The 288,358-nt window shown below is 40.9% G+C and overlaps 10 protein-coding genes and 2 long non-coding RNA genes across 29 annotated transcripts in view; 6 read left to right on the top strand and 6 right to left on the bottom strand.

The window, feature by feature from the left end:
• Nucleotides 1–91,188: 91,188 nt before the first annotated feature.
• LOC117769275 lies at nt 91,189–109,138 on the bottom strand. Its single transcript, XR_004615189.1, has 3 exons — nt 109,008–109,138; nt 100,940–100,942; nt 91,189–91,247 (listed from the first exon to the last, which is right to left on the bottom strand). It is a non-coding gene; the product is annotated as an uncharacterized LOC117769275 (long non-coding RNA).
• Nucleotides 108,950–118,755, top strand: cxcl14 (chemokine (C-X-C motif) ligand 14). The gene is made up of 4 exons (XM_034598087.1): nt 108,950–109,331; nt 111,145–111,250; nt 115,371–115,484; nt 116,484–118,755. Exons 1-4 carry the CDS (start codon nt 109,268–109,270, stop codon nt 116,497–116,499), a joined length of 300 nt encoding a protein of 99 aa, XP_034453978.1. The 5' UTR covers nt 108,950–109,267; the 3' UTR covers nt 116,500–118,755.
• A 1,531-nt stretch (nt 118,756–120,286) lies between these two features.
• Nucleotides 120,287–184,549, top strand: fam13b (family with sequence similarity 13 member B). 9 transcript variants are annotated; one of them, XR_004615186.1, is made up of 25 exons: nt 120,290–120,598; nt 138,544–138,694; nt 140,219–140,422; nt 144,042–144,254; nt 145,132–145,309; nt 145,831–145,975; nt 155,091–155,218; nt 169,042–169,086; nt 171,758–171,853; nt 172,619–172,766; nt 174,189–174,286; nt 174,827–174,881; nt 175,137–175,269; nt 175,784–175,855; nt 176,477–176,753; nt 176,876–177,017; nt 177,580–177,661; nt 178,376–178,561; nt 179,578–179,792; nt 180,341–180,424; nt 180,520–180,615; nt 180,833–181,212; nt 182,292–182,393; nt 182,984–184,359; nt 184,398–184,549. XR_004615186.1 is itself a non-coding variant. In XM_034598071.1 (24 exons), exons 3-24 carry the CDS (start codon nt 140,257–140,259, stop codon nt 183,105–183,107), a joined length of 3,165 nt encoding a protein of 1,054 aa, XP_034453962.1. In that variant the 5' UTR covers nt 120,290–120,598; nt 138,549–138,694; nt 140,219–140,256; the 3' UTR covers nt 183,108–184,549. The 9 variants fall into 9 exon arrangements, 7 of the variants coding, with proteins under 7 accessions (XP_034453962.1, XP_034453963.1, XP_034453961.1 ...); XM_034598071.1 differs by having other exon boundaries at nt 138,549–138,694; nt 182,984–184,549; XM_034598072.1 differs by having other exon boundaries at nt 175,140–175,269; nt 182,984–184,549.
• Nucleotides 184,550–188,520: 3,971 nt separating this feature from the next.
• Nucleotides 188,521–201,784, bottom strand: klhl3 (kelch-like family member 3). Of its 2 annotated transcripts, none has more exons than XM_034598077.1 (15): nt 201,606–201,784; nt 200,092–200,250; nt 199,382–199,488; nt 199,169–199,290; nt 196,277–196,439; nt 195,881–195,990; nt 194,034–194,150; nt 193,467–193,616; nt 193,226–193,343; nt 192,669–192,866; nt 191,926–192,027; nt 191,649–191,777; nt 190,663–190,803; nt 190,290–190,433; nt 188,521–190,065 (listed from the first exon to the last, which is right to left on the bottom strand). In XM_034598077.1, the coding sequence occupies exons 1-15, from the start codon at nt 201,623–201,625 to the stop codon at nt 190,037–190,039; spliced, it is 1,809 nt and encodes a 602-aa protein (XP_034453968.1). In that variant the 5' UTR covers nt 201,626–201,784; the 3' UTR covers nt 188,521–190,036. The 2 variants fall into 2 exon arrangements, with proteins under 2 accessions (XP_034453968.1, XP_034453969.1); XM_034598078.1 differs by having other exon boundaries at nt 200,092–200,226.
• A 2,403-nt stretch (nt 201,785–204,187) lies between these two features.
• On the bottom strand, nt 204,188–206,658 carry LOC117769272 (heterogeneous nuclear ribonucleoprotein A0-like). Of its 2 annotated transcripts, XM_034598086.1 has the most exons (2): nt 205,078–206,658; nt 204,188–205,032 (listed from the first exon to the last, which is right to left on the bottom strand). In XM_034598086.1, the coding sequence occupies exons 1-2, from the start codon at nt 205,748–205,750 to the stop codon at nt 204,827–204,829; spliced, it is 879 nt and encodes a 292-aa protein (XP_034453977.1). In that variant the 5' UTR covers nt 205,751–206,658; the 3' UTR covers nt 204,188–204,826. The 2 variants fall into 2 exon arrangements, with proteins under 2 accessions (XP_034453977.1, XP_034453976.1); XM_034598085.1 differs by having other exon boundaries at nt 204,188–206,658.
• A 704-nt stretch (nt 206,659–207,362) lies between these two features.
• On the bottom strand, nt 207,363–211,432 carry LOC117769271 (heterogeneous nuclear ribonucleoprotein A0-like). Its single transcript, XM_034598084.1, has 3 exons — nt 210,212–211,432; nt 208,753–208,859; nt 207,363–207,462 (listed from the first exon to the last, which is right to left on the bottom strand). Exon 1 carries the CDS (start codon nt 211,286–211,288, stop codon nt 210,365–210,367), a length of 924 nt encoding a protein of 307 aa, XP_034453975.1. The 5' UTR covers nt 211,289–211,432; the 3' UTR covers nt 207,363–207,462; nt 208,753–208,859; nt 210,212–210,364.
• A 903-nt stretch (nt 211,433–212,335) lies between these two features.
• On the bottom strand, nt 212,336–222,654 carry maea (macrophage erythroblast attacher, E3 ubiquitin ligase). Of its 5 annotated transcripts, XR_004615188.1 has the most exons (10): nt 222,526–222,654; nt 218,465–218,674; nt 217,874–218,077; nt 217,606–217,728; nt 216,620–216,696; nt 216,340–216,448; nt 215,509–215,642; nt 214,370–214,565; nt 213,146–214,279; nt 212,336–213,110 (listed from the first exon to the last, which is right to left on the bottom strand). XR_004615188.1 is itself a non-coding variant. In XM_034598080.1 (9 exons), exons 1-9 carry the CDS (start codon nt 222,592–222,594, stop codon nt 214,184–214,186), a joined length of 1,218 nt encoding a protein of 405 aa, XP_034453971.1. In that variant the 5' UTR covers nt 222,595–222,654; the 3' UTR covers nt 212,336–214,183. The 5 variants fall into 5 exon arrangements, 4 of the variants coding, with proteins under 4 accessions (XP_034453971.1, XP_034453972.1, XP_034453974.1 ...); XM_034598080.1 differs by having other exon boundaries at nt 212,336–214,279; XM_034598081.1 differs by having other exon boundaries at nt 212,336–214,279; nt 218,492–218,674.
• Nucleotides 222,655–228,562: 5,908 nt separating this feature from the next.
• On the top strand, nt 228,563–249,955 carry LOC117769269 (C-terminal-binding protein 1). Its single transcript, XM_034598079.1, has 13 exons — nt 228,563–228,841; nt 239,625–239,779; nt 241,228–241,372; nt 242,094–242,197; nt 242,606–242,708; nt 243,121–243,245; nt 243,821–243,910; nt 244,364–244,494; nt 244,792–244,919; nt 245,550–245,664; nt 247,080–247,346; nt 247,388–249,474; nt 249,509–249,955. Exons 1-11 carry the CDS (start codon nt 228,802–228,804, stop codon nt 247,273–247,275), a joined length of 1,332 nt encoding a protein of 443 aa, XP_034453970.1. The 5' UTR covers nt 228,563–228,801; the 3' UTR covers nt 247,276–247,346; nt 247,388–249,474; nt 249,509–249,955.
• Nucleotides 249,956–270,584: 20,629 nt separating this feature from the next.
• spon2b (spondin 2b, extracellular matrix protein) lies at nt 270,585–277,594 on the top strand. Its single transcript, XM_034597761.1, has 6 exons — nt 270,585–270,725; nt 271,710–271,973; nt 272,340–272,563; nt 273,017–273,208; nt 273,313–273,499; nt 276,566–277,594. Exons 2-6 carry the CDS (start codon nt 271,739–271,741, stop codon nt 276,742–276,744), a joined length of 1,017 nt encoding a protein of 338 aa, XP_034453652.1. The 5' UTR covers nt 270,585–270,725; nt 271,710–271,738; the 3' UTR covers nt 276,745–277,594.
• A 2,763-nt stretch (nt 277,595–280,357) lies between these two features.
• On the top strand, nt 280,358–282,247 carry si:ch211-255i20.3 (transmembrane emp24 domain-containing protein 11). Its single transcript, XM_034597768.1, has 5 exons — nt 280,358–280,658; nt 281,081–281,172; nt 281,391–281,516; nt 281,766–281,912; nt 282,006–282,247. Exons 1-5 carry the CDS (start codon nt 280,529–280,531, stop codon nt 282,153–282,155), a joined length of 645 nt encoding a protein of 214 aa, XP_034453659.1. The 5' UTR covers nt 280,358–280,528; the 3' UTR covers nt 282,156–282,247.
• Nucleotides 280,549–282,806, bottom strand: LOC117769125. The gene is made up of 5 exons (XR_004615156.1): nt 282,654–282,806; nt 281,973–282,225; nt 281,349–281,523; nt 281,075–281,143; nt 280,549–280,685 (listed from the first exon to the last, which is right to left on the bottom strand). It is a non-coding gene; the product is annotated as an uncharacterized LOC117769125 (long non-coding RNA).
• Nucleotides 282,677–288,358, top strand: part of LOC117769123 (probable E3 SUMO-protein ligase RNF212) — a 6,195-nt gene continuing 513 nt past the window's right edge. Inside the window, exons 1-12 of one of the 4 annotated variants that reach the window (XM_034597764.1) lie at nt 282,677–282,819; nt 283,335–283,451; nt 284,063–284,124; nt 284,268–284,342; nt 284,480–284,536; nt 284,678–284,736; nt 284,836–284,895; nt 285,746–285,810; nt 286,040–286,100; nt 286,944–286,986; nt 287,183–287,237; nt 288,138–288,207. In XM_034597764.1, coding sequence (XP_034453655.1) covers nt 283,343–283,451; nt 284,063–284,124; nt 284,268–284,342; nt 284,480–284,536; nt 284,678–284,736; nt 284,836–284,895; nt 285,746–285,810; nt 286,040–286,100; nt 286,944–286,986; nt 287,183–287,237; nt 288,138–288,207 — 716 coding nt within the window. In that variant the 5' untranslated portion in view covers nt 282,677–282,819; nt 283,335–283,342. Of the gene's footprint in view, nt 282,820–283,143; nt 283,452–284,062; nt 284,125–284,267; nt 284,343–284,479; nt 284,537–284,677; nt 284,737–284,835; nt 284,896–285,745; nt 285,811–286,039; nt 286,101–286,943; nt 286,987–287,182; nt 287,238–288,137; nt 288,208–288,358 lie in introns of those variants that run through there. The other 3 variants (XM_034597763.1, XM_034597765.1, XM_034597762.1) reach the window with 3 other exon arrangements.

The following is a 288,358-nucleotide window of genomic DNA, read 5'->3' as shown; positions in this document are numbered from 1 at the left end:
AAACATTGAATTCCCACAATGGAATTCATGTGTTGTATCCTGCATGCTCCAAACAGACGCCGTCCCTCGCCTGAACGCTGCAGAGATTTCCAGAGTTGTTGTGAAAGCATCTAATCGGAGAATCTCCCGCTGTGTTGATCATATTCAAAGGTAAAGTCTGGATAATAGATTTCATGGACAATCTTGAGAGGTCATGTCTGGAAACATCTCAAGGTCACATGCTCCGAGTATAATACACCCACGTCTCCAGCTGGACTGTCAGCAGTTGATGTCGGTGTCTTTCCTGAAGAAGACACAAATAGAAAAATATTCAGCGGCGTCGATTCTGATTTAGATTCCATGCTTACATCAACTGAAGGTTAATCACAAGATGCATTTTTTCTCTGTCTGTGTTTGACTCCATTTAAAATGAGCTAAACCGAAGGAGAGAGAGAGAAACTGATGTCGTGATGGGTGAAAAGCTGTGATGACGGCCGTCATTAGTCATCACTTCATTCAATTAGGAGGGAAAAAACTAAAGAGCAGAAAATCTCAGTTTTAATGGTGATGTGTTTTCCCTCAGGACAAACAGGGGGGAGAGAGTTTTTTCCAGAAAACTGCGTGCACTCTTTTAATGGCTGAAAATGAGCAGGTAGGTTTATACCCTTTTCAGCCTCTAATAACACTTCTCAGTGGGCCCAGTATGTTATAAACCAGTACAGTGTGAGACCGTCCTGAGTTAAGATGACCTCGTTCAGCTGCTAAACAACTGGAGCTAAACACAGAGATGGAAGCAGAAATCTAACTCTGCACAGATCAGGAGTGAACATTGATTTCCAAGTGCTAATCTATCACCATGTAGCCATCCTACACCAGGGATGTCACAGTCTGAGCATTAGTGATCACGGGATGGAGCCACAGCGTCGAGGTCCCGTCAAAAACACACATGGCCGACCAATCACAAGACAATCTCAGCTGCCAATCATGATGCTTCATCCTGTTTCCAGCATCAAATAACTAGTGAAAACCAAACTAACTGCCATAAACAACAGAAACCGTCTTTGATGTGTACTTTGACTTTTTTTTGTTTGGTCCATGTCCCATTCGCTAACAAGGAGGAGGCAAGGTTTACGAACTATATGGCAGTCAGCCACCAGGGGGCAATCAAGACATTAAGGGTTTACTTTTAGGGGGCTCTCATGTCATCCATCTTTATAAACAGTCTATGAATTCTAAGTAAGATTTTACATTAAATATATACGTTATTTTTACATTTGTTATATTGTTGTCATTGTATATATATATATTCCATATATTGTTTATAAAACATTGTTAAACCAGGGGTCTCCACGTTTCCCTCCTGATGTTCTGTGACTCTTTGTTTGGATTTTTATTTCCTGTTTTACTGAAGTTTCTCACCTTGCGTGTCTCTTTGTTCTTTTACTTCCCTTCTTTGTTTATCCTCCCACTCCTGTGATTGTCTAACCCCCCCGCCCTGATGTGTTTTACCTGTGTCCAATTATCTCTGCCTCCCTCGTGTATCTATTCTCAGAGCTCCCAGTCCCTCTGTGTCAGTTCGTCTGTTCAGCTCTCTCGTCGTTTCCTCGTGTTTTCAGAACCGGGCCTTTATTCCTCTGAGTTTCTAAGTCGTTCTTTTTGCAGATGCCTGTTCGTCTGACCCGCCACAGCTTTCATGTAATCCAGTTTATCTTTATTTACGTATCGTCTCTGCATCGTGCTGCGGCGTGTATATAGGTCTGCATCTTGCGACCTGCAACAGCTTGTATGTAAAAACAGGAAATGTGGTTGAATAATTATCACATGTTAACAATGAGCTCTGCAGTCAGATATCAGATTTAAATAAAGTAGTTCCACTGTTTGGCTGCTGAATAGGTATCGCTGCTGGTTTTTATTTTTCATATTCATTAAAAATTCAAAAGGTGCATTTGTGCCAGACATCGGGGAGTAGAGGCCTCATTGTAACATCATTTCTTATTCACTCTTTTCTTCTCTTAAAGGAGGGTAAAGAAAAGCAGGGAATATTGTGAAAATCTTGACTTTACTCAAACTGTCAAAATTACTCAAGATTGAATCTTTGTTCGACGCTGCTAATTGAGAGACATCATGTTACTTCACACCCGGTTAAAATAGAATTTCAAACACAATTTCACATCGGCTGAGTAAATGACGTTGGAGACTTGTCGTCAGCTGCAGAATAAAATGCAAATGAAAAATGAAAAACTTGCATAAACAAAGTCAGAACCATTAATTATTTAAATCTGCTGCCGTCAGAGAGATGCCAGCATCTCAGAGACGGCAGGTCAGTTCAAAGGTGTGGGCTGCAGTACAAGCACGTCCTTAAAGAGAGTTTAGTTTCCCACCTGAGGCAAAACAAAACAAGAGCAGGTTGTTTTCACCATTTTGATCACCTTTCATGAAATAGCAACAAAAAATGTTTTACACAACAAAATACAGCAAAACAAGTTTTCATTTTACCCATGAATTTGGTTTGAATTATTCATTTAATGCTATAACAAAACGCAGTGATTAGTCACGATGGACTGACTCACGAATTGTTGAGTGACTGAATCAACGACGTCATGGGCACAAGATGGCGGCGCTCGTATCTGGGATATTTTGGCTTCATCTTTGGATTGTACAGTCTATGACTAAAGACTAAATCCTTTGATCTCCGCTAATAATGATTTAGGTTTGTATTTGCACGTAGAGAAGAGAAGTGAGATCCGTTCACAGGAGACGCATTCAGGATGCTTTCTAATGCTTTCACTGCACCACATCACCAGCAATCACAGGCATCTGCCACATCCCGTATTACATTACACAGCGTGCCTCTCTGGGGTTTGACGGCCCGCTGATGCAGACTTTATCGCCACCTAGATATTGTGGATATGGAATCGGGGTCCTGCCTTGTATAAGACCTGCAGACTCATACTGATTGTGCCCTGAAGAGGAAACAATTTCCTGGGACAAATTAGACCTTAACACCAACTGAGCATCGTTGGAACCATGCTGGAGTAAACTAATAAATGATGTTATCAATGTAATTGTCACGTAAATTGATTTTTAAAGAACCCCTGCAGTGCCAGCAGGCTGACCTTGACAGAATGAACTACAGCATCTGTGTGAGAAGGTGTGTGAGAATATATATATATATTTTTTTTTTTACCATGGCGAGAGATAAATAAAACCTGGGTTTATCTACAACATGTCACTGGGTTCTAATATAGTAAACACCTCCAGACTTCCACATTGACAGCAAGAAATACAGTAACATACTGCCATATAACTGTGGTACAGCAGATTTACTGCACATATTACAGCCATTGTGCCTCGTGTTTAAAAGAGGAGCCCTGGCATTTTATTGATGGCTTCCTGTCACAGCCGTACCTTTTGAAGAAAGACAGACTTCTGGCGAAGTGGCTGCTCCTGTCACCCTGTTCAAAGGGTCTCCGTGCATCTTGTCACACCTTTCCCATCTCCCATTGTGGAGGGAGCCCTGGCTGGCAGGTCTCCATTGATCTGTTCCAAAGTTGTGATAATTGGGCCATTAAGATCTCAAAAGACACCCGGCATGTGGCAGGGAAGGAGCCTCACAGTCTGCCAGGAGAAAGGACTCCCAACTTCTTTGCTGCTCTTGAGATGATTCCTCCGCTGTGCCACAAAACACGTGTAATAACAAAATGCTGTTTGTGTGTTGAGATATAAAAGGCGGTCGACTGGATGGAAGAGATAAGCAGTAAATGCACTGCAGTAGAAAAAATAATCACTTTAACTGGCATGTGCTGTTGAGTAATCCATAATAATTTTATATTGATCTGCCATTGGCAAAATAATTTAAACCTCTGCTGTCCTGGGAGAATAAATCTGTTTCAAGTGACTGTTTACATTTGTAGTTGGAGAGTCAATCAAGGGACGACGAAGAGGAGACAAGAGAGGTAAAACATCAGCAAAACTAAAAAGACCCTGTGATGCAAAAACAAAATAAAACACATGAAACATAAAACATATACAAAGAGATGGAAAACGACCAGAAAGAAACAACTACAGCCAGAAAATGGCCTCAGAGTGATGTGAAATGACCCCAGAATGGCTGCAAATGACGCATTTCTCTCTCGGTCTCTGTCTTTTTCTTTCAAATGTTCCTACTCACTGGCCCGTTCTTGTCCACGGGCAAGTCCAAAACTCATTACTGCAAAACTGGAAGTTAACGTTAGGCTGTGCTCAAGCAAACACACCAATCTGGCTAGCCTGGCAGGGACGGCAAGGCACACCAATGAAAAGACAAGGAAATAATTTGGAAGAAAAATCAATGGCAACAGCCAACACTAGTGTGGCTCGGAGCCGTGATAAGGACGCTTTCTGCCCCATTAAGTATCTGCACTCTGGTGTTTTTCCCCCTCGCAGCCTCAAATACTCATCACCCAGCTGTATTAAGCAGCTGTATTATAAATTCATATCCCGCACACGCAGAACTCAGATGGAGAAACAAGACATAGAACAGAATATAGTGCATCTACGTAATAAAATCAGTGGATTGTATCTCTGCCAAGGCTGCACACACAGTGCATTCAGGGTGATAATGCATTATCTCCACAGATTACAATATTTTCCAGACATAAGAAACGTGTTTTTTGGTTGCATGCATAGTACTGTCTACTGATCCCGTACTCATAAAGTTAAAAGGGAATTCTGGTTTATCGTGTACGATCAGTTATGATCACATTCTAATCTCCAAGGTAATATTAGTAATCTGGGATTATTGGGAGAAGTGTGAGTGGGAACACGTGGTCAGATGATCAGTGAGGAAGGCGAACAAGCCAAGATGATCTAAACCTCTTTATACGAAGGAAAAAGTTCAAATCTGAAAGTCTGTTTTCTTTTCCAAATGAGTTAATTTTGGTGGTTTGTTGAATCTTCCGCTTGGAATTGTAGAAACGTGGTTATCATAAAATTAGCTTGTAAAAATATGCCGTGCTTGTTGTGATATTCAAACATATTTCAATATGACATGAATTATTCATTGTTCTGGCTCAGTAGGAGACTCTGCAGCCGGCGTGTTAACAGAAGTTCTATACATCTGTCGAGGGAAATCTTGGTCCCCTTTCGGCTGAAACACCTTGTCAAGGAAAATAAGAGTTTTATAACCTCCTTTGTTTTATTATCTTCTCTTTTAGAGAGACAATAGAGTCAAATAGCAGGAATTGAGCCATTTAATTAAATGCTGATTGAATCACTGTTGGGAGTTCTTTTTCGCTTTTGAAATATTAGATTGTAAAGGTGATTTTGAAAATGTAAAATGTTAAAATGGAGGGAGGGAGTTGGAATTAACGACTTGATCGATGACTGGCACTCCATGAAGGATATTTGATGTGTACGTACAAAAGATGTTAAATGACAGCAATTTAACATGTCAAAATAAAAGAATACAATTCAAATCCATACATACTGTGTGGTTGGGCACATGCAATGCTCAAGTACTATTTGCATGTGTGGGTAGGGTTTGTGTCCAGGGCCCGTGGTCATGATTTCATACATCAGCTGCACTATTCAAACCCCAGATCAGATCATCCAGTAGTGATAGAAAACGTTGTGGTCACACTTACCTTAGCTTTGATTTTTTGCCAGTCAGGCTGCTTGTTGCCGTTTTACACTTTGCCTGAGCCCCAGGTTCATCACCCACCTGTACCTGGTACCAACCGTGTCCAGCCTTGCCGTTTGTCCGCCTGTCCACGCTGGAGTCTCTGCCAGCTTTACCATCTGCCGGGTTTTTGGAACAACTGTTTGCACCGTTTGTCTGCTTGTCCTGCTCCATGCATCAGAGCCCAGCGTCCAGGCCACAGTGCTCCGTTATCACACAGAGCGACAGAGATAGAATAGGTCCTTTTATATTTAAATACTTTACATTTACATCAGGAGCGGGTCCTCTCTACGGAGGCAGCCATGTTTTTTACAGTCGTCCAAACTGGACAAACTACACATATTTTGATTTGAGATAGAGGAACAAATTTTTTTTTACCGGTAATAAAGAAACACCAGAAATGATATGATACAAGGTTTTTTAGCCGGGATTTGAGGACCTTTGCTCTCCATCTTTGATGATGACGTTGAAACGATTGCTTTGGGGCGTTTCACTTGTGTCATTGTGCTGCAACGTGCGGATGTTTTACACGTCTTTACCAACAAATCTGCTTCGGACGTGACAAAGTGGTTTTCTTCTGCTGCGATGTGATGAAACCAGATAAACTGAGCAGTCACAGCAGTTCTTTGGTCCTTCACATCAAATCTCAGACAACGAAGACAAGGGCACAAATTTGACCCGATTTTTTTTAGATGTTTAATTTGTGACAGAATCAGGAATTGGATTCTTTCTTCTTTTCACCCAGAGTGCCGTGTGTTTAAAGGTACGGAGAAAAAAAAAAGCATTAGTCACCTGCTTATCTGACGAACTATGCAGCTTTTACTACAGGCAGCTACCGACATAAGTTAAGAAAATATAAGACAGATAATAGACAGGTTATGTATCATGTGTTCAAACTGTATCTCATGCACTTCTTTAATCTTTGTGAAAAATGACCTAATCAATTGTTCATAAATCATCTCGACATTACCACTTACCAGAAAGATCTTGTTTTATATATTGCAATAAAGTAATAATAATAGTAGTTTCTACTTGCTCACTATGGAATCTGTTGGATTTATCTTAACAATATTCTGAGGTCATGACTTCAGTGCATAGACGTGGGTGTTCATAGACGTAGCGAGGTTAAGCTACATAAATCAAATGCCAGTCATTTCATATAGAAGAAAGAGCAGCAGCTAATGTAAAGACGTATAAACAACTCCACAGCGGCTGCAGGTGACACACAGCACATCCTGCCAATCATTTACTAAACTGTTTATTCTTGCATAGTCCCTCCTTTAAACGTTTTATGACATAATGGTTAAAATTCAAAAATCGGATCCCTGCTCCGGCCCATGCGGTGGATATGTGTATATGTTTTACTTCATTGTGGATGTATTTGAGGGATATGCTTTCATTGGAGGGTTCCTATCACTACAGCGAAGAGACCTGGCAGGTGCGCGGGGAGACCGGCGCTGCCAAGCAGTTTGCCGTGCCAGCCATTTCTCATCATTGTGAATTCCATCATTGTCGCGCCTCCGGCAAACATGGATGGAAAATATCACAGAAATAATAAGCTAATGCAGAGCTTCTTGTGACCAGGGACTGAATGGCCATCTTGCTTCTTGTGAGAATATGTCCGTCCATCTGCATCTTTCAAATATCATATCTCCATTTTAAATTAGTTTCCCCCCCCCCCACCACCTCTCATTTAATTACAGCTCATCTGTTAATCATAGAGACAGAATCCCTGAACACATGTTGAGTATAGTCTTCTTCTATCACTTCTATCCTTATCATCTTTTCACTGCAGATATCAAAACTCATTATCCACATGCATGTATGTTTGATGTATCAAGATCTGGGGCCTTTCTTTCAATATATCGATTTCACAGCAAGTCAATAACTCACAGCATCATCAGCAGTGGAGACATTTAGCGACGTCAGAAACATATAAACAAAACACTTAACGAGTTTCAGGGGTAAACATTTTTTTGTTTTGTTAAAAAATCATTTCCGTGACCTGCTGCCACTAAAACATGTTGAATTTGACATATTTGACCTTAATCTTTAAAGGGCAGGTGTCAACATCTGCATGACCTTTATGTGACTCATCTTCAACACCCACAAACCTCTTACAAAGTCTCAGTCATGTCCCTGTTTCAGCTAAAATAAGATTCAGAGACCAGTTGAATTACCTGTTTGATTATTCTTTGTGAAACATGAATTTCACCATCTTGTGTCTGTTTATAAGTAGAGGAAAAACCTTATGTAATTTGTTTTTAACAAGCCAATGTTCTCTGTTTGGACAGGCATGGGAAAATGTGAAAAGCAAAGAAAATGAATTAGTTAGGGCAGCCATGTTTTTTTACATCTCGATATCAACTCATATAAATGTCTCGATAAGAATGTTTAGTTGCGCTCAGGAGAAGTACAGTATCTCCATTGTTATTTTTATAAGACGGCACAAACACAAATTTTGTGCATACTGTGACTATCCCGCATTTTATATGAGGATTTGATAATATAATGGTATAATAATATAACATCGGAAATGAATCTGTTTGCAACAGCCACTCTGAGATACTGAAATGACTTTACGTCAGGAGAATGTTCACCCCTCAAAAAAGAAAAATCCAAGGTGAACCGTCTTCACATCATCGGAGCCGACAGTGTGCGTGGCGCTCCAACACAGCTCTTGATTAAGTGAGTCAATTGCCCCAGGGAGGACACTTTTCTCCTATTGACCCTACTGATGTGTCATCAGCAATAATCTCAGCGAGTGTTTGATAGGAAGTGCTGCTTTCATCGGGCAAAGGCATCTCTGCTGCCTGACACTCTCATCTCCCATGCTTCAAGAGAATTGCCAGATGATTTTAAATGAGGGCCAGCTGACACCCTTCAGCGAGTGTGGATGAACCAAACGGCGAGATGTCATCCGAGCAAAGCTATCAGCAGCAGAACATGAAGGACGGAAAACGACTTGTGGTTGAAAGCTCAGTTTGTACAGTTGGTGCAGATGCTTCTATCGCGGAGTCAAACGAAGTCAGAATCTCATTTCAGGCTTCACTTTGTGGATTATCAGGCTCATAGAGCTGCGTGTTGTGTGCTTCAGCCTCTTGGACTCATCTGCAACAGGATCTCATTTCATATATCACGATTATTGTAGTAAATTAGATTAATTAATATTAATCTATTCTCAGTTTATTTTCAGTTCGTCTTTTGTATCTTTTGTTTTGTGCACAACCTCCTTCGCTGCCATCTTGGACTTTCTAAAAATTGACAAATTTCCTCAATTGACTCACCTGGTTTAATAAAGGTTATATTTTTTTAAAAGAGTAAAATAACAATTGTATTAAGAGGTTATAAACATTAATAAAAGAACAGAATCAGAAGATAGTGAAATACAATCTGTATTAAATCGTGTTAGTGGCACAAATTGGGATTTTAAAATAAAGTTTAGTATGAAGACGATTTACAATATGGACAGAAATCTGCAAAAGTATAAATTGTCCTTTTTCTTCATTATTAAACAGTTGTGTTTCTTTCAGAAATATTGGAAATCGTTCACCTTCCAGCACAATGGTGACTTTGTGAGAGACATTAACTCCTGAGATTTCTGCTGGTATTTTCAAACATTAATATCTGTAATCAATACAGAGTCTTATCTGCGATACTGAAAAGCAATACAGCCTCAGAACAGTTATTCTATAAAAAGATTTCTTTTATCACATTATCTTCGTTGTGTTAATGGCACAAACGACAAAAGCTGACAACACCGAACCAGTCACAGGCTTTTTACACATTTTGATTTCAGGGCTGTGAAGTGAATCTCCTCTGGAGCAGGTTGACTGTACAACATGTTGCCATGGTGATCCATCCCGCTTAAAGTGAGCTCGATTTGTGACAAAGCCTGAGTTTTTAAAATAAGCCACTTCTACAAAGCCTCTTAATTTTATTGTACTTTGTGCAATAAAAAAAAAGTGTAAATGAATCAGCTGGACTACAACCACTAGAAGCAGTGTTTTCTGTGTGTGGGGGGTGGGGGGGTGGGGGGGGGGGGGGGGGGGGGAGGGACTGACACAGAAAATCTATATGTCTCCTTATGAGTTTTCTGGTGAACCCAGCAGTCGTTCTCTGAGCAGGATCTCACCTCTTATAGCTGATAATATAAACACCAGGAGATGAGAGGATCTTTCCAATCGTACATCTACACAGCAAACAACACTCTGTATGATTGATTTTCATTAATTTCCAAATCTACCAGTGAGATTTGCAATGTGCAGAGAGATAATAGATTGTCTGTCCAGACATGTTTTTCCAGCGGTGAACTTTTCACACTGGCTGGCTGTCATATTTCTTTTCTTCTTCGCTCCTGACCTGATGTGTCTTTGTCTCGTGATCTACACTTGTGTCATACAGCTTTTCATCTGAGAGGCTACAGAGGTTAAAGAAAACCATGATGCAAGACGTCTTCCCCTGAGGTAACAGGAAAAGAAAGCAAAGATTAAAGAACAGAGGCGGCGAGAGGCATTAGCATTACAAGCAGTGAATTTCAGAAGCCAGACAAAGTAATATTAAGAGTTAAAATCAGTGTAAAACCCAGGATTATTTCCAATGCTTACGTTTGTTTCACGTTTTCACTTTACACAATGTGCTTGGTACCTATGGTTTGGTTTGGGTTGGGAAAGATGGGACCAACTTATGAAAGAGCAGATTTATAAAAATACCAACACACTATATTTTATAAATGCAGTTACCTGTTGGTGAATCAGTATTAATAATCTAATTGATGGATGGATGGATGGATGGATGGATGGATGGATGGATGGATAGATAGACAGACAGACAGACAGACAGATAGACAGACAGACAGACAGACAGATAGATAGATAGATAGATAGATAGATAGATAGATAGATAGATAGATAGATAGATAGATAGATAGATAGATACATATGTTTTTAGGTGGATAGATAGATTTAGATAATTAAAAAAAACAAACACTTTATGTTGTATATGCCGAGCTGCAGGTAATGAGTATTTCTTACTGGTTTTGTACTGGTGCTTTTATTTATGTAAATTATCTTTAGTATCTCTATATGTTGTTATATTCACTGCATTAATAGTCCGTGTCCAACAGCTGTTTGTTGTAATATTGTGCCGTTATATCTCTGCTCTGAATATACAGCCTAGTGTATGTGCAGCATGGGCAGCCACTTAATTTGTACATTATTTATTTTTGTTCTAATTAGGCAGCTCTTGCCAGCTATGTTGCTGAAGTGAAGTGAAAGTTTTTCTTTCTTTTTTTTTATTCCCCCAAATTTAATTCCCTCTCATGCATATTAAGTAGCTCGCTAACAAGCAGCCCTAATGATGATCTCACTGGTCAAGTGAGTGCGATTCTTGGATGTCGTCGCAGGGAGACTCTGGCTCCTCATCCCTGCACTGGGTTGTGTGGGTGTTGTCATGTTGACAAACAGGGCTCCTATACCATTTAGCATATCTGTTCATTCAGCTGACATTTACTGTTGGGGAAGCAGATGGCCTGAGTCTTGGTTACAAGTTTCTGACACCCAGAGGATTCGCTGCTTCGATTACACCAGTATGTTCAGCAGAGCTTGTAAAGTGTGCAGCTTTTCCATCAATGACATATGAACACTATTAAAGCAGAGGTATTACAGGCTAAATCAGGCTTTAACGAGGGTATTTGCATGTATGGATCCTGCCATTAAATTCCCCAGCATTTATTTAACGTGCATGAAGTCACAGATGGTCACGGCTTCCAGAGGATTCGTATGTCGTTCAGTGCTGTTTGCCAAGTTAACTTTCAAAACTTTGCAGAGTCTCCAAACTTCCTGTTTTGATTATGAGGATAAATGGACAAAAGTCAAGCTGAGCCAAACTGAGCTTCTTCTCTTTTCTTATAACTGTAAGTTTGTTTGTTGTGTGAACACATTCGAGAACAATTGTTTTCACTCTCCATGGGGCCATTTTGGAAAAATCCCAAATACATTTAGATGTTTCAAACGCAAATAGTAAAGGTCAGTTGCAGTTTCATTACGGGAGAACATTTTTGGGTATGAGCCGAAATGATAAATAAACAGCATGTTAAATTTCATAAATTGGCTTCCTGCAGGTTTGTTCCCTTCACATCCTGCTCAGCGACCCCGAGACCTTTCCTCATTCCATGTTCTGCTGATTTGACTGAGTTGTGTGAAAGATGCTTGAATTAAAAAAAACAAAAACAGCCTTTCATATCAAGGGGGGGGGGCAGGAGCTGTGACCTGTGGTAATAAGCATGTGATGAATCCAGACCAACACTGGGCTTCGCTGGGACGCAGTGGTTCACTCAAGATGGAGAAAATTAAAGAGTTGTAATTATGTTTTCCTGTGGGGGAGCCGCGGTGACAGCCAGATATTCATCAAAGAGCACTGCAGCAGGTGCGACTTGCTCATGCTTCCACAGATTTATCATCCCAGGCCGGCTCTTCTCTCACCTCTCCGCCGCGGAGCTCCCTTCCATAATCAAGCTGTGTGACTCTCGTGACGCATCGATCATCCTCTCCTTCTAAACATGCACAGACATATTGAGCTTTCCCAGCAAGTAGATTTCTACAAAATCAGATTCAGGAGTCTTGCCAGTATGGAAAACACTATTGTCTCTGCCCCAGTTTCCTTATACTGCTATGAAATCATTGATGAGGAAAAGCCAACTCATGCTGGCTGTAGCCAGAAGCAGCTAATGCTGCAGGCAGCAGCTCGTGCCTGACCCTTCAATCACACTCGATGCATCTAATGCGTCACCCTCTGATGTAAGGGCTTTCATTGCAAATGTAAAAGGCCAATTTTAGCGCAGAGCCTGGAATTCAGGTTCCTGGGACGTACATCTTTATATAGATACATGTTTGCTGTGTGTATGATGAATGTAAAAATTTATTTGTTGCTTTTATTTGACCTTGATATTTCCTTCCTGTTTAAGCTCTGTATTGTTATTCTGTGGTGACTAATATAACATTGAAAACATGGGCCACAATATATTTTTGATCTCTACATAAACAGTAGCATATTAAAGATGTTTCAGACATGAACTCTTGAGGATGTCCACAGAATTGGGTCCAGACTTTCCCCTGAGGCTTCCTTTTACACACGAACAACGCAACAGGGGATTCTCTCCGCTGAGACTCGTTCACAGCACCACAGAAATCCCCAGAGCGTTCAGGTGAGCGGGGGGGCAGCAGCCGGATGCAGACGTAACATGAATTCTGCTGAGGAGAGCACGTTAGATTGTTTTCAGCACATCGACACCGGCGTTCACACATACAGCCCCTCCAGAGACTGTCCAGAGGATCTCAGTGCAGGAAAGCAGCTCATGTTTTGAGGGTGAACATACAAATTGTTTAAAGTCGTGTTAATTTTGTCAGCTTTTCAGTCCTGAGATTAAAAGTCAATTCTTGTGTTTTAGTCGTGTGTTTTATTTTAGTCGATAAAAACTCAAATTGATGAAAACCTTTATTCAAACATTGTAGTCTAGTTGTTGTTGATGAAAAACACTTAACCGGTTTGTCTTTGTTCAAGCAATCAGAAGATTTGTTGTTGTGAACATTTTATTCCAGTTTTAGCTCAAGAATGAGACGGAGCGTTTCGGTCAAACTTCAGCAAACTGCTTTCAAATGAGATTTCATCCAACTCATTTTGGGCTAAAAGAAAATAAAAATGCAAATAAGCCACAAGGGTGTTTGGTCTGATGATGCTAATTTAAGCAGTACATCCAGACATGAAAGAGAATAAAACAACGAAGTCAGAAAAAAAAAAATTGCAACAACATTAGCAAATCCAATGCAATGTAAGTCTTGCGTTACGAGTCGATCATTGAACTTTCTCTTTGATAACACGAACTCTGAGTATCCAGGAAAAAGGAAACTCGACACAGTCACTCAGAAGAACCTGCAGAAGGTCCACTCTTATACAGGTGTTTCAGGACTGTGGTGGAAAAGTGTTATCCTGTAATCTTGTTTCTTTTATTTTAGTGAATTTGTAAAGTAAATATTTCTATAGTTGCCTCATTATGCCCGTTAATGATTTGGTTAATCAGCATTTTTATCTTCATCAAAGAGGTTATGTTTTCATGGCCGTCTGTCTGTACGTTTGTCTGTCTTTTTGCAACATTACGCACAAACTACTGAAACGTTTTTCTTGAAATGTGGTGGAAAGATGAGATAAAGGTCAAAGAAGAACCTGTTTAATTTTGGAGCAGAATTCATTAGAAGGTTGTATTTTTTATTTCAATTTCTTTAACATTGAAAGATAGGATGTTTGACTTACTTGAGATATGTGCTCCCCAAGTGCCCTGCTATTTATTATTAGTTACTATTTTTTTACACTACATTTTACCATCTGCATGAGGATGTATAAAGTCACAGTTATTATCTAAAACAAAACATGCCGTCTTATCATTGTTCCGTCTTAGTCATGGAAAACGAGAAACATATTTCATCATAGATTTAGTTTATGAAATCAACACCTTTTCAAACCAGAAGCAATTCACAGGAACTGATTCAGTTTTCGAATTTTTTGTATTTTCAGGCTTTGACATCAGCAGCAGCGAATGAAAATACTCTGATATGAATAATCGAGGGGCTTTGATGTCATTTTCTAGGAAAGAAGACAAAACATAGAGAAAGGCAGAAATCAATCAAACACAAGTGGAACATTGACCTTTGCTTGGTGAAAATAACTGAAGGATGAAGTGGATTCAAAGAGACAACACAGTTTCTTTCTATGGACAGGTGCTGGCTTTTCAACTAAATCTCCACCAACTGTTCAGAAACATCTCATGACGGATATATGTACGTATATCCCTGAGCTGAGCCGTAGTGACAATCCATTATGTTTTCATATATTACACAACCAGCACTCACCGCCTGTAAACATGGAAACGCTTCCGACAGAAGGAAGGAACATAATCATTTTTCACCCATCAGGAACTTATTGTACCAGGTGTAATCGCAGCTACATGAACAGTGATTAGGTTCCGTTGTTGCGCAGTCACTCTACACATTGTCTCTCTCTCTCACACACACACACACACACACACACACACACACACACACACACACACACACACACACACACACACACACACACACACACACACACGTGATGAGTTAGTGATGAGAAGTTAATAGTTTAGGGTTTCCGTGTATTAAGCCAAATTGTCCTCATTTAGACGAGGGCCTGGCTTAGATCTGGACAGTGACAAACCCTCCTCAGTGAGACTTGGAGCTGCAGCACACACTTCAAGGGCGAGTGTGTTTCCTCTGTGCGAGGAAACCGAAACAGATTTATAGCAACGTGCAGTCTCTCAGAAACACTGGTGCTCTCACGCAGCTCTCCTGAGCACCAGGGAAATTTGTGGATTCTACAGAAAAATATCCTTTAGCCTAGAAGTGTTCACGTTAGAGGAGAATACAGTCGAAGCCATATCCATCATGTCCCACTTTCTAATCCTTCGCTTGCAGTCGTCTTGCAAAGGCATTAGCGAGCTGCTCAATATGATACTGATCAGTCTGCGGCTGAACAATGAATGAGTTAAGAAAATGGCTTTTCTGGCAAGAAAGACGGGTCTCAATGAGAAGCATGTGTGTTTGAGGTGTATTCTGCAAAGAGACGCCGGAATTATCTGAATAAACTGATTAAAATCATCACTGGAGTTATTTTACACTCTGAATTTAGTACCGAGGATGTTTCACCGAGAAGTTATCAAAAAAGAGATCATCAGAGATGTTCACAAGTCAAAAGGTTTGACATTATTTCCATTTTTTTATTTCACCAAAATCTGTGTTTCTCATCTGACTGTGTTTGAGCTGCAGGGAACTTGACAATGGAGATAATGGTGCATGATAAACCATTTTCCTGTCTGCAGCCACCGTGGCTTCATCTGGGATACGTTTTATATCTTCATGATCGACAGCATGACTGACGACGCCTCATGATGGGGGACGGTTTATTCCCAGCACAGGCTCCAAATGGAGCGTGATTTTGGCAAAACAAAAATTTGGCAAACAAGAATACTTTAAAGGCCTTTTCCCTCTCTCTCTCTCTCTCCTCAGCAGAAGAGATGGAGCACAGATGAAAAAGATCATTTTCATCCTGTGCATCAAAAATCTATATATAGGTTTAAAAAAAATTATTCAAAGATTTACACATTGTATTTGTTTTTGCTCTGGCGACAGAAAATATCAATATAGGTGCAGCAGCATCAAATTATCAATATTGTGTTTACAGAAATGTGTGTAAATATATATATACATAACATGAATTCAAACCTTTGTAAGCCTTAACGCTATCAAAAATAGAATGTATTAAGAAATGAATAGTAGTAAATATATAGAATCATTCTGATTTAAAATGATGGGAAATTATAACATTTTAGTGCAACATGGTGCCCACATTATGTTTACATTAAGAATATTTTAAATAAACTATACTTTCAACGTCATTGATGTCATAATGTCATAAATTGTTCTAATAGTCTGAATCAGTGCAGTTATTATTAAATAACTTCCACATGGCTCTTTATGAGTCAGTGTCAGACAGAGTCCTTGATTTACTAATATTTATTTAGTGCAGTAAAACTTCAAACCTCCCTCAAAGTCTAAGCAAACATGTTTTTGTTGCTGTTAAAAACTATATGAATTGCTGTGTATAGCATCTTTTCTATTTTTCATAATGATCTGAAATAAGTTCAGTCAAAATTTAACCATATCAAACAACCAAAAGACGACTGGATTAATAAATGTGTGTAGCTTTTGTGGTGTATTACTGTATATGTAAGATGATTTAATGAATAATCCAAACCATGCTTAACTACAACCGTCCAACTCACTTTTGCAAACATCATTAAATTAATCTTTTTAGATCAGCAATAAAAAACATATCAGCAAAACATTTTCCTCTTTTCCATTATTCATATTAAAGAAGTTGTTTGTATCTCTATGACCTGAGGGCATCAAACTCTGCTGTGAGCTCAGGTACTTTCACAGGCTGCATATTATTCACCAATGCTAACCTTAAGTAATAAAGTGATGATAATTCAAGACTCAGCAATCAGACATTATATTTACATTTGAATGAAATACCCTATTATACTTTGAGGGATTACATAGAGCAGTTATTGAACTTCAGCTGCCTTTACATGCAGTAGAATTAGAACAGAAAACTTGTGTTTTTCAAAGGGATTTTATTATAATTTAATTATGTTGCGTGTTGATGTGCTAGTATTGGAGAAATGTCCTCAGATTATAAACACGGCGTGGTTCCCCACATCAAGCAGGCGGTTGGTCCAAAGTGGCCGGCCCACCTTTCACAGAAGTGATCCTCATGCTGAGTGTAATTATTTTTTGGGGCAAATGTTTTGATATAAAAAAATTAAAAAAGAGTCATTTTGGCCGCTGCCCTGCATGAAGATTAAATACTGTTTTACACCTGCTGCCATTTGTTGTTCTACCAACTTGTTAAGTGCTGAAAGTTAAGACTCACAGCAAGAGAGCTCGTGGTTTGAACTGGTCCGGCCAGCAGGGCCTTTCTGCATGGAAAGTTCACGTTCTTTCTCTGAGTGCTGCGGTTTCCTCCGACAGTCTAAACACACGCAGGGCCGATTTACTGGAGACTCCAAATTGCCTGTTGGTGTGAATGTGTTTGTCTCTATTTGTCAGCCCTGTGGTCGGCTGGCAGCCTCTCCAGGGTGTAACCCGCCCCTCGCTCAGTGTCAGCTGCGAGAGGCTCTGGCTCTGCGTTTTGGTGCATCCCACCAACTAGTCTGTTCATTATTTTTGCCAATTACTATTCACCTTTTCATCTGCTCTGAGCGACTGAATGGAAGACACATTATGGACATCATGGACAAATTGCCGAGCACAGTTGGATTTCAATAACAACACAATGAGCTTTGGCACAAAACAAATCATCATACCTGTTACTATCTGCTGGGCGACAATGAGCCTCATTGGTTGGCAGTTGGCACAAAAAAATAGAACATTAACATGGCTTTGGCTGATTGCTTACATACGTTGTATAAATAGAAATACAATATACAATCAAACTGGCGGAATTGTACATTCATGCAGTTTTCTAATTCCACTCCACTGTATCTCAATAGAAGGAAATGATGTAGTTTTCACCCCCCAGCTTTAGTTACTTTTCAGGTGACAGTGTAAACCATGTATCTCCAGATGTGTTGATGTTGAATGTTAGTGATGAAATGAAGGATGAAGATTTTCTTTAAGTGTTTGGAAAATTCTAAATTAAAAGCCTCTGGATTAGCTGGAAAATGCATCGTTACAAAGCTGAAAACAGGCCGTTGAAAAGTGGACATTTTAGATGCAGGTTTCAACAAACATATGATGATTAAACTACCCACCACTACATAAATAGTTCAAATTAGCTGAACCTCAAACAGCTACACAAACATTAGCAGCAGTACTTAAAGTACATTTATCTGATTATACTTAAATAGGTTAACTTAAGTAAGTTTTACAGGACTTTTACTTGTGGAATTAGTGTAATTTTACTCAACTAAAGGATCTGAGTACTTGCTACACAGCTATTTCACTCTTCATATAAAAACAATCCGTACATGACCTATAACTCATCATCTGGATGCTGTGTTCGGACCAGCCTTATACCACGATCTGGATGAATACGCTGGAAGACATGGAACAATCTACCCAGAGAGATTACACCACAGAACGAAGTAGGAGGCCGGTTATCTGACTGCGAGCAAAAAGGATATTTTTTTTCTTCTATTGCTCATAACAAATTAACACATTCAAAAAAAAAAAAAAAATCCTCTTTACAAACATTCACTGAGGTGCCCTCAAGCAAGGCACTCAAATCCCAAATGCTGATGTTCAGTTGCCAAGAGAGGAGACTGTGCCGGTACCTCCTGGATGTGAATGTGTAAATGTGTCTAAAAGTGTGGAGCGGGGCAGAACATTAAATCTACTCCACTGCTTGAAAAAATAAGAAATGTCAACAGCCGGGACTTTACTTCTGCAGGCGTTATCTCACCCCCTCTTTTAAATCAAACACTTCCCTGAGTATTTATTTATTTTGATCCCACCTGTAGTACATTACCTGCAGTACATTATAGGTTAGGCGGAGGCCCCTGGACCTGAAAGGCCAGGCTGTGTAACTGACTCCCAGGGGTGCAGTGCTGGTAACCCAGGTCTTCTCTGATGTGTTGTGATTATAATCAGAGGTTTTACCTTTTGAACAAACACGGGTGAAGCTGAAATTCTTTGGCATTCAAAAATATCAGCGGTCACTTGAGGCCAACTCAAATTCCTGACATTTAACAAGATGCCTTAGGCGGGATTTGACTCAGCCTCACAAGCCTAATTGCAGTGTTTGGTAAAAAAAAAACTAAAAGCATATTTAGTTGGATGAAGAACTGCAAAGCAGCGTCAACAACAATCTCAATTAAAACACTTCATGACCAGATATAGATTATAAATAAACCCACTCCTTCAAGCGTTTGGCTAAAAAATGAAAGAAAACTTCACATTGTCTGTTCTGTGGTTTTGTACCGAGCAGGAAAATGTAAGGCTTCTGCTACACACTCCTCGATGTCAAACAGCCAATGAAACATGCATTGTAAGTGTTCTCTCTCATGCGAGTCTACATGTGAGTCTACAGCAAATTGCTCCTCTGTCTTTCTACAGAGACCCGTCACTGTAATAAGACTTCAAATTGGATTAAAGGTCCATTCTTTATCCTTTGACAGAATTTCATTTCCATATCTTCCTAAAGTGTCAAATTGAACCTCCGACCGTACATCTTCAGAGGAGATAACAGAAAATTGTGACAAACATCAGATGTCCACAACAGTAATGGATAGATGATGGGGGCTTATAGGTCGCTACCTGAGACAACTGTGAATGCAGGTTTTGGTATTGTTACGGAGGCAGCTGTAGCATCTGCAGAGAGTGTGATGGGGTGGGGGGGGTTACAGGATGCTCCAGCAGTAATTATGCTCTCCCAGCAGTCAGTCAGTGTTTATTCGATACCTGTCGCTGTCGGTGTGACTCGCTCACAGAGGATGTGCAAACATTACAGAAGCAGGAAATTAACTGAAAAAAAAACCAAGCAGAGATATTTTCTAACGCGAGAGAATGAGGGCTTTTCATTTCCACCCAGGTCATCAGCAGCCATTATAACTCCAGCACAGAAATTAAACCAATGCTTTCTCTGTTGAAAAAGAAAAAAGGAGTTGGTGTATTATTCCTTCTTCTCCCTTAATGGATGTTGAGCATAAGCCGTCTGCGGGAGTGCTGGTAATAATTGGACATGGGGTAAAAGTCCTTACTTGTACAGTGTTGGTTATTACAATGATTCTGATGTAAGCAGTTTTGTTCAGGACGATCATCAGTCTATATTTAAATCCTTACACATCATCCCATGACAGGTGAGACAATGGAAAAACAATGTCCAGATCCGAATGACTGGAGACTGTGTCATCGCAGGAATGTGTTCAATTACTGTGCCCATAGTGCGTGGCTAATTGACTCTGTGCTGGCACAGACAAAAAGTAAAGGTGCCTCCACAGGAAGGGAAAGGAAAATATCTTTTGAATCTATTGATGATGCATATGCAAACCGTAGTCAGTATATTAAATTGCATACGTTTGTAGTGGTGGGGGTTCGCACTGCCCCCTCACACAAGAAGGTTCCCCGTTCGAATCCCTGGGGTCTTCCTGTGTGGAGTTCAAGAACATGCCGAATGGGGTTGAGCTAATGGAGCAATTATATGAAAAAGTGAATAGTAGTTTGGCTCTGTATGTTGGCCCTGCGACTTCCTGGCCACTTGTTCAGATTGTATCCTACGTCTCGTCTGACGTCAGCTGAAATGGGCTCCAGCTTCCCTCAACCCTCAAAGGATAAGCGGTATAGATTATGAATGATGTATTGGATGCATAATTGCATGATTGTTGTTATGACGTTCGAGTACAAAGCCCTCTTTTCATATGGGAAGGCTCATATACGTCACGTGTGCTTTTAGCCTTTTAGCCCCCCCATGCATATTAAAAGGGGACGCTACAATCAGGAGCACAGCAACACGGATTTTCACAAACACTTGTGTACCCTCGCTGCTATCGAGGCTTTTCCCTTTCAGTGTATATTGGACAGAAATCCTGCACGTGAGCATAAGAAATGGATTAAGTCCCCGATCTGTGGTCAAACCCCATTCAGAGGGGATTGTGGTTGCAGGCAAAGCACTGACTTACACATGTGCAAGGAAGAGAGACAGTATGGGAGCGAGCAAGAGAGAGAGAGAGAGAGAGAGAGAGAGAGAGAGAGAGAGAGAGAGAGAGAGAGAGAGAGAGAGACTGCATGATTGAGAGAGCGAGAGAGAAACTTTTTTTTTTTTTCACTTTAGTCCTCAATTGGTTCTGCTGCTTGTTGCCTGGTAACCACAATCCCCTTTGAAAGGCACTCTTCCTTGCTCAAAATATCACTAAAGATATATTCACATTCCGTCTACTAGACACTCTTATCAACAATAGGGCAATTGTCTCCATTTTGGAGAAACAATGCATGCAAGACCCTCTTTTTTTTATTATAATTTCTCCCCCCGAAGATGGTCTTGTTTTGCTGGGGCTTCCAGCTAAGCTCCCTGAGTATCCTCTGTGCCTAATGGAAGATAATGACTGCTTTCTGGCTGAAAAATGGTGGTTTGCTGGTATGTTGGGTGTAATTGCTACAGCAGCAGGTGACACATTGTTGGCTGGAGGTGAGCTGAACATTTTTGATAACTCACTTTAGGCGGTATGGTATAGTGAGTGTTGTATGCTAATCAGCTGATTACTGTCAAATCAGACATTCCACGCAGTCGGCTTCAACGGCAGGTCGCTTTTAAAATAGGAACTCATTTGCTCTCAAGCCATTTGAGAGAATAGAAAAGCAAGAGATGGAAATCAATTCAGGAGTATGGTATATGGAGGAGCATGCAATATTTATATTTTTACCACGTCAACACACAGCTTCCTTACATCCTGCAGCAGAGGTCATCAAGTTTGCAACATGTCTTTGCATGAAGGAAGATTTCAATACATTTATTCATTGAAATACTGATCAATCTTTAATGGAAACACCAAGAGAATATGCTGTATGTCATTAATGTGATATAGTGGACTTCATTAGATTTTACAGAGAATCTTTGCTGGTCTCTCTTTTTCATAATTGTCGGAACAAAATTTGTATATGCAGTTGTTAGATAGTCCTGGTCAAATGTGGGATTTATTACCTTGTTAATTATGGAGTTGATGAAGGATGAGAGACACCAACTTTGCAGTGTGAAAAACAGTGTGTAGACATCTCTGTACTTGTGTTGTGAGGAGATCAGAACGATTTCAGAGGAGTGGTTAGTGACTGTGTGGGGTGATCCGAGCATTCACTCTCTTGCACGCCCAGCTCTTGAATATGATAATATACTATTGCTGCAACAAAGACATTTCCCCACTAGGGGATTAATTAAGCACCTACCAACATACCGGCACCCTGCTGCTGCACGGCTGCAGCCACACTGGTTATTATGATCAACAGCAGTAAAATGTATCAGCAGGGCTCACTCACACATCCCCTCTTTAGTTTTGTAAAACAGCTGCGACTATCATCACAATGGAGCACTAGAAAAAATACATAATTGTTATAGTGGGAATTGAATAATACCCATTCTAATATTTCTAATAAGGTTTTAAACTCACCAGGTTTCTACTCTTGATTTGGCTGAATGTACAAAGCACAATGATCAATCTCTTTTCAATCAGAAGACACACTTTTTACTGCGTAATTCCATACTTATCAGTGTGGATACACTTATAGCAACTGTATGGAAGAAGTCAATGTGTTATTTGTTGTTAAATTTGAGAAAGATTATTCAGGTGAGAACAAAGAGGGGACATCACCAAATATTTTAGAAAAAACCCCCCTCAAATTTACAAAAAAATACTACCTCAGAAAACAAACACAGTACACACAAAAAAGTTTCAATATTTGTGAGGTATCAACAATCTAATAACTTATCAAATATTGATGGGTCATATTCAACGTTATGGGTGTTTTGATTGATACTTTGAATATCTGACTTTAACTCGTTTATTGTTATACTTAACAATCAGTTTCGATTGCGTTCCTTCAAAAAGGGTGAGACAGCGCCCCCCCTGGGTCGCGTACTATTCGGCCTTCAGATTGTGTGGTGAAACGGAGTACTGCACCCTGTGATGGCAGCAGCCTGACAGGTGAAGTAATGGACGCAGAGTTCCGGTGCTTTTCTTTAACGTCACGTCACAACATGGACACATGGACCCTCAGGAGTCTGGAACAAGAACCAGTGAAACAACAGTGTTGTTTTGCTGTATTGCTCGCTAAGCAGCCATGTTGAAATATTGATATTAACGTGGAAACATGGAGAAGGACCTTGATCTACAGGTGAGTGAGCTACTTTACTCTGTGTGTGTGAGTGCGTGTGCGTGTGTGTGTTGATTCCTCCTCTGATGCTAAGTCACCTGCCATGACTGTTTTTACTTGATGTGCAGTCCATGTGAAATATGATGTAGCTACTAACTTTAACTTGTATTTATTTAAAAGGGTCAATGTACATTAATTGATGTGAAAACAATAGTTCATATACATGTACTCTCTCTCTCTCTTACACTAATTGTATGTGCAGTTCCAGGCAGGTTGATGTTGAACAGAGAACAAACAACAGACAAACGGACAACAGACTAACATATATAACAACAAACTGAATTGGAAAATGAGTTGAAAGTTGTGATGCTCCTTAGTTCTATGGGCAGTAACATCTCTGCTAGATTCCTGAAGTGACATGAGGAGACCATCAGGATTCTTTGAGTGCCTTCTGGTCGTAGCAGCCAAAATGAGAAGCAGCTCCGTTTGATAATTATTCAATGCTTTGTGAAATGATCTTGCTAAATGATGACTATTCAGAAAATTTGTTTGATTGTCCACATTTTTGCATATACTGTGTACGCACATTTAAATAATGTTGCATCCAAACAAAGATAATATCAGAGGTGCTTTGCAACAAAAAACGATATCGCTGAAGAGGCAGTGAAACTGCACTGTGCTGCCTACTATGTGACAATGTGTTCCCAAAAAGCTGGAACAAAAGTTGGGTTTTTGATGGAGCCGGTCTTTTCTGCCCGTAACCACTTGAATACTGCTGTGCAGATTCAATCCACTAACCTGTCAGGAGGTATAAATTGCCAGAGGAAATGGCGTGAGTGTCGACAGAGGACTGGAGTGTGAGCGGATCAGACATAGTTGTGATTGGGAACTTGATCAAAAGCAACAGTGGTCCAGTGTGGAGAGGAAGCACTGTTCATTCACATTGCTCGGGGCTGAATAGGAGACAAGTTGATTTCCTTCTTAGTTTACCCGTGAGTTTGAGGGATTCAAAGCCTGATTCACATCCGTGTTAGTAAAGAGCCTTCTGCTTAAAATGTCTCCGAAAAAGATACGTGTGAGCTTAACTGAATCAAGATTATTCATATTTTGCGTAATAAATCTATACACACCATAGAGAGCGAGTTATTTTTGTTCAGCGACTCATTAAAACATGCTTGAGGCTATGTGATTGTATCACATGTTTTTCAGGGGAGTATAAGTGTTGCACGCTCAAAAATAGGGCATCCGATCCAGCAGTAAAGTTATTCTATAGCATGAGGGCTGAATTGTAAAACACAAACTCTTCCCCCACGTCTGAGAGAAGAAATAGTCGAATTTGCACACTATTAGGATGGAAATTATAAAAGTGATACCCTCTTAGTAGCAGTCGTTTTGCAGTTGCTGCTCCACTAATAGGACAACAACCTCAGCATGTGCGTTGAAACACCCAGCTCTACTGTTTGCAAGAAGATGGTTTATGAAAGACTGTAATTGTTTGAATAGCTGAAGAGATTACATTTTTTTCAATAATCAATAGTTCATTTCAAGCATATGTTAAAGCATTCAGATAGTGTGATGATGCCAGGTTATTACCTTGTTTTTGCACCAAAATGCAGAATTATAGATATTAACTTCTGTTATGAGGCCCACTAATTTACAGATTTCCCTTTTTATTATCAGCACCGATTCAAGTGTAGCCTACTTTAAGACAAACAGACAGTTGAAGTCTTGCCTAGAACTTGGATTATGCAATTAAATACACACAAAAATATACAATTATTTCTATAATATGTAGTAAACAAGTGAGTCAGATAACTCAGTTCAAAATCACCGTTTCCATTGGCAGTGAAACAAACCCATTCTATAAACTACACCTCCTGTCGATTCTAATGGGACATCTCAGCCATAAAAGCAAGTTTCCAGTGGCCATAAATGTCCCGATGCAAATGTGTTGGCCAACCCATGCAAATAGTTAGTAAACACACATCAACCATCTGGGTGCAGACAGCAAATCTGTCTGTGTGGCTATAAGCATCAGATACTCTGCATGTAAGTAAAGCTGTCGTTGTAACATGCAAATGTGAATTTAAAATACACTGTAAAATAAGATGTCTCTCAGTTGCAGTTCTAACCTGGTCCAGATGAGAATACAAATCATTTTAAAGTTGAATAATTTGTGTCGAGTTTGTCAGTTTCTTTGGTGTTTACATTTTTCAATCATTTATTTATTGACATAGTAATTGCCTATCATGAAAATGTACAAAATGATTTTAGCTGAGGAGGTTATGTTTTATGTCTTTCTGTTGGTTTCTTTGTGTGCTCCTTTGTTTTCCAGCAGTTCTGGTTAAAGAGGAGGATTTCATTTCCTTAAAATTTACATTAGTTAAGTCAATTTGTCGGTTTCCTAAGAAATAATATGCAGATGTTGATTTAAAAGATCAGACATATTTATTGTGTTTAAATCTATGACTTTGTATAATTTGTGAGTAGATTATAAAACTTTTTTGTTTTCCTTTTAGAGCTTGACAGGCGCGGAGGATTGTTTGGCCTTGGCTCTGTTGTGCATCTAGTCACTTCTTTTGATACTGAGCATACACAAACTCCTATACACAGCATTTCAGGGAAAATTTCACAGTCCCCCTTCATGTTTGGAAAAGAGCAAACGTGGACTTGAGGTTGCAACAAGCAAACACTAAGCGTTGGATCCCAGCCGATACATGTACCTTGAAGTCAACATCATTATCGTCTGACACACCAGATGTAAGCTGCGGGTGTAAGAGCCATTGGCCGCATGTCTAACGCAGCATTCTCCAACCCTTCAAACCTGTGACCGTTCTCAAAAGCTCTTTTGCTACAACAACAACCTTTTGAGCTACAATCTTTGCCACGACAAAGATTTGGATTGTTCCAGTCACAGAGTCTGTTTACATCTTTGACTATTTTTTTATGAGGTTTTCATTGCGGGCAATTAGCCGTTTTAATGCAAGAAAACGCAAAACAAATTGCACAAGCTGGAGTGTGTTTTTCCCCAATAACAGAGTGATAATAGGTGTAGTCAGCCCATTCGCCACCGCTGACACAGCACTGTGGAGAAATAGTTATGCCAATGCATGACAAGAATCTATGGCTGTACTTAAAGTATTGATTGTTTCATAATGACTCCAACTTTATTTTTGAAATAGTTGCAGTTGCATTGTAGACAGAAATCTGCATATTCTCTTTTAGTTTTCTTCAGTTTTAAAATGTGTTATTTTATTAATATTCATCTACCACATAGTTGTCTGAGTGAGTGGGAACTTGATAGAGCCGACTTGAAAGCTGACTCTATGTGTGTGTGTGTGAGCAACAAGGAGGAGTTGCCCTTATGGCCCAAGTGGGATAATAATAAGGGTATGTGCTCAGTGTCACCACTCTCTAATATACATGTTATTAACTGAGCATGTTGCCCCACCACTGTAATTTAAGAGTCCACCAACCTGTGACACTTAAGTTATCCACGAGTGATCAGTGCACCACAGATTCATTTTTGTGGCGTCTTCCATTGGATGTGACTGAGCACGAACCAGGTACAAAATGCTGAGTTTGGCTTGATAGCACCGGGGGGGGGGGGGTTCAGTGGGTGCGGTGTGTGTTATGACAGTCCGAGGTTCATCACATCGTGACAAATGGAGTTGTTTACATCCCACACGCCGTACAGAGGACACGGCACCATTAAGACGGATGGCCTTCATTTTTCCACACGTTCCCTCTCATCTCCCTAATAGAACCAGCGCGGGCTGTCAGGAGCGATGTCGAGGAGGCTTTCATTTACATTCCTGGATAAGGATCAATAACGTCTCTATTTAAAAATCAATCATCCCTTGTCAGCATGGATGAGATGTGTGATTCTTTGAGGTGTGTCACAATGGATAGTGTGTTTTTTAAAGTAAGTGCAAATATGAGATGAATGTTTCAAATGAAGAAATGTAGAGAAGATTGTGTCTTGACATTTTAATATGTTCACATATTACAAAAATGTACTTTAGGCAAAATATAAAATGGAAGAGCTCCATTCAGATAGAATTTGAAATATTGGAACAGTTTTCACCTTTTTGTACTGAGTCCGTTGACACAGGAACTGGCACTTTGTCCACTGCAGATTTAAAATGATGGTCTCTGAGACAAACTGGTCACCAGAGAATATCAGAGACCCCTCAGCCCATCTGTCAGGAGCTAACAGTCCTACAATCCACCCTGGGAATTATAGAGCACTGACATCTTTTCATGCCATTGTAGTCCAAGCTACCTGTCGAGGCAACAGAAATCTATTCGCCTCACAGAAGCTAGAGAAAGGAGGTTGACCTGAGGGAGGGGGGGGGGGGGGGGGGTGAGGCTGTGTGGTTAGCGCTCGGTGGGCAAGAAGAGTAGGTGGATGCTCTATGAGCTGGACTGAGGTCACCATCAATCTCTCACCCAAAGGGAGAGATGCTTAGGACTCCTCTGGCTGAGGATGATGAATGGTGGCTACCATAGGAGAGGAAACTGCTCAAATATTTGGCATTGTCTGTGGTGCTCCGATACTACACATTGGACACAAGTATGTTAACAAGCCAGCAGGCACAGCCATGAAATCCTCAATCGTGCTACTTGCGCAGTGGGACTTTGAAAGATCAGCAAGAAAAGAAATGTACATCAGAAACTAAGTCTTCTTTCATATTGTGGCTCATACAAGAACATGGTTTTAATGCTATTAATGTTCATTTTAAAGAATGAGTGAAACACAGCACAAATACTCCTCTGTAATCGTCCAAGAACTGTTCTACTTTATATGTTAAAGCTATGTGGGAGACATCAGTAACAAAAGGTAAATGAATTCCAACCACCCCCAGTTCTGGCAAATGGAGACTTTTCTTTTCCTATTATGTGTTTGATTTCATGCTCAGGAAAAGGTGTTTTAAAGAAAGAAATCGGGTCAAGTAGAGAGAAAAAATATAAAATATGAAGGTTTTAAAGCAAATGGAAAGAATTTAATTGAAAGAATATTATCATGATTTAAAGAAGTGACAAGATTGGTAGACCAGAATTTAGGCTTGAGACGATGCAATGGCTGATCACTTTCACGTATTGTGGAATTGTCCATAACTCTATTGGCAAGAGATAGTAACAGAAATAAAATCAATACTAGGTTAACAGATGACTTATAGTTTTGGCACTTTATTTTGGTAATATCTTAGCTGAATTTCGCACTCAGGACAAGTTCCCTCTCAAAGGACACTTGTAGCTAGCAAAGGTTTTTTCAGTTTCCTGACATCTTGAAATGAAATGGAGAAAATCTGTCAAGTGGTCAAGAATTACATCTGTCGCTGATGATGAGCTAAAATAGACTCGTGTGGAAAAATAATGTAGAGAGAATATTTATATGAAAAATAATGAGAGTGAGAGAGGAATCGACTGGCTCCAGTCACTAGTGGCCGGTGGGACACTGAGTAGAATCCAGGCGTCTAACCAAGAAACCATTTGTGTAAACTGCAGCTCCAGACACTGTACTCCTATCGTCAGATGGCTATGGGAGGATAAGCAAATCTTTTTTTGGGGGTGGGGTTTGTCAAAGTGTCAATGTGAGTTGTCAGTTGGCCAAGGTGGGTAAAACTTTTGGACAGTCCACCAGCTCACTGTTGTGGTGGGATTTCTCCCGGTCCGCCCGATGGCTATGACAGATGGGTCTGATCGACACACTGTGAGCGGCTCAATGGAGAATCAACAGATTTTGTTATTGTGAGACGAATATAAAAAGTTTTTCTATTCATTATTGAAACTGTGCAGGGACAAATTATACGGTGGCACACCGCCATATTTATTTGGAAACATTAGTAACCCTTAACACAAAGCTTACTACCATCTGTACGTACAGCTCCTGTGGATTTATGCTTCATTAAAATTAAAAAACCTAAAGACAGGAAGAAAACGGGACAAGCTCAATATTGACTGTCACTCAACAATGAGTTGTCTGTTACAAGCTTGTGGGAGGGGAGACATCCCTCGGCATTTCGGAGGGAGATGTCTTGAGGGGACGCCACGGAGAGATGGAGAAAAATGACCCTTCATCTTTGATGCAATGAGCGAGAGGGAGAGCTGACAGTTATCCAAACAGCTTTCCCTGCAGATCTGTGGCTCAGAATCAGTCACGCAGGCAGCGAGTGTGGTGAACTGGGAGGACAGTGACCCCCATGCCAACAAGGCCCCCAGAAAAAGAGGCTGTCAAAAAAAGAGACACTTTACACATAAGTGATGTCTGACTGCCTCTGGGAGTAAAGGGCTCTCTACATGCAAGCATGCGATTCCATTTTTCTCTAATAACTGAAAATACTTGCCCCTGCATTGATTTTTGGTTTTACTGTGGCAGCAGCGGATGGTACAAAGGCACAAGTCGTGCTTTGATTTGAACACTTTTAAAAGGTAAAACGTCTGAGTCTTTCTTAGAAGTGTATTTGCATTTGGTGTGGTTAGGGCTCCACAGTTCCTTTGCGGTACATAATAAATGGTATGTCTGACTTGCCAGTGTATAGTTGCTCCGTGACAAAGAGCTATTGAAGCACGGCGTTGTCGGAAACAATAAAGCATCAAATAGTCGCACGTCTCTCTACACATCGACTGTGTGACAGCTCTGCTTCCGATGCAAATTGTCTCAGTCAAAGCAGCGGATGACACTTCAGCAAGGTGATGACACTGAGATGAGGGGCTCAAATTAGAGTCAGTAATACTTTTGAAAGTTGAAGTGGTAAATCCACCTTCATAAGCCTGTAAAATAAATGTGCATGAGTCAAGTTTTTTTACATATGTGGAAAAGATTTGAAATTGTAAAATAAATTAGACTGTGTCATAAAACCAGTGTCTGCACACCTGAATCCGACTGTACGATGACAATGCAATCACAGAGCCAAACACAGGGCAGATGCCTCACAGCCTTTATCTCCACTCAGTGTCCTGAAAGGTGTAAATTTTGAAGATGGATGACAGCACAAAGCTCCTCTGTGACCCAGCTGGGTTTGTATTCACAAGCAGCCCCTCAACTGGTTACCGTTATTTTCCTACGGCGTCATCAAATAAAATTAAGCCCTGCTGGTTCACAGAACAGCCCACAAACGTCATCCCTCTTCAAAGTCCATTATATCAGGCAGCAGAGCCATCAGGCCTCTAAATGGACAGTTTTACTCTGCTTTGCGTTCCCATTGTCTTTATCCAATCAGTTTCAAGTGTAAAACTTCACACATACTAAATCATTTCTTCTTTTCACTGTGTTTTTGATCATGCTGATACATTTCATGCAGCTTTATTTGGGAGATTTACAACTAATTATTTGTGATCATCACTTTACCAGCTCACAATCTTATTTACCATAACTTGTGCCCACATTATAATGACAAGCTGTTGGAGGCAAAGTATTCTGACATCTGCAAAGTAGTCATATTAACAGCTGCTTACTTTAAGTGTCATTTACAGTAACAATCATGAATCACTTCAGAATTGTTATTGTGTGCTATTAAGTTTTTACAATGTGCCTTCTCTCTTTTTCTGGTTTATGTCCATACGTTGTTTTTTTGTTATCTGATTACAAACGAGCAATTACTGATGACTAATCCGAGAAATAGAAGCTTCTAGTCTCTTGTGTCTTAAGTCGCAGCTGTTCAGCGAATGTTACAGTCTCAGTGGAAGTCGATCAATACGACATTTGGTGAGTTGCTTATGAGTGAAGCAACTCACTGACCTATCCTGCTCGATAAACCAAATAACCAGGCTTTTTACAGGAAGTAAAGGGTTTGATTCCCTTAAGGATTACCCGTACCACACAAACTATACAGAATATAATGCAGTTACACCGTTGATCCAGAAAGGGACAAGCATTGTATTTTTGTGTAAATCACATTTCATGACAAATTAAGTCAGTGGGCGTCACATGTATTGTATATAGAAGCAAGGGCACTGTACAGAAGAATATAATAACAAAAATACAAACACAATTTTTTGCGTAATCTTTGCCTTTTTCTTGCAAATACACAGCCATCTCTGTTGATTGTGTGCATCAATATTTTACTATTTTTGACCCTTGACCTTACCTTTCTTGAAAAATAATATTTATTGAGGTTATCTAAAAGAAGAACTGAACGTAAGTCATATTGATTTTTAAGTCCTCTTTGATTAATGCATTTTTGTTACTCCAAAAAATGCTGTTTGCTCTTGTATTGACTTGATGTTTTTTGAGATGATCAGTTGGTTTCAAAGCCCAGAGATAAGAACAACTCTTTTTTCTTAGGGCTCGTCCTCTTCACCGAAAAATGTGGGTAGATTGATATATAATAAAAACAAACCCCCTCTTCATGTGCTTGCGAACCCCAGCACTAGATGAGTTGACTCCATGAAATAGGACTGGAGCCTATGAAATGTACAAAACTCAACCAATACCAGTTTTATTCTCACTTCTGAATACTGTTAAGAGGATCCAATGCAGAAAGTGCCCCTAAAGGTCAAGCCCGTAATTACACTTCTTTTACCTAAGTGGAGAGCAAGTCACAAATCCAATCATCGCCTGCGTGAGGGAAACCCAATCTCCCAGTGAAAAGGACTTGTTTCAGAACTGTGCTCTTGCATTATTGCACTTACATCATCCACAGAGAGGCTCGACACACCTTTAGTGACCAGTGGCTCTAATTGATCTCTCTCTCTTGAGAGTGCTTAGCTGCACAATTTATAGGAGGGGTCACATTATGATGTATGGCTTTGTAAATGTATTCCTCCCTCCATCATGAGCCATGTTACTGTATATTATCACAGAGTTAAGCCCTTGTTTTTCCTCCCTGGTCAAATTGTGAACAAGAAACTACTCTGTCTTGATTTTTGGTTTATTTCCGACTGCAAATGCGACTGTCTGTTTTGTCACCTTTTCTGAAAAATAGGTGGATTAAATGCTTTTTGTGACAGTGTGAATGTGTTTTTCCCCCTGATATGGGGGAAAGAATCTGAAGCCAGAGATTTTTCTTTGTAGCCATTGATTTTTTTCGGCAGGATGCTATGGTGGTCAAATGATTGGCTGGCATGTGGGATTGGCAGCAAAGTGTTTTCTCAATGATCAGTCCTAGGGGGAATGCCTTTCTCGGTCAACAAGTCCAAAACCTCCCAACCTCTCGATACAATAATCATCCCACGGGACCCAGCAGCTTCTTGGAAAAAGCAGTATGTTTGTGTGCGGTTCTTTTTGTGGTTCATGGCGAAGTTGAGCTCGAAAACACTTTTTTTTTCAACCGAACACAAGGTTGGAATGGATTTTGAGGCACACGGTCACACAATGGTGGCACAAAAATGACACTTAGAGAAATGGAATGTACTGTAAGTCGAACAGCACAAGCTCTGCATGCACTTTGCAGGAGTAGACAATAACATAACAGCAGCTCATATTGATTCAGGATGAAATGTTTAGCTGTTGCTAAGAGAAATACGTCGGACAAATTGGAGTTGTACAAATGTCAGAATACTTAGGTGGTCAGCTTTTGTTTAGTTCTTTTACTTGAGTGCACTTGAGATTATTTACTTTCAAAACCTTTGTTTTATAAAAAAAAATGCTAATTGATTAGAAAATAAGGATTGCTCTATGAGGACCTCATTGGCCTAGATAAAGTTAAAAGGATGGTCGGACAAAATTAGTAGTAAAGGCTGAAGTCATAGTCAATTGTAGGTTGACTGAAGAGTACACATCTGTTAAAGGGTATGAATTTGGAACACCTCCCTTTTAAAGCAGTAGAAAATACATACATATATATGCACTTTGTGTGAGGCTGTGTGAATCAAGTCATATTTTTCTTACAACTGCCGCATGAAAACTGCTCAGCAGAGCTGTGAGAGCCACGGCTCCATCCTGGTGACAAAAACAGACAAACAGCCTTCTCATGAAAATCTGTGTGGTGACTGTGCCAGGATGGCAGCATGAGTTTGTGAACCTTAGGGTCCCCGGTAAAGACATCCTGAATCGTTGTTAAATAAAGTTTCCCCTTGTTAGTTGAGTGTTGTTAAGAACCAAAGCCATAATGAAGGATTACTGAGTGCCTACACTTGGGTATTGGTTAAAAATGCCATGCAGACTAGTTTGCTGTGTAGTGCCAAAAACTAAATTAGAGGCTGTTCTTAATTTTAGGTCATGATTAACTTGTGGTGTTGCAGGTTTTTTGCCGTCTGTTAATTCATGTAAAATAACCAAGACTATTGAATTTATGAATAACATCATTACAAAGAGAGAAATCTTGTGCTTACCAGCCTACGGCTGATTTTCAATCATACAAGAGAACATAGTAGTTTGAATATGACAATTACTCAAGTTGTGTTCTTACTTAGTTTATATAAGCTTATTAAATATTGTATGCATGTCTAAACTGGAATGTTTCCTGTTGTTTGCTTTAGATGTGTTTCATGTAAAATAATGAAATCTGCGCAATAGATTCATGACTCTTTCATTCATGAAGCTTTTTGCTGCTCCTGAAGTTATTGTTGTCGGTTTAATGTCTTCTTAAGATAGTGTGTCATGTTGATACCTAGAGCAGTGTTTCTCACAGAATTAGATTTAATCTGTGGCAGTATGTGTGAGGAGGAAGGGGGTGGGGGGTTTGTTCAGGCACATGCACGCAGCACTCTCACATGTGTGCATCCCAAATGACAGGTACAGAGAGGAGAACAGTGTTTTGCCAAGTTCCTTCAGCCTGCTGAGAACAGCTGACCGTTGTGGGAACATGCACGGCTACTAAAGCGGAAACTACCGGTGTCACGCTGAGTTCTACCTGCCTGCTTAGGTTTGTCAAAAGTTTTATGGATTCATTGATGGTCCAACAGACCATTGATGTGGTGGGATTTCTCCCAGTGCTGCAGATGGCCATGCTATTATGACAGATGGATCCACTGTCAATAGGTTATAAAGATAAAGTCAGTGGGGAAAAGTGGAGCTTTGAGCGAATAGATGCGAATAGAATATATGAGAAGACTATAACTGTTTTCTATTCATAATAACACTGGTGAGACAGATTACACTATGGCAGGCCGCCACAATGTAGGTAATAAATAGTAAACACTGCCTAGTGGGAGGAATATGGACAAAACTCTAATGACTCACCCAATTCCAGGTCTAAAGTTGTCCCTTTCAATTTGGATCATGGCCGCTTTGCTGAGGTGAGGCCACTCAGAATATCAAGCTAACTAAAAGCCAGCTTGTTTACGCGTTGTGGTCAAGGGGTTCATGCTGAGCGGCACAGCTCACTTTTTTTTTGTGAGTCATTTTTTGTGACATCCCAGAGGCTAGTCTCCCAGATTAGCACAATGGGGATTATCCCGCCCAGCCTGTGTTGATCCCTTCACTGGCTGAGGGAAGCAATGCAACTGCACCCAGTGCAAGGAGGCATGTGAGGAAAGACAACTGAGCAGATTCTCTGTGGCCTTACACCGAGGACAGAAAGTAGACAAATCTTAAATGGCAGCGACAGACAAAATACACAACTTGCTTGCAGATATTTTGAGGATCTCTACAGTCTACATTTCTGCCAAAATAAATTGGAGCGGTTTTATCTGCTCTACCGACAATAAAATCCATCCATCCACCTTTCCATTTTCTATACTTCATATCCTTTTAAGGGTTGTGTGGGGGTTGGAACTAATCCCAGTACATTGAGCCAGAGGTGGGGTACACCCTGAACACGGCTGATATAGAGACAAACAATGGTTCACATTCACACCTATGGTCAATTTAGAGTCTCCAGACTGTGGGAGGAAGGCCGAGTACCTGGAGAAAACCCACGCAGACACAGGGAAAACATGCCAACTCCACACAGAAAGGCCAAACCAGGATTCAAATCAAGAGCAGATTGCTGGGAGGTGAAACTGCACCACCATGCTGCTCTGACTATAAAATGAAACTCTGAAATACTGAAATATAAAATTACGAAAACTAGTAGGAGCGTATTCCACTGCCAAGGCTTACGCCCTATCTCCCAATGTTGAAGAAAGTGGAAGAAATTTGTGGATCCGCCCATTTGTCTGCTCCAAAATTGTATTTGTTCTTGTGCCCTCATGCCCTATCCCACCACAAAATCTCATATTGGTTCTGCAGGTTTAAAATAATCCTGCTAATCGACAGACAAACAAACAAACAAACAGCGATGATAACCTCCTTGGTGGAGGTAATAAATCTAAAATCTGGGGAAAGGAAATAGGTTGTGAGGGCGTTTGGAGCTCACAGGATGGTTTAAACATGGATCATACACTTACACAGCTGCATGATTCCAAACCGTTCACTACTAGAGGAGAAGAGAACAGGCACACTGTGCGACCTGCTGACCTCCACCCAGGCACTGATGTTTACAGTGTTACAGCCATGAGACATGTGCTGGTACAACACCATACCTAGTTTACATTCACGGGTGGTGCTGAGGTCTGTGTAGACACCACCAGCAATATGCATACAGTTCAAAGTAAATTCCACATCCAGGGTACATCACTGTGTGTTTTTTTTCCAGCAGTGGAGTGACAGCCCATGCATTATAACGGCCTGAAAGAATGCTTTCAATTTTAGAAGTCTTACTGCAGGTTTTGGAGGGTGACATGCGTGGCCTATATATATATATGTCTTTGCTCTGTGTGCGAGGTTTCTTTGCTCTTGCATTAGCACTATTTGAGTAAGTGTTTACTCTCTGTGCCGTGCAACACAATATGCACCGGAATCCAAACTGCCAGATGTCGGTATGTCAGAAATATCACTGAGACATTTCATATACATGGCAATTACAGGGATTCTGATGCTGGTGAATGGTGCATAGAGTGAGCAGAGGGTTAAATGTTGCAGTAATTGTAGTCTCAATTGAAATGCAATGATGGTTCTTGTCAGCAGAGATGACTGCTCGATCTCTGGAGTATATTTAAGAGGTGTCAAGCAGGATCCCCGTTGCTTCCAGGAGACTTTGGTGACGATGAAAATAATAGCTTTGGACGGCTTTTGAAATTAAAATGCCAAAGGCTTTTATTGGTAATGCACCACAATCAGAAGTCGTAACAACATGCCCTTGTCTGTCATTTGAAGTCTGTAAGTAGTGGAGGGGGTAAGTTGTGTCATTCGACTGCCAGTTTTATCCGATTATGGCTCATGTATATATTTTTTCTATAAAGTATATTGCTTGTACTACTGCAAGTGCATTATGGTGTGTGTTATGTTATGTCTAAAGTATAACTGGTATGATGATGGGGGGTTGTCCTCTTAAATAAATGGTAAATGACACTAATTGACAACTTTAAACCACAAAGACAGATCATAAACATATTTTATACATATAATATTATTATATTATTATAATTTATATTGGTCAAACATACCTTGTTGATCCAGTCACGTTTGGTTATGCAGCTAATTTGGCTTGGAAGTATGACACAACCCGGCACCACACCATAAAAAAGACAACATACAGTAGTGCTGTAACCAAAGGAAGTTCACTATTTCTGACCCTGCCTGGAGGCATGTGGAGCTTCCATGTTGCCTGCTGACATTATGCTAAGGCGTTTCAAGGGTTGAAGGATTTTCTAATAAGCTTAATATCATTGCAGGTCTCTGGATATGAACGGTACAAAACGTCATACGTTTGCACTGTAAATGGGATACAGAGTTGTTTCTTATTACATATACTGCAAAGACGCATCAAGTATCCAGGCCTTTTTTGGGGTGATAGTACTTGATCCCTGATATTTACATGCGTAACAGCCCTAAAAGTTAAAAGAAATAGGTGGTCTATAGGAGCTCTGAGTCATTGCATAAATTGTGTTTCAGTAGCAATCTGAAAAATGGGGGTGTTCCACTCTTAACCTAGATACCATACAAGTGTGTTCATCTTTTTTTTTATCCTGGTAGTAGAGGGAATTATTCAATGAATGTGCTCTGCTCTTGCAGCTATATTTACAGTGGAGTGTTACAGTGGTGGTTTTCTTTTCATGCTGTAGGAGATATTGTTGTTGACATACAATTAATGGTGTTGGGTGATACATATGAGTTTGCCTGTTTATGTGGCGCATGTGTACAAACAAAAAATTAGTATTATCATAGTAAGCCCAATGTTTTGTTAATGCTGAAACATCTCATTAGTATGAATGTTTGCAAAGCTATAGTTTGGTTCAATGTATGACTCACAAAGTCGTCTTTCCACTCACTGAAACACAGATATGGAAATAAGCTTGAGATTTGTTTGTAGCAGAAACACATTACACCCACCTTGCACATCAGTATGGATTACATTTATATCTCAGTTTATAGTTTTTTTTAAATTATTGGTATGTATAGTGACTATAGTAGTGCCGGTAGTAGTTGAAGTATTTTGTATGAAACTAATTACAAGAACTATCCCTTCAATTCCCAAACAACATTTTTCACCGACTGTCAATGTGGATTCAGACCCAGAAAATAAAGATGAACAGTAGCAGCGAGCTGAGTGTGCATAATGCTGAGAAGTGAGTCAGTCACACCAAGGCCGCATCCCATTGTGTGGTCTCTGGACTACAGGGCTGAGCACTTGTTGGATGAAACATTTCTGAGATCTGAAGGTTGCAAGTCCACAGGAGGCTAAGTGTCTGAGGTAGGAGAGAATGTTCCAGACACTATGAATCACAAAGAGAAGCAAATGGGATCTCAGCCACCGAAATGTGGAATATTTTATGACTCAAAGATTACACGGCAAGTAAATAGTAGTAAAGGCCCATTTTATCAGACACTAAGATACATGAAATCCTGGTTAATCCTTAATTTGGAGATTAAAAAAAATATGTGTGCAGTAACTTATGTTATTATGGGCATCAAGTGAGCATCTTCCTTAAACAAGTGTTTTTGTTTAGTTAGGCAATGAATCACCACATCACAGAACCTCCCCTGTTTTCTCTATACCTGCTCCTGGCTCTGGGTATATATACATTAAACCACTGTTTCCCACAAAATTGTATTATGTATGTGGCAGTAGCTGCCAGGGTGTTGATTACTGTGATTGCCCAGTTAACACGCTCATGTGCACTAAAGTGACAGGTACACAGCGAGGGCATGTGCTATACCGACTTCTGCCTGCCTGCTGAGAAATGCCTTCCTGTTGGGGGAACACTCAGAGCTAAAGCGGAAACTAACGACATTATGCCAAGTTCTGCCTGCGTGCTGAAGTTGGTAAAAATGTAATGGATTTTTTTGACGGTCCACCAGCTCACCAACACAGAGGGATTTCTCATGGTCGGTCCTACTATGACAAATGGGTCAATGTGTGTGAGGAGTAGAGAAAGAGAGAGAGAGAATGGCAGCAGGACGAAGAGAGCAGCACACAAGCAACAAGTTTTTTGGGTCATTATGAGACGGAGGCAGAACTAATTAGGTCACCATAGTCTAGATAATACTGGGAAACATCAAATAAACATTCAGGTTGAAAGTCATTGTGGCAGGTGTAAAGTAGGAGATTAGGTGACGTAGTATATTGAGCGACAATCTGTTTTAAGGGGGGTTTAGGTGAAGGCTCAACAAAAGACTAGACTGTCATTGCGGAGACCGCTGTTCAATTTGGCATTTTTGTCACCATGATCTTAAAGGTACTCTAACCTTTTACAAAGTAAAAAGTAATATACAAAGTAAATTGGTTGGAGGGCTTGTAAATCTTCAGATGTAGTAAGATAACTCAAGCCACTCATTTTACTTTGGTGAAGATATATAGGACCTTGATTTAAAAGGTTCAGTGTGTAGAATTTAGTGACATCTAGTGGTGAAGTTGCATGTTGCAGCTGAATACCCCTCAGCTCAAAGTTTGTCCAGTCTGGGCCACTGTAAAAAAAACATGGCTGCCTCTGTAGAGAAGACCTGCTCCTGATGTAAATATATATTATTTAAATATAAATGGCCCATTCTAGGGTAAAGAAAACATCAATTTGTATTATTTAGATGATTTAACACATTAATTAGATTTAAATTAAATTAAACTGTTTAAAAAATCACGATGCCTTGTACATCCTGGCAAGGAGAGTTAATCAATCCATGTAACGAGTCTCTCACAAGTGAGTGAGCATGTTGATTGTGTGGCGTTTGTCTGGTACATTGTGTCTTGCTGCCTTATTTATGATCTTTGTCTAGTGACAGAAACATCATGGTTGATATTCTCAAGGCCTTCACTGTGTGACGGATAACATTAGCCGCTATCTTTGTGTGAAGGTTCAAGATAAAAGGTTAGAAAGATCACAAGTGGTGATTACAATGATGGTCCATTTGTATCACTGTATGAACAGAACAGTGGCGTTAACAGTGGCCACACTAAATGTTTGCAATGAGTCTTAACTCTAAATTAGTTTCCATTCCTTCCTCCCTATCTTTCTTGTTCCCACTTTCCCACTGTCACTCATATCCAGGCATCACCTTGCCAACCACCTCCCTCAGAGACATTCAAGTCTGATGGTTTGATGAGACAAAAAGGGAAATTGCTATCAGGGGATTTTCTGATTGATGGCACTAGCTATCTGTCAGTACAGTGCAGGACATGGGGAATGGATGTAGCATGGCATTTGTAATACAAATTCAACACAGACAAGGTTGGCAGTGTGGCGCAGTGCTGTCTACATACATCTTACCCCACTTAACTCTATATGAACACGTCAAGTAATTTTGTATTAGTGTCACGCTTGTCTTCTTTCCTTGTGATACATCAGCGTATGACCAGAATCTGAGGAGTGCAGAGAGCTAGTCAGGAAATCTGGATGTATGGAGGCATAGGCTTTATGTCCTGGGTAATGGGATTGAAATAAGTAAATACTGGCATTACCATAAAATAATTGTATATAACATAATCAGATCTCTTTGATAGAGCCTTCAACAAAAATTCCTGAAACAAAATGTTCAGTAGAGAGAGGAAATAGCTGGTGAGTGTTGGCTTATATTTTAGCACAATTATGCGAGTGAGGAGACGTTTATTGTTGATGCTAATTATGTTTCCATATGTAAGTAAGCAATTATCAAATGAAAACCTTTACTGACATTTAACCTGCAATTCCACCTTTCACAAGATCACAAACAAACAAAAGAGAGTTTTTACAGACAAAAGCATCTTTGGCTTTTTAATCCTCTATGGACAGAGATACATTTGCTTTTTAATTTGCGTATCCGTACACATCACGTCTGCCTCGCGTTCTCTGTGTCCATTTGGTGCGTCGGTTGTGCACGTCCTCAGAAATTAATGCTGCGCGTCCCCTAGATGCAGTACACAGATAAACAGTCGAGAATACATATCTGGTAGCTTTACACCATGGTGTGCCTGCTAGTGGAATACTTCAGTAGCATGCTTAGTACACAGCAAGCATACAATGCACCCGGGCGTCTACATGAACGTGTTGGAGTAGTAATAAGACTTTATGGTGATTTTAAAATGATATGACTTTCTGCAATCATCCTTTAAAACGGGGTTCTTGTACATTAACATCTGTGGTGAGATAAGATTAAAACAAAAACGGCCTCTTTCTATTTCTACATTATGTTTCTTTCCATCACAATGGCAGATTAGGGAACAGAAAACGATAGCCTCTTGTTTCGGGGGTACTTCAGCAGAGGGAGGAGAAATGCTCCTCCATTGTAAAGTCTTGGCAAAAGCGACGACTGATTTTGTATTTTTCTACAAACCGAGTCCGCGGGAACTCGTCATATTAATTTGCTTCAGGAGACATCACAGCACAGCACCCACCGCTTTCATATTCAAGTCTGCTTCTCTCTCTCTCGCTCTCTCTCCGCTCTCTCCACTCCTTTCTCTGTATTTCTGGTGTGTGGCAACATGCTGACTTGCACCTTAAAAGGTCTCTGGCATGAGTGTGTGAAAGGAGAATTGTGCCCAAACCTTTGACCAAATTCTCCCTAAACAGTGGGGTTCTGCCTGCAACCATGAATAACACAGGCTAAACAACCTCAGCCCCCTGGTGTCCTGCATAGGCAAACTGATCTTCGAAATGCAACAGTGCCCCCACTTGGCTGGAAGGGGAACCACACCAACAACGGGTCGATATTCTTGTGGGCACATGAAGTAAAATGGGCTGGAAAACTTGTCAGGGGTTGAATTTAGGAGCAAAGTGGCAAATGCTTGAGGTGATTTGTGGGGATATTTCTAGATAGCTGTGAAGTTGACAGTGTTGCGGGGTCTGCAGAATGTTCAGCGTTCTGGCTAACAAGGTGTAGGGGAGGCCCTCAGAGGAAATGGACATATCCCGGAGGTGGGGGATGAATGCTGACATGGTCAAAATTAATTTCAGCTCGAAATACCTGTGGCAAGTGTGTGTGGCGAATATGTCACAGGAATTGCACACTGTTGCCTTGCTTTTGATCTCTGCAAGCTCAATGTGGTATTACGGTGAAGTGAAATACTGTAAATGCTGAACCAAACCGGGAGCCAGCTCCGCAAAATTCTGCAAGCTTTTCAATCCATGCAAATGTAAAATGCGTGCAAAAACAAATCTGAAAATGTGACATCTGACATCATCTCCTCTTTGCATGTGAGCAGAGATAAAACAAATGGCTTTGAGGTGCTTTGATGGACATGGTAATGAATTTTTGCAGTCTTAATTATCACATTAACATTAGCTGGCAATGATAATGAACAACACTTCTTTTCCTCTGTGTGTGTGGGTGTGTGTCTGTGTGTCTGTGTGTGCGTGTGTGTGTGACATTTGAAGGATGACTAAGGTAAGCTACAGGGCAGTTCATTCAGTGGAGAGGAGACATCTTTCTCCTCTAACCATTTGACTCATCTCCTGCTACATTTAGATTTGTGCAGTAGGCAACAAACTGAATAGCATTAATTTTCAATGAGAGCTGATGCTAAAGTCTGATGTCCTAACAGTGACAAGAGAGCGGCAGTGAACATTTCAGCTCATTCTCCCGTGCTTCATCACACACTCTCACGTGGGAAGCAGATTTGACACAGTTTTATTTATTTTTCACCATAACATGTTTTCTTTCTTAAAATATCCTCAAATTTTTCAAGGTGAGTTGAAAATACAGGATTGGAAAATACTGTCTCGCAAACAGAGTAAACAGCCAGACAGGTTTGTCAAACTAAATTTAACTGATACTAGAAAATGTCTTTAGCTTTTTATGATGGGGACAGGCAGGCCCACTTAACTTAACTGTTCAGTTTATTTATTTATTAATTGTTTGTTTATTTATTTCACTTCAGTAGTTGGAGAAAACAGGAGAAGGAGAAGGAAGCTTTTATCCTGAGGAGGGAACTTGCTCTTTCAGGCTACTGGTTTTAATCCATTTTATGGCCATTGCACCATCAAAATAAAATCTCAGTGTGTTATTGCCCAACATATAACTAACTCTTCTCATTATATACTTAACTAAATGAAGCAAAAATACACCATTGCACAGTAAAAGTACACATAACCTGTTTTATTTGCTATTAGGTAATTCAATTCATAGCAATGCGTTATATTTGATCAGTTCTTCACTTGTTTTGTAAGTATAATGAAGTAACTAGCAACAATGGTAAACTGTAGCTGTCAATTAAAGGCAGGGAAATAAAGAGTACAATATTCCTGTTTATTTTAGTGGAGCACAAATTAGCATGAAATGGAAATACTTGTGTAATGTACAAGTAACTCCATTTTTTATTTAAGCACAATAATTATACATGTTAATATGTTTTGAGATCCATTCCCACACTGATAATAATGATTGTTTTCTCTTTGGATTAATCACTTATTCAGTTTATTGCTTAATTACTGATGAAAAATAATAACAATGCTCAGAGCCCATGGTGATGCATTTCCTTGTTTTCAGCAAGTGTGAAAAGTTTTGTTAAAACAACCGAAATGATCAGTTATCCAAGTTATTGTTAGTCATTTACCACCTAATTTAGCTGACAGCTAACTATTTGTCAGTACGTAAAGTTACTGCACACCGACAGTTGTCAATAATGTTATTAAGTTTGTTGTTCATATGTCTGCGGGACAAAGTATTGCTCATTAATTGTGCATGGTGAATTAAGTGAACCTGATTTTCATTCAGAAAGGGTACGAGATAATAAAATGCTATGAACCAACTGTCCACTTGCTATTCTGCACATGTCTGCTGAGACTTCCAAAACAGTAGCTGTGGAGAGGAGAGGATAGTGCTCATCTGCACCCATTGGTTATCCTGCACCACAAATATAGACAGGATGATGGACAGCTAGTTTAATAATGACAAATCAAAACCTGTGATACGTACGTTTTGTGTACGTCTGATTTTCTGTAAATCACGAAGAATGCAGACTGCTATAGTATGAAAATACCAGACCTATACAAACTTCTGTAAATAATAAACTACTTAGCATACTGTAAGCGTAAAGTCTTTGGCACCGTGAGCATTGTTTTCCCCTGAAGATTGTGTGACCTCCGAGGTTCTCCATCGCCAACAAGGTGTCTGTCTGAATGTGTTTTGAATATTTCCTCTATACGATTTGACAGATAGGAAACAAACAACAGCCCCCGGGAGAAATTTCCCATGTGAGCGCCTCGCTGTGCGGATACACGTGCACGTGCACACAGACACACACACTGTCTCCCTCATTCCCACGCTCGCACACATCTTATCACACAGACACACAATTCCCATGTGATTGTCAATAGAAGAGAGAGAGCGGGGGGGGGGGTTCATTCTCAATTATTTCAGAACGACATCTCTTCATCTGTCTCCCTCAGTCTGCGTCACCTTTTCCATCCCCCTCCCACTCATTCTGCGACCCAAATGACCCCCCTCCCCCCCACACACACCCCACCCCCTTACTTCTTGTTGGTGTTTGGTGTGCCTCAGCTAAGCCTTTAGATACACAGCCTTCTGCTCGCTTTGATAATCTTACACCGTGTCTTCCTCGCCTCCAGTTACCCTCCAGTGCTGGGTTGCTGCCTGGTCCAGCTGGCTCTCCCTGACTGAATGACTGGCTGATTGGTTTGTTTATAAGCAGACTGCAGAGGCCCCTCTTCCCTAATTCAACTGGAAATGATCTAAACTGACGTCAGTGTCCTCAGAGCCACAATGATGCAATGAGGATCAGTTGACTAGAAGTCAGAGACAAAGGCAAACGAGAGATGAAGTTGATACAAAGCCAAAACGATGACTGCGTCCAATGACTAAGCAAACACAGTTGCATTTTTTTTTTTTTTTTTACTTTTCCTGTTTGTTAAATATAATATTAAGTGATGTTCCATGATAAAAAGTGAAGCAGTTAAACATATTGTACTCCTGTAGAGAAAGATGCCTGGAGCCGCATCATAGAGGATACGGCACCATTTTGGCAAAGAGATGTCCACCAGCCCGGGAGAGATACCACAGTGTTAACAGCATCACACTCACTGATTATCACTCCTGTGTTGAAAGTGCGCAGGGTTATTTTTGAGTCAGGGGTTGAGCCGTTGTCCAGGACATCACAAGACAAGCAACTCTGTCGCTGAGGCAAGATGGCTGCTGAGTTCTGACAGCAAGGAGCACGATTGATTGCCGCACCGATGAGTGGGACTGGGTTGTACATTTTGAATTAGATGCTGGTAGATCTGTGTTTTTGTTCACAAATTTGCTGGGCAGCTCTTTCAGGTAGACCTTTCAGCGAAAAATGCACAGGAACGGAAGTGGGAAGTGCACAGTCTAAGGAAGCAATCAGTTCTTGAACGGCAACTGCAGACTTTTAAATATAACTCACAATCAGGTTTAAATTGTCCAGCACGAGTAAACTTTTGAACTTTTGTTCATTTGAATTGCCAAATTTCGGGAGGAATTTTATGTATTAAATGAAACCTCACATGTGCACATAAACCAGAGCCTGAAGAGCAGCTGTAGAGGTGATTTGAAAGCTATGAAGCAGATGGGGTTCCAGACCGACTGAAGCTTCTTGGCAAGCAGAAAAGAGAGTCTGAGTTCAGAAATGAATTGCAGCAACAGAACAGAAAAAAATCACAGTTCTATAGAGAGGAGAAAAAAGGCAAACCTTACTACCTGCTAACAACAAATGGCGCACATTGCGTGTCTTTAATCTCGTGCTCTGTAGTGTCTTTCGGGATATGAGATTCCCAATGTAATAAAATGAAGAGACAGCTGGATGGCTTCTGAAAAACAGTAGTTGTGAAGTAACCGTTTCATCATTGCAATATATGGCTTCATTGATTCACTTTGTTTTTTCGCGGCATATGTTTATCACTAAGTTGGAATCCTGTGCACTTCCTATGGGGACATATTCATGAGATACATTTGAGCATGAGCTCTGACACATAGTGCATAAGAAAATATGGTCTTTTTTTTGTCTTTAAAGTGTGATCAAACCCTGTGTAAAATGTCACAATGAATCACTATAGAATGATGAAACCGGCTGCAAACAAACAAAGCACATGTGAGACCACATTTCGCTTATAAAGCATATTGTTCTAGTGAGTTAAAACCCTGCATAGCTGAGGGAGCCTACAGTTGGATTAAGTCGCCCAAAGGCCCCCCCAATTATCAGGCTCTGTGTGCATCTGCAATGCACCACATCCATAAATGCAGCAGTCACCCTCTTCACTTTGGCCTAACAACCCTCCTGTCAGTTCAAAGTCTATGGAAAAAACATCAATGTATGAAAGATCTCAAGGACAATCAATAACGTGGTCGCGACACCTTTCTCAGACACAACGCAGAGGAGGCTAAATTGGTCGACCGTGGTGTATGATGAACCATTTTCGAGCCCAATTGGACTTCAGTGGCCATCAGAAAAAGCTCTTATTCTGCACCAGGTAATGGTTAGCTGCCCTCCCCAGCAATATTAGATGTCATTCAGTGGGGCTGCCGTGGGGACAGCAATTACCCTTGTGCTAATGTTACCTGCCCACTCCGTCCCCGCTGCCCATTGGCTTCATGATTTCTGCAACTGGCTTAGTCTGGCCACTCTGTTTACAGCGGAGACCTCATCAGACAAAGATCCTCCAGATTAGATCAGAACACTGACCTGCACGTCTGAACGGGCTCAGCCCTCGGCTAATGGCCACAGCTGGCTGGAGATCAGCGGAACACAAACACGTACACAAAGACAGGAGCACGTACATGTCCAAATGCACGCCTTTAACAAGGACATGCACTCACACCATCACAATTACATCTGTTTTAAAGACACACACACACACGCACCCACAAATACAGTAGGGCATGTATATTCCGAATATTCTACTGATAATTATTTCGGTAAGTTGTTTGGTCCAACAAACAATCAAATGAATATTGACAGATTCATTGTTATCACATTCTTAAACTTGCTCAAAGATTGATATTGATTTCAGCTTCAGTGAATCGGTTGTGCGCTAAATGAAAATGTGTTGTTTGTACAGGCGGAACTAAAACATCCTCACCGTCAGAATAATTGATGTTTGCTGTGCTACACGCAAACAAACATGCCGTGGCGCGTGAACTCTGCATCACATACAGTATCCAGCGGACGCTTGGGAAATCAGCCTCCATAGCTTGTGCTGATGAGACAGAAGCTTATGGGCTAAATACTTCTCTGCCAAACCCAGCACTCATACGGTATAAAGCTTTACACATCCTGGGCACAAAGACGCAGCAGATGGGAGGGAGACAAAGGGGATAATTGCACTGTTTCTTCAGAGACACTTAGAATACATTTTGTATTCACGCCATTGGTGCATGAAGTTCCCATATTAGCACATGTAGGCGCACAGACACACGTGTGACTAAAGATATTACCCCGAGCTCCTTGACTTCTTAGTCCCCTGTTCTTGTGCTTCACACATGTAGGTGCCATTTCAGCCTTTTTAAAAATCCAAGCCCAAGTCACAACCGCCCCTGCCAGAGTCAAGACCGCGACCCCAATTTCACCTGCAGCGAGTGGATGACTGAGAACAGTCACCTTTGTTCAGGACTAACACTGCATCCGTCCACTTTCCGCACTCCATAGGAGGCTGTGTGTGGCTCTATTGTGCTTACATGACAGGAAAAAAAGAAAGTGTGTGTCAGTCTGCTTTGTATAGGATGAATCCTTGTCAGGAAGGAGGAGGATTACTTCACAGTGGGAGGCTGCACCCTATTTATCTCACTCAGGTCTAAAGCTAAAAAAGACCAAGATCAAATTGTAGAATTGCTTCATTTATGGAGGAAGAGATAGCAGGTGTATGAGAAATTTGAATAATTTTACAGAATCTTGACAGAAATGGGAATATACATCACAGGCATGACAGAAGTTGATATTCAATGAAAGGCGGAGAGCCTGGGACATGACGCACAAGAACAACATTTCCATTATTTAAAGTTGCATACACTTTCATATAATAACAATTCAAATGAATGCTTTCAGTCACATTTGCAAAATTCAATGGCTGCAGCTACAGAGGAGGATTCCCTTAGTGAGCAACATTTAAGAACCATGAGGAAGTTCGACGTGAGTAGTTGACAGGACATTTTAAGAGGTATTTAAAACAACCGGATGCAAAGTGAAGCTGACAGAGAGATGCAGGCTGAGATAGAGTTTTCTTCCTGCTGTCTTGGATTAAAGCAGGGATCATGTGTTTCTGCTTCAGGTGGTTTGTGATCGTTATTTGCTTTGATTACCCCCATACATTTCCAATACTCACGCATTTGATCAAGTTGTTGTAAAGAACGTGATTAAAGATGTTGTGTTGATAGCCTGCAAACCAGATCCCTCAGCTAGTACATGTTTATTCACTCGTGCTGAAGAGTAGAGCCCCCCCCCCCCCGGGCAGTACATTTTCTCTATGCAGAGCAAACAACTGCACTTACAGCATGTGTTCATACGCCATGTCACTCATTCTCCAGCTCTGGTTGGTTGTTGGTCTATCTAATGGCATCCAGAGGCATTGTGTGCCACTGTTGACAACACCCCTTGGAAATGTGAATGAACTCAGAGGTTCCAGTGCCAAATGTGAATTGCTCTGCAGTGCCAGGCTTAAGGATTGATGCTATACCGAGCTAAGCTGTTTCAAAGGTAATTAAGCTAATGGTCTTGTAGACAAACAGAAATAAATATGAGCGTGCCCTCTGTATACCTGCAGTCTGCTCGTGATTTAATTCCCCGTTTATCAGTCATCACCTACTTTAGAATTACAGAGCTGTCTCAGGGAGTGTTTCTCCACTTCTCCATACAGCTGTGCATCAGCTAAAGGATAGCGCCGATCACTTCATTTCACCTTTTGAATATATCTTTGAGGAGGGAACCACAGGTGCCCTTTCAAGTAATCCATTTCCGTGTCCCTTATTTGCATATATGCATGATTCATGACAAAATGGCATCCCGAGGAGAGGGTCCAATGAGAGAGCCTTATTTTTAGTATGCACCTGGCGTCGGTGCCACCCATCCTGATATCTCAGGTTCCATTACACAGGTCTGGTGCTGTGGCGACGATGCAGGGCTGAAGTGTTCGGGCCCTGGGATGGATTCTCACATTCTGTTCTCCCTGCTCTCTGTTCCCCAGGGTTTCCTCACAACGCAATCAGGCAAATGAAAATATTAACACGCTTTTGAACAAAACATGACTCAGTCGAGGCAGCTGTGGGGAAATGAAGGATGCCTTCATCATGCGGGTGAATCAAAAAGAGGGAAATGCAGAAAAAAAAAAAACATTTCATCTTTCGCACACAACAAAAGAAAGAAAATAAAAATACAGATGAAAAGAAATTGTACTATTTTTCATTTTGACATATCTTCTGTCAGATTCCTAGCCGTGCCCCGTCTATCTGTGTGTCTGTCCGTGACTGTTCTCCCTGACAGACTCATCTTCTGCTCAAATCTGCTGCATTCAGTTCACTGGGCTTTGCAACCATGACAAGATAATATTGTCAAACTAAAACAGTAAACACATTATAACCATGAGGTTGATTTGCACACTTTTAGTTTGCAGTTTACAGATTGTATCACAGGAGTAAATACAATGAACTCTATCCCAAGATAAGTCAACCTCATATGGCTGTGAATTTCATGTTCCCTTTATCTGTGTCTCTATCGATTTTGGTTTTTGGTCTGACATGTAAATGCACTTGCTCTTATTCAGGAGGTGTGAAACTAAATATCTTCACCTTACAACACGTGACATTTCCCAGAGATGTCACGGAGGCTTGTTTTATCCCGTGGACGTCTTTTAGTTTTGGGTACACGACTCATGTGTGAAAGAATTGGGACAGCTTCCCTTTGGAATGACATTATCTTGAGCTAAGTCCATTCCGCCGACCTGGTCTGCCGGAAACAGATTTCTTTCCCCCAATTTCGTAGCAGACTGATAAAACCTCCCGATAAAGTTTGAAGTTACTTGTAATCAAACCGAGATTGAATACGTTTTTATATTAATTCTGTAGAGTCATGTTGTACTGGATTACCTGGTGCATGTGGGGAACCTGTGTGTGCGATGACAGTAAGTCTATTGTAGTATAAGGGGACAGCCTGAGATTGCTATCTCCACGATGGATTGCCAAGTGCAGATGAATACTATTAGGACATAGTCCCCAGCTCGCTAAAGGGTGTTTGATAATGTATTGCTTCTCTTGGGACCGAGTCTGCTCTAGTTTAAAACTTTGGAACAAATGCATCTACAAAAACAAAAGCGAGAAAGACACAACAAGAAAGCATGTTTTGTTACAATCTTCCCCTCTGCATGACTTCAAATGACCTCTGTGCTGCCTGTTTTATTTTCTAATCGCTTGTCGTGTATTTGAAAGTTACTTGGTGTTCTTCTTTTTTTCCTTGCCTTTTGTAATTGCCTGCACTGATTCAGTTTCACTTGTTTCCTATTTCCCACATTGCATCATCAAGTCTCTGTGTTCCCCCTCACTCAATAGACACGTTTAAGTGGACACCAATACTCCAATATTAACTTGATTAGGACAACAGTCTAAATAAGACACTACCATGTAAACAGCTCTATCTGATTAACCTGATCTGAATAAGGTCACACACATAATAATAAATACAATCAAAACATGGTTTCTCACCATAGCCACATTATGTAGATATGCAGCATTGGTGCACATCAGAAAACAACTGTTACCAACAACTTGAGGATGCATGTCCTGGGTTTGAGGGTAAATAATTAGTAGGACTTAATGCTGCTGGTTGTCATGAGCAGACTGTGCTCTGTAACATGTAAATTGGAATATGTATGGATGGAGTTATCTGTTAGCATCTCATGTAAACATCATTAATATAGTGCCTCATTACCTCCATCAAGGAGGTTTGTTAGATAGCAAGATTAAGCACAAAACGACTCAAACTATTTCCGTGAAATTTTTGTGTTGATTAGTCAGATAATAATTCATGGATCTTGTTTAGAGGGCTGATATTCACGAGTGTGTGCAATTAACAATTTACAGATCCAAATATAATTTAGTGAATTTATATTTGTAATCATAAGTGACTGTTGGGGCTTGGTGGAGGTTTACACTCTTGTGAGTGCTGTTCTACTTCAGGATATGGTCAGTTGTATTGTTGTCCATGTAAATGTAGTTGCTGTCAGAATGTCTGTTTTATTCCTGTGTGTGTTCCACTGTTACTGTTCATATATTGCTTTGTTCTCATTCATGTTCCTGAATTTTATCGAGTGTTTTTGTCTGCCAGTCCATTTTAAACAGGCGCCTGCCTCCATTGTATGTTTGCATTTGAGTCCAGAAATCCTTGTTAGAATAAAACATGTGGTCAGACTCACAGCTGCATCTTCAGCTCGCCTTGTTTTCTTTCTGTCTTTAACAGTTTGCTTATGCAATTAAAGCATATAAATTGATCGCACAGTAAAACAACAGTCTCAGTTTTATTCCTGCCTAATGACATTGCTGCTAAGCAGACGCCTGCATCTAGAGGTGTAGTACAGGAAAGAACCTCATTAACTTGTTTTTGTCCGTGCGTGCGCGACTTCCTCATTATTATTATTTTCCCAAAGAAGAACCCACCCTTATCTGCTTAATGATTAGAAGTTCAATGGGGAAGATGTTTAGTACATGTGTAACCCGGCACAGAGCCCAGCACAGATGTTCCCCAGGGAGATGCAAATGATCCTGTTTTCTGTGTATAAGTGGAGAAAATATGAGAGAACTACTTTAAATGGTGGTGGAATTTCATGTTAGAGTGACGACGGCCCTAAATACACGTTGAGATCATAGTCTCTGTGGGCCATGTTTCTGTGTTTCTGTGTGTGTGTGTGTGTGTGTATGTGTACTTTGTGTTTGTGTTTCCCTATCCCGAGGTCAATAACTCAGCCATGACATAAATGATTTATACTCTGTATCCTCTGAAAATGTTGGCTTCAGCACGGTCCAGGTATTGATTGCGAGGTATTGACTGAAGACCAAGGTGTCAGGTTCATTTACGCGAGGGGGCTGCATTAACGCGGTTTTGTTTTTTGCTCATTAAGTTTATCCTCCGTCCTCCCTGCCTCTGATTCTATTGTTGCTGACAGGAGCTACAAGTGATGTGACTGTACGTGCCATTTATCTCAAAAAGTTCATTTTCAGCTGGCAGCAGTGCACAATTGAAAACGCTCTGAACAAAACCCCACTCTGTTCCCGTGAATGGCATTAAACATATGGGGTTGGTTTAAAAAAAATATTTGCTTTGTCTGAGAATAAAAGCGTCACTTTTGTGTGATCTGACAGCCCGCCTCAAAGTCTTGTCATTCACTTTATTTCTCTTACTTGTCATTTACGCATTTAACTTTTGTAAAGTCGTTTTGCACACTCTTGGGTTGTATTGCCGGCGTGCCTCTTTTGTGGGGAAAAAAAAGCAATCACGACTTTGGTCTCTCAGATATTTTTCTAAAGCGTTTCTCTAATAATTTATCTCACCTGTACAAAGATATGTTTTAGCTCTCTTCTCTCTGGGTTTTACCATTTCATGTGTGAATAGATAAACTTCTAAACGGCAAAGTGGGTTTTCTTTTTCTCGTCTGAGGCTTACAAGCTTAATCCACAATCCAAATATTATTCCAGTGCCTAAATGCCAAGGTGCAGCCGGCTTTTTGAAATAAGTACTTTTTCTCGACAAAGTGACAATTGCTAAAAAAAAAACACAGTCCGCACATGTGGCAAACGCCTGCATTGTGTGACTGACTGAATGTTGCTCCATCCAAACACTGCTGCACATACAGCCCTCTCGCCTCAGGGCTCAGTGTTCGACTGCTGACAGCTACAACTGCTGCAGAGGAAATATGTGGTTTTATTCAGTCTTATTATATTTAATGTAAAATCTGCCAAAATTTCATCAACGGCATTTTTTTTTTTTAACAGCAAATACATGTTTTTTTTCGATGGATAATTGAGTTTATTTATTTCTATCTGCTGTTAATGTTTTTTCAGTCTTCTGTGTGGAGCTTGTGTTGATGCATGTGGGCGCAAGTGACACTTTAAAGTATCCTGATTCTGGTTTTCATTGATTTGGCTGTTGTTAGAAGACATGCTTATCACGAACCCTCAGGGCACCCGTGTTAATCCCCGGGAAAAGATGACATCAAATGGATGCACAGCAAGGGGATTATGGAGAATGTTGTGGAGCATGATCAACTGCCACCGAGACCTGGATGGACAGGAAGCCATCGTCCTCAGGTGAGTGCGAACTTACCACAAATATACTAGAGAGTGGAATAAAAAAATACAGTTTATAAATTATGGAATTAATTCCTTCCTCCAATTAAATATTATTTTTTTAAATCCTTGAGAGGTGACACAGATATTTCACCCTCACTCTTGTTCACGGTGACTCCCACTGTCTGTATGTCAAGTTTCAGATGATTGTGCTGTAGAAGTTTAGAGAAAATAATAGGGAAAGTTGGCTACTTTTTCATTATGGTATTCATATTTTTCTTTATTAAGTATAAAAAATAATAATCCAGCTATAGAGAGAGGAATATATTAATTTAAGCAAGACCATCCATTCTCACAATGTTTCATTTGTTAATCTTCCTATTGTAACTAAAGCTATGTAATATGACCAAAAATGTGGCTGATATCAATCTCAATAAATGTCACATTATTATTTTAAAGAATGATTTTGCTCAGTATGAGCAGAGAACGACGAACAGTAAACAGCAAAACTATTTTTCCAAAACTTATTTTGATTCTTGAAAAATACGTAACGATAATAGATATTGTTTTATTCCCCGGCCCGAATAGCAACACCCTGAAAGTTTAAGGTTAGTTTTTTTTTATTTTATTTTAACATGACTGCATGTGAGCTGTGTCTCTACACTTCCCCTTAACTCTTCTTATCATATATATATAAACACTGAACAAATACAATTAGACGGTGACAGTTAAAATCTTTACTACTAACAGGCCTCAAGATGGTAGCACAATATAATAAATCACACTTGAACTCTCCCCTGTATCCTGAGCTCATCCCGACTAACTTAAACTTGGAACCCATTAATAATCCCCCCATTGAAGCTGCTCTAATGAGCAGAAACACTCGTGTTGTTAAATATTTGTCTCATTCTTTTCTCTAATTACACATTAATGGGCCCACGCTGAGTTCATTTGTCGCAGTGTGAGCAAGCAGTAAATAATGGCTCTTTATGGGTAGAGACTCGCTGGAGACTCGCCTCATGTAGAAAGGGCCTCGCCTATTGATCTCACCTTGAGTTATTCGGCTTGCAGTGAGAAAAACTGGTGCATGTCAGCTCGCTGTTGGACTTTCTGCTGAGGGTCTTTATTAATCAGTGTTTGTGGTAATCAGGCTAATTCGAGTGCACAGCTGCTTTTGGACTTCCACCAAAGAAGTAGAAGGAGGAAACAGGCGAGTTTAACAAGGTCATGTATTTTTAAACAAAGACAATGGGTCTGTGTGGGTTGGGTCTGAGGGTCGTAAAAGACAAGACTCGGATGTGTTGCAGTATTCTTTTATTATGCAATGTGTAAATGTACCATGTTACTGGTTCCATTCCCTATTTTATTTTGTAATTTGCTGTACATTTACCAAATTTAACGATGAGTGTAACAAAGCGTCAGGTGGTTTGATGATAAATCAGTATTTCTTATAGATTTAGCCATTTAAATTATACCATGTAAGATACTTGTTACCCTGGCTGAAGAAGGTCATCGTGGGCAACGCTGCGAATGAATGAACAAGACTGTTTTATGAAAGTGTTGGATTTATATATGTCTTTGACCCTCTACTATCAAATAACGCAAATACCTAAACCTGCATTGAAAACTGACAAATCATGAACACATCCTTTCTCATAACAATGTTGACACGAGTAATTTGTGTCAACTACTCAAGACCAAAAACCCACATTATTTACTGCTAATAGTCTTTAAATAACATGAACTAACTAATAATAAGAGGCTGATGGATAAATAAGAGACAGAAGACTGTTTCTATGGTCAACGACAACACTCGGCTGCATCCAAGTCATCATTTTCCAAAATGTTCATTAGCTTATGAAGAGACTTGTGGGTATGGCTGTCCTCTCAACCTACTTTACAGCCTCATCCATAATACTGCATAGTTCTGGCCACTACCCAAGACTGCAACCCAGCTGGAGAGCAGGGTAAGGCAGGGTGAGGAGAGACTGTGGCAGCATATGTACTTATGCCTGTGAGTTGGTGATGTTTGCTCTTGTGTCACGCTTAATCAACAGCTCCTTTTTCACCGTTTGAAGGGGCAGCTGGAGAGGAGAGAACCCCTCCCAGCTCCATAACCGAGCTGCACCGCAGGGTCTGTCAGGTGTCTGTGGAGACAAATCCAGAATCAAATTGATTTTAAAAGCCAGGGGACCAATGTGTTTACCTCGTGAAGCACGCAACCGCGTGGAGAGCATAAACAAAATGAAAGGAATAGAAGATCGGGCGGGGTTATCGTGTGCGCTGTGACCCTCCGGTAATGACACTCCCTGCCTCTCCACCTGCACCTCGCCAGCTTTCAGAACCCTCTCTATCAGCGAATTAGGAAGGTGGTGTGCTGATAAAATTCCGAGTGTTCCTGTAGGTGGAGGTGCAATTATCTTTCCGAAGCAGTCATTCCACCCTCTGTCGGGCAGATGTGAATCGCCTCAGTAAGAGGGCTGCCTTCCATTTCCCCTCTCTTCACTGGTTGCTGGTGGCTGATCTCCCCCCCACGCCTCAGCCCCGGTCTGTCACAAAAATCAGCCTCCGGCTTAACTTGCATTATCAGCGTGGTTGATGCAATCTCTTTTTTCCAGACCGCCCCAAATATGACTTCTGGGACCTGACTCTAGATTTTGAGATTTTACTGTGAATTACAAGGAGGCACAACCCTTTTATCAGTACATTTTGAAAGGGTAATTGTTCTGAAAAAATGGCCACCAAATTAGATACATGATACTGATTTTGAAGATGTTTAAAAGTGAGTGTAAAGCATCAAGATAACTGCAATGATGACTGCAATTTCTTTTATTTGGAAATCGTAAAATTACCCTAACCCAATGGATGAAGCTTTCGACTTCCATATGTCAAAGACTGACTGGTTTTGCTTCACTCATCCTTTGTAATTTCCACAAAAAATCCTTGTCATGTTGGATTTAAGAGATCAAGGCTTCCTCTGTAACGAATGTGGCCGTAATAAGAGCGGTTGAAATGTCTTTGAAGAGAAGTGCATATAAACAATAAACATGTCATTATTCAAAGTAAATCTTGTAATATGCTTGCAATGCCTTTCTGAAGTGCATCCAAATGTGTGGGAGCCACAGAGGGGACAGAGAAACCTCTTTAAATTAAAAAGGTGTTTGCTGTTAGATGTTAATCTGGCATTAAGACGCCATCTACAGAGCAGAGAGGCAAAGCTGGCTGTCAGTGTTCGGTGATACATTTTTCATCTCCATGCTAAGGAAGTAATAATCATGCCTTTATGTGGGGTAGCCAAAACAGTGGAACAGCTTGATATGTTGTAATATCCTTGCTGAGACCTCTGTTAAACACATTTCCATAAAAGAAGTAGGGAGCCACACTTATTAGAGGAAGAGGAAGATTTCTCTTCTCAGAAAGAGACCGGGGAGGTGTGTGTGTGTGTGTGTGTGTGTGTGTGTGTGTGTGTGTGTGTGTGTGTGTGTGTGTGTGTGTGTGTGTGTGTGTGTGTGTGTGTGTGTGTGTGTGTGTGTGTGTGTGTGTGTGTGTGTGCACCATCATCCCCACAGCCCCTCTGTGGTATCTGTTTCCCTGCTGAGCCTGTTTCTGTTCGCCCGCAGAACGAAGGTATTACCGCCCTCCGTTCAGCAAGCTCCTTCGCACATGACAGTTCATTTTCTGCATGATCTCCCAAAAAGTCGATACGATCTTGTAAAGACAAATACCAGATAGCACTGGCTAACTGATGCAGTTTCGGGGGAACACCATTAATCATGCTCTCCTGGGGGGGCGGGGGGGCAGGGGGGCGAGGTGCGGGTCTACCCAGCAAGTCTTCATGCATTAATAAAATCACCAGATGATCTATGAATGAATTCGCAGCCGGCAGCGCCTTCATTACCCGTGGTTCTGCAGGGCCTGAAAGCACAGGTCTGTATCAAATGAGCAGGGAAGTAGCTGGAGAAATCCCTGTTGCTCAGATGATGTGTTTGCTCAGTTATGAAGCCCGAGACACAAATGTCATTCCGGGCCGACCACATTGTGGATGTGGTGTTTGAATAAATGAGGACGCACACTGTCAGTGATGCATTGAAAAAAAACGACTTGGATTGAGAACAATCTGAGGCTGGATCACTACGAGTGTGTGAGTCCGTATGTTTCTCGAGATTCTCTGCATAGAAGCAGGCTGAGCAGTGGCCTTCAGTCACCTCAGCTTCACTCAGTGTTTACTTTCAACAGGGATAATTACCAGAAAATCTATGATGTCCTCTCAAAGAAAAGCACCAGAATACACACAGTTGTCACACTGCCATTCAGCAGCTGAATGGGATATAACCATGTTATTCCACCAGTAAAAACCTTGTGTTGAAGTGCCTGAGTACATCTTAATGTCTGTCATACACTACTATATGAGGATGGACGATACGACAGTTCCCCTAAAGTCAAAGCGTCTCGAACGCCCCCTGGTGGCTGGCTGAGGTATTGGTCATGAACTCCATGTTAGTGGACTGGACATGGACCAAACTAAAAAGTCAAAATACATGTTGAATAAACTTCTCTCAAAGATGGTTTCATTCAATTTCATTTTCATTTGAGGTAGTTCTCATTGCAGTGAAGTATGTTCATACAGGCTGAAATGTCATGATTGACAGCTGAGCCTGACATGTGTCAGAGGAACCTTGCTACTCCACAGACTTGAATGATGTCATTGGTGCAAAATAGCTCCTATCCAGGATAATGTATCTTCATTTCTCATACATACAAAGATATTTAAAAACCCCAGCAAGGCAAGTTTTATTGGGTGTGTGAGGATTAGAAACCATCTGATATAAATTAATCTGTTTGGTGTTTTTGGACTTAAAATCACCTGCAGAGAATAATTATTATCAAGACAAATCTTTACACAAAAGATTTTTATTAACATCAGAGAACAGTGTGTATATGTGTGATTCCTCCCTTTTCTCAATTTTTCATGAAGAGTAACAGAACTGTTAGAACTGAAGTGTGACTGGAGTGTTCAAATGATTTAATCTGAAAAAGCAGCCATCGTGTGCGGCTGTTGACTCTCGTATAAAGTTCTCACAGATAAAAGGTACCCAGCCCTTTACTGGGTGATGGCCATTAAAACGCTCATTCACCCCAGCAGTAAGAAAAGCACTTTGTAATGCATGGATATATTCACTCAATGGTATTATTTTACCCTCGTTCGGAGATTGCACCCTTGTTCTAGATAAGTTCAATTAGCCGCATTAGTCGATGGTCCATGAACGAATTCATCACATGTTGAATATTTCATCTGAAGAGGACTATTTCGACAGGTTACTAGTCCTGCTGGATAATTCTTTCGTACAATTCTAGAAGGGGACTATACTGCAGTGAAATGATGCATTAAATGTCTCTGCCTCGAAAAATTCTGTCCACTGGCAAAGCCCTGGTGCACAGCTCTCTGAAAATACTGTGCTGCAATGATCATTAAATATGGTTCGTGTCAGTCCAGGTTTATGAATAGAAATATTTTATATTAAGACAAGGTTAATAAATTCTAATTTACATATGAAATATAATTAAAGTACTTCTGAGTGCACTGGTTTAACATTTTGCTGAAGCACATCTCTTTTTTTCCCCTGTGTCTATTTAACACTAATGTTTTTTTCTGTCAGCAATTGAGGCTCAGATTATGTCAATATTGACTTCTTCAAAATTTAAAGAAAATATTTAACCAAGGTCTTTGAGTTACTTAAAACCATCAATAAAAATGTTAATCGTGCTTTATTTGGTTTGAGCAGATTGGGAAAACAAATAAAATGTCAGTGAATGTTTGGCAGACGTTCCAACTCAAAGTTTCTTTCTGTAGATTGGTCGTACTCTATATAAATGTTATTTTCAGTAGCGAAGATACGGACAAAACTTACATTTGGGTTTCATGTTCTCCCGACCGCTTAAGTTGTTCCGTCACCTAGTGCCACTTATTTTTTGATGCATTGTGAACTGTGCAGTAATGAGAATTCTACAGGGAAGATTCCTCTCATCGTGAGAGACAGAAGCTTAAAAAGCCTTGTTGCTGGTAATGATACAGAAGCCATTAATTCCTGTGCGAGCTGGTCAGGGCTGTTAATGATTTTTAATCTCTTCATGAGCATAGAGGTGGAAAGAACATTATACATTGAACAGTGGATGTAAATCACTGCAAATATGTGAGGTGTTTGTAGCTGTGTCAGTTTAAGAAATGGTGTTTGAGTCCACAAAACACTTTAAGACTTTCAGAGGTAACTAGTGTTGCAGCCAAGGCTACCTCTTCTTCAGACGTTACAAAACAACAGAATAAATACATAGCATGCCTCCATACTGCTCGTGTGGTGTCACCCAAGTGTCAGCAAGCCCCGACATTCATATTCGACTCGAAACTAGGTCAGTAACACCGTGTTTAAACAATAAAAGTCGACTTCCGGAAGTAGCTATGCTAGAGAGTAAACGTGCCTCTGAAGTGGATATCAGAGGACATTTAAGCTTAAAACATGGTGTAAATGATTCAGTTTTGAGTCGAATATGAACACCAGGGCTTGTGCACACTTGGATGACACCACACGAGCAGTATGGAGTTAATGTTGTGTTTTTTTTCTGTTGTTTTTTTACGTGTGAAGAAGGTTACATTTACTTCAATTATATTGGATTTGGCTGCAACACTGTTTACCCCTGAGACTCCTGAAGTGTTTTGTGGACTCCAACACTTCATAGTGGTGAGTAATGTAAGGTGAGTAGTGAGTGAATTTTCATTTTTCAGTGAAGTACTCCTTTAAAGAAAGCATTTTGGTTTGTAGATGGCAACGTCATGATTAAAGTGAGGAGGCTCCACAGACTTCGTATTACTTCGTCTGACTGAGTACATTTTAACAAATTGTCTGTCATGTTGATTTTGAACTGCTGACGTTTGGCTGCAGCCAAGATAAAATACACTCTGTACAATAGACTCTGTCCATTGTTCTGATTTATCCATTTGTCATCTGTGCTTCCGTTTTTGTCATATTGGTAAAACAGTTTCATGCTGTGCTGCATACAGTCATGATACAAAGGAATACAATCCCAGGCCATTTCCTTCTGGAAGGGAAACTGTTACTTGGAGTCTCGACATCGTGACACAGAGCTGAACAGTTTCCATTGTATCTCCACTTATCATAGTGTGTGAATTGAACATGGTAAATCAGTCCGCAAAAGACACTGAATGAATCTGTTTTCACACCAGCAGATAAGCATTATAGCATTAGACGGGAATGGAGGTTTCCATTCGGAAGTCTTTTAAATCTTCCGAGCAGCCCTCCAATTGTTGGCAATTCATGGCAAAGAGTTATGATAGGATATGTAATGAAGAGCCGATAAGAGTTAAGCTTTCCCACAAACCTCCGCCAGCCCACACTGATATAGGACAGACACAGAGAGAGGGAAGCCCGAGAAACGGAGCACATACAGTAAGAGACTCGCTGAATGTAAACTGGAGTCAACAGCAGACAAAAGTAAAAGCTTGAAATCAAGCATGACATACAAATGAAATACTGTATGTATAATTCAATACAGCTGCAGTTCTGATTTCCTCATGTGTGATTTGCATTTGCTCAAAGGAAACCGAACATACTTTCAACCTACAGCGCTGAAGCCGATATGTTCTGAATGCATCTCATCTTGGCATGTGGCACATTTGCCTCAAATAGGCAACACAAGCTTTGATGAATAATTCATACGTTCTTTTCAAAAACATGAGCTTATATGGCTTGATTTTTTTTATTATAATTATTTTCCTGTATACTAGTTCGACCAATAAATTGAGGGATTTCTGTCTGTTTTTTCGTTCTTTGATTTCCTCAACAACCGACCATCCAATCGACTTAAACTTGGCGTTTGTATCTGAGGACTCGAGGAAATGCAAAAAACTAGTTTGACACCCTAACCCCCCCCCCCCCTCAAGACAAGATGTAGAACCATCATCAAAGTTGATAACAAAGCATTAGCATTATTAGATCCCACAGTACAATGTACACTTTCCATAAACAAAAGCTTTACAAGTACGAGGGTACGATGAACTTTATTTATCCTCAGGGGAAGTAGATGATTCCAGCTGCAGGGAACACAAATGGATACAAATATTGAAGAATAAAGACACAACCTCATCATCATAATACTTTGTTTTCTGATTAGGGAATGAGTGGTTGATGTTATTGAATAATTCACAAAGAATGACAAATTGCAAACAGCACAAAGTACAATATATATCCAAATGTACATGTTTGACTCTGCAATTAACGTCCCAATTTGAAACATGCAAACAACTTTAATCATCATTATTGTACAATGTTGAGGAAATTACTGCATTTAAGATGGACTAATTAGGCCAATACTTTTTACTGCACTATTTGTTTCACAGATCAAGAGTATACCTACAAAACCTAATTAGTTTATGAAGCATGTATATTTATAGACCAATAATGAAGAAAATAGTCAAAATTAACTCCAATTTAGCTGGTTAAAATATTAAACTTTATACTAGTCAGATTATATATTATCTGACAGGAAACATTCTTCCGCCTAAGGAATTTTACTTTTGAAACTTTCAGTGTGTTAAGGTCTGTATTGTTTCATATTGAAGTACAATCATGAATGCAGAATTTACTAAAGATACAGTGGAAACTGTTTATAGTGATCATAATTACAATGATGGGCCACTTACATTGAATGAGACTGGGACAGAATTCTGTTTATACAAATACTTCTTTGAATAATTTGCTTACTGTAATCAAGTACTCTGGTCTTTTCATACCCAAAATGTCTACCTGCGTGCGCCTGCTGTTTCTATGACCCGGACAGACGTGATCCCTATTGTTATAATCCATTGTGCCAATCCCTGAGGTTTAAACAATGTTTTTTCCTTTTCTTTCCTTGCTCATAAATATCGTATGAGAGTCAGATTTTTTGAGTATTAGGATTGTTTATATCCACGTTCAGTAGCTGTCTTCTTTGCTTCCTTTGCTGAAGCTTCTCTGCGTGTGTTGCTGTGTTACTGCCGCCTGGAGATAACTGGGAATGTGTGAAACCATTGGCAGGATTATTTCCCCTACATCTGTTGTCAGGTTTGAAATATATAACATATGGGCCCTCAAAGAACCTCCTAGATTTTTCTGATCTTAAAGGACGCCATGCTTTTGGCCAATAGAAAAGATTATTTCATTTAAAGAACATTTGTTTAATTTTAAATATCTGACTTGGAAACCTGTTTAGAATTTGCTCCATTAACACTGTCACTAGTGTAGATCCAAGCCAGACATGCTGGTTTTCCTCCCACACAATTTTAATCTTCCTCGAGAAATCGTAGAACCTTTGATAATCTGTTATCACGTATAACCTCTTTATTGTCAAATACCATCGTTTCGATCTCTGCAAGGATCAGAGAGATCGTTCTACTTAAGAGGAAGAATGAGCGTGCAATTATCGGGTCAAGATTTAAACATTTCAAAGGAAGCTATGATGAGATAAAACTTTGCAAGGTTAACAGATAATATGAAAGGTGAGACGCTGAAAAGGTAACACTGTGATCTCTGTGGGTATCCTTGAATCCCTGGTCTCTTCGTCTACACATTTTCTTCCTATCCATATATTTCAGATGAAAATCCCCATGTATAATAAAGACCATTTAGATGATAGTTGTCCGCTGCCAAGATATCTCTCGAAAAGGAATTAAGCTTCAGATTAGTTTAAAAATGGCACACAAAAAAAATGACAAAAATGCCCCAAGGGAAGACAGGACCTCAGCATCACCTTCAGAAGAATAAATGTAGATTCAACAAAAAATAATGATCCTACTACGCCTTTGCATAAACTTCACCTCAGGCAGCACGTGCACCTAAACATAGCAGTCCAGACCTCTTGGCTGTAATAACTCCAGAACACAGATTGAATATTCAACCTACATTGTGTCCTGTAAGGCCTCGGGTTCGCGTTGAGCAGCCGCACTTCTCTCTTCTGTTGGCAGAACTATTAAATATTTGCCTTATCTTTGTCTGCGAGGCTCATATCATTTCAAGTACGGCCTGGTTGTGGAGCGAAATCCCACTTTAGCTGTAAATTTTTACAACTCACTTAACCACACATTCTCTTCCTCCACGCGCCCTCGCTTCCCTCTCTCTCCTTCCCACTTTCTCCCCGACTTCCCTCCTTCCCACTCTTCTCTCTTCCCACTCGCCTCGCTCCAGCTCCCCCTGCTCTCGGAAGAGGGTGATAAGTATAATCGTAAGTGACTGGTTCAGCTGCTTGAGCTGCCTGAACTACAGAGACCCATGTATTCTCATGATATCCAGGCACAGCTATAAATGCATGCGCACAATTCACACAAGACACAGTCACGTAAACACACACACACACACACACACACACAAATATGCACACGCCCCCACACTTCAGGTACTTCTTGTTTTCATGCCAGTTGTTAAAATACCATAAACATGACAATATTTACAACAGACGGTTGTTAGTGATCATTTCTGCAGCACTTCAGAGAAGCTCGCTCTGTCTCCAGGGAGATAGGGGGGGGCTGCATAATAGTGTATAGCGTATAGTCTTACTGTGGCAGTTAGCGGCTGTATTTGAACACACTGAACACGCTCTCTGTGTACGTCTCTGTGGGAACATTTGCTTATAGCTTCGTGATTGACTGTAGATGTGCGTATATGTAAAATGTATGTTTACAAATTCTCAATCATTCCCTCTCGCACAGTCGCCTTGCTTAACTGCAAGCCTCCCACTAGGCCATCAAACATTGTTAGCCATCAGCAGCGTGGGACAAAGAGGTGAAAGCATGACTTGTTTACTGAATGAAATCGCTGGCTTGTAGACAGATTGAAATTGACTGCAGGGCGAGTAGATCCTTACCATGGTAGTAACCGGTTTGATTTCCACAAACGTGGAAAGTGATATTTAATTGTGTGTGCGGACAATGATCAGCCAATGGGAATCATTTTTCAAAGAAATGGAATTTAAATTGAATCCCCGAGAAGGTGATTCGGACGAGGAATCGATCACACGGGAGACGTCTCCCCCGTACGCCGCCTGTGTTCAAATGTTGTGAATCCGGTCAGCTTAGCTCTTCTAGATGAAGCTCCAAGGGAGCTCCCACTCTATTCCTCCGCGCAGAATGAGTCACCAGGGGCAAGATGGAAAGCTCCTTTCCTCAACATGGCACCTGCACTTAGTATCTGTCAGTGGCTAGGCCGCATGTCCTCTGGATCAATTAATCAGAAGCCCACCTTTGGAGAATCGTGCCCTGGCCGCCGTTGAAAGGTACCTGCTGCCGTCTGTGCCAGTTGTAACCCTGGCAAGGGACAAGTGGAACAGTTTGGCCTTACTTGGCAGGGGGGCAAGATGGTGTTAATACAGACTTTGGGTGATGATTTCCTTTGAGGGAGATCCAATCCGGTGTCTCAGCGTGGTGCTCAGGAAACAGTTGAGCCTCCAAATGATTTCAGAGTTTCTAATTCAGTCTGTTCCAGATCAGCAGGGGGGGGGGGCAGTGTTCATGCCAAGGAGTAGCCTTCCATTATTTTCTCTTGTCACCGAGGAAATGATAGGCCTATTGATTAGAGAAGCCGATAGTCAATCATGACATCGAGGGCGAAAGCAGCGGTTACACGTCTCCTTCTCTCGGTTAACCATGATACAATTCATGATTCTACAATCATATGGAACTCAACTATCTAAGTGGAAAAGATGTAAAACGTCTCTTGTTTGGCTCTGATTCATATAAAACACAGAATTTCAGAGTCATTACAACGATCGCGTCAAAGTGATGGAGTCAGATGTACACGCTGCTCTGATACATTGCTGCCATCTAGTGTTAATAATCAATTGTACAGGTTGATGAGCAGTAAAAGTTACAATTAATTCATGTATATTTGATCATTCTAATTGTTTTAAACCCATAGAATTAACAAGTGACTATAAAGAACATACAACCAGCACCAGTAGAGGGCAAAGGAGAGCGCCATTGAAATTACATTTAGATTTAAAGGGATGGGGCTTTTTTCTAAGGTGATGATACATCTTTACAGTATAATTTATGACTTGCATTAAGCAGGCTGTCAGATTTAATCCTTAGGGTGTGTCCAGTCTCTAACAACTGTAAACATATAGTTCATTTAGTAGTTTGAATACAATTATTCTTGTATTACCAGCTTGTCTCATCTTGCGGACACTATGACAGCACTCGGCATTAATGAGACTTTGGTATCATTTGTACTATAGTTGTTACTGGGAAGTTTGGTGCATAAATCTGCAGTTTCTTTTTGTCTTACTGGCCGTTTTTCATCTTCACTTCTTGCACACAGACTCTTCCTGCGTCATCAGTGGCAAAGATGAATAAGCTCACATTTTCTCCAGTACGCCATAGAACACGGGGAAAGAAGCTGCTCTCCAGCCCTCGCTGAGTCATTCATTCAGCACTGCATTGCTTTGTTAAGTGAGACTCTTCACTTCTTAGAAACGGAAAAATTTATCTTTGTTTCATTCCACTAAATCTGCTGCAGTGAATGAACAATACAAATGTAAATTGACGTGCATTGGAACATCAATAGAAACTCAGTTCTTATTATGTGTAGAAGTTGTAAAATAACATTGATTTAAAATTTCAAAAACGAGTTTAACAGTAAGAGTCTCACCTTTACTTCTGATTTGACTAAAACTTTATTCTGTGTCACACACTAATCCACTCCAATTTAAAGATAAATATAAAAATATATTCCTCCCTACGTCTAAACCTATCAAATTATTCAGAAAGTATATATATATAACTATAAATACCGTTGTCTCAGGGCTTAGAGAGGAATAAATGTTTGATCCTACTTTTCCTCAATTCCAATAAAAGAGTGCTGCTAGCAGTAGTGATCTGACGCATGTTTCCATTAGGAGAACTGTCATGTGATTTTGTCTCAGGAGCAGCGGTGAGAGCAGAAGTGAGAGGCCAGGATCTTCTTTCACTTGTTATTACAGTTACACATTAACACATCATAGACCTGCTCCTCTTTCTTCCCGCTCCTTGTCAGCTTGTTGTTTCTGTCTCAGCAGTTTTCGGTTAGACCTCCTCCAGCACCAACATTCACTGATCTCCACCGACTCTTCTCCTGCTTTGACTCCTCGTCTGCTTTTCGCCTCCACCTGCGTTTCCTCATTTGTCTTTGAGACCATGACGCGGGGAATCGCCTTCATCAGGCTTTTCTTTCTTCTTCATCTCTGGCCTCTCCCTCACAGATCTCCCTCATTTCTTCTCCTTCCTGTCCGCCTGTCTCCTCCCTTTCTCTCTCTCCTCTCTCTCGTCTTTCAGAACCATCCAGGCCTCTCTCCCTCCATCTCCTCCATTTGCTCAGACGCCTTCTTCGGCTCTCGTTTCAGCCCTGTTTTATTATTCTTTTCATCCCTCTCCTCTTTCATCTGCCTCTCTAGTTCACTTGTTCACAGATTTTTGAAGTCTTGAGGTCATCAAGAAAACTTCTTCAGCTCCTCACTTCTTTCCTCCAACAATTCCCTCTTCTCTCTCTCTGTCTGTCATTTTCTCACTTCATTCAGCATTCTTCCTCTGTAGCTCCCCCATTCCTCTCTGTTGATGTCATTCTTATTTTCCCACAGTCGGACATTTTACATTCTCATTCTGGACCTTTTCTTTATCGAGAGTATCCTAGGTTGGTGTCTATTTTTCCTTTGTTTGTTTTTTTCTGTTCCTTCTCGCTGTCGGCGCCTCAGTTATAATGTAATTTCAGTTTTTCAGTGTTTCTGCTGCAGTAGTCTCCACGTAGCCTCTAGTAGTTTATCCTTTGATTGAACCTCTTGTCTTTTTGCTGTGCTCTTTTTTTCCTGGTTTCCATAGTCACGATTCTCCACTTATTACTGCTTTACTGTGTGTGTGTATGTGGGTCTGTGAGTGTGCGCAAGTTCCAGTCATAAAAATATCCATTCCCAACATAAGTCTACACGTCTGACATACGCATGTAGAATGTAGTCATTTCTACTGAGCACTCATTGGTCGGAACATCATCACAGCTCGTTTTGATCCCATCACAAGAAATCTTTAAAACAGATTTTGAAGATAGCAAAAAGCAGCACAGTTATCCTGGAGTGCACAATCAGTGAAGTCTTTGCTACAAGCTGACAGCTTCTGAATTGAACATCAGGAGGTATGCTCCAGTAGCCGCTCGTTGAGAATCACTGATCAGGCACAAAATCTGATGCACAAAACACATGAGAGCAGCCTTTAAAAATCATGCACATGTACCGATCCAACAAGCCGAAACTCCCACTATCCATAATATCCATATGAAGCCAAAATATCCTGGATACGAAGGCTGCCATCTTGCATCAATGGTGTCATTGGGAGCTGTGTAAGCACGGTCCTGAGGATACACACCAACCAATCACAAGTCAGTCTGTCATTGATGATGTTTTACCAGTTTTTATAACATTAAATAACAAATTTAAACCAAACTTTCTGGATTCACCTAAAATGACACATCTTAGATCAAACATTTACTTGATGTGTACTCAGGACTTATTTGTCCCATCCACTAACATGGAGGAGGTGGGGTTTATGATCTATTCTGCAGCCACTCAACAGTTACAGCCACTGTAACTTTAAATACAGTCTATGAGCTAACCACATTTAAAACTTAACATTTAATTTTAATGAGACTTTGTGAATTGGATAATAATATTATTTCTGGAGAAGCTGAAGAACCTTTTTTTGAAGGGAGTAGACCACTATTTGTATTTTGTTAACAAACACATCACCATCACATGTCCAAAGCAACGCATCTTACAGCTTTGAGAACTAAACAACAATGGCAGCCGATGTTTTCTGCTACAATAGATCACGACAAGATGCAATCGTGTGATGATCTGTATTCTGCTGCTCCAGATGACGGTTTTCAAAGTTCAATCAAGGATACAAAAACAACTCATAATTGTCCTCGGGCCAAAATTATACAAGAAGTATCGCAAATCATTTAACACATGAAAAAAAAATGACTAATGCCTTAATTACTTAAAGCGCTCATGCGTGATTCGATGACTCTGATATGTTCATTAGTTTGAGTATGAAAACTAAGACAAATTAAGAAAGTGCAGGGTGTTAGTCATGGAAGGATTAGTGGTAGCCGGTCAAAGGTCAGCCACAGCTCCTATTAGTTTGGTTCTTTTCAGAGTTAATACTTTTACTTTTTCTTAATTCTCAGGTGCATTTATTCTGTAACTAACATGGCTTAGACATAAAACCCTGTTAGAAACATATTGATTTATGCACGAGAAAAAATTTCAGATTCTGCCTCGATTTCATCTGATTCTCTGGTCGACAGATTAGTGGAGAGTCTTTAGCGACTGCGTTGGATGACAGGGAGCAAAATACCACAATATGGAAGATCGAAGTCAGTCTGCTACTCTGCTCTTCAGAGCGATGGCTCTCCACTGTGTACAAAGCTCATGAGATGAAAGTACACCAGATCGTTTCAATCATTAATAGAAGCTAAAATAAAAACGAAGGCTGTTGAAAAACCAAAAAGAAAATGATGTGTAATCTGTTCTGGGGTTGTTTTTTAATTCTCTTTATACAAAGCATGTGGATTTACTATGTGAATGTCTGTTTAGACATTTCTATTTGAACTGTGTGCTCAGATTATTTATATTTAGCATGATATAGACATGTATTGAGTTTGGTTAAATGGTGTACAACAAAATATAAATTAGAGTAGATAGTATTATCAACCACTCAAAGTGCTTTACAGTACAATTCACATTCACACATGCAGAACTTTCTTTTTCTTCCAAACACCGTTCACACACTGCCGGAACAACCCAAGGATACAAGGACACCTGGGCTGTGCAGACTGGAGGAGCTGCGGCACCAAAACACCCTCTTGTTAGTGACTGACCCACATCCTGCGTCTGTAAAGGGACTGGTTACGTATTCCCTGCATGGATGTTATAAGGGACAAGCATTCATAACTGCATGAATCTCAAGTGGGAACAGTCTAATAGCTGAAGCCAACAGTATATAGGAGGACAGGGATATATATATATATATATATATATATATATATGAAGAATAACCTGGTCCCCTCCAGTTTCCCTATACGGTGACACCAAGTGAACTAATGTTATTTTATTTAACAAAATAATAATAATGTTTTCTCATTGTATTTCAGCAAATTCCATCCTTTGGCCATTATTATATCAGTTATTTTTTGTAAAACTGTGCAAATCCCAAGGTATGTGTCATCAAGCAGTTAGTTGTGCCGTATGTAAATGTCACAAAATGCTGTAAATACTCCAATAGGACATTATATTGCAATCAAAATGTACATGTCTACATAATGTGACTAATAATCAGCATATCTTAATTTGATTAATTATGATTTTATTCAGATTAAGGTCATCAGAAAATGCTGTTATCGTGGCAGAGTCATATTGAAATTTCTAAATCATTAAAAGGTGGTTAATATCATATTCCCTTGTATATTCTGATATCAATCCATCAATCTTAATGGTTTAATATCAGAATATTGATACGTGTCTCCTGCAGCTGCAGAGTAGTGTTGGGTGTAATGCGTAAACAGTGTGATGCCTCTGCAGAATGAAAGACACAGCATGGCTTTGTTGTACATGTCAAGGTTAATAGATGTACACTGTCACTGCAGATCCGCCGAACTCCAAGTGTAAATCTCACAGCAGCTTCCCTCGTCCGTTCTGAACAGACGAGCTGACAGACGTTACAATCCTTCGTGTGGCTCCTGCGACTTCTCTCTGAGCTGTGTTCAGACTTAAAAACCTGTCCCCTCCGCTGCCACCTCAGCATCGACACACAGGCAAAGAGGAACAGTATCCACAGACGCCAGACAGAGGTGACAGGTGAGGACAACGGCACGATAAAGAAAGTTGTGCTCCGAGCTTCTTGTGACAAGTTTAAAGCCGTCTATTAGGTTTAGGAAAAACCTCGGTGACAAAACTCACAGATTCAGTAAATACGACACACAAGGGAGCGGCACAGCGCTGACACATTTTCCCACTGCACCCTTCAACACAAAGAGAGAGATGTGCTCAACATTCAGAAGGTTTCTCTCTGACTTTTCCTCTTTCAACACAAAAGCAGTTTGATCAATTTACAGAATGTGCAGAGGGATTGGAAACTATTCTGCACACAAATTAGTAAATGTATATGTTGCTGTGTGTAGAAACGAGATTTTATAGATTAAGTCAGGATTCAAAGATTTATTTTTTCAGATTTATATTTATACTTACCTACATTATTCTTTAAATCACTAAATTAGAAGTTAGAAAATGGCCACATGTTGTTCTCGAGTCTTGTACAACTCCCTAATATGTTCGTCATCAAATTGTGTCCTTGTTGCTGAAGAAAGTTTCAGAAACTCAAAAAGTTCTCAGAGCTCATGATTGCACCTTCAAATTGCTTTTTCAGAACAGACACACTATTATAGAGGACGTAGAAAACCAGTTACTATTTACTTGTTCTATAGCAAAAATAGGTAGAGACAATGATCAATGAATTATATAATTATGAATTATGATCATATTTGTATCATTATTATATAAATTGCATGACAAATAGTCCAGGATTAACAAAAGTAGCAGAGCAGAGCACATTGATAAAAACAAGAATTAGTTTCCAGTTATTGTGCATAAATGGCCTCATGAGTTATTGTTGTCTCTGCCTGAAGATGACTGTGTTGAATTTAAAGTCTATTTAAAACAGAACCTGACAAATAAATGAAATGTCTTCAGATGAAACAGCGTTTTTACGGAGTTGTTTTATCAAAGGATCTCCTCCAGTTGTCAAACTGTTTAGTCCATAAAGATAATTTACTGAATCCTAAGTATCGCTGCTCATGACTAGAATCTGATTAACACGCTCATTCTGAAGCAGCCACTGATATGAATTATACATCATTTTCATCTGTTCTTTCACTTTTATTGATTAAAACAAATTAAATTGCATATGTCGTAAAGGTTAATCTGATTTGACAGTTTTATAATTTCGTCTGATTGTCTCTGCAGCAGCCTTAAGCACAGAGTCTTTGTCAGGATGACTCTCACCAGCAACATTAAACAGCACATACGTGCCAACTCATATTAAACCTTCAGTCATGTGGGTTTTGAAAGAAGAGCACAAGCAGCAATAGCTTTAATAGCTGTGGTCGCGTGTTTAGCAGAATACATTAATCCTGAGAGTCTCAGTGGCACAACAGCACAACAGAAGGCAGAGGCCTCTTCAAGTGTGATTTGGCTGTTATTACCAGCAGAAAGGGAGCAGAGCAGAACACAGCGACAGTATTAAACACTTCTACTGCCTACAGTTTTTTGGGTTATCTCGACTATGAACATTTTCTTTAATCTAAGATCGTTTGAGTGATCCCTTGAGCTTTATATAGCTGAAAGGATATTGAGGCGTGTTTGGAACTCGAGGCTTGATCTCTCAGCTCAAGACTGGATAAGGAACATGTGGATGAGGAAAGTGAATAAAAAATGTTTTCTTTTACTTTAACAGCAACTGTGAGCATTTGTGTTCACTGGAGTTTATGAAATATGTCAAAAAACAAGGCAGCAAGAAGAAATCTGACCGAAAACAACACATCTATGTCAGTTGTTATCAAAAACAGAGACGGTAGTTATGGATGGACGACGCATCTCCACTTGTGCACTTTGACTTTTTAACTTGGCCCATTTTCTATCCACTAACATGGAGGAGATAGGATTCCTGATCTACACTGCAGCCGGCCACCAGAGGGGCGATCGAGATGTTGTGGCCTCACTTTTGGGGAGCGTCTATGGCCTCCATTGTTTTATACAGTCTATGATCAAAACTGTAATAAGTAAACTTGGTATAATCCCCTTCATTGAGTTGGTATGGTGAACATGTTCGAAAACACTTAAAGCACAAAGGATGCAACTAATGATTTGTTTTATTATCAGTTAATTGATTCCTTTTTAAATTCTTCATGATGTCTCTAAATACTTGTTTGGTTCTAATAAAAAGTCCCAAATATTCAGTTTACAAAAAAGACAAGTATTAAGTATCTCAAACTGCATTAATTAGGTGCAGCCAAGCGCGCCCCCGAGAAATGATTTGGATTATAATTCATTTTGCGTTGATCAACTGATCATTTATTTCACTAATCGTCTCAGCTTTGCTATTTCTCACAGACATGGAAGTGCAGGGTGGTTGTTTTTTTGCAGTGGGATATGTGGCTCTGAAGCCATTAGATACATCACTGTGTTCACCTGCCTGCAGCTCAGTGTGCTGGCTGCTTCTTGCTGGGAAAGTAGTGGACAGTGGGTTTGTCACGGATTTCGCTGAAAACAGCTTTTTGCTGCTCTTGGAAATGGGTTGATGATAGTGGTAGGAGTGAACCCAAAACGTGCTGTGGATAAAAGATAAAGCAAAATATATATATTATGACTGTTTATTTTTATTTAAGTGTTAATCTGGATTTATTCTGAAATGATCTTTGCCATCTCAGCTGCATTAATCACGATGAAATAAGAAAAGAGTTTCACAAATCTTTTTTAAATTATTTGTGTTGCATCTTAGGTTCAGCTGCTGTTTAAATACACACCTCAACAAATTTAGATTCAAAAGTATGTCTGCTTCGTTTCACATCCAACACACAAAGCATAAAAACTCAATAAGTAGTATTATGGGATTGATTTAGACCCATTCACACTGCTTGAACTGCTTCATCTCAGCAGGCATGACGTTGTTTCAGGAACCTGCCACGTGTCTTTGTGATTTAGGTCCAGACTTTGACAAAAGTCAGAAACTTTAAGTTTCCTCTTCTTCTAATGTTCAGTTTGTGTCTCAGATCATTTTCTTTCCATTTACTCCTCAACCTAGAAAGTTGGCTTCGTATTCTTCTGTGAGAGAATCACATTAGAGCAGGATCCCTGGTTCATCCAATAATTAAAACCATTCACGTCACATTAAATCATCCCATAACTACAGCCCGTCTGCCATTTTCTTTTTCTCCTGATATTCCAGGGGGACATTAATTCTTGTTTCCTGAGAATATCCTGGTGCTCATGTTTTAAACATCACGTTCTTCCGAGGCCTCTTCCTTCCTGTATTTGAACTTGCTGTTGGAAACATTTTGGGAGTTTGACAGTGTACGGCACAGATATGATTGATATGTGGTGTGTGTTCTGACTTGCAGAGCTGGGAGTAACCTTGAATAATTCCTATTATCAAAGCTGCAGTGGCTGATTTTGGACACTTGATGTTTCCATTGTTAGTGGACAAGGATCAGCCACAACATTAAGCTACATAAAACCCAGACCCCCTCGTGTATGTCCCAAGGATTCATTTGACACTGGCTTTTTTTTAACATGTTTAAGAACAAAGTTGTCTTAGAAATATATTAGACATGTATTTAAATAACTTCCACCATGTCAACACATAATCCCCATATCATTCTAATAGGATGAATCAGGAAACCTTTCACAGACCCCCTGGCAGTTTGCTACAGACCCCCCCCCAATTGGAGAACCGGTTCTGTAACACAGGAGGCATATGTGCTCCCAGCAGTATCTGCCCCCATTTAATGGTTGTGTTCCTGCAGTGCACGTGCATGTGCAAACTGCAACCTATAGAGGTCACCATTGTTATTGATACAGTTTAATTCACGTTCCAAGCTATAAGGCAGGAAATCAAGCCGCTATTGTTACTTCACAAAGAATGAGTAGTTATATAATGTGGACTCAAATGGAATTGTGTATTTTGGCAAAGGAATTCAGATGTGTGAAGATGAAAAAGCTGTGTGTGTGTGTGTGTGTGTGTGTGTGTGTGTGTGTGTGTGTGTGTGTGTGTGTGTGTGTGTGTGTGTGTGTGTGTGTGTGTGTGTGTGTGTGTGTGTGTGTGTAGACAGAGTCCAGAGAGGAGTGAAAGTAGAGATTCTTTACTCAGATAGATCTTTGTCTGGTGAAGTGCTGCCCCCCTCTGGTGTCCAGAATAGAGAACCACAGCTTCTCAGCAACATTGGCTCAGAACAGTCCATTGATGCACTTTAGCCATTTCAGCCATGTTGAATGGACATGGGTTATTCTGGGGGGTTAATACTTTATCCCTCCAGCCAACAAAGCTACAAAAAATTAAGTGGGGGGACCGTTGCTAAAGACAAAACTGGTGCAGTGTCTAATAATCGTTCCCAGTTCTCACTTCAGGTCAAACAAGTACAGACACAAACAAACCCCAATGTGTCCTGTGGCTATAGAACTACTAGGTTACCTTGGAAGTTTCAACAGAGGTTAATTTCACACTGGCCTGAGGGAGACAGGGCATGTAAGAGCACAGTGTGTGTGTGTGTGTGTGTGTGTGTGTGTGTGTGTGTGTGTGTGTGTGTGTGTGTGTGTGTGTGTGTGTGTGTGTGTGTGTGTGTGTGTGTGTGTGTGTTATTACTCTTCCTTATAGAGGCAAACATTAAGTCCCTCTGAAGTAAATCAATACATTTTAAATTGGATATTATGATTAAGATATTTTTAAAGTTAAGATAAAAGTTAGTTGAAGGTTATGTTAAGGGGAGTGGAGAGTGCATTATGTCAACAAGAGTCCTCACAAATATAGAAATACAAAAGTACATGTGTGTGCGAGTGGGTGTGTTTTTAAGGGGGGGCAGCAGCATGACATGAGGTGTGTGTGAAGTGAACATTTCCCAGCACACAGCTGGTGACGGCTGCCACAGGGGCAGATGGTGTTATGGAGATTTATTTGAGAACTTGGAGAACATGGTGGACTTGGTAAAGATGTGATTCATTTAACACAAATGTCTTTCTGTGCTACTGTTTTTTTTTTGTGTGTTTCCTTCCAGTGTTCTTTGGCAGATGATGAGTTCAAACACGAAACATCAAACACGAGTGGAAATGATTCTAAACCCCGAAGAAAAAACCTCTGGCCTCTGTCCATTAACTTCTGTTTGGAAACAGCAGCTAAAAGCCTGGTTCCCTCCAGCAACAGTACACACACACACACACACACACACACACACACACACACACACACACACACACACACACACACACACACACACACACACACACACACACGTACTTCTATGTTAGGACAGTAGCTCTATAATTAAAGCTATTACAGCTAAATGAAACCATTACCTATAATCCTGACCTGCCAAACAACCCGTTGGTTTTGGGAGGAGAAGCCACTCCTGTAAACCTTTCTTTGTCATTTATCTTTTCAACTTAATTATATCTTGGCCCAAACTGTTAATTAAACAAAAGTTATTTAAAAAAGGCATGTTGGGCTCTGCAAAATAGTGATGAACATGATGTTTGGATCTTTTGATTAACCGCTAAAAATAATCAGCTCTAGCTCCAAAACAAAAAAATGATTTCATATTGTCCATATAGCCAAAGCATATCCACTGTAGTTTGATCCCTTATATCATTGAACTCTATTGTTGTCCAATAACTATTAAATTACACATTTACTCATTAATGAGTCACACCTTTGTACTGACTGACATGTTTCTTCATTACCGTGGATATGGCCAATATATTTATTTATTATTTGTTTTGAATTAATTGCACTTAAACCATCTTCCTGTAATAAATACTCTGTTGTGTCATCTGCAGCTAAAAATAGTCAAAAACACGATTTCATCCTGTTCCAGAAAGCTTTGCTGAAAGCAGAAGCGTTTAGCTGCTAATTATCTTTGACGTGTTTTCTAAAGATTATTTTAAAAGCTTGAGGTTAAATGAGTACTGAGAGATGCTCTTATTTTGTTTTGTCTTTGGTTTTGTTGACAATAGACAAATACAACATGTTGCCAACCATTTCAAAAAACCTCTGCACAGGTAATTAGTCGTCATTTACGGTTTAGATTAACAGGATCTGTGTCATTGAAAGACTATTTTATCAGCCTTTACATATCTATGAAGTTTTATAGAGAATATGTTCACCACTGTCCTGCTTTATGCTGCTATCACAAACAGGGTTTTACAGATTGTTTAGATAAGAATGAAGAAAGCGTAGAATTGACTTGTTATTCTGCTAAGTTTCCTCTCTTTGGTTTCCCCTCAGTGCAGCATGTCTCTGCCACTTTGTATCTGAGCGTCTTTGTTTATCTTCGTGCTGTAGAAATCTCAGGCTTCATTAGAAACGGCTCCTGGTGAACTATACATATTGGTAACTCTAAACTATCGCGTAAGACCCCGTTGCATAATTGTGTGTCTGCGCTTTTGATGTGTGAGAGAGTACGGGGCCACGGCCGAGCCTTGAGGCTTTGGCTCCTCAAGTGTGGCAATTGATTTGGCCCAATGTGCAAGGTCAGACTGAAACAGGCTGAAACAGACACACTCAGAGGGAACGAGAGAGGAAACGTGCAGAAGATGGACACAACACACACTAAATTACGTTTTTAGGGATTTACAAGTCGATCGAAAAGAAGGTGACAGAAGATATAAAACAGAAGAGTAAGAAGGATACAGACACACTTTTATTCTCCTGTTAGAAGCTTTTGTTTTATATAGTTTTTCTCGCTCAGCCTAGTCGAGGGTTAATGACAGAGGATGTTGCACCTTGTGCAGATTGTTAAACCCAATGATTCTCTTCCACACATTCATTGGCAAAGCTCAAACAAGGCCCTTGATTCAGCCTGCTGCTTCCTCTGCGAGCCATTTTGAACCTACCTCCACCCCAGCTCCCCCTTTTTCCTGCTGTGTTTGATTTATTCAGTGTCATTTCTGTTGTCATTTGATCTGTTCTGTTCCCTCTGGGAGTCGTGCTGCTGCTCTACCTGCCTAGAGAGAGAGAGAGAGAGCGAGAGAGAGAGAGAGAGAGAGAGAGAGAGAGAGAGAGAGAGAGGAGGGAAAGGTGTTCTCTCTCTGTCTCTGTCACATATAAACGTGGAAGGGCGGGGGGTCCCAGAACAGTCTGGGACCCCCCGCCAAACGTAACTTCAAGATTTGACAAAAGTGGTCGTGACTGAATTACATTTGTTTGTCATAAGGGTTTGATAACGACATCTTAGGAATCATTGCCAGTTTTCTATCACTATTTGTTACTTTCTAATTACGTGATCGGCATCTGCCCCAAAAATCCATATCACCAGGCTCCAGCTTATATAAATTCCATTTATTCATCGACCCTGAGCTTTTTCAAACACTCACCTTAGTGTGTGTGTGTGTGTGTGTGTGTGTGTGTGTGTGTGTGTGTGTGTGTGTGTGTGTGTGTGTGTGTGTGTGTGTGTGTGTGTGTGTGTGTGTGTGTGTGTGTGTGTTGAAGCATAGAGGACAAGGAGTTATGTTGAGGCAAAGTTTGTAATTTCAGGCTTTGACGAGTGTGAAGTTGGTCGCAGCATGGGTTACATCACGTGCGTGCATGTGTGAAGTGATGAGTGTGAGTTTTTACTTTGCATGTACATTTAGAGAGAGAGAGAGAGAGAGAGAGAGAGAGAGAGAGAGAGAGAGAGAGAGAGAGAGAGTACATCGAATAGAATACCCAGTTACAAACAGAGACTTTCTCTGTCACACACACACACTCAGTGGGGCTGCCATCTGTTCTCACCAGTCAAGCTGTCTTGGCAGCCCCTTGGGCCTGGGACACCATCAGGGACTCTCTCTCTTCTCTCTCTTCTACTAACACACACACACACACATACACACACACACACACGTTTTGTACTGCTATCTTAGTGAGGACACTCATTGACATAGTACATTCTTACTCCCTTACCATAACATGCAAAACAATAATGCCGGTGCTCATTTTGTGGCATTTTTGAACATGTATATTATACCATGATAAATCAAATGTATTTACCAAACCTGCCATCATTACAAATTGTTGCATCTTTTCCTCCATGTCCAAACTTTCCTGCATGTCTTCTGATACCTTGTGTCAAAGTTTGAAAACTGATGAACTAATGACATGCCGTAGTTTGATTCTTACCCAGTGCATTCTGGGATGTGCTGCAACTCTCCTTCACCCTCCACAGGTAATTGCAGGTTAGGTTTATTCTCCTGTCCTATAGGGAATATAATCGTCCTGTTTGACATCCCTTTCCAGGAATTCACTTTTGCTGTGTTGCAGATAAACATATTGGATCTGTCTGTTCACCTCTTCTGCCAAAGCAAAGTTTTTCAGTGTTTGCTCAGAAAAATAATCTCTTCCTGTTTTTTCATCAGCTTTAAACAAGTTTATCGTGAGATTTACAAGTAGAACCTTGCTCCTACATTTGATTCATGAAACTGATAAAAACCTAATGACTGTCTCAGCTGCACTGTGGAACAAGTTGTTTTGTTTTGGCTTGTTTTCAGAGTTTTTTTAAATGTTATTGTCAATACGATTGTAAGGATTGAAACTGAACTGTTCAGAGATGCAGGTTACTCCCTTTAACGTCTTCTGTTTGTCCTGCACAATGGCCGTAATCCTTGCCCCACCCAACTCTGAGTATATAACCTTTATTCACCTCTTTTGTTAAACATTGCGAGAATAGTGAATTTTACACGCAACCCTTCAAACATGCACAGTGACGACTCTAGCACTGTTTGGCTGTGGTGTCCTGTAATTAGCATGAACAATAACATCAAAGTTTAATAATAGAGAGGAGTGAGTCGGCTAATTAGAGGCAGAGATCTAACAAAGAGCTCTGGTGTGGAGCTAATATATCACGACGGGGAAAAAGTTCTCTGATCCATTTTTTTCTTACATGAACATAACGCAGACAAAAAAGAGGGAGGGCCGGGCATCGTTCATCATGTACTGAACGAGACGCTGTCACAGATGATGCACAGAAGAAATGTTTGAAACCCAAGAGTGTGTGTGTGTGTGTGTGCGTGTGTGCGTGCGTGCGTGCGTGCGTGCGTGCGTGCGTGTGGTGACGACTTGGTCACAGAGGACTAAAAACATAGATTTTTGGGTGAGTGGTTCGGGGTTACAGCTAAGTCTATGTGGTGTTATATAAATCGTGTGGGTGTATGTGTAAAATCAAAGAGAGCCTGAGTGCTTTTAATGTTATTGTCATATAGAAGAGAGTCCCACGCTCTGGATGATACTCTGCATGAACCCAACGCTTCACACACACACACACATTCTTGTCCTTCTGTAGTATTGAGGACATGTACGGCACACGCCCAATGCATTACCTAGCGTATTGCCCTAACTAAATGCCTAACCCTAAACCTTACCCTAACCTTGACCTCAAACTATTTCTCACCCTAAAACCAAGTCTTAACCTTCCAACAGGCCTTTGAAAAAGTATCGACCTGCCGAAATGTCCTCACTTTCCCAAAATGTCCTCACTCCGTATGGTCTTTGCTCAAAATGGTCCTCACAAAGACATAAGTACACACACACACACACACACACACACACACACACACACACAATGCCCTCTCACCATTGAAGTAATACACACACACACAAACACACACACACACACACACACACACACACACACACACACACACACACACACACACACACAATGCCCTCTCACCAGTGAAGTAATACACACCCACACCCACACGCGCACACACACACACAATGCCCTCTCACCATTGAAGTAATACACACCCCAGCACACACACACACACACTGCCAGCAGCATTGCGCTTCAATGGCTATCTGAGTGTTTTGAAGTGTGTTTTTTTTTTTTGTGTGTTCATGGCAACGCATGTTGACAAAAGACGTGACACACGTGATTGATTAGTTGGGCGGATTCCCACGCATCAAAAACAACCGCTGTAAAAAGGGATTTAATATACTCACTCCCTCTCCGTAAATTGGTTTTGAATTGGACCATTAACAGAGTTGTTATTTGTCTAAACAACATTAAGAGATGAAGGGACGGAGAGGCGATGAAATGTCCGACCAGAATAATGTGTAAAACCACAGAAGTTCCTGAAGCAGAAACAGATGAAGATATGTTACGTCACAGCAAACAATCTGATGCCTGTGTCCTCGGTGCATGTGGGCTTTGGATGTGGTTCAGTGAATGACGGCTGAACATGCATGTTTGGTATACTACAAGTATGTGTAGTCGCACATCATCGTGTTAGTGATTTGTTAACTTTTCTTTTTTTAATTTGCTGAATAAACTGAAGTAGAGCAAACACATTTTAGATTTGGCTTTGATGTAAACTTGCCTAACTCTATTATTTAGATCTACACCTACAGGCTGATATTAGCACTTGTTCCCGTCAAATGGGATCGTTTAGAGTTTTTCTTTTAAATTGTATAGTATAATTTATAATTCCATTCTTTTCCGTCTGTCATTATGCTGTTACATTTCCTGCAATATGTTACCCACCTGTCAGCTTGCTAAATAGTGTTTTGGCTTCCACACAGTACGTGCTGTAACATTAACACTAGTGTCCATAGAGCTGTTGCCTAGCAGCGGTGTTCTGATGACTTAACTACATGTTCACCAAGCAAAAGTTGTTCACTACGTGAGTTCAATGGTTCCATTTGAAGACAGCAAGTTAGAGCTAGTCACTAGAAGGAGGTTACTATGTAGTAAACTAATTAGCTTGCAGGCTCCTTTGCAATTTAGTCATAACGTTAATTGTTATCTAGTCAGGTCACTAGCTAATTGTCCATCTATTATCTATATCGCTCATTCTTGGGGGTTAGAGGGCGGCTGAAGCAAATCCCAGCTGACAATGGGCAGGAGGCGGGGTTTCCCCTGGACAGGTCACCAGGGTATCGGGTGGCCAACATACAGAGACAAACAACCATTCACGCTCTATGTCACACCTAAAGACAATTTAGAGTCTCCAGTTACCCTGCATGTGTTTGGACTGTGGGAGGAAGCTAGAGAAATCCCACAAAGACAAACAGGATTTTAAACCTAGAACCTACTTGCTTTCAGGCGTCGGTGCTAACAGCTGCACCACCATGCTTATTGTATTTTGTATATCTTTATATTCACCTTTATTCTCTGGTATGTGTACATTTGTTGCCATTTATTCAGGGAACTACAGTTAACCGACCGAAAATCACTAGAACTACAACAAGTCTGCCTGTTCTCACCCCAGAAATACTGCTAATTGCACAGAAATATTTGTGCACCAAACAAAACAGACAGTTTCATGAGTTCAGTGGGAACAAGAATTGTATTTGCTGCTGAAATATCAAACTCCAGTCTAAATATGTCAGCAAACTGAAATACAGTAAGAGAACAGCAAACAAAATAGCTTGTTTCCCCATTTTCAAGCTTCGGTTGAGTTTCCAACAGAAATGAGGCAGAAACCCAAAGAGAACAGACAGAAAGAGCCGAAGACAGAAGTTTAACCTTGTACCTGAAAGAAGAAAAAAACACCTGACCTTGAATCAGGATATTATAGAGGGCAAATTCCACATAGAGAAGAAATCGTCTCATTTAATCGCTGGTTTAATGCGTCTCATTATATGTACAGGAGTGAATCAAGTAGATATTATATCTTTAAAGCCTTAATCTGCGATCGCTTTACAGGAGCCCATCAAACCCCCTGTCACAGGAAGATGGATTTCACATGGTGGATACTGTCTGTGACTCGGGACTGCACTTAAATACCAGGTTAGAATCCGGAGCTGCTGTAGTTGAATAACGAGATACTGATTTCTCAAGCTTTTCAATTAAAATCTAATTAATATACTGTATCTCTCTTTTCTTTTTTCAAGAGTCAATAGTGTTTAATATTCTCAAAGACATGGCATGATCACAACAAGAGGAATAAACTGAGGGGGCCAGAGTGAGAGAGGCAAAAGAGCAGATGACTGGGCTCGGTCCCAGGGCCTCAGCTGCTTGTTGGTATCAGTATTTATCCGGTTGGCAAACACATCATCAGCATAATTAACCATCAAACTCTCATCATGACCCCGTGGAGTAAACCTCATGTCGGCCATTTGCTGTTCTGAACACAGAATACGAATTGTAATAGTTTAGAGAATTTACATTTCTTCACAGTGAATCACATCCTTCAGAGCACCGTGAGCTCGGTAAAGAAATAGAGTGGAACCAGCTGATCCTTGGTTGAGCAGGTACATCATGTCTGCTTGAGTCCTCCGGCCACGGCCGCAGGTTTGCCTCCGACGTGGCCCTTTGCTACGTGTCTTCCTCGGATCTCTCTCCCACTTTCAGGCTTAAACTCTGTCCGATTGACTAAAACAAACAAATAAATAAATAAGTAAATAAAACAGCCTCAGAGTTCAGGTCATTTATGTGCTCATGATTTAAGGAGACATGGTTAGATGTCATATTCCCAGTTAAATATCATTTAATGCAAAAAATGTAGGTTTATTTCTTTATCCAAGTCAGAATCATCTTTAAACAGCTGAAAACTAAGAAAGAAATATAACACACAATAATATGATTAAATATCTAGTGAATCGTTAACTATTGTTTTTAAATAACTCCTATTACATTTCTTCTTCAAAACTTCTTCAAAAGATTAAAGTGCAAATATACAAATGTGTTGTATGAGAGAAATACCCAACGTATTTCCAAGGGTATATATATATCACGTGCTGTACATGTGAAGGTTCAGATTCAGACTGTGACCGTCTCCTTCATGCGACTACTTTCATTGATGGATTCATTAATTCATTGTCTCCTTGTTTCTCACACCCTCCGTCCACCACCATTGTAATGCACATAATAATGATTCCTATCATATAAATCCTCTCTGCCCTTCATGTCTCCCTTCCCTCTGCCTGGTGCATGTGATGGCTTTTCCCTCTCCACCCCTCTCTCACATCTTTTCCTCTGTCCTTTCTTCCTCCTCTTCCTCTATTTCTGTACCACCCTCTTCCTGCTCGTTCTCTCCCTCTCTTTCAGTTTCTATAATCCTCTTTCTGTGGTTCTCTAATCTCCACTTTAAGAGGAAACTAGCTGTAGGCCTTTCGATGGCCCTCGGATAACTCCCTGTATGTGTGAATGACGCCGTAAGTTTGTGTGGGTGTGTCTGTGAAATTTTGCATAATGTGATAACAGTTCTGCTTCTAATAATAAAACTAAAATACAGTGTCAGTTTGCAGCGTCAGCATCAAGGTCAGGGCCACATTTCTTGCCCCCCAACATTTTCTTTTTCTGGTTCTTCTCTTTTCCACTTGAAGAACTAATTCCCTCTTTCTTTCTTTCATTCATCTGAACTATGGACTTCTCTCTCTCTCTCCTCAAAATCCAAAAAACATAATGAATCTACTACTTATTTCCTGAATTTGATATGGTTCATAAATTGCCAGACTAAGTCATCAATTCTAAATGAGATCATTTAGACTTTACTAAGGTCTCTAAAACGTCAACACTGACCTTGATGACATTCAGCAAATGCATCTTTCAATTAGGATTCAGTAATGAAGATCAGGATTAATCAACTTAAAACACACTAAACCAAATGTTTGTCCAGTGCAGATCCTTTAAAATCTAAAACTTCTTTAATATATTTGGACAAGTCTTAAAAAGAAACTGGTTTTGTTGGGTTGACTTCAGTATCAACCCACAAGTTTTTATAGTTTATACAAGTAGAAGGTTATTTTTGACAGGTTGTTTGTTTTATGAGCATCTGCTCTTGACAATGTTGACCCCTCGGTTTGTCCTTATTCCTGGATCTCATTACTCTCTGTCTACACACACACACACACACACACACACACACACACACACACACACACACACACACACACACACACACACACACACACACATGCACACATGCACAGCAGAATCCAGGCTGGGTTTCTGGACCTCATTAGTTTTCCAATTAGCTGCTGTCATCTGTCAACTGTCCCCTTGGTTACTTGGGGCAACCATGACACTGCAACCAATTCTCCACCCTGATTCATCTCACCGGGAACAGGTGGACATCCTGCTTCGCTTTCCTGAGGGAAGTCAAGATGATTCGTTGCTCTGAGAGATCAAATGCATGAGAATCATTTTAAATTGTTTAAATATGCCGCCGACGTGGCCCCTGTTGGCCTTCTACAGAAAACAGACCCTCTAGATGAGGCCGCCTATCTGGCTCTGCCCTTCAGAAGAAAAACAGACTTCCCACATTTTAACAGACAGAGATGTGGTGTTCAGACTTTAATAGCAAATATTTTTACACCCTGGTAGAGTTTCCATTAGCCTGAGGTAAATACAAGAAAAAAAACAAAATCACATGGTGTTTAACATCACAACAAAACATGGTTGTTAAGGGTGTGTGTGTGTGTTTCTGATACCTGTGTGATTACGTGAATGTGAAAGCTCTTGTGGTTTAATGATTACTTGGTTGGAACAACAATATCATTGACTGACTTCATCTCTAAAACTGGATTTTGAGGCGCGGCCAACAGTCACAAACACACAATCACAAACACACACGCTCACACGGACACGTACTCACTTATCAGCCGTCAACCTGCCGTACACACATAATATCTCAATTATAAAACAGGTTTGACTGGCACCGAAGGATTTTAGTTATTAATGAGTCTTTTATCAGTTGTGTGTATTTAAGCATCATTTATACAGTTTACTTTATATTTGTTTATAGTTTGCGAACCATTTATTGCTGAGGTTTGGTTTTTAGTTGTTCACATTTGTTCCACTTGACTGTTGAGCTCACACTGCAAGAGATTTGTTTTACCTCTGAGTAAAAACCATATGTGTAAACCTTCATAGTTGCATTAACCAGTCCACAACTACCAACAAGTTCCAGAGGGGGCAGCAATGTCACATGTTAGGCAATTGGCTTACTTAGCCGAAATGTGTAGGGAAATAAACGAGGAATAAAAGTAAAACAAGCATAAAAACAAGCAACTGTGACTCAGTCGAGAACATTGTGGCTAAGAGATGTCACACAGCACGATGTTTAACCTATATTATATACAGCAAAGTGACTAATCTGCCCAAACACGTGCAGGCAAAATGAAACAAAAGTAACTTTTCCATCTTTTGAAAAAGTAACTTCACCTTTTAGGGATTCATATGGATGTAGAGTTGTAAATGCCTGAGTGTGCGAAGACGTCTTTCTTCCATGATTTTAATCTTAATACAAATTGAAGAATGTCCGTCTGTGTGTGTGTTGGTATTTATTTCTACTGTTTTGATAACTGCTCATCCAGTCGATCTCAGAATTTGTGGTTTCCTGAGGACATGAGGAAGTGCAGGTTCAACTGTGAAGTTTTTCGGATTTGAGCGTTTCTCCAGAAACTCCGACAGAGATTCTTCCCCTTATTCGTGGTAACCATGTTTTCTTTGATGATGTCACTGATAACATCATCAAAGCTCCGTGCTCCAGCTTTGTGCTCATTTGGGTTGTTGCATCAGTTCCACAATACTTGTCAGGACCGTGAAGAGGAAGTGATCTGAGGACTGATAACACAAGTTAAAAAGTGTGAAATGAAATGACAGCTCTCCCTCTCCCTCCCTCCCTCACCCCAGGGCACTGCCATCTGCCCCTGACACTTCTCCACACACACACATACACATTACTAATGTATGCTTATTCTTGCATTTATGTGTCCATATTATATTTTATGAACTAAATCCATCTTCTCAAAGGTGCTTTTATATTTACAATAGATAAACTGTATTACCAGAGAAAGATTTTAGGTTTTACATTTCTATATTTGTTGCCTTTTTTCCCATTCGCAAACAACATCCATCCGATACGTCATCAAGTGCAGATTACTTTTGCTCTCCTGTTCCCTCCTCCTTCTTCTTCACTCTCGTTTTGCCATCGGATTTTGCTTTAATCAGAGAAGAATGTGTGTGTATCACATTACTGTTTCCCTATCAGCACAAAACAGACCTAATTACAGTGCAGTGTGGCCACAGCCCAGACAAGAGGTATTGTAGTGTGTGTGTGTGTTTGTGTGTTCGTTTGTTTGTGTGTGTGTGTGTGTGTGTGTGTGTGTGTGTGGGTGTGTTACTGCCCAGTTGGATGTTTTCCCAGGGGAGAGTTTGGCCTTTTCACTATAGACCAGGATCAAATACCTCTCCAATACAATGCAAATGTAAGAGCAAAATACATTGTTGGTTTTGTGGAGGAGCTTTTTGTCTCAAAACCATTTGCGTTCACCTCTAGTGGCTGTATGATTATGATGAGAACAAAGTATAGGGCGTCCACATGAGGTTGAGTCCACAGAAGATGGGACTTGAACACGAGGGACTGAGGTTTGTTTCCCATTTCCAACCAACAGTCCCCATTGTTTTTTGACAAAAAAAAGTCCTCTAACTTTAACAAAGTTCCTTTTTAACACACACTATGGTTTTTATCTCAACATATCTAAACATACCCAAATAGTTTTCTTCGACATCTAAGTCTTAGTCTTGTAACATGTGCATCTTTGAAGTTTGATGATGAATTACATAAGAGCTGCTCTGGCCCCTTAGAAGTTTTTAATTCCATTTGCACTCCGGTGGTTGTCACTATCTGCAGGGGAATTTAAAGCCAAATGATGACACAAATCCCCCTTTTTAATTTCCACTGCTTCTCACAAAGTATTACTCAATGTCTATTGGTTGAATGTTTAACTGCTTTTATCTCTTTTTTTGCATCTTGTCATGAGTGACTGTGAGGATTTTTAGATTTAAACGAGGAGCTGGCAAAACTACAAACTGCAAAAAATGTCACTGAGCTCCTGTGTTGGCCTCTGTCTGCCACAACCAGCAAGTTTCATTAACTGAGACTTGCAGCTTTGGCCCAGTGGAGGAAAAGGAGAAGGGTTTATAACTAAAGCAGTGGCTTTGAAGTTTGCTGATGGATTGCAGAGCTGCTGTCAAAGCTCATTCCAGACTCACGTGCTGACGAATCCACCTCCACCTTCATTTGCAATATTTTCTCTAGATTATTTTGCATGTGGCGTCTATTTGCATGTGTTCCCTGTGGACCCTCTTTGACCTAAATAGTTTAACCAAACATAGAGACTCAAAAGCTGCTTTCTCACGTGCACTGAAGTCCAAACATTATTCTGACATGCAAATGTGCGAGTCAGTTGCCTCAAAAATGTTCAGGAAGTTTTCCTGCCGGCCACTTTTGACCTTGACAATCTCCTGCTGCGTTCTTCCTATGCTTCATTGGTTCATTTCGTAAGTTCATAAGGAAGAGAAAAAATGCTGACATATCAAAATCTTTGACTATCCCAGTATTTTCAACATACCCCCACTGGGAAGAATGTAAACACTGATAGTTTAAATGAACAAGCTACAACTTTCAATAAAGAGTGATTTCAGATCTTCTGTCTGGGCCCCATCACACAACGTTCTCCTCCTTTTTCCTTTTTCTTATCGGAGCTGCTTTCATTCATTTCAGAGTTTTTTTGTAGAAGCTGACAGAACGTGAGAAAAAAATGCTAATTTAGAAGGAGAATTTCATCACTGATTACCGGTCAGTGATTGAGTAGGTCGCAGACAAACATCCTCCTAAGACCAGAGAATGTGGTCTTATCTGCCAAGGCTTTGAGTATCTCAGCCTGTTTGGCTGGTTTGAACCACAGCTTACAATATTTGGCCTGTTTAGAATTCTACTTTCCCATCCAAAAATACAGGTTGGCAAAGCAAGCGTGTTCCGATCACTGATGATTATCATGAGATGTGGCCATAAGTTCCAGAAAATGCCATTGAGTTTAAAGTGAATTTACTGAAAAGACTTTTCTCAGAGAAAGAAAAAGATCCAGTGTCGCTGCAGCTGTGTGGTTTATACTGGAAACCACTTCAGCTCAGGTCCATGTGGCAAAGTTTAAACCAGAGAAATTGAACCCTACGGTAAATTGGCAACAGGGATTTAAACAATAGAAAAGAAACGACAGACAGACAGAGAAGCACATTTATTCATAATAACCTCCTTGTTTATGTGAGTTACGTTATGTTTATGACAAACCTGTTTTCTAAAATTGCTTCCCAAACAACTTCACAGGAGTGTCAGCGATGGTTCTCTTGCACGGTATCGTAAACAACTGCCATTCCTCCATCTGTTCCTCGTCTTTGTTTTCACTCTCACTCATTTTCTCTTCATCTGTCTTTGTAAATGTTTATCACAACAGGATTTTCTCTGTGCAGCTTGACTGTTTGTTTTGCCAGCGTCGTCATCAGTTCAGTTCAGTGCATAGTAAGTGTTGCTGAAGCAGTGAACAGTGTAAGTCAATTAATGTTTTTGTATTCAACCACAGAGAAATCTTTGGTTTCTAATGTCCATTTTTGATTTGTCGCCACCATGCTAGATGCTCAGTTTGCATATAAGAGCGGCAGAGGTACAGATGATGCTGAGCTGACTCTCACTTGCCATTTGTCTATTTTGTTGCATGTGTACAGAAGAAAGTGTTTCATTCAAACTTAAAGCTGAGAATCAAAAGGGAATTCAGTTCATTGTTAATATTTTTGTCCAAGTTAGCAGTACAGGGGGTTCTGCATCCGGTAACGTAGAAACATAATCTATGATACATCACAGGTTCATTACTTGGTCAGTAACAGTGCAGAACTGAGACAATCTCGAAATCCAGATGTTTCACATGAGCCAACAGGAGTATAACCTGAAGCTGGCTTCGATAAGACTCTATTAAAACTGAAACAATGAGCTGTGCCAGCCTTGTAAGTCACTGAGGTTCAGGGGCTTTGAAGCAGGACAGTCAGATTCTTGGAGAACTGGTTCAAAGACTCTCTGTAGCTGCTTGGAACCAGAACGACTGCCGAATAGTTTAAGATTCATAAATCACCTCCAAAAGCCATGAAAGTGACCAGCTTCCATTTTTCACCCAAACTGGACACGACAGGCCCAAAGGATTTCCTCGGTTCTCCTGTAAGTTTTCCCTCTGTTAACACACTGAAGTGCACAAATCACCACAACGAGGGAAACCCTTGCACAGTATTTGAGGAAGATTTGCTGACATGACCGAAATCAAGTAAGAAACATTTTTGGCTTTTGTCTTGATAAACCAACCTCGACAGTAATTACAAATCCAGTTTAATGTTAATGTGAGAGGAATTGTTTGGTCTTAATGACCGTACTGAAAGTAACAACATGAAATGTGCTGCTTCAACATTAGAATATTCTTAATACAACAGATGTTGCTGGAGTTTTCAACTCTTGAGATCTTTACGATAACCCTTGAAAGTAGCTGACGTTATCCCATAAATCTCTGCTCTGTGTTATCCTTTTATCACATTTTCCCAGCGCCCTTATCTCCACTGCCCTTGAACCGATAAATCCAGAAATCTGTTAGTTTGTCTGTTTGTCCTTCAATACTCACCACAACCACTCATCTGATCAACTGGGTTTGTAAATGGCAGAGAACCCCGGGAAGGGCAGGCTGGATTGCCAAGCCCACATTAGAACCCATTACCCCCATCAGGCTATTTTATGTACCACTGCCACACACTGACAGAAACAGTCTGGTCCACTTTTGTTTTCCACTTTTAAAAATTGTTTGTATGGGTGCTTGTGTTTAGACATGATAAATATTCCCTCTTCTGTTGAACAAAAATCAATATAAGGTCTAAAACCTAATTTTGTTTTGGTACCATAATGAACATATTGTATTGCAAGTAGTATAAAAACTATTTTCAAACTATACTCAGCCTTTCTTTTGCTGAGCTTTTCACAACAACAGCAACAACACAAGATCATTTTTACCAGGTGCACAAATAGCTGCTTCTAAAACAACCCAGCAGACAAAACAAAACCACAAACAAATAAAGACAGAAAATGCCACAAAAGAAAGACACCAAATCCCCGATTGATGAAATGCGTGCCACGGTAACATTAGTAAGCCATCGCTGATCTGAAATGTCCTATAAATGGAAAGAGAGTAACGGAGAGAAGATTTGGGGAGAAGACAGTAACAGGAAATAGAAGATAATCTGAATGTCTGGCCAGCAATGACAAAAAACAACAGGAGAATGGAAGACGATAGCAGTATGAAGTGTCGGAGGAAAACTGTGTCGACGCCAAGATTCCCTGGGGGGAGATGGAGGGGGAGACGGGGGACAGGAGAGGACAGGCGCAGCAGAGTGCACGTGAGACTGCGTGGGGTGCGCTTCGAGAGGGTGAACACATTTGCAGGCTGTAATATATAAGCTGTGTTTGCAGGCAGGGGAGAGAACCGCGTGAGCATCTGACCTTGATGATCATGCACGCAAAGCCGAGTCCTCCTGGGATGCATGAATGTGGATGCACGTGAGATGGACTCTGTGTGAATGTGTGTGTGTGTGTGTGTGTGGAGAGAGGAAAGTAACAGAGGGGAAAAGATGGAGAGGAGGAAATATGAGTCGTGTTCCACTTCACGCTGGGAGGACGTGAGAGAGAGTGAGATTTATACTGCATTCATACAGATATATGTACCTGAATGGATTCCTTCACTTTTACAACTTCATTGTGCAATCAGGGTTGTCAATAAGCACTGTCTTAGTCTTTATATGACGGATGTTATATGTTGAATAAATAAAAACAAAGTTTCAGCCTCAGAGAAGCTCAAAGAAACTCTTAGATTGAAAGTGACCTTCCTAAATCCAAGGACGTGCTTGTCAGAACAAAGTGGAATCCTGTTATTTATCTTTTGCACTTTTCTGTTATACCTTTCCTCCAGTTTTTCCTCATACAGGCCGATGTTCCTCTTTCTGATGTGACCTGGAAAACACTCCGGCAGCCTGGCAGCAACCACAACCTAAACAATAACCACCCCAAAGATATTTAGTGCTGTAACATACCGAGGGTTATTATAGTCAATAAGAAAGTATAACCTTCAATCAGTTGTAAGCGTACGTGTGCGTCAGACATGTTCTCTTGCGTAAGAGTGTTTTTTTTTTTACAGAACACTGCCCCAGGAAATAGCACCGTCGATAATTATCTCCTGAAACGTGTGTTTTTTTTGTTGTCAAACCTTAAATAACCACACAAACACTCACACACACCCCTGTGATTACTATTAAAATGATTAACACCTTCCGATATTTAATGGCACGTTCCATTCAGAATATTACACCTTCCACCGCATGTTTACACTGTTATTTTTTATTTTCTTATTTTTATCGTGCCTCTCAAATGTTCCAGCTATAAATGACAAACAATGCCGAGTGAAAATCATGTTAACCACTATCATTACCTCCATAATGTCACATTTCCTCACAGACACCCTGACTGCGAGGTGGATATTTTTCCATTGCAAAACAAATGTCAAAACAAACGTCTCGGTTTCTGTTTGCGGGGGTGACACCATAACAAAAACCTTGTTTTTTGCTTCTTGCAAAACAGCTTCTCTCTCTGAGGCCCTTCGTGCACTCCAGCTGACCCTCAAAACATTAAGTTTCTAATTTACTACTTTGAAATAATGTTTTTTTTTTTTTAAATACATATTTTACTTCTGTGCCTTTGTAATACCTATGAAATAAATACATGTGGAGGTGGACAGAGAGTGTGTGAGGTCAAGTTAACCTTTGACGAAATACCTCGAAAAAACAAATACAAACAATTAAATATGTACTCACTCCCTCACACACACACACACACACACACACACACACACACACACACACACACACACACACACACACACACACACACACACACACACACACACACACACATACTTATAGAATTACCAAGCTACCTCACTCTGACGTACACTGTATACACACTCTAGGGACAGATAAATACTTATTATACAGTGGATTACATGAGGGTGTATTTACAGTGGTGGCCGTACAAAGTGCAGAGGAGTTCCACCGTAGGTTTAGAAAATAAAAGCACTTTGGTTCAGGTTGAGTTTCTGCTTTTGGTTGCATCTTCAAGTCATCGTGGATTTCATCCGTATCAAACCAAGACAAAAATCTGAAAACCTTAACAAAGTGCTGTGAGTAACATCAAATAAATACAGATTTAATAAGACTGCAGCGGATATGAGAGGATAAGAAACTGCAGGACCAGATATTTATCTAAATTAGAAGGCTGCTTAGAGAGTGCATACCTCTGCCTCGCCCAACGCCCTATCTCGCCACATTAAAGAAAGTGAAAAAGAAATCGTTGATCTGCCCATTTCTTCCAATCTGCTCTTTCTGGGTCACGTGACGCCCCTCCACGACATTTCATGGAAATCGATTCAGTTGTTTTTGCTCATTCCTGCTAACTAACAAACAAACTAACAAACAAACAAAATGCAGATTGAAGCAAAACCACCGATTGGCTGAGGTAAGAAAAACACCAGATACTTTTATTTAGAAAACAAATTAAGTAGGTTATCAGTACATTTTTAACATTTGTGTCTTTGCAGATCCGTTAATTAACTTTACATTTCTTCGTTGTGTAGATAGAAAACAATTCTCTCTGCACCATATTTCCCTCATATTATTTGAGACAGGATTGCAGCTACTGGCAGTTGTGAAACCAATATTCAGGTTTGGCATAGGAGAGGATAGCAGTACACTAAAGAAAATAAATATGAGCGCAGACTGTGGGGTATATACAACATACAGTATGTGATGGTAAACAGTTTTTTTTCCTTGATGCTCTTTTAGGAAATGATGCCTCGGATCTCATCACTAAGAGGATTATATACTCGGGAGAAGACTCTGATATCTTGGAATCACTACTGGGGAATTCACAGGATGCTCATAAATCCCTCTGTCGCTCTCAGGGCACAGGACGACTTTAGAATGTGAATTTCTCATAAATACTGAAATATAAAATAAAAAAACATGTGGATTGAGTGAAACAGTTTGAAGGGATAGTTCATGTTATCATCATACTTTTTAAGCCCCTTTAAAAAAGAAAAGGAAATAACAACAAACAGCTTCACAGTCTAAAGTCACATGGAAAAACTAAATATGTGTGAATGTGAAATGAGCAGTAAAGTAGCTCCTCTCCTCATCACGGAGTCTGTCCATGCTGCAGCTGCCCGAGGCGACTCACAGACACACATCTGGCCCCATCTGGCTCCGGCAGCAGCCTGCGGTGCCCTGTCATGGGACGGCAGTGGCGGGATGGATCAGGTCGTTTCCTTACTATACCCGCCGCATCCATTCACCTTGTTTTCTCACCCCGGGGGCATCTGTGCTGTCTGAGAAATTAGGGAGTGACGCATCCAGTGCACCTTCTGTTGGGATTCATGGCGCTGTGGTCCGACCCATCACGTAGATTGCCGAAACGATAGAAAATGCCATCGCACAGAGGAACAGTGTCACTGCTGGCCTAATCAAGAAGATGAATGTGTGGTGAGTGGCTGTGTGCGATGCATCAGATCATCAAACTTAACTCTGAGTCATTCTCAGCCGCCCGAATGCCATTTACTTAGTACTAGCGCAGAAAAGTACCTCGTCTGACCTTCACAGGCATGAAGCCTCTGGTGCTGGGTGCAGCTGAGTTCAACATGTGTCGAGAAATTTCAGCTGTTGACAGCAACATCCCATTATGACACTTAAATTTTAAGGATGCACTCTCATTTCCACATTCCAGTATTTCCACCCTGATCTCATGGTCTCAGTGGGCTGAAGCTGGCCCATGTTTTTCTGTTTCACATCCCACTCAGCCAAAAAACGCTCAAATACAACATTTCTCTGCAGGGTTTTGTGCAGTTTATTCAAAACCACATGCTCGTGTGGGTTGACCTCCCTCGACTTCCTTCTTTCAGTCAATCCATTGACTGTCTCGATGCAAAATATGTCGCAGAGACGATAATAAAGATTAGACGCTGAATGGCCCTGCACTGCCATGAATCCCACGTAGACCCAGCGAGCAGCTAAAAGTGTGTCATGAAAAACTATGCGTGCAGAGTGGGCGCGGACCGCTCCTGACGTCAAGCGCTTTACAGAGTTGTCGCAGGGGCAAAGAAAAGGAGGCTTTGTTCAACGCCGAATTGTTTCCCATCCAACGAGAAGCCACATAAAAGCGTCAGAATGACTCAGAATTAATAGAGATTCACATTCAGTCATCATAGCTGGAAAAGGAATAACAGAGCTCTGACTCTTTTGTACTTCCTTCTGTGCTTCAGACGTTTTGTGCTCTTTGGCCTCTTGTGACTCATCAACAAACATGATTATGAATGTAAGCGGTGGACGAAAGTATCACATTGTTGTGCATCTCATGCGTAAAGCTTTGTGTCGTTCGTGGTTTAGCTGTCTCCAGAGCTGCCTACGTTCCCTTGTATTCCATGAGCCTCACACAGAGCAAACTTTCAGGAGTGGAAACTCATCACGTCAACTTTTTATCCCTTGTAAAAGATCAAAAAAATCCTATTTTGCATCCTTTTACTATCTACACTGTTTGTCCTTTGAGGGTCTGGAACATTTCTGTATTCCATCAACACTCAGCACAAACGAGTGAATTCTCATCCAACACTGTTTTATTCACATTAGCACAGTGAATAATTGGCACATTTTCAGTTAGCATGATGTAGATATGCTGATGGAAATGGGTCTGGTTTGATTTCTTAACCATGAAATTGCTTCTTCATCAGTCAGCTATGTTACTGTGGGAACTCCAGGGTCACAGGGACCAGCTGATTGCCCTCAAGTTGGCCGGCTCGCCAACCAGAAGAATCGCTACAGAAATCAGACGGAGGACTCAGAGGACACGGGGGAGGGGGGTGACGCAATGAGGGAAGAGAGCAAGGTCCGACAGAGGCTGATGGAGAACAGTGTATCTCCCTCTTGGCATTATGGGCACCGTGAGATCATGAGAGAATAAGATGGACCAGTGAGGAATCAGAGGGAATTTCACGAGTGTAGAGTTCTGTTCCTGACACAAACATGGCTGCAGGAAGACATTTCAGATCCCATTGCTACCATCCACATCTTTCAGAGGGTCCAGGTGGAGCGGAGGGAAAGTTTCACCTGCGATCTGTGGGGTTACGTCCATACGACATATCCTGGGAGTTTTACCTGCTGACTGTTCATGCAGCGCCACCATGAGGATGGCATTTGTCTTTTAGGGTGAAATTAATTATTACCCAGTCGGAGTACAATCTTGTCAATGAGTATAAGTGTCTCACCGAGCTGCTACCATGGACTTTTACTTTGGAAATCCCAAAGTTCAGCTGTCAATCAGCTGTAGAGACACTGGTGGTTGTTATTGCTACTAACTACCCAGTGTGTGTGTGTGTGTGTGTGTGTGTGTGTGTGTGTGTGTGTGTGTGTGTGTGTGTGTGTGTGTGTGTGTGTGTGTGTGTGTGTGTGTGTGTGTGTGTGTGGTCAGCACTATTAGGCCACTGGACATCTGCCTGGCCCGTGTTTGCAATCCCAAGTAGCCTGAGCTGAACAGCGACATAATGAGGGTGCAAAGCAGCTGGTCTCTGTGTGGATGTGTGAGTGTGTCCCTGCCTTTAAATGTGGACACAAAGCAGTCATTAGGTATGTTTGTCTCTGTGTGTGTGTGTGTGTGTGTGTGTGTGTGTGTGTGTGTGTGTGTGTGAAGTAGATAGTCAGGACACAGAGCAGCCTTTATAGACAGAACGAAATTCCCCCATTCCTCACTGAGAGAGCTGAAAACAAGGGTCTGTGTGTGTGTGTGTGTGTGTGTGTGTGTGTGTGTGTGTGTGTGTGTGTGTGTGTGTGTGTGTGTGTCAAGGTGTCAACCCTGTTGCACCTATGGGCTTGTACACAGAGTCGTTCCTCATGTGTGAGGTACATGCCTCTATGTGTGTCGTTGGACTCTGTGTCTCATTCACAGATAGTTTTCACCACAGGTCAGCAACAGTTGCTTGGATGCTGGTGGTGTTTGCTCGCCCACACACACACACACACACACACACACACACACACACACACACACACACACACACTCTGAGTTTAGACTGAGGCTGCAATTTTATGCCAAAGTAAAAATCTCAGCACAGCCAGTGGTATTGTGCAGTGTGTGTTCTTTGTAAAGATTGAGGAATAACCAACTTCAGTTGCTTGCTCTGTGTTGCTCTGAGTGAAAGATGATTCTGTGAGTTTTGTGAAAACATCCTTCAGCTCTTGAAGTTCAACCGATTGACAGAATTTCACTTTAAAACTAGTTTCATCTAAATATTGATTGATGTACAAATTCTATCAATACGGCAACACTGTGCTGTATTGAGTTCAGTTGAATCACAGCAAGGAGTTTCTGGGTTCGGACCGACGATCAGCTCCTGCCCTTCTATGTGGAGTTTGTTTATTCTGCCTGTGTGGGTTTTTCCTTCCAGGTACACCAGCTTCCTCCCACAGTCTAAACACATGCAGCTTAGGAGAACTGGCACTTTCCTGTAGACGTACTAATAAATGAATATCTTTGTTGCTAAGTGTGTGCCCATGACATGATGTGTGACAGCTACTAGTGCAACACAAAAAGGTGCAAACTCAAGCAGGATTATGAGACTGGATGCAGTTACTCTCCGAGTCGTTGTTCAAACAAGAAAACATAAAATAGAGAGGAAATGTAGGAACCAGAATCATTTATTATCATTTTATTTTTACGATTTCTTACATGACAGGGATGTCGTTATAAGAAGAGACTCCTCAGTCAGCTTACCTCCTCCTCCTCTATGTCCTGCTTTCCTGTCTCTTGTGAACCAGTTCATTCATGTTCCAGTGTGTTTGTGTGAGTGGAAACAAGTGAATAATAACTCTTCACTCGTGCAGGTGAAAATAGATACTTGTCTCTTACATGTCAGGGCAGTTTGAAGCTGCAGCTCAGTTGCATCGTTCTTCATCTGTCGTCTTTCAGAGTTGAAGATTTGAGTAGCAGGATGACGGAGTTAATCACTTGTTTCCGTGAGAGACAAGAAGACATCTTCAGTCCATCACAATCATAGAAGGCCTCAGGTGTCAGTGTGCGTACTCACAGCTTTCCACCAGCGAGTCTGTTTACCAGCATATGCTTTGTCCTCTGTGTATAAGTGTGTGTGTGTGTGTGTGTGTGTGTGTGTGTGTGTGTGTGTGTGTGTGTGTGTGTGTGTGTGTGTGTGTGTGTGTGTGTGTGTGTGTGTGTGTGTGTGTGTGTCACACGTGATTAACAGGCCCTGGGTGACATCATTCTGAAGTGGGCCTCATATACCTTAAGGTCATTGTGGTTGGAGTTAATGAGCACAAACAGGTTAATAATTAACCAGCCTCATCAATACCTAATAAATGAACACAATGCAAAGCTGCTGAACAATTCCTCAGCCACGGAACTCAAACATTTAGAACCAACGTTTTAACCAGAGACTCTATGTGGTGCAACTAATATAATTAAATGTTGAATAAACTATTTCTTAAACTTGAAGGAATCATGAAATCATGTTTTATGGTTGTATGAGTTTCACAGTATTATGTTTGTTCATCTTTTTCTCTGCCCTGTCATCATTTGGCCTTAATACTGGACATCTTATCTCAACCTCAGCCAAAATGTTCTTCACATTACCTTTAAGACTAGTTTTTCATCTTTTTATTAGTTAACATTTATGAACACACAATGTGTCTTGTTTCTTCTGGTGTTTCATTTTTTTTATGGCAGAAAAAAGTCATTAACATTGAAATCAGAGTGGCACAAACATCCGTCAACTTAAATTCTATCTAGCTGCACCAGATTGCTCAAGATATCAGTTCCCTGAATTTGCCTGTTCTCTCCATCTAGATCCATGAATTATTCCCTGGGAATAAGGTTTAAATGTCAAAAACATCATATTTCATCATGTTAGACAAAACAAATCCTGTATCCGCCCTTTGATCCGGATCTGTGCTATAAAATTGAATAAATCCTTCCCTGACCCATGTGATATCCTTCCACCAAGTTTAATGGTCAAGTTGTTTTGGGGAAATCTTGCTTACAATCAAAAAACTGAGTAGGATGAAAACATAAGCTCCTTGGCAGGGATGTATTTTCCATATAGTGCTCTAATGTCAGCACATCATATGTTAACTTTCGTAATAGATAACTCAGTTGCAGTGCGGCTGCAGTACATCACAGAGAACTCGCTCTATTCATTTAGTTTCTGTGTCATCGTCTGTGCCAACACCACGTATATCCTCGAGCTCCAGAACGAGTGGCCTTTCTGCACGCGTGATCTCATAGCTATTGCTTAACATGACACGTGAATTATTCAGGAGAGCGGTCACGTTTCCATGGGTGTGCACCAGCATTAGCTTGGTGACCTATATCGTGTTCTCGGCCTTGATGTTTACGTGCATGGCCACGGTCTGAAAATAAATCTGTCACCATTGTTCACCGACCACAATTGAATATCTGTCGGATCAGGTGATGGACAGTGTTTTGTCCCATATTGTCACATTGTACGATATAATGTTTTCACAGTGTCTGTCTTGTCTTTCATGAGCGACGCTGACAGGCAGCTCTGTTCAAATGATCAGGAAATAGATGCAAATTCATTTCCATGATGACCCCTGTGTTTTGGACTTAACTCTGAGGCCTCGTAGTTAAAGCATTCAGGAACGCTGGAGGTTTAAGGTCAAGTCAGTGAATGTTTGTGGCTGATGAGCCAACACGCTCCATAATTACTGAACACATGAGTTCTGTCAGAGGACGACAGTCTGATCTGTATGTTTTCGTTGTGAAGTCTTACTTGTTTGAAACTAAATCTGCCAGTTGAATGAGGCTGCTTATGATACATGTTAAACGCACTAATTTATCAGTTTTATCACAACAATATATTGTAATACAGCTCAAATAAATGTTTGCAAATGCTAGAATTTGGCTTCTTGCTGAGATCTGCACAAGAAGATTCATAAAACTCTACATTCTGTGGAACTGTTTATTTTGTTTGTTTTTGATGGCCAGACCCAGTAAGTCCAGCACAAGTCTCCTCTACTTTAAACAAACAGGACAATGTGTCAATTAGTTGACACATTGAACCATTCCTTTAATTTCACTTTTTTAATGGCAGGACATTTAGACCTTGACGACACTTCTGCAGATATTTTTTTTAAACGCATATTTCGCATTCGATTTATCGATTTAAAATCTCCAACAGAAAACACTGTGTCCATTTTGTTTGGCGATCAGTCACCACTGTCCTTTGTCGGGGATGAGCTGTGGTTTCTCACTCGCTTCATTGTTTTGAAACAATCAGTCCGATCCCAGTTACATTGCATCAAATTTTGTTTATTATTCATCCGTGCTCACATTATCAATTTATGGTCAACAAAACATCTGGCTAAACTTTATAAGAAAAACAGGATCTCGGGGTCAAAAGACAACTCCCTCGTCCCATCATATCCACCTGTCTCTCAGTCATTTTGACCTACCACTCCTTCCTGCCTTCCTGTGACCACAATACATACCAAGAAGACTTTAATATTAATAATCTTAAATTACATATCGGTAAATAGTTAAATCAAATAATTATTTATAATTTAAAGCAACAGAAAATCATCCTGGTTATTACTCACTGACTCACAGAGAAAACATCAAATCATTTAGTTTGATTTTACATGACTGGACTGACCTCATGAAAATGAGTCCAATCAGCAGTAATCACTGTGAATCACTGTGAATCACGGAGAACACCGCGATCAGATCTGGATACAGACAGAAGCGTGTGGTTGTTACTGGAAACGGTAAAAACAGAAGAGACAAAAAAAAACAGCCCAGATAGAAGAATGATTGAACTACATGATTGACTGAAGTAATTTAGATGAGACAGTAATGATGATCTGAGGCAATGAGGGCAGATGATAATTCTTAGTGACAGTTCAACATGAGTCAGACTGAGACACTACATCCTCCCTGTAGAGACTGAAGGAGAGTTCAGGGAAGCACACTTACTATTTTACTATGAATAATAGGGCGGTAATGATCTTCATGCTTAGAATGAAATTTATACATGTACTATATTATAGGACATTTTGTTTATTCATAAAACAGTCAGAACAGTTTTAACAAAACAGGCTAAATGTCCTGTCTGTAAATAGTATGTACATTGTCTGTATATTATCTGCACTAGTAGAGTGTCACCATTACCCAGAAGCAGATCCCTTGTTTGTGCTCACTCACTCAGCCAAATAAACACAATTCGTATTGATTAAATGATTCTGATCATAAGAGATATTGTTAGTATCCACTTCTTTGTTAATGTTTGCTTTTATTAAGTTCTCTGAGCATATTTTTGTCGAATCGATTTGGGGATGTAGTTTTTGCTGTTATTCATGTTGCCATTCTCTGACCAGGATCTGTATTAAACTGTGTCAAAGGATTTAACACCATGTGTCAAATGTATGAAACTCTATTTCCATTAAACCTCTTCTTAAAATGTTTGTGTAAATTTGTGTTTTTTCTGATTTGTTGTAAAAAAGCTTAAATCATTGATATGATGTTTGCAGGTCATTAGATTGTCGGATAAGAACCATGAGATTCCTCTTTGTGCAGTTGTAATACCCACTTGGCACCAGTAGAGGTTATTAAAAGCCATCGATCACTTGGTTTACCTTCGGAAAGTTTGTATGAACCAAACTCTGTAGGTGAAGAAGAGAAAGGGAACTGATGGGTTGTGGTTCTGTTTTCTGAGTAACATATCACTGGTATGGAAGGAGTGGGACAGTGCAGCGCTGTGGCCAGAAACACACGCCCTCAGATGTGTGTGCTTGCATGTGTGTGCGTGTGTTTCATCTCCATGAATAAACATTGTTAATCTCATGACAAATGCAATCTGGATTACTGTTATTTCCTCTCTGGATTCAGCCATTTAAATGTTTTTAGGTCAAGTCCTGCCTTGATTTCTTATCTGTGTGTTCCGCCATTTATGTCCATGTAGGATTCTCATTTTCCCTTTTCTGTATAAATATATATATCTTCTCTTCAGCTCTGTAAAACCTGCAGTTTAGGAAGCATGTTTTGCCATTTAATCCAAAATCAGATCACAGTATTGGTATCAATTTAACTTGTAGAAACACATAAAGCTTAATTTTGCACAAAGCTAAACAGCCATACAATACTTCACACAAGTAACAACCACAAATCATGAAGAGAATGTGTGCAAACAAATTCATTTATACGATGTCTGAATTTTTTATTTGTTTTCATCTGGAAATCCAATTTATTTAGTAAATTATTGCTCAGTAGTGTCAAGATCAAGTTGCAGACTGACAATCCATGTTATAGTTTGTATTCTCAATTCATTTGAGGCAAAAGTTTTGTCTTTTACGACTCTTTAAATAACAGCATAAATAAAAACATGTGATTTCATCTACATTTCTGTGGATTTGATCATAATTGAAACTTGTGGATGAGTCAACTTTATGCAGGTTGTATTTTCTCACAGACACAGATTGTGTGTTTCCACCCTTTGTTGCGATCTGATCACACTCATATATCAAATCATATCAGAACGAGCTCTGTGTGTGTTTACACTTTGAATGAACTTGTGCCTCTATAGATAAGACTAAGATTTGTATCTCATTAAAGCAGCGGAGCTTGTTGCACTCAGATAAACTTTGACTGAGGCTTCGAGTTAAAAGGGAAGTGCACTGACATGACACATTGCAGTCGGTGTGTAAATCTCCTCTTCCTTCATTTAGAGACAGAGTTTGTGGAGCAGGTCCGGGCGATCGACAAGTCAGTCTCAGCTGTCAATCGTGTTTTTATAGCATCAAGTAACTAATTCAAACCAAACTTAACAGAAAAATGAACACTAGAACAACATCAGTGCGACAAGAACCTAAAATGACAGAAAGCGTCTTTGATAAAAATGTATTTGACTGTGTGGTTTGTGTATTTTGACCTGTTAACGTGGAGGAGGTGGGGTTTATGAGCTATACAGCAGCCAGCCACCAGGGGGTGATAGTTACACTCTGGCTTCACTTTTGGGAGCTGTCATGTCGTCCATATTTATATATAAAGTCTCCAGATCAACACTTAGAAGAAATCCTTTTCTCTCACCTGACATTCATGTTATTGTCTGTTATTAAACACTAAATCCTGTTTTCCCCTTTCCTCTGTTCAGTTTAACGTTGCTGTGTTTTTATTTCATCGTATAAATTTCCATACCCAGTCAGCTGTGTCCCACATAACCTGGATGTGAGCAGAGCTGTCAGTTTTCAGAATCGGCCTCAATATGGTGTAAAAGAAAATTACATAACATCAACATAAGCCAGGATCAGTGTCATGACAACCCTCAAAATAGGACGAGTCCTGGGACTGAACATGTGCTGCCTTCATGGTGAATGTAACTGCAGTCATGATGGTGTCGTGGGGTTTTTTTCCCTGTTGACCTAACGTCTCTGTCATCAGGGACCCCAGCACATATTTACACACACGCTCAAATGGGAGTTTGTAAAGGCGTCGTTGAGATCCAAGTTGTTGCGTAACAGGATTTACCATCGTTACTGTAACGGAGAGGAAAATAAGAAAACATATTAAAAAAATACCTTTCAAAAATACCTTTCATGACCTGAAGTTTGCTTTAATTTGTCCATTAGTGAGTTTCAAACATGCTCGTAGGAGGATTTTGTTAATTTGGGACAGGCTAGCTATTTCCCCCTGTTTCCAGTCTTTATGCTAAGCTAAGCCAACTGTCTGTAGCTCTGTGTTTAATTGACAGACATGAGGATTGTATCAATGTTCTTGTTTAACTCTCCACAAATAAGTGAACGTCCAGAAATGTTAAAATATTAATTTAGCTGACTTGAGATTGATTACTTATTCAACTAGTTTGACATTTCTGTACTTGATTCTTATTTCTCACGTTTGATTGATGTTTATTGGAATATGAATTTTCTTTGAACTGTCTTTTTGAACATTTAAAACTATTGTCTTCAGAATCTGACAATTTTAGGACTTGTTAGTTTTTGTTTTAATTGCTGCCTCATGAAGCACTCTCTGATCTGGATTTTGAAAACATTATCATTATTATCATTATTTTCTTTTAGCCGGTTTCAAGCCTTACTTTCCAACCACTCTTTTAAGTTTTTTAGAAACAACAGTCTCTGTATTATTGTCCCTCTACACGTATATTTTCAAAATGCTGTGTTTCACCATGGCGAGCTCTCCTGTACGTTGTCCTCTGGGGACATTATATGCACTCACACACTTCTCTACGGAGAATACATGTCAAAACAGATCGACACTGCGTCTCTCTGCTCTGTGCTAATGGTCCGTCTGTTTATGTATTAACTGACATGGATATAAGGGATTTCAAGGCACACATATACACACACACACACACACACACACACACACACACACACACACACACACACACACACACACACACACACACACACACACACACACACACACACACACACACACACACACACACACAAGCTATGTCTTTCTAAAGCCACTGCAATCCAAACATACTACAACAGATGGTGTCTCCTCTGAGGTGATTTTATGTCGCTGCACCAGACTAACCTGTGTATATTATCCAGTCACACTCAGGACTGTATAAGGAAGAATAGTCTCTTTCAGCGTGGAGTCGTCGTGAGCATAACTTCAACAGAAGAATTTCATTTTGAAAGTATCTATGGTGTGTGGAGTGTGTTTGTTAAATAAATAAACCAGGCTTCACAGACAACTGTTCTGGATTCAGTTTTTTATTTCCACATTATTTCAAAGAGCCATTGTTCATCATTTGAAAGTCTCGTCTTTTGAGTAGATTATAGAAACGAAACTCATTGGAGTTTGGGGAAATTCAGCTTAAGAGGCAATTGCACAAGTTGAAAATATAAAGTTACCAATGTTTCTGTTAAGTTCTGAAGCTGAATGCTGCACAAACACACACTGTGCACATACAGTAGGTGAGCATGTCACTTTTAATAAGAGTAAAGGAAGAGAAAAGTCACTACAGAATGTTTAACAACGTGTAGTTAGTGTAGTTTTGTGCTAAAAGAAAAGCAATAACAAACAAGACGGAAATGGACCAAATGTTCCAAGGAATCGTGACATTAATGGTTGTGTTGTGATAGCAAGAGTAAGCAAAGGGAGAAAAACAAATCCAAGCTGCAGTCATCCTCCTCTAACTACACACTCATCCTGTCACCACTGAAAACACTGCGATGTGAGCGTTTAAAAGAGCATTTACATCCCTGCCCAGGGCAATGAGCCCCCCCCCTCCATCCTGACCCAGTCACCTGAGAGGATTACCCTCCAGCCCCTGCCTGCCTCTTTGACTGCTTGCACCTTGTTTGCATACCTGTCTGTCTGTCTGTCTGTCTGTCTGTCTGTCTGTCTGTCTCCTGTGTGTCCGTCTGTCTGTCTGTCTGTCTGTCTCCTGTGTGTCCGTCAGGCTGCTAAGCTGCTCAAAATGTGTGGCTTCTTCTCTAATAATCTATTGCAGGGAACCAACAAAAACAAGGCCACTGCTGAGCATCTCATTATCATCAGCTGTCGCCTCGCAGCATCTGCACGTCTTCCTGTGTGTCCGTGTGCAGTGTCTCTACACGCCTGCGTTACCCAGCACTTACAAACCATCATTATTTCAATTACCTTCAACACCTGCCTACCTGTCTGTCGTCTGCCAGCTGACCCGTGTGCATGCAAATCCTCCACGTTGTCTTTCAATCACGGCCTGTTTGCCTTCGGACTGTCACAGGAAACAGGGGCTGAAGGGAAAACTCACGGAGAAGATGCAAATAAGAAGAATGCTAATTTACAAAAGATGTAAAGCGTCCAGCTAAAGACAATTGGCCGAACGAAAAAAATATCACTGAAAATGCTATGAGAATACACTACCTTTGATTAACAACGTATATAGTATCATTTTGGACATTTCCAAGGCTTTATTACAGATTGCTATAAGAACTGAGGAACTGGGATAGATTGTATAAGATGGACAACATGTCTGCACTTCCTAACCCAAAATGAAGCCAAAATATCCCTGATACGAAGGCGGCCATCTTGCACCTGAGACATGATTTGCATGTGCAATGGCGATCAGGAAAATGGAGCCGCTGTATATTTTACAGCATCAAAGAAGTAATCAGACCCAAAATTGCTGGAAAAATAAACAACTGAACAAATATGTGTGATGAGAACGACCTAGTTCGGTCCATGACTCACCCATTAACATGGAGAAGCCACCAGGATATGATTGAGATACATTCAGATCTGATGTTTTCAGCAGTGGTAGTTGCAGCCAGTGGTTGTTTATCCACTTGTGAACATAATAACTTACAGTTTGTCTCTCTTCTCCAGTTTCCCCTCGTCTCTCTGTCCCCTCATGTATCATCCCAAACTAAACAGCCCCAATACACTTGACACACCCTCTGCCATGTTTGACTCTCAGGTAAATGCATCAATTTCTCTGTGAATTAGTTTCTGCACTCGTTGCCAATTGCACTAAAAGCCATTAGATGCTGTGCAGGTTGGCTCAGCAGCACAGATGGAGTTTACAATCTAGAGTAAGCAGTCCAGATTTGTGTAAGGAGACATAAGCCTGCAGTCAAGTTGGAGGAATTGTAGAGGTTCCTAAGGACATGGCAGTGAAGCTAATGTCTTACTTCATCAGTTAAGGGAACAAATATTTTCATGATGCAAATTCTCTGAGCGTTTATGTGTTTTTTAAAAGTACCAGAATGAGAGAGATCTTTGGAAATCCGTTGTGACAACAGAGTGGAGGTTCTTTTAAGTTGAAGGGATCAATTAATCAGTTCGGTAAATGATTCATGAAACAAGAGGAAATGCAATAAATATATGTCCATCCATCTTTCCATCCATTATCTATACCATGTATTCTTAAGGGGTTTGTGGGGGGAGCTGAGGTACCTGGAGGAAATTCACTATGACACGAGAAGAACATGTGAACTCCAAACAGAAAGACCCTGAATGAGACAGGATTTGAACCGGGAACCTTGTTGATGCTATATTTATAATGATCAATTTTATTTGTGTTTCTAGTGATCTATGAGACATTTACTGTCACAATAAACCAGTACATTTCCAGTACGTCTCAGTATCTGGGCCATTTGTATAACCGCCATCTTGCTGTGCTGCAAGCTATTGGCGTGTGACCATTCAGCGTTGTATGAGGGAGGAGCTACTGGCAGATATGCGTGATTCTTATGTGTGATAACGCACAGAGCCTCACTCGACCTCTGATGATGGAGGTGACGTCACATAAACCTTAGCAGACCCTCGTATTCTCTCTGAAAGAATGACACAGGCTTAACAAACCATCTGGTGCATTAGATTAAAAATGTTTTGTATTTATATAGAATAGTGGGCAAATGGAAATTTTGACCTGGTGATAATGTGAGAGGTTGAATCAGGTTCACCAACGTTAACAAATCAATCCAATGCCAACCCATCCAAAAGTTGCTGAACCTCATGGTGGCGCTAGAGGAAAAGTCAGGGGAGCAGAGCCATTAGGATTCATTATCTGTGTTCCACAGCAGGCATCCGTTGTCAAGATTCAGTTAAAGCCCAAAAATATCTACTTCAGGGAAACAGTATAAATCAGTGGATCATGTTGAAAATGACATCATCTTGGGATTGTAAATGTTGTAAAAATATCATCCAGATATTTCACTCTGGATCAGAGCAATGTAGCGACCGACCAACATTGTCGTACACAGATCTATTCTGTGAGCTGAGTAACTATAAGACCAGGCCTAAATGTGAGCGATTCTAGGATCAATAGAGTTGAATGAAATCTAGTTAAATGAGAACACACTCAGAACATGGACTGATGTGGAGGAGGAGAGAATAAAGTTCATCATATTAACAACAGCTGCTCCAGATTTAGAGATTAGCTCCAACATCTTGAAAGCATCTGTTAAACATGTGGTACAAGCATATTATATTATATCTATATATCATGGTCTACTACTGTTCTCTGTATTTTATTGTGAAAGCAACTGAATGTTTATACTTTTCTATTACTAATACTAATAAACCAATAAACTAATATATATTAATACAACTGTTGTGATGTTCTCTCTGTCCTCGGCACCAATTGATCATAAAATAAATCATCTTTGATTGGCAGATGTGATTTTCATCATGTCAAGTCTGATTCCTATTGGCTGAGATCATCTGTTGTTTAACTCCTTCAGTCTCTGGGATCTAATGGATGAAGACAACAAATGTCCGACTCGTTCTCGGCCTCTTCAGCTGAAAACTGGAACCGACAGCTCACCCGTGTCTTTAATACAGAGATCAAAAAAATAGTCTGGAGGGTTTCACACAGTGGAAATGTGCAGCAGGGGTCACGTACTTCCTGATCTGTCCCAGTTCACTGCGACAGATTTGCTGGAGTCATGTCTCATGACCTTTGTTCACGACTACAGGTTGAGAAAGTGGGATTGGCAAAAATTGGATTTCTTTTTGTATTTGGCCGAGACTTCAGGGTTTTCCATGTTGAGGCTGCAACGGAAATTTATAGCTTCATATCGTTAAATCTTCACCTCTTGTTTGTGTTATAGCCTCTGAATTCAACACAGTTACATCACCAGTCCTGAAGTGACAATAAGACAGATTCATAGCTGATCTGCTCACTGCTCAGACTGCACGTACAGTACATACATAAAACACACATTGGATGATGTGTTACAGATGTACATGCTTGTACTCGTGTAGATACACACCCAAATGTGGACATGCTCGCAGGAACAAGTTGTACACACACACTCGCACAGGTCCGTGCTGTGGACAGACGTTTCATGGCCGCTGATTTGAGTGATGACAGCAGCAGATTGTATCAGTGTTCAGGTCAGCAAGGTGAACGCAAACACACACACACATAGCAAGAGAGTGAACACACTCACACACGCACAAACAAATCCCTCATGATGCAGGACGGTGATGAAGGCTGTTTAATCCGGTGGTCAGAGCGTCCCAGGTGGGAGGGGTCAGAGCCTCTTCTCAGGGCTATCTCTTACAGGCCAAAGGTTCAGCCTGATGCCATCACCAGATACAATGGCTGCTTTTATTTATATACAAAGGAACTGCATTCACAGAAATAACGCCATGGCTCAGTTTTAAGGATCTGAAATGAAGTGATGCCCAAAAATATTGATTGACTATGAAACAAAACCATGGATTCAGTCAAATTAACTGATTTAAAAATAAAATTCAAAGCAAAAAGGCTGCAGTATAAAACATATGATGCTCTTTTAATTAAAGGAGTTAATATCTATCATTCTGTAAATTGGATTAAAGTTATGGCCCCTAATGCAACTGTGCTCTTACTGTTCTGAGTCTACACTTCCACATTTCTGGCTGCAGCTGTTTTTAGCCTCACTGCCTGCTCAGTAAACACAGACACAGTGAAGATTGTGATGTGTTTAGCAGCTAAAGAGACAGATATTTCCCTCAGGAGTTGGAGGAAGTAAAAAACATTTCATGACGTTCAACAGGCAGCGAGAGACACAACTCCAAATGAAGCATAATCACATTGCTGCTCTGTAACTACTGGAAGTGTGAACAGGCAGCCAAAAAATGTAAAGTTCATCATTCATCACATGGTATTTTCAGAACAAAAGACGGACGGCATGATAGACCCTCAATAGTGAAGCCAAAATATCTCCCCCTGGTGGCTGGCTGCAATATTGGTCTTAAACTGCCTCCTCCATATTGGTGTTGTTATTTGATGCCATGGAAAGGTTGACATATGATATACCTACTAACATAGTTATGATGCACAGTGTAAGAGGTCATGTGGAGGGGGGGGGGCCGGGCTGTGAGTATAGTGTGTGTAGTTCCTCTTTAACCACACACGTGATGAACACAACCCTTCAAAGATAATAATTTTACATTCCCTGCCTTCTTGTGTTGTGGTTTATCATCATCCATCATGTTTGCTGACCTGTAATCCAGATGGAAACCACAGAAACTTGTAACTGCACATGGATCTCACAGAAATCTCAAATAAATGATGATGTTGTAACTTTTAAAAGCACTGATTGAGAGTTGCCTTTACTGGCCTTAGGTATTTTATTGTAGCTATAAATTACAGTTGTCACCATTCAACCGTCCTGACACCACATGGACCTTTTCATCTGTGCTTCACTGTTTTGAAAAGTGACCCGACAGACTTTAAAACCCTGAAACTGCACATGCCAACCCACCATACAGAAGAATCTCTTTATAATGTAATTGTAACGTTGAAATGTCCAATACACTCAATACTGCGCGTAAATGTCGCCTTTCCTCTGACGTCCCTGAAGTTTTCTGTCACTTCTGATCCAGTGAGACGTGTAAAATACAGAATCAACACACAGCCCATCAGAGCAGACGTCACTTCACTGGACAATATGAGTATTTTTCTGTTTTTCCATCCCCTCCCTCCCTCCCTCTCCACGCTCTCCACTTGTGCCTCTCTGGACACAAGTGTTTGATTCGCTGTCTGGCCGTGCATGTTAATGAGAGGGGCGACAGCGGGCTGCTTTTAAAAGAGCTGCTGCTGCCTCGCTCCACACAAACACACACAGAGACACACACACACACACTCACTCACAGAGAGAGAGAGAGTGATTGGAGATTCATCCAGGCGCTCAGGACGCACAGACGCAGTTGCACAATCAGAAGCTCCAACGGGCTCCAAGCAGCAGAAGACCCTCAGCGCGCCTCCACTTCGGCTCCATCCAGCTCTCACTGCAGGCGGATTTCATCTGCTCGTCATAACACTGCCTGTCGTGTGAACGTTTTTTGTGCGTGGAGAACCGGATTTCGAGGAGCCAACAAATCCATCTTTTTTTCGTCTTGACTTCTGAAGACATGCAGCGGTGCACAGCGGTGCTACTTGTGTTAGTGGTGTCCTTGTACTTCCTGAGCTCAGAAGGTAAACCACACTTCTTTTTTTTTATTGATCTGAAGCTATGGAACTTCTGTGGAGAAGATGCAACTGAAAAACAAACAATGCAGATTCTTTTTCACGCCATGTTTCGTTTGTTCTGTGCGCAGGAATAAGTACTAAATAATTTTTAAAAAGTTTGTTTGAATCATGCGTAAAGTTGCTGTCAAAGAACTCATGTCCAGCACAGGGTTGCAAAACTTGATTCAGATGCGTCTGCTTGCATGTTGATGCCCATCACAAACAAAACACACAATCCAGGGCTTTGTTCTCAATGATTTAATCTTAAATGTCTCCAAAAACAGATTGACAGCTTCTTCAAACTAGATTAGAGTGATTGATGCAGCTCAAACCTCAGCATGAGCCTTCAGTGTCTGTGTCTGTGCCACATATGGTCTTCACTTGTCTGGAAAGACAAGTGAAGACCATATGTGCCTGAGATCTTTAAAAAACAGTATTCATGGAGCCATGTGGGAGGAGGTGGAGGAAAACTGATGGAACCTAATGATCCTTTTTCTCTATATTCTTCATTTTCCAATTTGTTCCTGCAGCTGTCGAGTTTATGAGGAAAAGTATGTCTGTATATGGAAGATGACCAATATTAGTATTTGTCAGCTGCTTGATAAATATTTCAGTAAAACATCTTATGTTTGGTTAAAATGACCACGAACTTGCATTTGGGCTAAATTCCCAGTGATTAAATGTATTTTGTCAGATTGGTTAAGACGTTGTCTTTCTCACCATATCATCATTATATTGGTTTATAAAGTTATGGACTTGTGCCATCACATAGAAGGAAGAACAAAGAAGTCATGAAGTATTTGGATTTGGAGCGCAGACCCCGTCTCTTATCTAACTGTGTGAAGTGTTGCTGTTTTTCCCGATCACACATTAACAATGGTTGTGTGGTTTTATTGTTGTCCAGTGTGTTTGTGGCACCACCGCTTGGCTCGTGACAGATTTAGAGGCAGCAGTCAGGACAGATTGCAGGTGATGGATGAAGGAAACCTTGAGCCAGGTCATCACCTCCCATCACAAAGATACAACCCAGGAAAAAACTCATTTCCTCTGCCTTTATTCTGCAGCAGGAAATGAAATAAAAATAGCTGTAAAAACTGAACCCGGAGAAGATGTTTGATTGAAACACATCAAGATCCTTGAGGAGGGAGACATCATGTAACCTTAGTTAAAAACCTGCTTGCTCCCTGCTCTGGGGTTTTAATGGAGAAAAACAACACAATCTTATGAAAGCAGGACTTGCAGGAGAGTTAAAGCCACAGGTTTTCTCTGTCTAATGCGAATACAAAACATTTTTGTTCATGAATCATCTGAGCTGCCACATTAATGTCAAATCAGTTCATTTTGCAGATTTGCAGACAATAGCTTCAAAAGAAGAAAAATCTTTTTTTGTTTTATTACTTTTAAAACATGTTTGTATGTGACTATGTTTCCAACTTGTTTGTTAGACATGAGAATCTGTTGCAGATGTAAGCCCTGGTTACAATAATCCTCCTCGTCAGTGTGTATTTTACACTGATGCTGATGAGTGAAAGCCAATTTGCCGTCAAATCACTAAGGATTGACTTTTCTATCTGTTCAGAGACGTTTCTGGAAGTAATTATGACACTGACTGTTATAATCTGTCACACGGTTCAGTTTCCAGATGGTCGGTTTCCATTATATCACTGCTCCTTCTACAGCTCCAGAACCAGAACAAATAGAGTGAAGTATAAAACTCATGTTATGAGGAAAATACAACGACTGAAAACGATATGATCACACCCATGTGTTTTGTCAACAGCCTACAAGTGCAGGTGCACCAGAAAAGGACCAAAGATCCGATATAAGGATGTACAGAAGCTGGAGATCAAACCCAAACACCCGTACTGCCAAGAGAAGATGATATTGTGAGTCAGAGTCTTTTTATATTCTTTCACTCTATTTCTTTTATTGTATTTTTCCTCATGTGTGTGTGCTCTCTCTCTCCGCCTCGTCTTGTGTACTCGTCCTCTTGCTCGATCTCTTGACATTTTCCTCCTCGGTTTGTCTCTCAGCTCCTCCGGCTTTTTTCATCTTCTCACATTCCTGCTTGTCCCCCCCCCGTCTTTGTGTGTGTATACTACAAGGATGTTGTATTTGTCCCTGCTTGACACGCAGATATACAGTTGTAACTGTGCCATGACTGCACTCCAACCTAAAGAAATATTTGGCAGCAGTATCATAACATCTTGTCATCTGTGCTCAATACACTACGGTGGATGTAGAGTGTAATGATGAAGTTGTGATTTAATTACACCACACAGCCTGGACAGGGCGGGTTTCCAGAGCTCTCCACTTGACATGGTGGTGAAAGGCTAAGCTTTATATTGTATGTCTCATATCTGAGGTTACATACCATGCATCTCTATTACACTAGAATGCCACTAAGACCCATGAATTCATCAAGCAGCAGCAAAGTTTACTCACGAATATCAGTTCCCTTAAATTTGTCTAATTTGTTTCATTGAGATCAATAAATTGTTCTAAATGTCCAAAACGCCCTATTTCCCAATGTTAAAGAAAGATCTGTTCTACAATGTAATGGGTTCTTTCTTGGCCCATGTCCCATCCTTCCACCAAGCTTCATTGAAATCCGTTCAGTGCTTTTTGCGCAATCTTGCTCACAATCCAACAAATAAACAGACATTACCTCCTTTGCAGAGGTAATGATGCAAACATAAAAACGGTCATTAAATGAAAACAACCGATCATCCCAAAAGTGTAAGTCTGTTTATCTGAGGGTTTGTTACCCACATTCTGAAGCCTAACTTCCAGCGTATAGCTTGATTCAGGATTGATAGACTCCACAGTTACTGTTTGATTCTCACACTCTCTGCATCTGTGACCCATGAAGTCACAGCCTGAGCGCACACACAAGCCATTATGTTCAATTTGAGCTGTTAAATGCAGCATGATGAAGAACCCTCTGAGAGTTTCGAACAGATGTGAAGTAACCTGTGGCTCAGACTCCAATCCTAAACAAATAAAGCTGCTCCTTACGTATACGTTACTATTTACAAATTGTAACATAGGACTTTAAAACCTTTTGGGATCAGGTCTCATCCAGGGCGAGAAACGAGAGATGTGATCTCTGCTGGAATTGGTTTGAAGTTTCATGTCAAAGCTGCAGGAAAGAAAAAAAAAACAAAAAACAGATGGTTTGTTATGTCACTGGAGTCAGTGTTGTGTTTGAGACTCACACTCTGCTGCCACCTGCTGGCCACTTACAACACGACATGGAGAGGGCAATCTGGGAGACGGCCGCGGATTGTGTAGATGTGACTTGAATAGATGAGTTAACACAAATAATATTCTTATATATACTTTCCTTTATATCATAAACTGTTTATTCTACTTCTTTAAAATGTCTTATTTATGTATCCACATTACAATGTTTGGTTCTTATACAGATACATATAATAATGATGAAGATGATGATGAAGAAGAATTGGATTTCTCCTTTTAGACATGTTTGGATATAAGAGCAGATAGAAGCTATAGCTCTATTTCAGTGGCATTTTCTTAATTTATAAACATAGGGGTGTACAGATAATTAAAGAAAAGTGATCAAATGAAATGGATATTGATCAAATAACTTATATTTTGTTTAATGCTGAAACTATTATTTGATTAATCTAAAAAGAAATCTGAATTAATTTAATATGCAGCAATTTTGTCCAGTTACTCTAATGTGAGGATTTATTTTATCTATTTTATGCATCTTTTTTAAATTTGAAGACGTCCCCTTATTGGCTCTGGGAATTAAAAGTACAGTATAACGGCAGTAAAAAGATTAACTATACATGTTTTTGTCTCTGAGTGTGTTATTCAGTGAATGTAGGAATCCATTTGGTTTGGTCTGTGCTGACCCTCAGGTCTGTGGCGTATGTTACTATTAGTCGAGGCCGCTCTATTAGCATGAGATGGGGGCCACCAGCTGTTGGTGCCCAGTGAAAAACGAGCCTCTGTGGGCTCCAGAAAGCAACAGAAAGAAAGTGAGCAGGAGAGAAACAAGTGAGAGAGTCCCCCCCCCCCCCCTCTGGCCTTTGTTGTGGCTGTTTGGCTTACGGTGCCCAGTTTGGCATTCTGGTCGACCACTTCGGACCACAAACACACACAAGCTGAGAGCCACCGAACCTCCCAGTTCTCTCCATTTTCCTCTTGTTTGGCCTCTAAACTCAAGTCTTATTTCCACTTTATTTTATTCTTCGTCTTAAATATCACTTTTTCTTTTATTCTTTTTACACATAATGTTTTGTTATTTATTGGTTCTTATTGGTGCTCTTTGTTTTTATCACTTGTGTTCATGTCTGGATCTCACCATCGCTCTCCTTCTGCCCTGTGTTGTCCTTTTGTCAGATGAGGATGAAATCAGATCCTTCACTGAAGTAAAACTCCATTATAAGGACACGACATTAGAATTAAAACTCCTTAAAAAACACAGCTTTTATCAGCAAAATGTATTTTGCAATGCACTGATTATGCAGAATACCTCATTTATAGTTTAATAACATATATAATTGTCACGATTATGCATTTTAATCTTGTAGCTGGCAGAGGCAGAGATGATTCTGGTTATTTTCCTCTTTCAGTTTGAATTAATTAAGCATATTCCTCCGAATCTAAATGTGAAAAGCAACTTGCAGGTGCAGCTGTTAAATACATGTGGTCAGGTTTCAGACTCAGTACTTCTCTGTTACACGTAGTGGAGGAGCAGAAGTAGCAGAAAGTGGAAATACTGCAGTGAAGTACACTCGACTACCATCTCTTCTTTTCTTCCTCGTTCTCTTTCTGCTCTCATTGTTCATCCTTCTCTCTCTGTGCTCATCAAACACGTTTCCAACCACACGAGCCTTTAGAGCCAGTGGCTGCACTTCAGCTGCTCAGGTGAATGACAATGAGGAGGAACCCGAGCTCAGATTAAAACCGTCGTTAACATCGTGGATAAACGTTACTTCTATGTTTATTACAGCCTCTCGCATTCCAGAGCATGCAGACAAAAAGCACTTTCATGCTGTCTCTGTCAAACACTCACTCAAAGCCCAATTCCTCCATCACAAAACATGTGGAGCTGCCCGATGAACCTCAGCAGCCAAACAAAGTGACGGCTGAATGGGCGATAAAATGCAAAACACTTTAATCTAATTCCTGGAGCCACTGAATGCAACATTTTTATCGCAAGTGGAGTCTTTTCTCCTCCAGTCAACTCATTGAACATTCATGCTCCTTTCCGAGCCTTTGAGTGTGTCGCTGGATGAAGAGGCCCCGCGGCATGGTGGCTGCTTTTTTCCCACATTTCTCTTTATTTTTAGCCTGAATACGCCACATGCAGGCGGACTGTCTCTACCGATGGCTTCAGCAGAGGGTTACAGACCGACCGACCGATTCAATGAGCGGAGATGTCACCTCCAAAGTGATGCTTCGCTGCCAAGGAACTGGCCTCTGGGTTCAAGCTGATCTTTTGAAATCTGAGAGCATTTGACTTTAAAATGTTATTGAGTCCCGGTGAAGAATAGCAGCTGAAATGTGGAGGAAAGCCGGTGTCAACCAACATTCTACAACCTGTCCCGTTTCTATTCAACCAGTCAGACTGACATTTTTACTCTATTCAGTTTGAGGCTTTTGGGTCTCTCAAACTATTCATGTCAACACGGCTGTCCAAAACTCATTGTGCAGCCCGATCAAACTATTTTGCTCTCATGTGATTACGTGAAATGTTTTTCTATGTTTTTCACCACCGCACCAACAAACATTATACAGTGATAAACTGATTTAGCTGATTCTGGAAGCTACAGGGGCTGCATCTCTGAATGCATGATGATTTTTATTCATTTCTTATTTGAATATAAGCACAAATTGCCTCTCTAGTCTTCTCCAGTACATCATCATTTATTCAATAAAGGTTTCGTGGTGGTTTGTAATAACGTTGGATTTTTTGGGATTTAACCATCTCTGTTTTTCTTGTTCCTTCCCTGCTCTCCTCTGCAGTGTGACGATGGAGAACGTGTATCGGTTCAAGGGGCAGGAGTATTGTCTTCATCCCAAACTTCAGAGCACCAAGAATCTGGTCAAATGGTTCCGCATCTGGAAGGACAAGCACAGGTGAAACCTCTTAAACCTTCTGCACATAATCTGAGCATAGGTTCGTTCAGAAGCAAGTTCATGGAGCGTAATGTGACCTTGGGATTTTCAACACCTACCATGAGGATGCAACAAACTCAAGTTTGCATTTTAAGATTTCGTACACATTACAATTACATTATTTAATATAAATAGTTTTAGGACAATGCCCTGACAGGACAGAGGAAACTATTTATTTACAAATGTGTCCTTAGCTAAATTGAACATAGTAGTCAGTGATCATCTTTAATGTACTAGTACTTTTATACATATTTAAGACTGTTTTGCCTTTTCTAGTTAATACACAATGGGCAAAATAACACAATCAATCACCTCTATAAATAGAAACAATCTAATCAACAGTGAGCATGTTTGTCCAGAGGTAATGTCCACTCTAAAGCCCATCAATCAATATATCTATCCATTATTTATACCTCTTTATCCCTTGAGGGTCACAGGGGGGCACTGGAGCCAATCCCAGTTGATATTGGGTGAGAGGCGTAGTACAACCCGGACAGGTCACTATATCAAAGATCCAATCATCCACATAATTATTCAAATTAGTTTTGGCAATTTAAGTCTAGGCATAAACTTAAAAGACTCATATCTGGATGTTAATATCTCTTGCACACACCCACAGATACCCTTTCACATCCCAGCCTCTCTTATCACTTGACTCGGATCGTGTCCAGTGGTTTTTCTGTGATGTGTTATTGATTTGTTTTGTTGAAACTCCTCCTTTCACCTTCTCTCTGACACGAGGAGGTCGGAGGTCAGGGTCAGACACAGACCAAAGTCCTGTGGAGAAGGTGATGATGCAGTTGTGATGCAAGACACACTTCCACTTGATCTCAGGGGGTTACAGAGAAATCAAACCTACGCCCAGACTAAAGGAAAACACCTGACAGCAGCAGAAGATGATCTTAGACCAAAATATTTGAAATCACAGAAAACAATAACTCTTTTTTGTTTCTTCCTCAGGGTGTACGAGGCTTAAAACGTCGTCAAACCCAGCACACGTGGATGGAGTGAGACTCAAAAAAGATGCCGCCACCACCAGAACTGTTTTCACGAAGTACAGGATGTTAAAATGTACTTCTCCCTCTTCTGCCTGAGATCTGTCAAACGCACTAAGAGATATCTTTAGTTCATGTATACGCCGGTTGGGCTCATTTTAGTCGGCCATCATCGTAGCTGCAGTCACTCACCACTCCAGTCTCTCACAACTGTAGTTATACTTGTCGAATAGTGGACGAGATGCCGCCATCTGTGTTCAGACAGCTCTAGGTTTGGTCCGATGTGATTTAAAGGCACTTCTCTTTTGCTTTCTATGCTTCTTTCAAAACTGAAAGAAGGAGAATGTGTCCTTCTAAAGAAACGAGCGAACCTTCCTTTGACAGACGCAGCGTAGGTCTTTCTGTTGTTAAGATTTCCAGTTCTCTGTATTCAGTATGACAGGTGTAATATTTGTACAATGCCAACACACTTAGGATCTGGTCACCTATGATTAAAAGGTCGTAGATGCAGCGATGAAGGTTCTCAATGAATCTGATTCCCTGAAAGTGTAGAGCAAGAGGCAGTGGTCACATATACACTAATACAGATGCTACTATTGTTCAGCCTCATAGAGATCTATCACTGTGTGTGTGTCTGTGTGTGTTAATACGCTCCGTACTCGTCACGTGTCAAACAAACACACCACTCCCAACACGCGTGTTCCACTAAACATGCATTGTTTACTCTCAGTAGATATTGAAAACACAAATTGTTCATATGTGCCATTCCTACATAAATTACAGTCTGTGGATTAGGGTAAAGAAAACTAAAAGATTATTATATAACACAAAGAAATCAAGACTGTGCAGTTTACATCAACAAAAGAAAATCAGTTTCATCCTTTCTTTTTCTTTTAGCTCCATCTGTTCAAACAATTAATCTTCCACAAACTGTCTATGTAAGCATGAACCTGTGACAACATCCTGAAAGGGCAACACGTGATATTCTAATCTATTTGTCATTGTGAGCTATAGTATCCCAGGAAAATATCCAAGCAAACAAAGCTTTACATATTATCAGTCTGTCCAAATTCTCCAACATGAAGCTCATTCGTTCCTACTGATGATGTAAATCTTTAAAAACTCGATCGCTCTCCTGGTTCAAGCTTAAATTCTGTCCAATCAGTGTCTTCAAATATGGTCAGTCAATATTTTAAATAACTTCCGACTACAAGTGCAGCTTGTAGATGTTAGGAACTATTTTCACTTGTGGATTTATACATATTTGGTTATTTATGGCTGCACAATGACGTCTCCAAATAAATCACAGTGTCCTTTAATTATTATTTTCCATGGTAATGAATAACCGTATCAGCCAGAGCAACGGTGGCTCACTGATGTGTTTACAGTTTTTAGACCCAGACAAATTAATGATATCAGGCTTTGGATACATGGAATATTCTTTCTGTTTGGGTTGATTCATTGTTGTTGTTTGTTTTCATTTGATTGTTGTAGACTTTAATAAAAATACAGAATATTATTCATCTTTAACTTTAAAACCAGCTATAGGTTGTGTTTTTATCTTATTAAAATTGGATCAGTGTCCCAACATTTCATTTTAGCTCAGAAAAAGGACAATTTGGCTAAAAAGCTAAAATCATACTGTTCTGATTTAAAACAACACGTTACTTACATAAAGCTTATATTTAGACGTATGCCAGGCTCTTCATTTGTTCTGTTAATACTCGTTCTACTGTCTCCTACAACCAAGTCATGATTCTCTGCACTGTCACCTTTAGATCTCCTGAACAATACTGTCATCGTGTTATCATTTCTTATGCTGTGGATACACTTTGTAATAATGACTGTTGGGCGTAGTTTTGTTGCCAACAAACAGAATTCACACACAAATATATCTGCATGTATACAAAATAAACCCCATCACATTTTCTTTACCCTTTGAAGAATGTGCATTACTCTTGTTTTATATCTTGAATATATGAATATATATAAAGAAAACATTTTGTAAATGGACCAGTACAGCCTATATGTTAGTGAGAATGAATTCACCTAAAGACTTTATAGTGTCATGTATATTGTATCGCTGCATTAGAGTCATTTTTTTGCTTTTGTTTATTTAAATCTTTGGTTTGGTAACATATTCGGAGGGTGCATGTTTGGACTGGCCCACCTAACACACAGTTAGACGTTCCACTGAGTATAAAAACGATAAACAGCAATAAAGTGTCTGTAGAGCAGCTGGTGTTTGTATTTTATTTGTTGAGAGAAAACAGTTTAACAGGTGAAGTAAAGAGGAACATTTAAACTTAAGTGTTGTGAGGCAAGCAGTCCACCAGGTGGCGGTATATACAAACTGACATATTACTGTGAAATGAAAGTGAAACAATGAACATTCATATTGATGCTCATACATATTGAGATATTATAGATAAAATAAGTCACTTTTAAAGTTTAAAAATCTTAATAACACTAAATAATATCTGTGCTACATTATTGACTTTTCGTTATTTTGGCTTCAGTTATAAAATCACTTTTTAAATCAGAATTAAAGACTTGTTCATATTTGTTACTCTATTGTTTTGGAAATAATACCAATAGGAATAAGTGGTACTGCTTTTTCTTAGTATATACGATTCAATGGTATAATCTCTGTAAAAAAAAAGAGTCGAGTCAGATTGTTGAATTATTCATATGTGAAGATAAAGTGATGCCTAAGTCCACTGGGCAGATGAAGACAGTGATGATGAAAGCTCCAGAAAAAGCAATTTAGTGGATTTTACACATTAGATTCCAACTGCGAAAAATGTTAACTCTGGGTTGCTGAGTACTTTCATGATACAATGAAGATAGCAGACGAGTAAGTCTAAGTAAATGTACTGGTAGTTAAAAATGTACGTACATACCATAATTAATATGCATGCGTCTGATAACTTGCACCTCTGTGATGTATATACATCATGATGAAGCATGGGCAATATGAAGTAATAATGGAATGCAATAACTCATGTTGGTAGTTATTATGTCTCACAGATACCAATGGGCAAACAGCCCATGTGGACATACAAGATACAATATACATTAACACTGGAATGTGATGCTCTCCAAACAAAAATAAATCACACAATAAGTTCTATAACAAATTCTTTATCAAACACCCCAACAACATTAACTCTGACTAAAATCATTTACAGAGAAGTGGATTATTTGACAGATGATCACAAACAAATTAAGACACAGACATAACTAAGAGGATAAAACTGCACTTATTCACATTAAAGTACTAAATAATGTAGCAATATAACATGAAATGGACAAAATCACTTAGTTCTCAGACCTATATCTTAAAAGAGAGTAAAGTCTGTCTCAAATTATTAAAAATGATTAATTGTGCACCAAGATATATATTTTTTGGGCTGAATTATGCTTCATATGTGTTCTTTAATAAGACTAAACTAAAACAAAGTGATTAAATAAATATAATAACAAAAACCACTGTAAAAGTCATAATAAATCAGTAAAAACTAAATCTAAAGACAAACAGGATGAAGTGTATAAACCGGATGAACACGGACAGAGAAACTTCATCGATGAAAATAAAATGTATTTATTAAATATTCTCTGAATGTGTGAAGTTTACTGTCTGCGAGGCGGAGTCAGTATTTGGCAGCTGCCTCCCGCTGTGTTCACAGTGAGAGAGGAGGGCTCAGTATTTGGCAGGTTCGTCCCTGGAGGGTGTGTGTCTCTCTCTCTCTCTCTCTGTGTGTGAGTCTCTCTCTCTCTCTCTCTCTGAGTGAGTGTGTGTCCCTGTGTGTGTTTGTGTGTGTGTGTGTGTGTGTGTACACTCGCCAAGCGACGACCTGCAAACAGGCATCTGAGTCCAGTCCGAGCTACCAGAAAAAAAGAAGAAGCAGAAAAACAGGAACCACATAATTTCCGAGTATCTTTGCCATGTTCTCGACGAAGCCGGTCCTCCTCCAGCTCTGATCCCGTCGAACTCGTCGTCTCTCCGGACGTCGACCATCAAGAACTGGACCAGAAATTGATGCATCTCGCCCCGCGGCGCTGCTTGTTTTTGACCGGGTAAGGTAGCCGCTGCCCCCGGAGCGACGGACTAGCTTCCCCCGGCTAGCAGCGCTTCACCCCCCCACCCCCCTGCGCATCTTAGCAGCTAATGCTAGCATGCTAAGCTAACTGTGTCAGACGCTTGTGTGTGTGTTGTGTCTCTGGTTAATTTTCTTTTTTTTTAACACTTGTGGCTCGTTAATTTGTTCTCTGGGTCCACGTCTTCCACCGGGGAGTAATTTGCACCAGAATACCGCGGGTGTTAAATGTCGTTTGTGGCTTTATGATGTGTTGACTGGGAGCTAACGGCTAACGGTTAGTTCCATCGGAGCTCCTCCGCAGGCACGGGAAGCTAACTCGGTGGCAGAAGAAGGAACTGCCCCGTAATAAATCAATATTTCTGGTTTATTCTCGTTTTAAATGGCCCGAAGATAAACTGAACGATTCCTCTTGCTTTCACTTTTACTGACATTTGACACGATGGTTTGTTTTTGTGGGTATTTGACTGGTTCTGCTGCTGCTGCATGAAGCAGCTGAGATGCTCCACAATCACCTGGAGTTTGACGGTGGATTGTGGAGATATTTACGTCCAGTGCTTCGTGAATCTGGACTTTCGCTTCTCTGTCTCGTCTTCCGTTGCAGTGCAGCTCGTGTAGTTTCGTTTCCTGGCTTCCTCACCTCCGCTGGTGCTCGGTCACAGCGAAGTGCCTGTGCTGGAATGTTCTGGTGGCGATCAAAACCCAAAGCCCCTTGCTCCTCATGCACAGATCTGTGTGTTATGCATGATCCCGAAACGTGGGTTTGAAGGATGCACATGCAAATCCTCAGCGTATTACGTAACGTGGCTGTGGATCTGAAGTAGGACGCGTTGTTCTCCATATGTTGTGCTTATAAACACAAGTGAAGGAACCGTCATGCATTGCATATGTGCACCAGAGGACATTGTTGTGCACACTCGCATAACTGAGCTGCTGAAATGAAACAAGGTTGTGTTTCAGCAATAATTGATTATTAAATAGTTATTATACTGTGTTCTGTTATCAGTTCACCTGCCAATATAAGTTTTTTTTTAATCAAAAATTACTCGGACTATCGCAGAACCCAAGGTGATTTCTTTAAATGTCTTGTTTTGTCAACAGCTTCCTAAATCATCTGTCTATCTATCGTCTATCTTTAAACCCAATTATTGACTGATATGTACAAAATAATAATGTAAAGACGTGGACTCAAGTTAATTATATCAGGTGAAACGATGCATTATTCACTGTTTTTATCACAAGTGATTAAAATAATAGATTCAGTGATAGTTAAAAGTGGTTAATTGTTGACCTAAGGATCAGCGTATGAATGATGGATGCACAGATGCAGTCCTAAAACATTGCGAACTTCAAGGAACCGAGTGACGAAGATGGCTGGTTGATATATTGATCAGTCGATCACTTCGGTAATTTTTAAAGTAAATAAAGCCAGATATTAGTTGGCTCCCTCTTTTTAAATACAAGTGATTCTTATTGCTGTTATTATATTTTATTATTTGCTCTAGGCTGTTTTTGGACATCACTTTGGGTTCTGGGAAAGTGTGATGGGGGTTTTTCAGTGTGACCGACAGAGGAAGTTATTTATTTACTATCTTCACAATGTCCTCTTGGTTAGTTAATGGTACAAAAGGCTCTGTTGCATTTATTTTACATGCTGACTTGACGAAGAGTGTATGTGGCTTTGAGCTTGTAAAATACAATACATACTGTATGCACAGTATATACAGAAGTGAACACTACTTTCAATTGTATTTACATTATATTTAAGATTCAAAGAATAACCAATAACTGCTCATTATTTGTCTTTTTAGCTTCCTGGCATTTGATTTCTATCTGAGCAACAATAACACAAACAAGGTCAATTGAATCTGCAGCTCCTTTGCAGAATTCACATGATGTGTTCACTTATCTGACCGGCTTGTGCAAAATATGACCTATAGCTACTAGGCTCATTAAAGTTTAACTTGGTAGCCAAAAAGCTGTTATTGTGCAAGAGAGAGCAGATATATCTATAGACAGTCCCGAGTAAAGGTCAACTTTGCTTTGGTGCTGATGTTGAAAAAATGGTTGCACGCTGCTGTTATACACTTCGGATTGATGCCGTCGACTTTACAATCAGTCGCCTTGTTAATCCGGTCTTATGAAGACGGTTGCCAAGCTGAAATATAATATGAATGTCATTTATCTTCAAAGCCTTATCAGTGTATAGGCAATGTCGTGTTCACTCCCATCAGGTGCACCTCAGCTGAACCTGCAGCCTTCTGCGTGAAGGAACTCACGTATGCACATACCAACAGAGTCAAACTTCTCCAGCCTCCTGCAGTGTGAGATAAGACTGTGTACGTAGGACCACCCATCGTTTTTATATGGAAGGAAAACACGTGCACACACAGCGGTCACAGCAGTGTCATAACCACACAGCTCCCTGCAGTGTGGGATTGTTGTTGCCAGGTCAGTCAGTGGTTGTTTTAGATACCGTGGACGGGGGCCAAGCTAAACCAACTGTGGTCCAAATCTCTCTAGAGTTGGACACACACTGTCGCGAATTTGCCAGATTCTGTGAGACTAATCCCAGTGTTATGTTCACACCTGTATGAAAAATATGTTTCATAACCTCCCTGTTTGTTATTTAATCAGTCAGTTAACAAAGTACATATCTAGAGCAAGATTGGATAATCACAAGGATCAAACAATGGCTTTTATAACCTGCAATTATCCTACAGATATCTCTGTATCGAGTAAGAAGCTGGAAAGTCTCCTTGTTTACATTTAGCCAAAAAATGGCTTCAGGCAGTTATGCAATGTTGAGAGTGTGTAAATAGAGATGGTCTATTAGGTGACTGAAATACAAGCAGCACAAGGGCAGTTTCCTTCACATCCTAGTGTTAATTTAATTTTAAAAATCCAACATTGGGATGCATACTCATCAATAAATGTCAACGTTAAAGATGAGTTTCTACACTAGTAGAGTTGTTAACAACTTAACATACGTGTGAAAGATTTTCATAAATCACATGTCTTGGACTTGTGATCTTGGACTTCTAAAGTTGATTTTCTAAATTCATCGTTGAATATATCTCAGGAAAAAGTGAGAAAAATGTGCAGTACAATGTCTAAAAGCCCAACTTAATGTATGAAAACTGCTTTGGTCCAAACGTCTAGAACCAAAAGATCATCACAAGAAAAAGACAAGTTATGAATTTTCACAGTTTAGAAGCTGCAACCGGGGATTGTTTGGAATTTTTGCTTAAAATGTGAGTTAAACCACTAATCACTTATTAAATTAGCCACGGATAATTTTTCTAATGTTTGATTAGTCGACCAGTTGTTTCAGCTGTAAAAGAGAATTTCACAATATGTTGCCCTCGACCAAGACTTTTTATTTGAAACCGAAACTTGCAGAGGTGAAAGGGGATTTTCACTAATTTCAGTATTACTTGTGAAAGTAAAAAAAAAAGGGTGTTTCCTTATAATCTATGTATATATTTTTTTATTTTTGAACAATTTGTCATCAGCATTTTTGCCCCAATTTGCTCAGTTGATATGTTTGTGGTTAAACCCAATCGGGGATTGTGATGATATAGTGTGTAGTAGTCTTTTCTGTCAAGATATATATTTTTTATATTCTTCTCTTTTTTTTTATCTCTAGTATGTCAATGCAGACAATACAGCAAATAATTGAGCATTTGCATTTTTACATTATTGGATTTCCAGTTTTTGACATCAGTTCGAAGAAACCTATTGATTTGTCAGGCATTTAATCCACTGAAGTTCCCCAAAACTAATGTTTTGTGGCCATTTTTATCTATTAACCTTTTCTCAGTTGAATTTCTGCAATATCACCTCATGTATTTATTATTATCTACATGATTGAACATTTAATCAACCCCTTAACAACATTTTTCTATTCCAAAACACTTGTTTTCATGTAACATGTCATTTACCAGGTATTTGGTATGACATGCTGTTTTTTATACTGAAGAAGCAGAAGGCTTCACTGTATAGAAGGCAGATGGAGAAATCCTGCCCTGAGCAGTTGAAGTAATCTGAGGGTGACAACATGTTCTCAGTCAGTTTAAAGCCAGAGCTCTAACTGTACAGCATCTGCTCAAACCACTCGAGAGATTGCACAGTGATGAAAGTCACATGACTGTAAAGATGACTCACGTCAGAGCCTGAATCTGTATTAACCACTGCACTAGTCACAGGATCTTTGCATTAGGTTAAGTCTGTGTATGTCTGTTTGAAGATATTTTTAAATATAAGTGTGATGGGAAAGCTCCAAGAGGAGGGGTTTCTTTGATACACGGAAGAGAAATGAAGAAATACTCAAACTTATAACCAAATGAGATATAAGAGATATAATTAATCAAGTTAGTCAATGCATCAATGTCTATATGTCTACGATTTCCACAGTGCTGAGCCAAAATCTACATTTAATAATTTAATTTTGTGGATTGATCAAAATGAAAGTAGCTAGATATTGGTCACTGTCAGCATCGAACCTCTTCCGCGCGGTGTTAGGTAGACTGATGTTAATGCGAGTACATTGGCTAATAAATTAATTTGACTTTGACCTCAGAGTAAAGCTTCCCTGGCTTCAGTTTGGCAGTAGTGCAGCTTGGCATGGATCGGAAAGTCAGAAACTGTTTTCAAGCAGCAGATTTACTGATCAAGTCCAGCCCACACTGCCCGGGAGCCTTTCAGGTCACATTAGACAAAAAGCCATTGCTTACCTTGTTTAATTACAAAAAAGAGATCCCTTACTGGGGCTACCCTTAATTGGTCGTCTTTGGCTTTTGGGTAGAACCAAATTTTAATATCATATTAGGAAATTTATTTTCTTATTATATTAAAAAGGTGTTTGATAAAGGGTAAACATAACAGCTTGCATAGGTTTAATTAAACTATAAGTGTTATAACTTCTCCAGTTCATCGGCTGGAAGTACTTCTTCTTGGTGGGTGTCTGATGTCTGATGTCAGATGGAAATGATGCTGATGGTAGTTGCAGCTGGTTTTTCCAGGTATGAGTTCACCAGTTTTGAGCGAAACTGAGTGAGTTTTTGAAAACATCTGCTCACAGGAACAGTTTGTCCCAAACTGCAAACTTAGGTTCATGTCTCCTCATGATGTGAAAACCCTCTGGATGTAGTATATACAGGTTATAGAACTCAATGGGAAGGGGGTTGTAAGTTGTCCAGTTTAGTGACAGTTGAGATTGACCTTCATCACTGTGAGTGTGTCTCGCAAACCAGGCAGACTTGCTTGTCTTTTGCGACAACCAAAAACACTTGTAAGTTAATGTCTCTTGAAAAGCCCTCCACTTGTAAATAAATTACAAATGTAAACAAAGGTGACAAAAAGCTTTATTAACCTGTCAGTTCCTGTATGCTCAGTGAGATGATCCTTGAAACTGCACTGTCAGTTTGCTTGGTCACTGTTTGCCTGCTCCTCTGCCTGCTCATTTGTCAGTGTTCTCTCACAGCTGCTGTGTCGGTCTATTGTTTACACACAGACACGCACACAGATGGAAATGACAAGACTTGCACGATCCTGTGTAGTCTATTTGTTCAGCCGTAATTGAGTCTTATTCAAGCCTTCATATACTGGCTGTTTACTCGATGATATTTAACAACATGCTTGAGATTTCTTCATTGATTAACTGTAGTCTCACGTTCGTATGCCACCACCGCTGCTTCCATGGAGCTGTGAGGCACCCACTGTAGAGATCATGACGACAACAGATGGAGAGGGATTTCTTTTTTAAAGCAGCAAAGACAGACGCATTCTGGCTTTTATTTCAGCGTGCACTGGTCTGGAAATTTCCATCAGTGTGAGACGGAGCAAGAGGGAGAGGTGATACAGTTCAATACTAAATCAATACAGCTCCATGTCATTGTCACTGACGAGGCTCTGCTAAGGTATCCCAAGTTGGTATCACACTTAATCCACGATGCACAGAAGATGCTGTGAACTGTATGTTCTGTGTTGTGAATCACGCAGCATGTAATTATCCAATGTTATAATAACATTTGCTCCACTCAAGCAGGCTAAGAAGATTTGTTTCTATGTCTTTATATGAGGTTTTACATTAATGTGAATAAATACATGGATTTATACGTTTTAATTTAAAATGCTGTCAACACACTGTCAAATGAAGGGTGTGTATGATCTAGGGAGATCCATTTGAGAAAATGTATAATTTGATATTCAATTTCAGGGGCTATTTGGGGTTCAGTATCTTGCTCAAGGACACTTTGGCAAGTGGAGTGAGGCGGGTATCAAACTGTTGACCTTCTCATTAGTGGATGACCTGCTCTACCTCCTGAGCCAAAACTGACTACCCGAAATGGCCTATTCCACAGAGCCATCTATGTTGCCCCACTATGTTTCTACGGGAGCAGAAACACTGGCTGTAGATTAGGCCTTTCACATTTTTACATTACCTCAAGGCCACCATAGGTTCTCATAGGTTTCTTTGCAGCATTGTTAGTGGAACAAAACTTGAATGAAGCCTCTATTTACACTGTTTAATGCTGATTTTTAAACCTTCAAACACCACAATGCTTTGTAAAAGTAGAGACCTTCCTTTGACTCAGGTTTATGACTTTCCCCAGTCACTATGAACAGCGTGACTTCAATGGACACATTTTTGTAGTTAAATGTGACCTCTGAAGTGCCAACAGCAGTAATTGTATGCAGATAATTACAGTTTAAGTCCTGTAAAAAGATTAGAGGATCATAGAGGGATACTCACGATAAGAGCTGCACTGAGGCTTTACAGATGTTGGACATCAGCCTTGTACATGAGGTGGTATTTACAAGGACATGGGTTTTTAATTAGTTGAGGGCCAAATAGTTAAAAATAGGCTTTTTTGGCAAATTATGAAAAATAACATGTGCAGCAAGAATTTTCAGAAGAGATTTAATGTGAGGAGTTGTTGTGATCAAATTTTTTTTTATAGTAATCCACAAAAATCTAAAAGTTTAATTGCGTTGAAAGAAATATCCACAGAAAGAGTAAAGAACCTGCGTGACTGTTCACCCAGATGGCAACCGAGCAAACTTGATGCAAATGTCCCAAACACAATGCGGCCTTGCCTCCACTCCCACAGTTGCCAACACAGAGCCGCACTTGTTTCCACTGTAGGCGTCCAAGCCGTTTTGCAGTGTCACAGTCCCTGAGGCTGGTGAAGAATGAGTCTTACTGTACAGTTCTCCACAACAGCACTTTTATGTGATGTTGGCTCTTGTGTTAAATGCTGTGGAGAGTGACACAAAAGGTTGGGGCAGGCAGACTAGGATTACCTGGAGTCTAGAGAAGCAGGAGTAAAAACGTCCTCCTTCTTCAGCAGATGCTATGAAGGACACTTTACCCTGAAAGTGGAAGTGAGTGGGAGCAGATGACCTTTAGCTGCAGAAGGCTTTGGTTTTACTGAGGGGAAATTGTGCCCTATATGTTATTGTGATTGTGCTGGATAAAGTGAACGCCACCCAGGAGTTTTTAAAAGCAGTAGATTAGAGTAAAGTAGATGAGAAAAGAAAAAGAAAGAAAGAGACTGCACCTACTGATTGTTTTCTTGATTTACAATTTGGTCTTCAAATAACAGCAAACACTGATATAGGGCCGCAACTTCAATTGATTGATTTCCCTATTGTTGCAGCTTTACACTGATAAATTCCCATTATAATTTCCCAAATTGTTGTTTGTTGTTTGACTCATCAGCAGTCTAAAAAACGGTTATGTTCAAAATACATAGGAGAAACAAATAATCTCATCCACTGCATAGCGAGAACAGGTTTAAAATATATAAATGAAATATCAGAACAGTTAATCATCTATGAAAATGATTGCTCATCAGTTTTCTGTAGATTAACTCATTTTTTGTCAGCGACGTAACATTTTTGTGTCAAAGAAAAGGGATAATGATTTCTCATTCCTTTTTCCTGCTGTCCAATTTTAACGTTAGGACAAATCTTTGAGAGTTCTTTTTTTGTTGCATGCTCTGCTGGATATTCCTTCAATATAAATAAGGGGAGGACTTCTTTCGTTTTCAGGGTAAGAGATAACAAGGCCTGAAAAAGCTCACGTCCCCTGTAGACACGTGCTTATTAATTTATCACTGACAGGGCTAGGCAGGGAGGAGCAGCTAAACTAGGCTAGGACAGTGAGCTGCTGTTACTGACTCAAGGGCAAACACTGGCATCTCTGCCTCTTTCTCTCCTGCTCTGACTCTCTTTACCTCAATTCATCTTTCTTTCCTGTCACTTCCTTTCTCCCCGCTGCTTTCTCTCTCATGATCTCCCTCAACCTTTCTTCTTTCTGATGCACTTTTATTCCCCGTATCGCTGCCACTCCTGCTTTATTTCTGCATCCTCGCCTCACAGCCTGACTTGACCTGCTGGTGTCCGCCTCCATGAACCACTTCATTATTTCAAAACCAATGCTGACCCACAAGTTTTGGATAATAAGTGCATTAAATTAGTACTTTGTAACCATAAACTCAATTAATTATTAAGCACTAATTCATAGATTTATACCTCAAACTAACCCCAACCCTGACATTTTCTTCATTTTATGAGTAAATTAATAAATTAAATCATGTCTAAATATTACATAATTATTTCTGTGACATAGTGTGATGCTGCAATGGATACTGGAGACTGGACATATTTCATTTTTAGGCTGCTGAACATTTTTCAATCTTCAATGGCTTGGTCTCATCATTTTCCCATTCATTATGCATTTAAAATGTTATTCAAGGATATAAATTAATAAACTGATGGATACATTTTTTCAGGCGTGTAGATAAAATCAAAATTTCATGGTGTGAATTATTGCAGTTTTTATGATGCCCCGTTAGATGTGAGTTTGTCAGTTAGTAAAAGCCAACTGACTGTATGCAAACGAGAGACTGCACTGATGAGATTACATGTATCTTGGGTGCATTGTGGTAATGCTGCAGATAGACAAGCAAATGAACAGTTCATATTTAAAGTAGAATATTAAAAATATGCAAAAGATTGCCTAGAGGTGCAGGGCAAAACACATTTTCTATCATGTGACCTGTCTGTAGAGGGCCTGTCATTTTTGTTCAAATTGAGTTGGATGACAAAGACCTTAAAATTCCATCTGTTGCACCACTAAACAGTTTCAGGAGCTTTAAAATGTCAGTGTGTGGTTGACAAACACTCTTAACGAAAATATTTTTCAGATACACGGATAAATAAGTAGACAGGCAGGTAATGGTTGAGAGACAGGGAGACAGATTGGCTCAGATTTAGCGTTAGCATCTGTAAAATGTCTACATGCTTCAACATAATTCAACTCTGGGATTAAGCTTGGGTTAATAGAAGTCAAAATATTACAATTATCTTAATCTTGCACTTGTAATGATCGTTTAAAAAAAGACCTGCATTGTGCAATCGATTAATTGTTTCATTCACTTTTTCAACAAAAAGCCAAAAATTTTCATTATCATTATCTTAATACACATTTTCAGATTGGTCTTCACATTTAGAAATCTCTATAGACTTGCAAAGCTGAATACAGCTAATTTATTCTAGGATTTATCTGAAAACGCACACACAAATCGAGATATAGTTACACAACTCTACTCACATTTGTAAATAGTTTTTGCTACAATATTGGCTCTGTAATCAGTCTCCACCTTTGGCGCACTGCCCCAGTTTAACAGAAGAGCTCAGTGCAGATAGGGTTAGGGCTTAAAATGTGAACAAGCAGGTTTTAGGTCAAGTTTTACAACCACTAACCTGAGGGTTTGTTAGGTGTGTGTGTCTGTGCGCGTGGGTTTTAATAGAAGGTGTATTTCTTTTCTGTGTAATCGTACACTTTAGACCACAAGCTCTTATTTGCAAACCTTTGCCGTCCCAACAGGTGGGTGGAGCGCACGCAGTAATGTGTCAGTGGTCGGAGTGATTATAAAGGTTAGATGTAGGTTTGGATAATGCAAATCTCTCTAACTTAAGTTTAGCTAGTCAAATGTGCCCCTCTAATCTAATCTATCTTTTCCCCTTCTCTTATTTTTTCTGGAACCGTAAAGACAGGCAACACTTCTTGAAGCCAAATAGTCCCAGATCCAGTGGCTTTAATAGACCTGTCCACATCAGCAGCATCCATCTTTGCTGTTAATGAAAATACTTCCAGTATCTTCCTATTAAACCCACCCCATTTTAGATAAATGGTTGTGGTTAGCAACCGATGGAAACTGGCCTGAATAAGAGGGGGGGTCAGCCCCTTGGTCGGCGTTTCCAGGCTTAAAGCTGCAAAATGTATATAATGGAAACACTGCATCAATGTTACACAAAAGTTTCATTTGACAAAGGTTATTCATAGACTTTCTGTCTAATGTTTGAAAAAAGTTAACACACTTTCCATGAGGTGACACTTGAGGTTCAAGTTAAACGTTCCCTCCTATTTCAACACTTAAAAACACTTTTTAAAGATACAACACTCTTTCAAACAAGTCCTGTTGGGAGAGTTTCCCTACATACTTTTATTAAAGCAGATATGAATCTCACAATTGTGTAGTTTGTTAAAATGATTTACTCTTGTAGTCAGGATTTTTGAGTCTAGTAAATCTAGGCTGCCTGATTGGGGAGATGATTCAGTCCAAGGTCTAACTCTGCAGTTAACATGTCAGGAGAGGTTTGTTTATTTCCTCTGTGGCAGCAAAACATGTTTCATGAGCTTGCGGGACTCCTGCAGGTTACATTGTGTTGATTGAGTCAAAAAGACGTAATGCAATCGTCTTGAAGACATTTGCTAGCCTAGCTACAATAACATATTATTCCACAGCTGCTGTAGGAGCTGGTGTCTCTTAGTCTTTGAATATAATATGACCTTCAAAATGCATTGTCATGTTGTCATTTGTCACATTTATGACACGGAAGATAAGGATTCAATTCACGTGTTTAATTATGTAGGGAAGAGTTTCATTTCGGTTTGTCTCTTCATACTTGGTCTGTGTGTGTGTGTGTTGGCTTATTTGAAAGTGACAAGTCATGCTTATACTGCAGAGTAAAAGGAAATTGCACTCAGTGTCATGGTCACGGGATCTAAGTGTGAGGAATGGACCTGATAACTCAATGTTGGGTATATATTCATCCTCTCATTTATGGTTTTATGACTTTTAGGCCAAAGGACAGAGTTCACTAAGTTCACCGGTTGCTCAGGGATATTGCTTGTTTTACCTTTTAAAGATTTTAAGTAAACAGATAAACTGGAGATCAGGGTTTATCATCATTGTTTTTCCTGGTGGGGGTGGAACTGAGCCGGTGTGGGGTGTACCAGGCCCGGGGCAGACACCCAGGGAGCCTTTCAGAGCTCCACTAAGTCCGCTTGCAGTGTTCATTTTGGGTCTTTTCTTACACGTTTGGACCATAAAAAAGTTGTTTTCTTCCAGTTTTTACTGTCTCTGTCAGTAATTTACTGCTCCGCTCTGTGCAGCGCACTGTCAACCCAATCGAGCCAAACCGAGAGCGTCCTATCATCTCCTCTGGCTCTCCATACTGTGTCTAAATTTACAAATTCTGTTGTTTTTACAGTCTGAGTTTACACGTTCGATGACCGAGCATCGCAGCCGCCTCGCAGTCCTCTATGCAGGAAAAACCCTGATCTTGTGAAGAGTATTTTCTCATTTCTTTTTAGGATTTATCTCTTGCAGCTGATATATTAAATAACTAGATAGATTCTATTCACATCTGTTTTTTTACCCCTGGGGTTCATAGGCTTTGATGCGGGAATCAGGTCAGTTTTAACTTCAGATTCCTGCTGTCTGACCTTTTTTCTACTTCTACAGATTTTAGCTGACCATGACAGTTTGGTCAGTTATAGTGAACAAACTGTTTCACTGCTTTGAGCTCTGGGTTTTGAGATTGAAATGATGTAAGTTGGAGGAAATATGTTTATTTATTTAAGACCCTGTGTCTGTTGGACACTTTGTTTTGATGGAACACAGAATTCTCAGCAAATCCCAGATTAATAACACACAAGCAATTTTATATGAACATGTGCCTTCTTATCGATGCACTGTGTTTTTGGTCAAGTTTGCAATAGCCCATTTAATGATTCATTTAATATATTACAAAAGAAATCCTTCAGTTAAACTCAGGATTTGTATATTTGTTGATATTCTTGTACCAGTTTTCACTCCAGAGATACATTATTTCATCTTCCCTAAATATTTCCCCATTGTTTTCTTCATGTATATTCCGTATTTGTGTTTAACACGTCCCTAACTGCAGTAACATTAACATACTTCTGATCAGGGTCAAACTGTATTTCAGTTATTAAACCTGTGGCCTTTCTGTTAAACAGTTCTTTGAACTGCTGCCGACCTAACACCTCTGTTCAGGTGCTGCTTTTAGAAACTGAAATCTGATATACAGTAGGTTTATTAAATTTTTACTGCTGCTACCACTGTGATAGCGTTATTATTTAAAACTTGCAGGGAATTAAGATAGGAACAGATTTTTTTGTTTATCTTTATCCCCTTTGGCTCTGAATTACTTTCTCATTGTAAAGTATCAATTTTTTTTTTTACATTTGTTGTAGTTAACAACTACAGGTTCAAACAGCACTGGTTTGCATTTAGCATGAGGAGGAATGTGGCTAATGACTTGCATGTCTTAGTGTGACAAGGGAATTTGTGTTAAGACGATGAAATATGATCAAACCATGAGGTTTGTGTTCTAGACCCATGACTTTGAAGACATATTGTGACAACAGGCTTACATTTTTAGAAATTATTTTTCCAATAATCTGCATGTGAGTGGTCAACAAAGAGCAAATTATTCTGAACACAGCTTTATGTTGTCTTGATTTTTAATTGAGTCTCCCCTTGTTCACTTTTGTACACTGTGTTGGTCTCATATTCTCCTCTGTCCTCTTTCCCATGTGGACCTCAAGTTGTAAAAGCACTGTCTTAACTTTCCCTCCTAACAATGTCCCTCATTGTTGAGCAAGAGGCCGTCAAGCATGATAGCTGGGATTAAGACGCAGAGACGGACAGAAAGAAACACAGACAGCTATTCTAGACTGTTCCATTACTGACCAAATCCTTGCTACAGAGGCCTTTTAGGGTCAGTTAGCAGACGAGGCCCTGCTTTGGGAACATTGAGTTCACTTATCTTCCACTGTCATTGTCCTCGTCCGTCCTATAAAACTCAAATGTGTTGAGCCTGGCAGTAGCAGGGCCACATTTGGTTAAAAGTGTGTGCACCATGGTACTGTGCTGCTTAGAAACTCAAAAGGTTGAGAGTTATCATTATTTTATTGTATTTGCCAAACTGCTGTAGATTTTCTTGTGGCTCAGTTTGCTGAAAGCAAAATGGTCTGGTTTGTTGTACCTTTTTTGTTTCGGTATTTAGGGCTCTGACCCAACACAAGAATTTCAGCACAAAAAGCTGGATTTTCTCTGGCTTTTAAAGAGGCTTATACCCTAACAGGACCAGTTCAGTTGGTTTTGGAAAGAATAGAGGCTGAAGAATGCCTTTTAGAGGACTCTGCTAACTTTGTGAGCAAACATAATACTCCCAAATCCCAGATTTACTGATGCTAAGTAAAAGAAAACACTGAAAGTAAAGTTGGAAAACCAACATGTTTTGGCACTCAGTAGAGTCCTTACACTGCAGTCACCTCAATTAAATCAAGCAGCATAGACACACATAGATATCAGTCCCATAAATATGTTTTTTTTTTCATCAGGACCATTAATAATTCCCTGGGAAATTGGTGAAAAAGTCAAATATCGGCTAACTCACAATGTTAAAGAAATCCCTGCATCTGCCCCTTACCGTCATTCCACCCTAAAACCTTTGGGTTCTTTCTTGCCCCACGTCCCATCCTTCCACCAAGTTTCGTGGACATCTGTCCAGTAGTTAGAGCGAAATCCTGCTGATAACCAAACAAGCAAAGCAATGGACAGGGCTGAAAACATATGCTCCCTGGTGGAGGTAATTCAAATTTGTGAAGGATTTCGGCTAACACGATCACTTAAAGGTGTTACCATATTATTCCTTTAAAAGGCAGTTCATTTGAAAGAAAACATATATAAGTTGGGAGGTGAGAGGGTAAAAGAAAATGACCTGAATCAGTAGGAAGTGCAACATTTTCAGCTCAGGTTCATACAAGTTCATATGCACCTGAATCTCAAGGTCCAGCTGTGTGCACCAAGGAAGTGCTTGTGAAATTACTGGTGGAGGCAGGCACAAGTTTCATTCATTATTTTCTACACCTGCAGAATGTTGATCCTTCCCTTAAAGAAGCCCAGGTAATGACCATGCTGATCAAACACTGTGAAGCTGTGACTCGGCTTCATCCGCATGCTGATAAAACAAAGTCCAACCTGCCCACTCCTGCCATATTGTGTGTACCAGTGAGTCATACGAATATATAGGTTACATATGAAGAAATCTCACGAAGCAGCTTGTAGTTTTAAGCAGAGGAAAGCGTAATCTGACCCTACTTTTATTTTACTCAAACATGATGAGTTTAGCAGACAATTCTGCCTGAGTTTAACATAGATTACACCCCTCCATCGGCATAGTGGTGAGTAGATGAGTGAATTATCATTTCTGGGTGAACTATCCCTTTCAAAGACTTCCCTAATGTTTTTTGTTCTGCGTTGCTTTGGCTACAGCGCTGCACCCTCACTTGTCTCTGGAGCTATTAAGATGTGTGAATTCACAATCGACCTTGGAAATATACATCTGCACATAAGATATTGCATAACCATCATAACAATGAAGGAGTAATATAAAAACTGTTGGTTGTAAATGTTTGACAGACCATTTTATGATCTTCCTGATAAAAGAACCATTTTAACAAGCGTTTGGTTCAGAATCACATCTGCCACTGAGCTGGAAATAGAGAAACATGGCTTCCGCTAAAAGCTGTAATTCTGAATCAGCACTGTCCCACAAAACTGGTAATAATGTTTACTGTACTTAAAAGGTCATGGCCAAGATTTAAGTTGTACATGAACCCAAAAAAAAAGGATTAAAACTAATGTTTATTTTAGTACAAGGGCTTAGTCAGACTGAGTTAAAATTTTTTTTAATTTTAATACCAAATAAAAATGTAGGACAATAACGAATGGTTAATGATTTAGCACCTTGCTTTTCCTAAAATAGCTGCTTCCTGATCTGAACTTTTTAAAGCACTGCATGGATCACGGTATCTTGAGTTTATAGCTTTCACACTGTGGCACAGGGGTTTATTTCCATGTGGTTTTGCCAAAACTCTCTAAAAACAGGCTAGTTAGTTAGTATAATTAGTACAAGTTCTGTTACTTGTCCGTGTTATCTGATAGAGCATTGTTTGAAGAGCTTCGGGTACTGTTTTGATTTATTGATCTTACTCTTTCTGTAACGATAGATGCTTTTGTCTTTGCCCTTTGAAAGTATTGAGCAGGGAAAGTTTAAAGGAACAGATCCTTTCTGAGCTCGGTGTATTTCTTAACTCCGCTCACCCCTACTCCTCTGCTCCTCCTGACATAGAGGTGATGCAGAACGTCTTTAAGTAGGTCAGACGGCTTGTGTAACATGCAGCATGAGGATGAATGAAAGAAGAAAGGGACACAAGAGGAGAGGACTGAGTAGAAAAGCAAGACTTGCTCCAGTAAGAGGAGAAGGGAATGAGTATAAAACCCATCCAGACCCAACGTGGTGCATGTTAAAGACCATGGTTCCTTTCCAGCTCATTACTGCTTAATGTGAGTGTTAAATCTGTACGAAATAGAGCTTTTCTAATTGAAACAGCAATTCAGACCAATCTAAATCTAAAACCAACCTAATATAAATATGCTCAGATTTGCATAGACCAGCACAAAGTTGGAAAAAATTGGATTTGGCAGTGATACAACACAAAAACCTTTCACGTATTAGTCACATTGCTTCTGCAAGCTACAACACTGAGTGTGTGATTGTTTTCATCTGTATTTTAATTTGAATCTGCACCTGCATTGATTGTTTCATTAATTTTCTTCTGGACACTCTTTAGTTTTACATTTCCATATATTAAAATATCAAGTTACGTTATAATAAACTTGATAATCAGGAGTAAAACTAAACTGATTTTATATCTCTAGCCAATTTAGTTTTCTTTCTTACTTTATCCTCCTCAGTTTCTGCTGCGTTGTTCATCTGTTGGATTTTTCAGTTTCTTTCTTACTCTGTAATGCTCTCAAAAGAGATGTGTTAATATTTTACCATGACCATATTCCCACATGGACAAACTCAAAGGACAGTATCTGTCTTCCTCCACACTACAGACACACAAACCAACGCAAAGTCACCCTTTACGACTCACAAACTCTTAATACACACACAGGGACAAATTCTTCAGCAAACATGAGTGCACATAGTTTACCTGTTGTCTCTCTCTCTCTCTGACTCAAATGATCGATCTGTTTTGAGCAAGAAACACGTTTTCACTCTCGACAGGCTCATCAAGCACACACATGCATATTCACATGTATGGAAACCTTAAGACATAAATGCACACACATGTTCTGAAGTGGCCACAATTAACATGGACAACACCCGCCCCACACAATCAGATTTGAAGTGACAGTTTACTTCAGATGGGCATGCACAGACATGTATTAGGACACACACACACACACACACACACACACAAACACACACACACAGGCTCAGCTTTGGAGCCTCGCCTGTGTTAGTTTAATTATTGTGTTCAGTCCTCCAGCTGACTCTTGGGCAAACTGACATCTCAAGCCTGGAAGTAAGAGGATGGGATTAGAGAGGAAGGAGAGGAGAGGAGAGGAATAAAAGGGGGGACATGACAGGTACAAAAGAAATGAAGGTAAAAAAAAAAAGGGAGCCTAGCAAATGGAAAGATAGGAGGACGGGTCCATAAAACAAAAACCAGGAGAAATCCAGTGGATTCTTTTTTTAGCAGTGAATTACTTTGACTTCAGTGATTCTCAACTCCTTGAAGGAGACACTCAAACGTGACAAGACGACTCATTTGAGGATGTTTGTAATCCGATTCCATAGATTCACCTCATCGTCTTTGTGGTTCAATCTTTGCCTCAATTTGTGTCTCCTGTGACCAGTTTGTGAGAAGGTATTTTGCATGTGGTTTACAAAGCGTTTTCTTGATTCGTTGCATATATTCCTTGAGTTGCAGTTGCTTTAATGAACTGTTTAGAATATGGGTTAGCATCGTCCTTGTGTAAACAGCCTGGAGCTATTATGAAAAAGAGCCATAAGCAGTCATTTTTAACCCTTCATTGTATAATCTCTAATTTATTTCAGATGCAGTGGCGTGTGTTTGTGGTAAACAGCACGGCTTGTAATTCTTTCTTGGACATTTGGTTGATATTTGAATTACTGTGAATTGGACTCTTTCTTGTTCAAACAGCCAGTTGGCTATTCTGTCGTCCAAGTTGGAAGAAAGTTTGTGTTCGGCTGCCTCAAAGAAGAACTGAACTTACTGGTTTACACAGATGGCATGGAAGTAATTATCTGTGGTGCCCACATGATGTTGCAGCTGGTGTCTGTATTGGCTGGGTCTATTATTATTCTAAGTTGTAGAGTTGGTGTTAATGCTCAATTCAAAAGGCCATGTCTTGCTGTGTATAACAAAAATAATTGTATTTTTTACTTTCACTACTTTTTTATTTTTATGCTAAAATAATATAAAGAATTGTGAGAATCTTTACGAGAGACTCAAACTCAAAAAGAAGAATCAGAAGAAATGCAAAAAAGTTATAATGAGATGTTTGTAACTATATAAATACTGTTACTTACCAAATTCCATGTTTTCTTTTTTTCTCACCTCTGTCTCCACCTTCACACTTTTTTCCTCTCACTTCTGCCTTCATCTCCATTTCTTTACTTTTCTCTGCACTTTCTCTCCTCCCTGTCTGTCCTCAGTGCAGCTACACGGAGTCCTGCGAGAGGATTTGCGGTCTGTCAATGAGGAACTACCGGCTGATCTTCTGCCACAACCTGAAGCAGCCATAGATGATTCAGTGGTTCTCTGGCCAGGGGAGGAGAGGATAGGATACACTTTCACTGCTACACGGTGAGTACACACACACACACACACACACACACATACACAGATACACACACACAGATATAGAGGCAGTGGTGGAAACACTGCAGCAGGTGAAGTTGAGATATTGTCTGACTCAAGTTGACAAACCTGTTGGAAAAGAAAAACTCTACAGTCTTAGAAACATTGATTGGCCATAGACTATGTATGTAATCATAGGCCTGTAGACTTTCCCTTTTTGCCAGACACTTTAACATACACTCAGAGACCTTGTTCATTATTAACACAATGCAAATACTGGGTAGAGTCTCTCTCTGCTCTTAAAATAGCCTTAAATCTTTACTAGCATTGATTCCACAAGATGTGAAATATGTGTGTAAGATTCTGCTCCACGTTGACATGATTGCATCACAAAAAGTCTGCAGATTTGTCAGCTGCACATTCATGCTGCAAATCTCTCATTCTACCACATCCTGTGGATTCAGATGTGGTGACTGTGGAGGCCACAGTGAATTCATAGTCATGTTCAGCTTTAGATTACCTTTGGTTTATGACATGTTGCTGGAAGCAGCCACAGAAGACAGGTACATTGTTTCCATAAGGGATACACATAGTCAGCCACAGCACTTAGATAGGCTCTGGTAAATTCACAAACTTTATAGTTTTGGTTAACCTGTGTCCACTGCAGCCTCAGATTTCAGTTTTTGGCTGAGGGGAATGAAAGCCCATGTGTTTTTTTAATCAGCCTCCAGACTAAATGTGCTGAGCATTCTTAGGTGCCTCTCTGCTCACTGCAGTTGTGAAGAACAGTTATCTGAGCTGTCCTTTCTGGCAGAAACCCGTCTGGCAACCCATCCTTGACCTCTCTCATCAACCAAGCATTTCTGTCCGCAAAGCTGCTGCTCACTTTATAGTGAATATACATCTGAAATAAGAATCTTGGATATAAAAATCCCAGATCAGCTGTCGGAGCCACTAAAATCTAATTTTCTCCCATTTTTATATTTGTTATAACTGGATATCCTGTCCTTTATGTATTGTACTGCTGCCATATGACCTGAAAGGATAATTAGAGTAATAAGCAGGTGTACAGATGTTCCTAATAAAGTGCTTGACACAGGTGTAAATGCATATGCAGGTCATTATCATATAGCTCTTCTTCTTCGCCCTTTTCCCCTCCCACCTCTCCTCCTCCTCCCCCTCGTCTGTCTTGGCTAGATGACAGGCTGTGGGGGTTTACTGCAACATGTGACAATCAATCAAACCAACCATTTCTATATGTTCAAATGTGGTAAACACATCTTGTTTGTGTGTGGACAGCAGAGAGATTCGGCTTGTGTCCCTTCATCTTTCTTTTTGTTATCTCCACCTTTTCTCCATTGGTCTTGATGATTGTGTGTTCTTTGGTTTGCAGTGTGTGTATTAGCGAAGAAGAAAAATGTTTTTCTTCGCCAGGCTGCATCCTTCACCAAAGCTCTTATTTTGTAAATCCTCCCATCTCACTTTTGTCTTATCGCCTCCCCTTTGCTTTTTTCCCTTTTCTTTTCAAAGACGTGAGGTCTTGGCGGGTTTGTGGTGAGGAGGCGGCCATGAGGAAGAGCGTGTCTCTGTTGCCAGGCAATGAGGGCGGGAGCTCGGCCAGCACCACACGGGTCTTTGGAGTCCCTTTGGAGGAGGTGTCTCACACACAGACAATAAGTGGCCATGAGGTTCCTGCCCTGGTCAAACACATTGTCGAATACATCGAGGAACATGGTGAGTGATGGACACAAACGAACAATATAAACACACAGTACAAAACGTATAGAAATATTCATTAAAATGCTAAAATTCAGCTTTTTCCCATTTGTGTAAATATCAATTCAATATCCCGAAATAATTCATATGTGAATCACTGCCGTAAATCAGAATGCTCAAATCCAAAATATTCGGGTATCAGTGCAACAATACCAATACATTTGAATGTCTAATATGCCAATAAAATCATAGTCTTGCAGAGAATATACGGTAATTCATGCTGAATGAAACCTCATGACACATGCTTTAATATGGCAACTTTTATTTGATTAGGTTGTTTTCTATTAACATGATTAAAATGGCGAATATTGTCTCGTATTTCCCTTTAGTTTAACTTACTTGATAAGTTTTACATGGACTATGTTTCATTGATGTTTGTGTCTGCACGGATTATTTAGCGTTGTGTGTTGTTGAGCCATAGTGGGTGCTGTTGTACCTTTGAGCATTCATGTTTACAACTCTGCTATAAGTCATCACTACCATTACCTTCTACCACACACACATTCGTATGTCGTTAGGGGAGAGATAGTTTATGTTATAAGATGAACTCTGAATGCACCGGCTGCTTGCTCCTTCATTACATAACCATTCTGTCAACTGCAGATCTTATTGCTTTGTAGCCGACATATTTTGTTGCTGCGTGTTCTACAAGAAGCTGACAATGAAAACAATGACACACTGGTTTTAACGTGATCACCGAGAGAGGGTGGAGTAAACGGCTGATAAACTGGTAAAGCTTCATTCTTAGCAAACAAATACAGTCCAAACGCCCCATATCTGTCTGTCTGTCTGACTTTGACTCTGAAAACAGGGACAAAAACATTTAGATTATCTACGGGTCAATATGCCTAAACATGCCTTTGATGGCTGCCACACACACACACACACACACACACACACACACACACACACACACACACACACACACACACACAGCTACTGTTGACCTGCCGTGACTGCTCTTGCATCAAAGATATAGTTTATGTTATAAGATGAACTCTGAATGCACCGGCAGACACGGTCTGCTTCCCCCTTCATTACATAACCATTCTGTCAACTGCAGATCCACTTGTCAAAACAGAAGAGCTTAACCATGGAGAGAGGAAGCTACCAATAACACTGGTCCTGGACCTTTTCCACATCCCCCCTGGATTATTTCTTTTCAGTCCTCGCAGAGCAGGGATGTTAGTCTTATGTCATTCTCTTTTTAAGCTTTTTAGCTTTTAGGTTAGCAGTTTCAGACATTTTGCTCTGACAGATGAGAGGGATAAAATTGGCAACTTTGACTTTGTAAACAACCAAAGTATTTCACAAACCAAAGCCAGAAGTTGTCTGTGTTTGGCTGGTAATGGTAGTCACTACATAACATCAGCAGTACCAGTTTAATTTTTTATTTTAAATGCTATGATGCATTTTTGTGCTGAGGATGCATTGTTGGTGCGAACCCTGAAGAAATGGAATGAGTCATTTGGATTTGTTTATCTTGTTTCACTAAATCTCATTTTCTCCGGTATGTGCAAAATGACTAACATCTCCTTTTCAAAAACATTCATTGCACACAAAGATCCATTTGTAGAATAAAAGAAAAAAAATTATATTTACTTTCTGTCTTACAGTTGAAGTAGCAGCTATAAAAATGCCTCCCATAAGATGCAGGAAACTCGTGGAAAGTCAATAAATTATTTACAGTAATAACTGAATAAAGAGAAGCATCCAGAAGATGTTCAGTTATAAAGCTTTCAAACATGTCAACAAGAGCATGGTGATACATATACATCTATATATCATTGGAAGTAATTAGAGCTTTCATTGGCTTTGGGCTTGTGAAAACCAGTTCACCAAGAAAGGATTTCTAACATACATCTACATTGACAAGTCAAACAATAGAGAAAGCTTCCTTTTCTAATTTCCTCCATTGTGCAGTGACAACTCTCTGTCAGGACATTTTCTTGTCAAACCTGTCAAGACAGTGTTTTCTTTTTTTTAACTGTTGGAAGGAACCTTCACCTCGAGTCCCCTCGAGTGACCAGCGAAGCAGGCCGGTGCTTTGTTTGACTGCTCGTCCACATGAGGTTATGTAATATGTCTCTAATCCCCCGGGGCTCTGCTGGCAGCAGCACTGCCAGTCCAGAAGTTATTGAGCCAGTGAAAAGGTCTTACTGTCTCTTATTTCACTTGTGTGTGATGCTGGAGGTTTTGAGTAGAAGCAGGGTGATGGAAAATGAGGTAACCGGGTAATTGGATGTTAAGGCCGAGATGGAAAATAGAAAGCACCTGAAGGTGTGTCAGAGCAAAGCATTGGCATCTGTGACGGATTAAATTCCTTACATTGTTTGGACAAGGACTAAATGCTTTGGCAGTTATTTTGTTGTGTTCCACAAGACTGAGCAATGCTTTAATCAAATCAGTCAATCAAATATGTCTGTGGACGTTGTTGACACTGCTTGACATTGTGATATAAAAAGGAATTTAGTTTTTCTTACCCGTTGTGTCCCTAACGTTAACAGAGGAGAAATCGGTGAACAGGAGTCAGATGGACTTACCAGGCAGGCGTTACATAATCCTTGAGTCACAACATATTACCACTTTGACATCTTAAAGCATTGCCCATTGTGTTTTTTACCCGATAGGTTTTTTTTAATTTCTTCGTCTAGTGAATAATTACTCGCAGTGCGACAGGATTTGCAACAAGTGACAGCACTGTGTGGGAATGGAGTAAAAAATCTAAAAGCGTCAGTAACAATGATCCTGTCATAGTAAAATAAAAGGCACATTCTCTTACGGTTCTTTTACCTTTTCATAACCAACAATTTGACAAGCATGCCATCGTCATGCAGCGATTGGATGCTACTAACTTCTCTTTCTAGCTCTGTTTTTCTGTCTTCAAACAACAACCCACTACTTTTTGTTTGAACTGAGTGTAGAACTCTAAAAGAATTAGAGAGACTGAATTTGTAAAACACATTTATATGATTCAATGCATCCCACTCTGTCTATTACAGCAGCCTTTGAGTGTGACCCTTTTGGAACAGGTGTTAACATGTTTGACTTTGGACATGGAACTCAACAGACAAACTAATAGTTAGAAGTGTGCTGAGCCCTTTAGGCTCAACAGGTGAACTGATATCTTCTGAAAACCACTCAAAGTTTAACTTAACAGGTCAATCTGCATTCTCTTATGGGAGCTGTACTTTTTTAGAGTAGAATAAAGGTTAGCCAGGATTAGCTTGTAGTTAATGGAATAGAGTTTACATGTAGACAACAGTTTTGTTATCCATCCAAAAAAGTGTATATGGTGCAAATGTCCTCAAATCATCTTCATTAAATTTGCATTTATTTAGATTTGTGAAAATCCGACCAAGAATTGTTGTAGTACCAACAGTAGTGTTCAGAGCTGTGAAAAACACAAACATGTTTTGCAAGAGATTCATGTGTCAACACAATCAATAATACAAACGCAACATTATACAAGAATATACTGCTAAAAATACACAGTATAATACATCTATAAGGTAACTATAACAGTATTCCAAGTATTAATACATGACTAAGTAATTATTGCTGCTTCTATCATCAGGTCATCTGGACCTGGAGGGGCTCTTCCTGGTTAATGGCAACGCAGAGCGTGTGGATTGGCTGCGTCAGCGCTATGACAGTGGTGAGGAGGTGGAGCTGGAGAAGGAGGCTGACCTGGCGTCAGCGGTCAGTTTGCTGCGGCTCTTCCTGCAGGAGCTTCCTGAGCCCGTTATACCAACAGCGATACAGGGACACATACTACAGCTACACCAAGGTGTGTGTGACAGGAACTTCTTATCCACCTCTAATGCTCTTATGTATATTGCTCCACACACTCGCCCCACTCTCTTTTTGTCAACTGCTATTTTTTTGGGTGCTTGTTGCAGATACTGATAAATTGTTGCTTCCCTTTATTGTGAAGTTTGATGGTTTTGGAAATCCCCTGTTTAGGGCCTAATCTGACCAAATAACAAGGCACAAAATAGAAGTGAAATACATTCTTGTTCTCCATTTTTGGATTTCCTTAAAGATGGTATTACATGTTTTAACCTGTTATGATTGTGACTATGGAGACAGATCCAAGCTAAACTGTGAACACATAGTACAGTGGATCTCTAAATTAAGTGGAAACTGGCTAAAACAACCTTGTTCCAAACATGAACCTGGATATATCTGCCTCTTCTGGCTGCTTGCACAGGAAAACATGAAAAACGTAATAACTATTAGGAGTTGTCTGATGGGGCACCAGTCCATCTATGACAGCAGGGTCTGTTGTCTATGTGTTTCTAAGAGAGATAAAGAGAGTGTGACAGTGTCGATTATTGAGCACTGCAGACAGCTCCACGAAGCAACAGTAAAACACTGGTGGTGTAGAGGGTTGAACACGTTCTCAACTGTGTCATACTTTCACAGAAAGAAAACAAAGGAGAACACTATAATTTACACACAGTATTAAAAAGGCTGTGTAGCAACATTAAGTGCGGCATGTATAAAGTGCACTGGTGCTAATGGGAATTATAAACCAACACCCTTTTTGCAGTAAAACAGCTTACAGTAATAACAGTGAGTAAGAGATGTGCAATGGATGTTAGGAGCATGTTAATAGTTGCATGTTTAATCATAACCACAAGTCTATTTTGAACCATCCCTAGATTACAGCAATGAGGAAGAGCTGTGTAGAAACCTGAAGTACCTGCTGCAGCAGCTTCCCCAGCTGAACTACGGCCTTCTGCGTTTCCTGTGCCGCTTCCTGGCCAGCGTGGCATCACTTCAGCAGGAGAGCTGGAACGTCGGGGCGCTGGCCGCCGTCTTCGGGCCAGACATATTCCAGTAAGATGCCTGTACAGGGCCATCTCATAATTGTGATTAACACTATCACTGTGCCTTTGCAAAAAAAATCTAAACTGTCAAGTATTATGTGCAGAGGACAGGCAAGAATATCTATTTAGCTTTTTGTGTTGTTTAAATTCATATGTCTGAGCGTGAAGTCATAATTTATAGCAACAGAACTGCCTTCAAATTTATGCATTAGAAATAAAATCATCTAGCTCGAATTGGCCCATATCATCAAATCAACAAAAAGGAATCAGGATTGCTGTGCTGGAGAAATTGATTTCACTGAAGCCTCACATGTGACACTGCAGCTGGTACAGCCACAGATTGGACCGACAGCTGTACTGCTATTTCTTCTTCGTTTTACAATGATCAAGAAAGCATCCATGTGTGTAAAAGAAAATACGTCAAAACACATAAGCACTTTCACAGAAGTTTATTCAGCTACTAGAATTATTGAATATCCAATGGGTGGCATGGCACAGTCAACACACCTCTTTCTCGTCCTCCATCTGCAGTCTATCATCAGAAGGAGAGGACCTCCGGGACCAGGAGTCTGTAAGCAGAGTCCTGGCAGAGCTGCTGGACAACCAGGAGGGCCTGTTTGACTCAGAGGACGATGATGTCTCCACCACCAACGACTACAGCTCCATTAACGAACAGGTACTGCCCATCTCATCATGTCCCCGCATGTATGCATCTTCTCAATCACTCTGTCTCTTTTTCTTTTATGCTGTGTGTAACTATCTGCTTGCATATCTGGTAATATACAAATAGTACACATGACACACTTTCACATTTTATTGTAATTTAAGAAAAAGTTGTTTTATTCATAATTTAGTTCAAGCCGTCGTAGCAAAACATTTCATCACATCTCACAGAGAAGATGTCCTCTTAGCGTATTGTCCTATTCTTAATCCCAACCTATAAATCCACTCTTTATAGAATTAATGGCTTTGAAGTGATGATTTATTAAGTGATAAATGAAATAAAACATTTGGAAAAATGTACAAAAAACATCACAATAAAAAGCAGAATATAGTCTAGATATGCCACGATGTTAAGACTATGTTTTGGATGCTGTTTGCCAAATGTCGACATTCCTGACATATGAGCAAAGAAATTACAAACCTCGTCTTTGTCTTCTTCTCTTGTTGTTTTTTTCTTCCTCTGTAATGGTGCCCAAATAGAAGAATGTGGCATTTAACTCTGCCAAGGTCAGGGTTGAGATTCCTTCTGGGTGGAATCAGACTAATCCTTTGATAAAAAGTAGAAGATTAAAATGTTGGTGTGCCATTAGACTACATAGTGGAAAAAGACAGCGATAAATGAGTGATGATATAGAGGAATGTGGCATAGAACGGTTTAATATATATTCAAATGAATCATCCATTATTTAACATATCATTTGGTCTGTGAATTTATTAACTTCAGGTTTTGAGGTGTATGTTAACATGCTTGATATGTCTGTAACAGACCTGCTTCTGTCCTTCACGTACTACAAAAATGAACTGCATGAAAAAATCTGAAGAAGAAATAAGAAGTCTTCCGCTTTTTGCGAATTAGTTTGAACAAACACATTCATTTATTTGAATCCTCAATATCTCCAGCAGTAGATGTATTAATCATTTACCAGTGATTATTGATTTTTATTTATTAAAAGATTTTGGTACATTAACATTAATATTGACAGGAACTGAATGAGTGTCTTGTAGTGCAACAGTGACTTCAGGCTGAGAATAATTAATTGGCCGCCTAGTGTGTAGGAATGTAAGTAATGCTCTTCAGCCGTACTCCCGTCCTTTATCTATTCATCAACAGTACATTGTATTCCTGAACAGAAAGTGAAAAAGAATCTGGAACAACTTGGCACACCCACTGTACACAGAGGTTTTAGATATACTCTGTCTCCCACTATACATTCCTGTTGTTGTCTCAGGCCGGCATTGAACAAACAGAAAGCGACAGACTAAACAAACTCAAAGGCATTTCCTGCTGTTACCCGGCAACACAGCAGTGCAATGTGTGGCAAAGGTAACATTTAACATCAGGTTGTTCCTCATTACATAGTTATTAAATGTCAACGTAAACACAAACACGATAATCACGAGACAGTTTTATGTTGAAGTGAAAGGTTACAGTATAAGTCATTGTGAAACTGTGGTCAGAAGAGAAAGAGAAACCTTATAGTATCTGCAATAGTTCAACTATTCAAAAACGTTCTTTATGTCTGCTTTAGTCTCGTCTTCTTCACAAATTCTCTTCCTTTTAAAGGCATTTTTGCTATTTTTCTGCTATTTTCACCATCTTGAGTCCTTAGAGTTGTTATCTGCTATGTCCTTCCTTAAATTCATTAAAACATCTAATCTCTTACAAAAGCTCCGGTTTGTAAAAGAAAACAAATTAGATTGAAATTGAGTTCAGAGCAGCAGTAAACTTGAGTAAAAAAATCCTCCCATGCAAATCATTGAATTTATTTTTATTTTCCAAATTCAATTACCTTATCTATCTGGCTTTTTCCCTTCTGTCTCCCATTGTAAATTATATTGGCTGTTCTGTCACATGAATGAGAATATAGAATTATCCAGAGGGACAATGAGAAAAGGAGCAGAAGAGGACAAGGCGCTCTGAGAGACTGCGAGAAAAATCTGTAAAGACAAATCATCCAAGCAGCGATTCCTGTGTCTTATGTAAGAGAGAGGGCAGTAAAGTAGGAGGAGGAGAACGCAGACAGGAAGATGGGGGAGAAAAAAATAAAACAAAGGGAGAGATGGTGATGGAGAGGAGGGATAAGAAAGAAAAAGCCGGTGATGATGTAATTTTGCATCTCACACCTACAGCCCCTGCACTACACTGGGGACGGCTCTGTGTGATCAAACACTCATGGGAGGGGATTATCTCCCACACACTCTAAGTCTCCAATAAGACAGGGTTCAGAACAATTCAAATTAAACTACAGAAAAAACTGGCAATGTAAAGGTTAAAATGGGAGTTTGACAAAGGATCACATGAAAGATGTAGGATGTGAGAGAGAGAGAAGAGTGCTGTTGTTGTTTTGTGGTATGTTTGGGCCGAACTGTGAATCTCAATGAGGCTGACAAGTGCCAAGCCGGAGTTTGGTTCATTTGTTGACAAAATACAAGTCAGTGGAATTGTGTTGTTAAAGTGAGCGTGAATCTTTGCTCAGGCTTGTTGTTGCTGTTGTGATGACACCAGTGGTTGTTTGTTTTGATTCAGCTAAACTGTATTTTACTTCTGGGGCCTCTGGACACAGCAGGGAACAAATAAATGCTACTGGAAATTATTTACTTATTTGTTTTAGATCAAATTTCCGTACTTCAGTTTCTGTGCGTTCAGACCCGAGAGAACTCAATGTTTTTGACGGAGCTCAGTCGAAGGGCTTGACTGTCAGGGTCAGTTTTGACTCCTCAGCACACATTTTTCTAAGAAAGCACCGCAGACAGAAAACACATTGTAGTCATAATAAATATATTATGTCTTGAAGCATTATTAAGCCGTTGTCTTTTGAATTGTATTATCCAGAGCGCAAGTATTTGGACAGCTTCTCTGTTTTTCAATTTACATAATAGTAATGTTGGCTACTACATTAAAGTGCTGAGAATCTAATTCAATTTGAGTGGGTTTATAAACAAAATAGAAGGTATAGAAAATAAGTGTGTGACATCTGCCGACTCTGAATCACGAGCTGGTTCCTTTTTTAATCTCCACAAGTTCCTCTTTCCATAGTATTAGTAGGGCTTTAATTTATTTTGTCTTTCTGTTTAAATTTGTTCCAGAACACCACTGGTTTCCTTTTGTGTGTTTTCAGTTCACTGCAGCCCAATCTCTCTGCTTTATGAGGTTTATCAGTGGTTGCATCTTGTGGTGACTCCTCTGCAGTTATAGTCATGAAGTCTTCTCTCGTTAACACGGAAACATGTACGCCTACGCCTTGGAGAGTATTCTGTGCAGTAATTGTCAGGTTTTTCTTCACCATGCTAATGATTTTCAGCTCATCCACAAAACTTGTCAACCAACTCATTTCCCTTTTTATAGTTTTTAAGTATACCCATACTTTTCTTCGAGAATGTACTGTTGTTTTTGTGTCCTCCACACAGTTCTTTCAATTTTGGCCTAGACCCACTCAAAACAATGACAAGACTTGGCTCTTTATTGTAGTATCCATTTTGTTATTTTAGATTAAATGTGCTGAGGCCCAGAGCCTGACGAACAACACATGTGTATCTGTCCAAATACTTATTGCAGCAGCAGTGCAGCAGCAGTGTGTAGTGACTATGAAAAGCGAGCAAACTGTTCTGTCTAACAAGGTCACACCCCATTGTTTTGGACCTGCTGTGCATTTGGTTGTAGAGAAAACAAGACATGGTTTGTAGGATTGATTTGATTTAGCCACTGAATTTGAGACCTGTGCTTCTTAAGCTCCTTTCAGACATAATACATAAATGTGATGTTGCAACAGCAATATTACTCTTTTTGATCCAGGTACATTTCTCAGCGTGCTTAGATCTGAAGTCATTGTATTTATATAATGGGACAGAAACATGTGGCAAAGTATGCACAGAAAAATTAAAGGCACATTGAATATCCAAAACATTTAACCTGCATCATGAGAGCAATGAGGAATTTTAAAGAGACACAAATAATTGTTATTATATTAATTTATGCATCTCTCTACATTATAAAAGAGATTGGATTCTTTAAATAAATGATAATGAAATGAAAATTGAATCGGACATTTATTGGGTTTATTGTGTGAATAGACATCATTAAAACATCAGGTTTGTCCCTGTTAGGAAAGGAAGGACATTTTTCTTAAATTATTTCATGACTTTTGAACTCGCCCTTCTTGATATTGCTAAGTAAGTTATCATGTCTGAATAAAGCCATAAGCATCATCAATGCAGTGGCAACCTATTAGCCGAGCCTAATGGCCTCGTCGTGTTAAAACAAGTGAAAAATAAAAGTTTTTTCATATCCACTCCAAAATGTAATGGGTCGTGTCCCCACGCACACAATTTCATGGAAATTGGTTGGGTAGATGAAACCAGCACAGTTAAGTATTTTGTGTGTGTAAAGGGCTTTAGTGGAAGCTGGGCTGCTAACACAGGACTGAAGACGGCCTTATTTTACCACGCCTGTTAGTGTAACCTCAGCAGATAAACAAATCAGCGTTAGTGGAGTGCTTCTGGAGCTGAGCCACGTTACAGATGTCACAGCGAATGTACAACTGTACCCTGGACTGTGGACATTAATTAGAACGGGGCAAATGCACTAACGTTAGCAATACCAGAAGATGTCACAATGTTCAATAGCAGGGAACATCTTATAGTAGGTTGGAGTATATACAAGCAATAACCTATCTAAGACATTGCAGAGAGATGTTTAATATCTCTGAGGGCACACTTTTTTTTTGTTTCATCAAACACAAGCCGGGTGTTGATGTATTCACTTTGACAGCATGTTATGAGTAGTCGGAGAGAATGCGAATGTCCATAAATCAGTGGCTTCCACACTTTCTTAACTTGAAAGCTGCATCACACGGCCCACTCACTGCAGGGACGTTAGGCCAGAGGACTTATCTCCAGTGGAACTGCTGCTGCAAGTAAACAGTACAGTCACGCAGGCAAGGATGAGCGAGAAGACGTGTAGAATAGTTTGGAGGTTTTTTCACTGCTTAAATTCTGCCGCTTGAATACTAACATGTTTGTTTTGAAGACAAAATATTCTTCACTTAGCAATCATTTGGATTCCTTCTGGTTTTGCGAGTACCTTGTATTTTCGCAATCTCTCCTCAAGCAGAATAGGATCAGATTCTTTTTAATTGAGGAGCAGTTCAGTATTTTATATCTCTGCCAAGGAGGTTTGGTTTTTTGCCACCGTCTGTTTGTTTGTTTGTCAGCAGAATTAAACAAACACTACTGAACGTATTTCCACAAAACTTGGTGAAAGAATGGGTCATTGGCAGAGAAAGAAGCCATTACATTTTGGAGTGTATCCAGGATTTATTATTCCACTTTCTTTAACATTGTGAAATAGCTATTTTTTTTACATTTTCACCAATTTCTCTGTGAATATTTCATGGAACATAATGGGGGAAAATTGCATATTTAGGGGACTGATATCTATGAGTTTGTGCAATTGAGTGCAGCTTGATTGAATTTCAGGGGACTGTTGAGCCATCTAGTTATTTACTTTTCATTTATGTGATTTAAACCTAATCAATTTGTTTTTGGGGGGATTTGATTCTACTTAATCAGTTGCTCTCATCAGGGGTTTTTAGACAAAATTCTCCAAACACATTCAGCAGGGCAGGACAATTACTTAGATTAGAAATATAGAGTTTATATTAAATAAAGAAGCACTGAGGTGTTGACCATATTGATGTTGCCTGAACTAGTAGTAGAATAAAGGTATAAAAGAACCTTTAAAACCACAGATATACTGTAGGTCAGCCGCAGTCAGTTTTCATTGTTCTGTGTTCTTGCCCCAGTAACTACTGAACTAGCCACTGAATACTTGTTTCTCTATTTTCCATCCTGTGTTTTAAACCTGTGAATCACATGCACAAGCTCACGGACACATAATACACAGCAACTGCTCCTTTTAAACTCAGTGATTCGTGCCTTAATGTGATTAAAGTTTTCCACTGTCCAAAATAAAGGGATAATATTTCCAGCCCTGTGAATGACAGGTCATCCTGACAGGATTTAACGACACTGATCCCTTTATGTTGTTACGTCAACTCAAAGACTTTCTGATAGCTTAAGTCAGCAGAACCCTCATCATATTTACGTGCAGTAGGAATAAACACTTATAGCTCAGGTGGCAGTTATACATTCCTGTTTTATTGTTCATTATTTCACCGTCTGTGTTTTAATGGGTCGACACAAAGTGACTTCTGTTTATAAGGTGACATCCAGGCTCGTTTTTTCCACGTCGCTGATCAGCGGCCTTGATAGAATATGCTCTTTGAAGCTGGTGTTTAATTCAAGGTTATATTCAAGGTATCCTTCATGCATATTACTGCAGAATGGCTCTGAGTGAATTTTTACATCATTGTAATGGAGATCAGACTTTTCGATCCACGTTTTTATGTGATTAAATCCTGCAGTTTTTATTCTGAGCTTTCCACAGTCCTGTTTAATTTAATGGAGAGATGTTGTTTTCCCTCTTTTTATTTATTTATTATTGACAGGCAATTTTACATATTAGATGCACTTAAATGTCCTGAAGTCAAATCACATGATGTATGACAGTGTCGCAGATTATAATATATATCAATAAATATTTGGCTGCTTTTTATAAATGCTGAAGAGTTACTGGGTTAATTTTATTCAACTATAATTAATACAGCAGAGAACACAAGGGCACTCAGACTGGGTGTGCACAGGTATTGAAAATAAAGAATTGAAGTGCATTTAATTATGTGACTGTACACAAGAGGTGCACAAGGGCTGTTATTTGAAGTATGAGGACGTGATGATTTGAAGTATTTATTTTATTTCCATATAGTTTATTAATATAGTTAACAAACAGACACACACACAGAGGAGCCCTGTGACTCATCCTTCCTGGTCTGCACATGAAATGATGTAAGAATTCCCTGACAGCCGATCATAGGTCTTAGAAAAGATGTTTCCATAGCGACGACACGGTGACAGCAACAGTTGGTGTTGCTGTTGACATGAGTGAAGGAGGGCGGCGAAGGAGACAGGGGGAAAATGTCACGGAGGGAAAAAAGAGTCTCGTGATGACGAATCCGACTCATGTCTTTTTAATCCTCGTCTTCTAACTGGGTTTTCCCCAGTTATGTTTAAACTAACTGTCTGTGCATTAAAAACATGAAAAAGACAAATATATGTTATAGTTAGGTACTGTACCTTCAGTGGATACTATTACATTAGAAATAAGACCAATAACCAGCCACAAGAAGTATTATCCCTTGAAATGTAATTAGCAGAAAAGAGATAAATTAGATATGTATCATTGGTAAAGTCCAGCTCAAGGATTTCTGTTTGTGTGACTTTGCTGTGAGCAAAGTATAATATGATGAGTTATTTCTGTCCACATTTTTAATCTCCTCCCTCCCTTCGTCTCTCTTCTCTTTACTTTCCCGTTCTCTCCTTCCCCTCCTCTCTGGCACTTATTTCACCCTCTCTTTTACTGTCAGATTGATTTCTTTCTGCCTTTCATCACTCCCTTCTTCTTCTGCCTCTGGCTCTCTCTACCCTTTCCTCACTCCCTTTATTGGTTGCCATTACCTCTGGCTTTAACCCAGAGTTGAGCTGTACTGGTCAAAATAACAATGTAATATTGTGCTTTTGTTTTGTGTAATGTCTGCTATTATAAACAATATGATGTAATTATTAAAATGTCCCTATATACATGGAGCTTTATACTGCCAGTTCCAGTTTCCATCCCACTTGTAAAAGGAACAAATTCCCATTGCTTTGCTTTTTTAAATCCTAAACTAAAATACTTAAAAATACTCTCATTGCAAAATCCCTCCTAGCTTTATTTTCTCCATATATGCTAAATATTTTTCACTTAATACAGCCATTTTTTTTTTCTTTCTCCTTTCCATTAAAATCTAAATCAATCTTCTTTTTTTAAACAAAGGAAAAGCTGCCTGGTATATAAATCATGACGTATCAACATCTGTAATAGCACTTTTTATTTTATGTTGAGCAATAAAATAGTTTTGACATAGTATCACGGATGCATAGTTTGCTTGTTACATAATGTGTAATGTGACTGAAAGGGGTACATTGCTCAGTCAACATGAAAATGATACATCACTGACCGAGCAGCACAGTAAATCCCTTTAAACCCTCCATCCCTCCTTCTTCTCCTTCTTCTCGTCCTGTCTTCAAGCTCACTGCCTCTATTTCTCCTTCCAAGAAGATCTTATTTTCTGTATCTCGATCCACTGTCTCCACTGTCTCCACTGTATCTGAGGTGTCTTGTGCTTCATCTCTATTTATGGAACAAACTGTGATGTCTTGTCCCTGTTTTACACACACATATTCTGTACTGCAGATCTGTATGTTCAAAAAAGATTATTTGATCATGTGAACACCTTTCTTTGAATCTCTGTAGCCAGAAATGTTTTCTGCTAATTTCTGTCTTGTGCAATTCTTCAGTCACTAAAAAAAAAAAGGGAAGTATTTTTTATTTTTCCCCTGCTGTGAAAGCTCGTTATGAACTCCCAACATCACACAGGCTTTCTAGAGAAGTCTGTTAAAGAAGTAAACTTTGGTACCAAGACAATCTTTTTTGTAAATTAGATCTAAAACTTTGGAAGTTTGCAAATCTTTATAATAACCATGAAATCTTGTTAATTCTGGGGGGGTGGGTGGGGAAGACCTGGAATAAGATCTATTATCTCATCCTCTGAAGTCCGTCCTGAGGCTAAAATGTCAGTTCCAGGAATTTGCTTCTAAGGCTTTTCAACACTTTATCAGATGGTCTCTTTATCTTCAGAATTCAAAAGTTTTGACGCCAGCAATTGCAGCAACTATATTGCAGGATTTTTCAGTCTACTGAAGTCAGATGAAGCAACATGAAAATTATTTTTAATTATTACTTAAAACTCAAATTGCTTAATTCTGGCGAATATGACAGCTACAAAGAAATCAGTGTTTAGTAATTGGCCATAACAGTTGACCTGTAATTAAGGTGTTTTTTTCATCTCAATAAATGAATACGTTTTTAGTGCTAACCTTTCTTGTCTGTCTTTTTCTATTTCTGTCTTCAGATCACCGAGCTGTTGGATGATGACAAGTGTGAGGCGGAATGTGAAGAGCTCCCCCAGGACGAGGAGGAGGGTCCCGCCTCCTCCGACTCGCCACAACACAATCACACTGACGACAGCCCTGCAGCCAGGTGAGATACTACGCCTGTGTTTGATATATTTTTAGACAAGATAATCACTTTTAAAAGATGGGATTTGACAGAGGTTATGACATGTGACAAAAGGTCCCTGACTGGATTTAAATACCAGGACATTGTATTTACATGGTAATTACCATCCTTCCAATCCGTCATTCAGTCGCTGAGTTATCTGCTGCTCTGCTTGGGAACTTTTATTCGTTGTATCATGGATTTTCAAGTTAAGATAATATTCCTTCACTTATTATGCCTTTCATACATCTTTAAACTTTTACCACTTATCTGTAGCAACCTTTTCTGATTATGAATTCAGTTGCGAAGCTCATTTCGCCACAGTTCAAAAAGCACAAGAGACTCATCAGATTGAGTTACTAATGGTGGAAGATTAAGTCAGGATTAAAATAATAATTTGTTGACACAGGACATGTCAGAGCTACAGCACTCTCATAGCAATGCTTCAGCACGAGAGGCTGCTCATCCTAAATGTTCCAGCAGTTTCCAGTTGGTCACACCTAAAGATGCAGAGCGACGCAGTGTGATGACCCGTCAATGATCATTAGCTGGTAACCAACCAGTAGACAAACCTTCTTTCATGGAGACGCTCACGTACGCAGGATAATGAGCCCCCCCCCCCCCCAGGCTGAGGGACCAGAGTTCAATCCTCCTGCAGGAACATGATGATCTCTGGTTCTTCTGATCTGCTGATCTCATTTAAGTTAATTACTGAGCATTACACCCAGACTACTGTACATTTTACACCATTTACTGTAATCTCCAGCATAGAGTGAAAATATGGGAAGAGTACAGCTTTTTTAAATCTTAAAGGAGAGTCCATAACTCATGTCAGCAAAGAACGTAACGTGTTGTAAATATTTACTTTCCAAACAAAAATTAAAAAGCAAAACATCACTTAAGAAAAGTCAGTAAAATAGTAAACATGTATAAGTTAGAAGTGAAATTAAAAACGAAGGTTAAATATTTGTTTCTAATACTGAAAGGTGATAAATGTAAAGGTTTAGGGGAATAGGCAGCCAACCTGGAAATGTCCCAAACAAACCACTACTTTTATGGGAAACTCAGTAATTCACATTTATGCAGAATTTGCTTTTCATCATTTAACAAAGCTGGGATAACTGTCGTCAGATTTCACAGTGGTTTCTGCCAAATTTACAAACTTGCAAGAAGACATTTTTATATATTTAATTTGTCTTCATCGCTCCCCAATGTCAGTCATGTATGAAGCAGTAAAAGCTGCAGTTTGTCTTCCCCAACATTGACCCTGTCATACCAGAATAACTGTTTTGATGTAGCGACCTCAGTCAGTCTTAGTGTGTTTAGCAAAAGCAACATTTCTCAGCATATCATCTGCACAAATTTGACCCCAGGGCCTATTTGTGCACCCAACATGTAAAGACTATGCATACATTAGCAGTAAGCTGGTTGAGATGCACAAATTGACAGTGTGCGTGGAGTTTATGTGTGTGTGTGTGTCTCCGACTGAACTCACCAGGAACTCCAATTATATCTTTTCTCTTCCCTCCACACTCACATCTTCTCTTTCGTCTCAATTTTTGTAAAATAGATTTAAGATGAAACATTTTCAGCTCGTGCAGACATGTTATTACACTGCATGTTGCTTAAACCAGGACTGAAGTGTGTTTTGCTCCGTTTGCACTGCATTGCACCAATTTCTCAGTAGCCAACTACCTTAGATTGTAAGATAAAGTAAAGTGCTGTATAACAATAAATCAGTCTGATACGCGTGTGTGTGCGAGCGAGCGAGCCTGTGTGTGTGTGCGTGTGCGTGTGTGTGTGTGTGTGTGTGTGTGTGTGTGTGTGTGGGTCAGTCGTGTCCTACTGGCCTTTAAGATGATTAGACAGTAATCCGTAATCCACGTACAGACAACTCGCACAGTTTCACGTAGTTACACACACACATGCTCGCTTGACTTAAACCATACAATGCACACAGTGTTGTTTGCATCGCTAAAAGAGGTGTACATAAAAGGAAGACTCATTGTTGACGTTGCTGGATGATGAAGGCATTTTAACACTTTGCATGTGCTGCCATGATGCTGTTGTCCCACTTCACGTTCAGCTCACTGTGCCAGGGTTCAACAGTCATGATAAATAAGGTCACGGACAAAAGCCGTGCTCAGGCTGCTGTGTACGTCTGGGTTTTTTTTGTATTTAAGTAGTTTAATAGTTATAAATCGTTTGTGGGACACCACCAGAGCATTCCTCTCTGTGTGTCTCATCTGTGTGTGTGTGTGTGTGTGTGTGTGTGTGCGTGTGCGTGTGTGTGTGTGTGTGTGCGTGTGTGAGGGTCTTAGGTGGCAGCTGTTGTACCACGGTGCTCAGGCTGCACGCAAAGCTTAAATAATTATGAATACGACGGAGGGTTACATGCAGCAAATTATTAAAAATAAGCAACGCTGTTCACACCGTTTTTGATCTTCAGGACTAATGTGATTGTTTTAGTTGGTTTTAATTCTCTGTGAGCCTCGGCCAGGCCGCAGCAATCATCCCCATGACCTTGTCTAACCTCAGTGTCTGGGCTGGGGGATTATTGCTGTATTAGTAGACCCTGGAGACGACAGTGTACACACCACAAAGCAATTTTAAACAATGTTGACGCAGAGATTTATGAACATACATCTGTTTAAGTTGCTAAAAATATCAAGTATCCTTTGAGCCGGCCACAGATACAGTGAATAGCCGGTCTCTTTGCTTGCTTACACAAAAGGAAAGGAAAAGTTGGATTTCACTGCAGGCATATTTCTGCCAAACGACACACATAAGAACATTAGTTGTAGACTTAAATCTGTCTTAGTTTGGTGGTTTGGTTTATGTCTCCTGTCCATTTGCCTGTTTGTTTCTTTTTTTGTCTTAATAACAATAGAGGAGAAAAGCAATATTATTAACAGACACCCTGGCATCTATATGGGTATTTTGCTACATGCTACATCAGTGCATTAGTGCATTAGTGCATTAGAACAACAAGTACAATTGTGTTGCCGTAAATATTTTCAGGAATCATGTCATTTCCTGTTACTAAATTGGCACGTCCCACATTTAGGGGCATGACAATTTTTTGCCACACAAAAAAAACAAACAGACAAAACAAAAACTCAATCGATCTGCCACACAAAAATAAGTTGTTTTCATGTGTTTGTGTGAGGAAAACAATCACATCTCTTTAGATTACTAAACATTTTCCAAACCTTTTCTTTCAAAATATTACCTGGTTACTTGTATCTCCATTATTTTCTGTCCCTTTCTTTCATTCTCCTCTCTAATTTCCTCCCAGTTTACCATTGCTTACGTCACTGTCGCAAAACCTTGTCTTGACCTTTCGTGCTGTCTTAAAGATTTTGATGAGTCAGTACACGTCTGTGTTTCTGAGGTGAGTGGTGACTGAGCCGTGTGTTTATCGGCTATTCTTTGACACATAAATGCTTTGTGACAACTCAGAAATATAGAGAAAGTTCCTGTTCAGTCACTCTGACTTGTTTGTCTAGTACTTGACAGACAGCAGCAAGTCTGTCCTCTGTGGCCGCTGCAGTGTTCCCTCAATAGACTCTTAATTTCAACACACACAAACACACACACACCTTTCATGCTGACATCCTCTGCTCATTTCAAATCTATATTTAATCCCTGGTATTATCTTCTGATCTCTCTTCTTCCCTCATCACTGCTTCCTCTGCTTAACTTTGTCTCTCTGTATGGAAAATATTTTTTGATGAGGCTGCCCTCATGTCCTGGAAGAGTGGGGGCAGTGGTCTCCAGGGTTGCACTCCGGGCAAGGGATGGATTAATGGAAGGGACTGAGAATCGGCGGGCAGAGAAGGTCGGGGGAGAGCAAGGACATGGTGGGAGAACTGAAAGTGTCACCTCTTGTGAAAGATTTATTGATTGTTCCGTCTGGCTGAAAACGCAATATCAGACCCCCCGAGGGAAAGGTCAGCCAGAGGATGACATTTAGACACTTTATCAAACACTTGTCTTCCATTTGCCTCCATTTCTGTTTGTCGTTCCTCAACGTTACAACCATCATACCTTCCCGGCATGACTGTGGTACGTCGTGTCTCATGTTGCAAATAAGCAGCTTCGTACCTCTTCCAGGTCTTGAAGGTTGCTATTTATAGTAGCTGTGGAAATGATCTGGGGTTTTTTCCAATATGAGAACACTTCGTTCCGCTGTTTCTTCCAACAAATGGCACATACACAAACACAAACAGGCAGACACACAAACCAGTACAAACCAGTGCACTTCAGACTGTGAGGAAAAAATTATCATGTAAGTTCATGTCATGTCCCTGTGATGAGGCGAGTGAGTAACAGAATCCAGGTCACAATCTCTGTCAGACTATACTGAGTCAGAGACATGTTGTCAGATCATCCATTTCCAAAATCTCATGGTTTTAAAGTGCAGCAAAACAATGTTCAAACTTGGGCCATTACTGCTAATATCTTTAAATAAACTTTAAAAAAGAAGGGTGTTTAAAATAGAGACCTTCCTGCGATGGGATCACATCAGCTGCAACACACATTATATTGTTGTTCTGACACATGAGTACTCAGTCGTCATCACGGCATGACTATGTGGGTTTGTTGGTTCAGGTCACACTTATCATCAATCTACACACCTGTAAGTTTAGTGAGTGCATGTGTCTAATCTACCCCAAGCATCTGTTTACCCCGTTCTCCTCTTGGTTTCCCTTTAGTGTTGTAGCTCAGATGCAGCTGAGTGGTGCCCTGTAACACATTGTGGTCATCCATCACATGAGTATGTTGAGTCTAAAACATCTGCATGACCTAAACATAGACATAAATACAGTATATAGGTCAGTACAAGAGTATCAGCTGTTCACCTTTAGTGTTTTGACCCAGTTCACGAATGTATCACAAACGGTTTCTTATTCTAGCACTGACACCAAAGGAAACATGATTTTCACACAACTGTTTTTTACTGTGCAAACATATAGTAAAGAGTTTTATAGTGAAGTAGCATTTATTAGTTCCCTGTAATCGGCCTTGATATTTTGACAAAATATTCCCCATTCTGTTCTATAATTTAAATATGTCTATGCACACAGGAAGTGATTCATCAACATTCATAATCAGAGCAATAAGTAATGGGAAAAAAAGCAAAGTTTAATAAAAAAAAGTAAAAGCCTGGAGCTGTGTTTTAAAACGTAATGAGATTAGGGTTGATTTTTACATGACAGTGATTTTAATTTTACAGCTGTCCTTGAATGCACCATGGGGAGGTTTGATAACAGCCTTGCTTTGATTACAGCGGCACAGAACTACGTCTGCACTGTACATTACCATAGAATGCACTGCATATCAACAGACCATTTAACATGATACAACACATCTCAAGAGAGATATGCATATCATCAGATGGCCCCAAAAAAACATTCGTGCAATCATATGTGATAAATACATCTCTGTAACCGTGGGACTCCTCAGTAGTTAATGTTTTAGTAGAACTCCTCTCTCTCTCTCTTCCTCTCAGTTTGTCCTACTTAACGTCGTGCTTTCCCTCCAGCCCTCACCCCTCGCTGCCCGATTGTGTCGAGGTCCTGCTGCAAGCACTTGGCACAAGGTGTAATATGATATAGTAGCTGACCTAGATAACACCATTCTCCTACATGTGCTATCACTTCTCACTCTCAGTTCTGGAACAGCTGTCCAGTGTGGCTTGCTAATGAGGACTCGCGTTCTCAAATAATCACAGACAAGTATTTGCCGTGATTACTTTATCACAATGCTGCTGCTGCTGAAGCCTTTTTATGTTGACACCTTGCCGCTGTAGTTAATTTATGTTAATCAAGATAAAGCTTTAATTAAACCCCTTAAAATACCAGACAGGGTGAATTAACTCCAAACTGTTGCCACAGCAGTCCTAATTGTTTGTGACCAAAGTTGCACAACATTTATTCTTTCTAATCCTCTTTATTCTCTTGAGGAATTGGTGGAATGTCATAGTTTAGTGGAGTGTGTCCCAGACAGGAAACTTAATACAGTTTAAAATTCAACTGTTTTAGGAAGTCATGGATTAATGAGGTATTTAACTAATCGGTCACTTTCAAGAAAACTTTATATAAATTTCACTCAGTTGTACTTATGTTCTTATTGTACCACAATCAGGTCCAAACCTCATGTGTCCAGTCAGTCCACTGACCACTGTTTAATATGAGTTCACATGGTACATTAAATCAATTCTGGATTTGAATAAAGAAAAGGCAATAATTGTAAAGATCCCAGAGGCCAAAGTGATGTCTTCAAATTTAATCGCTCAATGATATGTAAACTAGTCTTTTACAACACTGTTAATTAATTATATTAAAACATTAAATTCACTGGAACAAGAAGAATGTTCAGCTTTTGGTTGGTAAATTAGTTAAACAAGGAATCAAATGTGAAAACTGTTGACAGTTTCGGTTAATCAACTGATTTATTGATATTTCAGTAATTTGGGCAACTGTACTTGCAGAAAACAGGTTAACTAATCCTCTCATGTGAAACAGAACCCAACACTTTTTATCATAATTACCAACAAACTACATAGCAGAACACAACTGTTTGTTTTTTATTTTTGTTTGTTTTTATATATTTACCTCTGTGTCCCCTCATATATCCTGTTCCCTCAATGATCAGTTCATTAGACTCACCACTGTCACCCCTTCTCTCGTGTGTGTGTGTGTGTGTGTGTGTGTGTGTGTGTGTGTGTGTGTGTGTGTGTGTGTGTGTGTGTGTGTGTGTGTGTGTGTGTGTGTGTGTGTGTGTGTGTGTGTGTGTGTGTGTGTGTGTGTGTGTGTGTGTGTCTCACAGACCACTGGGTTGGCTGTAATAATTGCTGAGTTTATGGTCAACACTGAGCGGACCAAAAAAATGACAGTCCTCCCACTTTCTGCTTGATGATTGGCTCACAGAATCCAGTCCCTCTTTCTGATTGGCTCCCAATTTCAGCCCCTCCCTTCCCATTGGTCCCCCTGGGCTTGTTGCCTGGTTGCATCAGGAGCTCGTGTATTTGAGCAGGGCTCTGGATGTTTACTGCAGCACTTTTACACAGTGCACAGTGAGACAACCTTACTCACACACATGCACACACTGACACACACGCACGCACACACACTCAATATCACAGAATGCCCCCAGGCGTTACCCTGGCTCTGCTGCTTTGACCTGCTGATGCTGACTCCTCAAAGTGCTCAACTGGGATAACCTACACACTGGATGCCAGGCAGACCTGCAGACCCGACAGATACGGAGAGAGACGAAATCTGCACAGAGGAGGGACTCAGAGGAAAAAAGAGCGAGTTATCGTGCTGAGTTTTGTAAAAAAAAAAGTCCCTCTGACGTCCCTGCTGGAAAATAACATCAGACTGGACTTCAGTAACCTGCGTCTTGGCTTGTTGACGCCACTGTGAAAATAGGAAGAGACAGACCTCGACCCTGACTCACTGACGGGTCGGATCCATCCTGGCGTAAAAAAACCAAACAAAAGAAAAAGGACAAATCAGAGTGAGAGAAAAGACAGCTGGAAGATGAGAATGGCCTGTGACATTCTGCTGCAGAGGTAAACACCAGAGTTACGTAACTCCTGTGGTCTGACTGGAATGAAATATTGGATGGGTGAATGAATGGTTGGAGGAAAAATGAGTTTTTGATAGATGAATGAATGAATTGGCAATAGTGTGAGAATTGAAAAAAACTATGAATCTGCAACAAATTGGATGATGTGGAGAGGCAGAGGAAAGCTAGAAGAATAGATACATTTGTGAATGAGGGAATGAATCTGGAGAAAACCTTCATGCTGAGAGATTTAAAGCCTTCTGCTTCTTTATGGGGAATGGAAAAATAGAGGGAAGCGAGGATGGGTTGTGTCTCTTGCTCATTGCATTGCTACCAGGGAGAGATCAAAGAGAAGAAAGACCTTTGTCTTTCACAAGAATAGAAATGGAGCAGGTGAAGATGAAGAAAAGGGGGAATTACTTAACAGCTGATATGTTATGCAGCCTTAGCCTATAGGAAGCAGAGGGGGCAGAGAATGTGTCATCATTGTATTGCAGAGAGGGGACAAAGAAGGCAGTTGTCCTAGTAACAAAGCATTTTGTCATGTTAGAGCTTCATTAAGCAAATCCATGACTTTAATACAACTGACATAGGTGCCTTCATAATTGAAGAAAATGAATTAAGTTAAATGGGAAACAATTGGAAAGTTCTTTGAAATCAATTAAAAAACTATGGATAATTTCCGTTCTGTTTCTGTTGCATGAATATGAAGCAGTGCTGCAACAATTGGCGAAATAATTGATTATTTGTATGACAAAGTTTATTTGCTCTTTTCAAGGCATAAAGATGTCAGATGTAATGATTTTGTGTAGAGGTTGGGCTTGAGAAGAACACATTAAATTCTGGAGTGGATCTGTCTAAAGAGATACTAACATGGCCTTAGCCTTGACAGAGTATGTGGTCTTGGGGCGTCCCTCCAGTTTACTTATTTTATTTGTTTGAAATGCTGTTTGTTGACTGAAAATGAAACAGACCTGAAACGAGTTGTCAAATAATCAATGAAGTGTGAATTATTTTAGCTTTTCTCAAAATACAAAACACAGTTTGCGGTTCCAGTTACTCAAACGTGAGGATTTGCTGAAAGTTAAGTGTCACAGGAGAGAGACTTTAATACATTTGGGTTTTGGATTCTTGGTCAAAACAAAACATTTGAAATGCCACTTTATGGGGAAATTATAATGAGCTTTTCTGTCTTGTCTATTTGGAAGTTGTGAAGGACATTTTATTGACTAAACATTTTAATGAATTATTCAAAATAGTGATTCACTCGTTGTTGATTCAAATAATCTTTGGTTGCACCCTATTTTAAACTTGTTGTGTGTAACGGGTTGTGAAAATCTTTCACCGCTGTGACAGGAACTTTAACGTGACTCCAGAAACTGTGATATCTGTAGCACACACTGTTTATTTATATAGCTCGTAAAGTCACACACATACTCAAACCGTGCTGACAAATATAAACCGTTTTAGTACAAGCTGTCAGCAGTCGTCTGTCTTCCCCCTCTGACTCTGCAAGAAGAATCATGAATTAATGGGGGGGGGGTGGGGGATTTGTTGAGTCACTTAAACAAAAGAGATCATTAATCTCAGAAGGCCAGATGTCTGCAGGACAATTAAGAGCAAACAGATGAACCAACACTGTGTTGGCCATTTATAGTCCCGAGTGCAAAGCAGCTGATGTAAACAAACAAGTGAGCGAGTATCCAGGCAGAAAACTAAACACACATCTTAAATGTCTGTCAAAGCCTCCATGTTCCAGTTTGTTTGAATGTAAACGTGTCGTAAGAGTCTGTGAGAGTTTCTCAGCCCTCACATGAAGGATGAAGGACTTTTCTATAAACATTTACTGATTCAGAGAAGAGCCGTTTGTGACGTGCAAAATGTTGCTCGTGATTTTTGTGTGTGTGCTTGTGTTTCTGTGAATTGCGATGGGTTTGTCCATGTTGTAGTGTGTGGGTCTGAGGGAACGAGGGATTTACAGAAGCAGACTGTGTGTTGTACATAGTTATATATAATATATATATATTTTTATATATATATATACATATGTTTATCAGACTGGGGTCTTTGTGTGTGCTGCCTAGACTGCAGTGTTCTTTACCTCCCAGGCAGAACACAGCAGAGGCAGGTTTGCTGACAACAGCACCTCTGCAGAATCACCAACCTCAAACTCACCTATCTTTTTTTTCACACGCACACGCACACGCGCACGCGCACTCGCACTGGCACTGTATGTTTTTGTTGAAGCAGACAAAACAGTCACGCTCAGATGTTGTTTATTTGTCATGTCATTCGGTCACAGACACAGCACGGCGCCTCAGCTCTGTAGTATATATACTCTTGGCTGTGTGAAGCTGAAATTTTTGGCCTATATTTGTAATCTACAGACGGACAGCAACACCCTCATTGTTGACGTATTTAGAGGCAGAGGCAACACCTTGACCTCCCTGTCCAACTATGCGTGATCATTTGTGTAGTGACAGGGGGAATTATCCTGCTGAAAAAGCCCACTGCTACCATTGTGATAAAGGGGGGGGGGGTACCTTGTCTGCAACAACTTTGGTCGATGATTCCTACATGTGACCTAAATGAGTAACACACTGCCTCCACTGGCTTGTCCCCTACCGACATCTTAACATTTCTAGAGATCAAATTTACTGGGGGACTGTTCTATAAGACTGTATTAGTTATAGCTAGGTGTCTAATTAACTGCCAACTGAATATATTACACAGTGCAAACACAATTCTTAACCTATTAAAACAAGATTCATCACCTTGTACATGCATTTTACAGTTCTCTTGTATAAAATCATCATATTTTCCAATTCATAGAGTTACAAAGAATTTTCAAAACAGGATCATTAAGATGAAATCATTCTACACAAACAGATTTGTAAAGAGGGAAATCAAACTTAATTGGCACTAAAATGAGACAAGCACAGATCATTGAGTGAAGTGTATCGATGTTTTTTATTCATAAAACTGAAATCATAAATGTGTTACTCGGCTGTCAGGTGATGTTAATAGCAAACTAATAATGATTTATGTGTTTAATCTTGTATCAATGCAGCGGGCGGCTGAATTAGTTTGTGGGGCTCATGAACTGTGGCATCAGTTATCAGTCACCACTTGCTAAATAAAACTTTGACCAACCGTCAGCAGCTGTGACATTATAAAAAACTGAAGTAGCAGTCTACTTTGGTCTCCATCAAAGATTTCCCGGTATCACTATAAACACATCTTACTGAAGGTGTGACTCCCCAAAGACGTCATGGAGCTCTTATCTCTGTGTCTGGGTACGTCTGCCCCTCTGCCTGTAGGGCAAGAGCTGATCTACTACAAACTTGTCTGAGAACTTCTGAAAGCCTTTATTTGACACCCAGTGCTCCCAGTGCACCCTTGTACATGTGGCAGCTTTAAAGGTTAAAATGTTTTTTTAATTTATGTATATGTCATAAAATGTTCGGAACACACTGTGTTGTTGATAAGTAAAGTGGAATGTATTGGCTACGTATGTATCCAACATGGATTTTGATTGAAATCAATCTTCATTGTTAATGGTATGATATCTTTTTTAGACAGTAAAAAAAAAAAAGAAGCAGTGTTCATCATAAGAGTAAATATTTGGATACCGATGTGTTGTTTTCCTGAACCAAAAGTGCTGAGTAAGACGCGCTGTTCTCCCCGGTCCTGATGCCGTAAAGCATGATTGCTGGTACGTCTGCTCCACTGCTCGAAACATTCCATCCTGAGAGATTATAAAACCCTCTTCAAAACCACTCTCTTCACCAGGGACCCGGAATTTTCCATGATCTCATTTGCCCTTCGTAGTTTCCCTATCAGGGAAGAAATACAGTACCCTAACGGGCTCGATAGAGCGTGTCCTCTGTGGTCCTTAAGGTCTTTACTGACACTGATAGAGATGCTATCATTGCTGCTTAGGGAGCTGGAGGAGGGCAAGCACAACCCAAAGGGCCCAACAGCGGTTTTAGTTCAAGTCCTTGGGGGCTCAGTGGTGTAAGATCAGATATTATCGTCGCTACTTAAGGCCCATGCAGATTATGTAACTTCCTTGAGGGTCCTATCAAGAATCTATTGTTAATAATACAGCCACAGAGAGTGGTCCCTCATTGTACAACTCAGCAGGTTATCCTGCCGTCAGACGTTATCTGTGCCTTCGAGGAGACAGCCGTTGCTGTAGGGAGCCTGTGGGGCGTGTTACTGTTTAATGTTGACTAACATGAAAAGAAAGCAGACGAGGAGCTTATTTGACAAAGAGTCCAATGTTAATGCAGTCTGAATAATCACTGGTTCAAAGATGTAAGATGCTGGAGAGAAAGAAATGATATACTGTAGATGCTATTTCAACATTCTCCCATTTATTTGACTGGAGAGGGAAAGACAACCGAAGAAACACTACAATACAACAAACTCTTTTTTCTCTCCGACTCTCACACACACACACACACACACACACACACACACACACACACACACACACACACACACACACACACACACACACACACACACACACACACACACACACACACGAATGATCAAGCAATAACAGCATCAGAGTGAGATGCTTCTTACATTCGAAGTCAGTAACAAGCGAGGGAGGACAAGAGGAGATAAAAGAGGGAAGAAAAATGAGAGATAAGATAGAGAAGGGAGAGCTTGAGAAAAAGATAACGAAGTAGAGATGATATGAATATATATCTATTTCTATACAAATGGTGATGGGGTGGAATAAGAGGAAGGAAAACTAAATCAAATTCAAACAAATCATAATGGAAGGAAGGGATCTTAATGGAGAGATAAAGGAGAACAGATAGGTGTGAAGAGTAACAAAAAAAGAGCTGAAGAGCAGTTGAAGGATGATGGCAATGATAGAAAGAAACAAGAGAGGGAATATGAATAAAGGATAGATAAAGAAGAATACAGATGAAGGGTGATATATTTTCCTTTCTGTCATTAATAATTCACTCTGTATTGATCGACCTGAAGACTTTCTGCAGCATTAGGAGCAAATGTGTGTGTGGTTGTGTTAAAGAGCAAACACACACACACACACACACACACACACACACACACACACACACACACACACACACACACACACACACACACACACACACAAAGCTTGCATAACCTCAGTTGTTTTTCAGATTAGATGAATTTGCCCGCTGAGTCTCACACATGCACATACATACACACTCACGCACTCACACAGCATATATGAGTTTCCAATGACCTTGTGGGTGCGTGTGCGTGTGCGTGCGCGTGCGCGTGTGTGTGTAGGGGTGTTATATAAATCTGGATTCCTGGCGTGCCGCTGTCACCGTCACTGAGTGTGCAGGCCAGCGGTTGTGCTGCTGAATCAACGGGCACATCTCGACTTCCTCCTAGTTTCACAAACACACACATTGTGCTAAAATCTTAGTGAGGACACTCATTGACATAATACATTCCCTAGCCCCTTACCCTAACCTTAACCATCCAAACTAAAAGCGTAACCCTAACCTAATTCTAACCCTGAACCTAAAACCAAGTCTTAAACCCTCAGACAGCGCAGTGACAAAGTTAGGACCAGTCAAAATGTCTTCACTCTGTAAGGTCTAAGTATTAAATGGTCCTCACAAAGATATAAGTACAGGAACACACTTCCTTGCTTATGTCATGTCAAATATGTCACGATACACACGCTTCTATCTGATCAGCAGGGTTTACGGAGCCCTGTAGCCTAAATAACAATCTGCCCACCCAGAGTGGCGCCACTGACAAACTCTCTCTCTCTCTCTCTCTCTCTCTCTCTCTCTCTCTATCTCTCTCTCTCTCTCTCTGTGTGTGTGTGTGTGTGTGTGTGTGTGTGTGTGTGTGTGTGTGTGTGTGTGTGTGTGTGTGTGTGTGTGTGTGTGTGTGTGTGTGTGTGTGTGTGTGTGTGTGTGTGTGTGTGTGTGTGTGTGTGTGTGTGTCCCCTTGTCCGTTTCATCTCTACAACTCTTGATCTACAAGTTGTCTCTAACGCACAGTGTACACAAAAGCCTTCCTGGTGAACATCATTATTTTCATTCTCCTTCCGTTCTGGCTGTTGCTGCCCGACGCCCTCCAAGGTCATTTCATGTGAATATGGGAGGAGAGTTGTGGAGAACATGATGTTCTAACCATGTTGTCCTTATCCCCCCTCTCTCTCTTTCTCTCTTTCTTTCTTTCTTTCTCTACAGCTCCCACCTCTCCCCTATATCCATCCTGCCTACTGACTCTGCTGAGTAAGTACACACGCACAAAGTCATTTTATCTACTCAGGATAACATACGTAGGCACTTCTTTATGGACACTTCTCAAACACTAGCTGAGAAATCTGACAAATAATATTTCTGTAACTAAGTGGAATATATATCTGAAAACAAGTTGTAATAACCTGCGATTTTTATTAGGACTAGAAAAAAAATATATATAAAGAAGGGGTAAAAGAGAGACTAAGGTTAACAGATGTGTGAAGAGGGAGTAAAAGACTCGAGGCAGATAAAACAACAGCAATGAAGAGGGAAGTGCAGGCAGTGCTGCGAGGAGTTGAGAGAAAAGTAAGAGCTTAAGAGGAAGTAATAAGGAGGAAAGCTGACCTTTTGTTTTCAAAATGAAGCTAAACTAAAGCGTGTTACATGGCTTGGTGCTTTCACAGCCCCGGGGATATGAACTCAGCCATCACATGACTTTGAGCTTTCAGTCTGTTAAAGAGGCAACGTGTAAGAATTGGCTTCCTGGCAAATTATATTATATTATAAACAAGGGGCAGCAAATAACCTTAAAGCTTGGGTGTCCGGCTTTATCGTGAGAAATAAAGAAAGGCTTCCCCTGTGCTGTAGTTGGACTGAGCATCAGGTGCTCCAGGACAAATCAGTGGATGGTGGACTGAAGGTCCCATGTTGCAGGACTGGGCTCACTGGCCACTCACAACCAAGTTTCAACAAGTTGCCAAACCTGCATGGATTGAGGAATATTGTTTTCCATCAGGCATTTTCTTATATACTTGTTAAACTTACTACAACTTTACACCCAGTCTGCCCAGTCAGAGACACAGGGATGAAGTAGTGGTGGCAGGAGTAGAGAGTGAGATAGGAGAGGTGGAGAAAATGTTATAACCTCCTCACAGTGACTCCTCTCATGTTGAACTAAGATAAGATGAGATGTAACTTTATTGATTCCTCGTGGGGGAAGTTCAACTTGACACAACAGCACAAAAAGTAGCAGCGCAATGGTAAGACTAAAACTAGAGAAGAAACAGATTCCAGAATAAATAAGATAATAATAGAAATATTATTTACACAATTGTCTTGTCACAAAGCTACAGGGACTCACAATGCTAACTTCAGTAGATTTCTATGCCACACAACACATCTTTGACATAATATCAAATCTACCATCTCTTCACACTTTGTAGATAATCTTAGTTTAGAATTTTTCAAACTTAACTTCTTACATATTGCCCAATTTAACAAAATCATATATACAGCTATCTGTTAATTGGTCGTTATTTTTTGACTTTTTGATGGCAGAAAAATGCTAATCATAACTTTGTATAGGTCCACATGTCTGACCGAGGGGCTCATCCTCACAGACGATAGAAGCAATAACACTAGATGCTTCTGTGGGTGTTGTGGGTGTTGTGGGTGTTGTGGGTGTTGTGTGTGTTGTGTGTATAAGTATGTGGCTGTTTTAGTGGGTGATGGATGGTTATTGTTAGTCGAGCCTCTTGCAGCGAGAGGCAGAGATGCTGCTGCTGCTGCTGCTGGTGAAAGTGGGCATGTGGTCCAGGGAAATTTATGTTTGTCTGAAATATCCACAACCCACGCACATTTATTTGACCTGAGCCCAGCACCTTCAGCACTTTTATGAATTTTTGCCTTAAATGGACATTGTTGTGAAACACAAACAGAGTTATGTTCCCGCTCCAGGTTTCCTATTTAAAATCATATAACTCTGTGAGTGACTATATACCATATACTGGCATATAGGCCATTTCAATTAAAGAGTGGGGGGTTACATCATTCAGATATACAGGAAGCAGTTGGGCGGGACATAAATGAAACCTGATGAAGTGATGAAGTACAATACAACAAGGCGCACAGATGTGATCCAGTAAATCAAGCAAACTAAATCAAATCTGACTAGATCCTGTGGATCAACTGTATCAAGTCCGTGTAGCAGAGGTCAGAGTGCGCCTGCTGATTCTACCTTTTATAGACCTAGACCTTTATAGCGTCCTCTCCCTCCTCCTGCCCACCTCTACTTTAATCATTACTAACCCTTTTACAAAACGACTCAATAAGGACTTGTTAAATATCCTAGAATGGAAAAGAAACCATTTCAGTTATTATAAGACTGTCGAAATCTTTAATACATTATTGACCTTTAGTTTAATCTCTGCTCATGTATAAAACCCTAATGAGCAGACCTTATTTGGCGATTTAAAGCTTCAGCCATTTCTCTATTAATTGACTAGTGGAGGTCTTTATTCATTAATAGCGGATGATGTCAAATGGGATTATGTGTGGAGGATTACATGAGATGAAGGTTTTAACCTGCACATAATTTGGGGTTTCTGTCAAACCTCACTCTGAAATCAATGAGTGAGAAATCCACAGAGTTTATTGAATTCAATATAACTGAGTACATAATTTACTGTGTGAAAAGTTCACCAACTGGACTTAATGGAGAGCTTAGTACATCATTGAATTTTAGTGTTTCAAACAAAACTCTGATCTTTTTTTTCTGATCATTTGTGGGTATTTTTTATCAGTTTTTGTTTAGTTTACTTTGTTCCTTTAATATGTATTATGTATGTGATACAAACAATGCAGATTCACATACCACACACACAAAAGTACCCCTACTATTCTTAGAAAATCAATGAATGAATCATTTTGTGTGTATTCCCAGGATAATTCAGCGAACCATCAGAGCTGCAGTGGAGCAGCATTTCTTTGACCTGAAAACCTCCATCGACCACGGCCTCAGCAACTATGACAGCCAGGGGTGAGAGGGCACACACAGAAATACACAATACAATATAGACACACACATACATAAAAAACACAAGCACTTAACTCAAGTATAAGCACTTGAATCAAGCAGTTACTGGCACACTTCTTAAACACCTTTAGCAAAACTTCGGATTGCACCTGGTGGCAGAAACATGTTACACACATTCCTCAGGGGCTGAAAGAGGCATCGCATGACTTTAAAGAAAAATATTTGACAAGGTGAACATTGTGGACAAAGGCTCAGCCAACCAGAGAGCTCGAGTTACCAGTAAACATGTTGTCAGCAGAGATGTTGATAAGCAAACTTCATGTGTTGAGGGGAGCAGCTGTTCGGTGGCCGTCACCTCCAAGACAAAACAAGAAGTTGAGGTGTTTGGACGTTTCCAACTTCAAGGAGACGTGACACCATAAAGGTTTTACACTGCTTGCTAAAATAGGCAGCTTCATCCCAGCCTGCAAAGCAAATGTCTAAAAATATTAGAGTAAAGTTGAGTAAATGTTAGTGGCATCTCGGGCTCCTGGTAAAAAAAATTAAATTAACGACTAACACCAAAAGAATCGTAACTGGGAGAAGCTGACTGCAGTGACAACAATAACAGTGAAGAGAACAACTCCCATAATCCTGTGCTACTTCTTTTCTTGTTGTTCATTATTGAAATACTCCAAGTTCCCAAAATTCACATATTGTGTGTTTACGTTATTAGCTGGTATTTAACATTTGGGTCCTTTCATTAACTTTCAGAATTTTATTTTTCAGGATGAGTCCCAGTGAGCCCTCAGACGAGGGTTGCCATGGAGATGAGGAGCAACAAACGGACCCCGAGGACACTCCCTCTGACACCAAAGGGGAAACCCCACTCAAAGATAGCGAGCAACAAATGCAACAAAGCCAGACGGACACACAGGTCTGTGGGGGACACGCAAACACACACATATACAGTATGTGTACCTCACATATATCAGCATGTGCAGGGGTTTAAGCCAGGAGTGAATCAAGAGACTTTAAGGACCCCAGATAAAATGGACTTGGGGGGTAGACCCCCGCCAAAGAAGCACATGATATGGGAAACTGGATAGACATTCTAGTAACTAAAAAGGTTGGTGGCATGTGGCCTCGTTAGGGGGATTCAGTCTCCTATGCAAAGCCATGCAAGGGCCATGCGAAGTTCTCTCAGAATTGTTGTTCAGGGAATTCTTTCTTCTTTCTTGCAACGCCCGTGGTTTTACTTTTCATCCTATGAGGCATGAATATACACAAGCAGAAACAGCACAGAATCGCCAGATACTCTATATTTGTGTTAATGAAAGTATGGTAAAAGCGTAACTGTCTCCCCTGTGAACGGAGATTGAAAATGAAAACATTGGACAGTTTACTCCACAGAGATATCTCTAAAAAGAAAACAGCAGAGCTCAGACCCAGAGTCGCTGTGTGGGCTGGCAGCATAGTTCCCATAACTGACCTCCTTCCTGTCTCTGTGTGTTGGTTAATTCCAAGGCTGAATGTTTGATATTATCAGCACAGTCCATCTTTGTTCTGCTGTGATTTGCTGCAATAGCACAGACTCGACCGGGGTAGCGTGCTGCCTGTTGGCCTGTTTCAAACGCACGCAGATCTTCAATGAAAACACGGATAAACCCTGTGTTGTTCTAGCCAATGTACAGTCAGAAGGCCAAGACTGACGGCCAGTGTATTTTTGAATAGAAGCTCTGTTCAATGTGACAGATGTGTTAAAAATCTCTCTGAGGTTAAAGCAGACAGTCATAAGCTTCCACCTTCTGTATCTTAATGATTCCCAAGGAGGAACAGAGGTTTAAAAATGAGTGTTATAAATATACTTAAAATCCTCAACTCCACACACTCATCTTCTTATGATCTAAGATTTTTGAAACTCCTTAGCACTTCAAGTTAGCAAGTTTAAAAATGGTACCAGGATTTAATATTCAAAGACTAATGTGATGGTTTACTAGATAATCTAAGGCAGCTTTATTTATGTAGCATATTTCATACTCAGGACAAGAACAAAATTAAAACACAATAAAAACAATTATGTAAAATCATGATAGAAATGAAATTGATGTAAAAGACAATGTGCACTACCACTACTACTTGATGAGGAAAAGCTGCTTACCTTATTAATTGACATAACATCTATTAAACCAGTCCACTAATGATGAGGAAGTGAAACAATACACACAAAATGATGATGTGCCTGTTTATGTTAGAGCCCTAATTTAACAGTTTCTATTCTTGTCCTGCTCTGTTTGTTTTGTTTTCATTAAAAACACACAGATTAGAAGTTTAAATTCTAGCTGTTGATTTCTCTCAGGATTCACTGGACACTGACACGTCCCCGGTGAAGAGCTCGGGAATGGACATGGATGCAAACGCTGTCAGAGATGCTGAGAACAACATCAACACTGCCAGGTGAGCTACAGTAACGTATAGTCTAACTCAACAGAGGACAAGCAGGTTAATCAGAGTGAGACTCAGATTAGACTCTATATATAAGTAGTTATTAGTTTAAAACCTCAAGGAACATATGGACTAAAGTTACACTTGATCTGGATGAGGTATATACTGTAGAAGTGTGTTATATGTAGTGATGTGGAGAGATGACTTCCTGGCACTGATCATGCACTGATCACTTGACACGTCACGTTTATTAATCACTTGGACATGCTGCCTCAGCCGGAGCACATTTTATGCTGCTTTTGATACAGATCTTTATTTACTCCATCTCTCTCACATGTAACACATTAACTCCTCCTGCATGGTCGTGTAGACACATCACACGTTGTTCCAGCGTTTCCCACAGGTCCAGCCCATTATGGGTCGGGCGGCTGGGGACCGATACAGAGACTCCTGCAGATTTGTGTTAATACAAATCTCATTACAACTGTTTGTCGGTTTGTAATTATAGTAAAGTATGATTATAACAATATCATTTTTTATCTGTGATGTCAGGCAGGACAATCAACCCTGTGACTCCATGGACCAGACGACTGACACTGTAACCTGTGTAAGTTTCCATTTTCATCAGTGTATGTCTTTAATCTGTGGACACATTTTGGTGCCTCATCCCTTTACCGACTGAACCTTCTTCCATTTTTCCTTCTTTTCTTCTTTTCTTCTTTTCTTCCCTTCTCTTCTATTTGATTTTGTATCTCTCTTTCCTCCATCCACACCCTTATTATCTTCAATTAATTGCATCTATTTTCTTCCCTCCTCCCTTGATTTGTTTCTGTAATCCCCTAATGGTCTCTCTCTTTCCCAGCAGGACCCGAGCTCCTGCCGCTGTGATCAGAACGCCAACACCAGCGAGACCAACAGAAACCACCTGTCGCCATGCCAACCAAACTCTGGCCTCAACCCCCACCTCCAACTCTTTCCCGACAACCAATGGGAAGGTAGGAATCTCCTTGTCTCAGCAAGAGCAGCACACTCTGTATTCACACAAAAAACAAATATAAAACACAAATGAAGATATCAAGCTATCTTTCTATACAAGTTAATGTGTTACAGCTGCATGTAGCTTTTGTTTGTTTATCTAACCATCTAGAATTATAGTCAACAGAACATGGTTCTTTTTTCCCCCAAATTAATTTATCAGGTTAGTTTTACTGAATGGAAAGAAAACATTGTGAGCTGTTATTCTCCTTCACTTCTCTGTCACTCTGTTGAATCTCTTGTGTGACTGAAGAAATTGACCTAATTTGTTTGCATTTAAACCACGCACACACACGCACACGCACACACACTGAATGGAAGTTGGTGAGTGAAGTTGTCAGGAATGATTGACCTCACCACTTCTCTCTCTCTCTCTCTCTCTCTCTCTCTCTCTCTCTCTCTCTCTCCTCCTCTTTCTTCGTCTTCTTCTTCTTCTTCCTCCCCTCTTCCACCCTTTTGTCTTCCTTCCAACAGCATCACCCCCCTCCCATCTCCATCTCCCTCCCATAGATTTCTCATGTATGCATCTACAAAAAGATGGCCAAGGTGAGTAGTTTCACGTCTACCCAACCACCCAGCAGTCTCCCCATCCCTCCCAGCAGTCTCCCCATCCCTCCCATCATTCTTTCTAATTGTTTTAACGATGGTTGCTTACTGGTTTGGACAGTGTGTCAATATATTCTTCTCTAAACTAACTTGTCAGTTATAGATGATGAATAAATCCCTGCATGTAAACCACTCTTCCTTCCTTCAGATTTGATCAGACAGCAAGTTTTACTAACCTACTTGTTGATGTCCTCTCCTGCTGCAGAGCCACTGTGCAGATTGATCAATCTGAAAACATGTTACCTTCCGCCTCTCTGTGCCTCACCCCTGTCTCGTTATCTCTCTGACCCGCCTTCCTCTCTCTGTCTCCTCGACTCAGCTCGTTAGCATAGCTCTGAAATAAGCGAGTGACTCAGCCGGTTGCTAAAGAAGAGAATTAATGTGGTTGAATGTCTCATGTCCGACGCTCCCTCCCAGGCAGCTCTTACTGATGTGTGTGCCGCCTACTTTACATGCAACACTCTTTAAAGTCAGGGATTTAATTACACTTTTCTCTCCCTTCTACGCGGAGCTTCGTACACTTTCTCTGACCTCCCTCTATTTCTGTCCTCGTCTCTCCAGACCCCATCCCGGCTTACAAATCCTGGCAGGATGAGAGCGAGAGCGGAGAAGCACAGCTCTCCCCGCTGGCTGGTCGCATGGTTCCTCTCCCCCTTCTGCCCCTGGAGGAGGATGGCGAGGATGAGGAGGAGGGAGAGGTAGGGCAGGACACCTCCCCTTCCTCTTCCCGCTCGCACCCTCACCTTCTTGCTCGACGCTTTCTCGACTTCGGAGCGCACAGTGCCCAGCGCTTCCTCCAGCAAGACTCAGACGCCACCTCGCCCACCAAAGCACAGAGGTACGATGAGGCACTAAACCTCCAGCAGTGCTTCGAATTCTGTTTCTGTTATATTCTTTGTTTCAAGTCAGAGCATTGATATAAGGTTTGTGGTTTAATCGTATCTGTGTGTCGTCTCTCAGACCCCGTCGAGCATCATTTGGCTCCAAAGAGGCGATGAGAGGGGGGGATTCAGTGACCCACCAACTCACCAAGAAGCTACAACACCTGAAGAAGAAAATTAAGCAGTTTGAAGAGCAGTTTGAGAAAGAGAGGAACTACAAGGTAAAACTATAAGTTTGAAAATCAGACTCAGAGAAAATCTCCAACTTTATTCAAGGTAACAGGACATTTCATTGTGGTCTCCACCTAATTGCTTCATATCCGCTCTACCTGGGACTTTACCCGTTTTTGCTATGAACACAATTTGCACCTGAGTTGCATCAGACAACAACTCCCATGATCCCACGCTGCTTCACTACATCATCAGACTAGGTCTTTTGTTATTGTTTTGATTGAGAGACCCCTAGAGGCCGAAATTATGTATTGCATGTTTAAGTACTAATCAGACCCAAAATGGTTAAAAAGTGAATCATTGATTGGAGGTTAATAGATGTAACATGATTTTTTAAATAACCAAAAGCCTGAATGAAACAACCACCACATCTTACACATTGTCAACCACTTCTACTTTATTCAGGACTTTTCTGGCTGCATCAGATAATCTACACAGACAGAAATCTTGATAATTTAACACTTAGCTTTTTCAAGATTTGGTGTAAAAACACAAACAAACTTGACCATTCCAGCTAAAAACCAACTCTCCCTGCTCCTCCTCTCTCCACAGCCCTCTCATGGAGACAAGGCAGCTAACCCCAAAGTCCTCAAATGGATGACCGACCTCACCAAGATCCGCAGGCAAATTAAAGGTAGAACCTCAGCTCTTCTTCCTGTGAAAACGTGCGTGTGTGAGTCCGGGTTTGAATGTCTTTGTGCCATCCTGTTCCGTGCTGGACACCTTGACCCTCCCCACTCCTTTGACCTTTGTAACAACATTGCATGTATGCTGGATTAACTCACGCAAGCAGACACGCATGTGCCATACATTGACGTGGCTTTCATATGCGTGGCTCCTACCCTCCAATGTGCTGGTGCGTCCTTGTATACCCACATTCATGATCTGAGGCGAGTACAGTCCGGTGAAAATGTGGGAAACACTGTGTTATAGATTAAAAAAAGAGTAAAAGATCAGTAACTTGAAATGTGGTTTGCAGGTTTCTGCTCTGTGGTTACCTGGTGTTTATTCTTCTTAAATGAGGCTAAACAAGGGTAGTAAAAGGGGGTAAACTAAACTTTTAGAACCAAAATAAACTGAATCTGATAAAAATGAATCTACAGTTTCTCTGTCACAGTCCCATGGTTTCACCGAACTGAACAAACCCTATGACACTCGTCCACCTCCTCTCTGTGAGGTGACGTCTCTTCTCTCCGGAGAACGAAGTGGCCGAAACATTTCTCTCTCTGTCTCAAATCAAAATTGAAAAAAACGACAATAACGCGAGCACCCGCTCTCCACTTTCCTCCCTCCTCCTCCAATCGCCCAACCACCGATTGATTGATTGATTGACTGACTGGCCAACCAGGACGCCAGCACCACCTTTTACCCAGAAGCACGCTGAGGCACCAGGCTTTGCTCCATTCACACAGACGCCACCATGCTCCCTCCTCCTTCCCTTCCTCCTCCTCCTCTATCTGCCCTCCTCCCCATCACACACTCACCCCCCCACGCCACCCCCACTCAGGCCTGAACTCTAGACCGTTTCACCTCAGTAAGTACCAACCCCTCAGTAAGTAGACCTTACATACACTACTGACAGTGACAATGAGGCGGCTTTGTGCCAGCATCTTGCTTCTTTGTTTTTGGTGTGTTTCCTGTTGAAACAGCATGTTGGCACGGGGATGTTTGAACAAAGGTGTCTCTCAAAAATGTCAAGTCATTTGCCGAAAGGGGGTTTGGATTTTAAAAAGTGAATATATTAGGTGTTTATTGAGGAAAAGACATATCTCTGTGTGTCGTAGTTCATTCTAAATGATGTAGATATTAGCACGCTGTGAAGGATTCTCCGCTCACTCAGCTTTTCTGTGGGAAAGACTCTGGATTCCAGGTGTCTCTGCCTGTAGTTGTAGAGATAACGCAGCATTTCTAGGGTTTTTCTCTACTACGCTACTTCACCTTATCTTCAATTATGGGGAAGTGTAAGTAATTCTGGAACTCTTAATATTCCTTCTTATCTGTCGTACTTGACATAGATCTTGAGTTTTATTTGCTATGGTCTTAAGAAGTCATACATTTTACTTGTTGAAACCTGCAGAAACTCTATGTCTCAGTGTGTAACCGTGAAAAATTTAGAATTTTACTGTCAGAATCTGTTCAATGCTGAAATGTTCAGGAAGTGATTTTTTTCTTGCTTTTTATGGTCTTCTACTTGGTGTGTGTGTGTGTGTGTGTGTGTGTGTGTGTGTGTGTGTGTGTGTGTGTGTGTGTGTGTGTGTGTGTGTGTGTGTGTGTGTGTGTGTGTGTGTGTGTGTGTGTGCGTGCGTGTTAGTGTTAGTGTGCTGTTTAAGCATGCTGTGTTTCTCCTCATATGAGCCTCCTTCTCCACCACAGCTCTCTGTTAAACTCCTGCATGTCCTATCTGATCGACCTATCAGAGATGTTGACTCCAGGATTCATTCTGTCATTTAGCCACTTTCCTTGTCCCGGTTCCTTCTCTCCCACATTACTCTCTCCATCTCCTCCTCTTTTTGTCCCCCCTTCCTCATGACTTTGTCCCTCCATCCTCAGATGCCAAACACCGTGCAGAGAGCGAGCTCGGCCCTCAGACTCGTCCTCGGAGCAACACCTTGCCAAAGAGCTTTGGCTCGACACTGGATCAAGGCACCCATGATGCAGCGGGGGACGCTAAAGATTCGCATCCCACCAGGGAGGAAACACTGGAGCTGATTCAGTGCCGGGTCAAAGGGAAGAAGCAGGAGGACGGATGGCCCGATGACATCAAGGTGAGGAGTCGATATTTTACCGGGGATTGAATAAAACTCTGTTGGAGATTTTTGTGGTTCTACTGCGACTTATACAGATGTTGCTCATCCATCTGATACATATTTCTGCTGCATTTGACTTCTAAATCCATCCCTTAAATTCTGCACAACAGCGCAGATGATGCTGTAACCATTTCAGACTGAATTTATGAACACAGCCATTACAATCAGCTGACTAATCGTTACTTAACACACGTTTGTATAATTGATTTAGGCTTCAGGCTGCTGGGATACATAACGTATCTGGGCCAATGACAGAACTACAAGCTAGACACTCAAAGCTTTCACTAGATGTTTCAGCAGATGTTTAACCACATTTTCAAACACTGTTGTTGCACTTGGGGATGGTTGGGAATGTGAGTTTGAAGGAAAGACCAGCATGCAGTTGTTGACCCCCCCAAACACAATCAAAACAAGCATATAATAATTAATTATTTATAATAAATGAGAGCCAACACCTTCACAGGGGAAACAGGTGGTGTTTACGAACTGTGTGTGTGTTTCTGTAGAAGATGACCAAGGAGCAGTTGTCCTGTGAGAAGACAGTCCTGCAGAAGAACCTGCTGCACTATGAAGGCCTGCACGGTCGACCGGTAACTTACCGACACCACAAACATCACAGACCCTGATCAGATTCAAATCAAAACACTCGTTCAGACCTTTTTCTAATCGGCTCTTTGTGTCTCAGGTGACCAGAGAGGAGCGTCTGGTGGTGAGGCCTCTCTACGATCGCTACCGACTCGTCAAACAGATGCTCACCAGAGTCAGCATCACACCGATCACAGTGAGTACACACGCCGTTACATTTATTACTGTGTGTGTGTGTGTGTGTGTGTGTGTGTGTGTGTGTGTGTGTGTGTGTGTGTGTGTGTGTGTGTGTGTGTGTGTGTGTGTGTGTGTGTGTGTGTGTGTGTGTGTGTGTGTGTGTGTGTACAGCACTCTGACATAACTATACATTAAATACATTAATGTCTGTCTGTTAAACCCTCTCGACTCCTCAGGTGTCCCCCTCCAGTAAGAGGCGGAGTCAGACCCTCCAGCCAATCATAGAGGGAGAAACTGCTCACTTCTGGGAGGAGATCAAAGAGGAGGAGGAGGAAGAGCGGAAAGGAGGGGGTGGAGCAGAAGAAGAAGAGAAGGAGGAGGAGAGGGAGGAGGAGGAAGATGAGGAGGAGGAAGAGGAGGGAGAGAGCAGCGGTGGCGAGATGCAAGGCTCCGAGGTCATCATGGCCGTCGACCTCGTGACCCCGATCGACAGGCAAGTGAGGAGCCAGGACCAATCAGACCAACAGAGCGACGGTCCAATGACAGCCAAGCCGGAGGAGGGGTCGGGGAGGCTGGCGCTGGACCTGCGACTCTCCAGCTCCAACGCTTCGTCCATGTAAGAACAAAAACTCACTAAAACACTGTGCTTCATTCTCTTAATGACAAGTTCACACTACACAACCGACTGGGAGTCACACTACATGATGTTTAACCAGGAGGAAACCCAGTGTGTCTGTCTCCAAACCTTATTCCACCTTCACACCTCGAGCCTGCTTTGTTTTTCTGGCCAATTGAAGAAGATCTCGTTAATTTCATTGAGACCCAGAGACGAGCAGATTTCAACAGTAAAATCTCAAATTAGCAGCCTGATGCTTCTTGTGGGGATTTACAGAGAAGCTGAGTTAAAGTTAAAGTAAAATAAAAAAGCAAGTGTGGGAGACTCGTACTCTATAACTGCAGTGTCACTTTGATTAAAATGTCCATTAAAGGCAAAAACAACAAGAAGTAATATTTCAACCATCACATTTCTGTGGTCAAGTTTCTATGGCAACAACTATTTAAGAGATTGTTTCTGACAGTGATTGTTATGTTAATTCCTGTGGGTGCCAGGTGATTGACAGCAAGCAGAGCCAAACACAGTTTCCTGCTGAGCTACAGATAGTTGAGGCAGATGGACAGTGTGGACAAATTTTTTTTGTTTTTATATTTTGTTAATTATTTTCCTCCTTCCTCTCGTGGGAGTAACAGATGTCGTGATTATCTTTGCTCTGCAGACAGCAGCAGGAAGACGTCTTCCTCACAGCAGACATCTTGACATATCACAGCAGAACAGGTGTAAATAATAGATCCGTTGTTACTGTTATCAGCAACATTTGGGTCTTTCCCACTGTGACATGTCAAAATGTCTGCTGTGAAAAATACAAAATATGAGGCAGAAGATAAAAGCAGGTTTTATCTGCCGACACACGACTTAAAGCTCTTCTGACACGATGCTGTCAGCTGATCCGTCACCTCGCCTCACTTCACTTCCTGTCACCAACTCTTTATCTATGGGTCAAGAACCAACTTGTTCCTGTTAATTAATAATGATCTAAAAGCATTTGAGCTCCAGAACCGTCCCACTCTGGGATTTGAACTGCAGTTCAGTGAAGTGTTGGTTTCAGGCCTCATGAAGTGCATCTCATCCTCTCACAGGCCAGAGCTGCTGGAACAGCTGTGGAAGACCCGAGCAGAGAAGAAGAAACTGAGGAAGACCATCAGAGAGTTTGAGGAAGATTTCTATCAGCATAATGGAAGGTAGGTGGGACGGACACACACACACACGTCTTACCCCTGATTTATCCTGGCAAGGCGAATGGAATCTTCTCTAAAATCCTGTAATTTCAGAGATCACAAACATTCAGTACGTCCAGATGTTTTAATGTCAAATTTAAACATAAATAAATCTTTTCTACATTGTTTATTCTCTTGTAGAAGTTTTCACATCAATGCACCTTGGCAACATAAATGTCATCCCAGATGGTGAAAGCCTGTGAAAAGCTCATATCAGCTCAAGCAATGAATCAGCTCCAGATTAAACTTTTCATCAGTCTTGGATCTGAGTTCACAAAACAAATGTCTACGGCTCTGATTTGTTGATTCCAGTCACAGCTTCTGTTCTTAGAGGCCGTTCAGGAGGCAGGAGGAGCACGAATGTTAACAATAATGGCGTCAAAAGACAGACGTCAGACTAAAGATTCATGTCTGATGGTCATTTCTGTTCCTTATGCCTCATGTCTGTTAGATTTAATCGGCTGCTTGTGGCAAACTACTGCTCCTCTGGGAAGATCTAACTTTTGCTCCACACAGAGCAGTAATAACCCTCCTCTCTCTCTGTGCTGCTGTAGAAACGTTCAGAAGGAGGACCGCGTGCCGATGCTAGACGAGTACCGAGCGTACAAGAGGATCAAGGCCAAACTCCGCCTCCTGGAAGTCCTAATCAGCAAACAGGATTCCTCCAAATCCATCTAGACCCGCCCTCCTCAGCAGCTGCCAAATCAATCAACGCACACATCACCCGCGCAGGAAGTCCGGCCGCCTGCTGGACGCCATCACACCCCCGAGGGTTTCATCAAACACTCCTGTAACCACGGGACGAGGTCGTGGTCACTGCTCGGTGCTGCAGTCACGTCACAGAGAAACCACACGAGGGACAGTTCAGGCAGGAAGTTCTGAAACGCTTTGATTTTACTTTGACAGTCGGAGGATTTTCTGGAAACAGGAGATTTTACAGTCACATTTTAGGGACTTTAGACCGAATCTGTTCAGGAACCAAAGTAAAGCTTTGGTTTTTAGTTTGTCGTACTTTCTGATGACGCTTTATTCAGACTGAAACCCAACACTGGATGTTGGTATCAGTATTAGAACGAGGGAAGAGAATTTCTTCCTGAATGCTCAAGAAAATATAAGTAATTAATAAGGAAAATATTTACTCTGGCCCTCAGGCCCAACATTACCCTGAAGAATCCACATTTAAATCTCAGACTCGTTCATATCAGCCCTTTAAATGTGTCTTATACGCAAATATTTTAAAAACGCTGTCAGAGAAAGTTAAAGTCTTTGTTCACATCGGCAACAAACAAGTTATTTCTCGACTTATTTTCCTTCCGTCCACCAAGTTTCATGGAAATCTGTTCTGTAGCTTTTGCTTCAAACAAACCAACAGACAAACAATCTACTATTTATTCTAATTTGCCAAATCTGTGTGAGTCTTGTGGAATAAAATCACAACTTGAATTAATAACAATCACTTTTATCAGCAGAGTAGTTTGTGCTCCTCAAAGTTACTGAGACTGTCGGCTGAGAAGTGATTTTTGGCATTTTGATCAGAACAAGTGGTTTTCCTGTGACTCGACTGCAGCAGCGCCCCCACCAGTCCAACCTGGAATCACTCCACTCAGCCACAGCCGATCTCTGCTGCCTCATCTGACGTCATATCATCGGAAAAACAAGGCCGCAGTTTGAAAACACTGCAAAAAAATAGTCTTCATCGTTTGTCTTCGTCATCATCGTCGTCATCCCACCAACTCGACGTAAGACTTTGCACTTGACTCGTCTCTGATTTCCTCGTCTTCGGAGGAAAAGTTCAAAAAAAACGTTCTGACTTTTTTTAATTTCAGGAACTTTAGTGTCGTCGCTCTTTGTTCTCCGTGACGTTTGTTCCTTCAGGCGGAGGAATGTTATGAGACAGCTCCAGGACTTTCAGACGCTCTTCACTCAACACGTCTGTTTCCGTTTGGGACGTCGTTCAGTGTGAAGAAGTTCCTCTTTAGCGTCGCGTCAGGGAGTCGCGGTTTCAAACCTAATCTTAAAACCTGCCTCCCTGGTGCGAAGCCATCGATTATTTTATTCTGTCGGTGAAACTTTAACATCTTTCGCGTTCTGACTGGTTTTAACATTTATCCACTAAGTTTGAAAAACAAGTTTGTGCGTTTGTTCTTGTTATAAAATCCAATTGTACACATGTTTGTTTGAGACACCGATGTTCACGTTGAATGAAAAAAGAATCTGTTGCGTTTCAAGGGAAAATGTTTTAACTCCCAGAGCGATTCTCCATTTTCCTTTTCATTTCTTTGTTCTTCAGCATTTCGTTTTTTTTTACCTTTTTGTTTTCAGTTTGGTCAGAAGTTGTTAAGCAAGTCGGCAAAAGGTGAACTTTCCCATGAGCCTCTTGTGAAAATGCTGCTTTTAATCTGAAGCCTGAACTTTAAAGTCACATGTTTGGTATTTAAAAGCAGAATTAAACTCAAGACGTTCACAGGAAACAGTCGTACGCAGATTAGGAGATTTTGGAGGAAATGGTTGTAGAAATCATCTGGAATATTGTGCACTGGTTATCGATGTTGTTCCAGTTTTTCAGTTGAACTTGTTCAGAGAGATAATGATGATGATGAGGACGAAGAGCCAGTGTTTGTTTTACGTTGCTGCTGCTTCTCTGAAAAACCAAAAGCGTGTTGGTTCCAGGTGTGACCAGGTTTGATTTCCAGCTTCCTGAGGGAGGAGCAGTGACTGTGCAGGCGTCGTTCAAAAAACAAAAAAAACTTTGGTTGTTCCCTGGTTGAGATTTTCCCCTGTTGGGATTTTTAGCTTTAAAGGCTTTAACGTATGGATGAGCACTGATTTTAAACATCTGTGGTTTAACTGATATTTTTCCCCAAACGCTGAAGGTCTGAATAGATTCATTAATGTCCCGACACAGAGAAGAAGTCAAACCTGCTGTGTTCGTGTCCTCGGTCCAACCTGCAGCTCCAGGGAAGTTTCATTTCCTGCTGGCAGGTCAAATGAGGGCAGGCGAGGAGAGAGTTTGTCATTTTTCTTCTTCTTTGATGCCGCGTCGTCGTGTCTAAGATCCGAGTCAAGATGTCACAATGTGATTTTTAAAAAGTGGGAAGAAGACATTTCCAACAGTTGCTACATTTTGGCTTCAGCTGGTGAGTTTGTGAAGCGACCGTTCTATTGTCAGAACCTGAGTCGCTGGTTAACTGGAACGTTTCCGCTGTTGAAGGCAGACGAGACTTCATGTGCTTTTCTTACTGTATCGTTGTAGATTTACCTGCCAGAGTCCGAGCGGCTGCAGCCGGCCACAGACGTGAGGGTTCGAAAGTTTTGAACGAGACTAAAAGTTGGTGTTTGAACAAAACGAGGGAGGTGTGGTGTGTGTGTGTTTGTCGGCACGGTAACGGAGGTCATTTGTAAAAAGACGTTATTTGCACAGCATTCACAGAATGCAGCCCTATTGTGTTTTTTTTTTTTTTTTCATTTGTATTTCTAAAAATGAAGCACTACTTCTATATAAATATAAATATATCCTGTACATAAAAAAAAATACACCCGAAGGAATGAATGTCAGAAATGTTTAAATTATTTCAAACATTGCGTTTGGCTCCCCCTTTTGGTTATAATTATATTTGTGATGCCCAGAGAATGTGTTTTTTTGTATTAATATCACTATGAATACTACTATTACTATCATAACAGTTCTTTTGTGTGATGATTCCGATGATAATAATCCTTTTGTATCTACTCACTAACTGTAAAAACCAGCTGTAGAAGTTAGTCTGGCACTGTGTGTGTGGCTAATCCAACATGAACCTGCTCTGTTCCTTCTTTCTTTTGTCCGTGTGTGTAAAATACGTTGAAATAGAAACAGTACTGTAGTCAGCTTGCATGGCAACCGAGAACATGATAGTGCAAAAAAAAAAAATCTAAATATCATATATTGTTTCTGTTTTTTGTGCCATGAAGACGCAGCAATAATAAAACTGTGTGGAGGTTTTACAGTATCGACTCGTGACGAGTTGCATCGACTGTGTGAATTTCTGAGGTACTTTTTTAAATTTAGTTTTTTACTTAAGTTGAGTTTAACACAGTTTTACCTCCGTCGTCAGCGTCATGTTCATGTTGGCGCCGCTGAAAGAAGCTAAATACGAATTGGACACGTAGTTTTTAATCCTGATGTTAAAAAGTGGAAACGATCCGTCGTCTCTGATCAGTTTTTCTTTTCAGTTTTTTAAATTTCTATTCTTTTTCCGGCGCCTCAGTTCCTCACGATTCAAACTCCTGTGTTTTACATTGTGCCTGCAACAGAGTGGTAACACGTCACATGTGGTTCACGCCTCGTAAACTGTAAATGTGTCTCTGTCCCGTGTACAGTTTGTTTCATCGCACCTGTCTGACATCAGTGCACGGTTGTTTCTCTCACACACACACACACACACACACAGACACACACACATTGGGGGGTTCACAGCAGGGGTCGGAGTCAAAGACGTCTCCCAGGTCACAGCAGCTCCTGAAAGAAATCAAACCAGTTCTTTTAGTCGAAACAGGAACAGAAGACGTCGATTATCCATCTTACAAATCTGTGAAGGGACTGTTCGGTTCATAGAGGCCTTAATTTTGAAAGGATCAGTGCTTTAGTTTCTCTCCGACTCAAAGCCGAAGATGACGGAGCCGAGGAAACAGATTTTGTTCTGCCAGTGTTTCGATTCCTCTTCTGTTCGTAAAAACTCCAGTGAATTTATTTAAACTCACGACGTCGTTGACCCTGAACTCTGCTGCTGCTCCTCCTCCACGTGTTTTATCACATGAGTAAACTGTGCGTCCCGTGTGTAAATGTTTTCATACTTTGTGAATGCTTATTTTCCCTGTTATTTCTTCATTAACAAAAAGGATTTGAGAAAATACAATCAGTAACAAACATTTACACATGAAAATAAAAAATGACAAGCTTGCCACTTCCGTTCTCCTCCGTCTTCTGTCAAACAACCAAAGTCTCCTCTGTGGTGAACACGCGACAATCAGGACATTAAACAACTGTTTTGATGAAAAGACTCAATATTTTAGTCATTTTTTAATCAAATGTGATGATTTGATTCATTTCTTCACTTTCTATGAACATCCGCTGCGTTTGGGCAGATTGAAAATAGATTCAAATATTCAGAGATAGAAAAGAAACAAATGAGAACCACATTTAAACCTCAAATAGCTAGAAACAGGATTTATTTTTATGTTCATATTTATCACGTTACACCAGCGTATCAAAAACTGCTCATTTAGTTTGTTTTCAAACACAAATGCTGTTTTCACTTAAATTATTAACATGGAGCCACTTTTTGTCTTTGTGGATTAAATCTAGTTTGTTTTCTCATGAGAATTTATCTGTTTTCACAAAACCATTAAATATTTTTTTGTAATTCTAAAAATCTTGTTTAAAAACACAAATTTAGACTTTTGACTTATTATTCAGAGTCTATAGCAACAATTTTCGTACTGATAAAAAATGTTTTACTATTTTGTTTTAACGTTTTTCTCCAGTTGTGTAGGAAACAGTTAATAGCAAATGTCGCCCTCTAGTGGACTTTAAAATAATGACCGCCCTGCAGTTGTATGACTCCACCAACCAGGAAAATTTCCGTCAACATAGTTTTTCTTTTCAAACTCATGACGTCACCGGGACCTTTGACCACTGACATATCAATTCATCTTTGAGTTCAAGTGACAACTGATCAAATCTATTAAAAAGTCCCTCAAGGAAGATTTGAGATCTGATGTTTAAGCCAAACACTTTTTCTGTAAGGCCACTGTTACCTTGACCTTTAACCTTTAACCACCAAAATCTAATGACGTCATGCTTGACTCCAAGTGAATGTTAGTGCTAAATGTTCGAACGCAGATCCCAGGTGAGGCAGCAACGTGACATCCAGATCCTCGTGTGGAGAGTTCCTCAAACAAACTGGAACATTTACATGATCTAAACTGAACTGAAATCATGTGACATGAAACCAACCGATAGAAAAACACGTTAATCTAAATGTTTGACTTGTAACACGAACAAACGTAGAACACACGATGTACAAATTAAGTAAACAAACAGAAACAACAGTTTAGTCTTTAAAGATTTTATATTCTTCTTTGTCAGGAGGATTTTGAAATGGCAGCAGGTCGAGTTTCTCTGTAATTTGCAGAAGATTTTTAGACAGAAATGAGAAAAACGTTTCATCAAATAGCTTCTATCACTTTTCTTCAGCTATGGCACCAGTCAGTCCGTCTGCCAGATAAACTACATCTAAAATAAACCCCCCGTCCTCTGAATGACCTTCATCGGACAACATCAGGATGAGGTATGAAATGCAAAATCTCAATAAATGCTCTAGAAATAATTAGACCAAAACAATAAATACAAAAATCTGAAAACCTGCATCTTTTCCATTCGAATTTTACAGCTGAATTTCTACAGTGCACTTTGACACACACTCTCAAACAGTGAACAGAAACAATTCACCCTTTCAGTTTGTTACTTAGCGATAAAAACGTTATCGCTGGCACATTTCTCGTGAAGTTGTTGGCCTCTGAGTGTCGAGTTAACGAGCTCGATCGACAGCGGAGACGATCTGACGGCAGCAGGTCAGAGATCCAGGCGGTCAGAGACAGGCGGACGTCAGTGCAAGTGTTAAGTGCATCAGTAGTGTGTCGACAAAGACCGAGTCCCGCTGCGTTGAATCGGATCGACCCGTCTGCGTCCGAGGCCACAGAAGTGGTTCTCACACAATCTCAAAAATATTAAACATGATCATTTTGCATATAAGACGCTTTCAACATTCTTTACATTAACTTGCAGCTTCAGGTCGAGAACATCTGTCGGGGCAACAGCTGGTTTTCATCTAGTTCCACAGCTGGAGCCGCTGACGGCACAGGAATCCAAACAAAAACACAAAATAAATCTCAAAATCAAGCTGAGGAACCAGTTGCATTGAGCTCGTTTACATCATAAGAACTGTGGCAAGTCTCGTATTTAAAAAAAATGTCTCCCATGATGAGCTCAGGTTTCCAGGACGCTTCCTTCAGCAGCCAATCACATCACACGTCCTGGTTATTGCAGCACCGTTATCGCCTGAAGCAGAGTTGATCAAACAGTGAGGTGGTGGTGGTGTCTCCGCCCGCTGGTGGTTTGAGTTTTCAGGTTTGATTCCATCCGTCAAAGGATTTACACATTTACACCTTTGAGCTTCTGAAGCTTCTCTCACCAGTCGAGGTTTCCTTCCTGACAACAAGCGTCTCCAGCGTCTGAGTGAGTTCTTCTGTCGGCTGATGCAGCTGCTTCTCGTGTGCTTGGCATTTCAGAAACTTCTCACTAAGACACTGTTCTCTTGGGGTATTGCTTCTGATCTAGTGCAACAGTGGAGATCTCTCGGGGCTGTGATGAAAATGGCGTTGAGCAACAAAATCCCGTTTCGGGTAAAACGCCAAAACTCCCCCACATCCACCAAGACTGTGTCAGATGAGGACTGAGAGCGACTCATCCATTAACGACAGAGTTTATCGCAGCGTCACTTCAGATGACTTCAGGTGTCGCTGTGAGTCGCTCGGCTGCTGATGCTGATGCTCTGGGACAACTGTCGTCATAACGGCTTGTCAATCACTGCGACACCTGGAGGAGAGAGAACACACGACAGAGTGAGACGGAGAGAGAACACACGACAGAGTGAGACGGAGAGAGAACACACGACAGAGTGAGACGGAGAGAGAACACACGACAGAGTGAGACGGAGAGAGAACAGCAGGGCAACACAGCCATCGGGGTGAGTAGCATCCAGCTCCAGTACCAGTACATCTCTCCATGTGTCTCCTGTGGTCCAATCAGCTGAGACGTACCTGCGTAGCTTCGTCCGTTGCTCATGTTGGTGGGAATGAGGCTCCACTTGTCTGTGGCCGGGTTGTAGAACTCTACGGACGACAGGTTACAGGAGCCGTCGTCTCCCCCGATCACATACAGCAGCCCGTTGATGGCACAGACGCCTTGAGGACATCAGAGAAACAACAAGACTGAAGCTTTACATCCCTAATTCTATATTTCAGGAACTGAGTGTCCAAAGAACGATGATACGATCCTTTAGGAAATCTTGAAAACAAAAATGATTCTATTTGTGATGTCTACCCTTGACAATAACAACATTAACAACTTTTAAACTTGATTAGATTCAGTGGTTGCGATGGGGTGTGTGTGTTTGTGTGTTTGTTCTCTGACCTGCGTTTCTCCGACACATGTTCATGTCACAGACCAGCCTCCAGGTGTTGGTCAGTGGGTCGTAGACCTCCACACTCTTCCTCACCAGAGGTCCGTCGTGTCCCCCTGCTGCAAACAGCTGACCGCCCAGCACCCCCACACCTGGACCAGACACAGGAGGAGGCTCCAGAGTGAACACAGATAAAGTGGTAGAGTGATACCTTCTGATTTAACACATCAGAAAGATGAGACGTTGGAACGCAGCAACAACAAAGTCGTGCTTTTTATGGCAAGTTGTCTTTGTGTTGTCATGGTGATCAGAGTCATCACTCTTGTATTCTTGTGTGTAACATTTTCATTTGTCCAGTCAGAGTCAGATTGTTGGTCAGTCTGTAGAAACATATAAAACCTTCCAACTGGATTTCCAGCATGAAGGAAACATTCTGAGAACAAACTGAATTTATACTAAATTTATATTAAATTTACATTTTCACGCTGCTAATCGTGAAAACACTGGACTCAACTATAATAGTGAATCTGTTTCTCTGATTGTCGTTTGTACAATTACAGACAAAGTCCACTAGGGGGCCCCGATGACCCAAAAGTCTGTTGGCAAAAACACAATACTGCTTTATTTACTACAAATTATTTTAGTACATTATCAATTTAAAAATCTCCCATTTGTAAACATGAAAGAGACTAATTCAGATAAAACTTCTTTTTTTTTTACTGCCTGTGTGTATTATGTACTGTACTGATTGTAAATAAGAAATATACATACAATGGGTGTCGTTTATATACACACAAACACACACATCAACCGACACGTTACACACTGGCCATCGTTCAACATCTCACCACAACTGTACAGTCATGAATCAATTAAGAACTGCAGGCTACTGTATGTGGTGGGGGTAGGGTAAAATATAGATTTTGTGTGTGTGTGTGTGTGTGTGTGTGTGTGTGTGTGTGTGTGTGTGTGTGTGTGTGTGTGTGTGTGTGTGTACCTGCTCCACTGCGTCGTGTGCTCATGTCAGCGACGTAGCACCACTGGTCAGTGACAGGGTCGTATTCTTCCACTGTACTGAGACACTGACGCGACGCTCCATCGTAGCCTCCGACTGCGTACAGCTTACCTACACACACACACACGCGCACACACACACACACACACACACACACACACACACACACACACACACACACAATTAGACACAGTTGAATTTTCTGCCTTCATTGACATAACACATGTTACAGCCGAGGTCACACAGATTTCATTCTTACCATCAACCACCCCCACCCCCACACTGCTGCGTCTCGTGTTCATGGAGGCGACGTATAGCCACTCGTTGGTTTTATAGTTGTAGACCTCGACTGTAGATAAACCTGGACCAGAGAGAAACAAGGATGAGAAAAACAGAAACTCGAACGAATCCAAACTCTGATAGGATGGAGAGAGAAGTGTGTGTGTGTGTGTGTGTGTGTGTGTGTGTGTGTGTGTGTGTGTGTGTGTGTGTGTGTGTGTGTGTGTGTGTGTGTGTGTGTGTGTGTGTGTGTGTGTGTGTTGGTGACATTTTAAATTCAGCTGTTGGATGTGTTTTACGAGAAGAGAAGAGAAGAGAAGAAAATGGCTCCTGTCTCTTGTGTTTACTGTCAACACTGGAGTAGACAGTTGTGCTAATGCAGCGATTATATCTGTTCCCTCTCACGTGCAAATGAGCGAGGGAACAGTTGATGAAATCAAGTGGGCAAAGTGTGGAGTCTTTCACTTGACCTGTCCAGACGTCACTCACACATCCTTTGTCTCCACTTTGTTCTTAACTGAATTCTGTGGAAATCTGTTCAGTAGATATTGTGTAATCTTGCTTACAAACACACAAACGGGGGTGAAAACATAACCTGCTTGGCAGAGATAACAAAGCAAACTGCCGACAAATATTTTATCCACACTTGTGCAACCCTATAAAGTGTTTGTACGTGTGTACGTGTGTGTGTGTGCGCGCGTGCGTGTGCGTGTGTGCGTGTACCTATACTTCCGTTGAAGCCCCCCACAGCATAAAGTAAATCTGCCAACACAGCAGCTCCCAGTGTGCTGCGTCTCTCCTGCATGCTCGCTGCCGCACTCCACTGGTCTCGTCCACCGTCGTACACGTCGACCGTCCGCTCGCGCAGGGAACTGTTAAAGCCCCCGACTGCAAACACACGTCCTGCCATCGACACAACACCTGGGAAGTAGAGAGAAGAAATGATTTATTACAAAACTGTAGGATTAAGTCCAAAATTTAGAAATTGTTTTTAAGAGAATAGAATATTTTTGGGATAATTACACCAATACTAGTGGCTTTGATCGTTTTGATTCGTTTCACTTCAGCCTATCAGAGACGTGAACCTTATCGATAATACATTTGAATAGAAGATGCCAAAATGTTTTCAATAAACTGTGGAACTGAAAAGCTCTGTCTTTATGGAGATTGTGTCTGTTCACAAGCCGACACTTCACATCACAAGCTGCAAAATCCTGTTCAGCCAGGACTAACTGCACGTAACCATAAGACCCCGTCATGCACAAGCAACAAACACGGACCTGCCCGACAGCGTCTCGATGGAAGGTCGGCTACTTGGTACCAACGGTCGTCCTGGAAGTCGTAACACTCCACACTGCGAATCGCCTTAGGAGCCTGACCGCCGACTACAATCATCGCCTGTGTGTCCCACAAACACAGAATCCCACCAGACAGTTGAATCTATTAACTGTGTTTACAGAAGAGAATGAAATGATACTGTGAGTTTACGTTGAGAGCAGCGTGTGACGTGTTTGCTTTTACCTTGGGGATGCTGACAGGCGTCCTCGGCCGGGTCCTGTCCGTCTTGATGAGGTGCCGCTGGTCGGCAGGCAGCAGGTGATACTTCATTGCTTCTATAAGAAAATCTTTACAGGTGTTGTTGTTCTTTATCAAAGCTTCTTCCTCCACGATCTGAAACCGGGAAACATAAGTGTGGGTGATAAATGTGAGGCAGTGAACCAGGAGGAAATATTGATTTTGACGTTTGAAGTTTGACGTTTCCATCTAAGCTCTGATAAATCAATACACTTAATTTTATGTTCAAATTATAAATCAACTGAGGCAGAAGAGCCACATCTGAAGTGTTGGATCTGTCGGAATTACAAACAAATCTTAAGACCTTGACACTTTGATGTGCAATATTTCTAGACATGCTATGACTTACAGTTTCTTGAAGCCTCCACGACCTTCAGGAGGCGTATTCTTAAATATTTGTGTGATATTTTCATTTGAGCAACATGCACAATAATCTACTGGGCAGAAGGAGAAACAAGTAAAGAGGGGAAGAATTTGGAGAAAGCAGAGGAAGAGCGGAGAAGTCTCTTCTACCTGCACCAGGTAATCCCTGGACAGCAGTGGAAGTCTGACATGCTCCATCAGTTTGGGCATGTACTCCAGACGAGCCGGCTTATCGTGCTTGATCCAAGATATCATAGCCTCAAATACCTGGGAGAGGGATGGAGAGAGAGGCAGAGAGCAGTGAGGGAGGGAGCTTGTAAATATGGAACATGTACAAATACACGAAGGGATTAATAAAGAGTAAATGTTTGAATTTTATTCACATTTCTACTTTGAGACCTAGAAATACAGCGATTCATCGATGCTGGTGCTCATCTTATTCAGGATTAAAGATCAAAGGAGAGGGAAATAATGGAGTTTAAGACTTGAGCTGAATTTTCTCACCTCAACACATCTGGTTATTCACTAGATGAAGCGGGTGTGACTGATGGTTTTGGAAATTAGGTTTTCCAACTTTGATAAGGTGTGAGGGGGGGGTTTCAGACGCTGTTCAATAATTAACATGTCTGAAGCTTGCAGACGCCCTGAGTGGGATAAGTGCACAACAATCAAACTCACTGTTTGTGTGAAATGCATCAATCAAGGAAGTAGATACTGTTCTTTCAGAGTGAAATACCAACAGAGATTGCTCTCACTTCACTCCCAGCTGGACGTCAGCTCACTCGAGGTGTCTGTGACTTTGACTTTTTTGTTATACACCCTGTTCTATCTAAAACAGGCTCAGATGAAGACACCACACCCTGTCTGGGATCTTTTGTCTGAAATTCATTGATTTACATACTCGGTCATCTCCTGTTGGCCTGTGGAGCAGCTACACTGAGGCAAATGAGCGACTGAGTACGACTCCTGTTGTGGACAAAGGAGCAGTAACGATGACTGTTGAAGGAAAGAGGATCGATACTCTGCAACTCCTCAGACTTTCTTCTCCAACAGGGTTTGAACTAGCCTCTGACTTCTAAACTTATAAAGATGCATTTATAATGTTATACAATAAAACACAACTGCATTGTAATAAATTGAATATTTACAGACCATACCACAGCCTGTTTAGCTGACTTCACTTATAGCCATACACACTGTAATTAAGAGCATGCAGGGGGAAAGCAAAAGTCACTTCAGCCTTGCAGATGTAATTCTGGGGTGGAGATGTCATGAAAGTAAATCTCACCTCTTTAACAACCAATACAAAACAAGATGTGGACACCTCAGTATCTATATGTTGTGTGTTAATCCTGCAGGAATAAATTGTAACAGATAATTCAGTTGAAGCTGGTTTGACACTTCATGGACAGTGTGATGAAAGTGTCTGCCTCCCTCTGTGTCTCACTCTCACTCTGTCTGACTCAACGAGCAGTCGACTTGACTGCTCCTGTCCTGACAGCAGGGTGACACACAGATGCTCCTGTTGACTATCAGCAGGAAGAGATGCCGTCCTCTGGATTATGTCTGCTGGCAAAAGCCATCTCATCAACTTGTGATGAGGATGTAGGCAGTTAATAAAACTGTATTTCTTTAAGAGGATTTTCAGACTTGATACAAAGTTCATTCTAACCGATTTCTCCACTGCTGGTTTATCATCTTCTGTACATTAATTAGTCAGATGCTTATGATTCACTGGTTCATGTTTTTTTTTCTTCTTCTTAACATCTTATCTACTAACAAGAGAAAAATGCATCATTCACTCCCCTGATTCATGAAGTTTACCCTTAAAGAACTGTTGCTTCGGCTGTGTAATGAAAGGCAGCTTAAAAAAGTGCAGTGAGACACTTGGGATGTGTTCCTTTTATTTTTAATTCCTGTAAAAGTATGTAAATCTGTTTTCACCCTAAAGAAAACAGACAAACATTGAAGAGTGTGTCTGTATTGTGTCATCTGACCTTTTCCTCTGTGGAGACTGTGAGTTTGTCACTGGCGATGAGGCTGCACACTTGCTGCAGAGTCAGGCCCAGAAACTCTTCACCCTGCACCACGTCTGTGAAATGCTGCTCTGAGAGACACAAACAAGCAGCACAACAGAGTTCAACCACAAAGCTCAGTGACATTCAAACACAACGCTCAACACTGATCAAAGCTCAACATGTGTCTCTGATATCTTCTTCACCATTTAACACATTCAACATCACATTATCATCCTCTGTACACGTAGCAGGTTTCCAAAGGTTTCAGCATTTTTTCCGGGCTGTTACATAAAAGTCCCACCACCTACCACACCTCTTATACACGCAGTGGCAAAGATGACTCAGGATCTGTGGTGTGAACAGCGAGAAGCTTACCAGCGTATGCGTGGGCCTGGTTGAGAAGCTGGATGCATGTGTGCAGGTCAGCGAAGGCTCTGATGCCCAGACAGTTGGTGGAGTGAAGCTGAGATTGAAGGAACTCGCAGCAAACCTGACGAACGTCCATCAGCTGGAGGAGGCTCGCTGCTGGCAGCAGAACCTGCAAAGAGGACACACGTGGCAGCTCTGTTCATATCTGGTGTTGTCAGCTCACACCTGGCATTAGAACAGCACATGCATCTCTTGTGAGCGCTTGTTATCAGATCTCTAACTTTCCCTGCTCTGTAAACAAGTGAGTCTGGACATCATCTCTGTCTGCAAAGATCAAATGCAATGTTGTTTTTAATAACTTCTGGTGGGAGGCAGGGCTGCCTTAATTAATTAAATTAGAAGAAGCAATTAATGCAACACTGACTGGGTTTGTTCCAGGACTTTCAACCACAACTTGAAAGTTTCCCCATGTGAGAAGGACATAATTTAATAGACAGACACTGACCACACTGGTGGTATATGTTCACATTGGCAAATACGTGCTACCGATGCTACATCTTTGTTTGCCATCAAGAAATAAAATACTGACATTATTATATGATACTAGATCACTGCATCTTCTTAGTCTCACATGTTGCAATAGTCAAGATCCCTGAAGGTATTTGTCAGAGGGATTGTAATATTTTATATCCTTATGGCTCGACTCTGTTGTCACCTAGGCTCTGTTAGCCGGTCAATTAGCGGCACAGGCAGGTTGGCAGTGTCTGGTTAAGAGAGCGATGCTAGCAGACTCACATCCCTACACGTTAGCTTAACTAGGTCACACTGCCTCTGTCTAAACCCTCACTCTTCCTATGAGTGTGTGCTGTTAGCGTCTTCTCTGTTTTCCAGCTGTACTGAAGCCTTATGTTTTCTAAAGGGGAGCATCAGGCCCACTGGAGCTATAATCACAAACAACACATTCACTAACTGAGCACTTTATTAGGAACACTGTGATAATACTGCGACAGGTCTCTATGTGCTCTCAGATCAGCCTCAAACTATATCACATCAAAGTCTGCCGATTTTCCAGCTGCACCCTCATGCAGTGTATCTCACGTCCTACTAATCCCAATGGTGCTCTATTAGATTCCGATCTGGTGACTGGGGAGGCCACTGACACCGTCCTCATTGTCATGAGAACCTCTTTGCTTTCTGATATAGTACATTATCATGTTACATGTAGCCATTAGAAGATGGTAAATTGTGACTGAAGACAGATGCACATGCATACAATTAGATGGCATTCAACACAAACATTGACTTGTATTAATGAGCACACAATCTGCGAAGAAAACACTCCTCACACCACCACCAACGCAAGCCTGGATTGTTCACACAGGTTGGGTCCATGCATTCAGCTGCTGACACCAAATTCTGATCAACCATCTGTGGCTTTTATAGGAAATCCAGATTCATGGGACCCATACGTGACCTTCTCCTGTTGTAGCTCGTTCACACAAAGGGTTACACATTTTTGTGCCATCTTAGGTGCTTGCCTAACCACCACCAGTTGTAAAGAGTGGTTGTCTGAGTTACTGTAGCCTTTCAGTCAGCTCCAACCCGTCAGGTCATTCTCTGATTTCTCTCATTTGCCTCACACCACTCTGAGAAAGAATCTCAGGATATCAGAACCATTTTAACCAGACTCTTTGGCACCACAGTCAGTCACTGAGACATTTTCCCATTCTGGTGTTTGATAAAGCTCCTGGCCTGTACATGCATGATTTTATGAGCCGTGCTGCTCCCATATGATTAGCTGACTGGGTAATTGATGCAAAAAGTATAATAATTACAGGATCAGTGTTGGTACAGTGTAGAAATGAAAAGTAAAAGCACTCCTTTATTGAATATTAGCCTCTAGTCAAAACACACACGTCACACATCTGCAAGTAAGCCAATCAGGCAGGCACGCTGCGAACAGTGGGAGGATTTCCTGTCTCTCTCCATGCAAACTTCCTGTGCTAATAATCAGAGGAAGTATCCAGCCTGCAGCTTGATCCCGGTGCACGTATTCAACCCTGCAGCAGAGTCATGCAGTTACCAAGAGTTAGTGCCACAGTGATAAACAAGGCCCCAGTCCTGTGCTTTCACAGCAAAGCACATCTCATGAACATTACCAGCTCTGCAATAAAAATCTGCTCCTCAGGCAGGTTCATGGCGGAACTTTTACTGGAAACCAAAGAGGTAAAAGCGATCAGGCCTATGACACGGTAAAACACTGACATCTGTTAAATCATTCAAAAGAATAAAACCAACATTTTACCAACCAGGGATGATACTGTTTCACATTTTGTCTCAGGTGTCTCAGACAAATTTACTTTCACTTCACAGCAACTCCATTTTAAAAAGGTGCTGTTTTTGTATACTTTTTGTTGTATTCTTTCCATTATTATTGTAATTACTTGATATTCAAGCATATTTCCTGAATGTTTATATTTTGAATCAGGGTTAACTGATCATCTTTAAAAATAAAGACTTCTTTTTGTGCAGATACCTGTGAGCAAAAACAAAGGTCCACCCACAGAAAAAGGTCAAGAAAACAGCAGTAAGACGTTTCCTTCAACAACAACAACAACGTTTTTAACTGTGTGACTAATGCTCAGTTCAGCAAAACTGGGGTTAAATACAAGGTAAAAGTCATCATAACATGAAATAAACGAGTAAAAGTATAAACAGGAAAACAGTTTTTTGACCCACTACCCCCCCCTTGCTCTCCCTCTTCATGAAAACACACACACACACACACACACACACACACACACACACACACACACACACACACACACACACACACACACACACACACACACACACACACACACACACACACACACACACACACACACACACACACACCTGGACGTTGTCTTCTGTGACCTCAATCTCAGCCGTGTAGATGTAATCAACAAGTTTTTTCAGGGTTTGACCGTCCACCTCTCTGATCTCCACCTGTTGGGCCTTGCTCTCACTCATATCACCTGCATATAGAGAAAAACACACACAGTTAAGCCCAAAACAAAGCACACACATATCAGATATGATGCCGAGCAAACATCAGCTTGTGTTCACCTGTAAACATGGCACAAAAGTAGGGGCTACAGGAAGCCAGGACAACCCTGTGGGCTGGCACTTCAACGCTGCCAGCAATCAGCTGGACATCACACAGCATCTTTTTACTGAGGGATGAAGTGACACAGACAGAGAGAAACAGTCATAGGAGTTATCTACAATTCCTAAATACTTATGATAAGTTGTAAAAATAAACATGCAAACAGGAGCCAGGAAAAGGATTCATCAATGAAGACAAGTATAGGTAGGACGGCTGTCAGCAACTGTACCAGTTAAGGTGATAAATACTAGGGTTGTACTTAAAGATCCCTAGTGAATATATAGATTTGTTCCAGACAAGAGAAGGTGAATCTACAGAATAATCCCAATTTTTCAATATCAATATATCAATAACAACCTGTGTTGTTTTTAAAACATTTAAGAGCAATAGAACATCCAAACCAAGGAAGTGTGACTTTTTTAAGTCAAGACACTGATTTTTCTATCAAGCTGTAGTCAGTAACTAGAGATGCAAGCCAGCAGCTGTTCTCTGAGGTTTTGCCTTATTCTTAAAAAATGTATCAGCTCCTCATCGGGACATTTCCAGACAAACCATGTGAACCAAAGATGACTCCTGTCTGACCTACAAAGCAGATAACAGCCTCCTCATTGCATACTGGTTTCGATTTTCTTTCTCTGTATAGGGACAAACACGACTGTCTGCAACACACCTCCTCAGGTCGTTCATCAGCTGAAAAGCTTTCCTCATATGCGTCTGGTTGAAGGTGTGCATCCCTCCATTCATCGTGTCCTCCTCCGAGTCCGTGTTGCAGTTTGGACGCGGTGAGGCCGGTGTGGCCACCAGACTGGGGAGAGATGAGAGGCAGTGCCTGGGTCATTGGAGATAGATGATGACCCAACAGTTATATATGGTTAAGCTATAGAGTTATGAAAAGAGGACAGGACAGGGATGATACACTGGAGGTAGTGACAATAGTAGATTTAGTAAATGTAAACTGGACGTGAGTGACAACCTGGCTTATTCCTCTGTCAGCACACGCTTGAATGACATCACCGACGCATTCTCCTTAAACAATCCCCAGTTCTTCATGGTAATCTCCTTTGGTTGCCATGGAAGTCAGACGTTGCTATAGAAACTGCACCATGGACTTTACGATACGGATCTTATACGTTCTTTTGAAAAACATTTAAATCCAGTGAGTGACAGTCTACATGACTGATATAGTAGAACATAAAAAGAGGATCCTATCTGGTTGTGTTCTTCAATTTTGGGAAATGTTATCAATTAATGAACAGTGTAGATTTTTTGGAAAATTTGGATTTTCATCAACAGTTTGACTGAGAAACTGAATTTGACAATTTTGTTCATCGGATTTAGGCAAAAACTGGCCTCTGCAACAACCTCCTGGTCTCAGCCATGACTTATTCACACTAGGAATAATTTCTCTGTCAATGTCATTATAAAGTTCAGTATTTCTTCTCTCAGTTACATTTATTCAATCACCGTGAGGCAGAAATCAATCAGGACCAATGTACCAGGACCAGTGTGCTTAGTTTGACTTTTCAGGGTTTGTTTAAAAATGTCTGTCTGTCTCCAGTGTGCAGGAACAACACACGTTATTCTCTGGACTCATTACAACCCATCTCTTGTCCACATGAACAATTTGGACAAATAGTGATGCAGCACTTCCAAAGCAGGAGGAGGTTTGGATGAGTTAAACACTTCAAGCACGTGTCTGTGAAATAAGGAAATTACACATAACAGCTTCTGTGCGTGTAAACATCAAGATGAGTCAGAGTTTTTGCAGAACGTGTGTGTGTGGTCGTTTGGGAGTTTGCGGTTCCAAGTTGTCAGGTGAGCTAGCTGCTAGCATTGCTAATCACAACACAACATAAAGCGCACGGTAGCTTCCGTTAGCTGCCACAAGCGGCTGCTCGTATCGTGGTTGTCACGGATGTTTGGATGCAGGTGAACGTCCCACTCCGCTGCCTGTAAGAAGCGACCTGGTGTCGGTCACCTAATGCGAACTCGGGTCCTGAGCAGCGGGGCTAGCTAACTCCCCGAGGCTAACTAGTCAACAAAAGCTAGCTTGAGTTGTGGAGCTGGGCAAAGTGCTTCTGACCGCCGCTGCTGGTTGGTGCTCGGTGTGGCCTGGACCGATGTCCTGACAAGCAGCGTGAACCACGAATCTACCGAACAACCGGCAGAGCTGAGCCAACTCACCCCAGCGACACACCGTCCATCCTCCGTGTCCTCCCCTGGTCCTCCCTGGTCCTCCCGGAGCGCAGCAGGCATGAGCCGCACGGAGATCCTGCTCTGCCGAGAGGACTCACTCCGCTGGAGAAAAAAAAATGTGACCGGTGTGACTGACGTGGTGCGAAGCGTGTGTCATTCTGAAGTTATTGTTCCCACACACACATATAAACACTGAAGGAAAAGAGGTAATACACTGTTTATTAAAAACAAACAATGGGATTATATGTGATTGTATTTTATCATTGGCTCTCTTAAATGCAATGTATTATTTTGCTTGTTGTCTCTGACGTTTTTAATTCTTGTTTTCACTCTTTTGACATTTGTTAAACAAATTAAGTTATTATTATTAGTAGTAGTAGTAGTAGTAGTTGAAGCAGTAGTAGTTGTAGTAGTAGAAGTAGTAGTAGGAGTTTGTACTATACCTGTCTTTGTCTTTTTCAGTTTCTATATGTACTGTTTTTTCCATCAAATCATTTTTTATAACGGAGCAGACCCTGTCAAATTTTTTAATTTTGTTCATTTTGTGTCCTGTGTTGTTTATTTTAATTATCTACTATCAACCCCTAACCCAAACAGGAGAAGGCAAATCTACAGAATAATCACAGTTTTTCAATATCAATATATCAACATCTATTATCAAGTATGACCATATGAGCTGTAGTACAATCCAGGTGTTGTTTTTAAAACATTTAAGAACAAGAGTCCAGCAAAACCAAGCAAGTGTGACTCTTGTAAGTCAAGAGGCTCAAGTTGAGAGGCAGCTTCTTGTTCAGTGGGACCTTTGTGCTCTGGACTGTTCAGGCTCCTTCAGAAGACTAAGTGGACTCTCTGGTGTCTCTTCTGAAATGAATTTCTGCTTGAGGGCTTTGTCCATCTACTCATTTATATTTTATGGAGCAGACCCTATAACATTTCACTTTGTCTCTTCAACTTTGTGTGAAGTTTTTTTTTGAGGGATGTACCATTACACTGTTGTATGTGTGTAGAGTGAATTGTTTTTCTCAGTTAAATAAATACATTATAAAAATTAAAAAATCACAAACCCATATATAAACTACACTGATGCATCATCTGCATATTTTGCTTTCCCCAAACTGACAATATCATCACTTTACAGCCGGATTTTTTCCAAACCAATCCAATCAGCAAGTTACATAATTTAAAAACATGGCAACTTGGCTGAATACCAATAAGTGGGCCTCAAATCCTAAAGTGGCCCTCGAGACCCAGAATTAGAATTCCAGTATAAATGCACTGGTTGCTTTGGTGCTTTTGGTGGTGGAACTGTTTATAAAAATAAACATGGAGAAGCTGCATTCAGTTTTAAGCATTTATCCCAGATAAACTCTGCTCCCCTTTTGGGTAATTGAAGCTATATTATATTTTACTCTTACAGATCCTAATTATGTAATTTCAGATCGACTTGTCTTTTATACAATATGTTGTCTAGTCCTTTTTTATGTCTAATGTGCAGCACATTTTATTCTTTTGCTCTTAAAACATGCTTTCCTCGCCAAGAAGGTTTAAGGTAAATCACGTTATTGGAATGTGTGACAGAGCAGTGTGATTCAAAATGAGGAAATCAAACCCATAACTTACCAATACGAAGTATGTAGGAATATAAACCTTCCTCCACCTCCTTGGTTATGTTTTTGTCTGAGTTTGTTTGCAGGGTTACACAAAAACTACCGGCCAGATGAGCAGGAAGCTTAGTGGAACAAACCCATACGATATGGGTCATTACATTTTGGCGAGATTCTTGGGAGGGGGCAAATCCAGGAATGTATTATTTCACTTTTTTTAATATTGCAAGATGGGACGTTTTTCAACTTTTCCGAGAGAATTAATGGATCTTGATGGGAAGAAAAAAATCTGACACGTTTCTGGGACTGATATTTATGCATTTTGGTGCAGATCCACATAAAAACCTAAATCTAGTGAATTTAAACGTGGTTTCATAAAATAAATTGTTGGGACTTGTGGCGTTATGTGCTCTGAGTGTCCTTCTAATTTGATAATATTCTGATTTACTCCTAAAATGATTCTCTCCACTAGGAGAGGGTATTGAAATAAAATAATCAGGCCACAATTCTGCAGCTGCTCTGTCAACGAGTTCCCAACAGGACAAGCTACTACAGAACAGACGACTCGATTGTTAACAAAACCAGTTATTCTGGAAAACCCTGCTGTCAAGGCTAAACTGAAAATATTACACTTAATAACAAGTAAAAAACATTTTAATCAGTATTAAGATTTATCATATTTCACCATGCACCCATGTTGGAAACATTTCAATGGATCAAAGGTTGTTTGTATGTTTATTGTATTAAAAAGGCAGCATCTGAACTTATCAGCATTACAGTGCTAATTTTTGGTGAAGCACACAATCAGCTTCCTATATCTTCAGTGTAAAATGGCCGATGAACATGAGATGCACTACTTCTCAGACAACACCCCCCCCTGGTGGTGGCTCATATCGCAAGATCCCAGACGATTGCTTCCTGGAAAAGGTGCCTCGTGGTAATTTAAATTAAAACTGCGAGATTAGATGGATTTTCAAAACATTAAAAACTTTAATAAAAGCAGAATACAACATATGGGGCAAACTGAACACATGGATTTCAAACTGAACACATGGATTTCAAAACAGTTTAATTTAATTTAAACAAAAGCCTGGAGGCCCTAATTGGACGGGATAGGTGGAAGAAGGTCATTCTACAGTCAAACAGAACAGTACGAAAAAAATACGTGTGTTTTTTTTAAGATCAACAAACTGAAAGCAGTCGAGTCCCACGTCGCCAGACAACTTCACCTAAAACCCTGAGCTCATGAAACAGTAACGCCATGTCTGCAAGACAAACAAACTCACATCTGAGTGGAGAAGCAGTGACTGACATGGATTACAAATAGTTCAAAACAATCCACCCCCCCCCCCAAAAAAAACAAACATTAAGTACAATTCAATAATTCACAATTCTTAGTAGTAAAGTCCATGTGTGGAATTAGAGGAGGTCGGGGGGCCGGATCCAGGAGGACAGTCTCATTCATTCATCCATCCATGGTGGGTGATGGGCCCTGAACCACGAAGACCCTTCATCCCCCCCCTCCACCTGGGCTTGTGTACTGTGTCCGTGTGTGTAGATTCAAGTTCAGAATTTTCCCCATAAACATCTCACAAATGGAGGGTGTCACTGATAACCTCCGCCGAATCCTCCACCGCCACCTCGGCCGTAGCCACCGCCGCCCCCTCCCCGGTTGTAAGGAGCCCCGCTCCTGTAAGAATAGCTGTCCGCCTTCATTGCACCATAGTTGGACTGCTGCTGTCCGTAGCCCTCCCCATAGTCCCCGTTGTTGTAATCGCCACCCTGGTCGTATTCTTCGTAGCCTCCGTAAGCTGCTGCTCCTCCGCCGCCGTTGTAACCCCCTGCGTAACCGTAACCGCCTCCGTAACCACCACCGCCGCCGTAACCGCCGCCGCCGCCGTAGCCTCCCCTGTAGCCGCCGCCTCCTCCTCTTCCGCCGCCGAAGCTCGGCATCCCTCTGCCCCGGCCCCTGCCTCCCCTGCCGCCGCCGCTGGACATCTCCTGCTTGGTCATCGCCTTCTTCACCTCCACCTGGTTCCCGTCGATGTCGTGGTATTTGGTGTTCACCGCTTTCGTGGCGGAGTCGCTGTCCTCGAAGTAGACAAAGGCGAAGCCCCTCTTCCTGCCGGTCTGCTTGTCGGAGATGATCTCGGCCTTCTCCACCACGCCGAACTTGGAGAAGTAGTCGACCAGGTGTTCCGACTCGAGGTGGTCCTTCACGCCGCCGACGAAGATCTTCTTGACATTAGCGAGGATGTCCGGCTTGCTGGCGTCCTCCCGGGCTATGGCCTTTTTCAGTTCCACGTTGTTGCCATCGACAACATGTGGCTTAGCCGCCATTGCTGTGTCGGCCTCCTCCGGTGTCGAGTAGGTGATGAAGCCGAAGCAGCGAGACCGCCCGACCGCCTGGTTCATGACCACCACGCAGTCGCTGAGCGTCCCGAACTGCTCGAAGTGACCGCGGAGGCCATCGACCGTGGTCTCCACATTCAGTCCTCCGACAAACAGCTTACAGATTGTGGTCGCCATGACTGACTGTCTTAGGGGATGGAAGCCTCGGAGCGTCGCTCTTCTTCTTCAATGAGACGCGTTTGGGCGTTCCGCTCCACTCGCTCGCCGCCGTAAGACGTATCAGTCGCTGATTGGTCGTCTTGAAAACAATCTCCACTCTGATTGGCTGAGGAGGGATTTTCGTTGCTGGCGCTTTCACGTCCCCTCGGAGATCTTGACTTCCTTCTCTCGAAGCGGGGTTTTTCAACCAGTGTCCTTCATATAAAAACAAAAAGCACTACTACACTGCTGTGGTATTTAATAAAAAGTATAAAAGCCATCCATTGAAGTACAAATACTGCATATGTTTGGAGCACTAGCTTTGCTGCAGTACTATCACATGACAATATAAAAGAGCAAACAAGATGAAACTATGTCCCATTTACTTTACTTAATACCTGTACAATGTAAAGGCCTCTCTTCTTTAAATATACCAGAAATCTGAACTATAGCTTAACAGGATAACAACAGATCTCCAGCCACAGTTTGAAAATAAAATTTTTACATTAAATAAAACATTAAATAATCAAGTGTCCACACTGTAAATCAGTCAACTGCAGCAATCTGGTATCACCTGAGAGGCTTAAGATGGAAACTCATTTTTAAGTACCAATTATCATACCCAAACAAAAGCAACACATTTTCCCCTATCAATATGACATTCATTATTTACAATTGACAACTGATCACACTGGTCTGATGAAATTAAAAATGAAGCACCAATTCACTCAGAAAACCACAAATGTCTTGCATAATAGTTTTGCAATCTTCGGTGACCAACACTGACTCAATCACTTCAAGGATGTTCCCGACTCATTAAAACACTAATTCTTTATAGTAGCATATGTTAAGACGTGTGGGCTGTGCTTAAAATCTCACAACTGTACTGTGGAGTTGTGAAATGCAGTTTGGCCTTGAGCTTACAGCTTCTGCTTTTCATTAAAGACGAAACTCGTCTTGCTCTCCTCCTCCAGGCTGATGCAGGGAAATAAATCTTCAGGTTGCTTCTTAAATTCATTTCAAAAGATTCCACATCACATTAAAGCATGTTGCAACACGCCAATGTTTTTAAGGAATTGCTTGCTGTGATCACTCACTGGAAGTTCTTCTGGTCAATAGGAATTCTGCAGTATCTGCTTACAGAATCCATCGAGCTGTTAAACCAGGTGGTCAAGTTGGTTTCTTTACGTTTTAAATTCTGCTCCATACTTTGATAAGGAAGTAACTGAGTGTAAAGCATAGCTTATATACATAGGAAAACTAGTAAAACGCACCTTTCAACGGCCACATGCTGAGATACAGAAACCTGGCTCCAAATAAGATTCTCACACAGCTTTCCTTGGTTTCCACTCAAGAGGCACATATCATAACATTACCAGTCCAGCCAAGCTTTCACCAATACCAGCACACACTTAAGGCATTACAGTACTGCAAATTCACAAAAACGTTTTCAAACTCAGATATTGATAATCCACCATTGGTTCTTTGTCCTCACAAGCATGATCATATTCAGTGACCCTATGTAAGATGTGTCCCCGGGAGAGGCATTCAACCAAACCATGCTCAATATAAAAAAGTAATACAGCAAGTCTGTTGGTATAAAAATATATATAGATTTATTTTTGCATCAAAAGCCAAACCATCTTAACAGAGGTTTCTTGTCCTAAGGAATGATCCGAGGCATCATTGACCTATAAAAGATAAAACAGAATGGAAAATTTACACCCCGCTCACCAAGTCATGCATCACAAGCACAGTAGTTTTGACACATCAGGACAACTTGTGTCACACTAGGTCTTCTGGATCATCATGTACATCAGTTAGATTAATTTAAGGATTATACTTTCCTCATATTTTACTGTATGAAACTTTAGTTATGTCTCACATTTGCCATTACAGCATGTACAAATTACAATGCCAATAAATTGGTGAGCTCAGGTTTGATTACTCCAGTTCACTCTTTAACATTATGAACATTTTGTACCTCATCTGTTAGCGTACATCACCAATGCCAAAATTGCAGCAATCTTAAAATTTTACAATAAAAGCAGCACTTTTTTTTTTACACACTGACTTTGATATCAGATCAAATGGGCCAGTCACAAGCCTTCCTGTTGGCTTTTGAAATTTGGACTGATCTATGTACCATCACTGAGACACATGGCGACATACCTGCATAATTCTGTTTCCTGTTAATCACAAACCTAACCAGAATTAAGAAGCGTTCTCAGGTCATGGTCTGGAGCCAGTTTGAAGAAAATTTTGTGTGCAGAAACTGTTGGAACAAGGCAACTATAAACATTTAACTGTAATACCTGAATAAACTTGAGGTCGGATAAATTTTGTATAACTTTTTATTCAAAGTGAACAGACATGTGCGTAGCAAAGTGTGCATTTAATCAAAGTGGCAAGTTTCCATCATTGTTCCCTATTTTGAAGCAAGTCTGCAGACAGATGTTCCTTCTTAACTGATATGACCAATAAAGTCATTCAACTTTATTTCTGCTTGTCCTTGAAGAAAAAGTAGATATTTAGTATATACCTTCATTAAAGTGTGTTGACATAATTTATTGTACTTTGAAAACTTATGTTGAGTGTATCTGCATCATCTGAGGACAATAATTATAATACTTACATAATGTTCAATGTATCTTCAAATAACCCATTACTCTTTGGGAATGCTGGTTATACTTGTAGTTTTTGTTGACGCAAATTGATTCTTTTCTCATTTGACTTGGAGTAATACCTCTCCAGGTCAGATAAAGTATAATAACATCCTAAAAGGGAATCCACTAATGTCCACAACCTGCAATGAGAGGTCACGTCAAGTAATATTCACAGTAATAAAATAAAATCAGTGGGGAGCATTCACTTCACTGGTGAAACACCCCAAATCACAACCTCTCAGGTCAATAACCCTGTGCGATGCATTCATATTCATTTTGACCACACACTGGAATCCGTTGTGAAATTGACTTCACCTGAGGGGGAGAAGACACAGCCTCTCTCGGTCCCCCCCGCCAGCATGGAGACACACACCCCATCGTTTTCAGGGGTGATGTCCTCGTACCCAGGTTACCATAGCAACCTGGAGGAGATGGGAGAGAGACAAAGTGAGAAACTGCACACAGAATAGTTTTCTGGAGGAGACACCAATTTACTGGCTCCATTTAATGGTGGAACTAAATTTGGGTCTCCTACCGTCCAATTTAAGTTAATAAAAGACCAAATGAAGTAACCCCCCTTAATTTAAGATTAGCTACATATAAAAAAAAGGCGCATTGAGCTATGATGAGTAGTCGTTTTAAATAAATGGCGCCCTTGTGCACCATGTCAAAGATATTCCATACATGGTTGACCAACACAGAGTGAAGACAGGTTGATTTACATACCTAGTTTGCTGGATGTGGATATCCTAAAGAGATATTTCAGACTCCTATCACAATCGACCCCAGGTAATCAACAGGGTCTTGAAGTATCCTACAAACAAACTGCTAGGCTATTTTGGCTGGGATAGCCTACTGGAATAAGGAGTAAGAACACCTAAATGTAGGAATAATCAAAGATAAAATATCAGAGCCCTCATGTCCACATAAAGATATGTATTAAAATATGTTAAAAATGAGAAGAAATATAAAAAAAAGGATATTAGCAAAGGTCAAACCCTACAAAGCCAACATGCATTGGCTGTGGGTAGACTACAACCATTCATTTCACCCACCTGAGTTTAAGGGAATAAACTGCGGGAAAGAACTAAAGATCAAGAAGGAGAAGATAAAACCTGTGGATAAACTTGAGGAAGCCTGGTTAAATAATAAGTAAAATAACTAAGCTAAGTGGTATAACGTTTTATTTAAAATGAACATACATAAGCATACCAAAGTGTTTTAACAGTAGATTGGATCTCCAGACATGAAAGTATACAATATACATTAGATATTGCTACAGGTAAATGGAAAAATGAACAATACTTAGGTTGAAACTAGTACTATGCGTGAGGAGTTTGAATACAATATAAGGGGAAGGAAACAAGGAAACTGGATCCTGCAGTGTCACGTTCCCGCCTTCGCTGAATGACCCAAAGTAAATCATACAAATCGGTGTTTTATCAGTAAAACAGATCTATGAAATCCAAAATCCACATAACATGCTTTCTCATCCTCATACATTGAAATCACACTAGGTTTACTTCAGGAAACAAAGTATAATCTAAATTGCTTTTAAAAATGTCAGCAAAAAACAATCCTACATTGAAAAAGCTTTCAAAAAACAACGAGTGAACGCAAATAAAAAAATTAATAACCTAATCGACAACCACACTGGCGTCTGTGTGGGTCCATAAAAGGGATCATTGTGTGTTTTATTCTTGTTTATGTGTCCTAGTAGAACGGCAAACAGCTGCTCGTTATTATCAGGCTTTCTGGGAAGTGACCTTCCTACCTGTTTGGGGTCTTCGTTATGATTAGAGGGGGTCTCTGTGTCCATATCTCTGCCATGGTTGGGTTTCACGGCAGACGCCCCGTAACTGAATTTGAGTTTAGGCTGGAGGTCGGTTGAGGCGGGGGATGGGTGGTCGGGTTTCCATTGTGCAGTCTAGTAGCCGCCGCTGCCATAGCCTCCTCCTCCTCCTCTCGGGTAGCCACCGCCGCCGCCACCGCCTCCTCTGGTGTAGGGAGCCGCGCTCCTTTGGCCGCCGAAGGGCCCGCCTTTCATCGGGCCGTAGCCGGAGGTGTGCTGACCATAGCCGCTTCCAAACTCGTTGTAGCCGTTTCCACCACCATACCCACTTCCCTGGTCGCCATAGCCGCCGCCGCCATATCCGCCGTAGCCTCCTCCGTAGCCGCCACCGCCGCCGCCATTGTAGCCTCCGCCATTTCCGTAGTTGTAGTTTCCGTACTCCCTGTTGCCGTAGCCATTTTGACCACCCCGCATGCCTCTTCCCCGTCCACCCCCCATCCCCATGCCGCCTCTGCCGGACGCCTGCATCTCCTGCTTGGTCAGGGCTTTCTTAACCTCGACTTTGTGTCCGTTGATGGAGTGAAACTTCACCACAACCGCCTTGTCGGCCGCATCGTGCTCGTTGAAGTACACGAAGCCGAAGCCTCTCTTCTTCCCGGTCTCCTTGTCGGAGATGACTTCGGCCTTCTCGATCTCACCGTACTGGCTGAAATGGTCCATGAGGTGCTCCTCCTCGATGTCGTCTTTCAAGCCACCGACGAAGATCTTCTTCACCTTGGCGAGGGCCTCGGGTTTGTTGGCGTCCTCCCTCGCCACGGCGCGCTTCACCTCGACCGTGTTGCCGTCGACGGTGTGCGGCCTAGCCCCCATGGCGCAGTCGGCCTCCTCCGGCGTGGAGTAGGTCACAAAGCCGAAGCAGCGCGACCTCTGCAGCGTCTTGTTCACCACCACCACGCAGTCGGTCAGGGTGCCGTACTGCTCGAAGTGCTTGCGCAGGCCATCGCTGTCGGTGTCCACGTTGAGTCCGCCGACGAAGAGTTTACAAAGCTGGTCGCTCATTTTCAGACAAAGGAACCGAGACGCTGGCTGAAGTCACGCAGTCGTTGGGTAATCTCAAAATGGTGGAGGAGGGGAAAGAACGCAGCAGCATTTATACCGGAGCGCGGCTCGAGAAAAACGGCGCCTCCTCTTCCGGTCCGCTGCGAGCTCTTCAGCGCGTAAACAACTCTATATACGTAAAGAGAGAGAGAGAGAGAGATAGAGAGAGAGTTGTTTACCGATATATATACATATTTAAAAAAAACTCTAAAACAATTAAGAAATGAAAACTCAAACTATGATGGTTTCCACGAGATCATCCCAATTAATAAAACGTAGACTCGCGTGTTAATAAAGCTTAAAAGCGAGTTTCCACGTTTTTTTATGTTATTGTTTTGGGTTTAAAACATTTTAGTGAGAACCATGAGTTGCTGGTTTGGATTCAACAGGTCACTGGGCTCGCAGCGCTTATTCAACGTGTCTGTTTGAAATTACATCTTTCATTCATACACGTAGTACGTCACTGTAATTTGAGTATCTTTGGGTTTTGGACCAATGGGTCCCCTAAAACAATCACTTTAAAGATTGTTAATAGGGTTGTGGAAACCTGTAATATTTTTTTCACCAGATAATCAGTTTACAAAACAAAAACAGATTAATCAGATTTGTAAATGCTTAGTTCACCAAAATCTAAATCCCTCCTGGTGGCAGTGAGCTCCGTGAATTTCTGGCTTTGGAAAAATCCCAGGATTTATGTATTTGTACTGCAAAATCTTATAATTCTTCCTACTTGCAGTTTACTCATAAATCATGAACTATATATTAAGTTTATATATACATGTATGCTTTAGTTTTTCACTGCTACACCCTCCCCCCCCCCCACAAAAAAACATGACTCCAGGCTTCCTTCGCCCATAGAGATTCAGGTAGTTTCAGGTGAAAGACACAACACATTGCATTTCCATGTGAACAGACATGAACAGTTTACCTCGTCACACCTTCCGCAGCTTATGTTAATGCTGAGTTTGGAGCCCACACAGCGGACATTGCAAATAAAGAAACACCGAATTCAAAGTTCACTGAAATCTTTATGAGGCATATTGCTATGAAACAATCCCTTTATCTATTCTAACAACACAAACACACAGGACAGTCTGTGTCTTTACAGATACAGTTCCAAACCATTAATGGGACACAAATGAGGCATCTTTTGGTTTGTCCATAAACAACAAATGGAAGAAATGACTTACCACAAGACTGATCATGTTCAACATAAAACTGCAATTTTGGATTGTTTTGAATGGGTGTTGTTACATTTCTACCATGTAAGTTAGTTGTGCGTTAGCTGACCCTGAAGTCAACTTTCATGTCCCACTACTCCACAATCCAGGTTTGAGTACGTCATGTGCTGTTCCCATTTCCAGTCCATCGTCTAGAAAAAGTCGTAAAGGTCAGGTTATGTTTTTACAATACTAAAAGCAAAAGTTTTTACTTCTCGAACTGCAAGAAAAGCAAGATGGTTCAACCAACATAAAGAAAAGATTGTGCATGACAGAAATTAACTACTGATGAAAATGTACTTTTATGCCAAGTAGACTGCCAAGTAGTGTTGGTACCACAAGCAGCTTTAACACAAGCAGAAGAGCAAACAATCTGCACAGTCCTTTTATATCTTGTTTGAAAAATAGTAATGGAATAAGAAATATATGAAATTAAAATTAAAAACAAGTTTAATTATGAAATTAAAACGATTTCAGTAAGGTTGAATTTGTGGGACACTTTTATGTTCATATCACTGAATGGTTTCCAGTCTTTTAGCTGAAGAAAATAAAGTCGAGTCGAGCTGAAAATGAAAAAAACACAAGAAAAAAGGAAGACAATTTTGTTTATCCAAACAAAGTTGGTTATCTTGTTTGAATATTGTGTAATTTTCATTTTGGTAGTAAATACACTATAATTGACACTACCAAGTTTGTGAAACTAACAGCTTCCTCAGCATCGAGGAGTTACACCGGACAACCAGTTAACTGGAGGATACTGCAGGTCATGTCAGGTCAACAGCCAAGAAAAGACTTGTTCAGCTCACACAACATCTTTGCAGGAGGTTAATCTTCGTCGTCGTTACTTGTCCCCAAAAAACACCCCAGAATTTACACATGAGGACGACCAATTTCTATCTAATATTTACATTTGAAAAGGAGCAGCCCAATCAGACTCCAGTTTCACAGCCAAGGAGGGTGAAATGCAAAAATGTTAGTAGGCAGTTTTAAGGAGGCAATTAATATATGCCCTCAACAATCCATCAAACAGCACATGGCTAAAAGACAACAGCATGCATCACATAATAAGATGCTACTATGAGACCAGGCAGCCATGTTTGTCTTTAAAAGAAAAGCCCAACTCTCATGTGTTAGTCTGCTTAATGTTGTGAGTCAACACAGTCCTGCCACGTTATTTAAGTAACAAAGGAACACGACTAGTAAAAGGAAAAAAGGCAAAGTAACCTCAACAAGATTTTATTTGTTGTAGTAAAATCGAACATCTATCTAGTCGTTTTTACAACCCCTCAGTCCTTTCCCTCTCGTCTTTAATCTTGAGAGTGAAGGCTTGTAAGATAATGACGATGTTAATAGTCCATGTGCTTGAATGAATCAGATCGAACGACTTGTAGCCACTGCTAAAACAGTCTGAAAGGAGTCGAGCCCAGTTTCTGTGTGATAGAGTTGGGGGGGGGGGGGGTGAAAAGGAATCAATCATGTAATTTTGGGTGGGGAGGGGTTTGTAGGGTATTTTGCGTGTGTCTGTGTGGGGGGAGGGCGGTAGGGCACTAGATCACAGCTCCACGGGTGGCAGGTCACAGGTGATGAATGACCGTTTTCCATCATGTCGACGTTCAGACCGGGCTCATCTGAGTGATCACATGATGTAGACCTTCTCAGCCTGAGAGAAGTTGAAGACTTCTTTGGTTCTGGGACACACCACTTTGTCATCTTGGCGGATGGACAGAAGGGACTGGAAGAGATAATACAGAGCCGATGATGAATTAAGGAGAGAACAGTCTTATTATCCTAATTGTAAGTGTTCATCTTGTGGGGTACTCACATTGTAGCCGTACACGTAACCATTAGGAAGCATCATCGGAGGGTTGTTTTCATTCATGACCTCTCCAGAGATCTTGCAAACTAGTCTGGAGTTGGCACAATGGGCCATGGGCAGCGGCTGGGCCAACTTGTTTAGAGATTTACTGCACACAGGGCAGTCTGGGTTCTTTGAGGTACCGTCCTCCTTGTAGCACTGACTGGAATAGGCAATAAGGTTAAGTACCAAAACTTGATGTTATCGCAGGTCTCACAGCAAGAGAAAGAGCAAAAAAAAGTTATAAAGTGCAATGGACCCTATTTGGCGAACCTTAAGAACTCTGCCCTCATTTTAAATCCCATGTCTGTTTTCCTCTTCATTCATTATAAAAGAAATTCATATTTTGCGATTTAAATAGGTTTAATTGAGGAGTTATAACATCAGGGTAAATATGTTAGGGCCTTTTCCACTGACCAAAAAACCCACTGACATGTGGCTTTTGTCTGCAGTGGGAATCGATTCAATCAGCAAATGACTCTGCAGGAGACACAGGTTTTCATCGGACCTGGCTTCGATCAGCAGAGATGGAAAGGAGACACCAACATGCTGCACTGGTGAAGAAAAACAGAAAGGCAACCTCCCTTACTGGTATTGGGAACAAAGCCAATTGCCTCTTTAAGCAGATTTACCAGTGTGTAAAAAAGCTGCATATCCTCGCTTGTTTTATTGTAAAAGAGGAACAACTTTCAGACAGTAAATCTTCATCATATGAAAGTCTGCTCCATGTGTGTTAAACCTATTGGACCCATTCATGACATACAGTAGCTTTCATCGTGCCAGCATCGATTGCAGTCTGCAGTGTAGCTTAATAACACTTCAGTGATTTTACTGAATTACAGTGAACAGTTACATTTCACCTCTGTCTGTCCATGTCCCTCTCTCTGTCTTGATTCACAATTTCTCTCCGTCCCTCAACATTTAAACATCACTATCATTTGCTCAATTTCCTTCTTGTGGTAACAACACTATATTCACCGAAGCCAGGCAGCGGCAAACACTTTTGAGATAGAGAGTCAGCTGATATTGTTGACCCAAACTGATAAGACCCCTGCATCAGTGTGGCCTGAATGACCTCATATTGGAAACAGACTATGGTAGGATACGGTGTCTTGATGGCAGACAGCCCAGCCTGTAGGGTTATAGTGAACACAGAGTTGTTTCCAAGCTGGTGCAGTCTGTAGTTGTCATATCGGAACTGCTGGATCAGCATCTTCCAGCGGGCTGGATCCAAAAGATCCTGAAGCAACAGAAAAAACAAGAGAAAGACATTTTTAAACCGACAGTAACCCAGTAATTACTATTTGTGAAATGCCGACCAGAGTGTTACATAAGCAACGGAAAACCCTACAAATTAAACTGAAAAAGAGGACAGACACACACAACCACTAGAGAGTTTCCAATTTAAACATTTTACAGAGAAAAATAATAATAAAAATGAATAAATTTGAGATGAATAATTGTTGTCATGATGCCATGGTAAAACCCCATTTCTCAGAAGACTTTTGTCGCCCACAAAAGATTAAAAATAAAAACAGTTAAAAACAGATGCAAGTCTGAAGTAGTGGAGAAGAGGGAAGTGATTTTGTTTTTTTCAAGAACACACAATGCCATCTAGTGGCTTCTCTGTTGCTATAGCACTTCCTCTGCTTGATCTCTACAAAGTGGTGTATTATCAATCATCAAATATTGATGCCATTAAATTAACATCTGTTAATCCACAGTTTGCAAAGTCATGTTGCTCATTGTGTAGTAACCGCTGCTTAAATGACATAGTAGAGTGTGGGAAGACTATTTCAGTTGTTTCTGTGCCAGTTCTGATAATGATAAGAATCCCACAAGTACACCACAAAGTTCCTTGGTTAAATGTGTGTCCAATAAAATCTTACACATGTACATATATATGTAGATTACAATGGTTAGACCATCGGCGTTACCTTGTATGGAGAGATGTGTGTATCTGATGGGAAGGCCAGCATCCCCATCACCTGCCGAACCTCATCCAACTGTCCACCCTCTGCTTGGCTGAAGTGTTTCCTGGCATGTCTGACACAAACACAAAGACACACATTAACACGATCAATGGGGCAAAGATTGCAAATGCTCATTTTACATAAAATAGGTAGTTGGTGTATTTAGGGTGAAACTGTTACTGTGTTTGTAATGATACAGTGTGTGTTTGTATGTGTGTGTGTGTTGTGTTTCTGTGTCTGGTACCTGACTGCATCCATGCGTTTGTTTTGTCTGATGAGCTCGATGAACTCCTGGATTCTCAGACTAAACTCAAGACAACTCTGCCAAAAGAATAGAAACAAAACGATATTAAAAGCACTGAAATGCTGCAGAGCCCTCAGACTTTATCTTTTCTCCTTTCTGAACTCAGGACGTACTGCAGCATGGATGTAACTGATCCCTTTTATGTAACTGCTGTGGTGCTGGAAGATTCCATAGCTGCCTTTCAATGCTTTATCGACCAAATGTTTTTTTAAAAAGAGGAAAAAATGTCCTGCTGCAGTGGAGCTTGAAAAAGAGCACAGCAGTTGGTTGGCGTTAGCTTCCTAATCCTCTTGTGACATAATAATTCAGTTGGAAATTTCCCGAATGCTCGCAGCAGGGAGTAAAAAGCATCAGAATAGTCTTGAAACCTTGTAGGTTTTTTGGGCATCTCCCTACAACAATGTTGACTCTGCTAGTAACAGTTAACTGAGATGATTATCATGCATTCCTGCAGGTCTGATCTCACTTAGTAGGGATGTCAGAAATACCTGAATTTTGGTAGCTGAAATCAAAACCATTAAAAACCCACAATTCTCATAGACACCCCCACTACTTCGTACTTCTGGTTTAATGGGATAATCCCAGGATTAACACCTCAGAGACTACGGGATTCTAATCCATTATAATGTTGCAGTTGAGTTCAACTTTTCCAGTATTGCTTTAACTTGCTGCCACAGACAGAAGAGCAAAACACCCGAAATAAAATAAATCTCATTAAAGTCTTTCCGTGCAGTGACTTTGTTCCAATGATCACTAAGAGCCGAAAATAATCATCACACAAAAATAATGACATTTGCATATTCTATCAATTTCTGCTCGCTTGTTATGCTTGACCTTTTTTTGTTTGCTTTCTAAGCATTTGTCAGAAATCAACTGAAACCATTTGCATTCCAGAGGCTAAACTTGAACTGTTGTAAATTAACTACCTTCATTTTACGGAGGCGGGACTTGTTGTCGTGGCACCAGGCTAAACAGGTGGCGGTCTCCTGCCTCTCCAGAGACTCCTCCACCTCCTTAGCTGTGAGGAACATTTCAATGTTCACCAGATCCTAAAAATATAGACAACGTGTAAAAGAGGGAAACAAAAAACAAAAGTACAATTGTGATCAGATAATTAAATTCAAAAAGCACACACATGCAATAATATCTGTATAAACTAAAACTGATAGTCAGGGTCAGTTAGTATTGAATCACCTCTATACCGCTCTGTCTGGCCAGTTTAACAGCTGTGTTGTAGTAGCCGCAGCGCAGCAGATGCTCCACCATCATGCGATCCATGCGTTTCTTCTTCCAGAGGTTGACTGAGGCCGGCTGGTCGCTGCTGTGCTCCTTCAAGTGCTCGATGCGACGCTTACACAGCTTGGCACTCTCGTCTTCTGCCTGGATGGACTCTGCAGCCTATGTGACACACACGCTCATTCTTACTGTACTTATCACATGTAGTGAGTTCAGTGCATGTCTGAAAGCAGCTTTAGACTATTTGTCTCTTCACCAACTAGATGTTGGTATGTGACAAACATCTGCTGAACATTTTAGCACAGAGGTAAAAAAAACAGCCATGATAGCTTAAGGGCAGTTATCATGATTTCTAATATGTCTTGCATTTTAGTGTAAAAAGCTTTGAGAAAAGTTGATTAAATGAATCCCAATTAATGTAGCGATGGGATAACTGAAGTTTTCAAATTTCCAAATCTAACGATAGCAGCAAGACCTTAATCTAGAAGGAGTAAATTGACCAGAAATTGTGTTATGTTTGTATCTATAAGAGCACATTTAGTGGCTTGCCTGTTTGTATACATCTGTATCCCTCACCTTCCTTTTGAGGGCGCTGAGTTTCTCCACCACCCCATCCAGCAGTGACACCACAGAGTCAACCACTGGGAAGCTGCTCAGGGTCTTCTCCAGCTCCGCCACCACCATTGTCACGTGACTGGTCTCCCGGTCGATGTTCTTCTGAGCTGCTCTGAAGCGTTTGTTCAGAGTCTCGTATGGGACCTGTGAAGACAACGCCGTTGGATAGGATCAGGGTATGAAGCATTCGGGTTTGGCAGCGGCACAGAGCTAACGTGCAGATCAGTGCGTGTTAACAAAGCGTCGTCTTAACACACTCAAATAAAAATGTAATCTGTCTAATTCAGGTTCAGATTTTGAAATGTAGGAATTTATTTAGATAGATATCCTACTACACCCTGCTAGTCACATATACAAATGATTGTCACTGTTCTGAAAGGAGTGGATTTTAAAGGCTAATTCAAGTTCAGAAATACTGTAAAACTGCTCATTATATAATATGACTGTTATTGAGGTATTATCTCATATGGCAGTCTAAAGTTACTATGTCCTTGTTATTGTAAAACCACCTGAAATTAGGAAATCGTGAAGTTTAGTTACCTTACAAAGAGCCCTTTATATCTAAAGAGGGGCCTTTTGTGTTTTTTGTTACCTAAACGCCACCGTAGACTCACCTATAAGCTTGAAAAGAGAGGGTGAGGCACCGGGTATTCAGTTGGTTGTAATCTGCAACCTCATTGTTTTCATTTTTAGCTGCTGGACCAGTAAAAATACACAAAGGGCCAGTAAAACTCGGATCTACTGGCTGTTAGGCAGCAGGGAAAAGCAATGTTATTTTGGACACTGGAGTTTGGCTCTAGTGAAGTATATAATCTGGTCAAATTTGATATTTTAAAAAAATTCTTTCACTAAGAATTCCGCTGGCTATATTTTCAAACCAGACTCCAGAGTCTCTAAATAATAATTACCCAAGAATAAGAATACATAAGTGCATCTTCTATTAACAAGCAGTAAGCACAATAAAAACCCAATTAGCTTTATCAAAGAGAACTTTTAAACTATGAGATCTGTGTGATGTTAATGAAACCAAACGACAGTGTTTTTCTTGCTCTCTGTGAACCAGCTTCACATAAAACAATGAGGAGAGCTTTCATCCATTGGGAATATTTTCTCTCTTTTAAGTTGGAGCCAAGTTCATTTCACAGATCACTAAGACTGGAGAGAAACATCAGAGAAGTGGAGCATCACAGGATGTTGTTGCTTTGCTGGAATTTGGGGAATTCAGCTCTAATTTTGCTGAATTAAAACCCAGAATAGGATGCCATGATTCAGATATTTAATTGTACCATGGAACAGTTTCATACGCACTAGTAAATATTCATTGCTGCTCTGCTGGCAGAAAACAGCAGGCTTATTCTGCTCAGGAATGTGCACAGCCGCTGTATGAGACAGGAAGGATGGATGAGACATTGCCTTTACATCGGTCTCTCCAGAATTTCTTATTCCAGTCTGTGTTTGAACAGCAAACATTGATTTTAGTGACACACTTGGCCAAAGATCAGCAGATTAATTCAGGGTCACAAAATGAAGGAGCCAGGCGAGATACTGATCATTACAGCGAGGTGTAGATCAAGCCACATTACCTCATTGCCTCTGTGATTTCTGGAAAATGCAAACATGTAGGGTTGGGCAGTAAAGTCACACAACCATCAAGAGATATATATCAACTGGCTCAGGGTATCTGCCAATACAGAGGACTCTTTGTCAATAGCTGTGGGGATCAGGATCATTTTTATGTTAAGTAGTGTGAGACCAGGGATTTCTGCGGCACTAGCAGTGACTAAATGAATGTGACTGAATCGAATTTATGACATTTACAAAGAGAGACATTTCATCATTGTATCATTTATTTCATGGCCAATGACCTGTTCGGCACTTTGAATAGTTTCAATAAAGTCACACCAAATTGTGCACACTTATGGAAATCAGTTCTCATCTTTTTCACCGAGATCCTTGTATTGCTCCCTGGGAAATTGGGGAAAGCCTAGAAAAACAAACAAACAAATACTACATCTGTCCCTTGATCCCAATCGGCACCAGGATTTCATGGGTTCTTCCCTGACCCTTACCACATCCTTCATGAGACTCTGTCCAGTAGTTTTTGTGTGAGGCAGACATGGCCTTTATTTTAAACCAACAAATCTGATGAAAGATTTTTTTCCTTTAACACTGAAGAGAAAATAATACATTTTGAATATGATCGGTTTCTAGAGCTAGCAAGATTCACTCTTCTCCAGTCAACCTTGATTAGATTGACAGTTAACAATGTAACTCAGTCATGTTTCAGACAGTAACTGTGGGGCCAGACTGACACTGTGTGACTGGTTGTCTTTCATGATTTGTTGTGAGTTGACTCAGTGCAAGAGACACTGACAAGCCCCACTCCTCACAGCACATATTAATCATTAATGATTATCGCAACACTTCTCTGGTAAAGTCTGGATGATAATGATGACAATTTGGACTAACCTTGAGAATACAGACACAATATCGTAGTGTTACACTATCAATAGACTGTAGAAGGCCTGTTTGTGCAGCTTTCAGGTTAACTACCAACAAACCACTGGCTTAGATGGTGTGTTACATGACAACACATGAACATTAGGGTTACTAGTATAACCTCACAATGAGGACAGGAAAACAAAAACACCCAAGGACGTAATATGCAACACATGCTGCAGCTTCATGTGTGTGTGAGGCAACATTACCATCCTGCTCAACACGTGTACACCACTGCTCCCCTCCCAGTGCCACACATCCCGTTTGGTGCCTTTTATAACCATCACTCCTGTCTTAAAATGGTGCCCATCATCCTCACTGCAGCATCCAGGCACCGGCAACACCAAACACGCCACGGGTTTTTTAAATTTTTTTTAAAAATAATGAATCATGGCAGCACCACACTAACGGTTCCCCCAACATTAAAGCTGCCAATACACCGGTACTCACGCCGTGTTCGTGTGTCCCCTGGAGGCGGCGAGCAAACCCGGACTCGCTCCTCGCTCTTCGGCTAAAGGCAGTGTCGCAGCACCGTTGTGTGGAATGGAGGAACAGCGCGTGTGTGCGGCGGCGGCAGCAGCCCGTGATTTCTCTCGCTGGCCATTTTGAAAGAAGCGCACACAGGCGGCAGCGATCTGATGACACTGCGCTTCCTCACGGGGCTGCTGCTGCTCGTGGCTTCACGGGCTGTCACCCCCCCGTAGACCCACCTCACAGCCAGATACTCAATCTCCAGGTGAAATAGGACATTCACCTTTATTTATATATATATATATATATGTATGATTAAAAAAAGAAAGATGGGAGGGTGTAAGCCACAGCCAGGCAGCCGACACAGCAGCTAGCTAGCGGGGGGGACATGCCGCCTGCACGGGGCTTCTTCCCTGACGCCGTGTCTGCTTGTTGAAGGACAGACGGACCACGTTGCTGGATGATCTGTCACCGTGGTCCACTGGTCATATTAGCATCTATGTGCATGGAACAGCCCAGCTAGCCCCCGGGTACCTAGCTTAACTTAGCTTCAGCATCAAAGCTAATTCGGGTCTAACGTGCACACATCCCCCCTCCTCCCCTCCTCCTCGGCGTTAGCCTGTTATCTGACATGACACCCGTGCTGCTGTAGAAACCATCTTGTCAAAAAACAACTAGGTTTAAACTTGTGCTAACATCTCTGAGGCCTTCGACACACTCACCGCCACGGATATAAAAAACCCCATTAAAGCCGCACACACGCGAGCTAATTAGCCTCTTATATGTTTGTATCTATCAAACTCTGTGTTATTTACTGTCGCTTTTCAAACACAGGTATTAAATGGACGCTGCTACCTGGCTAAGCTAGTCCAGGCAGCGTTAGCCTCCCAGTCAAGTTCGCTTGCCCCTCGGTATCTAATGAACCAGAAATCCCCGTTAAACCAGCAACACCGACCGAACTGTGTGTTTCAGCAGCGCGGTGCTCGTCGGGCTGTGGGTATTTAACCGTTCCGGGGTGCATTTACCTTCAGGGTGGGGTATTCTTGGACTTTGAGAGCCATGGACAGTTGGGATGCTGTCTCCTGCACCGCCATCTTGGTTTTGTGGTTCTCTTGTGGTTGTTTGTGTTTTTTTTTTTTTTTCTCTCCATCAACTCAGAATGGCCTCGGCGCTCACTACCGCCACCTGGTGGGACGGTGTCAGCACTGCCGGTGTGGAGCAGAGATTCAGATGGTTTTGATTCAAGATGAGAAATAATATAAAATCTAATCTAACAATTATTTTCATTTATTGATTAATTCAAGGATCGTTTTCTTGATTAATTTATTAATCATTCATCGGTAAAAGATTTAAAATGTTCAAGAGTTTTCAAATATCTTTTTGTCTTTTTAAACTGAGATATTCAAGTCTAAGGAAAAATAACAAAACAAAATAACAAAAATTATTATCAGGACTTTGTATCCACGCTTCTCTCACAACATATATGACATTTAGCAGATTTACTTATTTCAGTTCATAAACAATGTGGCCCAGTGTGAAAGCGATCCACATTTCTATAATTAAATCAAAGATTAACTGATGCGACTGTTTGAGCATCCACTTCAAGAATATGTGAGTTTGAGTCTCATCAGTCACTGTTTACATTCACATTGAGATGAGATCAACAGGATTGGAGTCCTGTTACTCTAATACAGCCCCTCTGTTGACCTAACTCTGAATTTGACTGAAAATAAATAATTATTATATATCAGGTTCCAATACCAGAGAAAAAATAGATGAGAGCTGCATGTAATCACATCAAATATAACCAGAAACCAATCAACTGATGTCAACAATGAAAACTCCAACTCCAGATTGAATATTTTTTTGGGGACTGTTAGTCCAACAAAATTAACAACTGTGGAAAACACATTCAGTTCTGAGAATTGTGATCACAAATTCTTAGAGATTACAATCAAAAATAATATTAATTAGATTAATTGATGATGAAAATGAATATGAGTTGTAGACCTGCTGTGGCGCCCAGGACTAATAAGTCACATCCAACATTCTCATAATACAAATCACTGGAGACTACAGTGTATAATAGACTATATATGTAATATACGTACTATACTATACTTCATGTTGCTTGTGTGTATAGGGAGTTGTATGGCAAGCGGGATTAAAAAAAACAGGGAATGATATGAGTGAAGAAGAGGGATTATTTTTGACGTGATGACAGTCAATACTAAAGTTTACAAATTAGAAGCAACAAAATGCAAGAAATCAAACTTGTACTGAGTGTTGAAATCCTGATGTTAGTGAGGATACAACACAATCAATCATTAGTTAAGGAATCCTGAATCCTGTTCATCCATGTGGAAACGAGTCTGGTATAAAACTCAAAACAGTTACTTGAAATAAAACCCCTGACAACTACGATAGAAATAATATAACATTATTTTTTCCACTGATGAGGAAATTAACTTTTTTGAAAAATAGAGACTTTTTTTCCCTTGAAATATAGATCACCCTTCATATGAATCCCCTCACTGGCTCCATACCATGTCCAGATTTCTTTTCCTGTGTGACTGGGAGCTCCCTCCCCCTGCTGCGGTGAACATGTTCCCATTGGCCACTGTCCAGTACCGAGCCGTGCTGATTGGCTGGCACATCGTGTAATCGCTTACAATTGGCCCATTACTTGCTGCATGTCCCACACACCCCCCACACAGCTTTAGAACAAAGTGAAACAGTGGACACACACTGAAAGAGAGAGAGAGGAAGGTGATGCAAGGTTTGTGATGTGTTTCTTGCCCCGTATCGAGTGCTTCCTGTGTGTGGCTGGTGTGTAGTGTGTAGTGTGTTTGTGTAAATGAGCACTGCTGCTGTTAGCAGAGTTAACTCGGCGCCAAGTCAGACAAGAGGGGAACTGAAAGTGTGTGGACTTACAGTGAGAATGTGTGTTTGTGTGTGTGACTGTGTTTACTTTTGTTTATGTGTGTACAGTGTGTGTTTGTGTCACGGGAGGAGTGTTATTTATAAAAGAAGAACTTGGCCGGTGACATTAGTATCTCTGCCTCTTAATAAGATGAATCTAATCAGAGTGGTTGTTAAATGTTGGAGCAATTTCTTGAATCTAGAAAAACAGTGAGTTCTTAATTCAGACAGATCATAACATCTGAAGACATCTATTTGAGATCTTGAAACTTTTGATTAGATTTTTTTTAAAGGATTTTCTGACATTTCACAACCAAACTCAACACAACATTTAATAATACAAATATTAAAGTTGGTTGCAGCAGTAAAATACACACTGAGAAAGTAGAGTATGTAATTACAGTTATCAGAAAATTTTGGATGTTTAATTCTATTAAAAGTAAATTTCTCTTTTCCTGTTGAGGGAGGAGACGTTCTGCTGACCGTGGTTTTCTCATCTTTAGATTCTAGCTGCCACCTTTTTTATCTATAAACCACCATCGTCAATATTAACACCTTAAACCATTACATTTTATTGACAGGTGTCAAAGGTCAATACATTTTCAGCATCTTACTTTTTGTGATATTATTGATTCTTCTTCATTTATTGTGCATATTTCTCCTCATCCTCACACCTGTCCTCCTACTCTGCTTCTCCATTAAACCCCCTTTTTTCCTCATATCTCATCTACCCTTCCACTCGTCTTTCCCACCCACCCACCTGCTCCTCCTCCCTCCTCTCCTACACGTGGGTTAGATACCTCATGCCTGCGGTACTCGTCTGATGCTATGGTAGATTAGATGGCTAGTCGCTCTAGTATCTCCTCTCTCCTCTGTAGCGGCGTCCACATTGTTCTGCAGCTCTGTCAGTATCCATATATCCAAATCAATGTCTGTTCATGTGCTTGCATCTGCACGTTTTTTTCTTTCAGCTTGTGTGATGCTGCGGTGTGTGTGTGTGGCTGCAGTATATGTTGTGTATGTGTGTTCACACATCCACGTGTCTCTTGCATCTTTGCGTTATGCATGCACGCTTTGTTGCAGCTGCATTATTTTCACACCTTGTGCTGCTTGTATGTGAATTTCTCGATGCACACACTTGTATCTTTGTGCATGTGCAGGCATGTATCATTGTAATTATGTGTATATGTGTGTGTATGTGTGTGTGTGTGTGTGTGTTTGTGTTTGTATGCGATAGCTCTAGGTCTAGCTGGCTGTTAGTCTTGATAAGGCCAGCAGTTGGGAGGTGTTAGGTCGGGGCTGCTGCTCGCCTGGCCTCCGCGTGGTGGATCTGCTGAGAAGGAGCTGAACCATTAGACACGCTGCAGTGACTACAGAGAGAGAAGAGAAGGGGTGGGGAGGATGGAGATGGGTGGTGTGAAAGCCCAAGATGGAAAGAGAGAGTGAAAAGAGAGATGTAGGAATGAGGAGGGAGTGGAGGGGTGAGGGAGCGTGATGGAGTGCGCATGAGATCGAGAGAGAAATTGGGAGGGAGAGAAGACAGAGCGCAAGATGAGCAGATGGAAGAGCAGGAGGTAAAGAGATGGAGAAGGGAGGGAGAGGGAGGCGACAAGCAGACAGAGGAGGGGAGGTGTGGGAGGAAGGTGGACGAGGGGGGAGATGGGGTGAGGAGTGGAGAGGTTGGGGAGATGGAGGAGGAGAGAAACTGAAGAGGAGGGGGACAATGAGTGTGTGGAGTGATACAGGGGAGGAGAGGGTGTGACTGTTAATGTCCACCCTCACACACGTGTGAACATCAGGGCTGGTTCACACACACATGAGAGAGTGAACAGTGCAGTTAAACAAACACTGTGAGGCCGGGATTCCTTTCATCCATCACCTCACTCCTTTCTCTCTCTCATTAAATATTCTAGCGATCATTACATGTCCCTGTCCCCTCTACCTCTCTATCTTCCCCTCTGCTTTTCCTTCCTTCCCGGCGCATCTAGAACAATCGTCTCTCCTTGTCTTCTCCTCTCTCCGTCCTTATTTAGAAGCACAGAGTGTGTTTCCTCTTGTTTTCCCGGGGAACATTTACGTCCCGCGTGTAAAACGTGGCTGTATAGTGAAGTTACCATCTGCCTTGTTGACAAGATAAATGTGTTGTTACCTTCTCACGTTGTGGACTTCACATTGTCAGTTGGAAGTTAGTGTGAGAACCAAAAACCAGACTTGTGCACCTGTATCCCACATGCAGCTTTTACATGTAACGCTTTAAGACACTGATCTCATAGCAGTAACTTCCCATGTGGGGGGGATGATTACTCACACAGCTAATTAAAGCTAATTAACCAGTTTTGGGATTGAATTGGGATAATTTGTTGAGTTGAACACATCGTGATTATTATGGGCTGGCATAAAACAGCAAGTGGCTGATACTGTCTGCAATGGGGAGCAAAATTTGATGCATCACCCGCTCACACAGCCTCTAAATCCCAAGTAGTCATTGTAATTTGAGCATAATTTAAGCTGCGGGACATCGGCTTTTCTTGCCTCACATCATCAGAAACAGATTTTTTGGACTCTTTATAAGAACCCAACATATATCATGGTTGGCCGATAAATATCTGCCAATAGGAGCCTTTCACAGACATATCGGTATATTTAAATATTTATCTTTTAGAATAAACAATGGAGAAAAGACCTAGGTTTATTTCCTTAAAGCTGGGGTTGGTAATCCTGGAAAACCTGACAAAAGCAGGCTACACTTTGAAAATATGGGCTATTTTTGGCCTCATTTCTGGATGGTTGGAGGAAGTGGAGACGCGTCGCCCGTCGTTATTTAAAGTCTACATACAGTTTTTACGCCTTTTTTTGACGGATGATTGAGTCATGTCTTCTCCCACCGTGTCTCCTCCTGGCGTGGGCGTCAATAAATGAACACACCTAGAGTGGACGTTTATTACTCATCTTCCTTGGAAAAGTACTTTTGAAGTACATTTCCTCTCTCTGTTTAGCAGCGGTTGACAGAAATGATGGGTGAGGGATGGGGCTGTGAGGAGATAACATCCGACACAGTGATGAAAACAATAGTTTCCGTGAAACCTCTGCCTCTTTTTGGATTTAAGCATCTCGCCCACTGGCTTTCTGTGACATTTACCAACAGCGAGGATGTGACGTAACCATCATCGCTGTTAACTGGGTTAGGCCCCGGCAGTTAGAGGGACGTCTGTGGCTAAAAAAAGCTGTTCACCCATTTTGAAAGCTGACAACCTTTTCAAAACAAAGCATATCAAGAACTCCATATTCATCAATTTATCACACACTTATTTATTGTTCAAATATCTGGAAAGCACTAGAATGAGTTGCATATCAACAACAATGTCGAGTATGTTCAGAATTTCACTTTAAATGGCGGAGGATATTTTCAGATGTGATGCTATTTACAAGTATGCAACAAACCTGTATACTTGCCTTTTGCCAAGTGTTTGTGTGAAAACACCTACAAATACAGCAGATTCCAGCTTGATGACATTTTAGTATGGAAGTTCTGTAAAACTGTGGGTTTTAAAGGTAATTGTCAACTGAAATAACTTCTTTAACAACACACTTGGATGTCAGAATTGTATTTGTATCATTGAAAAAGTAAATTTATAATATTAAACAAAATTCAAGCCATAAAATAAGTTTGGTCTTTGTTATTTTTTTAAAGGCACACGTTTATTACAGTGTCAAAACAAAGTCAGAACAAGTTTTATGAACTTTGAAATTGTTTTAAAGATATTAGCACAAGTTTTTCCTCTCGTGCTACAGTCATTGCATAACTCTTCTTTCTTCTCTTTTTTTCCCTCCCTGTCGTCTTTCAGGAAACAAAAGATGAATTTTGGCCGGTATTAGCTCCTCCCCATTCCTGCTCTCTCACACACACACACACACATATATATATATATGCAAAACACAGTCACTCTTTCTCTCTTCAACACTCTCTTCCGCTTCTACTTCCATAAATGCAGCAGTAACTGCTTTCAGTGTGTGTCAGCGTGTTGTTTTTCTGTGTGTGTGTGACAGTGACAGAGAGGGAGAGACGGAAAGACAGAGAGGTTGCTGTAATAGAAAGTGAGAAAGGGAAGGGAGGGAGGGGTAAAACAGATAGAGAGAGAGCGGCGGGCAAAGGGGACGGAAGGGAGGGGAGAGAGCGAGAGCGAGAGCGCGAGAGAGAGCGAGCGAGAGAGAGAAAAGAGGGGGAGCACATGTGTATGCTTGTCACTAAGGGGCTGGGAGAAGGACTAAGGGAAGCGAGGTAGCTGGCCACAGCCGCCATATGCTGACTGGATTCCTGTTCATGTCTGCTGTGTGAAGACTAGGTTTCTGCTGTGTGCTGGCCGGCTGGGGAACACACCATGGGAAGCTCACATCTCCTCAACAAAGGCATGCCTCTAGGTAAACAACCAGCAGTCTGCTTTAATGTGGGGAACTGTGTGTGTGTGTGGCTGTGTGTGTGTGTGTGTGTGTGTGTGTGTGCATGTGTGGGCCAATATTTGTGAACTCAGTGTACATTATTCTGCCTTCCTCCTCCCCTCCCCCTTCTCTCTCTTCCTCTCCCTTTTTCTGTCTTCTCCTCCTCCTCCTCCTTCTAATTCTCTCACTCCATTATCTTTTTTATATGTCAGCCTCTCTATCGCCACACTAGAACGGTTAGCCTTTTCTCTGTAGCTCTGTGTGTGTGCCTACGTGCTTGTGCGTAAGTGTGTGTGTGTGTGTGTGTGTGTGTGTGTGTGTGTGTGTGTGTGTGAAGAGGCAAATCTCTGCTATTGAAGGCTGCTTGAACACCTCCATTTGTGGCGACAGAAATAGATCTCTCTCTCCTTCGAGGGCTAGCAAGGACATGACACATATTTCCATTTCATTCTGTCATTGTGCTTCCTTTATGCCTTCACACACAAACACAAGCACACATACACATATGCACGTACACACACAAAATACAAGCATGCATATGCACACATACTCACACATGTATGAGGAACTCAATTGGCAAAAATAAGTATACGCACGCAGGCAACACCGGCGGATTCACACACAGGTGACAGATGCACCTTACGCTTAGGTCTGGAAAAAGACTGTTCTAGAAAATGGGATCAAAGTACGGCTGCTGAGGGATAAGAAGGGGGTGATGGGGGTGGGGGAGCAGGAGACAGAGGGTGTGAGAATGAATGATCATCCACCCAAAAGCAGAAATGTTAGTCCATCGAGTATCTGTGGTCACCTCGGTCTGAATTTGCGACGCCGTCGCTTCCAGAGGAAACCACAGATTGTAAATGTGATGTCATCAACAAGCTGCGGGCTGTGTCTCTCGATGACATCGAAAGATTAAAGTTGCTGCTCGGACAACCTCCTCCCACCCCCCCCACCACGATCATGACCACCTCCAAATTATGCCCCCCCCCCCAACAGCTCGAGACTCCAAGGTCATGGGGGATGACTACCGTGAATTATGTTTCAGGGAGGTCTGCCCTTTATCTCCACCACCACTCAATAACTGTTCCACTGATCTGATCGTCTGATCTGGTGAAGACTGTTGAACATTTAAGATCTGCTCGGCTCGTCGTTCCAGGTGATTGATGGATGTGTTGATTCATGATTCGGAAGGCAGGGGTCCTGTGAACTGTGACGGTTGAGTCATGTCTGATCTCGTTATAAAGAGCTAGATCAATGAGACACACCTCAGTCCCTTCCTTCATCCCTCGTTAAATCGTGTTGCTTTATTTGATGAGTCTATTTGATTTTACAGAACGATCCTTTAAAAGACATTTTAAAAGAATAATGCCGTTGTGCTAGATAGCTCCAGGCAGTTTCCCACAAGGAGGTTTAGTCACATTATTATGTCAAAGGATAAAATGAAGGAAACTGCTCATGTTGTGACATGTCGCCCACTATAGAAAACCACAACCCAACATCCCAGGGGAGAACTACTACTTTAAAACACACCTGCAGATGGAATATAGACAATATAGGCTTTAATGGATCAGCTATTAAAAAATAAAAGTCTAACACTACAGACTAATTTTGGAAATGTTAGACGTTCCTGTTTTTTTACACAATAAAACATTTGCTAAATACTGACATTTGATATTGAGTAACTTTCACATTTTCTTTTGATAGGTCATTATCACAGATGAGTATTTTTAATTGAGCATTTGATTTAAACAGGGACTCATGGACCTGACTAGTCTACATGCAGGTATGATTGACAGCACTAATAATTGAAATGAAAGTACTGCTGCAATCATAGGAGCAGGAGGGCAAGAGAGAGAGAAAGCGCAAGGGACCATGTGTGTGAGTGTGTGTGATTGTTTGTGAGAGAGAGAGAGAGAGAGAGAAAGAGAGAGAGAGAGAAAGAGAGAGAGATAGACAGAGAGAGAGAGAGATAAAGAGCAGGAATGTGGAGGAGATAACACCAACAGAAATTCATCTATTGTTTCAACAGGGAGGGAAACACAGAACAGACAGAAGAGTAATGCTGTGACGGGCTGTAGTGACAGAGGGAAAACATGTTCTAATATCTGGAAAACAATTTAAAAGTTCATAAAATAAATAATGACAAAGCCTCCAAAAGAGTCTCCAAGATCAAACTTAATTTCTGGTGTGATCTTTCTTTATAAGATCACTTTTAAACCTCATAGTTGGACAGAACTAAATAATAAACTGTACATTAAAAAAAAAAAATCCATGGATAATCTGAAAAGAGTTTGAATTAGCTGTATTTGTACTTACAGGTATATTACATATTAAGTGAGTGAAGAGCAACACATCGGATATTATCCTCCACCATTTTTAGTAATGACTCAAATATGATTCACAACATAATCTAAACAGCTCCAGGCAGTTTCCCATCAGGAGGTTTTTGTCATATTATTATGTCAAAGGGTAAAATCAAGGAAACTGCTCATGTTGCCAACTATAGAAAACCACAAGCCAACATCACCTGGAAGAACTATTAGTTTTCAAAAGTCATGAAACACATGCAGACTGAATATATTCTGATGGGCAATGGCAGCATTGAAAAGACAACTGGTTTTAATGGATTAGCTGTTAAATAGTTTTCATCAAATTTAAATATACAAAGAACTACAGATCAGTACGGATCTATTTCCAGTTCATAATGACTTTCACATTTAAATTTGAAACATCCTCCTCACAGATGAGCATTTTGAATGGAGCTTTCGATTCAAGCAGGGACTCATGAGTCGGAATAGTAAAAAAAAAAAAGAAGATACTCATACAGGTATAATTGACAGCACTAGGAAATCTATAAAGCCTTAAGTGCTCAGTGAAGAGACAGTATGTAGTAACAGCCATTGAAAGTCTATTATGTCTGATGCATACAAGGAAATGCTTGAGCTAAAAAGGGAAGCGGCAGTGAAGGATCTGCCAGCCGCTACCTGAACACCGGTGCATTTCAAGTGAAGGTTAGCCACTATACAACTCGCCCGTTACATTCAATTACATGCTGTTCATTTCAAAATAAATGCAACTGAGAAGCATGGCAGTATAGACAGGTGGCTACATACCATCGGGCAGACCAAAAAAAAATAACAGGCCTGGAGTGCAACATCCCAAAACAACAATTAGCAGACAGGCTGTAATTCAACTTATGAGCCCTTAATGAAAAGCAGCCATTACTCTGAAACACGCAGCCGTGTGAGTCAGGGGAAGACGTGCAGCTGAAACACATCCCTCAGCCACTGGCAGCCACGAGGCAGGAACTGTTAGTCAGTGAGTGTCATCACGCAGAAATGTACATTGATTGTCAGCACTAGAAAGCTTGTACTTGCAGTATTCATGCTGGGGGGGGTGGAATACCCAGTAACTTTGAATTCCACACTGTTTTAAATTAGCACCTTGTCTTTTTAATCAAAGATCTGAAAAAGGGTATAAATGTGGCTAAATGAGCAGAACGACCTGCTACTGATGAAGTGTGGTGATCTATAGATAATGACTTGATTATAAAAAATAAATAAAGGATCATCAATGCTAAGTGAGATGAGCCGGTAACACTTAGATCCAGTCAGATAATGACTAATAGAGCAGCTCTAATCAACAAGAAGCATGTGAAACTAGAAACTGAGTGCTCTACTGGCACTCAGTAGAGCTCAAACCTCCGTCAAGGGCCAGCAGTCCCCTTATGAAACCACATTAAGATGCATGTTTTGTTCACACTCTCAAAGGCTGGATATCAGTCTTCTATATAGGCCACATGTTTTTCATCAAGATCCACAAATTATTATCTGACAAATCAGCAAATATTGTATCTTGCAAACTTAAAGAAATTGATAACAGAAGATCCTGGACCCACAGCTCGATGGGTTAGAAATAGACAAACTCAGGACAGGGGCCAAAACAAACACCCTTCTTTTCAGAGGTAATTAAGCATTTATTCTGTTGGGGAAGCCCCTGAACCCTCTCAGAGACCCCCTGTTGGTGTTTGGATACAAGTTTGTGAACCCCTTAATCTGAATACAATAAAGGTCTCATGGCCTTAATAATCCATTCATGGGACACATTTAGTTTCCACACTGACCCAAATCCAATTGAAACTTCAAAGTGATTGTTGTTTCTTCTGCATATTAAGTTAATCCGATATAATGGGCTCACGGCCATACAGTAATCCAGTTAACGGCCTGTAGTTACATGTAGTATTTCCTGTAGGGTAACTCTGCAATGCGCCAGTAGGTCGGCTTTTATTGCAACATGCAAATCAGGATTGTGTTGACACCCTCCTACACTGGACATGTACAGCGGTGCAGAGTCACTGCCCTCATATTAGGAAGTTAAATTTACTTTATCCTCAGGTTAGAAATAGCTGAATCATTCATCATAAATTCTGGCGTAAAATATCATGAAGTAAACATATTTTTTTAATAGAAAATGTTCCATCTCCATGGTGCTGGTGTCTCAGCAGCAACAACAAAAAAGCTGACAAACCTGAACTGGCGTGCGGAAACAGTACCTGCAAATTAAGACCTTGTGTTTGTGTGTTTGTGTGTGTGTTTGTGTGTGTGTGTGTGTGTGTGTGTGTGTGTGTGTGTGTGTGTGTGTGTGTGTGTGTGTGTGTGTGTGTGCGTGTGCGTGCGTGTGTGTGTGTGTGTGAGAGAGAGAAAGAGAAAGAGAAGACCTGCAGGGCGATCATTTCTATGTGTAAGCACTTGTACGTATCATATATCACTGTGTATTAGACATGTCAACCTGCATGGATTGGTTTGCTGTGTATGCACCTGTATTTCTGTACATATGGGTTGGGCAGGGTGTGTGTGTGTGTGTGTGTGTGTGTGTGTGTGTGTGTGTGTGTGTGTGTGTGTGTGTGTGTGTGTGTGTGTGTGTGTGTGTGTGTGTTTCCTCCCTCATGGGAACTGACGTGAGGGTAGGGAGAGATAGAAGACAAAAACAAAAAAAAATGAAAGACTGCAGAGACGTCACGCTGCCTGAACACTTTGCACCTGCACATGCAGCCGTTTTTTAAGAACGTAAATACAGCGATGTTATAGAGTAAAACCTGTTTCATTCTTAGAGGGATGGGACGGGACAGGAGAGAGAAAAGGAAATGGCAAGGGAGATAAAGAAAGCCTGGGGAAATGAGACCGAAATGAGAGATGGAAATCTGAAAATGAGGCAACAAGACATGAAAGGATGGGAAGATCAACAGTGAGGGAGTGAAAGAGCGATATAGGGGCTTTTTAACCACGTCATGTTGCTGCCTGCCACAAGAGCCTACGTTATAAATCAGCCGCGCTGTGGCTCGATGGTTGGTTGCTACAGTTGCAGGCGGCTGACTGATCACAGGTGCCGACCGCAACACTCCCCTCTCTCCTTCACAGTGCAAAAACACAAACACTGTAGCAGAAATGTAATGCTTCACCTCGTCAGGGTTCATTTTCAGTTCAGTCAAAAAGATGTTTAACTCAGGACGTTTGACCTTATTTGAAGAACCGAAAGACCACAGAAAACCCACATGCAACAGCTGCTTGTTGGGTGGAAATGTTTGGCCGTAACCGAAAGATGTAAAGATGTGAACTGCAATTTCAATTGAAAGAATTGACGCTTGCTTTGGTCTTATATACGTGATCGGTCCTTGTGCCGGGCTGTGGAAGTGAGAGGGTTTTTATATATAACACAACTTACAACTAAGATACAAATAAGATTTATGTAGAGCTGCAATTATTATTTTCATGGCTGATTAATGGGCTTACTGTTTGTTTTATTTCAGTGATCAATTATTTGGTCTATTAAAAAGAAACTACACAGTCAAAGATGACGTCTTCAGTCCAAAACTTAAAGATATTTCGAGTTAAATTATATAAAACAGAGAAGGTAACAAAGTCTCATAGTATAGAGTCTGAAAATAATAAATGCTTGACATGTTTTTCGCTGGATACTTGATTTAAACAGCTACATTAATTAAAAATAGATTTTTGACTAATCGATCTGTTGTTTCAGCACAAAGTTCATGATTCATTAATCAGCTAAATGTTTCCTGAATAATCAATAAACATCTAAATGTATAAAATGTCTGAAAATGGAGAAAAATGCCAAAATAACATCAAGATGAATCGATTATGAAAATAGTTGCAGATAACTTTTCTGTGCATTAACTAATTACTAAAATGAATAATAATTTCAGCTGCAGATTTATTTATGAACTATGTTTTGTTTTTTTTTACAGTTTAAACAAACAGTTTATAAAAACGACTTGCAGCTCATTCTGGCAGATAACTGTGTGTTTCTGGTGAACTTGCTGATATGGTTCATCATGTCTGTGGACTGACAATCTGAAAACATGGTCTTGTTCCTCAGGGACAGAATTCCAGCTGTTCCTATGAGCTGGTCAGTGACAGCTGGATAGGGGCAGGCTGCGGGGCTTTCCCACCGGCTCTCAGGCTGCAGTCCCAGCAGTCACTAGCACGGAGGCTTTTGGGTCTGATTACACATTTTTCCGGAATGCAGTCTTCATATCAGGGGTTGTCAGGGTTTGTGTCTTGGGCCCTCAAGCACAAACTACAACATGCAGAGTGGTGAAAACCCAGATGGATTTTATTTTTACAGAAAAATCACCGCTTACAAAACTTTAATTCCTTCAATTTATGACGTTTGCCTCTGTTGCAGATCACAATCACTGCACTGCTGCACGGCCTCAACATGTTGACTAAATACAGTAGTGAATCTGATTCAAAGCATAGTTGCAGAAAATCCCTGAATAGATGAAAAGAGCAGAGCCGGAGCTGCGGCCCCATTGGCTGGAGAGACGCCTGTTTGCACTGTGAAAGCTCCCAGCAGTCACCCAACCCCCGGGCTATGGGGGGTGGGGAGAGAGAGAGAGAGAGAGAGAGAGAGAGAGAGAGAGAGAGAGAGAGAGAGAGAGAGAGAGAGAGAGAGAGAGAGAGGGAAGGGGAGAGAGAGAAAAACAGAGAGAGAGAGAGAGAGAGAAAGTAGTGGAGTATTGAGTATAATGAGAAATGGAGAGGAGAGATGGAAGAGATTGGAGGAGGTTTTAGAGTTTGGGAACCAAGTGAGCAAAAAGTCGGGGCAATTATTTAATATAATGAGGAATTTAATGAGTGTTTAATGTGACGGGAAAAAACGAGGAAATACATTTTTAAAAAAAGAGAGAGACCGGGAGATAAGGACCAGTTGAGTTGGTTCGATTCTAGATTTCAAAAAGAGATAGAGAGAGCGGTTAAATATTTACAATGATGAGATTAGGCTTGTGTGTGTTAGTGTGTGTGTGTTTGTGGGAGAGACCGAGAGACGGAATACTACAACTCAGCAGTCAGTGGTCCCTCCAAGGTCATGCTTGGAGCAGGAATGAGAGCTATTTCCTCCCTCGCTCTGACCAAGTGTGAGCAGCAGAAATGTCGGGAATCTCTGTTACTTTCCCAAAAAAATACGCCGCTCCGCTGCGAGACTGACTAGACAGAGCAGATTTCAGTGTTTTGTTCAAGTGTTGTTGAATCAAGCTCACATTGTTCGTGAGCTCAATTCAAATCCTACAGGAGATGAGTTTAACGGTACAGAGCAGCATCTACAGGCGGGCGGGCGACGTATGATTACATCTGAGTTACAATGAGTGCTGTGTTGAAGCCTCACAGCACTTTTTGTTCTTGTTGAATTCCAATTTCTCAGCTATGCACCATTGATTTTGTATTGATGTCTAAGTGCAATGGCCTCGGGGCAAATCCTATTACAGAAAGCTAATGTTTTACCAGGCCACATAAGGCCCAGTGAGCAGGATTTGAGTTTCACCTTTATTGGTCTTACAGTGGACGGTGGGGGCGGCTTCATCAGATCCGGTTTCACGCTGTAGTCTGAAGACGGAGATAAGGAGACAAGGCAGAAATTGAGTGATGGATTTTGATAAGTTCGGAGCCGTCTTTGCTTCGGGGCAGTTTCTGAGTGCTGCAGAATTGCAATTTATTATTTTTATGGATTTTGTTTTAACAGGGTACACACATGGATAGTACTTTTTATTGCCATACAGCGAGGTTCAAATCAGTTGCCAGTCACACGCCCTAAGGAAAGTTTGGATCACTACTCTGTCACTGTAAAGGCGTAAACATAGATTACATTCCTGACCCTAACTCTACGCACTATGGTTTCACAGACCGACTACAGACACTTCCTGTCTGCGCCCTCTACTTGTTTTCTGTCACATCCAAACCCTGCACAATGCAGCACAGTGGAGCATGAAGCAGAAATCCATGTAATCACTGTATGCATTATTTCCCCATGCGTGCACATCGGCCCAGTCAACAACCACAGAAAACCCCTGGGAGTCTGTGGGGGGGGGGAGACACACAAGGTTTCAAGACTGAGCAGCATTTGTTTTTAGACTTTCTGAATACGAGGATGTGGAAGATCATTCCATCTGCATTTGCCCACAGAGGTTTATTACATGTTTTCTTCAGCACCTCACTGCTGCTGAATCATATTATTGTCATCACCCTCTGGTCACTGAGCTGTTCCACTGCAGCAGTTACTGGTATCTGGTTAAAGGCAGATGATGTGGTAAACATTTTTTGAAAGCTGACAAGTTGTTCAAACATTAATGCTAAAGATGTCACTCTGATTAAAGGATCCAAGTACATCGCTCAACGTGTAACACAAATAAAACAATCAAGTGATTGCAGAAGAAGCCAAAGGAGCTTGCATTAGTAATGTAAGATCCTGGTTTTAACAAATCACTAAAAAACTCTTTTGTATTCACATTATTTTAAAACCTAAAAACAATGTGACAACGCCTCTTTAATCAAGACAGACAGTGAAGTACAACAAAATCGGTAAATTAAGAAGCTTCATTACCAAAACACAGCTGCAGAGCAATGAAAATCACAGTAATGACACTGACGGTATATGAGTGTGATTCCAGCTTTAATTTTATTTGTTTATGGGCTATTTAATCACAGCTCCAAGGGAAGAGCATTTCTAAGAATCCCTGCCCACATTTTCCAGGCTAATTTGCAGAATGGAAGCTGCCAAACATCTGTCAAGATCTCAGGGATCCATGGAATTCAAAATACAAAGAGAGACTCACTGACGGATGCTGATTTTGAAATGACTGGTTTAACGATCTGGCAACTTTCTCATGAGTTTATCCACTAAGGTAGAAAACAGGCTCAGTTTGGACGTCTGAGTTCCAAGAGAAAAAAGTTTTCTGGGGAATATTTTTGAGAAAAATGACAGAGGCAGCTGCTTATTTGAGATGGCAGCCGGCACAACTCAGATGGGAAAAAGTCAAGAGTGAGTGATGAGCAGAGTCAGCATCAGCAGAAACAGGCATAACTCTGCACTTCTTCTTCTGCAGCAGTGTTTCAGAGCGCTGTCAACACTTTACATGTCAAAGAGACCCAATTACAAAAACACTGTCTTTTCCCTCTGAATCTACATCTGTCCGCCTGTCAGACGTCCCGGTTGTCAGTCAGTGTTCTACAATGACGAACTCTTCAGTTACAGGAAAGAAGAGACAACAAATCCATCCAGGGAGATTGGAGTGGGAGGTTATAGTGAAGGAAAACTAAAAACTGCCCCTGCACTGTCATCTTCAATCAATGCACTGGTTAAAGCTACATTTAGGTTCACTACTAGTGGAGCTTTCTGGTGTATTTGCCTTATTTGATGCTGCTTTTTCTCCTGTACAGTTTGGCATCACTCTCAGGCTTCAAACTCAAAGAGATGATTTAATAAAACATCCTGTGGAAAGGTGGGGTTTATGACCTATACTGAAGCCAGCCACCAGGGGGCGATCCATTCATTTTGGCTTCACTTTTGGGGCCCAGACATGTCATCAATCTTTATTTAAACTCTAAACTACTGCACTTATTATTTTCAGTGACATTTTTAAGGTTTGAGTTATGATCAAATTTTTTGTTGCATATTTTTTAAATTAACACCAGACTGCGACCACTGTTCGCTGGATAATCGAGTAATTGAGACATAAACTATAGAGCTTCAAGTCTGCTGACTCAGCTGTTTTCTGGCCAAGTCTGCAAGAAAACAACTGTCCCATTTACAAGTAAGTTGTTCCCAAGAGTCACTGTTAGTGTTCCACAGGGACGAGCCGTCACATTCAACATGAACATATGACAACTTCATTAAAATAATGCAAATAGGGTGAAATGCTAAACTCCTGAGTTTGGATTCTAAAGGGATATTCTAAATGTTTGGCGTTTTGATTTTCCAAGGACAAGTCCCGCTTTTTTCTACAAACCTACAGTAACTGTAGCACCTTCCCAATTACTGCCTGTTTCACAGAGTCAGCAAACTTCATGTAAAAGTCAGAGATGATTAAACTGAAAACATAAAAAAGCATCACGGAGAGAAAACAGCTGAGAAACAACCTCTTTGAACGAGAACTGGGCTCGGCTGTGGAATGACAGCTGCCCTGGGAACTGCTCCTTTTCCCCTCCTCCACGCTTACTGTGACGGTTGTCATAGCAACTTCATCAGTCCGGCGCAGAGGCATTATGGGATGCAGGTGAAGCAGGACCTCATCTGTGCCCAGCGGCGGCCACATACCTTCAGGTTTAGATCTCATTACGCACAAAACAGATGTGTTTAAGACAAAGAGAGAATTCTAAAGCAAACAAATGCCTGACTGATATTTCTTTGTTTATCGTTTATCATTATTATTCTGCCCATCTGACATTCTTCCTATTTTCTTTTGTGTGTGTAGGTATCAGGCCTCCCATCATGAACGGGCCCATGCACCCGCGCCCCCTGGTGGCCCTGCTGGACGGCCGTGACTGCACTGTGGAGATGCCCATCCTGAAAGACGTAGCAACTGTGGCCTTCTGTGACGCTCAGTCCACACAAGAGATTCACGAGAAGGTAACACACTCAACTGAATAATGCACACAAAGTTGTTACCTGAAAATCTGGATCTTATGGATTTAAATGAGGTTTCGTGGGGGTAGAAGCTTTTTCATCCGCTGTTCTAAAACAAATAGGCAAACAAATACAAACCTGCAGCTAACACCAAGCTGAGAAACGTAATGTGGAGTTAGCTATAAGGGTTGTTTTCATTTAAGGGGAAGGTTGGCAATTCTAGTTACACATTGTTCAGACAGTCATTATGACCAGGATGTCAAGAAACCCCCTCAGTGTACAGTCTACAAATTAGCTAGCTAAATTAGAAGGAGTGGCATATAAAACAGATTTTTTAAAAAGCTAGTTTTAATTTTAAACTACTTATTTTAGACAATTTAAGTCGTCTGACAACAAATAGAAGTCGGAAATACCACAAGGTTTTCCTGGTCTTCCCACTCTAACGACATGACATGAATGCAGCATTGGCACTTTACAAAAGGACGACCTGAAGTGAAAAGGATCACGAGAAACAAAGAGAAGAAGATCTGTTAAAGGAAGACGATAAAATAAGTGAAGAAGAGTAAAGACGAGTACAGAGAGCAGACTTGAAATGTGGGTCAGGCTCGGATCGTGCCACAGCCACTATGGATCGTAAATGGGTTTGTATGTCTGGCAGGGTTACGTCTCGTTCTGGGCGCCTGCCAGGCACACTCGCTCTGTGGCCGCGCTCTGTAGGCCACAGCGTGGGAGAAACAGATGGCTCTCCCTCGCTCCCTCTCTCTCTCCCTGGCTCTCTAGTAAGCAGCCACCTCATTGTGTAATTAAAGGGGGCTTCTTTATTGTAATTGAACCGCATGTCATTTCCACCCACTCTCACACACATGAAGAGGAAGGCTGGCAACGTTAAAAACAAGATTGAAAGATTAAGTGAAAATCAATTAAAAGGCGACGGCTGAGCCGGTTTTCACAGAGTCATATATTCCCTATTTTATATGATAACCAATGTATCTTCTCTTTGAGTTATACCATTTCATTAACGATAAAGAGGAGCAGGGTCCTCCCCCCGAGAATGAGACTGCTGCTTATATTAGTCAGTTTTGCTTTATGTTGGGACACCATAGCTCATTTCCTGTTGTTATAAAAGCTCAGTTTCCATGGTAATATTCAGGAAATGCCGTTATTCCGTGCAGGCGGGAATATTAAACCCCAGGATATGAGGATGATATAAACGGCACCTTTAGAAAACGCCTTTATGGAGGCAAGAATTTCCACCCTATTGTTTCCTCCATACAGTGATGTACATGTTCAGAGTCCCATCCTATTATAACAGGGGGTTAATGAAAAGTTTACAGGTTTTGATATTTCACATAAATACACGCAGACATATTTCCATCTCTCCATCACGTGACTGACTGTGTGTGTGTGTGTGTGTGTGTGTGTGTGTGTGTGTGTGTGTGTGTTGTGTTCAGGTGCTGAATGAAGCTGTAGGAGCTCTGATGTACCACACCATCACGCTGATGAGAGAAGACCTGGAGAAGTTCAAAGGTCTGCGTATTATCGTCCGCATCGGCAGCGGCTACGACAACATTGACATCAAATCTGCCGGGGAGCTGGGTGAGAACACGACAACACACACACACACACACACACACACACACACACACACACACACACACACACACACACACACACAGAATCAGAGAGGGTGTGTACTCGTGCTGTAATACTATGCTCCACTAATGGATTTGATCTTTTGTTGTGAGGTACTCTAGAGGACGTGACCGATATTGCTAATATTTCAACTTTTTAATCTGAAATAAGTTATTCCCCTTGTTTTAAATGTATTTAACAAAAGTTGTTGCTCAGTCATCTGTGCTTGAAACTCACTTTTATCAAATAGACTTTCTTTAATTGGAGGTATGTCTTATTCCACCACTTCTATGCTCCCATTTGTTTTACTGTTAAGAAAAGTGTTCTATAAATACAGTTAGAACTTTAATTATCCCCAAAAATGTCCATTTCTGGCTTCCAGTGAGTGCTGAGCGTGTTTACAAGTTCAAAGTAATTGTAGATAAAAGGTGAACGCTGTCAAACATTTTTTTTTAAACTCATCTCTCCCCTGCAATAGGCAGAGCTTTTACTTACATCTCCTATCTTCCTCCGACAAGAGGCTGTGACATGTGAAAGTTCCCAGTGGTGTTTGCTGAGAAAACTGCTGACATCCTGTCTTCATCCTGCACTGCTCCACCAAAATAGCTTTTCGCCAGCCTTCATCTCCTTCCTTAAATGACCCAAAAAGCTATTACTGATCCTTATCTGCTCTCTGGTTGAACAGGCATCGCTGTATGTAATATGCCGGCAGCCTCGGTGGAGGAGACGGCTGACTCCACGCTGTGCCACATCCTCACATTGTACCGACGCACCACCTGGCTGCATCAGGTGCGTGCGCCTAGTGTGGCTGATAAAAAGTGGAAATGACATGGATGAAATGGATTTGAATTAACTCATTTTAGATGTACTGAAGTGTTAGAGGTGCACGTTTGGTCTCGACAGTTACTAAAAAGTCTCTACCGACAAATAAGCAAAATTGAAACATTTCGTTTCCTTTAGAATGTGGCTGTATTTGAAAGACGTTGATGTAAGATGTAGAAGGTACAGTAAAATGATTAAGTTTTAAATCCTTATTTAGTCATATTTTAATCGTAACATCTAAAAGGATGTAGACACTTGTTATTAAGTGCGGAGTCTTGACATCCTTAAGAGATTTACTTGGATTATGTTCAAATGTGGTTGTTTTTGTCGCCCGTGTCAGTTTGGCATGTAATAATGGAGTGATATGTACGCCAGGCTCTGCGGGAGGGCACACGGGTTCAGAGCGTGGAGCAGATCCGAGAGGTGGCATCAGGTGCAGCGAGGATCAGAGGAGAGACGCTGGGACTCATAGGACTCGGTGAGTAACGCCTAAAAATGCTTATTTTGCCCGATATGCATCCCTCAGATCGGTTGAATTATCGGACTGTCGATCAGGTTCCTGCTCATCAAACCGTTTCCTCTCTTTTTTATACTTTCATTTTGGGGAAGTTTTCATCCTCAGCTCAGCTAAATTGGCTTCCCAAGGAGTTACTGCCAATAAGATATAAGAGGATTAAACCAGAAGCAGAATTTAAATCTCTTCCCTGTGCAATCAGAGCATTTTCCAACATAATGAGCAGACGCGTGTAGCCAGAGCATTGTGTTATTTTTACAGGGCAAAAAAAAAAAGAAGAAATATTAAGTTATTGTGTTTGCATGAGTATTAATGTGTGTTGAAATCTGTCTAAATGAACCTGTGTGTATAATAGCGTGTATTCGTGTGTTTCTAGGTCGAGTGGGCCAGGCTGTAGCGCTGCGAGCGAAGGCTTTTGGCTTCAATGTGATTTTCTATGACCCTTATTTGGCTGACGGAGTAGAAAGATCCCTGGGACTGCAAAGGGTCACCACACTACAGGTAGCATGCACGCATGCACACACAGGGGCCAGTTTGTTTCTGTGAAATGTGAATTTTATAGAATGAAAAAAGGTTCATGCTCTCACACATAATGCTTCCACACCTGCACAGCTTTACGTCCAGTTTGAAGAGTGATCGATTTCATCACAGTTGAAAGAGACTAACAGGAATCCGGTGATGCCATGGAAGCAATAGAAGCTAATCAATCTCCACTTTATTCTGTATTTCCTTTAAAGGAGACGTACTCTACTCATATTCAGGTTCCTAATTTTAGTTTGTGTCGTGATTTGAAAAGGTTCACATGCTTTCATGATCAGAAAACACATCCCTTTCCTCATATTGTCCATTTCTGCATTTCTCTTATCAGCAACTGTCTGAAACACTTTGATTTAGCTCCTGTCTCTATAAGGCCGCTCTCCTGTTAAAACTTTATAACAACCTAGAGGAAAGAAAAAACTGAATAAGCATTTAAGTCTCCTTTAAAAATAATTCAGGTTTCTGTGTAGTTAAAATGTCAGTGAACTTCTTGTGATGCTGTAACCACAGGGAAGGTTTCTGTCTGTCTCCCTCCTCAGGACCTGCTCTTCCACTCTGACTGTGTGTCTCTGCACTGCAGCCTGAACGAACACAACCACCACCTGATCAACGACTTCACTATCAAACAGGTGGAGGGGCAGCTACACACAGACACACACACACACACACACACACAAACACACACATTCATGTCCGAGCAAACACACAGACACACTCAAATGATTTATTTATTCTAACATCAACTGCTACAACCCAAGGCCATCAATATTAAAGGAGTGGATACCCAGGGAAGCTCACTACCCACATACAGATGAATGAGCTTCTTTACTACGTGCGCTGCATACGACGACTAATACACTTTGGAAACCTTCAACCCAAAGGATTAAAGCTCCTAAGCAATTGTCTGACCTTGCTGGAGGAAATGAGATGTAGATCAATATCACCACAGAGAGCAGAGTACATATTTTCCAGGGACAAGTGCTTTCTAAGCTTTAAGTTGTATTTCTCTGTGTGTGTGTATAAGTTCATTTGTGTTATGTTCTTGTTAGATAGAAGTAAATCCCTGTGTCTGTGTGTTACAGATGCGTCAGGGGGCGTTCCTGGTAAACACAGCCAGGGGGGGTCTGGTGGATGAGAAGGCCCTGGCTCAGGCTTTGAAGGAGGGGAGGATACGGGGAGCGGCTCTGGATGTTCATGAGACAGAGCCTTTCAGGTAATAAACTCCCAGATTTATGATGTGATAAATGCAGTCGATGTTTTCTCCACCAGAGATGGATAAAGGACTGTTAAATACCTGTGTTAGAAAATGTTGTTATATCTATTTAGATGGAATCTCTTTTCATTGGACAAAATAAGCGATTTAAAAGATAGAAATTGTAAATTGCATCATTAATGTACAATTTGATGACATTTTATTGACTTAAGGGATTCAAAAATATTATTCAGTGATAGATGAAATGACTTGTTGCAGCTGTAACTCGTTTCACTGTTGTTGTTGTTTTTTTGTCAGTTTCAGTCAGGGTCCACTGAAGGACGCCCCCAATCTGATCTGCACTCCACACGCCGCCTGGTACAGTGAACAGGCATCGTTGGAAATGAGAGAGGAGGCAGCCAGGGAGATCCGAAGGGCTGTCACAGGTAACACACACACACACACACACACACACACACACACACACACACACACACACACACACACACACACACACACACACACACACACACACACACACACACACACACACACACACACACACACACACACACACACACACACACACACACACACACACACACACACACGCAGTGATGGAAAACATCCCTGCTGAAAAATGTAAACACAAGTCTCAAAAGAGATATGTCGTAGGTGTCCTGCAGCAGTCGAGCGTGAAACCATCCATCTTGTTCTTTGAGCAGAGAGCGAGATTAAAGGCCTTTCACAGTCTGCCTCCTCCTTCCTCCTCCTCTGAACATCCCTCTTTCTATCCGCTTTGCCTTCTTTCTTTGTTCTTTCTCTTTTTCCATCCCCTGGTTTATGGTTTCCCTTGTGGCTCGGTCTGTCTACCAATGGCCTGTTTAATCATGCCCACCTTCTCTGCCTCTGTAGAAAGTGGGTTAGTGAGGTAAAAAAAGCACATAACACCTGTTCTGAAATGTAGTGCAGTGACCTTAACTAGTTCCCCTGTGTGTAGATAACTCTGCACTTTTCATGATCTTTTTTTGTTTCACTTTTCTCACTTATTTTATTCTGCGATGTCTCTTTTTTAGGTCGTATTCCAGACAGTCTGAAGAACTGCGTGAATAAGGAGTTCCTCACCCAGAACAACCACTGGACAGGAGTGGACCCAGCTACCGTCCACCCCGAGCTGAACGGGGCTTATAGGTAACTACAGGGGGTGGTGCACCGGGGTGGGCAAATCGCCTGGGGCCCCCTGTGAACAGCTGATTAGTCGACAGCAACGACAAACTTTGTGAGAACTCCCTCAAATTCTATAATCGGCTACGTACAGGAGACTGAAATGACGCCATGTTCAGAAAACCCCCCCAACAAGGCCCCATGACACCAGCTCTTTGCCAAAAGCTTTGTAAGGTCCGAGGTTTGGTCAAAGACTAAAAAAGTGTAAACGTTTGTGTATTGTGTGGCTGGAATGTTGATGGGGGTTTACAATTAAACGTCACGACTTTACTGGGAGCACTTTGATTCTAATTTTGCTAATAAAATAATTGTTTGAAGATTGGAATGATGTGGGTTGTATTGGGGGGGGGGGGGTTGATGTAGGGGCCCCCCAAAGTCCCTTAAAATGCTCCCGGGTAACTGCACCATAAGAAACCAGGAAATGTAATTTTCTCCAAATCCTGGATGACTCACAGAATTGTTACACTACTCATTCTCCAATACCTGATTGACCTCAGCAGCAAATAAATACCAACATCAAGGCTCAGCTTGCATCTTTCCCCACCTTTAGCTGTCCTTTCATCTGACAGTCAGTCACTACTACTTCTACTGCTCAAGGCATTTTTACAGTTCAATATTGCTGCTATGACACCTGATCCATCACTGATCTTATACTGTTGCTGTCAGACGTCAATATAAACTCTCTGGAATTTGTTAAAACCCCAGAACTGTTTTAACATTTCAGCAGGAGACACTTCAAATCCTTTCTTCTCCACGAATTATGCAAAAACCTTCAGGATCCTGTGTTAATGTCAGGGGAGAGCGATAAAAAGAAACTGTGATACAGGCTATAATTTCTCTAAAGGTCAACTAACCCAAATTACAAAAGAATACATCTTCTCACTTCCCCCTCGAGATATCTTCCCGTTTATAGTTTTTTATAGATTCTTCTTCTCCATAGATTTTTCTCTTCCCTCAGATTTTGCTGTCACCTCAATACAATAGAGCCGAATACAATTTGGTTTTTGGTTTTCACCAGCACTGAAACATGACATTTAAAAATGAACGAATCAACATTTCTTAGGGATTTTCTTATCCACTGTGGAAACGGTCCCTATGAAAACAGCTACCAGAGTAATGAGGACACCGTTTCTGGGGGAAAAAGGATAGTGTTGAATATTTTACATGTTAACACCACAGATTAAATATTCACGGCTATAACCACCATGAATTATTTCAGTCGGATTGGCTTTACTTACATCAACGTGAACCTAATGTGATCCAGCAAACTGTCAGTGACTGGTGGCGTTTCAGAAAAGGTCACAGATTTGTAACTCTTCCAGTTCCAGTTGAACTTTCATGACTCAGTTGTGTATCTCTCTCTCACACACACACACCTCCAGGTATCCCCCCGGGGTTGTCAGTTTGCCAGCAGGGGGGCTCCCGCCTCCAGTTGAAGGCATTGTGCCCAGCGCCTTGCCCATCACACACACCCTCCCGCCCGCTGTCACACATCCTCCCCATGCTCCATCTCCTGGACAAAACACAGTAAAGCCACCAGAGAGCGACAGAGAGCAGCATCCGAATGATCAACTGTAGCCACACGTACACAAACACACTAGCGCAAACACACACACACGCTTGCCCATGTTGTCTGGCAGCTGGAGGAGGTCGGCATGGCAACCGGTGTCAAAGCGGTAAGTTCCCCTAGCGACATGTTGTTATCAGACGGGTTCAGATCGACAGGATGAGGTCCCCAAAAACAATTGATTCCCAACTCTCTGGCAAATGGCTCCCAGCAAGCCTGTTCACACTCCAAAGAGGAAGAAGAGGAGGATGAGAGAAAGAGGATCAGGAGTGGATCACTTTCAAATGCTCTAATTTAAGAACGAGACAGTTTACCTCTGCCCCACACAAGTCCTAAAAAAAGACTGTGAAACTCTAGGTCCGCACATTGATCTTTTGAATAGTTTCCTCTGCCAGAAGTAAATCAAAAAACAAAAAAAACAACAACGATCTCTTGGTTTGGAAAGAAAAAAATACTAAATCAAATTCTGCTGTCTTAGACTGTCGTGTGTCCAAAGTTAGAGGAGCATCTCTCATGTCTTTTTCTGTGTCTTTTCCTTAGTTTGATGTACAAGCAAACGTAGTAGGTTATGAAATGAATGTAACCTGTGTATGTGTACAGTTTTGAGACTCGCGGCAAGAAGATACTGATATTTGTATTCCAGTCTTACACAGAAACAAGAGTGACGTGACCTCTCTATGTAGCCAAACTGGTTTGAGAATACAATATCTGTCTGTTTGTTTTTATTTTCAATGTGTCCCCAAATTAACAAGCCCCCCCCCCAAAAAAAAAGAGGCAGCTTTTTGCACACCATCTCAGGAAATTAAGTTTCCGCAGTTGGTATGTTGATATATTTTTGTTTTAAAAATCCATTTTTATGCCACTTAGTGCTTTTGTTTTTCTACCTGCTTGCCTTTTCGTGTCCCACCACATTAGAAAAAGACCTTAAATAAGAGCTAAAGTCGATCTGATGTTTGCTTTTTCTTTGTTTTGTTTAAGGGGGGCATGTGATTTTGCTCTCGGACTTGTGTAAATGTTTGACCCAAATTGAGGGGGTTGTGGGAGGAAAGGCTGCAGGACGGTGGCAAAATGGTATGCTTGGCTAGGGCGACTTCATCTGCAGCATAATCGAGTGGTTTGTGTGAGTTACTGTTTGATAAGGCAGGTCGTCCATGAGGTGATTTTCATAACATGTACTTATCTTCGTCTTCTTCATGTGCAATGATCCAGTACTTCCACCACCAATCCCAGTAATTGTCCAGCTCCCGGAGCGTGAACAGTCGAGCACACCAAGGTTTACAAAAGATGCACAACATCAATGAATAAGTGTGTTGCTTCTTGCTGCTAGATGAATATTTTAGAGAGGTTGCCCTTTTAGCTTTTTCTGACAAAAAAACTTTTTTTTGCTTCCCATTCAAAGTTAAATCCACTTGTACAGAGGTCGCACTCAGTTCGAGACAGTTGAGGAACAGTTGTGTGGGTGAAGTTAGGTCAAACCAAATTTTTCCTGTTTCTGTTGCCACGTTGAGCTTTTACAGATAAAAAAAAAAAACTGCTTCATGGCTTGTGATTTTAAACAGCTTTCTAAAAGATGAACCTGCTTGTGCAAACAAAACAAAAAAAAAGTATGTTTTTTATAGAAATGTGAGAGACATCATATATGCACAGTGAAGTTCACATGTTTAATGGTAGCATGTCAGAATGTATGGATTGCTCCAGTATAGAATCCCTTTAACATTTCACGATGGCTCCTTCCTGAGTATACCGTTTAGCCACCCTCTGTGGCCTCTGTGTCTATGTGTACATATGGTGTTCTGCCTGCCTGTGTCAATGTGACTTGGTTGTATCTGTGTCTTAAAAAACAGCAGCACTGGGAGAAGGGGTGGTGGCATCACGACAAATACTGCCATCTAAACACACAACGAAGAAATACGTACAGTAGCAAACTGAGCCAGTAACGCAAGTTCTTACTGGTTAGATTCTCACAATGTAAAGAAAATATCTGAAACCCCCTTCGTTATGAGGGATATTTATTACCGACTCCAGTTTGTTGAAGTTAGCAGGCCAGCCGAGCGATGGTGCTTTCTCGAACCCCTTCTACCAGCGGCTGAGTAGTAGAACAGTTCACTGTTGCCTACCTGCTCGTCTTCATGGTGAGGTAAGCGTAGCGATCAGGGATGGAAATTTCACTCGCCATCTGTGAGGGTTTTGCAGCCCAGGCTAGTGTCGAGGTCTCACTGGCCTGAATCTGAGCAGGGTGTCTAGTTCATAGGGTACTGATGTGACCCAGGATTTAAAACTCCCAAATCCTGAGGGGAATGCTGAAATATTATGAACTCTACTCTTAATCTTACCAGATGCCTGTCATTACATGGTGGAGAAACTTCGTGGTTACTTCCGAATATAAACTCTAATCATTCCTTATTCAAACCGATGGGTGCCACAATTAAAAAAACATGCAGACTAGCTTCTAATGCATTGAGGTGCTCCTTGAAATTCCATCCCTGATAGTAACGTACAGTCCACTGTTGCCTACCTTGGTCCCTTTTATGGTAAAGTAGTAGGCGTAGCAATATACAGTATACATATTCTATATTCTACAGTAAATATCATTATTTTTGGTCAAAACTGACAACCTGACAAAGATATGTTTGTGACTGTATGCATTTGTATGAATTATTTTAAAAGCAAATAAACTGTGGAAAGGTGAAATGTGTCTTTTTAATCTTGGCCTGTTTTGAATGATGTAGAAAAAGATTGATTCAAGGTTTCTATAAAGTATAATTTACAGCTTGTAAAGTGTGAGAGATGTTTTACCCTCTAAACTCATCATTTATAGAATGAACTAAGAAACTTTTTCTCAGTTATTATACAGTTATTATACTGACAGGAAGTGACACCATCCATCCATCCATTACCTATACCGCTTATCCTGGGGGGCTGGAGCCAAACCCAGCAACTTTTATAGGTACAAACATTTTTTTATGTAGAAATAAATGAAACAAAGCATAATGCTTCAGCTAAGATGAAATGCTTATGGGATTTTGCTCTGTCTAAGTATTCCAGTGTCGATCAATGACAAGTGACTGAATATTATCAGCTTTCTTTTTTCTTCAGAATGAAAACATGATCAGAAATAGAGGTGAAGAAATGAGTTCTAGTCTTGATTCACACTATGGGCTCATGATGCTGACGTGTGCTAACAAATGGTGGGATTCTCATTAAAGGTGAAAAATTGTTTACTGCTTAAAATGACCTTGCTAAGCAGTTACCAGTTGCGTCCACCAGATGTCCCCAGTACAGCTGCAGCTCTCCTGCTGTGGACAGACGAGCTTTAACATCTGAATCGGCATCGGCTCTGCTGCTCGCATCTGTTTTCCACTTCAACGTATTCATGCAATAATCTTAAATTCATCTTTCGGTGCTCCTCCAGACGTAAACAGTGCAGATGTGTCACAGTGGAACAGCGGCTGTCAACACTTCTTGTGGCAGTGCTGCAGACACTGTCCAGCATACAAGGGGTCACTGACTGGTCAAATCGTAAATCTAGTGTCATCAAATCAAACCTCATCCAATAAATACAAAATACATTGTATAGAATACAAATAATCAAGGTGTGCCAATAAATTATAATGTAATAACCTGCCCTTGCTTGTGAGGGGTGTGGAGCTGGATATAAAACACAATGGTTTAAAGACCCTCAGGTGAATCTGCTACAATCCAAAACACTGAAATCGAACCTGAATTGGACTGAACAAACGAGAACTTGCAGTTGCATAACTGTGCTTCGTATTGATTTCCAATGCGTGGAAATCGATGTGGTCTGATTCTAGTTAGAACAGTAAATGTGGGGTATAAACTGTGGGAGAAAAATGATTTATGCAGCTTGTACACCGGCGCTTCCAGTGGCCTGGTCTCAAACCTTCATGGTTCTTGTCACAACACTCCTGCAGACCTCTGACATCAGATGCTCTGTGGAGGACAGATGTCCCAGATCTGAGCCGAGGGTTCCATCGGGACAAAGTGTTACCACATGAGTTCAGAAACCCTGACAAATTCAAAACAGTTTTATACACAGAGCGTATTTGACACCTGGAGAGCTTTGCTCCGTGAAAACAACTGCTGACCATACGTTTACTCTTTGTCCATTAAAGGTAGTTATGTTGATACGTTTGCTCCAGTGTTCAGATTCGCCCGCTGCACTCAAGATGTTTTTTCCGGAGTTTGCCTTTCATATATGAAAAATTCAGGCGAATGGTGGAACAGCATGCAGGTGGGAGGACATGACGTTTAATTTCTGTTGTGTTTTTGTTTACAGAATAAAAAACGTCCATGAGTGTTAGAAACATCCTCAACACGACGACTCGCTTGATCGGAAAATGTCCGGACATTTTCTGTTATCACCAACAGCCCCTCTGCTGTATCTCAGTAAATATAAATTATATTATACAATATATAAAAATATGACAGAGCATAAATATTTAAAATCTATTCAGTGGTTATAAGATGACATTTTGAGAGGCAGGAGCTAAATCTATTCAGTCTATGATTCTTCTGTGGAATTGGCTGTAAACCTCATCTTGAACCGACCACACCCGACTTCTGACATTGGACATGGAGAGACTTCTACTACATCTCCTCCTCGTCTTATTTTTCTCTAGCTCTATGCTCCCCGCACATACTCAAATCTCTCAGTTGCACTCGTTGTCCCTTCCTCTTTCCTCCTTCCACCTCTGGTTCATCCATTCAGGGTTACAGCCACTGGAACACGCTCTCCAGCAGCTGGAAACTCAAGATAGTTTAATCTAAATCTCAGGAAGCAGGATGGGACCCAGATGGTGTAAAAAAATATCGGTAAAAACAGGTAGAGGGCGAGTTTTATTCGGCTTAGCATGGAGGCCTCCAAAGGGCACCTTGTAAAGAGGAAGATACTTTTTCAGTTTGACCATCAAACAGACTCAAATTTAAAGGTTGGAGACATTTGGTGAACCCTGGATGTTCCGCACTCACGTCTTCCATTGTGAATCTCGACTGAGCTCGAAGATTTAAGAGATGCTGGCTTGTTAGGAGAAGAGGAAAATTTGGGGAATAGCTGAGTGACTAACGCTTTCCGCTCCATCAGGAAATGCCTTCAAGCTGCCCCTGGGCTTCACACTTAGCATTAATCCGTGTTATAGCATCATACGCTTTTACAGGGTTCAAGTTTTAGAGTGACGCCTTTTGTCCTTGTTAAACCTTTGGCAGCCGGACAAGACAGCGTGAGGCATGAAAAGAACAGGAGACGGCTCAAAAATGAAACAGTACGTGCAAATCGACAGGTACCAAAAAAAGATTTGATGGATGTTCAGGGTGTTGTTGCTCTGATCCACCTGTCGTTGCCTGGCCACTTACACGATGCTTGCAAGCATGAATATAGACACAAATATTCAAAACTTGTTTGTCTTACTGGGTGAGGTAATAACCAGGGATGGAAGAAGTTCTGATATACTTCATTCAATAAAAGTAAACCACAACACACACAAAAAAAGTAGTCATTATAGATTACGGCTGCTTTAAGGGTGATTTATGGATGCACTTTTCTTCAAGTCTTAATGACCACTCAAAGTTTACCTTCACCCGTACACACCCACTCTCACTCCCACACTGCCAGCACAGCCATCAGGAGCAATTTGGGGTTCAGTGCCTTGCCCAAGGATACTACGGTATGTAAACGGGAGGAGTCTGGAATCAAACTACAAACCTACAAGTTAGTGGACGACACGCTCTACCTCCAGAGCCACAGCCCAGAGTTTTCAAAACATTTTGTGTTTCGTTTAATATTTAATTAGTGACTTCACATGAATACAAAACTCTAACCTCAGTAGCTCAAATCAGCCACATGGGTCTTTGCTCTGTCTAGGTGTTGCTTTCTGCTTTGGTATTTCAGTCTGTTGCATCTGCATCAGTGCCCGAAGGTCTACGGATGTTTTTCCCTAGTTCCAGTAAATGCTTCCAGCGGGGGCCACAGCCAGGAGCTGTCTCTGCCCACTCTTTTTGTCACAGCGCGGCAGGTTGCGTATTAATTAAAGACCTTTAATTATAGACATATTGATTCGATTTTTAAAATATAAAATAAAGAATTCACCATGTCATTCATGTTTTAGGCCTCATGACATGTTAATTCCTTGTTGTGTCAAATCTGAACACTGAACACTTGTTGAAAGTGCTGCATGAATTGGTCGATGATGGACATGGTGGAAATGGGTGGATTTTCGCAGTTCCTCTTTGCATCTCCCTTTACCGTCCCTCCGCTCTTCTCGCCTTTCCCCTCACATCTCCTCTCACCTCTCTGTGGTTTCTTCTTCATACATTTTCTCTCTTCCGCTCTCCTCTCCCCTCGACTAGGGCAAAGTCCAAATAAACCCTCACAGAAGATGATTATCCACAAAAATGTGGTGGAAGACATTGGACGCCCTGACACTGAGAAGGTGAGGCACCCTGCTGAGACAAGTTACCCTCTAAATGCATGATTTCGATTAGCCTTCCTTTCAGTGACGGATGTTTTAATGACTCCACAGTTTGCCTTTCACACATGCAAAACACACACGATTTTCTTGACAACACAGACAGTGGTTTCAACTCTTATCACCACAAACTCTCTAGACATCTTCGTTGGTGTCTTCTACGTGTGTCACTGCTTTTTCACCGGGAGATCGACTTCTCCTAGATTTCTACGGACATTCTACTAGGAGGCCAGACGCAGAAACTGTGGAGCGTCTCACTCGGACATTAGCGTTAACACATAAACGTCCTCTGGAGAAAATATGGATGAACTGCGGAGTTCAGTGCATGTCTGAAAGCAGCTATAGTGTTTCATATAGGGCTCTTCCACCCTGCCAGGAAAAATGTTAACAACACCAGACACGTGCTTGTAAATGTCAGCTGCTGCCTTAAAGGCGCTAGCTCCATCAGCTGCTTTGGCAGGACACCATCATTTTGCATGTGGCAAGCAGAAATTGTGCTATTTGGTCTCAAATCATACATTTTTACAAAATCTACTGGCCATGACTTTGTCACATGTGAAAAAAATGGTTTGTGGAACTAAAAACCAACTGCATCACTGAAACAAAGTGTAAAATGTCAGCAAATGATGAAAGGTGGCTTGTAAATCCCTATTTCTTTGACCTCTGACTACTTTTAGCAGTTCCCAAGTTAAAAGTATGAAGATGCAGTTCAAGGCTCCTGCAAGATTTTGTCCATTTTGTCCACAAGATATCTAAACCCTTTGACTGCAGCTGTCAAGCACACTGCCAAACACGCAGAGGTTTGTTGATTCTATGCCTCTGAATGCCAGTTTCTCGGGTTTTAACAACGCACAAAGACTGGCTCTACCTCCTTCACTGGATCTGTTAGAGAAGATTATACTGTTATCACTGGCCTAATGGGTTTTATTAGACCCATAATAATGTTGGAAGACTTGCTTTGCAGTAGTTTATATGAAAAATAAAGAGACTGTTGGATGAGGCCTTCACTGCTGGAGAAACCGCGAGGAGTCAAATGAGAGGATTATGAGAAAGACAGCTAAAGACACAAAAAGAAAAGGAGGGAGAAAAGATGGAGAAGGAAGCAGGACGCAAAGTATGAGAGAGAGAAAAGGGTGAAGCGCGATTGATGAGGTGACAAATGCCCCTCTACTAAAACACGTGCTTTCTGTTATTGAAGCGCAGCACATTAACCTAAAATCAGCTTTTTTCAATTATTCTGTTTACATTTTTTCAAAGTGATTCCAGGTCAAGTTTTCACATTTCCCCCCTAAAGTGTATGGGTGTGTTTTGTGTTTCCCACATAAGCCTGTGAAGGACGCTGACCCAGTTTCAGCAGCCAGGTTTCTGGGGTTTTCTATTTTGTTTTCCTGCCCAAATATGTCTGCGGTAGGAGGAGCTGACAATTGACAGATGCCGTGTGGTTCATATAAAAACACACATACACACATACACACACAAACACAATGAGAAAAACACACATTGTTGGAGCACTACACGCACGCATACATACACATGCATAAAAATATCAATTAAGGAACAAAATATATTTTTTTGCAAATATTCAGTGATTTGTTTGACTGCACACCTAATATGTCCTGCTGCTGTCTGAAAAGAGATTTAACTAATGATGTGAAAAGAGGGTCGACCTAAAACGCTCCTCACTGTAAGAGCTGCTGCTATCTGACCTCTGACCTCTGCGTGGACTGCTCCTTTCCCTTTGTTTGGCAGGGATGCAGGAGCCTGCCAAAGTTTAACATATAGAGAATACGTTTTATTTGGCGCCAGCAGCTACAACACAAAGTCTGCAAGCTGATTTTTACAAGCAAACAGGAGCCATGAAGCAGAGTCACGGCCAATTTACACATCTACATTGAATCCACTGCGTAGTCTCGGCCTGACATAGCTGAATTTTCTTACATATATAGCTACAAATGTCTTTATAAAGAGGGGGCCAACAAAAGTTAAGGAAGAGGTACAGAAACCCAGACTCAAACATTCCACATAGTGTCCATGGAGGCCTAAACATGTAAGGTAATGACTACACAGATTGTGTAAATTACAACATTAAATATTGTAAGGGTCTATTTTACTTTGTTACACATATTACTGCTGTACAATTGGCACTGTCGGTATAGCATGACTCATCAATGTCACTCAGTAGCTAGACAAGCACATACAACTCTCCTCTTACACCTACTACTGAATTATGAGTAGTATTTCTTGAGTTTTGTCTTAAAATCAACACAATTTTGTCAGAAAACTCCAGATTCAGATCTTCAGCTTATCTGCTTATAAAAGTTGGGGGTGGCAAAACTTTACATGAGGTTTAAAGACCTTTCACATTCTCATTTCACATATTAGCCTCAAAACAAGAGCCTGTTTTTAAAGATTTTTCTCCCCAAACCACAGAATCCTTGTTCAACTTAATCCCAAACGAGATATTTCCAAGAAACATTTAACCATCTGCAGAATCGCCCCAGTTTTGTTTTAACAAATCAAGAGTAGATTTCTTCTAGGAACCGAGAATAAATTCAGATGACATGGCAGCGCTTCATTCTGTCAAGGATTAATAACAGACTGTTTTCCAAATGTTGCTCCAGGAGGCCGCTTCAGAGGCGACTCCTTCACATGACTTCGAGCGTGGAGGCCAACAGAGATGAGTTTAAATATTATACACACAGGGATATACAAACCAGACAGACAGGCGTACAGCCAGGATGATTGGTGGCCTGCCAGTAATTGTAGAGACCCAAGATTATGCATATATCCTGCAACTAATGTTGGGCCAGTGTAAACATTTTCAAAACCAGTTGGATATTGAGCCAAACACCAAACTGGACCTGAGTCACACTTGAATCAGAAGATGCCTCTGAATAGAACATGATGAGTCAGAGAGCCAACAAACTAGACGGCTTCAAATCCGAAATGTTGCTATATTAGCACAGTTTTTGTTTATCGTGTTGCCGCAAATAGTGGACAGCTCGTCGGACATGAGTGGCTCCGTTTATTGTCGTAATATTAGATATGTTTATATCACGTTGTTTAATCTCCAATCCATGTATTTCAATCCTAAAGGAAAAGTAGATATATCTATGACAACCCAAACCATACTGACTGTAAATTGTGTGAAAGCTAAAGCAGCAGTAGATTTTTATCTATCTGAGGGATCCTCCACTGACAGAGACAATCTGCCAGAACAAGTGCAGCTAATAACCAGAAGTTTCCAGCAGCCCGGCGGCTCTGCAGGCCAGATGTACATATCGTCTTGTTTAAAAGTGAGGACAGTGTTATCTAAAGGCATGTTTTTCTATCTTTCTATCTCGGTTAGACTTCTGTTTGTTTATGACTGTAGAGTAGACAGAGATTGTGATTCTTTACAAAGTTGCAAATACCTGCATAGCGTCTATGTGAATGAGCTTTAATCTAGTATCCCTGGACTTTTTCATGAGAATAAACTCAATAATAAGCCCCATTCACCGAGGGACTGTGTTGGTGACACGTCATCGACTTGGCAGAGTTGCTGTATGTAGAGTTAAACAAAGTTAGATGTTGTGTTTTGCAGTGGACAAAGCTCTGTCGTTGGCAAGGACAAAGTTAATAAACAAAGAATGAAAGCACGTCACTGCAATGCAAGAACGAATGAGATGTTTGCATGGGTGTGGCACTGAGATTTAACTGAAAGTGTCAAATTAAAAACATCAGCTGAGGAGATGTTGTTTGCACAATTTGTGCAGCTAAACTCCTCCATTGACTTGCAGAACATGGAATCTTAATGAAACCATATCCCTAACTTACCCATGCCCAATTCATGCTGAACCCTAATTTTAACCAGGAACTCAAAGATGACGTTTTGCCTCATTTCAACAAGGTTTGGTCCCCATGAGGTCGACTGGTCCTGACAAGACTGGTTTATGCTGGAAAAGGTCCTGAGGAGGTAACAAAAATAGGTACACACACACACAACCTCTCCATTGATGGGAGACAGTGGGATGCAAACTACATCCCACAGCATCATTTGCATTGTAAGACATATACTGTAGATAGCATCTGTACACCTAATATGAGCGAACAGCTGCTACTCAAAGATCCTCGCCATGTGCGGCACTGCACCGACTTCTGTCTTCATTAACCTCCCAGCGTGGCTGAGGCAGACGCAGAGAGAGAGAGACAGGTACAGAAACAGAGATGATGAGTCTTCCTCTCCCCCCCACCACCTTGGCTGTCATATTTCTGGTTGCAGTTCGCACATCCATCATCATTATTTCATTAAATGGGAAACCCGAGACAGCGGCTGGCAAGGTCATTTACACGGAATATTGTGCAGTAACTGCGCACACCTATGAAAACAAAGTGCTGGGCTTATTACCCTGTCACAGGAAACCAGTGGTAGGAAGAAACGGATTATGGTGTTACAGTAATCTCATTAAAAACTAATAACTTATCCTACTGCAACCTTTCACAAATTTGAGTTACATAATAAGAGTCAGTCTATCAGATTTGGACTTGAATTCTAGTTTGACTTTGGGAACAATGACGCATATCTGATATCATTTTACACTGTGAACTGCACATAGCTGTCGATCCTTTGAGATAAAGAATTGTTTCAACATTGCATAATATATAAAGCTTGTAGAAATCCTGTGCACAAAGTAGTGGAGTTAACAAAAACCCACAATAACCATCTGCAGTGATTTATACTTTTCATACAGGAAGACCAGGGTGGTTCAGGAAACGACATTAATATCCTAATTGACCAGTGTGGGTGATGGGTCTCCAAAGATAACACAGACAGATTTGTTTTAGTCTGATGGTAAGTATATTAAGCCAGAACGGAAAAACTTTATTTCTTATATTTCAGTTAAAAAGACAAAAAATGTGTTTGGCAGTGCAGAGACAAGAAGTGTATCAGTGCTAATAAACTGCAAGTTATTGAACTCAGCTTTTAACTAAAGTTTCCCAAATGTCAACATAAATGAAGGCTTTTCATGTGATCATGACACCAAAACACAACCTGGTCTGCTCCTGTTAATCTATGTTAATCTATGTTAATATGTATAAAACCTTACAAACTTATCATCTATAAAAAAGCATTATAGTGTATATGAAGATAAAGTAAATTTACTCTTTTTTGATCGTTCATTTGAGTTATTTGGGGTATTTTTTGGGGGGGGGGGGTATTTGTATGTAAGTACATTCCATGAGGTATGCAAAATTATTACTCTCTCTCAGCATTCAAAAGACTATTTAAGTGAAATGAGGTATAACTGGTATTTGGCAGCAGACACCGACACGACAAATTCAAATTTGGACCTGAGTAGAATGTTAAGGATATTTATTGTCTTTACAGCTGATCCTTAAAGGGTCCCACGGGGGCTGGAGCCAATCCCAACTGGCAATGGGCGAGAGGCGGGGCACACCCTGGACACACACACACACACGCACGCACGCACGCACGCACGCACGCACGCACGCACACACACACACACACACACACCAAGTCCATATTTTGTGTCTAGTTTCACCAATTTAAAGGCTACAAGATCTTGCTTTCAGCTGTTTTTCAGGGCACAGACCCTAAAAGGAAATCTATGCTTAAGCCAAAGGGTCAAATAATAGTTAAATGTTAAAATACAAACAGTAGAGAGAATACAGTTTTTCTGGACTACCCCTTTGCAGCTCATATGACATTTTACATTGTCACCAACTCACATCCCCTGATATTTAGTGCACCTGACAGTTTTGCTGCCATTGAATTGCACCTGCTTTTGACTCAATGTATAATTTGTCTCAAGGCTCAAAAATCCTCCTTCCTCCCGCCTGTTGAAATCCTTCATGACAGAAGGAGATTTACTGGGCTGAGCTGCGTGGGGGATCAGAGGTTTGTGGATTTACCTGTTCATCCAGGTTCATCAAGACAGCAGGTAGCTCCTAAGAGGGTTTTTCTTTCTGCATTTAGTGTAATGATCTGTCCTTAAAGAACTCAGTATTTCTGGACAGGAGCGCAGGGTTACCTAACAGACCCTCAGAGACGGACAGTTAATCCCTGAACAGAGAGACACCAGAGAACACAAGATGATGTTCCTGGCTGGATCATGAAGAGGCGGTGAAAGCCGATGAGGGCTGCGTGCGTGTGTGTGTGGGTCAGAGGCCACCTCTGGGAAATTTCAGACTTAAAACGAATCAATTGTTCAATTGGGGGAAGAAAGCTGTGCCCCCAGTTGGGAGAAAGCAGATTTTTGGGTCAGTGGTTACGGTTATTATAGGGAAACCGAGGGGTTTATACATTTGGTGTCTGCATGTATGGCTGGCTAGTTGAGATTTAAAATGGGGGAGCAAAGTTGGAATGGGTCTTGGGGGGGTCCTCTCCCAGAAAAACATTGCATTTCTACACCACATAACCTTTTGGATGAAGTCTAGTCACTAATCCAGATATTTGGATTCAGTGTGCAATGAAAACCAAGAACACACCAAGAACAGTAAAAAAGAACCGTGTGGATCAGGACAGGAAATTAATATTACATGAATTGCTTTTTCATATATAACAAGGACAAAACACTATTAAAGCATGTTAAAACTGAGGGTTGTAATTCTCAATTGTCACAAGGGCGGTTTTGGAGGAACGAACAGCTATTATGTCACTCCAGCTGTTTTCTTTTACAAGCTAATCACGACATAACTTAGCGGAGCATTTCTCAAATCAAGGATTTTTAAATCGACACCTCAAAGGTGACTTTAGCTCATCAAGACATAAAATGAGGTCGAGACCTTCCTGCGAGAACATCGCTCAGAGTAAACTTGCACCTCTTGATATCTGCCGTATGAGAACATTAGAGAATGATCATAATAATGAAAGCACTGCACAGTGTCTGGATGAGAGAGGAGATGCATCCTCATGTTTGAAAATCCCCTGTCACGCTGCTCTGATCGATAGGTGACAGGTTGGACTGCTGCAAATCAAAGGGTGGTCCAAAAATGGGTGATTTCTTTATTACTTGTTTAGTTAGTTGCTGAAATAATTGATATATAGGCTGCTCAAATATGCATTTGCTAACCCTGACCCCAAATGTCAATATATATGTAGTGTTGAATTAAGTCTCTCGTGTCTTGTCCTGCAATAACGCATTGAAGAATTTTATTTTGACGAGACTTCACGAGAGTGTATGAATTTTTCTTCAGTACAATTCTCCTGCCACATAATAAGAAAAACAGAAAGTCTATAAATTATTCTTTGTGCAGACATCTGGTCTATTATCTAACCACATCTACGCTGAACGCTTTTGTATGTGTCCTTGCATTTTCATTCATCCTGTTCTTTATTCATTAGTGCAGTCGTGTCACTGTATGAAAAGTGCATGATATCCACTGCTTTGCATGCACGGTACTTTGCCGAATGTCATCTTAAGAGTGGGTTGATCCCAGCGACTTCAACAGGCCATAAATCATGCTTTAAATTACAGACGTAACTGGCCACAGTTTCATATGCCACAGTGGGGATTCAATACAAAGCGTCACTGTTTAACTATCATTATGCAACACCCCCCCCCTAGTCGTGTGGAAAGCTTGTATAGTCAGTTTGGCTTTTGTTTCATTTTCACCTTGACTTTGACTGTGATATCATCCCCCAACATGCCGAGGGAGTGATATGACCTTTATGTCTGAGAAAGCCATTCGAAGCCTGTAGTGGATATTTTTTTAAATCCGTTGGCGTCACCTGGAAACGGGAACAGTTTTTCTCTGTCTCATGCCCTGTAAAAGCAATCCATCTTGACAAGCCATTCAGTGGATTGTTGAGTCTTAAAATCGAATGTTCTAAAAGCAAGGGAGGCAAAAAACCTACCAGAAAGGTGAGGCGGGTTCACTGAAGCAAACTGGCTTGTTTCAAGATATCGTATGTGACAATTCTTTATTAAAATGTTGAAGAACGACTGGACCTATGTTATACGTTTTGTTGACTTGTGTACTTACATTATCCAAAATGTTTCCAGCAATGTTCAAACCCAGTGAATGCCCACATTTAATTCAAAGTAAAGGGACGTTTCATTTTGGTCGCCCTCTTGTTGTCATATCTTCTTTACCCGTGGCTTTGTCCATCTCTGCTCTAACTTCTGTGGTAAAATATGTATGTCAAAAGGCAAACACACTGGTAGCCAGTTAGCCAGTCAGCCCATAATGGATCATGCTTATTGATTCTCCTTTGCTGCATAACCTGAATAAAACTTGATTGCATCACCTCATCTATGAACATGATTTACACCGAGAGACTTCAGGTAGATTTTCATCGGCAATGATGGTGAGGAGAAAAACTCCCATGATCCCACACTGCTTCCCAACAACATCAAGTTAGGTCTTTATTGTTTTGATTAAAAAAACCTTTGAGAGACCCGTGACACATTCTACATTTACATCCAAAACTTCACTTTTTTTAAGTGAAACAAAAAATAGATTTGGGGTGGGGGGGTTGAAAGGGTACTTCCCCAGAGATCTAAGATTATTTCTTTTTTTTTGACTGCAGTGATAATTTAATACCCTCCCCTGTCTATTCATTTCCAAACTATTAGTAACTCATCTGTATCCAGGCCTGACAGCTGGACAGACTTCTGTCCAGCAGATTTTTCTTGCCCTTCATCACTCAAAGACGTTCCAACAATCACAACTCAAGGAACAGAGGACATAACATTGGTCGTTTTTTCAGTTGTGTGTATCCTCAGTGTCAAGTATTTTACTTAATAACCCAATTAGGGGAAAGATCGAGGGACCAATGTACACTGTACCTTTCTGGCTATGAAATGTCCAATTGTGACTTTCTAAATCTCCATCTAAGAAAAAAAAGGATCTCTCTGAACACATGCTGTTCAGTTTTATTAGATGCTGACGTTACTGAGCAGCTCCACTGCTGTGTTCGAAATATGAACTTCCTCTTCGTGAGCTGTACACTTTTCCATTATCTATGCATGATAACCACAGATGTTACATTTTTAAAGCCGCCTTCGTTCCTATTTATATTTACTATTTATCACTGATTCATTCATTTACCTGTTGAATGTAGCATTTGACAAAGCAAAGCTCTTATTTTTTTAACTAAACTGTAAAATAAGGTTTCTATCTCTAACCATAAATCTGCAATGGCACAATATCCTTGTATATCTGCATCCAGTATAAAAAATACTCCCCCCCCCCAAGCATGAATATATTGATAAAACTACACATTTTAGAAAACACAGAGATACAAAAAATTCCCGTGAGAGACAATAACATAAAGAGATTGACTAATATGTTCTCCGGGGTGGTCTCTTCTGGCTGTTTGCCAGTTCGCGTCACGGTCAGAACGCAACATGCACACAGCGGTTATGTGTCATGGCAAGCATCATGGTGACTGTCAAGAAAAGAAAAATGGATGTGGAATGTTGCGCATTCCCAGAGAAAAGGATTAATAATATTATTGTCTTTAAAATGTGAAAGACAAGCCAGTGTGCATAGTTTGTGAGGACACACTGACAGTAGAAAAACAAAAAACAAGCTTGAAACGTGCTAAACTGGAGGCCTGCAGGAACAAATGCACTTTGATAAACTTAATGTTCTTTGGCAGAGTTTTAGTGTCCAAGATTAGATGAGAAAAATATCCTTACAGAGCCTCAAATATCACACTAAAATCAGTACATCTAAATATGGTACAAAATTTATAATGGAAACCCCCAAAAAACAGATGGAACTTCAATATTCTAACAGTGCTGCTTATCCACATTTTCTAAAGTGATCTCATTTTTACTGATAGAGATTCTATTTTAAGTTTGAATTTCCACATTTCATACATGCATACACAGCCCCGGTTGTAAACTATAACCAGCCTTATTTATGGATGTTGTGGAATTGTCTGGACACTGACGCACAGATGCACTGGTGTGTATCCAGCAGTGAGATTTATTGGCATAGCCTGTCACGATGTTTTGGTTCAAGAGCACCGTCTGTCTGGGCACTGTTCAACTCACCGGAGATGTGAGATATACTCAGCGGGACTCACAGGGCTTCAGATCCTGCTCCAGCAGGGTAACCTGCCCGTCAGATAGACTACATTGAAACAAACTGTTTACATGTTGGATTCCCCAACAAACATGAGCCTGCATTTAAAAAACAGACAAACACGCATGCAATGACAGGTGCTGAAGATTTGAGTGCTAGCTCGGTTTCTAGGCTAACTGGTAGCTTTAATTGTTAGAAATAAAAATGTATCGTTGCTGTGATTCTATCTCTAAATGCATCCAAGGTCAGTTAAAAAAACTTTTCCTCCTGAAATATCAAACTGTATTGCAGAGAATCTTTCTTTTAAGAAAAGCTGATATGTTAATCACACTTGTTCATGTCGAGAGAGACACAACAATCAAGTTTCTGAATCTCGAATTGCAGCACTGTGCAAAGGGCTTCAAACTGTAGGACTACAAGTGGCCAACAGGATGAAACAAGCCAGACTTTAATTGTGATTTAACGTCCCACGCTGAAATGCTAAAAGACTTTATTACAATGTGTCAAAGCCGCAGCCTCAGGTCTTAACTGTTGCTCCCACTTCCTCCCTCAGACATGTCAACAAATCACACATGGAGAAAACAGAAACCGGCCTCTTCCAGGTCATCTCCTTCTCCTTTGGAAATACATTATGGCACTTTAGCAATCTGACAAAATTGGACCACAGCGTGTTGTGTCTAGATCATCTCATATTTCAAGTGAAAACTTCAAGGAGTGAAACCTGCGCTGAAGCAGAGAGCTACTGTGTTGGAAACCCGAGCTTCCATTTCAGGTTTTTTTCTTTCATTTTCCCATTTTTTTGTAGCGAAGGGGCCCAGTAAATCATGTCCTTTATACCTCCGGCCGGGGGTTCACCGCCTCACCGCAGGGTGGGAGGACAGCATGATGGGAAAAACATGATGGGATCTCACTTTAGTGGGTCAGAGAGAGAGAGAGAGAGAGAGAGAGCGGGAGAAAAGGTCAAACCAGAATGAGGGGCTGTGAAGCAGGTAGGAGGAGCTGTCAATACTAAACAAGACAGATTAGGAGAGGGTAGGGGGTAAAATATTGAAATATGGTCAGACAGAGAAAGAGAAATAAAAAAAGAGGAATATGAAGATATAAAGCTGCTGTAAATGCAATAAAAAACAGACTTCCTAGTTCAAAACCTCTTTCAGAGACCAGCATGGTAACTTCATCCTGCCAAAGGACAGAAACATAGAGTAAGCAGTAATAAATTAAGAGTAAATAAATAAACACACAGTGGTCGTAGCTTATTCGCTGCAAGAAGGAAACAGGAAAAGGATTCAGTTGCATATAGTGTTTGATAAAATTCCAATTTACTTTCTTTAGAAGCATTTTTATAGAGAAAATAAAACAATAACCATCTGGACTTCTCCTGCAACTTTAACTGATGACAAATCACACAACTACTGATTCCAGTCCATGGAAGATATTTTATTACAGAAAAGTAAAGAATTTTGGACTATTGCGGGACAAATTACATAATTTTAAGATATCAACTGAGGAAATTGTTGTGTTAATCGCTGCTATTATTATATGTTATAGACTAATCCATCTAGAAAATAATCAATTGATAGATTAAGAGAATAAATGTTATAGTTGCGGCTTTTAAAAATCAAATACAAACTGTTTTCTATTGAAACACACAGTGTTTTTGCTCTGCAACATTTTAAAACAATAGTCCACGTGCCACAAACCTAATGTTTTTCTTAATTCGTCACCGAGGAGAAGTTGAAAGCTTGATTAAGTGGGTGTTGCTGAAAATGCTGAGGAATCGTATTTTGTCAGCGTATAATCCAACCACACCAAGAGAAAACAAGTCTTTGCAGAGGGAGAGAGGTGAGGCACGAGGTGAAAGGCACGAGGTGAAAGGCACGAGGTGAAAGGCACAGGTGCAGGCCTGAGCTTAGCTGCTGCATGCCTGCTGATTTGGTCCGCTAACAACTCAGTCAGCAGATGGAGCAGCAGTAGCTGTGACACATAGACTCTGTAAACGCCCTCTCTGAGCTATAACTCAGTCAATTCTGAACCAACAGGCCCCGTTCAGACCTGGTGCTAACATCCTTCCTGATTGATTCACTCACAGATGGACAGTAATAACTCTGTCTGTTCACACCAGGCACTAAAATGCATCCTGAATGCGTCTCCTGTGACCACTTGTGATCGGATCTCACTTTCCCACTTTACATGCAAATAAACATCGGATCTCTGTATTACGAAGCGAGCTCAACATACCCTGGATACCTTTCCCTAATCCGGCTCGACTTAACCTAACAAATGCAGTCAGGCTAAGCGGTCACACCAAGCTGGTTATCAACTCGTTGAGTTAAGCTTTCCTACTCTAGACATGAGTGCTCGCACATAAAAGGGGCGTTTACTGCATATGACCAAACACTGACACGGGCAAGTTTGACTGTACAAGCAAGTCATCCAGTCTAAAAGAAACACAGTTACAGCTGCTAAATGCAGGAAGGACAGCTGGTGAATAATCTCTGATTGTGTCAATGTGTAAGTTACGGAGCCCCTGGTGACATTTGGGGAAAAATATATTACGTGACCACGACATAATAACATGTGGGAAAGAGATAAATAATCGTGGCCATGAGATATGATTCTGTTCTTTAGTAACAAGACCTGTGGAACTGAACTGAAGAAGCCTCTTGGATGAGAGATGAAACGTTTCACTTAACCACATGATGTTGCCTCTTTACTGGGCTTTAGTTTGACACACACTCTGCACAGACTGACACTGACACGCTGTTGTGGAAACGTTTGCAATACTAGTCAATAAAAACATATGGACCTATTTTCATTCGCCATGGCACACGGAACGTGACTGTGCATTTGGTATTTTGGCGACTTGATGTGCCTGGTGCATCTGGAAACAGGGAGAGATTGAGATGGGTGTGTTAGCGGCGAGGATTGACTTAACCAACCAGACATTGTTTTAAAATGTTGAAGAGTTTTTAGTTTTAAAGTAATCCAATGATAGCTTTCTGCACAAATACAGGTTTGCTGATTTCAAATTTTGTAATATTTTAATGCTGCTAATTCGCCAAGTTGTCTCAATTGGATTTGAGCGGGGGTTTCCAAGGTCAGAATTTGAAACTTAAGAAAAAATATAAGAACATCAGGAAAGATTCATGGGGGAAATTATTAGCCTTCCTGCCACAGTAGTCAATTTTCCCAAATCTGGCAAAGCTTTTGGCCACTCAAAACTAAACGACCATGATGGCTTACTCAGCATTGTTACAACTCCTGCCTCTCACTTCCACATGACCCCTCACTGTCACTTGGAGTTACCCAAGTACAAATCTGCATTGCGGGCTTTTTAAAAAATCTTTCTTCTACAACCAAACAATGTAATCCAGGTGTCAACCGCTCGGCCAATCACTACGACATGAGGACGAGTGAGCGGGAGCGAGAACAGCCGACTCAGCAGCTGTGATTTCCTAATGTTGAATTTATATGCATGGTGTTTTAATACTCTGCGGTCATCTAATACCCTGGACCAGCGCTGTTCATCCACATTTCTCAGATATAAATTCGCTTTTGTCTCGACATCTAATATTGGCTTGTCTGGCTGTGGTGGGTTTTGATGATTGATGACACAAACAAAGTGAGTTACAATACCAGCCGTCTGTAACTGTGGAGTCCAGCAGTAGAACTCAAATAAAGTATCATCACAGAGTTGAGGAAGGTCACAGAGATTTTTATGAGTGAAAATCTGTGTAACCAACATTTACAGGAGCAAATATTGAGTTTTATATGGGTGAAACCAGCTGTATCTTCACAGTTGACTTGCTAAATATTTCTTTATCACAGAACTAAGAAGCAAACCCGCAACCACAGAGGCAAGAGTGAAGGTTCGGCCAAACCGGAGAGATCCATGTGTTGCATGCTGTACAATATCACCACTGGCCTGCAGCTTTCATTGGCGGAGACACGTGCACACAAATTCACCTACAATTTATCAAGAAATGTGCAAATGAATGCACACAGATTGCTCCCATACAGAGGAGTAAATTATTTCCAGTAATCTGGGGTAATTTCTGCTGCAACAAGGCCCTGGGGGTTTGTTGAGTGGAACTTGGGGGAGAGAACAGAGTGAAAAAGATTGAATGCTAAGACCAGGTGTCGACAGGAAGTGTGTGTTTGTGTATAAGTGTAGAAAGAAAGTGACTGATTTATAATAAATGACTTGACTTGTGTCTTTTGTTTTACCTACAGGGCAATCACACAACTGTGTTGGAGGCTTGAACAGAAACACTGCGTATTCACTTTGATTGGGGTGACGTCAATGTGTTGCCGAAAAAAATAGACATAGAACAGATCTGTTGATGGTCACGATTGCATCTTACCGGCAACATTATTAACACAAAGGAGGTTATGTTTCACCACTGTTTGTCTGCAGGATAACAGACAAAGTACCCAATGGATTTCCAAACTTTGTGGAAGGACGGGACAGGGGCCAAGAAAGAACCCTTTGAATTTTATCTCTTTCTTTAACACTGCAAGATAGGGTGTTTTTTTTTTTACATTTTCACATTTTTCCCAGGGAATTAATTCATTTATCTTGATGACATATTAAGGGAGCTGATATCTATGATTGTGTGCAATTTGGGGGCGGCTTGATTGAATTTAAGGGAGCTGTTGGGCCTTGACAGAGGTATGCAGGCCATTGGTTTCCATTCTAGTATAAAACTGAGTTTCAATCTCTAGGCTGAGGGTCAGTTTTCCAGTGCTCTTTCTTTCTCACCCTCACCACAGTAAACACACATCACGTGGCTGCTTTCAGGACTGTTCACTCTTTGGAAAGCTCACCAACAATGGACAGTGATTATGATTAATGCATTATCAGAGACTGGCTGGCAGTGTGAGTGCTGCAGCAGACACGCTGCTGGTTTGGACACACAAGGGCATGCAAGCCACAACAGGTCAGTGAGGAATCCGACACGCAACGCAGGCAATGTGTTCAGGCCGTCAGTGCTAGTTCCTCATGATGTCTCCTGACCTGTATTATCTTTGACCCTCTTCTCCCTTGGTATTTACGGCTTCCTTTCAAGCGACATAAGACTGAATATTTTCCTACACAAGCACCAATCAGCTCAGACCAGCGCCAGAATGTTTTTAAATCAGGACCTCGGTCAGTTTATTTGTCATATGCTGAAAACATGAGGCAAAATTAGGCCAGGGTGCAGTTGTGCAACACAAGAGGAAATAATATGACAACATAATTGGAGGCCATGTGTATCTGTCTCTACATCAACAATTCCCAAACAGTTGAAGACTGTGTGATACCAACAACAGCTCCAGTGCAAGAAAGTAATTAAATTTAAAAATGAAGATTTTTTTCATTAGGCCAACAGCTGTGTCCCAGGGCACGAAACTCATTCAAGCCACATTGGTCCCTATTCTTCCTTCTCTCATTCTGCCCCACTACCCTCCACCAAACTCAGCACTGTACAGCTCTGTTCTGTGTGCAGGAATTATGAAGGTGGCAATGAGTTAACTTTCCTTGTAAATGTCACGAACTGAACACAGACTGGCCTCCAGTGTTAAGTTTGTGTTTGTAAGAAACGTGACCATGTGGAAATCATTAGATGTGGGCTGATTCAGCGCACTGGCAAATTTGTGTGTGTGCACGTGAGTGTGTGGAGTGATGTCTACCACCTCCAGGTTCAGCAAGTCAAACACTACACCAGAAGGGGACATGCATACAGGCGAGTACGAATAAACGCTCATTGAACTACGTTGTTTTTTTTTCAAGATTTTTTGAAAATACATCTGCTTGAAATGGTTTTGACTCTTTTTTTAAAATAAGTGCTATGGCGCTCAAAAGAAGATAAAAACAAAGGACTGCTTGGAATATTTGAAGGATGTGAGCTTGATCATTATTAGGCTAGTGAAATCCTAAAGCCCAAGGTGAAAAGCTATTAAAAAGGGAATATGTTGGCAGGGTGTGTTGGTGATAACATGCGAGTGGTGCAGTGTCTGGTTTAAATCCTGTCTGTTGGTACCCCAAGCATGACAACCAATCTGAACTCCTAAGAGACTATGTCATGGAAAACTATGATTGCTACCATGAAGTTCTAGTGCAATTTTATGATTTCTGCAAATTGTTCCTTCCACAACCGACTAAGTAGACTGGAAGAATCCAAGTTCATGCTACACACCTTAAATACCCTGACAAAAAAAGAAAACTTTGTGAAGGTGCAAGGTTTCTACTTAACCCTGACTCACTGGAACCAAACACACTATTTCTTTGTAACTTAAAATCTACACTTCCTCAACATTTTGTTGCACAAAGCCTCAATTTGCCTGAATAAAACTCTTGCAAATTTACTGTGTCCTGCACAATAAAACTTCCTACATGAGTTACAATATCTGCACTGGGACGAGGTCTAGTAGCTCAGTTCCAATTCAAAAAACTTCACCAAGAGACATTTAGAAAATTCTAGAAATGCATAACGGGCTTCATTAGTCACAATTGTAGGTGCAGAGACCAACAGTAACACACTGTGAAATGACACAGATGGATCTGCACAGAACACCTGGCTGTGAATCCAGCACTGCTGAACACATTAGTCAGTTAATGGGGTATTTAAAAAGAATAGGGGAGAGGAGGAGGAGGAGGAGGAGAGTGGTGGACAAAGAGCCAAAGTCAAAGGGCATGAAGGGGGCAGATAGTGAGGCTGAGAGGAAGAGTTTAGAAAGTTGAGGAGGGGAAGGGAGCAAGATGAAGAAAGGGGGAGACAAAGAGGGGGGGTGAACCTCCTGAAAGACATAAATAGGCGAAAGAGAGGTTGGAACCTTGCAGTCACTCTTCCAGACAGCCACATCCACCACTCTCCTCTCCCCTTCTCTTCACCTCCACCAGCTCCACCTCCACTCATCTGCTGCATCCCCTCATTCCTCTGGATCCCTGAGCAAAATCAGTGAGTAGTTTCTGCACCACACCGACAGCACAGAGATACTGTGTGACTGTTGTATGCCAAGCTTGCATGTAACAGTGGAACTTTATGCCATCATACACCATGTAAGTAACAACAAAGAGACAAGGAACTGTGGATATTGCAAAGTTTGTGTCAATTTGTCAATTGCAACAGCTCTCGTGACATTAAACGATAATTAAGAAAAGATTTTTCAATAAACAGAAAGTCTGCTCGTTTACAAACTGCATGACACTAATGTAATTCACACTGCAATTCTTTAAGATAACATTTATCTCAGTGCTCATGTTTGTCATGTCCACTTCCCAAAGTGAATTTTACACTAGGACTTATTAACATCAAAATCATACTGCAAAAAGAGAGACAGAGACAGAGAGGAGCCACACCACTGAAGAGTTACTGAACCAGTTCAGGGAGGTCGCAGGATGAGTCACCAAGTGACTGCTCCCTCTCTGGAGAGCCAGATAGTGAGGATGATGTATGAGGTATCCAGCATTAGGAAATTCAGCTGGCTGAGCTTCACTCTCTGTGACTGTAGAGCTCATCAGGCTGCAACAACAACAACATTTCACTGTGTTTTAATTAAGGCCAGCTCTCCCCGCCTATCAACCCAGCATTGTTTAACTCGAGTTTACAAGAGTACACACTGGAAAATAAACAGTGGAAAGGATTGAGAAATGGCTCTTCTGACTCACATGCCCCACAGAGATGGTGCAGCCACACACTTTTTTCTCAAATTCTTTTTCATTTTGCCATGTATCTGATCTGCCAGGAAAATTAGAGACCTCACAGAACAGTGATGTAAATCAGACCTCTTTAACTAGAGCAACAGCAGAGCAAAGAGCATTAAAACATATATTGTAATCTATGTGGTCAATTCACCTCATTTGCAGCTCGATGACTCAGCTTTAAAAAATACTGCTGACTGTTCTCCTAACATTAGTATTCCCTTTAATGTTTCTCCTCCAGGTCCTTCATCCTCCCCGGCGCTCATTACCATGGACACCACAAGGAACATCCTCTCCATCGCTGAGGCGTTCTCCCATCTGGTCGTCATAATGCTGACACTGGGCCAAGGCGTTCATGCAATGCCTGTTCCTACCGATGTCCCCATGTGCACAGCCTCTGAACCTGCCCAGTACAGACTAACATTCACCGGCAAATGGTCCCGGGCGGCTTTCCCTAAGCAGTATCCTGTCTACCGACCCCCTGCGCAGTGGTCAAACCTTATTGGTAAGTGCAGAGTGGAATGGCTCTATGTACAGATCATCATTATGATAGTTAGATGTGTGACATTATTCTGAATGGTTGAGTAACAGGATTCTAACGTAGAAATGTTTCTTACTGACCAATTGCTCAGTGCTTGAAACTTAGAAAAAATTGAAAAATGACCCAAATGGTCAGTATATATTAACTTGTAAAATTCATGTTCGATATGAAAAGCAATAAAAGGAATCTTCTCAGTTATGCCCAAGACATTAGGACGAACTGTTAAGTCATTGAGAGAAAACAACGTCCCTCAGCAAAGATGTAAATAAACTGACTATTGCAGACTTGAGCCCTTCTCTGATCCTTTCCTTTCCTCCTCTCTGCTCCTAGGCTTGACCCACAGCTCCGACTACCACATGTGGCAGCGTAATGACTTTGCCAGCAATGGAGTGAGGGAGTTTGCAGAGAAAGGCGAGGCCTGGACGCTCATGAAGGAAGTTGAGGCGGCCGGCGAGCGCATCCAAAGTGTTTATGGGATCCTGTCGGCTCCTGCTGTTGTGGGAGGAACGGGCCAGATGAGCACTGTGTTTGAGGTCTTCGCCAGGCACTCCTATGTGAGTTACTCAACACCTGGATGCCTTCGGTCTCGGTCCCGGCTGCAGGCCATCAGAGGCCTTCTGCTGATAGGTCAATATACATAACAAGGCCTGGGTCAGAGGAATTGTTGCCAATGCTGACAATAATTACTACTGGGGTTGAACTTGAGCTGTTTAAAACATGTCTGAGTACTTGTGTATTTGCCCTTGTGAACAATATTGTGAGGTTATTTCCATTGAGGATGTCACAACAATATAACTGCGAATAAAACATTTTTATTACCAAGAGTGATGTGGTCTAAAACTGCTAAAAATCGCAAGTAATAACTTTTCTCTTCTCTTTCTCACACGTCTTTCTTCACTCTCTCTCTCCTTATCTCCATATTTCACTCTCCCCCGCCCCCATTTCCTCTTCTTTTACTCGCTCCACTCTCCATCTTCCTTCCCATGCTTTTCTTCCTCCATCTGCAGCTGTCGTTTGTCGCGCGCATCGTTCCAAGCCCTGACTGGTTCGTGGGTGTGGACAGTGTTGACCTGTGTGACGGCGACCAGTGGAAAGACAATGTGTCGCTGCAGCTTTTCCCATACGATGCAGGTACCGACAGCGGATTCACCTTCTCTTCGCCAAACTATGAAACCATCCCACAGGACAAAATCATACAGGTGGGTAAATCTGAGAAACTGCTTAGTGATTGCTCCTCAGATCTCTACCAAAACATCTCCATGTAACATCAACTCTTCTTCAATATACATTTCCCCCTCCTTAGATCACCTCCTCCTTCCCTAGTCACCCTGCCAACTCCTTTTACTACCCCCGCGTGAAGCACCTCCCACCCATCGCCAAGGTAACGCTGACAAAGATAAAGAAGACCAATCAGATCATCAGCCTGCCTGAGCTGCCCACCGAGACCAACGAACTGCTGACAGGGAACGAGATTGAAGAGGCCCTCATAAGTAAGTCTTAAGAACACTAATACTAAGAGTTTCTACCTTAAGTGATTAATTGGTTTCTGAAAAACATTATAATAGAAATCATTTTTAAAAACGACAGATGACTTAAACATTACATACATCAATCATCGATTATCTATACTGTTTATCCTTAAGTGTCACGGGTGGAGCCAATCTCAGTTAAAATTGGGCAGAAGGACGGTTACAACCTGGACAAGAGACAAACAACCATTCACACTTACATTCACAACTACGGGCAATTTAGTGTCTCCATTTAACCATTGGCTTTTGTTGTACATGGGCATAAGGATGTGCACATTCAACAACTGAGGGCAATACTGCGCAACAGCTATACATCCAATACTACACAAATCCCACCTGAAGCAGCCTTTCCCCATTTTATTTCCACTGACTGAATATTACAATGGAAATTTTAAATGAAAAAAGCATACGCTTCAAGGTGTTTCAAACTCAGGGTTTACTACAAAAGTAGGAACTTGGGTGTTTTGCTGACTCAGATCGAAGCATTTGCAAACCATTAGAGGCCACACACAAACTCAATTACTTCCAACCAGAAACCAGAGAAGCCTCGTGGGTGCAGGGCATCAAGAAATGCCAGGGGCACATCTGGCTTCCACCGAAAAAAAAAAAAAAAGACAGAGAAGGTGAAAGAGCATTTTACGAATAATATGTAAAAATTATGTACAGCAGGATTTAGGTCGTGACCAAACATAGGATGCAGACATGTGTGTTTTAACAAGGCCTGGTTCCATGATTTGAAGCTAGATTTACTTAATGTTGCTTCCCAGACTGTTAAGTTTTAAGACTCCCTGCTGTACAGATTAGTAGCAACAGTAAAACAGTCTGAATGCAAGAACAAATAGAAAAGACAGCTTGGAAAAATAAAGATGAGGAGTGTGTCAAACAAGAGTAAAGCCAACAGTGCAATAGTCAAACAACCTGTGTGGGTGGCTGATGTTCTCCAATGGGACACGTTACCACAGAAAGTCTAAATAAATGACTCAACCGGTAAAATGGAAAAAAAGGAAACAGATAGCGTGTCAGCCTGGCATTAGCGCTAGTGCGGTAATCAGATTCAGAATTCAGGGCGACTGTAAAGGTTTGACTCAGCATCACAAGTCTGTTCCCCTGACAACCTATCAACAAACAACAGAGAGGTGCCAAGAAAGTGTTGGGGTTTCCTGCCCTGCTCCCAACACTCCATCCTTACCCTCCAATTATTTATCCTTCCACTAAACCCCCAGTCTCTGGTAGACCTTCTCCTCAGGGCTTGGAAAACAATTACAATATTGCACCTCACAAATCACCTGCTTTAGTTACTCAGCGTTGCTTCTTAAAGCATCGTCTCAAGTTATCCTTCTCTCTGTCTTTAATGGGTCTGCAAGATGAATGGAGAAGCCAAAGTCAGTCTCAACTTGACCTGCATGCTCCACCTCTCCGTCTGTGTCTGTTCATCTATGCAGCTTCCGTACATCATTCTGCTTTTCTACTCTTTCACCTCTCACCACGTCTGTGATACTTATTAGCTGTAGACAAACTCACAGCAACTTTGGCTGAGGTAGTCTGACTTCACAATGTTGGAGAAAAGAGAGGTGAAAGCGAGGAAGAACAATTCCAGAAGTAATATTGCAATTCAGAAATGAAGATGTAATGTTATCTTTTAAAAAAGTGGACTGACTGGAAAAAAAGAACTGAACACACCAACAGATACTTGGTGGAGAAGCCTTTCTTGGCTACGTCTTTATGAAGAAACTTGGTTCATCCTTTCTTGATCTTCAGTTCCTGTCTTCAACTGCAACCAATTGAGTCTCTTTTGGATCGTTGTCCACACACGTCTCATCTTCATCATCCTGGTGGATGCCAACAGATTCATTTCAACAATTACCTGGTACATGGCTCCATTCAGCTTTCCTTTCAATAACATGGATTCTGTCAGGACCATGAGAAGGGAAACAGACCCCATATCATGACTCCGCCACCTCCAAACTTTGCCGTTGGTATGGTACTTTTAAGGCCTGATACAGAGCCATTTCTCAAGTAAGTTATGGGATATTATTGCCAAAGTCTTCCAGTAATTCGCAGGCCATTCCAAACGTTGTCTAGCAAGCTTTAAACAGGCTTCATCATGCCTTACCTTATAATGGAGTGAGTGTGCATGGAGTGCGTTGCCGATTGATTTCTCTGTGACAACTGTACATGCTCCGTCTTTCTGAAGTGTGGTCCTTGGCTCTTGGGCTGTACTTCTGTTGCCCATCATGACTCCCTGGTCACATATTTTGTGAGGAGCTCCTGTGCAAGGCCAATTCATGGTGGATTAATGTTCCTACCATTTGCAGATAATGGCCCCAGTGGTTCTTACAGTAACATTTAGGAGTTGTGAAATCTGTCACTCAACCGTGCGTCAAGAGTAACATTCACACTGTAAAGGTCTTGGTTAAGCTCTTTTCCTCAACACATCATGAGACGTTCCTTGTGCTAAAGCTTGGTGAAAAATAATTTCTAGATGCATATATAGATTTGAGTAAGTTTCTTCTAAGCACTAACCTAGCCAACTTTGTGAAATCAGTTATTCTTGGTTTACTGCTTTTCCTTAGTGTGTTCAATTTCCACTTTATGGATTGTAATGTGTGAAATTCAGGAGTTGATACCAATGTCTGGTCACAATTTAATGTGAATTGCTCCATTGGAACTGTGTTTGAGTGGTGAATACTTATTTCCCCCACTGTAACTCCAACAGCACAGCCACTGCCAAGAATCTATAACAAGAAGCAATGGGTCCGTAAAGAGCTGCACACGCAGCAACGCCACGATTTCCAGGAATTCCCTTTTCATTATTGTATTCACTTTTATAAGAGACAAATACACGTTTAAGAGCAGTGATTTTTCTGTTTATGACTTATACCACCCGTTTCCATTCAAATCTGTAAAAGGAAACACAAATATCCACGTACAAATGTCAACGCAACAAACACAGCACACTGAAAAAGGACAAATCTAAACCCAAAATGTTGATGAGACTGTGATGTCCCCCCCTCCCTGTCTGTGCAGATACCCCTCTGGACTGTGAGGTGTCAGTCTGGTCTCCCTGGGGCTTGTGCAAAGGCAAATGTGGAGACCCAGGCGTGCAGCACCGCACAAGATACATCCTCATGCACCCTGCCAACAATGGAACCCCCTGCCCCCTTCTGGAGGGGGAGAGGAAGTGCATCCAGGACAACTGCTTATGACTAGGCCAGGAAAGGCGGGAGAAGAAAGAGAGGAAGGAGAGGAGAGAAAAGAAAGATAGGACATCCAGGAAAGGGAGGAAGGGACGAAGACGGAGAAACAACAAGAAAAGGTCTTTGGTATATTCACGTAAGGCATAAACATGAAGAACCAGAGTCCCTTCTTTCCTCCCTGGCTACGGCCTCTTTCTGTGGAAATGGCTATTGTACAGAGTGACTGTAAAACTGAGTAGACTGCAAATAAAGTCTCAATCCTCATGCCACATTGATGGATCTGTCAGCACTACAGAGGTGTAGTTTGGCTACTATTATATAGCCAGTAGATACCAATTCAGTTTTGGCAGTTTATCAAAATTGTCTGAGGATTGAACAACATATTTTTAAAACTTACCCATGAACTAACAACATATTTTCACTCTGTAATTGGCTTTGGTTTGACATTTCTGAAGATCACAGGCAGTTGTTTGCCTCCCAGCAGCTTTGTTCTGACGGATTTGGAAACAAATCCAAGCAAACAACACGTAAGATCTCAAATCCCCGTATCCAAGAAATACTTAAGAGAAAATCCAAATAACATCAGATCCTACACAGAGAAAACATGGTGCTTCAAGTCCTACGGTACGGTAGTACCAACAGAAAAGTGAGTGAAAGAAAAGCATAATGTTTAAAGAGACATTGTTGTTATTTTCCTGAACACAAAGGATATATTTATTGACAGGATTTTAACCTGTGGTGTACAGTATATCAAATTCGATGGTAAAAATGTGTAGTCCTTTATGTTACTGTTACTGAGATTATGGTACTTAGTTCAAAACAGAAAATGTAAAAAAAAAAAATTCTGTATCAATAAAGTGTAAATAAGATAATGTCTTAACTGTTTCTTGAATAAAGAGATTATCTTTGTGATGAAAGGTTGATACTTGCACATTCATTTTCAAACTTCACATGATTCCTATAATGAGAAAAATATTCCTCCATAATATGAACTCAACTCCTTTAATGCAGTGCATGATTTTTAAATCTGAACCACACATTTGGACTTAATTGCGTCCGGGGCTCCCATGGTAATGTTACAAACACTGGGGCTGCAGGATCAAATTCAGAGTACAGAGAAATGACTTTAACTGGACGACCTGGGTTCAGGCCCCAGCGTTGGCTCGAGCTTGTCCTGATGAAGTGTTGGTCATAAAATGGACAAATGTGCACACCAACTATTTAAAAAAGTTCCAAAAATGTTGATTTAGATCACGAGTCATTAAATCTTATAGAGCTCACTTTGTGCTGTAACGTCCAGCACAGCACATCCCATGATGACTCTGGTGTCTCTTTTTAATGGACAGAGCAGACACCAGTTGCATGTAAAGTGACCTCTTTTTTCATATGTGAAACAGATAAAAATCACTTAGGACCCCACCCCCTTTCCCACCAAGCAACGCAAAAACCACACTGCAGATGACAGATTGAATAGCAATAAGAACCAAACATCTGGTGCACGAGGGAGCTCCTTCCGTTTGGAATAACAAGGGCAGAGGAAAATTACTGAGATAAAGAATCAGGAGATGGGAGAGGAGCAGATCCAGTTTCTGGCTTTTACTTAACAATATTTTCATCAGCTAAGAGTTCAGAGTCTGTCCTGAATCTTAGGAGATGAAGAATAAATGGGCGTCAACATCCTCAGAAAAGAGATTTACCATTTTATCATCCAGGTTGCTCAGAATTAGTCTTGATATGTTCAAGAGAAATATAAACTGATATAGAGTCCTCTGAAGGAAACGACTTCACACCTGCTTATCCATACAATTATGTAATCAACCAGTTATTTGGCAGCAGTTATTCGATCTCAGTGACTTTGACCATGGCAGGTTTGTTGGTGCCGGAGAGGCTGGTTTCTGAAACTGCTGAAACAGCAGTTCTACCAATGCAAACACCTTGTTGATGAGAGGTCAGGGGAGAATGGCTGGACTGGTTTGTGTCGCCAGAAAAATACAGATAGCAACTCAGACAACCACACTTTACAACTGTGGTGAGCAGAGGAGCCCAAATGGAAATCCGAAGCCGCAGGGGGCACATGCTCACCAAAATTGGAGAGCTGAAGACTGAAAAAATGCAACCTCGTCAGATGAATCTAAATTTCTGCTGAGACACATAAAGATGGGGGGATCAGAATTTGCCAGGAACAGCAAAAATGCATGAGCACAACCTGCCTTGTGTCAACAGTCCCGGCTGGTAGTGGTGCAATGGTGTGGAGCAGACTCACCTTGGGTCCCTCAAAACCAATCACTCATCGTTTAAGGGCCATAATCAATCTAAGTATAGCTGCTGACCATGTGCATCCCTTTATGGCCTCAATAAACCATCTTGTAATGGCTCCTCCCAGCTGGAGAATGCGCAATGTCACAAAGCAAACGCTCAAACTGGTTTCATGTGCAGCTGATAAATCTAAAGAAATGATGGGATGCAATTAGGGCTGGGTTTAAAAATCAATATGCATTTAAATGATCGGATATCAATTCATAAAAAGGAGGAATCAGCCTTTTAATATATGCCTCTTCCCGTGACTGACCCCATTTTACATAAGAACAGCAGCAGCATTTTAGCGAGATAGGGAGTCGCTTCTCTCATCTCAAATCTGTGTCTGAAGACGGAGTGAGACAGAGTTTACACTCACACAAACAGGCCCCGCCCACACTCACAGAGTGACACCGACAGTGAAGGAGCAGAGCCCGTTAACGTGAAAGAGCCGGTGTGTCCAATTAGTTGAAGAACAGAGGCAACAAAATGTGAAAATATCAGGTTTTAACTACTGCCTGCTGCTGCACAATGAGTAGTGCCACTGCTTCAGGATCAGGGCAGACGCAGCGGTTGGTTTGTACAATGCTGGAGTGTCTTTCTATTTTATTGGCAGGTACGCTCGCATTCACACTTTCTGTGAAACTACTGAAGTGTGGGAGGAGAGGGAAATCGGACTCTTTGCTTACTTAGGAGATGATAACTTTTGCAGATGCTAAATACGAGAAGGTTTCATTCTGTGTGTGGGTGTGTTGGGGTTTACTTTATAAGTGACCTGATGTAGGGCAAGCATATGGCAACTATTGTATGTAATGGTCTGGATTACAGTTTCCACTCAATTTCTCCTCTGAACTGTAGTAACAGTCACAGTTACACTGGCAATCTTCGCTGCTTTATAAGAGGTTAAAAGGTGAACATCGCATTTTTAAAAAGGACAAGAAAATCCACAAGGAGTAAGAAACTTATTCGTGACGTAGATAGTGACATGGTCAGTTAAATGTACACATTTTCACACACTATAGATGCATGAGAAGTGCAAGTTCTTACAATAATATTCTAAATGGTAGATATTTGCTGTTTAAGGCCAATCAAAACATTGCATCTCCCAGAAAGGTTTATGAATTCCCATGCCATGTTGATGTGAGCACACAGAAGTCACTGCTGATTATTCTGTATCTGGTGCAAGTTGCTAGTCCCAATCAATAACTTGTCATAGATACGTTGCTATTGGCTCCCAGGTTAACCAGTCACAACACGACGGGAATGTCTCGTCACACAACACAGCACCTGTGAATTTCTCACACACTCTCACACTATACTGCAGCCCTCCACTGTAAATATCTGCTATAGCAAATGGCTGTTTGGCTGTAGTCCATGAAACAAACCTCAAAACTAGAATTTGCAATACACTTAAAGAGAAAAAAAGATCGGAAGTACAGGCCAAACATTTGGTCAGTGTCAAGTGTATTGTAATCTAATAGCTCATTGTTAGCTGAAAATGGGTTTTCGAGGCATTGGCTTTCTGCTCCAGTGTTACCTGATGCTGGCCACAGCGATGTATTTTGATCTGGGAGAACAGGAGGAAAAGTGCATCATTGAGGAGATTCCAGAGGACACGCTGGTGACCGGTGAGTCCCGGAGAGGGAATATTCCTCCTGAACGTCAAACAGGAATAATGAATGTGGAATTATAGTTTGATAGGTGTATTGTGAATTTCCAGGTGATTATTGAATCACACACAACTGTTACATGCACATCATGAAAACTGATTTCTTCCTCAGCAATAACAATGACATAGAAATGTAAAAAGTGGAATCAGACCTACAATAAGTGAATAGGTGAAATGTTTCTGTACTTGAGTAACATGGTGATGAATGTATATATCAAATTAATTATACATTAACATTGAATGACATTGAATGTAAATCACAATATGAGATATATTCCATTCCCTCATAAAAGTTAAAAGCTTGTCCTTGACTACAACTATGTGTGTTTGTGCTCATATAGTATGTCTACGCACACGTGTGTGAATGTCTCTTACCTTTAGGTTATTTCTTGTTGGAGCCTTGGGATACGAATTCAATCCACAACTCCCCCCACTTTGGTGCCACTGTGACAATCAGAGACCCAAACCATGAGGTACTGCACTCTTTGCACAGTTTATCACCAAACATGTGTGATGGTACACTAAAACAAGTGCTAGCTGGTTTCTCCATTCAAACCAAATCGAAACAAGGATAAAGTGCTGCACGGTTTGATTTATAAGAAAAATACATACATATTAATACCCACGTCTCCATTTTGTTGACTCGTACCTGAAGAAATGTTGGCCTAACAGCATCTTTCCTTCTCTCTAGGTTGTGATGACCAAGCGCTTTGGTAAATTTGGTAAATTCACCTTCACAGCTCACGCCTCTGGTCAGCACTACCTTTGCTTCCAAACCAACTCCACCAGGTTCTCTGTCTTTGCTGGAGAAAGACTGGTGAGACCTGTGAATACACACACAATTTAAAAAATATAAAATAACATTAAAAGGTAATAAACCTAAAACTTCTTCAGGAAACACCATCTTATGTCATGCGACAGTACAGTAAAAATCTTAAGGTCCTGAAGTGTTCAGAATTTTATTTAAAAATCTTGGGAAAACAGGACATTTTCACAAGAGAGAATAAGAGAGAATAAGAGAATAATATCTCAATCTCTCCCCCCCCCCCCCCACTGTGCTGAACAGAAGCTACATGTGGACGTTCAGATGGGAGAGCACTCGATTGAACCCGATACTGACAAGACTAAAGACAACATGGAGACACTGGGGAACAGCCTCAGACACCTCGTGGAGCAGATGATGTACATCACCAGACAGCAGGAGTACCAGAGGGTAAATGAGAAGTAGCTTTATGCAGTATTATCAAAACATCCAGACTCAATGTGTGTTCACCCTCCATCTTTTGTCTCGTCTGCTGCGATTCAGGAGAAAGAGGAGGTGTTTCGACACATCAGCGAGACCACCAACAGCAAAGTGCTGTGGTGGGCCGTGGTGCAGACGTCCATTCTGCTCACGGTCGGTTTCTGGCAGATGAAACGACTCAAGGAATTCTTCATTGCCAAGAAGCTGGTGTGACCTCTGACCCCGTCACCGCTGTACCTGCTGTGCAGATCTCACCCACACCTGCTCCAGTGCTTCTTATAACCTGCAGCAATGACGATTCATGGCCAGAAATACTGTAACAATTTAAAAACTCTCCATCTGCCAAACATATGGTTTGACGATTATAGGATATTAGGGTGAAAACTGTGCATGTAAACAATAAATGGATGCAACATGTGGAGAAAATCCATTTATACTTCATTGGGAATGTATCATAGGCATTATTATATATTAATCTTTCACCATGTAAATGTATAGCATTGTATATTACTCCATTTAATTAGAGTTGTAGTTTGGACATAGCATGAATAATCAAGGTTGTTTAACCCCTTAATGAGCAAAAATACACTATCTTTAAATACTCAATAACCAGAAAATAGCACTAATGCAATTTCAATAAATTTGAAATTCAATTTGAACAATTGTTTTGCATTCACGCCTCATTTATTTTTATGCTAAATTATAACTTACCTCCATCTGTAAGTGTCCTGCAGCCACAGCCATGTCAGGTGAGGCGTTAGCACACAGGCTACGATTAGCTAGCAGCTAAACTGACGTCCTAGCTGCTAGGAGCTAAAGGAGATTTATTATTGATGGGATGCGACCCTGTTTTTCATCATTCATCAAAAGAGAACAGGTAAGATCATGATGAAGTGACGAGGCAGAAATAAAACCACTAGCTACTGGTGCAGACCTGATTTACAATTATTTACAATTAACATGGGTACGTTAGCATTTAGCTTCCCTACCTACAGAGCTAGCTTGAGCAGTGAGGCTAATATACATGTAATTGACCGTAATAAGGGCTGAGCTGGTGGATTAAGTTGCTATAAACCCAACAGAAATCCAGTTAAGGTCTTAATGCACCGTTAGAAAAACAGCATAGCATGTTTAGATGAAGCTAATTTAACAAGCTCACACATAAACAGTGAGTTCTTCCCCAGCAGGTGTTGGGACAACTTTAGTTCCCCCTTTCAGTTTGCTTCCATTTAAAATGGCGTCTCTCCCCCCAGGTTATGTCCAGGCCCCAGGCAACTGGTTAAAGGTTTGGCTGAGGTCCGATCTGATTCACCGGTGAAGGTAAGAGATCAGGTTTGGTTCAGATTCACATTGAAAAGTACAACTATCAAATGCTGCTCTTGTGTTCTGCAGGAGTTTCAATGTCTTTCTGGATCTGCTGCAACTGCTGCTTCCTCCCCCCCGGTGCCGACAGGAAATTGGCTCTGACAACATGTGGTCACATCATCTGCAGTGTGTGTTTTCAGAAAGGTGAGTTGACCTGAGACCCAGTGTGCACGTCCATGTCTGCAGCTCCATGCAGGTGGAAGTATGATGAGACAGAGACATCTGTTGGGTTGGGAGTGATACTACACATTGGATCCACTCAGTTTTACATCCTGTGAACTTCAGTCAGGAGGTTTAAACTGAACTTTTCCCAAAAGAGCCTTTCTATTTTCCTAGGCCATTATAGAAATGTATTGTCTTAGGATAAACCCCTTGAGATGTATCGTGTCGTTTTCAAAGGGGGTCTCAAACACTTTCAAATGGGAGACAGAGCAGTACAAGGGACAGTATGAAACACAACACAAAACTAACGGCAAGAGGACAAAGTGAGGACAGATAGAATAAAAGACAAAATCTATAAATAAATAAGGAGTCAAGGAAATACAAGAAGTAGTGACATCATTACTGAAATCAGAGGCAATTTGTTTTAATATGAGAAAATATCACACTTTTGAATAAGATAAATGATGATGAAAGAGACTTTTAACCACATTTTTTGGTTATGTACTTGATCCAGTGTCCACAAATCTTCTATTAGCTACCATTCTGCAAAGATTGTGCATTTCATTTCATTGCTTTTTTATTTTTAATTGCAGGCACACAAGGAAAATGTTTAACATGCAATGCCAACTGCCAAGTGTCACCTCTCTCTGACAAAGTAAGTATCTTTCTTAAAATCTGATCGTGTCATTGTGTGGCGGTGGAGCTGTCTGCGTTGAATAACATCACACTTAATGAACAGATGGATATCAATTTACAACCATGATGTCATTACAGTCATGTGTGAAATGTCTGTTTCAGAGCAGTTCAGAGGTGAAAGCCTTGTTTTCTGACGTCAACGTGTTGGCAACCAAACACTTGACGGAAATCAGCAAAGTTTGTCAACTTTCTTTCTTGTCTCAGTAACTGTTATTAAAGCTGCATCAACATCTTCGGCTGGCTGTTTTGTAGAGCTATATATATTTATGAAGTATGTGTATTTTCAGACATGAAAGTGTTTCCTCTCCTCTCAGGTTATAATGTTCCAGGCGCGACATCAGAAGAGACTGTTGACTCACTACCAGCAAAGGGTGGGAGACATTTATCTTCCTAGTGGATGTTTGTGTCTTTGAATGTTTGAGTTTCTTCATTTGGCAGATAATGGTAATGACTATATTTTCCTGAGGTGCCGTCCAGCTGTGAGCATCTTTAACCATTTTAATCAATTACAGAACGAGAAATTAGAAGACGTAGTAGTCAAGATGAAACAAGACATGCAGCAGATGACAAAGTAAGTTATAAATACATTTTTATACAGATTTCTAAATCGAATGTGGGTGAAAACGTGGCTGACTTTTTTATTTGTTTTTTATTTATTTTCCCTTTAAAGGAAGCTGAATGAACAGAGCGCCTACATCGCAAAACTAGAAAACCGTCTTCAGCATCAGAGGTACATAGAGTAGATATACACACATCCTGATGTTCTATTAAAAAAGATAAGTAACTCATGCAATCTGTTTTTAACATTAATAAATCTATTTAATAGTTTGAGAGCAAACAGATGGTTGCTTGTAAATTTGATCTGTAACTGGTGAGTTTAACTACTTTAACAGCCACTGTGCAGGGTAATCAAGCCGTGTTTTATAGTTCCACAAACCAGACCATCCAGAAAAATGTTTAATTATCCAAGGAGTTTACCAACAAGCATTTGACTGTTGTTTCATTTTAATGATTTCAATTATTTTGTATCTTTCTCAATTCACGCATGATAATTGTACAATATCAGGAGTCGTATGGAATCTTCCTGCATCAGTGATTGTAATACTTACGAAATAAACAGATGGAAAAAACAGACAAAATCTGGATCTGTGGAGGCAGTAAAACATTTAATGATTTGGAATTAGATCTTGGAGTTTGGACTTGTTGGATTTGGCTGCACTTTAGTTTATAAAGTTTACAATGAGCTGACTGTTATACTTCACCTCTCACCAGGTGTCACTCTTGGCACATTCACTCCTGTTCGGCTTCAGCAAGAACTGAATGAGTTTAAAGGGAAAGTGGAGGTTTTTCGCTGATGGCCAGAAAAAGATATAGTGAACCAATTGTTTTTTTGTGCAACTTCTGGGGAAGGGACCCTCGTTGATGAGTATTGAAAGATGAATTTCAATAAATCATATGTCAGTCCTGCTCAGGTCCTCATCTGTTCTGTCATTCAACACTAACTCCAACTGTGTCTGAAACAGCTGTGACTTCTATCTTGTTGAAACCGATGAACCTTGTATGTTTCTCTTCTCATCCAGTGTCAGAGCTCCATCAGTGTCTCAAATGAGCCACAGTTCTCATACTCCACATGGACACACACCAGGTAGATAATCCCACAGGTTAATGACACACATGCATCAGTCTTTAGGGTATTAATCTGAAACATCCTGAACTGGCTCGTGGTACAAAAGTGGGGAAAACTGCAGCTTAAACTTTGATGACCCTGGTTCAACTCGGCCACTGAACAACTGGCCCGAGTCAATGTTTCACCTAATGTGTCTTCAGCAATTATAGTATAGTAGCTGTTGTGTTAATTACATTTTTCCTGTTAGCCTTGCAGATCCAATATAACTCCCCCATCTACCTCTCACGACACTCCTCATCCACGAACGTGTGAGTATTGAACTTCTCTCATTTTTCACTCCCCCTCTTAATATAATCAACCCCTCGTCTCCTCTGATCTGCTCTCGACACCTTGTCTGTGTTGTTTTACTCTGCCTTTTTTTTGTCTCTCAGCTCTTTAGGGAGAGAGAATGTAGGAGGTATTTAACAGTGTAAACAAGCTATAACCTGGGTTCAGCCCCTGGTGGCTTGTGTTAGCTTAAGCTGCTGTATAGCTTTGCCCTGCCCTTCGGCCATCTACACACACACACCTACACACACACACACCTACACACACACACACCCACACACACACACACACACACACACACACACACACACACACACACACCTGAATAAGCTAAGGTTTTCTTTGGTTTAGTCAGGAATCCCTGTCAGGTTTCCTAGACACCGTTGACACAGGATTAATTGGCTGCCAGAATGTAATGGTATAAATGTTGTTTTATCCGCTGAGACTTAAGGTTTTTTCTACTGCGGATATTAACCTTATTTGCAGAATTACCTGCAGGTTGAATTCAACCTATTGAAAAAGATAATGTTGGGCTGGTGATTAATTTACACAAAGACGTCATGCAAGGCTTTTTACATTTAAACCTAGCTCAATGTGATTTGTATAATAATGATAATTAATACATTTTATTGTATTCCCTTTAAAATAGTGTATTAATAAATCTAACGTTACTTAGATTTCAATTTGAGTTTCACCAAAGCCAAGTTAAGCCACGTGGACTGAAATCCTGCAGATCTTTAGGTTGTATAAAAAGAGTTAAGATGCCACTGCAGTGTTCAGCCAATAGAACCAAGACTAATGAAGTGTGCCTTCCTGTCTGGTAGCACTGAAAACCTGGAGGCGGACGAAAGAAGCCTGTTCAGGAAAGTAAGTTCAATTATTTCGCCAAACGTTGATGTCCATATCTGCTTTTTGTATAATATACTGTAACATATAAGCTTTCACACTGCATCTTGGGATTGGATTTATTTCTGTAGTAGTGGAAAAATAAAAAGAACTGACAGGAAGAAGCAAATTAAAAGTCTTGATTTGTGCCGTTTCCCTCCGTCTCTCTATCTTTCAGCCTAAGACTGTACCTCGACTGTCATTAATCAGTCCTCCACAGGCTGAACGCATGGGTAAGCACTTTGCTCCACCTGTCATAAAACTGTACTTGTTAACTATAAGGAGAAATGCAGTCTGTGTGTGTTGGCTGTAACTGTGTATCTGCTTTAGCTATTCCTCTGTCTCTGGAAAGACTATCTGCTTCTTTTACGTCAATGCAAAGGGCATCATACCAGTATTGTCTGGATTCGTGGTTTCACTTCCCTCCTCGCTCAATGTGTACACAGGCGTGATGGTAATGGCTCGTACTAAATGTACTTTTGAGGAATCATAAAGACACGGACATAATCGCACTGTAAACATCTCACAACATCATCTGGCAGTCCCGACCTTCGTTTGGAGGTTACAGACACGAAGACTGACCACCCACACTGATTAAACTAATGCAGATGTTGTCAGATGTTATGTTTAGGATTACACATGCTGAGTTCCTGAGTCAGTCTCTTAAGGGATTTGACCTTAGTTATGGTGGATGAGTTAGGTGACAGCCCTGAAATGCTATTAGCCATACTCCAAGTGTAGATTCTCACTATATCTGTTGTGTTTGGTTGAGTAAGTATCATTTTGAAGAATACCGCAATTTTTAACCTGCATCCGAATGATTGGGCTATTTAAAGGCTTAGCAGCACCCATTACGACATGTGACATTTCTTATTTGACTCTTCACAGCAGAGGTTGAGTACATTTGCCTGTTATGTAACAACCTGTAAGTCTGTGTGAAGGGGAAAATATGAGCTACTAATTACTCTGAAAGATGATTCATCCATTTATCTTGTCTTCTTGGAGGCGTTTCCAAATGAAACGTGACACATGAGCCGATAATGAGCCCAAAATATGTTTTGTATTTATAAAACCATTATATTTTATTGTATGTTAAGGATTTATCATAAATCTACTTTGTGTGTCATATTTAGGCTCCGTCTCTCACAGATCATCCAATCAGAACACACTGGCCAACCACTCTGCTCGCTCTGCGACAGTCAGGTGATTAATCTCATATAATACATTTTTGTGTCTGTCTATTTAATATCTTTCATCAATTTGGGTATTTACGTAAATGCATCTATACATATACAGTAAATATATATACTTTGCTTTTCATAATTTGATTTAATTTAACAAATCATTTAAAGAA

Source organism: Hippoglossus hippoglossus, chromosome 10, assembly GCF_009819705.1.
Source record: "Hippoglossus hippoglossus isolate fHipHip1 chromosome 10, fHipHip1.pri, whole genome shotgun sequence".
NCBI classification, from domain to species: Eukaryota; Metazoa; Chordata; class Actinopteri; order Pleuronectiformes; family Pleuronectidae; genus Hippoglossus; species Hippoglossus hippoglossus.
The sequence above is the reverse complement of the archived record's forward strand: the minus strand, read 5'-3'. Positions and strand labels throughout refer to the sequence as shown.

What these genes read in the sequence shown, in the direction of transcription:
- spon2b (XM_034597761.1), top strand. Translation starts at nt 271,739, where the DNA reads ATGGACACCACAAGGAACATCCTCTCCATCGCTGAGGCGTTCTCCCAT. An exon ending in TCTTCGCCAGGCACTCCTAT is followed by an intron (nt 272,564 to 273,016) that starts GTGAGTTACTCA and finishes CTCCATCTGCAG; the next exon opens with CTGTCGTTTGTCGCGCGCAT. An exon ending in CACAGGACAAAATCATACAG is followed by an intron (nt 273,209 to 273,312) that starts GTGGGTAAATCT and finishes CCCCCTCCTTAG; the next exon opens with ATCACCTCCTCCTTCCCTAG.
- cxcl14 (XM_034598087.1), top strand. Translation starts at nt 109,268, where the DNA reads ATGCAGCGGTGCACAGCGGTGCTACTTGTGTTAGTGGTGTCCTTGTAC. An exon ending in GTACTTCCTGAGCTCAGAAG is followed by an intron (nt 109,332 to 111,144) that starts GTAAACCACACT and finishes TTTTGTCAACAG; the next exon opens with CCTACAAGTGCAGGTGCACC. An exon ending in TGCCAAGAGAAGATGATATT is followed by an intron (nt 111,251 to 115,370) that starts GTGAGTCAGAGT and finishes TCTCCTCTGCAG; the next exon opens with TGTGACGATGGAGAACGTGT.
- si:ch211-255i20.3 (XM_034597768.1), top strand. Translation starts at nt 280,529, where the DNA reads ATGGGTTTTCGAGGCATTGGCTTTCTGCTCCAGTGTTACCTGATGCTG. An exon ending in AGAGGACACGCTGGTGACCG is followed by an intron (nt 280,659 to 281,080) that starts GTGAGTCCCGGA and finishes TCTTACCTTTAG; the next exon opens with GTTATTTCTTGTTGGAGCCT. An exon ending in TCTTTGCTGGAGAAAGACTG is followed by an intron (nt 281,517 to 281,765) that starts GTGAGACCTGTG and finishes TGTGCTGAACAG; the next exon opens with AAGCTACATGTGGACGTTCA.
- LOC117769271 (XM_034598084.1), bottom strand. Translation starts at nt 211,288, where the DNA reads ATGAGCGACCAGCTTTGTAAACTCTTCGTCGGCGGACTCAACGTGGAC.
- klhl3 (XM_034598077.1), bottom strand. Translation starts at nt 201,625, where the DNA reads ATGGACGGTGTGTCGCTGGG. An exon ending in ATGGACGGTGTGTCGCTGGG is followed by an intron (nt 200,251 to 201,605) that starts GTGAGTTGGCTC and finishes CCAATGACCCAG; the next exon opens with GCACTGCCTCTCATCTCTCC. An exon ending in CAGTCTCCACAGAGGAAAAG is followed by an intron (nt 194,151 to 195,880) that starts GTCAGATGACAC and finishes TCCCTCTCCCAG; the next exon opens with GTATTTGAGGCTATGATATC.
- fam13b (XM_034598071.1), top strand. Translation starts at nt 140,257, where the DNA reads ATGAGGAAGAGCGTGTCTCTGTTGCCAGGCAATGAGGGCGGGAGCTCG. An exon ending in TCCCGACAACCAATGGGAAG is followed by an intron (nt 175,270 to 175,783) that starts GTAGGAATCTCC and finishes TCCTTCCAACAG; the next exon opens with CATCACCCCCCTCCCATCTC. An exon ending in GATCCGCAGGCAAATTAAAG is followed by an intron (nt 177,662 to 178,375) that starts GTAGAACCTCAG and finishes CTGGCCAACCAG; the next exon opens with GACGCCAGCACCACCTTTTA.
- maea (XM_034598080.1), bottom strand. Translation starts at nt 222,594, where the DNA reads ATGGCGGTGCAGGAGACAGCATCCCAACTGTCCATGGCTCTCAAAGTC. An exon ending in ATACAGATGTATACAAACAG is followed by an intron (nt 218,078 to 218,464) that starts GCAAGCCACTAA and finishes TGTGTCACATAG; the next exon opens with GCTGCAGAGTCCATCCAGGC. An exon ending in CTGTCTGCCATCAAGACACC is followed by an intron (nt 214,566 to 215,508) that starts GTATCCTACCAT and finishes TGCCTATTCCAG; the next exon opens with TCAGTGCTACAAGGAGGACG.
- LOC117769272 (XM_034598085.1), bottom strand. Translation starts at nt 205,750, where the DNA reads ATGGCGACCACAATCTGTAAGCTGTTTGTCGGAGGACTGAATGTGGAG.
- LOC117769269 (XM_034598079.1), top strand. Translation starts at nt 228,802, where the DNA reads ATGGGAAGCTCACATCTCCTCAACAAAGGCATGCCTCTAG. An exon ending in CACAAGAGATTCACGAGAAG is followed by an intron (nt 239,780 to 241,227) that starts GTAACACACTCA and finishes TGTTGTGTTCAG; the next exon opens with GTGCTGAATGAAGCTGTAGG. An exon ending in CATGAGACAGAGCCTTTCAG is followed by an intron (nt 244,495 to 244,791) that starts GTAATAAACTCC and finishes TTTTTTTGTCAG; the next exon opens with TTTCAGTCAGGGTCCACTGA.